The 230,007-nt window shown below is 38.1% G+C and overlaps 1 protein-coding gene and 2 pseudogenes across 1 annotated transcript; 1 reads left to right on the top strand and 2 right to left on the bottom strand.

Moving 5' to 3' along the window:
- Positions 1 to 8,297: 8,297 nt before the first annotated feature.
- Positions 8,298 to 216,010, bottom strand: FGD4 (FYVE, RhoGEF and PH domain containing 4). Its single transcript, XM_054591270.1, has 17 exons — positions 215,608 to 216,010; positions 72,284 to 72,436; positions 63,035 to 63,218; positions 58,174 to 58,681; positions 42,777 to 42,866; positions 38,927 to 39,072; positions 38,320 to 38,476; positions 35,836 to 35,974; positions 33,530 to 33,588; positions 33,054 to 33,200; positions 27,381 to 27,553; positions 21,008 to 21,038; positions 20,701 to 20,793; positions 20,208 to 20,333; positions 17,041 to 17,181; positions 14,482 to 14,622; positions 8,298 to 13,030 (listed from the first exon to the last, which is right to left on the bottom strand). The coding sequence occupies exons 1-17, from the start codon at positions 215,888 to 215,890 to the stop codon at positions 12,788 to 12,790; spliced, it is 2,814 nt and encodes a 937-aa protein (XP_054447245.1). The 5' UTR covers positions 215,891 to 216,010; the 3' UTR covers positions 8,298 to 12,787.
- LOC129084942 (dnaJ homolog subfamily C member 2-like) lies at positions 143,230 to 145,060 on the bottom strand (annotated as a pseudogene).
- LOC129085064 (60S ribosomal protein L4-like) lies at positions 183,042 to 185,273 on the top strand (annotated as a pseudogene).
- Positions 216,011 to 230,007: the final 13,997 nt, after the last annotated feature.

The raw sequence follows: 230,007 nt of genomic DNA on the forward strand, positions 1-230,007 counted from the left end.
TACATTTATCAGCACCTATTAGGCATAAGGATCTTAGCCAGCCACTATTTGCTAACGACAGGGGGGACTGTGGGCATGACAGTAACGGTGAGCTCATCGAGGGCAGAACGGGTGTCTTATTTAGCTGGTTATCTCCACGATTTAGTATGGTGCTTGTTACATAATCCCACTCTAATAAACTTGGGGTCAAGGCTCCTTTTATTTTACTCGGAAAGTCTGGAAAGCAAAGATTTAAGAATTGGTACAACTGCAGCTAGGATTTGCAGTCAGAGCCAGCCAAAACACATTAAGCTAGCCTGGCATAGGACTCCTCATCAGAATAGGTGCCGTGTTACTTTGCTAGGGAGTAGGCTGGCTGTGTTCTACATTAGAACCCCTAATAAGAGAAAGTTTATTTTAAATTGAATTAATAACTGGAAATGTTTTAGTAATTCTTGCAAAAAAGATCATTCAATTTTTTTATACATAAGTATCCAAATTCATTTTAGGCCAACATTTTGATCATCAGTCATAGTCAAGCTACCATTATCTATGTCTTGAAATTATAGCGGAATGTGCAGATCTAATGTTAATATAAAATAAACAGCTCTGATGGGGAAGCCTCTTCGTCCTGTTTTGGAAACTGCCAGTATTTTGCAAAGATAGTAAACAGCTGTAATTAATTTACATGGTCCCCTCGGCCCCAGGCTTCACACAGGCCCTGTCAGCAGGGGCAGGAGGTCGTCTGCAGAGGCAGTGGGTCAGGTGGGTCGGAAGCCAGCAATTGAATCCGGTGAGACACCGACAGCCCGTTAGAGGGCAGTGTGACAGCACCATGAAGAGCAGTAGAGTCCTCACAGACACAGAGCACTAACTGGTGGTTGCCTAAGGGGACGGAGTTCCCGGACCGGGTGAAAGAGGTGAAGGAATGAGCAGTACAAACTGGCAGTTACAAAATAGTCACGGGGATGTAAGTAAAGCACAGGGATATAGTCGGTAATATTGTGATAGCTGTGTACGGTGCCAGTTGGGTACTGGAAATATCTAAGGGAACACTTTGTAAAGTACACAGCTGTCCAACCACCAAACGGTACACCTGAAATCAATACAGAATAAAGTTGAAAGTATGTAAAAGAGTAGTAGAATCTTCACAACTCCCTTCACATCTCCGTAGACTACTTTTAGAAGTAGTGTAACTACTTCACCAGTGGAACTTAGCCTTTCTTTTAACCCTCCCACTGTCAAACCATACATCATACTTAACTGTTTGAGATAACAGAATGGTTTTATATCACATTAATGCCAAAAACTGAAAACTTCCATAAGGATGTGATCTACAGCCAAAATAAAGGTAAGTTTTTTAAAAGCATTAGCAGTACTAGTAACTTAATGAAAATGTGGAAAATGATGCACCCACAATCCAGAAAGCAGTCTTAAATGTGTGCTTCTATTCACACGAGTAGCAAAAACAAAAACAAAATGAAAATGAAAACAGAACAGACATTAAATACTATATTAAGCACTAAAGATACAAAGGAGAATGGAACACATTTAGTGGCATTTCTCCAAACTCCTCAAATCTCCTTTCTTCTCATTCCCTCCTCTCAAGAAGAAAATGAACAAGGAACCAGAATTAATAGAACGGAAGTCAGCTTATAAGAGGGGGATCTAGCCTGGGCTTCCTGGACTAGAGAATAAATAGGAATTGACCAGAGAAAGAGGAGAAAGAACCTGCCAACTAGGCAGAGAGCAGCAGCATGTGCAGTACTGAAGAGGAAGGAAAGGACATAATACATTCTGGATGCTTTAAATAGTTTAGTGTTGGCTACTTATCAGGCAGGATGGCCTGTGAAGGAATGGTGAGTGGCAAATCTAAAGGCTGGTCAGTCAGAGATGAAGTCATAAAAGCGAGAAGCTAGAAATGCAGAAAAGCGAGGAAGTAGAAATGGTAACGGAGAACATCAGATGAGCAAGCAAAGGGACGCATGAGCTTATGAATTTTATAAAGGTCACCTACCTGTCATCCCACTGGATTGGGATGAGGTAAGGGAGAATGGGAAACCAGATAGGGACTGTGGCAGTAATTTAAGTCAGAACCGACGGTAATGGATACTAGGTGCTAATAGCGGAGAGGGAGACACCTGGAAAACGATGCATGTTTCCAGAGAATAAAAAGAAAAAAAAAAAAGAGCCAAGGGAAGAATGGGCAATTGGAACATTTAAGAGGAGACAATTAGAAAGACGTTCAGGAAACTATAAAATAATGACCAAAAAGGTAAAAGGAAAAATAAAACAGAATGGCTTGTTCAAAAGGTATTTTGCGGGCTGTTTTTGTTTTTTCACTTCAGAAGCTAAAAACTGCATTTCTAATATCTTTGCAGCTGAGTGTTCCAGACACAGTTTTAATCCCATGAAACACGTATTCACGCAAGGCTTCGATTCTGAGCTAAACTGTGAGAGGATGGAAGTTACACAGGCGTCCACTGTGCTAGTGCGGGTCAGCGGGGAGCAGGCGTGGTTCTGGAGTTTGCGGCTCTGACGATGCTCTCCTGATTCTCAGAGGATGGTTGGAGTGAAGAGAACCTGAGAGTAAGCTCCTGACCCTGGTAAAAGGGACAGTGACTCTTGGTGTCCCAACTGTTCTGGGAGTAATTTCTGGACATTGAGCCTAGAGCCTGTTCTTCCAGTCATTCTAAAAGAGTCATAAGCATCAATTCAGTGTATTAACTTGCTCTCTGCATAAACTTGATAAGGGAGTATATTTGCTTCCTAGGGCTCCGGCAACAAAGTACCACAAACTAGTTGGTTTAACACAATCGAAATTTATTGTCTCGCAGTTCTAAACTAGAAGTCTCAAATCAAGACGTCAGCAGGACTGGCTCCTTTTGAGGGCTGTGAAGGAGAACCTATTATTCCATTAGTAGCCCTTCTCCTAGCTCTTGTTGACCCCAAGTGTTTCTTAGTCTGTGGCAGCATAACCCCACCCTCTGCCTGCTCCAGGCAGGCGGCCACACCATCACGCTTCTGTGCGTGCCTGTCTGAGTCCAGATGTCCTCCTTCTTTAAAGGTACCAGTCATAGCGGATGAGGGCTCACTCTAACGATTTCATTTTAAAAGGAGAAGGATTTTAATTCAAAAGAAATTTAACTTAATTAGTTCTGTAAAGACCTTATTTCCAAATGAGATCATATTCTGAGGTACTGGGGGTTAGGACTTGAACATTAGCTTTTGGAGAGAATACAATTCAATCCCTGATAAGGAGTATGACAGGAATATTTGGTAGTCACTAAATAATCACGTGATTATTTCCCAGCCTTCTTTGCAGTTTGATTGAAGCCACGTGACTAGTTCTACAATAACTGTGAGCAGGGGTGCCATCTATTTCTTATGAGCTGGGTCAGTGGAAAGCCTTGCTGAACCCTCCACCTCCCTTCCTCTGCTTTGGCAAACTCTGAAGTCACATGTTGAGTGAGGTAGCAAGATGGCCGACCCTTAGCTTGGGCTCCTGAGTTTCTATGTGGAAAGAGTCCTCTGCCAAACATGTTGGAATACAAAATGAGCAAAAACTAAATCTCTGTGGTGTAGACATTAACGTTTCGAGGACTGTTGCAGCAGTTGGTGCTACGTATCTTCATTAGGACAGCCGTCTAACCTGATGGACCCACTATTGGGAAAGCTCCTGTCCTGGGGGTTCAGCTTGTTCCCGAGGCGGCCTTTTGAAAGCAGCTGCTAAAAAGAAAAAGAAAAAAGGAGGGGGGTGTCTCTCCCAACAAAAGCCATCTGAGAATAAGAATATAAAAATCTCTACATATCTATAATAGTCTGCTTATGCTGTTATAACAAGATGCAACAGACAGGGTGGCTTAAGCAACAGACAGTATTTTTTCACAGCTCTAGAAGCTGGAAGTCCAAGATTAAGGTGGCCAGCAAGGTTGGTTTCTGTTAAGATCTTTCGTCCCAGCTTGCCTGTAGCTGCCTACTCTGTGTCCTCCCGTTGCCTTTGCTCTGTGCACATGTGGAGAGAGCGCCCTCTGCTGGCCTTTCCTCTTCCCACAAGGACACTAGTCTTAACCAGATTAGGGCCCCACCCTTAGGACCATTGAATGTGAATTACCTCTTTACAGGCCCTAACCCAAAAACAGTTACAGTGGGTATTGGGGCTTTAACATATAAATTTAGGGGGGACACAATTTGGTCCATAACAATTATCATTAAGTAAATAATAGAAAATATGAAAAGCTCCTCACGTCTGATCATACTCTCCAGATTGGAAGAACTGTTAGTAGCTTCCTTCTGTTCATACCTTTCACTGTTCTGACACAAACATATAATATAAAATAGATCAAACTACACATAAAGCTCTATTTTTTCATTTATAGTGAAAAATCTCCTTTTATTTTAGTTTTTTCACTCACTGCTATGTATCTTCTATATTAATACATTAAAATCCCAAATTATTATTCTAAACAGCTGCATAGTACTCTTTTATAAAGATTATACTTTAATAGTTTTTCTCTTAGTAGGTGATACCTTACTTTGCATTTATTACAGGCAATGTTGCAGAAATATCCTTATGCATATATGTATTTATACTTCTCTTAGTAATTCAGTAATTAGAAGTGAAATTGCTAAGTCAAAGAGTACGCATCTTTAAAATTTAAATAAATACAGGTGTGACAGTTTATGGTTCTAGTAAAAGTATATGGGAGGATCCATTTCCCCATATCCACCCTAGGATAGTATCAATATTTTTAGTTTTTCTATTTAATAGGTTAAAAAAATCATTAGTCAATTTTTGAATATATTGGTCCTTTATATTTCTTTTTCTCTGAATTACCTATTCATATTGCTGGCCTGTTTTTTCCACTGTATTGATATAGTAAAATTTTCATTCGCAAGAGCTTTATGCATTTTGTCTTTTAATTTTGTTAATTTTGTTAACCATGTAGAAGTGAAGGTATAGGGCCAGATCTGGCCTTTTCGCAGGTAGATGGTACCAATAAGCGTGTTGGGGGTTAGGAATCAGACTCCAAGCCTTGGAATTCAGCCAGGACAGAGACGGCCTCTACAAATGCCTTCTCAGTGCCTAAGTGCAGCGCCTAGAATGCCTTATCTGACAACCAGCCCAGCCACTGTGCCTGAATAAAAACTAGACTCTTAAAGAGGGGATGTTTTTATATGCTTATCTGCCATAGTGCTGAGCCCACTAGCTACCTTATTTGTACTGCCAGGATCCACTGTTGTCCACGTGCTTTGGCTGGGAGATCAAAACCTTCTAGATGAAGAGCAATGGAAAGAAGACTCTCCATACAGCACTGTATTTAAGGAAGCACTTGAAGAACATCCAGAAAAATAGAAGTGACCATGCATATGTATACATATAATTAAATGATACTTGCATATAATTCCAAATACAGGTTTTCAAAAAAAGCAAGAAGAATCAGGGGAGCAATGAATAACAAAAACATAAATAAGACTCTTACAATCCTGGAGCTTGAAGGGACATTAGCAGTTCCCATCATTTTAAATTTTACTCTAGCAATGTAACATTTTACAAGTAAGGAAACCAGGGCTCAGAAAGGTAAAGTGATGTACCCAGGTTCACAGCTCCAGTTACTAGAAGAAACAGGATTATAACTCAGTTCTCCTCACCCTCAATTTGACAAAAGCTCCCTGATTTTGGAGTTCTTTGTATCTCTGGATTAAAAAAACACACACACACACACACAACAAAACACAAAAAATCCCTCATACATTTTAACGTGACTTTTGGCAGAATTAAAATTTTGTAAGTCACTAATCAGGATTTTACAATTATTTTACATCCCTGTCCGAGCCCCAGCCACACTCTCGTAGAAGGTGAACTCAAGTCCTGAAGTCAAGCCAAAGCCCCAAGAAGTAGCACTGCAGGATTTCACCCGCAGACCTGGACTTCACCTAGACAATCAGCTCCCATAATCAGTGACTCAGAGCTTTGTTCAGTGGATAATAATGATATATTTAAATGATCACATAAACATGCTGTTTCTTGTGCAAATACCACATAATGGTCTATGAGGCGCCATCTTCACTGTGTAAAAACACGGCGTCTCCTTTTGGAGACAAAACCACCTGGCTTTGTTTTTACTTAAGTGCAGGACCAAAACAATACATGAATCACTTCCTCCATAGGAGAGTAAACTGCAAAATAAATGCTCATTATCCAGGCCCTGGGCCAGGTCCAAGCAGCCAGCCCACATCCTCAGGACATGTCTCTCCGCACCTCTGTCTCTGTCCGTAGCAGCGGCTCGTGCCTCTGATTTCCTCATGGACCAGGTGCTCCGGTGACAGTGGTGACAGCAGGTTGAGGTTGATTATTTAACAGCGAGAATCCATCATGCAAAGATTAAGATTTTGAAATCCTTGACTATGGTTTTAAACCCTTAATTAGGAATCTGGCTTTGTTATTAAATAATTTAGCTATATACGATGTTGCTTTCTTTTCCTCTCAGCCCTATTCCAAAAGTCTGTACTTTTATAATGACAATTTGGTACTTTGAAAGAGAGGTTCTGTTCATTTTTTTCCCTTCATATAACCTAGCTTTTATAGTAAGTATTTACTGAGTGCCTGCAATGTGCCAGGCACTGTGCTGAGAACTGGGGACATCAGTGGTCAAAACAGATAAAAATCCTTACCTTTATGGAGCTTATGTTCCAGTAGGTGTAGACAAACAATAAAAAAAACACGCACACTCATAGAAATAGCTAATTATTTAGTTTGTTACAAGATTTTAAGTGCTCTGAGAAAAAAATAAACCAGATTAAGGATGAGCGAGAGTGTTATGTTATTAGCGGAGGCTGTTGGAATCCGAGGTACCATGCATGGTCAAGTGAGATGGTGCTGCTGAGCAAAGACTTCAAGTGGCAAAGTTGTTAATCATGCAGACATCTGGGGAAGGAGCATTGCATGAAGCGGGAACAGACAATAGTGTGTGTGGCAAGGCTGGAGTGCAGCCAGCTGGCTTGGTTAAGAAAGAGCGAGAAGACCCATACAGTCAGGGTGGTGGTGGAGGAAATACACTGTGAAGCCACCTAAAGGACTTTGGCTTTTATTCTGTGTGAAGTGGGGAGCCCCGAGAGGGACTGGGGTGGAGAAGCCGCGTGAGCTGACTTCTGCTTTATCTGATTCGCTGGCGTCATATGCGACAGTTGGGGAAGGGGGATGCGCCCACCAAAATCTGGGAACTGAACATACATAATCCTGAGTGAAATAACATCTAAGTCTTTGGAGTTCACTTAGGGATGTATTTATTTACAAGATACAAATGTTTAATATTTAATAGGAATTAAAGTGCTTAATTTTACAACATTTTTGATTCTTTGATTTTATGACCAAATATACATATGTTACACAATATATACACTATCTGCAAGTATTTTACATTCATACAGCTAGAAAAGAAAAATTACTGTTGTGTCCACTTTTTCACATTTGAGTTAACTCTACAATTCTGATAACATACCTTTTCAAACTGATCAGTCAACAATTCAAAACCTGGATAACACTTATTCAAAAATATCAGTCAACTGTCACTCACAAAATGAAATGCTAGTTTTGTAAAACAAAAACAAAAAACAGTTTTATATACAGACATGATTGCTAATGAAGGGAGACCCCCCCCAAGTGATACATTCCAACATCCATATAATGTGTAATATATAATGCAATTCCATTATCATAATGGTCCCTACAGAATATTATGTTTCTCCCCAAACCTACATATATATCACTCTATGTATTTGGTATTCACTTATTAAAATATGCTACAATGAGATTTCTTGATTTAATTTATCACTAATTCTACCTAATCTCACTAATTCAATCTATAATAAATTTCAGAAAGGCATGACCATCATATAACTCAGGGACCCCAACAAGTTAACAACGATCTTGTAGAAGTCATGTGCTATTTCATCTCAAAACACGAAAAAGACACTACACTCTGCCAAATATTCAGTGTGGAAAATAAAAAACTATAATGAACTTTACAGGAATTTTTTTTTTTTTTTTGTACATCAGTAAACAGTGCTGAAAATGACCCAATAGAATGAAATTTTTTTTGTAAGCATAAATGAAAAAGGAAGTCATGACAAGATACTAATGATACAATTTAGAGGCCGAAGTGAAAGGCCTGAGTGCACAAGCCCCATCAGTACGCAATGATATAGATTTATATCTTACAGTTTAGATATCTCTTCTCGGTTTAAGTATTTTTCTCTTAACACACATTGCTCTGCTCTGGAGACCAGCAGCCTCTTTCTGTCCACCTCTCTGTTCGTTCCTGCTTGTTTTGGTTCTTAATTAAACTCCTCTCTACTCTACCAGTAAAGAAAGCAAAGTTATTGTCTCATGACATGATTACGGGCATAAATAAGAATGAATTATACCACAAATCCATGTGAATAATTTATGTTAAAATATTTAAACTAAAAAAAGTTTGTATAAAAATTTCATTTCTATGAAAAAACAGAATTGGAAATCAACAGTATTTTTACATACATACATATACTCAAATTCACAGAGAGGATTTTAAAAGTAGATCTAATGGTCTTTATATAGCATATGCATATTTTCCGAATCTGGAGAATCTATAGTAGATAGTTATATGAAAATAAAAAGCAGTTTGATACCATTAAAACTGGATGAGAATGAAGAAATGACATGGTCTACCTACATATGTCAAAACAGTCCTAAGAATAAGATCTGGTTAGCCACAGTTTTTATAGTGATACATTCTTGAAGAATACAAAATTTAAGAATGAAAACACTAAGACATTCTTGCCTTTTGAATTAATTTTAGCTTATAAATACCATGTGCTTAACCTTAGACCCGCTAACACGAACATCACATGATAGAGGAATTTTCATTATAATCTTCTATTCTGCATTATAGCAAGAATAACTGCAAAAAATAAGACCTTTGTTCCCTAGAACTTTGTTTGCTCCTATTGGTTGGTGCCTTTTCCTCAGAATGGATCCAGCCCAGAAAGATCATTATCAGAGTTATCACAGACAATATGCTCAGAGTAAGAACTTAAGGCTTTGAATAGAACGAGAAATGAGATCTAAAATTTAAAAGGAATAAAACACCCTGTTCCACAAAGTAGAAAAGAAAAAGTAAGTCTTTAGAATTGTGAACTCACAGAAGGATTTTTGATCTAAGATTTGTAGAAGGCATCACTGAATCCTTAACAACCCTGCAGTACTATGAAGTTTGTAGTTTGTTTTTTTTTTTTAATATACTTAGGACTACAGCAAGTATTCTTTAAAAAAAAAAAATCCAATGTATATCTATAAGTGGGGTTGAAACATCTAAAAGGCTAGTTCTTTAAAAAGTTTGGTAATTTTTAAAAATTGGAGTATTTAAAAAACGGGGGTAGTTACCCAGTGAAGATAAGTACACCAACCTGTATGTTATTAAACTTCATGTAAAATGAAATGTTACTGATCAAGTAGTGCAGATGTGCTTTAATGCTTTTCACCATCCATACCCTCTGCAAAAGTGAAATGACTGTGGTGTTTATTTGAATCCAAGGAATTATGCCCACTCCTCCTCACACACACTTTCTCTTCCCTCCACTGAGCAGTGAGTCACATTGTCACTTCTAGGAGTTAATTCTCTATGCCCTGTGGCTGGGGGCATTCACATTAAAATTTCAGTATAAAAACACACCCTGAAGAGTTTTATTGCTTGCATACGTGATAGCATTGTAGATGCCATTATTACAAAAGTGGCTGGTGGTGTTTTCATTATTAAAACCGGGACATCAGTCTGCACTACATTTCCTACTTCATATCCCAAATGGTAGACTTTCAATAAAGCAAAATTTACGTTTAAAAAAAATTGGAATGTTTTATCATGAACAAGTTTTTAGCAAAGTATTTTTTTTTTTTTAATTTGGAGGAAGGGCACTTTAAAGAAAAGATGACTTGAAAAGCAGCAAATTGGAGAAAATAAATAACAGGACCCATATGGAATGTTAGTTTTAATAGGAAAGCAACCAATTACTTTTTTAGGTTCAACCTGTCATGACTGCTCCAGTATCTCAGAAAGCAAGAGACAGAGATTATTCTTGTAATCAGTCATGCTTTGAGGTTTTTGGTCTAGTGGAGTACTTACTAAATGGCTGGCTGACTGAGAATATGCCTTTGACTTTCTTCAAGTAAAAGCATTAGCGATGCTTTAAAAAAAAAACAAACAAAAAACAGGTCAGGCTGCTTCATTGCTTCTCTTTGTGCTTGGCTAAAGAACGCGGGGCAGGATGTGAAGGTGGTAACTGGGGCATCGGAAACTCCCTTCTTATGACAATATTCCCATTTTTTGTTCAAATTTAAGATAATATTAAGGGCATAATAATAAATATTCTCTTCACTCTTCACGAGTATTCTTTCAATAATCTAAACTAAATAACACAGATATTACTGAGCCCGAACTGGTCCGTGTTACTTCCACTCCAGGAGAGGAACTGACGGACAGGAAAAGCACAGTCTTCTTGCTGTTCAAAGCAGTTTTCAAAAATAATCTGGCCCATAATCTTCTAATTGGCCCTTACATTTCCATTGTTCCAGCCACATTTACAAAAGTCATCTCCCCCTGAAAATCATTCTCCATTTTTAGTGCTTCTCTCTTCTTGAGAGGAAGAAAAACAAAGTATCATCTATAGCTACAGTTTAACCTTCTCAGTAACCACCCATGAACACAATGTTGTGTGTACACACACACACACACACACACACACACACACACACACACACACACACAGTTGGCAACTAGAAAAGAGAAGCAGTGTAAAATATTTCTAAGTCTTTCCCTGATTTAATAGGAAGAAGTTACCTTGATCTCTTTTTGGCTTCAAGTATTTGGTTTAATGGAAATGATCATGGCTGGTATTCCTTTTGTGGAGGAAGGAAACCTAACCACGTCAGCCATAACTAGTTCATCTGCTCCTTTGGGGTGGGGAAAAATAGGAGCTCTTTCAGATTTTCTTAAGAGGACCTAAATAAATGAGTGCAAATCTCAAATTCTGAGTGAAGCTATTCTACACTGAAGTGTCATCCCCAAAGGCAGAGGATAGTGAGGTCACTCTTGTGGATTTCTAGACTGATGCATTCAAAGTAATAGTGTTTGGGGCATAATAGGATAAATTAAAAAAAAAAAAAAAAAACCAACACCCAACCCAGATCTAATTGGAGAAAATGATTAAGTTAAATAGCCAACTTAATGTGAGATTTTAATCGTAACTACAATATAATGAAGAGCAGCCTTCGTCACAAGGAATTACATTTTGTCTATTAAGATTCCCCAGGAGGATAAATGAGAAAAGAATGCTCAGGTGCTCTTCAGTTACCTTGTACCTCCCTGAACTCTGCCACTGAAGCATGGCTTTCCAGTGTTGTGTTTCCCCTGCTCTTTAGTGGGGCTTAAAGAGTTGAGCACAAACTTCCTTTAATATCTATCCAGCTCCTGCACACATACATTATCACATGTGAATTTTGTTTCATATCTGACAAAGGAACAGGCCCACAGAGTTATCTTAAGTATTAGTTATCTACAGTCCTCATTTAACCATGCTTGACAGTCTTGTGGAAAAGGAAAACAGGATAGCAAATGTAGTTTCCGGATGTCCCAGTTCTGTGTAAGTTCAGGTATCTTGGACAATTTGGGTTTTTGAGAAAATTTTTGTACATGCTATTAACCATTGTAACAATTAGAGCATGTTAAAAGCATAATCACCTGTATGCCTTTGACCATCCCAGTGACCAAAATACACTTCATCTAGAATATGCAAGACTGAAGCATTAATTAAACCCTCACCTTATATTTAAATAGAAATTACTAGCACCTTCAAAGAGAGGCACTGTTTTAAATAGGCACAGAACAAAAAAAAAAAAAAAACTTTAAAAATATGGTTGGAATTCACTAATATATCCCATGCCACATAAATTACTGTTTTTTCTTATTATAAAAATACCAATAGCCTTAGATGTTAATCAGTTAAACATAAATCACCAAAAACATTTAAGTTTAGAACACTGTCCAATTCCAAGATAAAACATGCTTTATATTTTAAAAATAAATTAGAGACAAATATGCACCTAAATCTGAAGAGAAAAGCATGTATAGTATATATATTTATATTTAATACTATATATACATAATTACTATATACTTAAGATATTTTATTCTTAGGAGAATTTCTACAAAAACAAGTATTACCTTTTCTTAATAAGTCAAAAGTTTGAACATTAACAATCTGTCCTTTCTTTTATTTTTAAAAGGACATGTTACTTATGCAGCTTGCATTTTATAAACTAAATTAAATAAGTTAATACAATAGCCTAAACTGTCCTTGTAATTTTTAACTATGGATCTATTTTGGCAACATGGAGGTATATCTTTCAAACTGTCACAAGTCCTACATGTGAAAGAGAAGACATTAAAACATTTCTTAAATGAGAGTGGCCTATTCTAACTTGATAGTGATATTATCAATTGATACCATTTTCTCGAAGACAAAAGTACATTGCTCATTTAAAAAAGGCTCCATTTTTCACATTATTTCCAACTTCTATGGGTAGAATGGCTCTGCACATTAATTTCACCAAGAGTACACAAACATAGGAAAATAGTCCCCTAACAGATACTTTTATGAGCCTCTATTTTTCAACATAAAGTGCTAAGAGATGGATAAGGAGAGCTGGGAATGTCTTGAGCTGTGAATCTTGAGACCTGTACGCGGGCTGGTATTGGAGTCAGCATTCTGATTTTTATTTAGGTTCAGGGTGATCGTCCAAGGTAGCTGAATGCTCGTTAGGACCATCTGGTGTCTCACCTGTGACAGCTAGAAAGATGATTTTCAACCACTTCTGTTTCAGTTCCTCACTGTCCGCAGCAAAGCTGTGCACCGACTTGGACTGGGTCAGTTTGAAACTGTGCGGCAGGTCAGCGCTCCTCGGCATATCGTCCACAATGTAGCCCAGGAGTGGAATGGTGGCCTGGGCTCTGACATCCTACGGAGAAAACACAGAACACAAGAGTGGGATGTATTCGTGTGCTATACATGTCCCTTTGTGATCTGGCTCCTACTAAACCTCTTTTCCTATCATCGTTCCACACAGACTTGCACTGTGACTCTCCATGGACAAAGATGGTGATCTAGCGACAGCGCAGCGCCTGTGCATGAGGCCACACTGATGATGTGGACTGACTGACTGAATGAATGAATGAATGAGAGCTGACACCTAAATCAGCTAAGATTCACTGACCCAATATTTTTTCTCTGTGAGGGAGCCTACTCAGCTCTTCTTCATTCAGTGACAAAGGGAAGAAAAGAATAGTCATATTACTATATAAAGCCAGCAAATGTTAACGATTCTTTCATTACCAAACACAGTTTTAGTTGGTGTCTCATTCATTCATGCATCCATTTATTTATAGACAGGAAAAAGTTATAGGAAAAAACACAAAATAGAATAAAATATATACCTTGGCACCTTAAGTTGATTTCTTTTTTTTCTTAATTATTTTTATACTCACCTGAGGACATTATTTCATTGCTTTTAGAGAAAGTGGGAAGGAGAGAGGAAGGGAGAGCGAGAGAAACATCGATGCAAAAGAGAAGCATCGACTGGTTGCCTCCCATATTCGTTGGGTACAGGATGGAACCTGCAACCCAGGCATGTGCCCTGACCAGGAACTGAACCCGCAACCTGTCAGTTCTGGGACAATGCTCCAGTGAACTGAGCCACACTGGCCAGAGCTTAAGCCTATTTCTAAAAAATGTTTTACTAGCCCCTAAAGTAGATATAGGCTAAAGTACAACAGGTACATTTAAAATTTTATGTATTTCCAAGTGAGTGGATAATTGGTTTAATTGCTATTTGTTTTTTAAGCATTATACAATCCATAGTGCCTGGTGCTGTTCTGGTTAGAAGCTAAATCTGCATGTCTGTCTTTCCCACAGATTTACCTCAGATCCCTGCACACATGGTTCTCAAACAACTGTTACTAGATAATGTTAATATACAGTTTGTTTAAATTCCCCTTCCTCTCAATTTCTTTCCTTCATGTATCCCTGCATTCAAAGGGGGCAGAAAAGGCTTACTATTATTTCCTGTCATTAAAAAAGCTCCTTCTTCTTCCTGCTTCTCCCTCTGCTTCACCCCCTTCTCCCAATGCCACTTCCTAATTGAACTCACATTTTTCTGAAAACCACTGAATAGGAATGAGAGAAGGGGAGAACTGATCCACAGGGTGAAGGAATTATTGGCTGTAAAAGGAATCCACCAATTTAGGTAAACTTTAATTTTCGTTACTTACTATTGTCCCGATTATGATGAAACAGTGAAACTGAGCTCTCTTTTTCTATCAAGGAGTGACAGGAGAACTTTGAGTTCAGTATCTATCCCCCTTCCTGTGTCCCTGCGACCTCTGTCCCTTCAGACAGACACAGCTTACGTACCTGGGGGGCCCCGTACATGTACAGCACAAGTGGGTCTTGTTTGGGGATCACACACCAAGCTTTCTGCCAAGGTTTAGACTTCTCCATATACTGAAGAAAGCTGCACACCACGCTGTTTCCAGATACTTCTGCTGATTCAATCTAGGAAAGTATAATGGAAAGAGAGTGAGAGGGCGCCAATGAGAATGAGCACTAAAGAGACCACATAGAGAAGCAATTCAACCTACGGCAATAGTCATGAAATGCGGCGCGTTTATATAAAATGTCTCCTGGGATCATCCAAAAGGCTCACCTGCAATTACTATTGAAACACTCATCCAGAACTATTATCAGCATGGGGAAATATTTAAGTCAACCTTAACACTCCGTATTACCAGACCTTGAATTTAAATAAAGTTAAACATTTATTAAATGCTTACTCTGCAGGCACTTTTCTTAGCTCACTAAGAAATGTATTATTTCATTTAATCCTCAGACCAAGACCAAGAAGTCAGGACTTTCATTATCTGAGGTTCAGAGATAAAAAAGCTTTCCCAATATCATACATTTAGGAATTGGCACGCTGGTATTTGAGTCAAATCCAAAGCCTGAACTTTTAACTGCAATGCATACCAACTTGAACTATGTAAGAATGCGCTAACAAAAAGGCAAATACCGACTAGCAATCTTTGTTCTGGAACCTGAGATAACTCAGGTTTTAAAAACTGCATGAACTGTTTGCAGAAACATTTACAATTTTCTGCTTTGTCTCCATATACATAAATCACTGGCTAAAAAGCAAACAAAACCACTTGACCAGATGAAGGTTTTCTTGCACACATTAGGGAAAACATCAAATCCTCAGTGTCGTCCATTCAACAGTGCTGGTCTGCAAACTCTTGTTACTGGTTCACAATAAGCACAGAAAGTGAGAGTAAACACTGAGCAACTTTCATAGCAGTTTGACTTTGTGATGATACTCAAGCACATGATTGTGTATTTTCCAAAAATACTGAGCTGTGATGGTTTGGAAATAAAACCAGCCCTTCATCACTGGTAGTTTATGAAGCACTAGCTGGCAAACTATGGCCTACCAACCCACCACATTTTGTACTGCCTTTGAGCTAAGAAAAGTTTTTACAGATAAACATTGAAGTCAACTTCATAACAGGGAACACTAACTTTGGACTTCAATTAAGAGAAATGCCACTAAAGAATTCCATTCTCCTTATTACCATACTAAATAAATTATATTAAATTATTATATTTAAAATTTTGTCAATAAAAATTTCTGAAAATTAGTTTTCTCTCTTCTTAAAGAAGTAATTCTCAGTGTTACCTCTTGGCCTGCAGAAACTAAAATAGTTTTTCTCTTGCCCTTTTCAGAAAAAGTTTGTTAACCCTTGGTCTAGCGCATATAATACTAGTTGGCACAAAGCAAGTGTCAAATATTGCATGTGCGTGTACATCTGTGTCACCCTAATTAAGCAAACGATTCCTCCCACCCCAAGTACTGGTTTTTCTAGTAAACTACCTAGAGATTTTCAGTTCATAGATACAGCCCGAAACTCACCCCTTACAAGTTATCATATTAACTTAGTTGCATCAGTTGCCGGTGCTGAGTACTGAGCCTGTACCCTCGGGAGCCAGTGCAGCACTTCCTCCCACCCCACGTGAGAAAGCCCCATTTCGGTCTGCCATCCGAGCGAGCGACAGCTATACCTAGAATTCAGAGTTACACTTTCCGTTTGCAGACTTTAATCATAAATGAACCTTGAAGTTCATGATCTTTTTCCTGCAACCCGAAAAGACTTTTGTACACTTATTTATACAGTGTAAATGCTCAATAAATATTCATTGATTCTCAATAAACCACAGAAATGCTTAACAGATCAAGTATGTCTATGACTTTTAATCGTGAGCCTATTCTTTACAGACCTTCCAGGTTATCTTAAACTTTTTGCCACAAAGGTCTTATTATGTCTTTGGGTGTGAAACTCATTTCAGATACAAGTTGCATTATATAGCTACCAAGCTTGAGGGTCTGAATGTATTCTAAAACATGAGTCAAATTCACTTGTGAGACATTTCAATAATATTTCAATGCAGTTATAAGATTACTGTCACTCCTATTAAATGATACTTTTAATGCCATGAATTGAAAGAGTCTGCAGGTAATAAAGTAATGCTTTAATCTAAATTTTAATAATTTCATGCAGTGGTTTTTCAAAGCTGGTATGATGAAACTGAGAAAAACTTTCCTATTAAAAAATACATTATAATAATTTGGGCATTAGAAAAGATAACAATTAACAGTCTAATATTTAGCTATAGCCATTTTCACAAAAATCAATATATGCACTCTCAAATGCAGAACACTGCCCCTCTTCTTTCTTTAAAACTGAGCATGATCCCAAAATTCAGCAACATAGAACAAAAGTATGATTTGCTCATCATTCTCCAAATAGTTAAATACTAAGAGAAACAACAAAACGTGTTATTTTTATTCTTCAGGGTTAAAAGACATCTATGTTCCTCATATAAAAATTTAAAAGACAGCCAACATTTACTGTTTCATACCTCTAAAATTCCCTTTCTTTTCTTTTCTTCATTGTCTGTGAATCCACTTATTATTTGGTAACAGTCTTTACAAACTTTGCTCAATTTACCACCATCATACTCCAGTTGAGCTTTGTAATCAGAACACTTCCAACAAACCACCTCAAATGAGAAAAGGCAATGAAGAGTGAGTAATCATATTGAAAAAATAATGAGATTTAAGCCATAAACATTGGTAATGATAATAAGTGAGAAAGAGTTATATATAAAAGGCAAATTTTTGTTACACTAAGAATATTCCCGTGAACATCAGGACCGTTTGCCATAGTATTACATATAATGCTGTTTGTGATGGGCTATGCTTGTTCACCCTTTTCTTCCTGACCTCTAAAGGCAGATCTTCAAAGGCTTGATCCGAACCTTCCTCTTCCCTCCTCTAGAGGTTTCATCAATATCCTTCCAAAATGAACTCATGACCTTCCCTGCCCTCAACGCTCTCCTCCCCCCACCCCACCTTTTCCAACCTGTCTCCTCTCCTTGTGCTCCCCTGTAGCAGGGGGTGGCATCGCCATCTAACTAGTCATGGCAGGTCATAAACCTGGGACCTCTCCTGAGCCCTCTCCATAGCTCACCCCATAGAGTCATTATGTAACAAAGTCCAACGGGCTTTTACCTCCAAGACAGTTTCTCAATTTGTCCATTTTTCTACATCTTCGTAAGCACCCAAGTTCAAGTTATCAGTGTCCTAGTTGGGATGATTATAAACTTGTGACTTCTCCTTGTAACAATGTGACTGGCCTCCAGGCCTCTACTCTTACATCCCCCCAAGCTATTTTTCAAACAACACCAGATAATCACTTAAAAATCATAATCTGATATGTTTCTCTTCTATTTAAAACCCTTCCCTCTTCCCTTTGCTGTTGGATAATGAACACATTCTTAACCATGGCCTACAAGTCCTGCGTGATCTGCCCATCCTACTCTCTGTATCTTTGGTGGCACTGGCTTCAATAGACCCCAAAGTGCTATGCTCCCTTCCTCCTCGTCTCTGCTTTAGGAGTCAACTTTTGTTCATCCTTCAGATGTTGACTCAAAATTTCACTTCTTTCAGGAAGACTCCTCTGACTTCCAGAACAGAGCATGTCTCTTGTCACTGTGCTACTAAAGTTACTTGTGCTCTTATTCATGTGCTGATTATAAGTTATAATCATATACTTTTGGGATTATTTGATGTTTGTTGCCTTCACTGGGCTGTAAGCTCTATGAGATTGTCCTGGTGTATCTTTCTTACCAGCACACAGTAAGTATTTATAGAATGCCAAGGAATGAATGACTGTAGTGAAAATGCATACTCTTTCTTGGTAAATGATATCTTTTTCCTAATTACTATGGGGTAGTTGTCATAAAAAAAGAAACTTTCACTTGGAAAAATTATCCTCTTGCTTCTAGGACCATATTTTTTTCTCCAATTCATAGTGAATGAACTTTACTTAAGACATGGAAATATTAGTAGAACTCTTGATTTAGGTTCACAGCATGTAAAGTTCATGACAGAAAATTATTCACTGTTTTCTCATAATTACAATAAAATTACTAGGATTTAGAATGAGGCATGTCTGTATCTTTAAATTCCCATTAATTAATATCTTATTTTCAAATCGTATCATAGTATTTTGATGATCAACATTCAAACACATTTTTGTTTGTTTACTGAACCAAGTATGTCAGTACCTAAAATCATTTCAAATAAACTCAATGACAGATTTTAAAAAATTTTACCCCAAGGTGGGGGAAAAAGATGTTTGCTATCACCTTAATTTTGACCTAAAAACTGTCTTGCTGCATCAAAACTTAGAAAAAAGAGGAAGAATGAATCTGTAGTGTAAGAATAATCTAAAAGAACTATCAAATTGTCACACTGAAGCACACTCACAATATATGACGTTATTACACTGCAATGCTGCTACCCTTTGCTATGTTTATTTGTTGCTCCGGAGAAGGAAGTATGTAGTCTCACCTGGGTTTACAAGGTCCCCCCAGACGGCTGCTCTCTCCTGCGTCACCCCATGCTTTGTTCCTCATCACTCTTTCCATATGAAACAACGCAATTGCTGAAAACCTGTTATGTGCCTTGTCTGGCTTGAGTTGCTGAATTTTGTTAAAGAAATATCACTAAATATCACTGCCATTAAATGGATTAGTGTATCCTTTTACATTTATTTTACATTTACATTTATGGTTACATTAGTGTAATCATAAACCTCTAATGGGCCCCAGGCGTCTACACTTGCTTCCCTGGCAGGCTTGTTTTTCCCTGTCCAGAGACGACTATTTGATGCTTAGTGCTCTTTCTCAAATGTCCCCGGCCTGCCTTTCTTCCTTCCCCTTCACTTCCAGCTGATGACATTTTCTCATACCTCTGCAGAAACATACCTGTCACCAGCCCCACAGCCCTTCCTTTCCCACCACCAAATCACACACACGCCCGCAAGGGCAGCCACCCTCTCCTTCTTCCTTTCTGTTTACGATGGAGGAAAACTCCCCCCCCCCATCAAAAGCCTGAACTTCCGCATATGCTAACAAGTTCTCTTTTCCCAAAGCCATCAACCCCTTTGGTTATTGTTTCTCTAATTACTTCTGCTGCACCTCACCTTACCCATCACGCTCCGGCACAGGACCTTTCCGCGGTCTCAAGAAAAGACCAAGCTCTTGTCTCCCTCAGGGTCACACAGACTCATACTGCCTGAACACACTTCCCACCTCCCTTCTTGTGGTTAGCGCTTTCTCACCTTTTGGGCATCAGCTTAAATATTGCTCCTCAGATAGGTCTTCATTTTTCTAACTGAAAGTGGTTCCAAATCCTCCTTCATTACCATTATTCTCCATTTTAAACTGCTTGCTTGTCTCCTTGTTGCATTTATAGTAATTTGAAATGCCTACTTGTCCATGGACCGGACTTTGGTCTATCTTCTCCGTCCGCATGGAGGCTATGTGAGGCGGGGTGTCATTTTGCTTACCAGTTTTCTTCCCTCCAGGACCCAGCACAGTGCTTTGTACATGCTTGTCACTGAAATGAGTCTACCAACGAAGTGCTTCACTGAATGAGTTTTTGGGTCTTCTCTGACTTGATGATTTTACAATACCTATTGAGTCACTGGCAATCTAAATGACCAAGAAATCTCACTTACATGTCCACATGCTCGACAATGGTGCCTTCTCCTTGTCAGTGCATTGAACGACTCTTTGCATTTCATACACATGGTTACTTCATTATCACGGATCCATCTTGGGGCCCTTTTCCCTAGCTCAGCAGTCTGGGAAGGAAAGAGAGACTCCATTTGAATAGGAAAAAACTGTCACTTCCTTCCATCTTCTCTTTCTTCCTTCCTCCCTCCTTTTCTATCACCCCCTCCTTCCCTCCCTGTCTTCCTTCCTTCTTAAAAAGCACTTAACAACGTTGCTCATACCATGTCCTGGTAAAGTAAAAGGTTCAAAGAAGTTTAAGCAGTATAAAAAAGACACTCACTATTATATTCACCAAAGAAGGAATGAGATTCTGTCTAAATATAATTGCCAGTTTTGGCATTGCGAAGGAAAAAGGCTGCTGAACAAAATGAACAGATAGATCTTTTGTATCTGCAAACAGCAGAGAGCTTAAAGTTAAGAATCAATTCCACTTACAGAAACCTCGGACTGACTGTCATTATCCTTTGCAATTGCATTTCGGAAGGTCTCGTGCCTCTGATGGAAAGCATCGATAGTCTCTTGAAGGGCCTAAAACATAAGTAAAATTCAAAGCACACATTACAGTATCACATGCAAATTAATGAAGATACTTTATTAAACAAATATCTATGATGGGAATCCCCTTAAAAATTATATGGCCTTGATTTGATGACTACATGTGCACAATACAACAATATCTGCACATTTGTGCACATACACAGGTTACCAAAAAACAGAAAATAAAAACAAAAATAAGGTTTACCTTGATCCATTCTTCTTTGTCTTGTTCAGAACTAAAACAAAACAAAATTAAACTTAATGCAGAGACCATTAATGAGTTATACCTGGTGAACAAAACTATGTTTTAAAGTTGTTCCAACTTTCCGGAAAACTCAAGGGTTTCCAAGAAGTTACAATCAAAATTAAACAGAATCTCTGCCGATTGAACAAATAAATTCTTGAACAGAGTTTTAGACATCGATTTACAATAGTGCACATAATTTTTGATAGGGAGGTATAAGTTTAGGTTTTATAATACACTGCCCTGACATTAGGTTTAACAACCATCATGTAGTCATAGGTATCAGGCAACTCCGTAGATCTAGCATTACACAGAATGTACATGCGACTGGTCTTCCAATCCTCCTTCATAAAAACAGACCAGGCTTCTAAAGGCTATTAGTCACAGCCCATCTTAAGAAAGATTATAATTATCCCTGAGAACATAAAATACCTTTGTAAGGCTTTACAGACCTATTTTAACATTTCCTTTGATAAACAATTTAATTTTATTTTGCTAGAAGGCTTCAGGCAATACCATACCTAACCGATTATAGACAAAACAAGTTTTAAATGCCTGTAGGAAGGAAGTTTCACAGATTAATGGGCCCTAGCATTTAATAATTTTTTGTTAGGAAAAAATTCCCTTGACTATAGTCAAGTCCCCTGTTTTCGTGTGGAGGCAAATTTTCTTTATTTCATCGTCCTTACAGGTAGCTTATATAGCTGGTTGTTATCATATACTATCTTAGAAAAATCCCCTTTAGTAGACTCTGGCCTAAGATCTCAAAACTGAGGGATTTTGAAGACTGTAAAAGAACAGGGTCTGTGTGCATGTGTTTGGTAGACGCGGGCTAAGTCTTGAGTTCCAGGCTGCAGGGCACACGCCTTAGGCCCACAGGGATCACATCCCTACCAGTGTGGCCGGAGGTTTGCTCCGGTGACACTGTCCCTCTTCCTAGGAAAGTTATCACCGAACGGCACCATGTCCCAGGCGCGCTGCCGGACTCTGTGCCTGGCAGATGAAAGGGCCTGCTTATTGCTCATCGGGGGATCCTCGGGGCAGGCTGGGTGGGGATTCCATCTCTCCCCCGCAAAAAGGTTTCCCTCTATGGCTGTGCCCTGCCCCCACGAAATCGGCTCTACTGCCCTGAAAGTGAAGTTGAGGCTGGCTGATTTTAGCTTTCTAAAGTCAAGGAAACTTGGAGTCTTTAATGGTTTTGACTTACTCCTTTGTTGAGGTTACTTATCACTACATTTTTATACCCATATAGCAACCAAAAACCATTGAATAAAAACTACAGAAAACAGAAATACTTTATATTCTTTTGAATCTGGAGGAGTGCGCAGAGTATAAGAGGTCAGCCTTGAGGCTGACTCCTTTAGCAACAAAAGGATAACCCTCTTTTCTCAGGCGGCTTCGGAAGTGAATTATCTTGAAATATCTCCAAATATGCACCCAAGTTTGGTTGCCATGTCATCCCGCTAACATTCCGGCATTCTGAACGTCTCCATTCTTGAGAGTCATTGCACACTTGTCCGCAATTCCCGCTGGGCCCGGGCCTGGGGGGCCCTACGGACGCCCTGAGCGCGCGGGAACCGCACCACGCGGACGGATTGACCGGGGGCCGAGGACCAGCCCCGCCCCCCGCAGTCCCCTTCGCTAGCCTCCCGCTCACACCGAGGGCCCTGCCCTTGGGCCCCCTCCACCGCCCTTGCACCTGTGTTCCCTGTAGAGGCGTCAGGGTTGTGCCCTCAGCCTCTGTGGGCGACCTAGTGACATGGCTGCACTGGCCGGAGGGTCCAGCAACTAAACCGCAGGACACCCAGCCTCCAGCATTGATATCCCTCTGGCCCCGCTCCCTGGACCCCAGGCGGGCTGGGCTGAGGGAGTAATCACTTAATTTCAATCTTCAGATTACTATATAATAATAATATATTCTAGAATATAAATATATCTAGAGCAATGATATCAGGGGAATAAAAAATTTAAGTAAAATGACCATGTTTCTATACTAACTGGAATCTATCCAATACTGTATATTGGAACTCTACAAAGTGATGACTAGATCTGTGCTTTATAAAATTCTTCATGAATCAGCCCTATCCTAAAGAGAAAACAGCCCAACCTGATAAATGGGGCTGGAGTCCCCAACTCAGGCAACCCAAGAAACTTTGAAAATATTCTGTTCTTCAGACACACATCTTGCAATTGCAGATTTGAAAGCATGCTGACATTTCACAGCCAGCAGCAGCATCTTCATTCTTCTGCGATGAAGGCTTCTCTAATGACCACAGAAAAATCTCAAATAAACAAGCTAACCCTACATCTAAAAGGACTAGAGGAACAACAGCAACGCCCAGAGCAAGCAGACGGAAGGAACTAATCAAGACCAGAGCAGAATTAAATGACATAGAAACGAAACACACAATTCAAAGGATCAATGAATCCAGGAGCTGATTCTTTGAAGTTAAACAAAATTAATGGTTAACCAGACTTCATCGGGAAAAAAAGAAAGATGACCCAAATAAGTAAAATCAGAAATGAAAGAGCGGTAACAACTGATACCACAAATACAAAAGATTGTAAGAAATGCCATGGCTGGTGTGGCTCAGTGGACTAGCACCAGCCTGGAAAGGAAAAGTCGCTGGTTCATTTCCTGGTCACAGGCCTGGGTTGCGGGCCAGGTCCCCAGCAGTGGGTGTGTGAGAGGCAACTGACTGAGATGTTTCTCTGGAACATCAATGTCTCTCTCTCTCTTTCACCTTCCCTTTCCCTCTCTCTAAAAGTAAATAATAAAAAATCTTAAAATAAAAATAAATTATTACGAACAACTATATGCCAAGAAATTGGACAACTGGGTGAAATGGATACATTTCTAGAAACATACGATCTTCTAAAACTGAATCAAGAAGAAGCAGCAAACCTGAATGGACTGATAACAACTAGCAAAATTGAAGCAGTAATCAAAAAATTACCAGCACACAAAAGCCCTGGACTGGATGGCTTCACAGGTGAATTTGACCAAATATTCAAAGAAAAACTAACGCCTGTCTATCTCAAACTATTCCAAAAAAAATCAAGAAGAGGGAAGATTCCCAAATTCTTTTTTACAAGGTCAGTGTTATCCTAATCCCAAAACCAGGTAAAGACACAACAATGAAAGAAAATTATAGGCCAATATTTCTGATTAACATAGATGTTAAAATGCTCAACAAAATATTAGCAAACTTGATCCAACAATACACTAAAAAATCATACACCATGATCACACGAGATTTATTCCAGGGATGCAAGGATTATACAATATTTGCAAATCAATAAATGTGATAACATTACATAAACAAAATGAAAGACAAAATTCTTTCTCCTTTGTGATAGAAAAGGAGAAAGAATTTGTATGATAGAAAAAGGAGAAAATTCTTTCCTCCTTTTTCTATCATATCAATAGATCCTGAAAAAGCATTTGATAAAATCCAGCACCCATTTATGATAAAACATTCAGCAAAGTGGGAAGGGAGAGAGCATAGCTCAATATAATAAAGGCCATAAATGAAAAACCTCCTGCCAATATCATACTCAGTGGGCAAAAAATAAAAGCATTTCCCTTAAGAGCAGGAACAAAACAAGAGTGTCTGCTTTCACCACCCTTATTCAACAGAATACTAGATGTCCTAGCAACAGCAACCAGACAAGAAGAAATAAAAGGCATCCAAATTGTAAAAGAGGAAGTAAAACTGTTGTTATTTGCAGACAACATGATAGTGTAGATAGAAAACCCTATAGGCTCCAACAAAAACTACCTGACCTAATAAGTGAATTCAGCAAAGTAGCGGGATACAAGTCAATATTCAGAATCAATGGCATTTTTGTACACCAACAAGGAACTATCAGAAAAGTAAACTAAAAAAAAAAATCCCATTCCTATAGCAACAACAAAAACAAAAAATTTCAGATATCCCACGTAGCAATATTTTTGCTAGTATATCTCTTAGGGCAAGGGAAATAAAGGAAAAAATAAACAAATGGGACTACATCAAATTAAAAAGCTTCTGCATGGCTAAGGAAACCAACATCAAAATGAAAAGTAAACCACATGGGAGAAGATATTTGCCAATGATAAACTGGACAAGGGTTTATCTCCAAAATATATAAAGAACTCATAGAACTCAACACCAGGAAGACAAATAACCCAGTTAAAAAATGGGCAAAGGACCTAAATAGGCCTTTCTCCAAGGAGGACATACAGATGACCAATAGATAAATGAAAAAATGCTCAACATTACTAGCCATCAGAGAAATGCAAATTAAAACCACAATGATATAGCACCTCACACCTGTCAGAATGGCTATCATTAATAAATCAACAAACAACAAGTGCCTGTGAGGATGTGAAGAAAAGGGAACCCTTGTGTACTGTTGGTGGGAATGCAGACTGGCATAGCCACTGTGGAAAACAGCATCAAATTTCCTCCAAAAATTAAAAATGGAACTGCCTTTTGACCCAGTGATTCCATTGCTGGGAATATACCCTAAAAATCCTGAAACACCAATTGAAAAGAACTTATGCATCCCTATGTTCATAGCAGTACTATTTATAATAACCAAGTGCTGGATGCAACCTAAGTGCCCATCAGTAGATGAACGGATTAAAAAACTGTGGTAGATTTACACAATGGAATACTACACAGCAGAAAGAAAGGAGGAATTCCTATGTTTTGCAATAGCATGGGTAGAACTGGAGACTATTATGCTAAGTGAAATAAGCCAGTTGGTGAAAGACAAATGCCATATGATCTCACATATAAGAGGAACCTAATGAACAAAACAGAACCAGAGACATGGAAACATGGAACAGACTGACAGCTGCCAGAGGGGAAAGGGGAAAAGGGAGAGGGAATGGTGGAAAGAAGGGGAAGGGTTCAGTAGAAGAACATGTATGAATGACCCTTGGACATGGACAACCGTGCGGGGATTGACTGTGGAGCGGGGGGTGGGCTGGGTGGAGGAGAGCAAAGGGGGGAAAATTGGGACAACTGTAATAGGATAAATAAGAATTAAAAAAAGGTTAAAAAAAAAAAGATCTTTAATGATCAGAACTATAGTGTAGGCTTCCTTGTTGCCAAGTGCAATCACTCAGTGAGTCAACAAAATACATTCTTCTCTTGGGTTTGATGCCTGGGGTCCAAACCCTATTATGATAAGGTAGAAAAATCATTATATTCAGAGCCAAGCCCTCCATCATTTCAACTCATGTTTGAAATGCCACCTTCGAATCCTTAGATCAGTCCCCCTGCAGCCTGCTACATCTCTCACAATTGTAATTTCACCAGTTCCTGACCTCCAGGGCACAAATTCCTGCTAAAATGATTTATTCCCTTATCAAAGCCTGAAGTTTAAGCTCTGTAGTTTCTAAGTGCAAAAACCCAGGATGAATTCATGGGAGCAGCCAGAAACACACACTATTGGTGCAAATGAACAGAAGGGCTCTGACTCTCCACAGATTCTAGGGTATCAGAAACATGAGGGCTGGGGTTGGCACTTAACCCTCTGATCTGTGACTTTCTGGAGTATCCCTATTTTCACCATGCCAGGTAAGCTAAAGGGGTAACAGTCTTAGTAAAGCAGGTATTTCAAGACCTGACAGCAATCTGTCCTGCAGTGGTTCACACAAGAGGTAGCTGTGATCCACCGTAGTGGTTGCCCTGTTTTTTCTTTCCAACATGGTTATGCTAGGCCGATGGATGGGGGAACTCCAGCCCTTTCTCTCTCACTCAGTGAAGCATACAAGAAGCATATACAAAGTCCTAGTTGCTAGAGGCCCAAATGGCCTCCTTGGTGTATCCTCCAAAAATGACAAAAGAATCATTACCTTTTTTACCCTGCCTCCTCCGAACATTCTCTCCATCAAAGTATCATTAAGTCACATGATTGCAGAGACTCTGAAAGACTAAGTGTTAAACTTCAACATCTGGCATGGAATAATAATCATCAATAAACATTTGTGTACCAAAGGAAGGATGGAGGAAAAAGGATTAGGGGAGAATCTTTTCCTACAAAGACTCAAAACTTGGCTTAAATGCAACAACTTCATTCTCTGAGCACCTTGTATATCTAAAGAGTAAGTACAGTTTACTGAATGCTTACTTTCTGAAAACAACTATCCTAGGCACTGCAGAGGAATCATAATGGAAGACATCATTCCTGCTTTTCTAGAGCTTTCAACTCTCCACTTACGTCCAACCAGAATGGCAGAGATCTGTAGCATTCACTTGGGAAAGATCCTCAGAATTATTCTGTTCTACAACTAATTCTGCTGCTTTTGAAAGCTGTGTGATAGAAATGGTTCTCTTACCTGGCTTGCAATTCCAGTGTTCTCTCTTTCCCAGACACCTGGAAAGTGTGCGGGTATTCCTCATTGTGGGTCTCTACGATTTGCATTCCATCTATGCCAACCCTGGTTCGCACTGTGAATTTAGAGCCCACCAAGCTGAATCTTGGCACGCAGTAGAGCAACATGTTGTTGAACTGCAAGGAGGCAGAACACATATCAATAATAAATAGGAAAACAAAGAAGAAAGTGACCAATACTGAAAGTAATCTTAGGCAACATTACAAGGACTTCCCAAGGAGTATCATACTTTCTATATGAGCAAAATTATCTCAATACAATATTGAGATTTTATGCTTGTACCAAAATTATTGAATTTTAAAATTCATAGCATACACTTCCCTGTGTTGGTTCATAAATATTTTATTGATATTTAAATAAACCAATCCTCATTTTGTACTATTAATGAAATTAATTCAATTAAATTCAGCAATAATTTATTAAGAGCCTTCCATACACCGGCAGCTGAAATTCTCAGTCCATAAAACTAAAGTACTTAGATCACAAAATTTCTAATGTTTGTGTCTTAGGGAGCAACTGTGTATCAGCTGTCAGAGGGAAAGAGTAATATTTAGTAATTATTTTTATCAGTGTGTTTAATGTTAAATTAACATATAGCCAAAAATTATTATCTTAAATTTTATTCATACATGTGGGGTTAGCATATTAACACCATAAGAAACTACATCACTGTTTTATATTGACCCATATCATGCTTAAGAATTCATCCTGTATAAATGAACAGAAAAGTCAGCTATTTTAGCAAAGCATCTTTAAAGATAGTCTTTATAAGATCTACTTTAAAAAATGTATTTATTGATTTTAGAGAGAGAGAGAAAGGAAGAAACATGGAATCGTTGCCCCACTTACTGTATGTATTCCTTGGTTGATTCTTGTATGTGCCCTGACCAGGAGCATTGTCTTGTGCCACAACCTTGGCGCACAAGGACAATGCTCCAATGAGCTTAGCCACCCAGCCAGAGCTTTATGAGATTTACTTTTAAAATGAACAACTTTATTTTGAACCTGAATCAAATTTTGTGCAGTGCCTCATCCCTAGGCAACAATGAACAGCCCTTGCTTATCAGGCCCAAGCAATGATTTTGGGAGGGCATTTGATTCCCTTTGTATGTATTAAAACATGCAAAAGGATGACAGGGTCTAAATATTTGGGTTAATTCATAGGCAGATTCCTAAAAAAGGTCCATATCTATATTCGTCCTTCATAGTTGTTTCTAGGGTCGCATATATTTTTCAAAGATGAGAGCAACTGGGGACTTACACCCTTATTCACAACGTAACCTCGCATGTCTCAGGATCATTATCTGTAACAGTTACATGTTGTTGACAGGATGAAATAAGGAAAATGTTGTATTCTGCCAGGTCTTCTGTTTGGCTCCACACCACCATAAAGACTAGAAATGGTGATGGATATTTAAAGACATTTCAACATGTTTTTCGTGATAACGTGTATTGTACTCATTCTGAAAGCAAATTTCTCACCAGTTGTTCCTCATATATCATTTTGCAACTTCCTGTAACCAGCGTCAGAAATTTCATTTCCACAAGTGGATAATGCAGAAATAAAAGGACACAAGTGCATTTTATCGGATATATGACCACCACATTTCACGTTTACATTTTGAGAAGTGAACACTAATAACCTATGCCTTTATCATGTCTGCTGTACTCTCACTATGACAGTCAGAGCCTCAGAACTCTAGCAGCTATGATCTAGAGATTTGAAAATGCACTGAGAGGTTCTCAGCACCATCCCAGCTTGATTAAGGCAACAGCTTGCCTGCTACCTTCATGTTGACATCTCTTTCTCTCGTCTATCAAGGCCTTCTCAGGTAGGGACTTGGTCAAGGCTATGAATGGTGCAGGACCAGCTGCCCAGCCAGCACCAAAAGGGACAGGGCTCACACTCTAAAGACAGCAAAAACCACCAAATTTTTTCTGTAAGTTGAGTGATAAATGTGATGTTTTGGCATAAAATTTCTGAGTTATCTGATACTTGTTCTCAAGTTCACTTTACAAAGTTCAGCAAAGTCTTGTTACTTTATGGAAACACAAGTGAATATGGAAGTTCTTAGTATTTGCTTTTTTTATCCTCACCCAACGACAAAATTTCCATTGCTTTTAGTGAGTAGGGGAAGGTGGGGAGGGAGGGAGGGAGAGAGAGAAAGAAACACTGATGACTGATGTAACAGAGAAACATTGATTAGTTGCCTCTTGTATGTTCCCTGACTGGGGATTGAACACACAACCTAGGCACATGCCCTGACTGGAAATCAAACCAGCAAACTTTTGGTTATAGGGAAATGCTCCAACCAACTGAGCCACACTGGCTAGGGCAGCATTTACTTTTTGTAGTTATGCTCAAACAAGATGACAGACGATCTTATATTAAATGATACTTTTCTCTTTCCCTTTCATGTTTTCAGGATTACATTTCTCCTATTATCTTCTTCCTAAGTGGAACTTTACACTCCAAAATGTCAATAACTATTAACCTTTCAATATATAGGTCAAAATCTAATGCTAGTCAATAAATACCCCTTTTCTTCTTCCTAAAGGTGAAGGTGAGAGCTCTTGAAGGATATAAAATATCGCTTACAAAGAAGTAGATGGTATACATGTAAAGGAAGTGAGTCCTGATCCCCCTATGAACCTTGTTCTTGTGGCAAAAGCCACTGTCATCTCTCTGGGCTTCTACTGTACTAAAAGAAGAAGTTACAGCAACCATAACTCCTAGTAGATCAACTTTCCTTTTCAGTGTAGGAGGTTCCTTTTTACTCCAGGCCCATCGCTCTGAAGTAGATATTGGCAAAGCAACCTCTGACTGGTGAGACCAGTGTTAAAAGTGCTAGGCTGTGCCAAAACCTAGAAGCAAGTCTCAGTCTTATTCAAAGTGTAGGGAAGTGCCCCATTCTTGATCTCTAGCATTCCTCCATTATTTATTTGAAGTTTCTTAAAATATATTTATTTGAATGAAATAATTCAATTTGATGTCTCACTAGTGACTGTTTCATTGAAGTTTGATTTAGAAGGTAAAAGCATATTTTTGGAGGAGTTTCCAGAGCCTAGTCTGTATTAAAAGTTTAAATAAAGGGAAAAAAAATCTAAATCTGTCAAGTTACAAGGAAATAAGAAATAGAACTCCAAAAGGCCAAGAATAAAAGCTCTTGGGCCATTCTATAGGATAATTTGGTGCATTTTTAAAAAACTTTCACCTGTCAGGTGTGGTTATTAACAGAATACCCTACCACTGACATATTTTTAAAAAATGGTGTGGAGGCAGGCAAATTTGCAAACACATGAAGATTTGAAAGCCAAAATCAGATTCTAAATATAATTTGACTCTTCAGATGAATGTAGCTTCCCCAGAGTAGGAAACGGAAAACCAGCTCTCATGTTTTTTCTAGAGCAAAAGGAAAATAAAAATGGTACTTCTGAAGTTTCTACATATGAAAAAACCAAGATGCTCTACGGGAATAAAAGTGTGCAGGCCAGAGGAGGGCGTCTGAGACAAACACAGCATTAGAGGGGAGGGTTAACAGTGGAAACACTGCAGGAAAGGCTTCTAAGATGGTCTGCAAAAGATAAATGTGGCTTCCCTAAAGTTCCTGCCATGTGGCTTTATTCTCCCTGGAGGCAATGGCATCATGAGATGTTTGAGAGCTTGTAACAACTGGAACAAGATGGGTCTTTGCCTCAAAGTTACTGCTGCTCTTTTCCCTCAAGGCTCTTGCCACCTGTTCTAATAGCTGCTTAATTTGGGTCTGTATCAAGGCAGGCAACCTAAAACTATTTCCAGAACAATTCTCAAATGTGAAAATTCAACTAACGCAATTGGTTAGAAGTTCCACTGTAGACAGTATAACACTAATGTGGAAGAGGGAACAGAAAAATGACCTATGCACCTAAAGGCAGGGTAATGACAAAGGCAAGACATGGACTTCCAGGCATTTCCCCCCCAAATGGTGTATTGCGTATGTCTGTTTAATCTGTATGTTGGATGCTTTGACATTTGTTGGACCTTACTGACACCGGACAGACGGCTCCTCCCAGGGTCACCCGATTCCCAGACAGTAAATGACTCATTTGCAAGCACACCTTTCGGATGAAAACCTACCTGCCCAGAGCCCACATACCTCACCCAAGGATATGCTTATTGATTTCAGAGAGAGTGAGAGAGAGAGAGAGAGAGAGAGAGAGAGAGAGAGAAACATCAATTGGTTGCCTCCCAAACATTCCCCGATCGAGGACTGAACCTACAACCTAGGTATGTGCCTTTGACTGGGGATCCAACCTGTAACAATTTTGGTGTAAGGGACAACACTCCAACCAACTGAGCTACCTGGGCAGGAAGTGTAGTTTATTTCTTTTTACTGGCATATCATATTCTACTGCAGGGATAGTCTACACAATTTGTCTACCCATTCATAAGTTGATGAACATTTAGGTTGTTTGCACTTTTTGGCTGGTATGAATAATTTTGCTATGAACATTCAAATATAAGTTTTATGTAGATACATGTTTTCAATTTTCTTGAGTTACACAAACTTGGAGTAGAACTGCTGGGTCATATGGTGACCATATGTTCTTTTTAAGAAATGGGAACACTCCTCTGCATGACAATTAGTTTCCATAAGTTTTCCTTTCAAGGGAGACTGTACCCAGACAACAGAAATTTCTTAGCTCCCAATGACAACTCATATTATAGTGGTGAGGTGACTGCCTTGCAGCAGGAAAGCCAGATGTGAGTGACATCCTGAGACTGTAATCGGGTGCCAGTCATTGGGCAGCTTTTTTACCAAAGTTTCTCTGTTTCTTTGTCTATAAGTAATAATTGTAATAATAGCTAACATTTACTGAGCTATTACTCAATGTTGGCTTACTGTGACTCAATGTTAGCTATTAGTATGATTTTCATTATATCATTAGATAAGAAAACAAGCTGGAATTACCAGTGACTAAAAATAAATAGCGTGGATACCCCAGAAAGCGCTCTTGCATTTGAGATAAGCCTAATTGTCACTTCAAGGAAATGAAAGAAGGGACAGGGACTGACTGCAGTGGAAAGGAACCATGTAGCAAACTCATATGCTTTTCACTTGGTATTTTAGGTACTAGTTTTCCAACGTTGCTCATATACTTCATACTAAAAAGATTAGAAGTAGTGGTTAGAGAAGATTAGGAAGAGAACTGTTGTTAAGGAACAGTATGTTGACCAAACCAATAACCAGAAAATGGTACCTTTCAACCTATGAGAATGAAAGGAAAGAGAAAATCTGAAACAAGAAAAGGAGGATTCCAGAAAGCATGTCCTCACCCACATACACACTACTGATGGCTATAATCTTCAGGAGAAGGTTAAATTGTCTTTAGTATGTGTTACTGAAGTGAATTACATATGATAAATACACAGAAAAATGATAGAAAAATACTTCAAGAAAAAGATTGGTGTCCCTGAAAGAACAAGTGTCAGTTACTAAGGACATTCCTTTTGTGGAACCTTGACAATGGTGACTGCACCAGGTTAGAGATACAGAAAGCATCCTACTTATTCAAGATGTATATAAAACGTTTATAAATTATTCTTATGCAATTTGCTCACACTACAATACTCACTAAGAAAAGGTAGCGTTCTTGTGCTGATGTGTTCCGAGCAGCTAGTTTAAGGATCTGTCCTTCTTTTATTAGCTCATTTGAAGGATTTACAATGTCTTCTTCTTCTCCCAACATTTCATAAATTTCTAAGAGTTTCTTTAGGTTCTCCTAGGAAATTAAAACAAAAACACAGCAAGATCAAATATAAGGAGGTTTCACCATAGTGGCTTTAATAATACATCAACGTTGGCTCAAATATGAATAACTCAGAAGTGACTGGAACTTAGCATAAATTTTGGCATACATTATGTCGGTTATGAGAAAATGAAAACCTGGGAGAAGAGGAGATTATTACAGAAAACATTAAACAGTTTGCAAACAATCTTTTTCATTTATCTGTATCAATTCATTTTGATCCAAACCTATAGATAATATTAGGTTATATTGTTGACAATTATCCAACTACAAGATTACTGTCTCCTCTGAAAAACACTTACCATTTTTCTTATTGCACTATTAGAATGGCTTGCTGCTGTAGATATAATTTCAAGTGATTCTAAATGGGGAAAAAGAAAAGAAAATAAATATATGTTGTCCTTACTATGCTACTAGATAGCTGAATAACACACTTCTCATTACAATAAGAATAATTCTGGAAGAGAAAAAAAGTGGCAGAAATCTGAGACCAAAGACGCACAGTAAAGGCAAGGGCAATTTTCATTTACAAACTAGATGCTTTCAAAAGTTCATTTGTAAGTGGATCAATACTTGGAACTTGAAGGGTATTGCCTCATAAAAAATCATATACAATGATTAGGCTTACGGGTACATTTAATCCAAATGAAACTTTCAAAATCAACAAACCCCATGTACGCTAACTTGGGACATGGCACTCTGCCAGGTGCTTTCATAGATATTAGGTCAATTACTCCTTCTCCAACCCTGAAAGGAAAGCATATTGGCTCCATTTGTCAGATGAAAGGAATGGAGAGTGCTGTGCCCGGGATACAGTCACACAACTGTGATATTAAAGGACCGCACTTGAACCTAAGCCTTCTGACTCAAATTCTACATTTCAGTGGTATTATTTTATTCATTCTTATGAGTAATTTAACCACTGGGCAGAGCCACCTTTCTTTGGGAAAAAGACAACCATGGCTCTCGCCTGAGCCAGGCGAAAGAGAATCTTCTGATGCCAATGCGGACAGAGGGATTTGTTGCTGGGTGGGTGGTAGCATAGGAATGGGAACTCCTGGAATGAGCAAGGCAGGAGCTCCGTGGCAGCCGGCGAAGCTGGGAAAGCTGAGGCCTCCAGCCGGCGCGGCCACACTCTCAATCCTACACCATGCCCTGCTCTTGCACTTTATTTCTATCTTATGAATCCTGGTTGGGTTAATTCTGTTACAACCACCTTATCACCTCTGGATGAAATTTTCTCTCTTCTTTGCTGAACAAAATGTACGTCTGTTGCTTTCCTTACTTTTAGGTCTCCCTTTATGATTTCCTTAGAATTTTAGTGTAAGTAGCAATGGGAAATAAAAAAGTAATAAAATACACTACCATGTTGCCAACTTGGTCATATTTGACAGTAGTACCTTAGAGGAAGTCAAAATCTTTGAATATAGAAAAATCTAGTTCTCCAAGATATAAATAAAAATCCAGTTTCTTCTATATTCAAAGACTTTAACTTATGTTTTGGAGAACTATGCCGAGTTGGGCAATTCTGTGCATTCTCTACAGAGCCCACGGCGGAGGGGAAACAAAACAAGACAGGCTGGAGGCACTGCGCAGGGGGCCGGTTTGAGGAGCAGCCGCGGGGATTCCCGCCTCCAACCCAACCACTAGTTCTGCCACTAACACAAGCACAGGCCAGATGAGTGGCCAGTGGAGATCAAATAAAAAGTGGAAGAAATCAAGTCAGGAGAGCTCTAAACTGAAGAGGGAGAAAAGGGAGGAGAGAAGTTCCTGTGGTCACTGACTCACTTGGATGGTGGGAAAATCGAATCCGAGATAGCCTGCGTTCAAAACACTGCACAGGCTCCGAGACAAAGATTGGGTTTTGTGTTCCTCATCTGTGATCAAGGTTCACTTATAACAGAAGATAGGAAATTACCAGGGGAAGTGGCAATGCTTTAAGATTGCACACCAGTATTTTTAATACTTACTGATAGTAACCCATTTCTATTTCTTAACTTTCATTCTTACCTTCACAGCAAGCAGATTTTTTAAAAGTACATGAGAAAGTAAAATTGTTATTGAAACTTTTGAGATTTAAAAAGAAAAAGCCTTTCATTTATGATCTAAAAGATATAAATGACAAGTCTGTAAAATATGACAACCAGCAGAATCGGAATAAAGCTTTCCCAGGGAAAATGTTGACTGACACTAAATAACACCACTTTCTCTCCTAAGCCAACTTTGCTCAGGTGATTTTTATATAATAAATGCCACCTTAACTTTCTTGGTAGGCACCAACCTACCTAATTAGCCAGCAGCACTAGTAATTCTGAATGGTATATTCTTCCTGTGAGAGGGTCATTGTGTATTGCTATTCCAGATGTCTCTAAGACTATAGTTTTACATTTCAGAGTTAATGATTCATGTGAAACCAACATGAGAAGAGTGATTTGTGTTGTTCTAAAGTGCTTTCCTAACTGAGGTGCTGATAACAATTTCCAGTGAGGTTCTTTTCTGTCACCAATATTTTACTGAAGTGGCTATGAGACATATCCGGCTTTGTTATTACAACGCTGCTTGGCCATCACATTATCCCATAATGGAAAAGAGGAGGAAAAGTACTTACTTTTAGCATCATTCCAGTCAGGAGAATCAGGGGGCAGCTTGCGCAGATAATCCTTAAGGAGCATCTCATACCGGGGGATCCGCTGAACAGGTTCTAGCATGTGATGCTGCAAAGTCAAGTTCCCACAGATCTTCTGTTTCTGTAATTAGGTTATTAAAGAAAGATTTAAAAATTAGGGTAGCTAATCTCAAAATTCACTGTTGTACAGAGCTTTCATTGAGGGCAGAATCTCTCTTCAAAGTATGGCCTGTGTGCACATCTGCATTAGAAATATCTGGAGTGCTACTAATAATGGAAATTTTGAAGCCCATCTCCATCTGTGAAACTATAGTCTTTGAGGTTAAGGACTGGGCATGTGCATTTAAAAACACCCCAGATTCTTTCATTTCTGTTTCAGAACTAACAACCTAGTGTAAGAACAGAAAGGAAAATCAAGAATCGTAAGCAAGAGCTTTCCAGATTGCTGACAACCACTTCAATTAGCCACTACAAGAGTGTGTGAGGTCACGTCATTAAATCATACTCCAAGGATTTTCAAAAGAAGCATCTACAGGGCATGCCAAAAATGAGTTTACAGTTGTTTGCATGGAAAATAACACAGTAAATAAATAATAATACCAATACAAGAATAAACTGTGTTTCTTGTGTTCACAACTGTAAACCTACTTTTGCCCCACCTTTTATTTAATGAGCTTCACTAAGAACAACTTTATTAAATGACTTTGGACTCATCAGAAACTATTTCATAATAAGGCTACCACAAATGTCATTTCTTTTGAACTTAAAAAAGAATGACAAGATGTGATCATTTTATCATCTGTCAGTAAATTTTAATTTTTCATTAGGTCATGGCATTCTTTTCCATTAGAAACGAAAATCTCCCAGGAGAAAATCAGTCCAAATGGGAGAAAGCATTTGCTTTCAATAAGCCGTTAACATAAGAAAGGGAAAAGATTACTTGAAAATATGTTCTTATTCATATTAAACAAAGCATGAATCTTAACATATTTGTTAAACTCATATTACGATTAAGACACTGCAGAGTATAAAAATTGTTTTTAGACATGATGTTTGCATTTAAAGCAAACAAAAATCCAAAGGCTTCACAGATAAAGGAGCATTTAACATGAACGTGGATGAGGGCAGGCTTGGGGTAGGAAGTAAAGCGAGGAAGACCAGGAGGCAAGTGAAGATTGAGTGACCTTGGAGAACAGGCCCAAGACAGTGGGGCATGAAACATGTTCAGTAAAAAAGAACAATTGAGTTTTGTTGGAAAATAATACATTTGAAGGGAAACAGGATGAAGAAGAAACAGTAATCTGGGGTAATAATGTCAAACCACATTTAATATTGTTTCATTTAATGCAGGCTTTCATGCAGGGGAGTGATATCATTAGAGACCAATATTAAGATCAACCTACTGCAATATGGTTTTAGGACATGTGGGGAAACTAGTTTGGAAGTTATTATTGCAGACCAGAAAAAGCAAAAAGATCCTGAAATTAGCATGAAAGCTGAGGGTTAACGGCTTTGCTTAATAAATATTAATAAGTTTAGTTATCTCATTTAATTTTCTCTAACATACCTATACCCAGGAAAACATTACTGATCCCAAAATTTGTACATAAAGAAACTGTGGCTGAAAAGAGTTAGGAGACTCTTCAGATCATTGCAAGTGGCAGACTAGCATTCTAAACTAAGTTAGCTGATTGTCAATCCATTGCTCCTTTCACAACCCCATCACTTCCTCATAATCTGGAGGTGGCAGACATTGTGAAGATGGATTTAAGATTTGATAAAATAATGACCACTCTCAGCACCATGGTGTAGTGAGCACTTATTATGCAACAAGCTCCCTGTTAAGCTCCTTGACTATATCACCTCACAGGAGAATATAGAGAAGGAATAAACACAAAAGAGAGCAGCCAAGGAGCAAGAGAATCCCCAACCCCAGAATCTTATGTGATCTAAAGAATTCCTTTTAAATATTTAAACTTTAGCAAAGAATAGTTTTAACAATTTTGATTAATAATCTATGGCATTATTAAAATGCACTATCTAGGTGTATTAAAAGTTTTAAAAAATCAGGACATAGAAATAAAGTGACAATAAATCCAAAATAATCATGTTTCCAAGATGTCAGGATTTGTAGCAATCATTCTTTAGATTCATTCCAACACCTCAACCTCTGAAAGAAGGCAAGAGAGGCACAAAACTAAATGGAAATTTGCTTTGTCATGTACGTGGATCCCTGATAAAACCACTCTCCTGGTCTCAAAAGCAAATAGAGAGTTCACTATTCAACATATGGCATATGCTCAATAAATATTTTACCTTCTCAGAGACGACTTCTGTATAATTCAGAATGGCATGGAGTTTGGCTAGGTGTCTTGGACAGCTCTTGCAATCTACATTTTAGGCTTAGAAGACTACGATTTGTACAGAAAAATTGATGCATAGCCTTGAATAAAAGAGTCATATTACCTGAATTTCTTCAACTACTGATTTGAACTGGGGAATGCGCTCTGTCATGTTTTTAACCAATTCCATTGCGTTATCAAATCCCTTCACATATTCTCCATACATCTTAAGGAATGGCGCCAATTTCTGAAGGATATCACCAATTCTAGGGGTAGTTTCCCTGTATAAAATATAGAAGCAAGTCATTAAAATTTCTTATAGGATGAGAGAATTAACAGAACTTCAAATGAAGTAATCACTTTTCTACACACACACACTGTGCTTTATTGGATCCACTTTGCTGTGAGAGTGGTAGAGAATGAAGGAAGGTAGAGAATTAAAGGAAGTTAGGAATGATATAGTAAAGAGAGAGCTAAGAAAATCTTGAAGTTCCAGATTATCCCTAATATCTTATCTTCACTAGTCAACATAGTTTGAGGAGCAGAGATGGAAATCTTTTTCAGCTAAAGTTGAAAACATGCAACCTCTATTATTGGTTTATAATATAAAAATTTAGCACAAATGTCTGCCTGCAGCTCTGGGTGACATTAGTATTTCAATTTAAAAGCTGAATAACACAGCATCTAGTGTGACTGTCTTAGACACATCAGTTGCTATCTATTCCTCTTACCATTCTTGCATTCGTTTCTCCAGTTCTGGCAATAGGAATTTACTATGGAAGGCATTTATTGATGAAATATTAGAAAAGATTTTATTCACCATCTCTGCTGGAAATGAGCCTCGATTTGCCTCTTCCAAGAGTTTGCAATAAAATACCTGAATAAGAGAATAAAGCAGACATTACTTCAAATTTATTGGCTCACCACCTGGCATTATGTTAGGCACATATTGGACTCTTCAGTAAGATTTTGTTGAATAAATGAAAATGTTCATGGTTCAAGAAATCAGTCATTTTTGAACTGTAGGAGTGAGTATGTTATTTGATTAAGAAGTACCAGGAATTAGAATGAGGACACATGACTCTAACCTAGCCTACACCTCTTTCTGTGGCATGTTAACCTTTTCTGTGCCAGAGAATTTCCAACTGAGGTTAACAGGACATACCTTTCCTATCCACAGGTAGAGTTAAGAGATTAAAAAAGTTAACGTACACATAATAATTGTGGTACTTCCCCACTCCTATTTATGTTTTGAATGACATGTATGTCATTTACTACATATTGTCTTAACTGTCATTTGTTGGAATAATTTTTTTTTTAATTAAAACTGTACTCTCCTTGGGGAGGGAGCACATCATGATTTAGTTTCCACAGTAGAAAAGGTGCTTGATAAAGAGCTGGTCAGTGGATGAACACAAGGATATTTCAGTTCTCCAATGTTTAGTAAAAACATTGTTCTTTAGTAAAAAATGATGTTTGAGTTAAAACACTGGTATGAGTATAAAAAGATCTTCTCCTGTCCTGCACATAACAACTGGTATCTTAAAGACAAGAAAAAAGAATTTGCAGTCTTAGCTATTCTCCACTAGGGCTGCTATACCTCTTGCCATTCTGCTAAATGCAGGCAGGTTTGTTCCTTCATAATGTCTAGATGGTTGTTAATTTTCTAAATTCACCTCCATTGCATTTTCTTGGGAGGCAAAAAGAACACAAAATTACATCCTTAGAGACTCCCAAAGACAGGATATTGAAGCAATTAAGACTCTAAAGTTCTCTAAGGTCAGCAACAATAGCTGAACAAGCTAATGTGGCTGAAAAAGATGAGAGGCTGGGTGTGGAACACGGTTAGGTAAGAGGAAAAGACACATCTCCATTATGGGAATACCAAAATGTTTCAGGTCTGTGATCCCCAGGAGGAGAAGAATTGTTTCAAAGATACAAGCTCAACATAAATTGATTGACTTATGGAGAAATTCTTTGGGAAATGAATATTTGAGCCATGAACCCATCATTTCAAATAACACAGCTTTATTCAGTCCCTTGAGGCTCATTGTAACAGGGACCCAATTTAGTCTAGGAATCGATGACAGGGACTGTGTACAGGACAACCTGCTCCTATAGCATTCCAGTCTTCCAATGGCAGAAGTGGGACAATTCTTTTTTTACAACTAACTCTCAAACATGGGGACTTTGTGTTATAAAAGGAGCCTGTATTAGCAGACAATCTACCAGTTATCTTGTTATTTTACCACTGAAGCAGGATTAAGAGACCTTAGTTTTCAACACTCTTAAGATACATTTAGAAATTTTTTCACATAACTAGAACAAATGTTCCAAAAATTTATATGAAACCACCAAAGACTTGGAACAGCTACAGCAACCTTGAGAAAGATCAAAGTTGGAAGAATCACACTACCTGATACCAAACTATACCACAAGACCATACTAATCAAAACAGCATGGTGCTGGCATAAAAACAGATATATAGATCAGTGGAACAAAGTAGAGAGCCCAGAAATAAACCTACGTCTTCATGATCAATTAATATTTGACAAAGGAGGCAAGAACATACAGTAGGGTAAATAAAGATAGTCTATTTAATAAATAGTGTTGGGGAAATTGGACATACATGAGCAAAAAAAAATATGAAATTAGACCACTTTATTATACCATATTAAAGAATAAACTCAAAATGGACAAAAGGCTTAAATGTAAGACTCAAAACCTTAAAAATCCTAAAAGATAACATATGCAGTAAAATTTCAAACATTTCTTGTAGCAATATTTTTTTCTGCTATATCTCCTCAGGCAAGAGAAACAAAAGAAAAATAAACAAGTGGTACTATATTAAATTAAAAGGTTTTTTGCACAGCAAAGGAAACCATCAACAAAATGAAAAGTCAATCCACTGAATGGGAGAATATATTTGCTAATGATACATCTGATAAGGGGTTAGTATCCAATATTTATTAAAAACTTGTAACAATCAACACCAAAAAAACAAACCATCCAATTAAAAAATGAGCAAAGGACCTGAACAGACACTTCTCCAAAGAGGACAAACCAATGACCAATAGACATAGAAAAGATACTCAAGGTCACTAATCATCAGAGAGATGCAAATTAAAACCACAGTGAGACATCACTTCATACCTGTCAGAATGACTATCAAACAACAAGTGTTTGTGCACTGTTGGTAGGAATGCAGAATGGTGCAGCCACTGTGGAAAGCAGTAACCTCAAAAAGTTAAAAATGGAACTGCCTTATGACTCAGTGATTCCACTTGTGAAAATAATTCCAAAGAAACCCAAAACACTGATTCAAAAGAATATATGTACCCCTATGTTTACTGAAGCATTATTTACAATCACTGAGATTAGGAAGCAGCCCAAGTGTCCATCAGTAGATGAGTGGATAAAAAAATCTCTAGTACATTTACACAATGGAATACTATTCTGCCATAAAAAAGCGGGGGAATCTTACCTTTTGCGACAGCATGAGTGGACCTGGAGAGTATTACGTTAAATGAGATAACCAAGTCAGAGAAAGACAAGTACTATATGATTTCAGGTATATGTGGAATCTAATGAACAAACAAAATAGAAATAGACTCAGACTCATAGATAAAGAGAATAGACTGACAGGTGTCAAGGGGGAGGGGAGGTTGGGAAATGGGTGGAAAAGGTGAAGGGATGAAGTAAAAAAAAAAAAAGCCCCCAAATAAGCAAACAAACCAAAAAAAAACAAAACCACCTCATAGACACAGACTGCAGTATGGAGATTACTGGAGTTGACAGGGGGTTGGGGGGAGGGTAGAAGAGGGTAAAGGGGGATAAATGGAGATGGAAGGAGGCTTGACTTGGGGCGGTGAGCACACAGTACTGTGTACAGATGATGTACTATAGAATTATACACCTGAAACCTACATAATTTTATTAACCAATGTCATCCCAATACATTTCATTTGTAAAAATTTAAAACTTTTTTTAAAATACTGGGAAAAAGCCTTTCTTTGCTAATGTCCATTTGAAATGATATTCAAGGCCGTACCATAATAAAAGTACAAAATGTGATAAAGTTGACTCACATAATCAGCAAATATTGACTGTGCAACCTTACACCAGGCACTGTAAAAAACATTGCCTACAAGACTGAACAAGTGAACTCTCAAAATCCCGTCTGGCCCTGCCGCAACTCACATGGTGTACATAGGGCTGAATAGCAAATGAGCCAAAAAGAATCTATTTTGTATTTACGTTAGTATCACATCAGAATCACCAATCTCTTATTTGGATTATAATAGTAGCATAGCATACAGAACCACAATAAACGGTTTAGAGTTGAAAGACAACAGACAATTGCACTGTGACTTGTACAGAGAGTCCTTCGGTCTGTTCTGTATTAAGTATATACTCTTTATACCTAGTGAATTCACTGACAAAGTTGAAAATGTTACAAATTTCCTTTCACTGGCCCCAAATGGTCAGACCCTTCTTTATAGTTTCTAAAGACTTTAATTATGAAGTTAAAATAACGTATAGTGCTAAAAATTAAAATAATTCTGAAAAGGAAAATATTACCTGATCTAAGAGGTCAAGTCGGTTGACGTAAGCTCTTTCCGTAAGCAAAAGTTCATTGGCTATGTTGTGAAGTTTTTGCTCATTTGTCTCCTACAAATAAAATAGATATTCACATATTAGGAAATAAAGCTCGGACAATATTTCTCAAGTAATAAACATCTCATCAAATGGTTTCATTAAAACAGTTTTCTCAAGCTCCTCGGGTACCCAATTCCTTTTAGCCATCAAGGAACATCCAGCCAGAAAGAAACAAAATTAGCAATAGGCGATTTGCTGGACATAATCTGTAACAGCTTCTTTAAACGGTAACTTCTCTTTGACCTCTGTAGCAGTCAGTTTTCACTATCATCCATCCTTTCCTTGAAATATCTTTTATCTTTTCCAGTTCTCAGACACTATACTTTTCTCTTTTTCCCCTACCTCTCTTGGGCTACTCTTTGGACAGCGTTTCATCACTTTCTCAGACATCTTTTCTAATTATCAGCTCTATGCACAGAACGTTTTGCCTTTGCTGGAAAAAAAAATTGTTGTGGAAAATTTCTATCATATATAAAAGTAGGAAAAAAAGTAAAATGAACCTCCATGTGTCCACCGCTGAGATTCAACAATTATCAACTCATTGTTAATCTTGTTTCATCTATGCCCCATCCACTCCTTCTACCCATATTTTAAAATTAAATCCACACTTCATTACGTCTTCAGTATATATTTACTTAACCCTTAAATATATTTGTAGAACCTTCCTAGTTCCATTGAGGATAGGAACAGTTTCTCCCAGTTAACTGTTCTGCCTCCTGTGTCTACTACGCTTCAGTAAAACACTGAAGTGCAATAAAATATTTTAACAGTTTCACCTACCTATTGTTGGACATTTATTTCCACTTTGACATGGTGTCAATGTAAAACTAAACTCATTTTTTTTTCTGGAAAACATCTATCCTACCAGCACCCCAAACTTTACCATCCTGGCAATGGCTCTGTCCCTTTCCAGTTACCTGTCTTTGGCATCTTGAACTACTGTAAACTTAGTTTCCTAGCACAAAATCTACTGAGCTACCAACTCCTCTCATAATAGTATTATGTCTTCAGCATCCATCCTTTAGGTTCTCATCACTGCTACCCTGTTTTGCTCACACCGTATCGCAAGCCCAAGCCAATGAATAGTTGCCAAATGTTCTGATTTCACTATTTTTTGGCTCTAACTCACCGTGTATACTGCTGTGTGAGGAATCTTTCTAAAACTTTGCTTTGCCCAGATAAGCCTACTTTGCATAGAAAGAGAAGCCTTCAATAGTATTCCTCTCAAAGACAGGATAAAATATAGATTCTGCATACCATTCAGAGTTGTTCAAACCTTGTCACTTCCTCAAACTTCTTTCTTACTGTATCTTCTTGACAGGCACATTTTCTTCCAAACACACTGTTCTGTCCACCTTTATCCAAACATGTCTCCATCTCTCTGGGAATTTAGGACTTACTTTTCTTTCGATGGCATCCCTTGCCTGTGGAGCCTTCTTTAATGATCCAAAGCCCTTGGGTTTGGTCCTATTAAGATGCATTTTATATTTTATACCTAGGCATCTTTTTGTTTAGACATTTCTACCTAGTTACTTTGCTGAAATAACCTTTCTCACTCTAGGAGAGTATGAAGTATAACAAGGGTTTAGTAAAAACTCTAGTGCCAAAATATATTTTAAACCAGGGTCTAATTTGTGTAAATGCTACATTTTAAACTATAAAAAAATGCTATTAAGCTCTAGAATGCTTCACTGTACTTGACATATATGACATCCACCTTATGCTTTACATGAAGCATCTATTCTAATGTGGAAAATAACCAGGTTGCTTCTTCCAGCAGAGTTGAGGATTGTTATGTGAAATCTTTAGGTAAAGTAACATAATACTTTTTAAGTAATTTGTGGTCTCAGAAATACTGACATAACACCTATGTAGTCAGCAAATTCCCCAGTTAGTCAAGGTTTTAGTTTAACTTAATAAATCCAGGGTAAAGCAGTAGTACCGTTACCTGCCTGGCATCCTTCCCTCGCCCCCCACCCCCTATTTCTATATAAAACTTTTTTTTAAATCCTCACCTAAGGATAAGTTTACTGATTTTAGAGAAAAAGGAAGGGAGAGAGTGGAAGAAAGAGAGAAACATCAATATGCTGCCTCCCTTATGCGCCCTGATTAGGGATTGAAACTGCAAACTAGACATGTGTCCTGACCAGGGATCAAACCTGCGCTTTTGGTGTCCCGGAAGACACTGCAAGCAGCTGAGCCACCCAGCCACGGCTCCCCCCATTTCTTAATGGTATGCAGATTTGGTTAGTGTGTGCATCCCACTACTATGTAGCCTTCCTTTAGGGAAACTAACCTTACGTCCGGATCAAAAAGGGGACCATGAATGGTGTCACAGTCACAGGAACAGAGAGGTTGGTTCAGGAGCCAAGGTGACATGAGGAAATATGCACTGGTGGCTTTGGAAAAGGAGGCCCCCTATTTTTTAAGGAAGAACCACCGAAAAAGAGCTCTCTGCTGCTCCATGTAAATAAGGGTACCTATGTAGGCTTCAGTGCTATGAGCGGCTGTTCCATATCCACAGAGATGAAGCCAGTAAAAGTCCTATTGTTTAAGCCAGGTTGAGTGTTACTGATGTTATTTGTAGCATCCTGATTAATACAGAAAACAAATACTATAAAACAGACACAGGATATATATTCCATGAAATTAAAAAGAAAATTTCAAGTAATTTTTAAACAATTACTGCTTACAGAGTAAGTAAAATAGTTAATGAACTAAAAATGTGACTGAAACTGGCAATAAGTGAGCACAAATACATGGTAAATACATAAGAAACGTATCAACATTTCAGGGGAAGGGGAAGTAATATGTTATTCTACATACAGGAAATACTGACCTGTATCAATACTAGGAGGGGTTTTTTTTGTTTTTTAATGCCAGATTTATTGAGATAAAATGTATAAACAATAGTAAAATTAACCCTTTTGGCGTAAAGTTTGAGCTTTGTCCAACGCTCACAGTCACGTCCGCACCGCCAGAGTCGGGGCACAGTCCACTGCCATCGACTCGTCGTAGGGCTCCCTGGGGTCAGTGCCACCGCTCTCCGAGGACCGGCTCCTGGTGCCCGCCCTGCTGGCCGGCCCTGTGCCAGAACGCTGCGGAGATGGCATCACACGGTATGTGCCTTTTGAGTCTCACTTCTTGCATTTATCAAAATGCATTGTTAGGTGCACCCTTGCGGTCAGGAGCAGTCTGTTCTTTTCAAGCTCCCAGTGTTATTCTAATAGTGGTGGTGTATCTTTTTGAGTCACACACTTTTATATGTTTTGATCCCAGTTCTGACAAACATCTTTAAAGAAAGCGATCCTGCAGAATTTGTGCTGAAACGCAATAACGTTTCTTTTATGAGTCAGAATTCATTAACCAACAGGTCATACTGTCTATTATCGCCATGCCATGAAGTCACCCCTGCGGTCTTCCACATCCTATGGAGGGATCTTAGAACGCTTATAAGAAACAATCTTTTGCTGACTGCAAGTCCTATTTTAGCTGAACATGGCAAATTGTGGGTATCCTGGTCATATTCTGCAAAATCAAAGGGGATGCCAGCAGTTATTAGCAAAAGCTATATTCCTTCCACACAGATGGTCTCTAATGTTAGGTCCCTGACCTTTCCAAAACCAACACAAAGATAAGCAAAAGTAAGCTTGCTAAAATTGTTTACTCAGTCACATGTATGTTTCTGAAAAGTTACTAGGGATTTTATGGTTGTGGTAAGAAAATCACTGACTCACGGAGCCTTGTTCTAGATCAATCCCAACAACAATGATAATATCACTATAACAGGAACAATTAACACTCACTGATTGTTATGTACCAGACACTATTTATTATAAGTATTTTACATAAACTATCTAAACCTTACAACACCTTTATAAAATAGACACCATTATTATTCTTTTTTAAAAAAGATTTTACTTTTATTTATTTTTAGATACAAGGGAAGGCAGGGAGAAAGAGAGTGAGAAAAACATTGATGTTGAGAGAGAAACTTCGAGTGGTTGCCTCTCATACGTGCTCTAAACTGACAGGGACTTAACCCACAACCCAGGCATGTGCCCTGACCAGGAATCAAATCGGTAACTCCTCACTTTGCAGGACGATGTCCAACCAACCGAGCTACACTGGTTAGGGCACCATTACTATTCTTATTTTATAGGCAGCACGCATACACAACAAAACAAAATTCCCAGGCTCACAGAGGCCTGGAGAATTGTCCAAGGTCACACAGTTAGAAGCTAACTGAATCAGATTCTGAACTGTGATACATGACTTCAAGTATCTATTCACTAATAGTTGGCTCTCACTCTAACCCTTTTTTGCAATAAAAAACAAGACTGCATTAAGTGCAAACAAGTTAACAGACTAACAAAATACCAACTATCCATTTAAAAATGGAACGTGTTACCTACTCTACATTTTAGTTTATACAGTAATTATTTTTTCAACAAAAAATTCTACTTAAAGCAGACTGTTCAGCATTTTAGCAATAATTATCAGGTATAAAAATTCAGTACTATTTGATGTGACTGTATGATGGCTTCCAGCTTTGCAAAATTAATTTAGTTACTAAAACATTAGTTGAGTTACTAAAATTCATTTACGAGTACATTTAGGGAGAAATATATAATGCTCCTGCATGCAGAGGTCTCTTATAACTCTATCAGACTTAAGCTTAAATAATAGACAAAGTAATCTTAAAATATGTAGTTGACTTATTGCAGCTTTAGTCTGATTTTTTTAATAGAAAGTTAAATAAGTAAAGTTATATAATAGTGGTTCTTACTATTTGCCACTTCAGAAGTATATGATGCCTACTTTGTGCTTTGCACTTTACTAAGAAATCTTGTGATTTATTCTTGTGATTTTTTTTGAAGACAAGAATGATTACACAATATGGATTTAATAAGTAATCCTATTTGATTCTATCGGAAGCTAACACACAGGCTTGACTTTCCAAAGTAATGATAAATATTTTATTTTAGTTGAGACTGGGTGTGTTCAGGGTGGTATGGCTGTAGACTAAATATTTTATTTTAAAAGCACCTTACTTTTGATATCCCTCTGTATGATAGAAGGATTGGGCTTTTTCACCTGCAAATATATACTTATATACTGAAAGCTGATTATCAGAGTATTATTGCCACAAACAAAAATATATTAGAATATACCTGAAGTGCCAGAATTGAAAAAGTAAGATACACTCGTCTTGTGATAATAAATGACCCAATTTACTCTACTCTGCTTCCCTCTGACCTCTCTCTGCTTACCGACTCCCTAGGCTATTTACTGTGCACTTTCACTCCTCCAGTTCTGTTTCGTAGAGATCTGCTCCATTCTCACTGGGGCTGGGGCCAACCTCGTTATCAGTCACGGTACCTGCTGGCTCGTTAATGTGCTGCAGTGTCAGTTCTGCCTCCTTATTTGCAGACGTCACCAGCTCCTGCAGCTCTCTTCAGACCTTTGACATGACTCTTCCATATGGCAGGAGCCAGGACAAAGAGCTCCCTCCCACTGCAGCTTGCAGAGTTCATTAACTGTATGGGCAGAAAATGCTTCTGTGGAGGTACTGAGTCATTCTTCAAAATCGTAGTGCCATACGCCCTGCCACATGCCTCAAAATCACCAAGTGGGGGAGCAGATATTTTAAAAAGAATTTTGTAAATGTTAATGAACAATTACAATTTCCCAAAAGAGGCTTCAGAAACAAAACCTCCTATTATTTTAAAATGAATCGGATATTGGTATTACGCTTTATAACTCTTTCAATTATGCTATACCTCTTTAATACATGTTCTCATGTGATTTCATTTTAAGCAGAATTTTTTTTCTAAAAGCATTGAATCAAACCAACTAAAAGTTATTATAGCCTTTTGCATATATTTATGAGAACTTATATAAAAACCAATACATATATAAATTATCAGGTTTTTATAGGACGAGAATGAATATTCTTTGGCCCTGGAGAGTTTCTGCCTGTATCGGCTGTCAGTTAATTATATTCATCCATAGACAAGTCAGATGTGGCTTTGTATAGGTATACATATCTCTGTATTCCCTGAATGAATATTCCCTGCACTCTCTCATAGAGAAATGAGTCAATTAAGGGAATAAACACTTGATTTTGTACCACAATTCATGAAATGCATCAAAATTTTGATGTCATTTTTAATGTATTTCCAGGCATCAAAGTCTTCAATGTGGCTCAAAAGTCATACAGCTAGGTAAGTGATTGAGCCAGGATTCAAATCCAGGCCTGTGAAAACAAAGTTCTTGCTCTGTTCCAGTCTTTTAACTAAGAAAACTTCTGCTGGAATTGAGGAACAAGAAAATGAGAAGGTAAAGAAATAAAGCATAGATTTTTTTTTTGTTTTGTTCAATTATGATCATGTAATAATGCTCTAAATAAGGTCACATAGTCTCAGGGAAGATTTGTAATCAGCAAGAAATTTATCACCAGGTTCACATTATAAGAAAGAGACAACACCCACTATGACACACAGGCATTACTCCTTTCCCAGTGCTTCATAATATAGTGTCACAAGCACAAACAGGCTATTTCATCAAGATCTTTCAAGAAGCTTTTCGAGCAAAGTGTCAGCCTGCTTTTGACCCAGCACCCAAGCTTTCCCAGCCTCATGTCTTCTACACTATTTAGTCAGTTCAAAACAGGAGAATAGGTGTGTGAGAGAGCTTTTAATCTGAAGGTTTTAATTAATCCCTTTGAGATGAACTGGGGAGGAGGGAGAAACACAGCTTGTACTGACAAGGGCACTTTGGTTTCTTTCACAAGATCAGACAGGAAGTAAGTGATAGCAAAGAGAGAAGCCTTCCTTTTGTATACTCAACTTAGTATACATTAGACTAAACTGTCCTTTGGGTTTTACAGAAATTAAAGATCAGACACCAGGAAGAATTTAATAAATACTCATAATCAAGAACTGAATTAATGTATCCTAAGTCTAGGCAGAACATCAAAGAAATTAGGTCATTTTAAATATTTCTGCTGATAATTCCCGGTAGTTAAAACCTTGCACATATAAGTGAGTGCCTTATGTGGTAATAACCTATGGTTTCTAGGCAAGAAAAACAAAATATAGGAAACGTAAGTTAAAAAGGAAGAGGCACCCAAACTTGTCTTTGTGCACCCCACAAGGAGTACCTCAATTTAAAATGGAAATGACAGAAGGTGCTGGGATATTCACCAGGCAGGACATGTTGACTTCTGGATTTATTGAGGGACATCTCTGGTCATGGGTCTATTCATTTTGACTTACATATGAGGAAATTTTATTTTATGTTTATTTAACAAACACACAGCTCATATTATGTTTCAAGACACTGTTCTAAGTCCTTTTACAACTATTAAGTGATCTACACCTTATAACAGTGTTATGAGATAGGGATCATTATCTCCATTTTACAGATGAGAAAACTGGGTACAGAGAGGTTTAAATGACATGCTCAAGGTCACACAACTGGTAAGTGACTGAGCTGGGATTCAAACCTACAGAATCTGTCTCTTAAGACTATCTTCCTGACCACCAGGTTATTGTCTACTGTTTTCTCTTTGTTTCTGTAAGCTACATATTGCTCTGATTTTTTTTTTGTAAGCCACAGAGAACAATTGTTTTCAAGATTTGACCCTTCCATTACCCTCACAGCCACACTAAACCGGATCTATATGTGCATTGTGACCTCTGGCTTTCCCAAATCTTCTGGTTCATGGCACCATTTTGTAAACCCATCCCTGACACCGTTATGCCCTTGTTCACTTGGCACCACTGACTTGCCAATCCTGGCTCACTTCTACTCTAGTTTCACTTCTTCTCTTTCTTGAGCTCCAGGCCAAGCATTGCTTCCAAGCAATTCTTGAAAGACTGCTGACTGGTCCCACCATCTTTGACCTGGACCCTCAGAGACATTGTCACAAATTATCACAAGAGCGAACCTTCTCCACTGTCCTCAAGCTCCAAGTCCCATCCCTTGAGGACATCTCACTGGCCTCTATGGACACATCCAGTGCTGAGGCTCGGAGTCACCTCTACACTCTGGTCTCTTCGTACCTCACTCACTGAGTTCCAGACTCTGCTTCACTTCGCTCCTGCTCACAACAGGGAATTCATCCTCTCAGCCATGCTCCAGATCCTTAGCTTTATCTTTGAATTCTCCTTTCCCCCTCACTTCATGATATCTTAAATAATGGTCACTTATTTATCTTAATCCTCCTTCTCAACTGTCAGTCTCCTCATTGGATTCACTGCAGTGCCTTGCGCACAGTATACACACAATATAAATTTACTCAATTTAATGTGATTACCCAGGCTCACTGAGCTGGTTAGCCATACTGTCCCAGGAAAGACCCAGGTCTGCAGGTTAACTGGAGTTTCATGTTCTAAATGATGACCATCCTCATAAGCTCACCAATACTCTCATGTGCTCTAACCTCTCAAGACCACTGCTTCTCCCAACACCACTCTCTCTTCTTCTTTTTATTCTCAGATAATTGTTATGTTCCTCTTTTGATTATGCTTGAGCTTCTAGAGCTTAGTCCTTGGCCATTTTTCTGTTCCTATATATTTTATTTTGGCAATATTAATCACGCTCTCATGCACACCCTCTTACAATCTTATCCCATTTCCTGAGCTCCAGATCCGCATGTCCACTTGCCTAATCAATCTCTGAACGGATGTCTTGTGGGATGCAGTAGCAGACAACTAACCTAATTAGCAGCTCTACTCCCTCCCTGCATTCAAACATTATTACTTTCCTTCCTGTCTGCCATTTAATTATTTCATTAGCATGTTAGAAAACCAAGGCCTGGAGAGTGATGCTAAGGTGCCATGTTCAAGGTCACCCAGCTGGTAAGTGACAGGGCTGGGACTTGAACCCTTCTTTTTAATCAAAAGCCTTCATCCTTAACCAATAAACTATAATATCTCCCGAATATTCCACTTTCGTTTTAGACATCTTCAGCTGTCCCTCAGCTTCAGAATGTCTAAATCCAATGTATTTTTTGCTCTCCAAATATGTCGCTTTTTTTTATTTCCTTGTAGTTCAGAAATGGTGCACCATCTGCCACTCATCCAAGCTGGGAGTTGAACATGACTCATTCCCCACATCCAGCCACTGGATCCTCAGAAATCTCTCTTCCTCGCCCTGACCGTCTGCTGCAGCAAGGGCCTCATCCTCTCACACCTGGGCTACTGGACTTGCTTATTATATACCCTGCTCCAGCTGTTTTGCCTTTTGTCTGACTCACTTTTTCTAAAACCCACGGATGTAAATCATGTCACTTCCATGCTTTAATTAAGTGCCACTGAGGCCAGACAAAACCAGGCTTATGGAAAATTTGAAATAACACAGGGAAGAAACCTATGCTTAATCTGACAAAACAGGAAACAGACTGACCATATATTATGCTAGTGAATATATGTTTAAAAATCTGCTCAGAAAAACAGGCTGGAATGTTAACTATCAAAGCAGTGGAACTGTGGATGTTTTTTGCATTTTTTATGCTTTGCTTCATTTTCTTGATTTTCTATGAGAATTATTAATTTTTATTTAGGCTTCCAAAAATCTTTTAAAAAAGTCTCCATTGTGCTCTGGGGGAGAAAATATAACTTGGGCAATGCAAACCCACTGCAATTTGTCCTTAGTTTACGTGTTCTTTTGAAGCCTCTCCCCCTATCCCCTCACTCATTTCTCTAGGTATCTGGCCACTTATTATGGGGCCAGAAATACCCCAAACATGCCATCTACTCTCTTACTTCTACTCATTCTTCACACTTTCCTTCTGCCTAGACTCACTCGTCACCTCTTTCCCACCTATTCTGTACCACTCAGAAACCTTCCAACCCTTCCTTTCAAGCCCAATTCATCTGCTTCTCTGCAGCCTGTCCCATCCATCCCTCATCTAAGCACCCTTTTTCCTTCATCTGTGGGTGAAGCTCATGCTTCTCTCCGTTCCGTGGGCAGGGCCTGTCCGGTTCATTCGTGTTGGCGCCTAGAGAGCGAATCTGGCGCACCAAATTTCAGACTGCACTACAGGTGGTTTCTTCAGGTACGGGCTCTCTTAGTTCATGTCTTCTCATTTTGCTCTTACACCTTGCCAAAATACTAAACGAAGTCACCACAAAATACAGAAGTTCCTGAGTTCACCATTCAGTTTTAAGTGAATAAAAAAAAGCTATCCTCAGACTTCTATAAACTACCCACATGGTTAGTGGGCAACTTTTCTGCTGTCCTGCACATTGTTTTAAAACCACCCCAACTTTAGTTGGAGCTCCCATCATCATCACAGCAACAATAAAAGGCTGATCGGCCAAGCTGGGTAATTTTTTTGAGGCACTTTCACTGGCTTGGAATGAAAGCTGGTTTGCCAAGAGAAGGAATGGCTAAGGAGTGACTTACTCTGTCTTCAAATCTAACAAGACCCCAGCAGTTGTCTTCCTTATTTTTCAAGAAGTGAAAGAAATTTAAAGCTTTACCAAAACTAAAACAACACTTGTTGCTTATGGATAACCAATATAAGCATTGTTTTGACTCCCAGAAAACTTTGATACTTCACATTATATATCCTATAAATTAATCAACAATTTTAAGGATTACACTTAAACTCAGTGGAGAGACATTAATAGAAAAAGAGGAAAAATGAGTTAATTTGAATTATAGCATTGATATTCTATCCACAATTTGCTTCTGAATTTGATTCTCTGTCATTCTTTTCCTTAGGAGATAACTATCTTCCTAATTTTTATTTGAGTATGTTCAAGAGTTATAAACCCTCAAGGTTTATGTAATAACATAATAAATAAAAATGATAATTAAGAACCCAGAAATAACCAGGAAATAAGTGGATTAGCTTATTAAAATTTTATTTTTAGAGAATGACATAAACAACGTGGTTACAGATTGTACTTGACTTCACTCCCCCCTCAAGCACAGCTAACATTTATTCAAGAAGAAGAAGCCACTGAGGGAAACCTACAACATGGGGGAGAGGCCGAAGCGCCCCCCGCCCCACAGAGAACAACACAGACTGCATTAGAAGTATGGTGTGGCACGACTGACACTAGCTTGTCACATGCCTTTGGTTTCACTGAGACACATGCTGTCTGCCACCACACTCGGTAATGAGTCCCCCCCACCCCAAAAAAATGTAGAAGAAGGAGGAGGAGGAGGAGGAGAAGGAGGCCATGATCAATGCAATAACGCTGCCCAGCAGCTGTAGTCTAGGATCTGACCTGGTACTAGTTCCCCTCTAGTCATGAAGTCAAAGCCAGACAGTACCAACGAAATCCTCCCCCTTCCTGTAGGTGATGAACTGAGGACAATGCAGTTCACTCAGCATGATCACTGATGCGAGTTTAGAAAGAAGTCTTTGAGATTAAGGTAAAAGCCAACAATCCTAGGGCAATGTATACTTTAAAGGAGTTTTGGCCCAGGGATGCAGTTTTAAAAAGGGAGATGTTGCTTATACACAGTTAATTTAGTTGAAGAATTCCACACCTTCCTGGGGGTTGTGGAGAAAGAAAGAAAGACAAGAAATTAGAGACTCTGGGGGAAAATGTACTTATATTGAGGAAAATATCTAAATTCATTATGGTATTATATTTTATCAGGTGGGAAATCACCCTAGTAGATATTTTAACTCTACATGATAATACTACTCTTATTTCTTTTTTTAAAAAAACCTGTTTGTTACAGCCTTGATAAAACTGTCATTATTAGAGGTTTAATACAGTGCTACTTTGAGTTTATGTTGCCAGTAACAGAGATTCGTTATTTACTTAAACTTTATTCTTAAAAAGCGTATATCCACACAATTTATATTTGGCTCACTGTATGAAATATAGGGGAAGACAACAAACCTCAGAAAACTCTACCAATATAACACATTAAAGTATATACTGGATATTAAAAGGCTCATGAAAACTAAAGAGAAGTTTACATTTATGCAGCATAACTTATGAATGCAGCACTTCACTTCAGTGCATTTCTACAAAACCTTACACACCAAAGCCTACAAATCTGAGAAAACGGGACCATTTTTAATAAAATTCATTCTAAAATGTACCGACCCATTTGCGTGAGTCTCCTAATATAATTTAAGCTACTTATGATAACCCAAATTTGTCATGCCAAACAGAAATTCTAATACTATTACAACCCCCACCCCAGCCTCCTCAAGTGTGCATGCCTGTGGGTGGCACATGTACACACGTGATATTCCTTTGCCTCTACTTTCCCTGGAACTTATGGGTTTTAATGTTTCCTTATAATAATATCTCATATTAGGTAGACGTCAACCTTTTAATCAGCCACAATACCTGATTAACCTTAACTTAAGGATACTCTAACACCTTGTGGGTGACAGATAAAGGTACCACAAAGAGTTAACAATTTTCCTTTGGTTCTGAGGTTTAAAAAAAAAATCTGTTTATGGTAGAGTCAACAGTTTCACAAGGGTAGACAGTCTTTTATCTTTTACATGGTAAAAATAGCAGTATTATCTATTTACCACTGAAAGTGATTCTTGATCAAAATACATCAGATAATTAATGAAGCACTTACATAAGCTGAGACTATTTTAAAGTCAGTTCTCAATGATTAATCGTGATTGTTTAAGATGCATTTCATGGACTCTTTGTGATTCTATTCTACTCCGATTCCCAGCCCCCAACCCCCCATTCTCACACTCCCGGTGCGCACTTAGTAAGTGTCCATTAATTTTAATTCTGGTATAAGTGAAACTTCTTTAAGACTATTCTGATGTAAATCTCTTAATTGAATCACATAAAGAGTGAACAAATTTTTTTTCAGTTGTCTACATAGTGAGACTCAAATATTCCATTATGTCTTGAAGTTCAACACATTAGACAGTTTAAGAAGCAGCTGATAATCTGGAGGGCTATGCTAACAGAGGAACATATCTAGATAAAACAGCATAGAATTATGATAGTATCACTGATAAGGGCCTTACGATCATGCTCAGTTTGTGTCCTTTAATTAAAGGCACAAAGTATTGACTTGTTGACATTTGTACTGTTAATGGACAAGTCAGAAGCAACATTGAAATTTCGTGGTTCCAATCATTTTGTTCATTATATACTATTAAATTTTGTACTTTTTAAGATTTTTTTAAACTGTGGTAAAATGTACATAATATAAAAATTACCATTTTAACACTACTAACATTTCTGTTTGCACTTTAGAACAAGGAAAGGCAATGCAACAAGTATCAGAGCTGAGAAGGAGAATATATCACCACGTGTCTCCCATCTGAAAAGGAGCATTAGAAATTAAATCCTAATAATCTGTTTCAGATGGGAAACACATGTGATGTTTAGATCAACAGCTCTGCAGGAAAAAAAGAAAAACTTTTTTTCTTCCCACATATAGTATATACCATCCATTACTTAAATTCCCATTTAGGAGAAGAGCCAGCTGTACTATTCTAGATTTCACTAGTTTAATAAGGAAGCCCTATTAGCCTCCAAACCCAAGTAAGACATCTCTGAAAATGTATACATAATAATACATGGGCTAAAAAAGTAGTACCCAGTAACCACAGACATCATTACCAACGAAAGTATTTCCCTTAATAAGAACGGCTCTTACTGTCTTATAAATACTTGCTGGTGGCATCATTCCAACGGTATAAGGACAGAGGTCTGATTTTTGAGGCTCTTGGTTCTAACCTTCTCTTCTCTTCATCGTTCAAGCAGAGAGACACTAAACCTTACACTATCAAGATGTTAAGAGATTCACTTTGCAATGTCCGGTTTCTTTAATATTTCAGATGTTACCAAGCATGACTCACTTTCTCCCACCCACTTCCTTTTTTGAACTTTCACTGCTTGAAAGTCAGCATTTAAAATTAATTTTATAACCTCAAGAAAACAAACCATTGATTCTGTTTTGGAATTTTTTTTAGGAGCAGTGAAAATTGTACCAGAAGGTGGATTTTGCTTTAAAGTTCTAAATACATCCATCAATCACTTTTTACTTAATATTTTAGTATCTGTCCTTTTGAATTTCTGCCCATGTGAAGACACAGCACCATTAAAAAAAATAAAGTACATAGATTTAGGACTTGGATTTGTTTCTTACAAAATTCCTATAATTATCAAGTTTTCAATTCTCAGCTCTCCTACACAGATTATGTATGAGAGTGTAAAGGAGAGACTAAGAGAAACTATTAAGAGAAGACGAAGCCATGGAAACTTTTTTCTTGTCATCAGAGATGTCAACAATGTTCTATGCATCTTTGATCCAAGGAGTCCCAAGTACTTTGTAAAAACCATTATTTAATAATATTTCCAAAGCAGTATGCTGACCTGAATAAAGAACACAAATGCAATCGGCTCATCACCGGAATTGTCTGCAAGTTTCTGTTGCAGTGCAGGCAAATTATGACCATTTCACCAGATGAACTCTGTTTGCACATGGGCAGAAGTGCTATTCAGGTGGTTCACTGAACTACTGTCCTCTTTGGAGAGGATATGAGCTTCCAGTTTGCCACAGTCTCTCCTCCCTTTACTATATTGCTCACAGCTGCTGCATTCATGACATTTCCCACATGTTGGCATTTATATTTGTGACTTCTTGCATCAGGGACACAATACTGGCCTGGGAATCAGGGCACAAGGGGTCTGTCTAGGCTGTTGATATTGTAAACTTGGAAAATCACTTCAGCTTTCTGGGATTGTTTCTGCTTTTGTAAATGAATTGCTGAACTAAGATGATTTTTAAGGAGTCTTCTAATTATAATAACGTGTATTAATTAGAATTTTTTAAAAAATAGGACTCTGGAAAGGGTTATCGATATCTGCTGAGTAATTTGTGAGTACTTCCATATTCATGTCCTTACGAGAAACATTTACTAATACAAGTTAATCTTCCAAGTCTATTTATTTTACTAGATTAAAAATGTCTGAAAAGCAAAGATTATATACTTTTCTCTTGCTTAGCCCATAAATATGAGGGTTGCAGCACGAACACCTAGAGCAACAAAGAACATTTTCTTCCCATGTAAATGAAAGCAATGTTTGTGGTTTTCCTATATCAAAGTCTTCACATTGTTCTGACTCTTGAAGTCACAATAGATTACTAGAACCTACAAAGAAAAGGTGACCTATCTCCTCGAAGAGCAGGTGAAACACTCATTAGCAGCTAGAGCTCGAAAATTGTTTAACTGGTGGCAAGGGTGATCTGACTCACTCATTTCACAGGTGCTATGAAACAGTTCGAAAAAGGTAGGGGAATGATCAGGGCTCCCTCCTTCTCCTTGTGAGCTGGTTTCCCACTTTACCTTCATCTCGTGGTGCTGATCCAGCTGTTCCAGTTCCAGAGGGCTTTCTCCACCTTCCCTCTCCTGTGCCTTGGCTTCTGTGTCTGCCCCTCCTTCTTCCAGGGGCCGGACTGGAGCTGCACTCGGAGTCCTGCAGCCGCTGTCAGAGGCATCTGCATCACAGTCATTTGTTGTGGGTGAGGCAGGGTCCCTGGTACTCTCGTCTCCTTCTCCATTCACTAAGTTCACACCGAGCAAGGGTTCAGAAGTTTGAGTAGGAGTATCTGGGACAACAGCGGCCGCTTTATCCTCCTCGCATTCTATCCGGTTTTGTGCCTCCATCGCACCGTTAGCCACACAAGTTTGTACACCCTGAGTTGGATCTGGATCATTTCCCTGCTTCTGTGGTGGGTGCTGGGAGAAGAGTTTTTGCTGAGGTGTGGTTGTCAATCCATGCTTTCCTGGGGTTCGAGGAGCATTTAGGTTCATAGCAGAATTTTTCTTCAAATCGCCATAACTTGATAATGTGCTAAAAGATAAAATAAAAAGGAAGTGTGAAAACACTGGCATGGACAAGCTCTAGAATAAAGATAAGTTTATTCCAGCTGAAAAGGGATATTTAGTAAAGACATTCTTTCCCCCTCTGATGGTTTTAGAAACACAGACAAGAATGTTCCAATGTAGTTTTCAGTTTCTTGCAATGCTAACCACACCTAAACATTTAAGTAAAGATAATAGGTATGAGCTTTATCTACAAAGTGTGAAACGTTTCCTTGAGCTGCTTATCAATATTGCTAGTTAATGGAGACTTAAATATGAACTAGGGATATTTAATAAAACCATCTTTTCCTGAGATTTTTACTTTCTTAACAGTTTAAAAACAAATATAGTTAGCCCTCAATTTATGAACAGGTTAGAAACCAAAAGTCTTTTTTGTTTGGAAAGCAGAACACACATTCTCGAAAACTTGATTACACGTGCTGCCATAGGCCCCTGACTGACCTCTCTGCTTCCGCGCCGGGTCCACTCCAGTCCAGCCCCTCGGAGTCGGCCACAGAGATCAAACTCTGCGAGTGCTTCCCCCACACGCTTAAAAGTGAACCTGGCATCCTCACCGTGGCCTGTGAGGTTCTATACACTCTGCAAGCTCCGGCCTCTTTAAATTCCATTTCTCCGCCCTCGCAGTGCTCCCGCCGTGCCTGTCTCCGTGCTGTGCCCCCAACTCCCAACAAGCAAACACGCACACTGTACGATCTCTGAGCCATTGTTCTCTCTGCCCAGGACAATGCTCCCCAAGACACCGGTGTGGCTCACTCCTGCCATCATTCAGGTTGCTGCCCAGATGTCACCTCCTGGATGGTTCTATCTAATACACTCTACCACTAACTACACATTTTATTTTCCTTGTCTTTAAAGCCCTTCTTTTTACTTGACATTATATAGAACCACAATAGTATGAGAGAACCTAACTGCCAATATATTATAATATTCCTATGGGACTATTCATATAGCATTTTGGTCTCGGATTCCAAGGAGGAAAAATATGTAAATCTCTGGGCTGCAATCTTGGAGAGATTCCTATGACCTAATGAGGAATAAAGATAAATTTAGACTTATACTCTCTAAAGGGGCAGAATGTACCGTCTTCTCTTCTACTTTATCCCCACTTCTTAGCACAGCACTTGCCATATGGAAAGTGCTCAATCCATATTCGATGAGTAATAAGTAACTGTGATTGTGATGATGATCATGGCACCAGTTCAACATTAGCAGCTAACATTTGTTAAGTGCCAGAACCCCCCCAAGCCCTTCGCAATGATTACCCTGTTTCATCCTCATTATATTTCCAGAAAAAGAGACTCCAGGAATCCAGACTTAGAAACTTATACAACATGGCAATGTCATATGGCTAACAAATGATAAAGCTAGGGTTCAATCCATGAGGTCTGATGCTAAATCCTATGGTCTTAACCCCAGAGCATAATAAATACATGGGGACATGAAGGGGGGAGTGAGGGGCAGGTGAGTAAGCTGCATACAAATGTGGGAAGACAGCCCAGGGCTCGCGTCCATCCCAACGCAGGGAGAGGTCCGAGGGCGGAGGGAGGTGGCAGGAGGCACAGTGGCAAGGGCCCTGAACAATGCTGGGATGTGTGTCACTGTCTCCCCTTACGCCGCTCCTCCCAGACACTGCTGATCAGGACTGGGGCATGGAACAGGGAATGGCAACAGACAACAAGAGAGCAATAAGGGAGGAAAGAAGACATGGTCAAGTTCAGCTCCACAGGAAAGAAAAAATTGGTAAGGGAAAGTGTCATATTTGTAAAAGTTGCAGGTTCTCAAAATAAATAAATGTGACGCACTCCCCCAATGATAGTTGCCTTCTATGACAGTATACCTGTGGCCTAGATAATTTCCCAAACTGTCTCTGGAGAACTGAGCCTCCTTCTTCTCGCCATATCAGTGTCCAGCAGCCCAGTAGAAAGACCCTCAGAAAATTCTCTGTAACAAACTTCGGGCTTGTTTAGGATTTCTGGGAAGGACTGCTTTGGATGACAGGCAAAAATGTCCTAGAATAAGTGACAACCAGAGGATATGTGGAGGAAATAGGGTAGGGATGAGGTGGGCAGGGAAGGTTAGTAAAAGCAGTGGTTCAACCGGTACGGAGAAGATTCCTGCTGCTTTGGAGAAAAACAGTTGGCCTAGCAGTGTCCGTGGACAAAACCAGCATTCGGTTTTGTGGGAGAGTGTTATTTATTTATTTCTAAAATCCTGAAGTCTTTCAGAGGTTAGAAAGACTAGTTTCTCTTACTACCCCCCTACAAAAGATTAAAAAACCACAACAAAAAATAAAATTTCACTTGCTTCAAATCCATCCTCTAAGTCACCCATAACAATATAACAGATTTACATAGATTACTGCAAAGAGGATAACTATAATACATAGGTAAGGTCTTCATAAGAGTGAAGGGGTCTTCTATGATACCACTGTAACAACACTGGTTTTTCTTGCCATCCTGCTATGGTAACTCACAGCTGGCAAGATCGCCCTCCGTCCCACAAAGTGCTAGTTTAAGCTGTAACAACTGGGGTATAACCTGAGAGCTATCCTGTAGGCATATGGGCATCATCCAACAGGAAATACAAACTTCCCATTCAAACCCTATAGGCCCAAAGCCACACAAGACCCTTCAGACACTTTTACGGCCAGTTTCTGTTGATAACACCTCACTAAGAAAATACAATTATTTTTTGTATTGGCAGTGGACATGGCCACCAGTAACAGTTCTTCACCAGATTTGCCGAAATGCTCACATGACATCCTAGCTTCACTGAGAACAAGTTTTCTTAAAATATCATAAATCATAAGCACATCTCTCCTTAGATCCAATAGCTTTGCATCAAAATATAACTTTGAATCTGTGAAGTCTTAAAGAGTAAAAGAAAACTGCTATCAATAAGCTGGAAAACTGTGTACCTTTGTGTATGGAGAGGAATGCAAAGAGAAGGTTATTAAATTTGTGAGGTTTGGAGGACTCGACCTTTGGAGGGGCTTCAGTCTGGTGTGCACTACCAACGGCCAGGGCTCCCGTGCCCCGTCACATTATATAGTCCCTGGACACGGCCCTGGAAACTGGCAAGTATGCAGGGTCACTCTCCGTGTGATTAGATCCACTTGCCCTCAGAAACAAAAAAATTTTAAGTGGCACTAAATCATCCTAGTAAAGATTGCTATAATTTAAGACAGCAAAGCTATTAAAAATCCTGCTTCAGAGGGGTAGGTGTTGAAGTTGAAATATTCATGACTCAAGTTCCCACAATTGATTGGAAATGAAAATTGAAGACAGGCTTCTGAACTAATTTGCTCCAGAACTTGTTACTAAATATAGTCTTACTTTAAATGAGGGACACTGCAGTTCCGTACTTGGTCACAATTTCCAGAAGATTTTGAGAGCATTTCCAAGCTTTGATTCGTTACATACATAACAATAAATCTTGCAAATAATGAAATTATCTAATGGGAAACCATTCCCAAATATTACACTGAAATTAATGGAGACAGGTTGCTTCAAGGATGAAAGTAAATTTATATATAGTCTGTTAAATCATATGCAGACTTTTGGTGACATAAAAATAATAAAATGCTTCTGATAAAAATTTTCAAAAATTCTATTTGTCAGTGATGGGAATTCTAAGAAAAAACAATTGAGAGTCATATAAGTAGAAAAGCAAATTATGTGAGTTTGTTTTTATCTTTAAGTGAGAAATACATAGTATCTCACCTACCTATTTTGAAATATTAGGACTAAAGAAATAAAAAACTATATCAAATAAATACAAAACTAAAATTTAACATGAATTGTGCTATTGTTGTTACCTCTTCACAACACCTAATATATAATGCAAGGGTGTGGGGAGAGAGAAAACAGATACCAAATGGACGTAGAAGACCCACATTAAGTAAAGTGGGACAGAAAGAAGCCCGCGGAGATGCACCAGGCCCACTGGAGTCCCATTCACAAACATACACAATGACAAACAGAGATAGAGACAACCTCCTGCTTTTTCACCCTAGGCACCCAGCGGTCAACACCACAACCCCCAGTACAAACAGAGGAAATGAGAGAGCGTATCCATAGATCTCGCGGACACACTGTGAAGAAGCTGGTGGCATAAGCACTACACATGAAAAACAAACAGCAAATGACAATTTATAGTAGGGCATGATGAAATACTTTCAAAATTTACTCTTTCTAAAGGCCTACCAAACCTATTGGAAGGAGATATCTGTTTGATTTCGAAAACTAAGAACTCTATCATCTTTTTCAATACAGGGCTTTTGTCTCCCCTCGGCCTTCTCCCATCATAAATGAGCTCTTACCTGCCTCCTTCAAAGCGACTGATGAGATCTGATATCTTATTGGATTTTTCTTTTGAGACACAGGAAGCAGAGGCAGGCTTAACTTCCTCCATCCTGGGTGCTGCACTAGACAAAGCTTTCTGCCTGTGGGCCTGGTGTATATTGGACAGAGGTGGATTCTGCAGGTGTAATGGCTTTGGAGGCACTGTGGAAAAAGAATTAATAGTATTTCCTTAACAACAACAAAAATTCTGGTGTCCTGGTCATACAAAACTTTAGTGTTACCAAACTTTTGTAAAGAGGTCTGTCAAGTTTGTAAGGAAACTTAACCAAGGGGCCCTCATCTATATTGGACATTCGCTCTGTGTCCTGTGGAAATTTTATCTTCAAGATTCCAGTGGCTCTGGAATATTAAGTCACTTTAAACATGGTGTTATTAAACACCTAGGGATCTACAGAGGGCTATGGCATTCCAACCTCATTAGAGATAACATAGCAGTTGCTCATCTAATCAGAGAAAATAAAGTGTTAAATTTGAAAGTAATTTCTAGAGATACACTTATTGCTGCAAAACACATTTTTAACAACAGAATGAATAACAGATACACCAGAATCCAGACCTAGTAAGTTAAACATAAAAGCCAACAAAACAACAAACAGTAATGTTGCAGTTACTATAGCATCTTCCCATTTAACAGAAGTACCTTATCGCATTTGATCTTAGATAAACTTTTTTTTTTTTAACTTTACAGTCCTCTGAGGTACCTATATTCATCTCTTAATCCATGAAGGCTTAGAGAGATTAAGTGACAGGCCTGGGGTAACAAGGCTAATCTGATTTTATGACTCGTGTCCAGACTCCGGCTCCTTCCATTATCAGCATTGCCCCTCATCATAAGTCCAGCAAAGGGGGATAGAGAAGTTCTCTTATTATTGTCTGCTACATTAATAGATGGATTGCATCAACTTAGCACAAATCATTTGCGTACAGTTATCCCTTCATTCAATTAATAGAATAGGAACAGATCATTTCCTGATATACTAATATCTACAGATATTCCCCTAACAGATGAGGAACTCTGTAGATAATAAATGTACTATGCCATAAGAGCTAAATTTACATTCTGGATAAAAGGTTATAACATGTATGTGTTTTTCTATAGCTGGTTTTTAACAAATCAAATAGAATCTTATCCTCAAAAAACACACACAAAAAAACCCCAAACCTGTCTCTTAACTTCATGTCTCTCCCTAATTCCATGCCCCATTTCCCCCGAGCAGGTTAACGCTGGTTTTCACTCATCTCCTCTCTTTTATAAACTCAGTTTACGGCTGGTTGCCTGATGTTCACTGGCCTAGATCTCATCACTTCTGTGCCAGTTACCAATCCTTACAGAGGAAGAAAAAAATGTATATCACAGTGAGCTACAGGTATAACAATTAATTCATCTCATTGTCTTCAATGCAAATGAGAAGAAAATCCCAATGGAAAAATGACATGCTTCTATTTATAAAAGTGATATTATTTTCCAAGACATGCTTGGGGAGGATTAATATAGTACCTATTGAGAAGGAGGGGGTTTCCCAATAGGTACTGTAAGTGTGATATTTGTTAATCCTAAGGAAAAATTTCCGGTGTAAGAAAAATATGTACCAAGATAGTACACCAGGGCAAGATTCCACTCAAAAAAAGAAAAAATTTTAACATTAGGAGTAATTTCAACATTCATAACTAGAATATTCAAAGAAGGAAGCAAATACGTTCTTCATCATTCTGTTTGCAAAGGTTGTTATAAAATAACTCATCCTAATCTAGAGTATACTGGTAAATGTTTCTTATTTATTATGTGCCAGTCATTGGTAGATGCTTGAAAGTTTCAAATAAAGTAACTATCGGCCAATCAGGTTCTCAGAGATGACTCTACTGACCTTTCCCATCTCAGTTACGCCTGTCTTTTAAATGGTTTCCTAACAATCTGCACTTTCCCCCTAGTGCTGATCATTATTATATGCTTATTAATTAGTAGTAAGCAATATTAAAGGATAGACCAGCAGTAAAATATTAAATACATTACAGATGTGAAGCTCTCTCCTTCACAATGCTGGAGTTCTGTAAGGCGGGAGCACGTCCGCTTTGATCACAGCTGCATTCCCAGCAACTATCTGCATCGTGCTGTGGCACATTTGTGGAACACATGAAGGAACTAATTAACTGTGTCATCAAGGAGCTCATAGTCTCGAGAGGAGACTGATGTTGATAAACATGGGCATTGGGTACAGTTATTTTAGAAGTACAGAGGAGGCATCTACTTTAGCAAGGGAGATAATCCAAATGTACAGTATATCAGTAAATATATTCATTCATTCATTCATTCATTCGACAGAGAGAAAGAGAAAGGGAGGGAGAGAAACATCAATGTGAGAGAAAAACATAGATCTGTTGCCTCTTGTACGTGCCCCTACCAGGGACCGAAACTGCAACCCAGTCATGTGCCCTGACTGGGAATCAAACCGGTGACCTTTCACTTTGCAGGATGACACCCAACCAATTGAGCCACACCCATCAGGGCATAAATATAGACATTTTAAATAAAAGAGCACAAATGATACAAAAATTTCAGAATGGTATGTGAATATCTAAAGTGTCAGAAACTCTGTTTTAGAGGAAAATAATGCATACAAAAGAAATAAAAAGGGAAGATAACTGCTCTTTCCATCTCTCTCTCAGCATTTCTGATCTTTCTCTTATACTCCAAAGGGTGTAAACAGTTTGAAATGTTTTCTGAACATCTCCTAGGTGTCCTATCAACACCTCCAGTTCATTATGACTAAAACTTAACTTACTTCTTCCCCTGGTAGCCCAAAGGATGTAAAGAGGAAAAGCAGTGTTCCACCTCATTAATAATCAGGGAAATGCAAATTAAATCCACCATACGATACTCCTTCAACCCCATCAGATTAACCAAAAGTTTTAAATCTGACAATACCAAGTGTCAGTGAGGATATGATGCAATGTGAAGTCTCATACGTTTTGAGAGAAAGTATAAATTAATACAACCATTAAGAACTCAACATTTCCAAAATATATATCCTAGAGAAATCTTATACATCATTACTGTACAAGTTTTTATTAATGTTTACTTTTTAATTAATTCAACAAATATTTATTGAATACCAATTAAGCTCTGTGCACTTTATCATATCAATGAGCAAAAGGAAAAACATGAAACAAAAAAAAATGGTAAGTAAAGGATATATCAGAAGGTGGTAAGTATTAAGAAAAAAGGGGGGAGGGCTTAAAATAATAAGATAGAAGGGATTTGGAGAATAGGGAGTGGGAGGGGCATATTGTAGTATTAAGTACGGAGTGTAAAGTGGGCCTCTCTGAGAAATTATCTAAGACTTGATGAAGTTACAGGAGTTATTTGAGGAAGGGCATTCCATCGCATAAAGCAAAAGCTAGAGACCAATAGAGGCCAACGTGACCGGACCCAAAGCAGTAAGCCCACAAGAGCAGGTTATTGGGGTCAGAGGGAGGGCCTGAGACCGCACAACCTTGCACAGGTTTTGAAATGAGTGAAATGAGAAGTCACTGAAGAGTTCTGACCACTGGAGTGACATATGGCAAATTTCAACAGCCCCACTCTGGCTGCGGTGTTGAGAATGCAGGGGAGGCAGGTAGAAGAGTTAGGCGGCTACTGTAAAAATTCAGGCAGGAGACAATGGTGCTTAGGAGGAGAGAGTGAGAAAGAGTTGAATTTCAGTTAAAAGTCGATTTTCTGAAAGATTAAGTGTGACGTAAGAGAGAAAAAGCAAGGAGTCAGGGACCTAAATAACTGGAAGGATGGAATTGTCAACTAACACACAAGCAGAGGATGTTTTTATTGATTTTAAAGAGAAAGGAGGAGAGGGAGAGAGAGAGTAAGAGAGAGAGAGGAGAGAGAGAAACATCAATATGAGAGAGAAACATTGATCCTTTGCCTCCATACATGCCCTGACCAGGGACTGAACCCACAACCTAGGTATGTGCCCTGACCAAGGATCAAATCCAATCTTTTGGTGTACAGGATGAAGCTCCAACCAACTGAGCAACTGGGCCAGGGCAAGGTAGAGCAATTTTTGGAAGACGAATCAATAACAGTTTTGGAGAAGCTAAGTTTGAAATATCTAGGTGACTAGAAATAAAATGGAATCTATTACAGCCCTTTTTACAGACAGTAAAGAGAACAAAACAATTTAATTATTAAAATACTTCCAACTATGCAAAGTAATTATTAAGAATGAAAGACACTAATTGCAGTTTAAGTTTGGGGATGCCCACTACATTTCAATTTTTGTTTTACTATGGAAAACAATAACTGACTCTATATTAATAGACTATAAATTTATAACATTATACCTTAAAAATTAAATATTCCACATAGAATGCTTTACTTTAGAAGTAAAATAGGTTTGAGTACTTTACATATACTTAAATTATTCAAACAATGGGGCTTTCCAAGGCCATGAAATATTTTCAAACATTTAGGTTTAATGATGAAGAAGTGACAATATATGGGTTTTATCAAAATAATTAAATATGGAGAATATTGTGGATCAAAGCTCTTAAGAGAAAAAGAGCTATTAGCTTTAATTGCTAAGAAGGTTATTTTGAGCCATATCTAGCATAGCAGGAAATAGGCCAATATTAAAAGTGGTGAGCAAGAGGAAAGGCTTACATTTGAAGTTGTTCTGTAATTTATTTGCTTGACTGGTAGGATTGGTATGAATTGAATAAACCATTGTTTTCCAAGGCCTTAGGGTGTTTTCCAAGACTGAGGGAAAACAAGCCCAAACTATTGAAGGAATCCATTTTTAAATCTACAGGCTCCAGTTTAGATTCTAATGCAAGCTTATCTAATCTCAAATGTAAAATTCAGCTCTTTTATCCTTTTAAAAACTAATTCTTTTAAATATTTACTTGCTGGTAATTAATAAACATAAACTTAAACCTGATGTTGTTCCAGACACATCACTACATAAACACCACAATAAAGTTCTTCAATATTGTTTCTACTTTTAAAAATCACCAAAATAAATTATAGCTACAATCTTATTAGCATTCCACAGGAGAAACAAACAAGTTTTAATTAGCTGTTTCTAGGATCTAGGTCAGAGTTTCACAAACTATTGACATTTCAAGTTGGATAATTCTTTGGGGCGGAGATGGGAGGTCTGTCGTGTCTTGTAGGATGTTGAGAAGCATCCCTGGCCTCTGTTTAGTAGATGCCAGTTGCAACTCCCACAAGTTATACCAAACAAAAGAAGTCTCCAGACAATACCAATGGGGGGGGGGAGCGAACGGGGGGTGGGGATTGTCTCCAGTTGAGAACCACTGAGTCTTCAATTAAATTAAAATTACATAATGCATCTGTAAACTTCAGCAGCCTCACCATTCATAACTTGTAAGGGATTTGCAATATAGTAAAAACACAGGTATCAGTATGATACAAAGGGATCTGGCCAGATCGCTGGGGAGCAGGGAGGGATCCCCGAGGCAGCAGAGGCAAGCCTGTGTTCCTCTTGAGTGAGGAAGGGATCGCAAGAAACAAAACCACATAAGCTGCTTGTGATAGATTTCCATACCCCCAGGTAAATAATAATAAAACCACAACCAAAGCGTTGCCCCAACCACCCTGCACAGAGATGCTGCCCAGCCTGAGGAGCATGATGGAAGAAGGGAAAAGCCCTGCTCAGAGGTCAGGGGGAGGTGCAGACCTGCCAGCCCAGCCTGGATTGGCCGGGAAGCAGACGCTTTCCGGCGCTCCTGGAACTTTGGGGCCAAGATTAAAACAGAGGGCGGGTGGAGATACGGACCTTTTTCACCCGCTTCCGTTGCCCTTCACTTGCCTGGGTCGGGGGTCAGCTCACGCCAAGGGCAAGTCCCACGCGCTGGGCCGTGCGCTGGGGACACATGCCCCAAGGGCCGCCCCCACCTTCTTTCGCTCTGAGATCAGCGCATAGACGCGGCCCCAAGGGCGCAAGTAGCTTTGGGCCCCAGAAGGACAGATAAGAATGGAGCGGGGTATCTGGACAAGGACTCTGGTTCTGGGGGTGGCTGGATTCTTTCCGTGTGTTGCGGAAGAGATTGGCCTGGAGTCATGGAGCCCCCGCTGCTTCTCCAAATTGGGCAGCATTTTAATAAAGACCTTTTTCTTTCCCCACTAATCTCTGTTTTATGCCTGTGTTTGGCAGTAGGCAGCCGAATCACACTCTGTTCGGTAACAGGTGTGATAATCCCTTCATCTGCATAGGAAGTGCCCATTAGCACCCCTTCCCTTCTGAGCCTGGGGGACCCAGATGTTCTTAAGGGTTCGGAGAAATGAAAAGTGCTTTCCTTTCACTAGAGGGTGGGGAACACTGATTACTGATCAGTAAATCAATAAATAGTGCCCAATCTATTTGGCAGCTGATCTCACAATACTAAGATATATTCTCACTTCAGGGATGTTAGTCTCTAAGTGGCACACATTGTAAATTGTAAACAAAAAAACAGCAGAAGCAAAGAAAGTGGAGGAAACATGAAGCAGGGATTCATTCAACAAGTATTTTGAAGACCTGCTATGCTATGTGGTGGGCACGGGGAATGCAATACTGTAAAAGGCAGGAAACAAATTCAACATGGATGAGTAAACTACAGAGTAGGTCAGATTGTAATGAATGAGGGAAAAGAAAGTTGGGATGGAGAAATATGAAATGTCAGAGTTGAGGGTGGGGTTAAAATTTTAACTTGGGTGGTGGGGCTGGGAAGCACCAAAATGAGTGAGAATATTTTTTAAAAGAAGTATAAAGTACTTTATGCAATTTACTGAGTACAGTCACGAAGAGTATAACTACGTATTGCTCAATAAGGGACCAAATATACAACTGTGTTCCTTTTAAGATTATAATGGATGTCCTGGCTGGTGTGGCTCAGTGGGTTGGACATACTCTGCAAACTGAAAGGTTGCCAGTTTGATTCCTGGTTGGGGCACGTACCTGGGTTGCGGCCAGGTCCCCATTTGGGGGTGTGCAGGAGGCAACCAATTGATATTTCTCTTGCATGTTGATATTTTTCTCCCTTTCTCCCTCCCTTTCTCTAAGAAATAAATAAAATACTTATTTTAAAAAAGATTAAAATGGAGCTGAAAAATTCCTATTATCTAGTGACTGTAGCCATCATCGGTGATGCTGGTGTAAACAAACCTATTGCGCTGTCAGTTATATGAAGCACAGCACATGCAATTATGTACAGTACGTAATACTTGGTAATGATAATAAACAACTGTTACTGGTTTATGTATTTACTTACTATACTTTCTATCATTATGTTAGAGTATGCTCTTTATGCTTATAAAAAAGTTTCTGTAAAACAGTATGCCATAAAACAACAGGAAAAAAACAGTATGCCATGATATGCTACAGGCAGTAGCCTCACACTTCTGTTTGCCGTGTCTCTTCACTGTATCATTTTCCCTTGTGCTTGATTTAATCTCATGCTGCTTTGTGCAGTAACATGCTGTACAGACCTGTAGCCTACGAGCAATAGGCTGTACCATAGAGCCTAGGTGTGTAGTGGGCTAGATAGAGCATCTAGGTTTGTCTAAGCACAGTCTACAGTGTTTGCAAAACAATGAAATCACCTAATGCACTTCTCAGGATGTTTGCCCATCATCAGCAGCACATGACTGTATTTGGAGTTATATAACACTATATATTAATGCACATTCAAAATAGGAAGTAAATATGTATTTAAGTAGCAATACATTGACTTACATAAAACTACAAATAGCAAAAACAAGGTTAAATGTTGTCTTCCCTAAGGAATATGATTATTTCAGCACACAGTAGCTCAGGAAGGACACTGCTATAATTTATCTCAGTGAACTATGAAAGACAATGAAGTAATGCAGTGATGCTTCCAAAAAAGGCTTTATAAATAATGAAATTCTTGCTTTTGATCTGGGCAATTACATAAAATTAAATTATATTCATTTTTTATATTCTTACCCAATTTAATCTTTGTCAGTTCAGGTTTAGTAAGCAAGATGGAATTTTTCTCTTTGCAAATAAATGGCTGTATTAAATCATGATCAAAGATTTTTATGTTCATATTCACATCACTGTTATAGGGATGAGTATGGCCAAAAGAATAGGTTATAAACAGTCTATTCACTTGAATCACCCATTTTTTTTTAACTTGCTTTATAGCCATACTTCATACCACCACCAACTGTGAGAATAGTGAAAACAATAGAAAAATATTCCATAATTGGAAGACTCCATTTTAAATCCTCCTTAAGGGTCTCCTTCAGAAATCCTTAAAACATAAGAACTTTAAAGAATACCATCACTCTTTCACAATGCATTCTCTATAAAACATTTTTTTCTTTACAAGAACAGGAAAGAGACAAAAGTAAATACAAAATAAACCAAATAGAAATTGATGATTTTTCCAATGAATAGTAATTCTACAAATGCCCAGTTTGTTTTTTGGCTGAATGTCGATCATTCAGTGTAAATAAAAATCTGTTAGAAAGAAACTATACATTAGACCATAATGGAGCTTAGCTTAATATTACATCATCAAAATTATAATTGTGTGCTTCTCAAAGTTAATACCCAGTTCACTAGAAATGTATTTGTAAAAGGAAATGGTCACTAAACAAATTCGTCATTATAATTGTTTTACCACTGGTTGGCTACTCAATTCTTGAACCATTTATTTTTAATTTCTATGGATGACTTTACTAAGGAGGGTTTTCAAGCCCTGGCTCCTTAATATAGTAAAAATCACCTTCTTACTAAGTACATTAAGTACTGTTTTAGAAGGATCTGTTCTACAGATCCTAGGACATCTAGCAAATCATAACAACTGCTGATAGAATTCCTAAACACATTCCTTTGTTACACAGTTATGCAAACAGTAAGTTAGGCCCTGTGCTAAGTTGGGCATAATGCATGAACAGACCACAGTCCCCTTACGGGGACATGCATGCAATTTCTGAAACATGAAAAGAAACATGATAGACAAATGTACAAGCTGTTTAGGAGCAGAACAAATACCCAACTCTGTCTGAGAAGGTTCACAGAATGACTTTTCTCCTGAAAAAATAAATGCACCCAATTTCTCCAATGGGAATTGTATAAATGTATAGCTTAAAACTCTTCCTTAGTGGTCGTCATTCTTCTAGGTAGCCTTCACTAATGAACAAAGTGCCCAACCTGTTCAAAGAACCCTGATCAGCATACCTTGTGGCTTTGGATTTGCAGCTGAGTGTTTTGCTGGCGTTTTTCCATTTATTCCCTGAGCCTCTTCATCAGATACATGCTGATCAATCAGTGTGGTTGTGCTGCTTTTCACAGAGAGTGGAACTACGGTGATCTTTGGACAGGTACTGCTGCCTGAAAGAGTTCGAAAAGAAAGGGCAGGTAAATGCAGAGGCAGGGTACAACTATGTCTCATGATTTAAATTTCTTCTGATCCCATCAAACAAAAACAATCACAGTTACAAGACTAACAATAGAAATACTTTTCCCATGTGTGCTGGCCTTGACAAATTGGAGTTTTCCGGGGAAAGTGCTCATTCCCTGTGCTTGAGAAAGCTTATAATGCATACTGACAGAGATTGCTGTGCGTGCGTCCACGTGCACACATAGGGGCACACTCTTCTCTCCCCCTCTCCTTCCCTTGCAGGGCCATGAAAAGGGCATAATGCAGCTGCTATGATAGAGACGAAGCAGGCAAAGGAGAGGACTGAAGGGCCTCAGCACTAATCTGTTAAAAGCGTTCCTTTCCAGAACCCAGTCCAACTCAAAAGAACAAAGCAGGAAAGCACCAGCCTGACAGCTGATCTAAGTAAGTTGAGAATGGCCAGAATGGCTCGATTACAAATGAATAACTACACACGTACCCCCTCCCCACTCACTAGCTAACCCAGATTCCAAATTAGTGTATAGCATAAGCTAATACCCATGTTTGCTCCTCCAAGAAAGAATGGTGAGATAATGTATATAACACTGTCTTATATTTATAACTCAAAACCCCAAAATATACTTTAAAACACTGAAGTACATCATGATAGATAAAAAATAGAAAAATTTTTTAGAAGTTAAATGTTGAACTTAAGATAGTTGTAAAGAAATCATATGCCAATGTTTTTTCTTTATACTCATATTAAATTTCTCTTTCTTCTAGTTGACATGGTGATATTAACAACAAATTGGGTGTTGCATAGGAGAAAATAAATTTCTACCAATGAATTCATTATCACTAAATAAGAGTATGCCATTTAAGAAACTATGATTTGGTTAAGAAACAAAGAGTTTCATTTTAACAGAATCCAAGTATCTATAAAAAAAAGAACTATTAGTGATAAAAAGCATTATTAGTCAAAACAAGAAAAGCTAATAAAACCCAATCAACTTTCTATTGAGAAAAAAATCCCTTTTATTTCAATTGATTGTTAAATAATATTGATTAAAAACCACAGTACTGCTTTCTTGCCTTTGACTCCTTTAAAATTTATCTTGGTAAAACAGATTTTAGAAGATATTAAGAGTTCCAAGTATTGTCCGAGACGTTCTGAGAGAGCCAGAGCTGAAGGAAATGTACTGTGTTTTCATCAGACAGCATTCTGCTAAAGTGGGCTGCCTGCTGGATTAAGCATTACTTAGCCAAATGTGACAAAGGCTTTGAATGTAAAATTTGGGGAAAATTAGTTCACAGCCTATTACTAAAATTGTAAACAGAAGAAATAAAAGCTCATGTATTTAAATGTGTGCTCTTATCTACCTTCTCAGGAAAGCTGTGTGAAGTAGGCAAAATATATCCCTAAAATCTGCAGTGTATCATCCAACTAGTTAGTTATGCTTTTAGGGGCCTGAGGACGTCTGTTCCACAGTGATCCCAAGAATGTTTTGGTGATCCTACAGGACACCTGCTGGAATCTAGTGAAGGATGGCCTCGCGCAGACACAGAGAAAAACCACAGCCCACCTACAGAATCAGAGACAGAAGCTGTAATGTGCCCCCCCCACCAAAAAAAGGGAGAGAGACTCCATAAAAGCAAGAATGCAACTTTAGAGACAATTTATAGCAACAAAACTATAAAAAGTAGGCAGCTAATGGGTTAAATAAGGAAACAAATTAAACTGAATCTCAAAAAACAGATCATCACTTTTACTATTAAAAGATATTTAGCATATTTAGAAAAAAATGTGTTAATTTAAATTGAAACCTAGGTGCTTAATTTCTAGTAATAAACTTTGAGGTAAGTATGAGTTTCACAAGTGTCATATTTGTTGGAAACTATCTCACAGGAATGTACTGAAAAGCCAGCAGTAAGAGATGAACTACAAATTCCATTTTCTTATGAATCCATTAAAATTATGATTATAAATCTTTTGTTCATACAATAAATCCATAGCCAGAACCCTCATGAGATTACTGGATAAAATCAGTCTTCAAACTAATGCAAAGCATGAAAATACGGTAAAAGACAGAAAACACATTCTTTTTCTTTAATCTTTAGACTTTAGTTTTATTTTAAGAGATCATGTTCATTTTCTTCTGTAATAATATTAAAAGATATCCGTCCACCCATTTGGTCAGATTATTTTTTAGCAATTGAAGTATTAAACAATCACAGTTTTTATTCTCAATTTTTAATAACATTATATTCATTATGATTGAGGTTCAGCTTTCTCATGAAAAAAAAAAAAAAACCCAAACATAAATCTTTATACTATTTACCTACTAGATCTGCAGCACAATTTTAATTTAAAATAGTTTTACTGATAATTGGACAATTTATATGATGTGGGAAGAGAAATATTAAGAGTAATTATAAAGAGGCCAGTTTTGCAAGTCAAAAGCTCTAATCTTTGATCCACTGTTCAATCCATTTAAATATCTGATTGATATTATCCTCTAGATCTTCTGGTTTGTTGCTAGGCAACTGATGCACTATTTCTTCCTTGCAGGATGCCACTGCCTCTTCATAAAGAACTCGACAAGTTTCACATTGAAACTTTTAGTTTCTTCTCATTATAACCACTTGTTTCAAGTCCTTTGTACAATATGCTGTTATCTATTTTCAGCACAAAAATTATATGAAACAAGAGTTCATGGAAGAAATCACAACTGTGGTAATCAACAATAATTGCACCTTTATTCATTTGGTTTTTTAACTCATCAACTACTCTATCTTCATCTAAAATGGGACAATTATACCCTTCATCATAGCCATGATATAACTGACCTTCTTGGGCTAAATCATCCACACTAATGTATCTGAGTCCTGATCTTGACACAAGTTCTTTGCCTAGCATGTTTTTTTCTTTTTTCCAACTCCTACTGTACTGACCAGTAGAGCAGATTTGTTGGCAATGTAGTCCTCAATGTGATGGCTCTAGAAAACACATTCTTAAATGTTTTTGGGTTTTTCTTTTAAGCAATGACAAATACGCAGCAGAGACCAAACATGGCTGCAAAGCCAAAAATATTTCCTTTCTTGCCCTGTACAAGTTAGCTGACCACATAAGATAATGGGAGTTTACCTAAAATCAGCACCATTTCATTAAATACTTTATCTTCTTACATCTTGGATACTAGCAATAAAAAGTTAAACTTCTTTTTACTTGTTTATGACTGACTCAGCCTACTCACATTTGGAAACAGTCCTTATTTGGATTCCAGTTGCATAAGAGATAATTGAAACAGAAATTGTAACCAGATGGTCCACCCATTCAAGAAAATTTATATTAACTATAGAGGCTTTTTGGTTCCAACTTCCCAAGGAGAACCAGAAGGAATGATTAAACTGTTATCTTGGGCACAGATATAGCTAGTCACATTATATTAGCATAGAGGAGGGGTCTTATTTAAATACTTTTTCTTTTAGTGATTGGTAATCTTTTTTAGACACTAGCCCTAACCATTTTGAATTCCTTTGTCTTTGGGTTAGTCGCTTTTCTGGGTCTTATTTCCTATAAAGAATGTCTAGACATATGATAACTTCAGCGGCTTCTCAGATATTCTCAATTAATCCAGTATCATCTTTGACTATATAAGTCTTCCTATTCCAACTGAAGAGCTTGCTCCTATGGCCTTTCATTTGTGTCTTCTTTTGTAGGACACTTGAGAGTGGCAGGTAATACTTCTGACAGGTTTAAGATAACTTTGTCTCCTATTTGCAAAACTTTGTGTTGGACTCTTGTGTTTTGCCAAATCATCCTTGAATGGCTCTTTTACATTTTAAGGCTGGACTTACTTTTTGGCCATCCATCCTAAGGCAAGGTCCACTCAGTTCTCTGCTTCTTCAGGTCTAATCTCTTGCCATGGTATCCAAGACCCCAGATCACATCTTTATGGCCTTGCTATGGCCATGTCTATACTGCCCCATCCATCCATAATGTCTCTCCCAACTGCACCAAGTCTGTAGCTCAAAAGATCTTAATGGACTCCATCCTTCGGAGCAAGAGGATGTCTTGGATTTAAGAGGTCAGAAGTAGCTTTCTAGGGGAGACAATCTTTTTTTGGAGTACATTGTCCAGAAGTAAAGAGATACCTTAAAAAATAAAACAATTGTATTTTGAAATGATTTTAGATTTACAGAAGACTTACACCCAGGCTCCTAACCTTAGCATCTTACAAAGCCATGGTATATTTATCAATACCAAGAATTTGTTATTAGTACAATACTAAACCACGGATTTCATCAATTTTTCCACAAACATCTTTTTTTATTGTTTGTTTCAGGATCCAGTCTAAGATATCATGTTGCATTTAGTTTTCATTGTGTCACTTGGTGCACTACAATCTGTGAGTTACTCAGTCTTTGCTTGTCCTGCATGACTTTGACACTTCTGAAGATCAGGCATTTTGTAGAATCTCTCTCTCAAGAGGTGTTTACAATGGAATGTCATTCAGCCTTAGAAAGGAAGGAAATTCTGATGCATGCTACAACATGGTAGACCTCTAGGCTATTATGCTAAGTGAAAGAAGCCAATTAAAAAACACAAATACTGTATAATTCCACTTATATGAAGTACGTAGAGTAGTCAAAGTCAAGACAGAGTTATTGTTTAATGGGAAGTTTCACCTTCGTAAGACAAAAAGACTTTCAATTACAAGATGGGATGATGGTGGTCATTGTAGCACAACTATGTGAATGTGCTTAATGCCCAGGAACTGTACCTTAAAATGGTTAAGATGGTAAATTTTACTATGCATTTTAACATAATTTAAAAATTTTTGTAATTAACAAGCATGTCTCTTGCTTAATGAAAAAAATGTAAAGAAATATTACTATATTCAATGACCTACTTAGCATCTCTACTAGTATGTCTATGAGCTCACATTCCACAAACCCCTACCCCAAAGCGACTCTCTCATTTCCCAACTCTCAGAGAAAACTAACGGCCTTTACGGTCTCCTCCATCACAGATAATGGCAACTTCATCTATGCTTAAGCACCAAGGCTGGGAGCCTTCTTCAGTCCTCTCTTTTTCTCTCACACTCCACGCCCTATTCATCAAGATTTTCTGTGTAAGCCCTGGCTGGGTAGTTTAATTGGTTAGAGTGTTACCCCGAAGTAACAAGGTTGCAGGTTCGATCCCTGGTAAAGGTACATACAAGAATGAACCAATGACTATATAAATAAGTAGAACAACAAATAGACAGCTCTCTCTCTCTCTCTCTCAAATCAATTTAAAAAAAAGAAATTCTGTTGATTCTACAATCTATCATCACCATCTTCACTGCTACTATTTTTGCTTAAATTACCATAATCCCTAAGTAGGTTTCATCTAGATCCACGTCCTCTCCCTACACCTACCCTTGTCCCCAGCACTGTCTATATTTTCAATCAGGCTGAAGAAACTGTTTTTATAAAATTCTCCAATGGCTCCATATTTTACTAAGAGTAAAAACTCAGCTCTTTACAGTGACTGACGGGTTCTATAGCATCTGGTCCTGGCCCCCTTTCCACCAACCTCTGTGCTAGTATTACACCCCTTTGCTCACGCCCCTCGGTCATACTGGTTTCCTTGCTGTTCCTTGAACTGGCCAAACTCAGCGTAGGGCCTTTGATCTAGCTGCTGTCCAATTGAGCCTAGCCTGCCAACTACAGTATAAGTGTTACTCTTATTGTGTTTTACAGTTTATTTTTTCCAAAGCACTTATCACCTTCTAACGAACTACATTATTTTTGTTTGTTGTTTATTGTCTGTCTCCTCTTATTACAGTGTAAGCTCTGGGAAAACAATGACCTTTGTTTTCTGATGTGCCCTAGGGTCATCACTTACCACACAATAGATGCTCAATAAATATTGGATGAGCAAATGCATTCTAGAGGCCTTAGGCAAGTTCCTCTTCTTTTGCCTACTTTCTTAGTTTCTATCTCATGAAAGCTGTTATCTAAAATCCAACAATAAGGAAATATGTACCTGTTTTAGTATACAAAATTTCAAACATTTCCAATCTTATCTAAATTTCAAAACATTCAACATTATTTCTACACAAATTATAAATATCTAGAAGAAAGCCTGTATACAAATAATCTCCCTTATAACCCAGATTCCTAAACCTCGGGAGTTGTGAATCCATGTTTGTCTTGATAAAAATGGCAGCCGCCAAAAATTCCAGCAACTGACTAAAATGTTGTTGTTTATTATACTCTGTAATTGTATTTACATTTACTAACCTTACTAACTGAAATACACTAAAATCTGACAATGTTTCAGACTCATCATTTGAGGCTACCTAAAATTTTAGAACATTATACTGTCAGGAAAAGCTGGCTGCTGGAAGGCTTTAAAGTTCAAAAGCAATATAAACTCAAAATAAGCCTTGAAGGTAGATAACCATGGATATTCAATATTTTTAAAGGTCCACAATGGCATCAAAAAAATGTGTAAAAAAGGCAATTATTGCTATCATATCATTCTTAAGCAAATGCAACAATATATGTATAAAACGAGATAAAACAAATGTGCAGTCTCTAAAAACACAAAAATAAATTTTGTCTTAAAGCTAGAAATATTTAGCCCTGGCCAGGTAGCTCCGTTAGTTATAACATCGTCCCAATATGCCAAGGTTGAGAGTTTGATTTCAGTCAGAATACATACAAGAAGCAACCACTGGATGCAAAAATAAGTGGAACAACAAATCGATGTTTCTCTGTCTCTCTACCGTCTTCTCTCTCCCTTCCTCTTTCTCTCTAAAATCAATAAATTTAAAAAAATTTAAAAAAAAACCACACCCAGAGCCCTGGCTGGGTGGCTCAGTTGGCTGGAGTGTTGTCCTAGGCACCAAAAGGTTGCTGGTTCTATTCCCAGTCAGGGCACATACTCAAGTTGCAGTTCTGATCCTTAGGGGCACCAATGAGAGGCAGCCGATGGAAGTTTCTCAGTCTCTCTCCCTCCCTCTCTCCCTAAAATCAGTAAAACATACCCTTGGGTGAGGACTTAGAAAAGAAAAGAATGCTATTGTTTGTGGTATGGACAAAGTGGGGGCAGTAGGGTTGGACGTGGGAGAGGGAGGGTGGGGTGGGCAGGGGAGAGCAATGGGGGAAAAATGGGGACAACTGTAATTGAACAACTAAAAACATTTTTTTTTTTTAGTTAGAATTCTGTTAGATGAACTGAATTGAAACACCTTTCACTAAGCTTGCCAAAATTCTAGTTTTGAGTCGGCACTCACAGGCGAGGTCAATGGCCTTGGTGCCTGGTACGTAGGAGACTGCATATACCCCTGCAGTTTGAATATGGGCTTAGGTGTCCGGATCCATGCTCCTCACTTTCAGGGGGACTATTTGTTAGGGACCATGAATTCCTGCATAGGAAGTGTTGAAAGTGCACATTCCGTGATGACGCTGGATTGGTACTGGGACTGGCTTGGTCAGTATGTTCTGCTGTGTCTTGGTTTGGTGTTATTTTAGAGACCAAACTCCCTCCAGAGTTCTTGTGTTGGGAAAGGAGCTGGGGTAGCTCGCCCACCCTGCAACCCTGAGGGAGGTTCCCCTTTTGGCTACATTCAACTAAGAATGTTGGTCAAGATCACAGAAAGCTCTTGCTATTTAAAGCACAAAAATTACTCTGTATCTGCAGCCATGACTACAGCGGAAGGAGGGGGGCGGGTGCAGAGAAAAACCACAATCAATGACATGTGCTGCTTTTTACTTCCTTGCAAAGGGTGGTTCTAGTCCACAGCCTCTTGAGTTGCAGAAGGTTCATAGCCTGCTGTGCTTCATCTGATACATTGTTTCTAATTTATAACATCCATTTCTGGGTTTACTCAAACACCCTATGTTACTACCATGCTGGTGATGAGAAATGTCCTTGAGAAACTGCCCATTCATACAATCAAGTAACTGCTACATTTTGAAGCTATCACACTTTTTGCCAGAGCCTAAGATTCATTACAGTTTTAAGCTTTGCTATTAATGAATATACCACAAAGATCTCTAAGTATATTATTGTGCAGATGGACCTGATAACTAATATTAGATTTCCCTGATATGATTATTGGTATTAAAGAGCAGCTCAGGTGCTATGCACATGCACGCCTACGCAGCTTTCCTGGATCCCCAGAAGCATGCCATCTGGCTGTTTCCGTGCCAACTGCACAAGTTATTGCATGTTATTAAGCACCAAATATACCGTTACTGCAATTTAAACCTTCTTCCGGGCACCTCAGTCATGTAACTATCATATAAATCCTGGCTTCTCCATTTACTAGCTGGGTGATTCACTTACTTTATCTATTCTTCAATTTCCTTGCCCATAAATGAGAATTCATAGGATTCATAATAGTACCCTCCCTCATAAGGTTGAGGATTATGATTTAATTGATGCTAGACAAAGTACTAAAGTAGCAGCAGGCTCATGGTAAGTGCTGTATAACAATTTGCTGTTATTATTATTTGTATGACACTCAATACTATACAACAGCAGTGTAGTAGATCAGGGGACCAGATACTTAGTCTCTTCTCCCTCCAGACTCCTGAAGCCCTTAACTTTTTGCTTCCTGTCTGCTAATATTTGGTCTCACCACTGCCTAAATGCTCATCTACTACCACCCAGCACTTGCTCTTGCTGCCTCACTTTCTCAGTATCTGCCATTTGCTCTAGTGCCCAATACTGCACTCTCAATAGAGCATTCCCAATAGAGGGATTCTCAATAGAGCATTTTGGATAAATTTTGACCAAATAATGACTCTTTTGCAAATTAATATCATAATTAATAATTTACAAGTGTATGTCCTGTTACATCAATGATGAATCTCTTATTCACTAAAGATAATAATAGTATTAGTAACAATAAAATGATATCTGATATTTGGAGAATTTCCTGAAGATAATTTTAATCCCAAATGATTTAATCATATTGTTCACTCTTTCCTATGATTGTAACTGTGTGTCCTGAACCCACAAACATTTTTTTTTGCATTTTTCCTCCATTTGACATTTCTTCATTTGATATTAATCACAATTGCTCTTTTGACAACAAATCATTTTCTGAAAAGCATATCTAAATATGCTTATGACCACTTAAACAAACTTAGTGTTTAATTTTAATAGCTCTCATCTTTATGCCTCCAAAGGACAAACTGTTCTGTAGGCACAGAGAATATCTAAAAAATCAACTGCAAAGTGAGTAATAAAACCTACCAAGTGTCTATTTTATTCCATTCTTTGTTTCTCCTTTCTGCCCCTACTTAAATGTACTGCCTGATAACTCCCTAATTAAAAGTGCCAAGTACTCTGTTAATTACTGGGGACAGGAAGACAAGTAAGACATAATCCTCACCCTCATGTAATTTACAGTTTAAAGGAGGAAAGAGATGTACAGTTCCCTAGGCATCTGGAACACCTGCCACCCCCACCCCCTTGCTAACTGTGGTTAGGAAACAACTGCACCAGCCCAGGAGTAGGACATGACCTTGCACTATGGCAATGGTTGAGGGTGAGGAGGAGGGATGGCTGTGGGACGTACTGAGGAGACAGTCGTTAGGGGGCTGGCCAGAGAAGGGGAGCAGAGAGGAAGAAAGGATGATCCTTACTTAGGCTCCCGCCTAACGGGACATGGAAACAGTGCCTTTCATTTTAAGTGAGAAATGCAAGGGCAGTTTTGTGTTTTAAGTGTCAGGAGCCTGTGAGGCTGTCCAGAAGGAGCATTCTTCCATGACATTCATTAGGTTCAACCATCCCTAAACACTCGATTGCCTCATTTTTTCAGTCTCATTTTAAGGGAGGGGAGAAAAAGCCCATTTGTCAGAGGCAGGGCCAATTGTACACAGGCTGAGTCTGTTTTTGCTTGTTTGTTTGTTTTTGGTCTCAGTAATTACGGGTTAAATCACTTGTCCTTCTTCCTATGACTAATATCCTTAATTTTATTAACAGCAGTAACATATATCAGTTAAGTGGTTAGGCTGGAGGGAGAAAAAGAGCCTGGAGAACATTTATGGGGTGTTTGATGGTACCCTCAGGACCACACAGGATCCAGAGTAGTTGTTTGAAGAGCCCACGCCACATGGCCTAGGGCAACTTTTCCCAAAGGGTGTTCTGTGAAACACTACTGTAGCAACAGGGTCCTTCATCTGCCCATCACTTCCCCCGCCCCCACCTCAACCAACCATGATTCTATATGACATATTTGTGACCTGCCAGATTTACACCTTGATCTTGTATATTCCTGATGCCAATGGGCATATTCGAGGCTTTGAAAATCCTTATAGTAGAAAAACCTGTTTAACTTTGAACCCAGTGTGTGTCCAGGAAACCTTTCCATCATTTATTACGTACAAGTAAACATCCCATGGAGCTAGTGTGTCTTGAAACACATTTTGGGAAAGTTGCCCCGAGGGACTCCTTCCCGCTTCCTGTCAGCTCTGGCCTTGGCCAATTCCCACACTTTCCCATGTCCATTACTGGCACCTGCTCCTGACTTCCCAATAATCATCTTGACTTCCCTCATGACCCGAGCTCTGAAATTATGAACCAAAACTCCAACCTGCCCTTGGTTTTTGAATGTGAGCCAGCTGCCCCCAGCTTCAAGGCCACAAAATCCCACAACGAACTGACCACAAAAGCACACCTGGGGCAGGTGCTTCAGTTCTGCTCATGGAGTCCAAAGTTGGGGTAGCCCGTGGCTTAAAAAAATCAGGTGAAATTTCATTCTGCAATTCTGCCAGTCCACTTTCTCTCCAATATCTTCACCCTCTCCCTCCTCTCAGTTGCAACATCCACAGCTCAGAACACTTGGAGGCATACAACTTAGTGACACAGGAAAATCTACAAAGGGACTTTTGCTTAAAGTGGTTATAAAACAGGATATAAAGTAGTATAATAACTAAAAATGCAGAGAATAATCACATGTAGAATTAAGGCAGTTTTATGTCATTGAAACAAGTACCATAAGAATATATGTATTCAGAGTCCACATACCACATATAAGCATTATAGAGCTCTTAAATCCAAATGAATTGAAATATTGTTTTGAGAAACTAACCATACTCTGAATATGAAAGCACATCACTGGCCTTTCATTGCACAGTCAAAACAGACACAACTGTTCCTTTGCTCTGAGACCTCGCTGTGGGGTGTAACCCCAAGATCAGTGAAAACACTTCATTTGATAAGAAGCCTAACTTCTTTCTGAAGACTTATAATCCATATATTAACAGAGTATTGGAACAGATTATTCTCCCTGAGAAAAACAAGTAGTTCTCAAAATGGCCTTTTTCAACTGGCTTGCTTGCTAGACACCAAGAGGAGTTTGTATAAATGCAGTGCAATGCATAGCTTCAGACTGGGATGCACTGATGCTGAGAGACACGTCCTTCAGTAACATGCACACAAAAATATTTATCTTGAATTTCACAAAAATATTAACTATCATAACAGGAGTTCATAGTGCTTTAAAAACCTTAAATTGTTTACAACAAACTTGCTTGAGAATAAATAATACTATGGTTCTTACTATTATCAGTGATAATGGTAATAATAAAATCTAACAATACTGTTTATTCTGTGCCACATATGCCATATGTAAAGTACTTTGTATGCATATTTCATGTGCTCCTCTCAAGAAACTTCTGAGATAAAGTAAGGCTGGCATTTTTATGTCCATTTAAAGATGAATAAACTGAGGTAGTGTTAAGTGACAAGGCTGATGTCAGATGCTATATTTACATAGAGTTCGTAAGTACCTCTAGACAGTGACTCTAGCTCATATTCCTTTGCTGTTCATTCAGCAGGTAATCAACAATCACATTTCTGTTGTGTTACGGCTATTTGCCCTGACTCTGTGCCTCTATTTAAGTCAATGGCATGCAGCCAGGAGCTTCAAAACACCCAAGAAAAATTTTTTAAAAATCCAATTTAAGAAATACAAGAGATCCAAGATGGTAGCAGAGTAGGTGAAAGTTACACTCACCGCCTCCCAGGGCCACTAAAATATAAAACAATCAACTTGAATAACCAACAAAACACAAGCTGAACAGAAGTCTTATAACTAAGAATTTGCAGAAAAAGCCATATGGAAACTGGTAGGAAGGGCTAAGATGCAAAAAGGCCTGCACCCACCCCCATCTGAGGCAGCTGAGAATCAGGAGGGAAAACTCAGCTGCTAAGGTTCCCCTTGAGGAGTTGAGGTCTCTTCACGTTGGGCTCTCCAGCCCAGAGCACTGGAGCCAGGAAAAGGCACCCATGTAACATCTGGCTGTAAAAATCAGCAAAAGTTGTCTGCCAGGGAGAGAGGGGAGTTTGTTAGAAACCTAGACACCCTCTTAAAAAGACAACACACAGAATCTCAGTTGTAGTCACTCTCCTTGGCTCCAGAGAAGTAAAGGCAGCCCAGGCAGAATAGAGTCCCATGAAAACAGATAGGGATCTGTGGCTATAGGTGAGAGCTGAAGGGATAGCTGCCAGGGTCCCTGTGCTGAGCACCTCTCTGGAACTGCAGATGCAGGAGCCATCTTTCTTGGGTGAAGCAATTCCCCCATAGTACATCAGCCTGGAGAAATGCAATAGCCCCACCCTCTCAACTCCCTGTCACCCATCCTGCAAAGCTCACACCCTTGGAGGAGTCAGCTGCCTCTCCTGGGCTCTACAGGTCCTGGTGATCTAGTGGGTGTCAGGGACTAGGTTGTGTGGCCCTGGGGCGAGGGCCATTCCCTCCACCTTCTCAACAGACCAACCTGCACCACTCTCATGGAAGATACACTACCCACCCCTGGTAGCGTGGCCCTGCCAAGTCCAGGACCTCCAGGAGGTAGAGGCAGAACCCAAAACAAACTGACCTGTGTTGCTCAAGGACAGGGGCCATTTTTCCCTCAGACGGTTGAGCATTGCAGGACCATCCCTTCACACAGCCAAACCTTGGTGTGGTTGGGCCTGTGAAACCCTGCTGGCCTCACCCTGACAACTCCCTGAGAAGCCACCTGACAATAAAAGTCTGAGGGCACTGGCAAGTGGAAGCTAGCCTTGGGGAACCCTGGGATTTTACTGAGTAGCCTCAGACTCATCACTGATACCACATTTGAATCCCAATCAATTCAGTGAAAAGCACATGCACCTACCTAGCTGACTCACTGAGAGCCTGCCTCATGCAATTCAGATACTACCAGAAGCTCTTCCACTCACTGAGCCAAACAGGAAGCTGGCAGGCAGAGGGAAGTCAGGATGCTTTGGACCTTTTGCTGACCTGCCCCTGGGCTCAGGGTGCTAGTAGAAGGCAGACTTGGTGCACAGCATGGCCCTTCTGATGCACACTCTGGCCGAGCAGAAGCAGCCACAAACTGTGCATCACTTTGTAGCTCCAAACGATTGCCCAGGGTCAGCCACAAGCAGCGTCTGACATTGACTGCACCAGAGTTCCTCCTGAGAAACCCCAGAGTCAACACACCTGGTGGCCAGCTTCAGACAACATCAGAGAAGAATATAACTAGCTCCACAGGTGGTACATCCAAAGGGAGATCTCGGCAGGCACCAAACCCTGTTGAGGCAAATTCTACTTTGTGTGGTCAGTTCCTGCACAGCAGCTCATACGCTGGGGTCAGGGTTGATCCTCACAGTCAGCAAGCCTGAGGGTTGACCCCATGCTCCAACAGGCCAGTAGCAATCAAGACTCAATTACAACACAAAAGATATTCCTGGAGAACTCAGGTCAGGTGATCAAGGAGACCGCATGACTGGGTCCCACAAAACACCTAATCATAAAAACAAACACAGAGTGGCAGCGAAATTGGGGAGACAAAGAAACGTCCCAAATGAATGAACAGGAGGAATTTCCAGAAAAAAATAAGTGAAATGGAGGCAAGCCATCTACCAGATATAGAATTCAAAACAATGGTTATAAGGATATTCATGGAAATTAGTGAGAATTTCAACAGCATGAAAAAGGACATAGCATCCATAGGAAAAAAATAATCAGAAATGAACAATATGTTATCTGAAATGAAGGTAAGAGGAGAAGAAATAATAGGTTCAATAAAGCAGAGGATGAAATCAGTGATTTGGGAGACAAGGTAAGCAGAAGAAACCCAACCTGACTAGCAAAAAGAAGAAAGACTTTTAAAATATGGATAGTTTAAGGCACCATTGGGACACAATGAAGAGTAATAACATCCACATAACAGGGGGACCAGAAGGAGAAAAGCAAGAACCAGGGATTGAGGACCTATTTGAAGAAATAACGACCGAAAACTTCCCTAACCTGGTGAAAAAAAAAAAAAGACACACAAGTGCAGGGAGCATAGAGAGTCATTAACAACATGAACAAAAAAAGGCCTACACCAAAATATGTCATAACTAAAATGGCAAAGCTTAAACTCAAGAAGAGAATCTTAAAAGCAGCTAGAAAAAGACAGTTACCTACAAGAGAGTTTCCTTAAGACTGACAAGCTTATTTCTCAACAGAAACATTTCAGGCCAGAAGAGATTGGCATGAAAAATTCAAACTGGCGAAAAGAAAGGACCTACAAACAAGAATACATTGACCAGCAAGGCTATCATTTAAAACTAAAGCTGCAATAAAGAGCTTCCCAGACAAGGTAAAGCTAGAGTTTGTTTCCACCAAACAGGTATTGCAACGAATGTTAGAGGACTTGCCTTAAGAAGAGGAAGAAGAAATAAACCAGAGGAACCCTGACCAGTGTGGTATGGTTGGGCGTTATTCTGCAAAGCCAAAGGTGGCAGGTTCAATTCTCAGTCAGAGCACATGCCTGGGTGGTGCTTTGTTGGTGTGTGTACAAGAAGCAACCAATCAATGTTTCCCTCTGACAGCAATGTTGCCCAGCCTGTTTATCTCCCCTGCTTCAACTCTCTTAAATAAACAAACAAACAAACAAATAAATAAATAAACAAAACCTTTAGGAAACAACAGAGGAAAATAGTTGAAAATACAATATCAATAAATACGTATCTATCAAAAATCACTTTAAATGTAAATGGCATAAATGCTCCAATTAAAGGCATAGGGTAGGCGAAAGGATAAGAAAACAAGACCCATATATGCTGTTCAAGAGACCCACCTCAGAGCAAAAGATACACACAGACTAAAAGTAAAGGAATGGAAAAATATATTTCATGCAAATGGAAAAGGCAAAAAAGCTTGGGTGGCTATACTTACATCTTACAAAACTGACCTCAAACCCGAGGCTATAGTAAGAGACAAAGCAGGAGACCATACAACAATAAAGAGAACAATCCAACAAAAGGATATAATCCTAATAAACATGTATGCACGTGACATAGGAGCACCTATATATGTAAAGGAAATCTTGATGGACGTGAAGGAGGAAAATGACAGAATACAGTCATTGTAGGGGATTTTAACACCTCATTGTCTGCAATGGATAAATCTTCCAGACAGAAAATCAGCAAGGAGACAGCAGCCTTAACTGACACACTAGATCAAATGTATTTAAATAATATCATCAGAGCATTTCACTCCCAAGCAGCAGAATATGCATTCTTTTCAACTGCGCATGGAATATTTTCTAGAAGACCACATGTTAGGAGACAACACAAGTCTTGATAAATTTAAGACTGAAATCATATCAGGCATCTTCTCTAATCATAGTGTAATGAAATTAGAAATTAGTCACAAGAAGAAAACTGAAAAATACACAAAGAAATGGAAGCTAAATAACATGTTACTAAATAATGAATGGGTGAACAATGAGATCAAGGAAGAAATCAAAATAAACCTGGAAACAAATGAAAATGAGAACACAACAATCCAAAGTCTGTGGGACACAGGGAAAGCAGCACTAAGAGGGAAATTCATAGCATTACAGGTCTATCCTAAGAAACAAGAAAACTCAAATAAACAATCTAACTTTACACTTAAAGGAACTTGAAATAGAACAACAAACAAAGCCTAAAGGGAGTGGAAGGATCAGAGAAGAAGTAATCAAAATAGTCTTAAAAAATAATACAAAAGATCAACGGTCCATGAGATGGTTCTTTGAAGACAAACTCTTAACCAGACTAATCAAGATAAAAATAGAAAGGACCCAAATAAATAAAATCAGAAATGAAAGAGAAGTATCAAATGACACCAAATAAATACAAAGGATTTTAAGAAAATATTACAAACAACTACATGCCAACAAATTGGACAACCTAGATACCCTGGACGTAACAGATAAATTCCAATAAATATATTAATACAATTTTCCAAAACCAAATCAGGAATAATCAAAGAATCTGAATAGACAGATTACAGCTAGTGAAATTGAAGCAGTAATCAAAAAACAAAAGCCCAGGGCCAGATGATTTTACAGGTGAATTTTACCAAACATTCCAAGAAGAACTAACACCTCTCCTTCTCAAACTATTCCAAAAATTCAAGAGAAGGCAAAACTCCCAAGGTCATTTTAAGAGGCCAGCATTATCCTAATACCAAAGCCAGACAAAGATGCTACAAAGGAAGAAAGTTATGGCCAATATCCTTGATGAACACAGACGCTAAAGCTCTCAACAAAATATTAGCAAACTGAATACAGCAATATATCAAAAAGATCATCCACCATGATCAAGTAGGACTTATTCCAGGAATGCAAGGTTGGTACAACATTCACAAATCAATAAATGTGATTTACCACATAAACAAAATGAAGTATAAAAACCACAGGATCATATCAATAAATGCAGAAAAGGCTTTTGATAAAATCCAGCACCCATTTATGATCAAAACTCCTAGAAAAGTAGAAAAAGAGGGAAAATGCTTACACACAATAAAGGCCATATATGACAAACTCACTGCCAGCATCATACTCAATGGGCAAAAACTACAAGTCTTAAGATTGGGAATAAGGCAGGGATATCCACTTTTACATCACTTATTCTGCATAGTATTGAAACTCCTAGTCACAGCAATCAGACAAGGAGAAGAAATATAAGGCATCCAAATTGGAAAGGAAGAAGTAAAACTGCCTTCATTTGCAGGTGCCCTGATACTGTACACAGATAACCCTAAAGATTCCACCAAGAAACTACTAGAACTGATCAATGAATTCAGTAAAGTAGCAGAATACAAAATTAATATCCAAAAATCAGGTGCATTTTTATATGCCAATAATGAACTAGTAGAAAGGGAAATTAAGAAAACTATCCCATCCTAGTTCCTAGGTATTTTATTCTTTTTGATTTGATTGCTTCAAAAAGAATAAAATACCTAGGAATAAATCTAACCAAGGATATAAAAGACCGGTTCTCAGAAAATTATAATACACCGAAGAAAGATATTGAACAAGATACAAATAAGTGGAAGCACATACCATGTTCATGGATAGGAAGAATTAACATCACTAAAATCTCCATGGTACCCTAAGCAATCTATAGATTCAACGCAATTCCCTTCGAGAGTCCAATGACATATTTCACAGACCTAGAACAAATATTTAAAAAATTTATATAGAACCACAAAAGGCCCTGCATAGCAACAGTGATCCTGAAAAAGAAGAACAAAATTGGAGTAATCATGCAATCTAATATCAAACTATACTATAAAGCCAGAGTAATCCAAACAGCATGGTACTGGCATAAAAACAGACACACAGATCAGTGGAACAGAATAGAGAACCCAAAAGTAAACCCGTAGCTTTATAGTCTTTTAATATTCAACAGAGGAAGCAAGCACATACAATGTGCTAAAGATAGTTTACTCAATAAATGGTATTGGGAAAATTGAAGAGATATGTGCAGAAAAATGAAACTAGACCACCTTCATACACCACATACCAGAATAAATTGAAAATGGACCAAAGGCTTAAATGTTAGACAGGAAACCATAAAAATCCTAGAAGAAAACATAAGCAGTAAAATCTCAGATATTTCTTGTATCATTGTTTTATCTGACATATCTGCTCAGGCAAGAGAAACAAATGGGACTATATCAAACTATAAAATTTTTGCACAGCCAAGGAAAACATCAACAAAATAAAAAGACAACCCACAGAATGGGAGAATATATTCACTGATATATCTGATAAGGGGTTACTATCCAAAGTTTATAAAAAACTTACAAAAGTTCACCACCCAAAAAAACAATACATTAAAAAATGGGCACAGGACCTGAATAGACACTTCTCCAAAGAGGACACACAGATGACCAATAGGCATATGAAAAGATGCTCAATGTCACTAATCATCAGACAAATGAAAATTAAAACACAATGAGATATCACCTCACACTGGTCAGAATGGCTGTCATTAACAAATCAACAAACAGAAAGTGCTGGGGAGGATGTGGAGAAAGGGGAATGCAGATTGGTGCAGCCACTGTGGAAAGCAGTATGGAGAGTATGGAGTTACCTCAAAAAATTAAAAATGGATCTGCCTTTTGACCCAGCGATCCCACTTCTGGGAATATATCCAGAGAAACCCAAAACACTAATTTGAAAGAACATAACACCGCCTAGGTTCCCTGTAGCGTTATCTAACAATCACCAGATATGGAAGCAGCTCAAGTGTCCATCAGTAAATGTGTAGATAAAACAACTATGGTACATATACACAACAGAATACTACTCAGCCATAAAAAAAGAAGAAAATTATACCCTTTGCTATAGCATTGCTGGACCTGGAGAACATTGTGCTAAGTGAAATAAGCCAGTCAAAGAAAGGCAAATACCATATAATTTCACTCATATGTGAAATCTAATGAACAAACTGAACTAACAAGCAAAAGGAAGACAGACTCATAGATGGGGAGCAGGATGACAGCTAGAGAGGTGGGGGGTTTGAGGGTAGAGGGATTGGGAAAAAAGGAAAAAAGACTCAAGGACACAGACAACAGCATGGTGATTGCGGGGGAGGAAGTAGGGTAGAAGAGGGATAAATTGTAATGGAAAAAAAGAAAAGAATTTTAAAATGGTATCTGAATCAAGGATGGAAAATACCTGTTATATTCAATTTACTCTTCTATTCCATTTTGTGTGTGTGTGTGTGTGTGTTTGTGTGTAATATTTCCCACTGACAGGTGTGATCTTAGAAGGTTTCCCCAATCCAATACCCCAGTCAGCCACGACCACTGGATCTGAGTTGACATGAGAGAAACCTACTTGCTGTATCTCACATGTAAATCATTCTAAATAATGGAGGAGTTTTCATTTTTTTTTTTTAAAGAAAGAAAGAAAAACAGATGTAAGAAAAGAGTTTGAAGGGCAAAAGACAGTTTGGTTTTTTTTTTTCCTAAGAGCTTCAGCCCACATATTTACTCAAGATGTCTGGTTTATAAATTAACAGAATCTTGGCTTTTCTTCTTCCTTCTACCCACTGCCAAACTATTTGACTCACAAGAAAATTTATCTGCAGATTCAAAAAGAAGAAAGTCAAGCTGGCCAATGTTTCATAAGGCTGGAAAAAGGATGTTGCTGAAACCAAACAAAATTGTTTTTAATTATCTTAATCACAAACCAAGAATGGGCTACTGTTTCTCTCCACAAAAGGGAATAATATACATGCTTTTCCTAAGCAAATCCTTCCTGACCTTGCTGATTTTCATTAATTTTGTAACTACTTTTCTAGTTTATTTTTCTAAACTTTATTTCTCTAAACCCAATTCCCAACAGCTAAAACATCCCAGCCTAATGTTCTCTGTAAACTAATTTCTGGGAGCTTTGGAGTACTTCATATTGCCTACTTAAAATTACTGGCTGATGCACACTTCTCAGCTCACTGTCCTCCAACACTTTGTTTTGCAGTTACTGACACTATTCATTCTTTTCAAACCTAGATTTAGCTTCATGGCAATAATGGAGAAAATGAACAAGTAGAAAAAGCTCCTTAGGGCCAGCCTGTCCTTTACTACTTATTTTAAGTGCATCAATGCTATCACTGTAGTCCTTGGCCAGGGTCAGCCGTACCAGCTCTAAGAGGCAAAGCTATGTTTATTGCAAAGTGCATTATTTTTCCCCCTAGGAGAAAACAGGGTGGATTAGTAAAATTATAGTTGAAAGGTCAACATTTTGACATGATCATTTATTTATTCTGGAATGTGATAAAGTTATTTAACTTCCTTATAACTTAGAGAAATGTTTACTGCTCTAGTGTCCTTGCTTAAGTAAGGGTTACGGGTAGGTACCAGGGGTGTCCAATCTGTGGCCCATGGGCCACGTGTGGCCCAAGATGGCTATGAATGAGGCCCAACACAGAATCGTAAATTTACTAAAACCTTTTTTTTGCTCATCTGTTTTCATCAGTGTTTGTGTATTTAATGTGTGACCCAAGACAACCCTTCATCCTCCAGTGTGGTCCAAAGAGGCCAAAAGGTTGGACGCCCATGATCGTAGACCTTAAAATGCTTCTATTTGATGTGGCAATTTTTAAAAATTCTGATAAATAGGTGGCTTTCTAAAAAGGGTTGGTGCCGGCCTCTACTCAATGTATCCCAACACTCTTTTTTTATTCTGATTCTCCTTTAAGACAAAGATTAATATACATCACACATTTTACTAAAATTTTAATATTTAACATCTTACAAAGTTATATATTTGCTTTCCTTAGTCCCTGCCATGTAATCTGACCAGTGGGCCTCATAACCCCCCCGCCACCAAACAGCTAGATTCTAGACTAGGAGCACAATAGCATTGTGTGTTCAGCTTCTAACAGTGTAGAGGATTGTTTCAGTCATACAAAACTTAAAAACAAACACTGCATCTAGCTTATCTATTATTTCATATATTTTCCCCCCCTGGCTAATGGAGGAAGTAAGTTAGGAAGAAAAATAAGCCAGTTCATCAAAGATAACCATTTTTCAAATTCTGAATTTTAAAACTGCATTACATAAAGTCATATGTATTTGGTTAGGTCTAATAAGATTGCTCCTACAAAGAAAAAGTTTAACTCTTTTACTCATTCACTGATGAAGTCAATCTTATTATTCAGAGCTTCCTTAAAATCCTTTCAATGGGACTGCAAGATCCAAAGGAAAACAACTCTAAAGTTCATAAAGTATCCTTCATCATCAAGCATCAATCTACCTTCACATCTATCTAGTCATAGTCACGCACCCTTACAGATCTAGCCGCATTCCAGTCTTCTCTATTCCTGGAGCATGTTATTCTCTCTTTTTGTGTCTCTGTGTGTTTTTGCATTTGTTGTTTCCCCTAGCTTGACGGTCATTCTTTAAACGCATTCGAGTTCCAGTGGCACCTCTTTGAAGGACATTTTCTTGAATCATATAAAGGGTCAGTTGCTCCCCCTCTTTTACTCTCCAAACATGTACTTTGTACCTCTCCTAAGACATCTGTAATACAGAGCCACTGCTTTTAGATATCTATGGCAGAGACGGACTTAAACTTCCTTCATGGCAGGAATACTAAAAGTTTTAGGATTGACTATAGTGAATACAGTTATATTTTCTGTCTCTAAGCATGTCTTGTTACCATTGTCCTATGTCTAATAAATAAATCTATGTTGGACTAAAGAGGTTTACAAAAATATCTTCTTTGCTCAATATTCTTATTCATTATTTGCTAATTCACATTCTTAATTAACAACTCAGAAGTCAATCAAGGAAAAAAATTTTGTTGGGCAATGTTAAAAAAGAAAAACTGAGATATTCCACAGAAATTGGCAACTCCACCATTTCAATAGTCATTAGGGGGGTTATAATTATAAAATCACAAAGATAGTCATTTTCAAGCTTTGTATAGTCAAAAGCTGCCCTTTCCTTTTACTATATTCTCAAAATAGATTTTACATTTCTAAGAAGTCATGTGATCTAATAACATTATTATTCAGATGAAGGATATTACCGTATAGCAAATAGTAATTAACAATGTTGCATAGGTATAAATATATAAACAATGCTGTACTTTAATTCACTTGTTTTCTACCCCTTCAAATCAAGCTTTATGAGAACTATTAAAAGGAAACATATCTAAACTGTTACATTTTATTCTATCTTCTTTCTTTGCTTACCTCTCCAGGAGAGTTTCAAAGAGTTAAATGCCTTAAATGGACTAGGAAAAAAAATACACACCCTTAGTACATAGAAATGCATCTTCACTAGTTTCTCTTTATCTTGCCACAATTTTCTCCATGCAGACAAATGTTCCCCAAATTTCTTGTCTCAAACTCTAAAACGTCTTCCATCTGTTTTCATTTCTCTCTCAACAGAGCCCAGTAAATTCACAATCCAAACCATTTCTGAGCCCATCAGTACACTCCAGTCTTACTATCCACCCTCCTTAGGCTCAGCTCTTTATAATTGTGATCAACTTGGCTTCTCAGGGTAATCAGAAGAAACTCATTACTCACATTCTGTTCAACAAGAGAGACCAGAAACTGGTAAGGAGAATATTTACTCTTTAAAAAAGAATTCAGCCCTGACTGGTGTGGCTCAACTTGTAGGGCCTTGTCCTGCAGGGCAAAGAGTTGCTGGTTCCCAGTCAGGGCACATGCCTGAGTTGTGGGTTCAATCCCCAGTCAGGCACATACGAGAGGCAGTCATTCTGTTTCTCTCTCACATCGATGTTTCCCTCCCTTCCCTTCTCCCTCCCATCCGCTCTTTCTAAATATAAATAAAATCAGTGAAAAAAAACCACAGACACACACACACACACACACGCAAATAAAATAAAAGATAATCCAGGGGAAGAAATGGAGAACACTACAAATATTTATAATTAACTTCTCATATTCCTGCTCATCTTTAAATCTGCAAACAAAAAAGGTCTATGAATATTAGAAATGCATTCATTCAGCAAATATAAAGTACTCAGTATAAACCTGAAAGATATAGCGGTGAACCACACAACAGCAAAAAACATTTATATAACATGCTAGATGTTATAAAGCGCTGTGAGGAAAATAAAGCTGAGTAAAGTAGCTAGAGTGCTGTTGCATGAGTAGCTACTATTATTTGTAAGAAGTTCAAAGAAAGCTGTTCTGAACAGAGGACAGTTGAGCAGAGACATGGAGTGAAGCACACAACTATTTGGGGGAGCAGCATTTGGAGCAAAGGATAAAACTACGAAAGTCCCAACAGGAGCATAGGCGATGTGTTCAAAGGGAAATAAGGAAACAACATGGATAGATGAGAAAGCAGGGATGAGCACATCCGGCATTGAGGTCAGAGAGTTAGAAGGACAGGACAGGTAGGGCCTTGCATATCATTGAGAGGACAGAAACTTTTCCTTTGTCAGAGATGGGATCCACTGCCTGCAGAGGAGTGGCAATGATCTGTTTTCCATTTTTAAAGGAGCACTCAGCCTTCTAGGTAGAGAAGAGACTTCAGGAGGTCAAGGGTAGATAGGAAGCTACTGAAATAATCCAAGGAAAAGTTGTGTGTGACTTAAACCAAGATAACAGTATTGGAGGCACTGAGATAGGGCCAGTTTAATATCTCTTAAAGGAGGATTTGTTCACAGTTTGAATGTGTGTTAAGAAAAAAGATTCAAGCAAGACCAAGGTATGTGGCCTAAGCATAAAAAAAATGTTATATTGACATGAAGAAGACTAAGCCCAAAATGACTTAATGTTTTTATTTTTTGTTTAAATTTAAAAAAAAAATCTTGTATGTATGCATTCTCTACAAGGTGGAAACAGTCGTTTTCCCTGGGCCAGGATTTCATAGTCACCAGATAGAATGAACGGCCAGCTTCCGTGATGAACACTACTATTTCTCGTCAAAGGTGCTTTGCTTCTGTCTGCTTCAACCTATGACCAACGAACTACAGACCCTGGGTCAAGGAGAGGAAAACTACTTCAGAAGAATCTGATTGAAGCAGGGCTTAATAGGTACTATGGTAGGGGATCAGCCAGACAACATTTAAACCAGTGTGAAGACCTTTAAAAATACATTTCAGACCAATATAAATTAGGTCCCTTTTTTTATAAAGAAGAAAGAGCAAAGAGAGTAAAGATCATCGATCAGAGGGGGGTTGGGGGGTGGGTGGAGATGGATAAGTCTACAAGCACCTAAGAAAAGGTGATTTGCGGGGTGGGGAATGAATGTTGTTTTAATGTCTAAGCATAGTTGGCCAAATTTAAATCTTAATTTAGGATTGCAATTTAAGTTACATATAGTTTGGATAAATATCAAAGACAATATTATCATCCTGCAAAGAAGGAACAATACTTCCTATTGAGTCATTCATCACAAACTATTTTTTACTGTTCAACTTTCATGTGTTTGGCAACAAGTATAGGTTTTAGTAAGTTTCTTCATGTCATCAGAAAAAGATAACACAAATAACATATATACTAAATATGTATATTTAGCATTTCTGTAAGGCAATAAAATAACCCAGTAGTGTGGGCAGGAAGTGTCCTCTCCATCACTGTCCTTTCAGTTAAAAAACCTTAAAAGGAACTTGTAAAACCACATTTGTGCAGCAGTGGTCACTAGCTAACTACAGGGAGTTGTCCATTGTTGCAGAAAATGCTAGTAGCAGCTTTCCCTTCGATTCAGAGCTGCCTGCCAGGGGGGAGCACTAATTCTCTAATCATCCCTAATTGTTTGAAGATGGAATGAGGAGGGACAGAAGCTGTTTCAGGGAAAGAGAGGACTTCACCGATGGAGAAAGAAAATACTTCCCTTTTGCCACACTAAAGCTTTTCATATTTAGAGTGCAATGGTAGACTACGGAGAGGTCATATACACATTGAACTTTATGCAAGAATGGTGGGACCCTGTAAAGGAATTGAGGCTCCTGCCTGGATGAGGGAGGGAGCCAGGGAAGGCATGGATTGGGCTACTCAGTCTAAGCAGAGGCTAGAACCGGGGATCAGAGCCAGCCCAGGCCATGCAGCCGTGGGCGGCAGTTCTGTGGCCAACCCCACCCTTGGGCTTACACACAAATAAGCCCTGCAGAGGCCGAAAGGGGGAACGAGTGACAACACAAAGGGCAGAATCCTGGTAACTTAATGACTGCCTGCTCTAAGGGTCAGTCATCTTGTTCAGCAGTGTGGACGTTCTTCAGGAGGAAAGTTTCTACACATGCAGAAATGATGGGAAAATAGCTATACAAAATGAACCCATTTCAGTTTTTAAAAAATATTTTCAGCAGAAATTTCCTGTCACATGGTAACATTTCTACCACACGGTAGCATTTCATTCCTCTTTGAAAAAATTAATTTCTCATTAACATAATGTAGAATATTGGAGGGGAAAAAAAGTGACTTAATACCACTAAAAATTTAAAATAATAAATCCAAATCCATGCTTGTCTCTACAATGTTATCTTACATGGAAAAACAAGTCACACCCACTCCCTGAACTTTGCTAAACCAAGATTGGGACTTTTTGTTTGTTTGAACAGAACAGTGCTCCAAGCACTGGCACTAGAAAAAGATTAGTAGTAAACATTTCTTGGCTTTGTTCGACACCAGAAACAGAAGGAAAAATGAAAACTTGCTTTCTTTCTCTGCTTTCCTCCCTTCGGTGATTGGGTTTTCAAACTTTTCTAAATGTTACCAAAAATGAGTCAGAGGAACAGAACTATTAAACAAATTTGTATTACACAAGCCCAGAAGAAGCCTCCTGGAAAAACAAGACCACATGAACACAGTACATATTTTTAATATTAAAGCTGAAAAATAATGTGAACCTTATTCTTAACTTTAAAACAACACCAAACTGCCACTTCAATGTCCCTCAGCAGGCTATATCATAAACTGACCCACACATCTGGGAAAAAGAAAAAAAAGAAAACAGAGGAGGAGAAAGATACACTAGAAAATGAAACTACTTACCTTGATCAGTGGACATGATTTCACATATACTGACAATTAGTCTACTCTGGTTTGATAAGGAAATACTTGGCCTCACTCTTTTAAAATTCATGTGATAAAATCTCACTCCTGGCTGTAAAGCCTCTGGTAGATTGGCGATCACACACATCAGCCAGGAACTGGGATCCGAGCACTTTGTACTTCAAGGCATTCTTAGACCTCACTACTCAGAGACAACCTCATGCATAATATGCCACACCTCCCAGAGGAAGGGCTGTTGCAGTATTTTCAAGAGACCAAGATATATGGGGATGGAAAGACTGCTATTTATTACAGTAAAATAAACAACAACGGAGGCACATGGAAGCTTCAAGTGCACTAAAAGCATTTGGGAATAGGATGGTTTATAGGCTAATTCCTTAACCGTTAGTAATGGTCTAAAAAAGCCTACATGAAAACAGTTTGTTTCCACTTTAACTGGGTACAGAGGTTACAGAATCAGGATTCACAAGCTTAAGATGTTACAGTGTCACTTTGAGTGATCTTAAATGTTATTTTGCCACATAAGACTTTTTCCATTTTAGTCATAGTCATTGACCTTGGTGAATCAATAGTACAGAGTAAATAAATACTACTCATGAAAGTTCCTAAAGAAACCAAGTTCCATATGTTATTTCAGAACATTGTTTCACTCATAAAATATGTATTAATCCTTTCTGTATATCTTAGAAGCCCTGTATAATTTAACCAGTCATTTCTCATAGCTCTAAAAAAATGGGAAAATGTCAATTTAAATATTTATTAAATCACAATGAAGTAACTCAGGTCACTTGTATGGCATTTAACACACACTGTCTGGTTCCATCTCCCCCAGAATCTGTATTCCTCACAAGCTCCAAGGGGTCACTGACACTCTGGTTGGGGGCTGTACTTTAGGGACCGCACCAGGAGAACCACTGGGGCACAGGCTTGTTTGTTTAAAGTCTGTGCTCACTCACTGATAGCTTCCATCTCTGGGTCATTTGCACCTGCTTAGGAATTGCACCTGCTTGGGACAGGACAAGGCTCAGGATGATGTTATGAGGGAGGCTTATGTATAAATTCAAATGGGATGCAGAGTAACGTCTACCTGCTCATCAGAAAATGAGGTTATCAACTTGACAATACTTTTTTTTTATTTTATTTTTATTTAATTTTAATTTTATTTTATTACAATATTCAACATTATTTTATATTACTTTCAGGTGTACAGAATAGTGGTTAGACAATCATATACTTTACAAAGTGTTCCTCCCGATATTTCCAGCATCTGCCTGGCACCATACTCAATTATTACAGTATTATTGACTATAATCCCTATGCTGTACTTTGCATACCTGTGACTATTTTGTAACCACCAATTTGTACTTCTTAATCCTTCATCATTTTTTATCCAGCCCCCAACACCCCGGGCAACCATTAGTTCACTCTCTGTATCTATGAGTCTGTTTCCATTTTGTTTGTTTATTTTGTTCATTAGATTCCACATGTAAGTTAAAATTATAAGGTATTTGTCTTTCTCTGATTTATTTTACTTAGCATAATACCCTTTAGAACCATCCATGCTTTTGTAGAAGGTAAGATTTCCTTTTTTTAAATATGCAGCAGAGTAGTATTCCCTGTATAAATGTACCACATTTATTGTCCACTTGTCTATAGATGGGCACTTGCATTGTTTCCATGTCTTAGCTACTGTAAGTGAGGCTAAGGCTGGCCGCAATGGACATAGGAGTGTACATTGTTTTTGAATTAGTGTTTTGGGTTTCTTCTGATATATACACCGGAGTGAAATTGCTGTTTCATTATCAACTTCATAATTCCTAATAAATTTATTTGCATATTAGCCACGAATAGGTTTTAAAATTAATCTAAAAAAAATAGACGGTAGAGCAAAGGAGTAAAGGAAAGAGAAGAAACCTGAATTGCCTTTTATTTCCTTCCCAAACTCTACCCTTGTGTTTAAATTTTACTGTGGCAGGCCCTGGCCAGAAGGCTCAGCTGGTTGGAGTGTTGTCCCATGAACCAAAAGGCTGCGGGTTTGATTCTCAGTCAGGGCACAGACCTAAGTTGCAGGTTTAATCATGGCTGGGGCATGTAAGGGAGGTAACCGATCAATATCTCTTTCTCTCTCTTTTCCTCTCTCTCTAAAATCAATAATAAAAATAGATGTATATATATTTTTGGTGAGGATTAAAAAAAATTTCACTCTCGCAGGAAAACTGTTTATATTTGATTCCAAGGCCACTGAGCCTTGGCAAATTTCAGTAATGTAAAAAGCAGAACACTTTCCTGTCATAAAAATGCCCCAACTTCTGTACTTCCTGAGCTTTGATAGCAATGTTTAAATTATAATCTCAGGTTGGTTTTCAAACAAATACCATTTTTTTTTATAGCTAACATTTACTTTGTGCCAGGTGCTACGTTAAGCACTTTCCATACAGCATTTCATTAAATCCTCAATGTAAGGTAATAATAATTCATCACCATTTTACAGAAGAGAACCATTCTCTGTAAAAGGAATGATATAGGTAAGAAATAATAATTTATTAGCATTTTGTAGGAGAGTCTACTAATTTAAGAGGTTAAAAATCTTTGCCAATACCACTAGTAAAATAACTTCTAAGAAATTTAATTCACTTTTATACAATAACTTAAGGTAGAAAACACTTTTGAATCTTTATGGATAAAAACTAGAAAAGCAAAACATGATTTACAGCTAGAAAGTTTTCATTAAGATAAACTACAACTATTACCATTGACCCTCATTGTCTACAAATGGATAATCTGCAATTGTATTCAGCATCTACCACCAGCTAGTAACTATGTAAATTCTAAGCTCCCCACTTCTCACAGTGGCCATTTCTCATAAACTGAAACACACATTTCCTTATGACCCCGCAATCACACGCCTAGATACTTACCCAGGTGAAATGAATGCTGACATTCACACAAAAACCTGTACATGAATATTTACAGATGCTTTATTCACAATCATCAAAACCTGGGAATACCCATTTTCCTTCAATTAGCAAATGGATAAGCAAATATGTTAAAACTATACCAAGGTATAGCACTCAGCAATAACAAAGAATGAGCTAAGGACATGCACATATGCATTAGAAAGAAGCCAACTTAAAAAGGTACAGAGATATGATTCCATATGATATTCTGAAAAGGTAAGCCTGTAGAGAAACAAAGTAGATCTGAGGCTGCGGGGGTATGGGAAGGGACTGATTGATTACAAACAGGCATGATGGAATTTGCAAAGCTAATGGGACTGTATTATATCTTCATTGTGGTGGTAGTTACATGGCTGTATGCATTTCTCAAAAATCAGAACTGTATGCTAAAGAGGGTGAATTTTACTGCATATAAACTACCTATTAAATTTTTAAAAAATTGAGTAGCAAATAAAAGTAACTTATTCTTTAAAAATGTGATAGGTTATGAAATGAATGGTTTGTCTTGGCTAGTGTAAATTCAAAACTAAATGATTTTTGGTATATTGATTGTCTTTCTCATCATTAATAGTAGAGATAATCACTGGTTCATTGTATCTGATTCCTGTGATTTAAAAAAAATCATGATGAACTTCTGGTCAAAATGGTAGACTAGGTAAACATTGTGCTCCTCCCACAATGTCATCAAAATTACAACTAAACTGTAAAACAGTCACACTGGATAACCACATGAAAATGAGTGGAATTAAAGTCCTATAACCTAGGATATAAAGAAGCCACATCATGACTGAATGTTAAATTGCATACTGCATAGAAATCTCTAAGACATATGCCAGGGACCGCACGTTTTTGGGCAAAGTGCACGTTATTTAAATAATCATAACTACAGATCATAATGCACTTTAGGTGTTGTTTTTCAATAATTATAACATTTTTATTTACAAAAACAATTAAACAACTAATTAAACAATTAAAGTTCCTAGTACTTTTTTAACGTATGGTACTGCGTAAAACATTTTCCTCTATGAAGAGGGACCAAACAAAATTTACATAAGTATCTAGATTCGCTCCGTTTTCCATGGGCGGCACAAACTCTGCAGGCTCTCGTAGGAAATTTTTTCTTTCCACTCGCTGGAATACACGTAGGTTCATGCTGCCTCATATCACCTGACAACCTTTTGGGTGGATCTTTACGAGGTGCTCTCCTTGCACCTCCAGGGGAAGGGCTGGGCAGATTTGTCTCTGGTTCTGGAGAGCCTTCATTATTGTCATCCGTTATCCAGTCTCTCGCCACCGATAGCAGAAACTGTTTATACTTCATTTTTGCTTGTGGATTGAGGACGTTGTACACTCTGAATGAATTGAAAAGTCCACAGTTTATAAGGTACAGCACTACTTTTTTTGTCCATTTCATCGTTTTCCTTAGAATGGAACAACACGAAAGGAACTGATCCGCACGGTCAATGCCTTTCATGTGGGCACTGTATTCCTTGATGCAGGTAGGTTTTACAATATTCTCTCCTGTTTTTCTATTTGTTTTTCCTGTTGTCGAGACAGAAGTGTCATGGATCGTTGATATCATTCGGACAACCCGCTTGTCTTTCCATGCTAGGAGAAGAATATCGCCTTTTCTGGAAAATATTATGTCACCTTTCTTCATTCTTGATGTTTTCATTTTCAAATTTGGCGGTAAACCTTTACTCTCCCTAATAGTCCCACAGACTCTAGTTTTGTTCTGTAGCAGCAATTCAGCAGATGTAGCATTGTAATAATTATCCTGGTAAATATGGTGCCATATGCCAAGATAGGGTCCAAGGACTGAAAGAACAGTTTCTTCCAATTTCTTCCCTTCAGCAGTGTATATCTCCAAATTGCAGATATAGCCAGTGTCACTCTCGCACACCATCCGAACAAGTAAACCGTGTTTTGTTATTTTCGCTGGGTTGTACGTGCGAAATTTTACATGTCCTCTCCATGGAATCATTCCCTCGTCCAAAGACAACTGTTGCTTTGGTTTGTATATTGTTCGAAATTTATGCAGGAAATAATCCAGCACAGGTTGGATCTTGAAAGTCTCCCCGAGCGACTGTCCATTTTGGCGTTATCATTGAAATGCCAGAATGTCCATATTTGCTCAAATCTATGGCGACTCATTGTCTGTGGAAATATAGGGGTACATATCAAAGGATCTGTTGACCAATAGTCTTTCAAGCTATCTTTTCTTGTTTGACCCATCAGAATAATTAGGCCAAGGAATTTCTTGATGTCCTTCTGTGTAACCGGAGACCACGTTAGTGTTCTAGATGGTGTTTTGCGTTTCATTGCGGTTTGATAGTGATAGTTGGACAGCTCTTTGCACAACATCTCAAACAACTCATCACCAAAAAAGAGATTGGTCACAGAGGGTACAGAGTCATACTGAGATGGAAATGTAGTGACCCCAGCATGACCTTCAAACATTTGTAAGCGTGGTGGTGTGTCAATTTCAGACCAACAATTATCAGTAGCTTCGTCTGTGTCAGAATCACTTGAAAGCACTGCCACCTTGCGCTTCCTTACAGGTCTAATAATTTCCCTGTCAGTAGAATCAGTAGAATTGTCTCCGGAATCGTCAAAACGGTCATCCGCATCTTCGATCTCACTAGGAATATCGGATAAATTATCGTTAAATACTTCCGGAAGTGTATCAGTTTCGTTGGTTTCCTTCCTTTTTCTGAGAGGTGGCATTTCTAAAAGCGCCAGGAACTTGAAGATGAAGACTATTCGAATGACCAATGTATAATGTAACTGCAATGCTTTATGGGTTTGTGCAATTATATAGTTTTTCGTAGATTGACCTGCACGGTTTCCACCAATGAGATCGCTTCATTCGATGTGGACAAGACAGTGTGTTGACATCTAAAGTCCGTAACAGATGGCGTGTGAAAAACGAGAAAACTCGTGAGCGGTCCTTAACAGATGGCGCGCGAAACACGAGAAAACTCGTGAGCGGTACGCAATGTGTTAACTGTAACTGAAAAAAAGGAAAGAGATCCAAGATGATGGCAAAGTAGGTGGAAATTACTCTTACTTCATCCCAAGACCAAACTAGAATTACAACTAAATAGAAAACAATTTACCTGAATAAACAACAGAAGAGTAGCTGATTAGAAGTCATATCCAAGGATTTACAGAAGCCACAATGAGACCAGGAGGAAGGGCAGAGACGCAAGAAGGGCTGGCCTGCACCCATGAGCCACGGCTGAGAATCCAGAGGGAATTTCAGCTGCAAAGACTTCCTCTGAGGAGGGAGGCAACTCAACCCCACACGGGCTACTGAGACCAGAGCGTTAGAGCTGGGTATAAAAGCTCGCATAACATCTGGTTCTGAAAATCAGCAGGGATGCTGTTTGCCAGAGAGAGAGAGGAGTCTGCTAGAAACACAGGTGCCCTCTTAAAGGGCCAGCACACAAAATCTCATTCGCTGCCACTCACCCTCGGTTCCAGTGAAGGGAGGCTGGCTCAGAGAGAAAGGGATAGCCACCAGAGTCACTGTGCTCAGTTCATCTCCCACACCACAGACATCATCTTTCTTGCCTAGAACGCTCCCCTCCATAGGGCATCAGCCCTCCTGACTTCCTGTCACCCCACCCTGCAAAACTCACGTCATGCAGAGGAATCTGCTGCCTGGGCCCTGGTAGAAGTTCAGGAGGAGTTAAAGGTTCTTAGTGACCTAGGGCAAGAGTCATTTCTTCCACCTTCCCAAGAGCCTGACTGGTGCCACACCCTCACAGATCCATTAGCCCCACACTCTCAACTCCTAGCAGCCCTGCCACACTGATCTTGGACTCTCTAGGAGGTCTGGGCAGAATCTGGAAGAGGCTGAGTGGCGTGACTCAAGGACAGGATCATTCTTCCCACATGCCTGACCAGTACAGAAACCTCCTGCACACAGCCAAATCTTGGTCTATCTGGGCCTGAGAATCTTTGCTGGCCTCCCCAAGATGACTCCCGGTTTTGTGCACCACAGAGGTCTGTGGGCACACTGCAAGAGGAAGCTAGCCTTGGTGAACTCTGGAACTGTTGCCGAATGGCATCCGACCCAGCACTGGCACCAAGTTTGAATCTGTATAAGTCTGGTGAACACCATTGGCCCCTATCTGGTGACTCACCAAGAACCTACCTCATAGCACTCGCTTACTGCCAGAGGCTCTTTCACTGACTAAGCCTAACAGACAGCCAACAGGCAGGCAGATGGCGGTGGATCTCAGGATGCCTTGGGCCTTTTGCTGACCTGTTCCTGGGCTTGGTGCTGGTGGAAGCCAGCCTTGGTGGCAGCTTGGACCTTCCCATGCACACCCCAGCCCAGCAGAGGCAGCCACAAACTGTGGGTTGCTTTGTAGTTCCACACAGGTTGTCCAGGACCAGGCACAAACAGCATCTGACATTGACTGCACCAGAGTCCCTCCCAAGAGGCCCCAGAACCAACACACTCAGTGATGAGCTTCCAACAACATCGGAGCAGGGTACAATTAGGTTCGCAAGCAACACATCCAAAGGGAGATCTCAGCAGGCATCAGACTTCGCTGAGGCAAACTCTGTTTTGTGTGGTTAACACCAATGCAGCAGCTTATAAGCTGTGGTTGGGGTGATCCTCACAGTCGTCTAGGCTGACGGTTGACCCCACACATGGCCAGGACAACAGCAATCAAGACAACTATAACAGGAGGGTTCACATAACCCACACAAAGGAGGGGAGGAGGATTGGGCAACTGGGTGAAAGAGGTGAAAAGATTTAAGAGAACTGATTGGTAGTTACAAAATGGTTATGGGGATGTAAAGTACAACATAGGAAATATAGTCACTAATATTGTAATAGCTATGTATGGGGCCAGGTTGGTACTGGATATCAGAGGTAATACTTTGTAAAGTATATGATTGTCTAACCATTATACTACGCAGCAGGCACTAAGATAAAATAATATTGAATGTAAACTGTAATTGAAAAAAATTTAAAAATGAACAAAAAAATTAAAAATAAAATATAAAAGACAAAAAATCTTGAAAAGTTAAAAAAATGACCTAATTACCTCCCCCCAAAAAGTACATTTGTGAATATAGAAGTTTATGGTGGTATAATTAAAAGATCCTTTCAAATAAATGTTTAGATAATTTAGTTAATTTAGTAAAAGACTATTTGTCAAAGATATCAGCCCTGAAAAATAATCTGAAATCCATGCTAACCAACTCAGAGCTATTCACAAAACACCCTATGCACTGAAGACTTAATGGACTGTTCACCTTGCTCTTATGCTTCCCTTCCTAGAGAAGCAGGTTAATTCCTTACAAATTCTGTTGAATAAAGAATTTAGGAAGTTCTGCCAAACAGTCACATGGTATTTCATAACCACTTGTCTTTTCATTATATTGAAGTTAGTTTACTTTTTATTAAAGGCTACCTGTATCATTTTCAATAGTTTATACCAGTTCTAATAGAAATAATCTATGAGAAAAATTTGCAACCTGTGCTTCCAGCATTAAAATTTATTAATCTATACTGTGGTAGGTATGAGAGGAAGGGGGACTAAGTTCTCTGCTCCATCATTTTTATTTACTGCTACCTGGCACACTATCTGTCATGTAATTGAAAACTTCCATACACAAATAACAAAGCTGGCTTCAATAATCATTTACTAATACATCTTTTGGTAATAACAGGACAATTATATCTAGTGAATGTTAATATTTCACTTTGCTCAGATAGGTCGGAAAAATAATTGAAGTACTTCTAAGTCCTCAGACTGATTCTCCAATGTTGTTTAACTGAAAGGTATTCTTCGTTTTTCTAGAATGAAACTCATCGGACTCGTTAACTCATTTTGCACTCTTTAGTCTTCTAATAACAACCTAATAAAAGTAAATAGCAATTTGGTATTAAAACATTCCCTACTGGCTTAAAGAACACACAGTTTAATTTTTTAAAACTAACCAATTGATGCACAATTTTCATTTTGCATGTCTGCAAGCCTTACTGAAGTGAGGCCTGGAAATTCTTGAATACATGCCAGGTAAATCCTGTTGCTTGAATATTTTTGTACCAAACTATTTTTATACAGATCTTCAGAGCAAGAATCTGTATTCTTTTTTTTAATTTAAAGTAACTTTTTATGTTAATTCTTTAGTAAGATGTTCAGTTAAAGTGGCAACCACATAATACAGTTAAAGTAGATTAAGAACTTTCAAACCAGGGTTTCTAGATGGATGACAACATAATCTTAGATTAGACTGCTGCCCATTCTGTGTTCTAATTCAATTCCATTACTCCATTACTACTTTGGAAGCCCATAGAAAGCTACATATCTTTTTAATGAAATGTGACTAGGGATAGTTTGTATTTTGGGTATATGATGTAGGAGAAGAAACCTTGTATCTCAAATGTTATCTGATTTTAATGATTTCCTTTAATAAAGAGTATATAATCCTAGAAAATAAGATTGTTCCATCCTGACCTAAATTAAGGGATTGACCCCCATGCCCTGATTTATCGGGTGTCTGGCCTTATCTGTATGGATATCCTGGACCACACCGCCTGGTTCATATGTGTACACACACAGTTCAGTGATAAACACATTTTCAGTTAGAGATATTTCTTCCGTTTTGACATTTTCTCCCATCATGTTTCACTTTTCTCTAAGTTTGGCATGCCTCTTTTTTAATTTTGTTTTTATAATAATTCAGAGTAATGACGTTATATAAACTCAAAGTGGAAACAAAGTTGATGGATAAATATGGGATTTGTTTCTTCTTTAATTATGATCATTCTTAGTTTTTCAGAACTTCTTTGGATTCCACATGATGAATATCCAGTAACTACCCTACACTGGAGAGCTATGTGTTTCCTGAAAGTAAATCACATTCATTTCATTAAGTAGTTAACTCTGAGATTTCGAATACTACAATTCTCATCTTGCCATCACCTAGATTTCTATCTTTCCTCCTCAAAACTCTGAAGTCAACTCATTCTTAGCTTCATTAAAGAACATATACAAAGCACTTACCTAATGTTATGCTGGGCAAATGATGGATCTACATTTCTTTTCTCTGCTCAATCCCTTCCTATCAGTTATCCTGCCTCACCCACCTCACCACAGGGTTACTCTTTACAGATGCTTTCTCCAGCAATTTAGCGGCCTTTATCTTCATCTCTTTCACCTATGCCTATCATGACAATGTCCATGGGTTCTAGTGTGAAGTTGCCATGTATTGTATGCAAACTATGATAGTAACAATTTAACGGGCACAGGCTTTCAGTAAAGGAAGATGGAAGGGTTTCAGAGATGGGTGGTAGTGACGGTGGTAGAACAGTGTGAAGGTACTAATGTCACAGAACTGTATACTTACAAGCCGCTAAAATGATACATTTATGTCATGTGTATTTCTTTACCACAATAAAAATTATTGCAACTAGAACATTTTCTGCCATCGATTTATGCTGCCCAACCGAGCTGTTTCTGCTGTGCCCCAATCTATTTGTCCATGCCTATGAACCCCCCACCACAGACCCTCGACTGCCTGCACTGTTCCTTTGCCTTCTTCCCTTTCTTCAGTATCGATGGTGGACAACTGACCCACTCAAGGGCTGAACTCCTCCACTATGCAGGAGATTCTAAAACATCTATTTCCAGGGCTGATCCTCTCTTTTCAGCTTCACGTTCTCGCTTCCATATGTCTGCAAGCTATCTTCTTCAGTGAAGAAGAAGAATTTGAACTTTATCTTGAAGAATAAGTGAGATTTCATTAGGTAGCAAAAGGTGGGGGGCAGAATCTTATTTCAGATCTGCAAGCGAGGAAATCTGAGGCAAATTTGCAAACTTCATTATGGCCAGCAGAAATGTTCCTCCCTCATGACAGGTGTCCTCAATGGCTGCTTCCTGCACTTAGGATGAAGTCCAAACTCCACACAAGGCCTGAATGCTGTGTCCCCTACTTACCTTTCTAGCTTTGTCTCTTGCCACTTTGCTTTCAAAGTGTGTTCCCAACTATGTTCCCTCTATCATTGGTTTTGAGAAGGAAGAAAAATGTTCTTTTCATAAATTTCCACAGGAACCTAACTATTATTTTTTCCAACTTTGAAATAATCATGTAGCTTCCAGAAACGGCTCCTCTGAGACTTTAGGAAAACAAAACAGGCTTTGCCCATGCCAGGTCAGAGAAAGGGTAAAGCATATCCAGTCTCATTACTAACTTGGGACAAAAGAGGAAACGCTTCTCTCTCTCTCTCTCTCTCTCCCCCCCCGCCTCCCTCCCTCTCTCTCTCCCCCCCCCGCCTCCCGCCCCCCCCCCTCATCAACTGCCTCACCCAGATTTCTTTTAATGACTGTCTTCCTTTCCCCAGGACCCTAATGCACAGCTTGCTAGTGTAACAACACCTGCCTACGCCTTTTGTGTTGGCCCAAATATTCTTAAAGGACAAACTCAGAATGTGGCAAGAAAAAGATATCCTAAATATAACCAATACCATCCTATCTCTGCCAATCATCTACTGTACCTATTTCTTGCCTTTTGTCCCACAGATGATGACGCACTTAATGAAGTACTCTCCTTTCTGAATCAATCTCAAAAGTATATTCCTTGAATAAAGAAAATTCCAAAGAAAGAAATCTGGATCTAACAATGGAATAAGATTTCAGTAAACTTTTAGACAATTTTATCTAAGTTACTGCCTTTGTGGTAGGAAATAAGATCAAGGATAAAAAGGGAACTGATTTTTTTTTTTTAAATCCCATTTCCATCCTATGGATCTTAACTGCTAAATGGATACTTGATAAATTATAAGTTTATTTGCTTGAAATTTTCAAATTATTTTAGCAATCTCTATATTGTGAACTTTGCCAAAAATTATGGAATGAAACAGGTTTTCAATATTACACTAAGGATTATAAAATATCCTTATAGCCTTTTAAAACTTTAGGTTATACATTAATCACTAGCAGAACTCAAGATAAATAATCTTGTATTAATAAACAGCTCACTGTCTGTGGAGTGTGGCATATCTTTATCCTCTGCACAGGGTAGCGAAAGTTAATGTATTTAGTATCCCAGCTGATCACACAAATGGGTAAATTAAAAGTTACTTGTGGCTAGAATTCTACTAAGCCATAAAGAAGGAGGAGGTTTTACCCTTTCCAACAGTATGTAAGGACCTGGAGAACATTGTGCTCAGTGAAAAAAACCAGTCAGAGAAAGACAAATACCATATGATTTCACTCATATGTGGAATCTAAACAAACAAACTGAACTAACAAGCAAAACAGAGCCAGACCCATAGATGGAGAACAGATGACAGTGGAGCGGGGAGATTAGAAGGTTGAGGAATTAGCAAAAAAGAAAAAGGACTCAAGGATATAGACAGCAGGGTGGTGATTGCTGAGGGAGGGAGGGTATAAGGGGAATAAATGGTAATGGAAAAATATAATAAAGATTATATAGATTTAAAAAAGAATTACTCATGGAAAACTGGAGAATAATTTTTTTTAACTTAAATTTTAAAACTCAGAAACACTGGGTGGGTCAAAGAAAATTAGGAAGTCGAGATTCCTTCTAAGTCATTTTATCTGTTTATTTACAAAGAATTATTGAGCCCCTACTTGGGACTCAATATACTGTACATGGCACACTGCCAGGCACCTGAGAATTTTTTAGCAAGTGTTGACCATCACTTTCCTGTAGTTTCATTTTCCTTCAGGCAGATTATCCTTTTCAGTTCCTATGGCCTTAAGGTCTTCACACATGACTAATCTCACTATCCACTGTGGCCTTCTTTGAATACTTATTTACCACTGGAATTTAATGTTCAATGTTCTTGCTTAGCATTTATTTTCCCTCCTAATCCCAAAACCTCTGGAAAGCAAGGACCATGATTGTCCTATTCATTATTAATGGTCCCATATACATTGTTATCAGACACTTAACACAGTCTCATTAAATGGTCCCTTCCAAGGAGTCAAAGGGAGAATAGAAAAATAAAATGATGATTGAGAAGTTTGGCTGGGACCCTGTTGCGGTTGTAAGTGCATAGAGGAAGGTCAGGGGAGGTTTTCTAGTACAATACCTCCAAAGTTTTGATGACATATTGCTTCCTAGGTATGAAAGCTGGGTATTACACTCCCAAGTACGTGTAGTAAGTATGCATGTATGTACAAGGTCTGTCCAGAAAGTATCCAACCATGTAATATGTAAAATAGAGACATTTATTGAAGAAGATACAAGATACAAGAAACATTGTACACAGGAAAATGATGCTTCAGTCCCCTTCAAAATAGGCACCTTGAGACCTCACACAGTTCTCCCAACTGCCATCAGCTGTCCTGTTACATTTTCCTGACTCTCATCCATAATCTGAAATTTCTTCCCTTTCAAAGGTGATTTTAGTTTTGGGAAAAGCCAGAAGTTGCATGATGCCAAATCTGGGCTGTATGGGGGCTGAGTCACCTGGGTGATTTGATGTTTCTCAAAAAAAAAAAAAAAAAACCTCTGCACGAGAGGTGAGGCATGAGCAGGTGCATTATCATGATGAAGCTGCCAATCTCCAGTTGCCCATTAGCTGTTGCTTTCTGAATCATCTGATTAGTTTCCACAGAGGAATGTTCAAGTTTAATGCAAAATTTGATGCAGATACATTGCTCTGTTCACTGAGTCATTTTGAATTCGATGGCCACACAGTACACATGCTCACTCAATAGCATCTACTGCCCCCGCTGCCCAGTACAGTGACGTTGTCATTGTTCACGCATGTGCATTTCAGTCCACTCTCCTTGGCTGCTAGGTGATGACACGCAAACTGTTCTCGTTTATATTAACAATGGTTGGACGTTTTCTGGACAGATCTCATATGTATAAGGTAAATACAACTATTACTGCACTAAAGGGAATACTGTGAAACATAAATATAGAACTTAAAATAGGGCGAGGTAAAGATAAACTACGTTTTTGAGAAAATGCTGTGATTTGATCTGCTTTGTGTTTTTTTTAAACCTTGATTAAATATTTCATGTTGCAGCAATCTGAAAGAACAGATGAAGTCAGTTTACTTCCATGCTTGGTTTTAATGATTGCCTGAGCTGACAAAGAGTCATCGTTCCAGAGGAAATAAGTACATTGTGGGCTGCATTTACTATATAACAATGTACATTTTAAAATTCCCTCTACCATCATGCAAACGTTTTCCTTGAAAGTCTTCTAGTAAATTTCCATCTGCCTTGATGTCTTGAAAGTTGTTATTTTAAAAAAAATTTAGTCTAAAACCTACTAAAATTATTGCAGATTTTAAATTCAAGCTAAAAAAAAGATGTGTAAGTTTGAATGTGTGCACAGAAGTGAGGCTTTTAAAAATAAATGAAAACAAAAGATACACACAATGATTTTGGTGATAAAAATGACACAATAACAGAAACATTTCCAAACAATCATTTCAAAAATGCTCTGTCCAGTGTGCACTTTCCTTTGCTTCTTATTCATTCAAATCTCACCTTTTCAAAAGGACAGGCTGTGTTTATTTTCTCAAATACACCTGCTAGGTAAGTACCCGCTAAATAGGTACTGACAGACACTTGTCTTCATGTAAGAGGTTAGTGAATGGAGAACATTGTGTCCTTCCATAAAAGTAGATGGTAAAATTCTTTGGTCTTACAACTCATATAAGTACTGTGCCATTATATAACCTACAAATCTCCAGGTGGTACAAAAGAAAACACAGCATGTTTATTAAATGAATACCTGGACAAAGAGGTAAATCTATCTAATTTTACAAAAAGGATATTCCATTTGGTCTGTTCTTCAGCACAAATTTTATGTACAACCTGCCTTCCCCCTTTCTGCCAATGCCTACAATCAATAAAATAGCTTCTGTGGAAATAAGTTATATTTATGGTAATCAAAAAAAACCAAAACAATTCTGGATGTTGAGAATGCAGGAGAAGTACATAGCCATTATATGTGCTTCAAATCATATGTGCTTAACTCTATTCCGTTTTCACTTCAATCTGGCCAAAACAACTCAATTTTACTAGTGTTAAAATGTATATGCTCCTTGGGAGAGAAAGAGCTGGACCTTCAAACAGCCATTTTCAAAGCAAATTGTGCACTTTACGTCGTCAAACTATTGAATTAGCTAGCAGTCTACCTGGTCCAGAGCTGGCTCTTCTGATAGAACAAACTACTACTCTGACAATTTTCTATGACAGGAAGGCAGTGACAAACTGAGGCCAAGGCATCCCAAATGCTGCAGAACGAACAGATGCCTGACGGCTGAAGCTAAGTGAGCTTCAAGTCATGAACACTCCATTCAGAGCCCACAAAGTGCCCATGCCCTTGAGTTTAGGAGGCACTCATCAAAATTAGTCTAGAAGTTGTTTAACACAGAAGAGATTCCATGTACACAATGATCAGAAAGCAGAAAAATAAATCAAGGAAGAGCTATATTATAAACCACTTTTACAGCTGTATTTTTATGGCTATTCCAATTTTTTTTTAAAGAGGGGAAATTAGCTTTACAGAAAATGCTAAACTAAGTTTTAACCCTGAGATCAGCTTACTCTTTAAGGAGCTATGTATGCCTTTTTCTAATGAAAAGAAAGAATCACTTTTAGTATTACTTAGGCAAAAAGACAACACACACACCAGTAAAATTAAAGGCCCTTGGTTTCTGTGTAACTGAGATCTGGGGTGGCCGTGTTTTCTGCCACCCACACAGGGAAGCAGAAGCGGCCAGTCTGAGGGAAAGAGAGTGTGACGACCCTGGCTCAGGCTCTGCTGAGGCCAGGTGAACTTACTGGCCCCTTGGCTCTAGAAGATACCTTTTTATTGTTTCTATATATTTCTCTTTTCTCTAGGTATTAGTGGGATTTTTCTGTTCTTTGCAATAAAATGTTCCCTAAGATAATATTGGGTTGGCCAAAAAGTCTGTATGGTTTTTTCCATAAAATAAAAGACATATTTTTTATTTTCACTAATAACTTTATCAATCTGAATATTTTGAGTATGTTGGCTCTCTCCCCAATGGTATACTGTTGATTGTTCTCAGTCAATGTCTTGATTAGATCGCTATCGATTTCAACTGGCCTACTCTACCATGGAGCATTGCCCAGTGAAAAACCTGCAGCAGGAAACTTTGCACACCAGCTTTGATAAATTCTATCAGTCACAGCACCTTCACCATACACTGCACAAATCTTTTTTTCTTTCTTTCTTTCTTTTTTTTTTTTTTTTGCATTTTAGTTGCATTTTTATCTTTCTTGAAATAATGAAGCATAATACCCTGAAAATGTTACATATTTTCTTCCAACTTCAATATTAAAATGGCTACACAAAAATCCACCAATCTTGTTAAGTTCTTTTTTTAAATGCACACTGATAATGACAGCTGCCATAATATGATCTAGCAAAATTGTCTCAAATGAAGTTAAGGACAGCTAAGTGCTACTAGAGACATCTTAAGGAAAAAACCAAAGAAACTTTTAAGCCAACCTAACACATATTGTCAAATTGTTTTCCAAAAAAATTGTATCATTTTACATTGTCATCTGAAGCATATGAGGGTGCCAATCCAAAATATAAGCATTCAAGACATTTTTTGCCAACAATAAAAGGATAGTTCTTTTATATATTGATTGCCATTTATATAAAACTTTTTTCTCACGTATTAGTCATTTGCATTTCTTCCTTTTTGAAATATCATGTTCATGCTCTTTGACAGTTACTAACTACCTAAGAGCTTCTTATAGAGAGTAATTCAATTATCCCTCTTCATCTCTTTGGAATTTTATCATTTTTATACTTCTACTGCTACTGCAATATTTAAGTTTCATGTATATATTTTTTGCCTAGGTTCATGCAATGGCTTTCTAATTAAAGAAAATTGAGCATAAATGCTAAGAATGCAGGGTTGAAGCCAGATTGGATCAAGGTTTTTATTACAGTTTGACATTTAATTATTAGTGAACTTGAAAATATTATATATCTCATAGCAAGAGTTTTATGTGTTCAATAAGGATAAATTCCAGTAATTTTAAATGTTTGATAAAGATTAAATGAGATGATAAATGCACTTTGCATTGTCTGACACATAGAAAACACTAAAAATTTATATGGCAATTACAGTAGTTGTACTGTAAGTGCATTTAAACTTGCCCAAATTGAACTATATATGCTTTGGAGACATAGAAAACAGCTGTATAAGAAAGCTCACAAACACAGGTGCAACAGATTAAGTTGTTCGGACAACTTGAGCCCAATGCTTATGTGCCTGTAGTAGGAATGAAACAGAGATCACGAACCTGCTGCTCCTTTATTTTTCAGACAGCACGACACCTAAATGAAAACACTGTGATTATTTCAGCACATGCTCAAGCAAAGAAGCAGCAACTCCTTCCAACCCTGGAAGAAAACACACCTTGGGTTGGATTTAAGGAGAGAGTTGATTTCTAAAACTATGACTTTCTAAGGGATTTCTCAAGGACTTTTTTTTACTATGCAAGTTTTACTTGATGTGCTAACTTTAGAATCTTAATACCAGGAATAAGCCCTGCCTGGTGTGGCTCAGTAGACGGAGCACTGGCCTGTGAGCCAAAAGGTCACCAGTTAGACTCCCCATCAGTGCACAGGTCTGGGGTGCGAGCCAGGTCCATAATGTGGGGGGCGACGTTTCTCTCCCTCTCTTCCTCCCTCTGTCTCCATCCCTCTAAAAATAAATAAATAAAATCTTTTTTAAACAATTAAGAAAAAAAGAATAAAATGACTTAGCTGTTGTGGTGCTGATAACAGAAAAAAAAAATTCTTCCTGCTGTGGATGAAGCAGAAGATGAAGATGATAAAGAATTCAACCTGCCTTGGATATTGTTCCCTCCAACGTTTGCGTCACTTAAACTGCCAGTTATCTTTTTAGACCACACAATTGAAGATCTATTCCTTGAATGTTTGAAAACTATTCAAAGATCCTTCATTCTTTACAGGACACTGTAAAAACATCCATGCAAGGCAAAAACCTCCTCTCTCAAAGCCCTCCCCTATCTTACCACTAAGTCTGCACTCAGACGCTCGCACTTCCCAGGCCCCTCAGGCCTCCCTGCTTTTACTGCCTCGGACTAGAATTCTCAGCCCACCGCACCTGTACAGGCAATGAATGACCTGCTCCTCTGTCCTCTGCACCCTCCTCCACCTTGACACCCATCATAGGAATGCCACTGATAGGTAGATCAACAGATTGTTACCTGAGCATTGTGAGCATAGGCCACATCTAAACATGGGTCTTCACCTAGAATCTAGCAAAGGCAGTTGATCCTACGAGTTCTTCCAGAAGTGATGAATATGTTTATGGCATAGATTGAGGTGATGGCTTTGCAAGTGTATACTTATCTCCAAAACTCAGGTTGTATACATTAAATATGTACAGCTCTTTGCATGTCAGTCATACCTCAGTGAAGTGATTTTTTTAAAAGTTCATTGAATAAATTAATGTGGGGTAAATAAATGAATGTGAGTGATGAGACAGCAGATGAGAGAGATCAAAGAAAACTTTATCCTGTAGAGAGAAGGCAAATAATATTCTAGGCTTTCACTGCCAACACTAGCAAGAGTTTAACATTCATGGGATTATTACTGATGCCTCTTACAGAGAACATCACAACTCTCACTATCATCTTTAGCACGACATTGGTTTTGGAATATTAACCTCCTTTAATATCGGTAACAACCCCCTAAGTTCTAATAATCGGGGAAACAGGTTTAAAGAGGTTAAGTCTTGTAACTAGTGTAGGCACCTCCAGGTAGCCAGTGTGTGACATGGGACTAACTCTAGGTCTGCTTGTGCTCTTAACCACTGTACTGAAATGCCTTCCCCATGCTAGCCCATTAAACTCTGATTTTGCAAAAGAACATACATTCAGTATGAAGTCCTCAAAGAAAGGCAAAAAAAAAAAAGAAAGAAAGAAAAAAGAAAAGGCAACATGTGGTACGGTTCTGCAGCATTAACTGAACACGGAATGGTCCTGATGACAGGCTTTCCTCACCTTCCACTGGAAGAAAGTGGAGATAATGACATCCCCCTACTCCCGGATTCTTAGCATTTGTGTCTCAGCTTACATGAGACCTCCCAGGTAAGCATTTCCTGATGACTCAATCTATAGTGTGTTGCTCGAAAATCCCTCTTTAACACACGTCATGTTTTGTCTTCACCTACTTGTCACTATTTGAAATTACCTGGTTCCCTTATTTGTGTATTATGTCTCTCCCCTTTATTAAGTAAGTCTTACTAAAGACCTTGCCCATTGTGTTCCGTGCCTTATCCTCCAACACTGGTCACATGGCCCAGCCAAGAGTAAAATGTTCAATAAATATTTGATAAATGAATGCAAGGTTAACACTGATAGTAGTTAACAGCCAACAAAAGAATGTCTCCATAGCCGGTAGGGTGGTCCAAGATGTTCCCAAATTAGGTCAGCCTCGGGGTGAAGGGAGCAGAGGAAAGGGAGGCTGGGTAAGCAGGCACAGATTGTATGCTCATCCAACATTGTCCACAGAAGAGGGTGCATTAGCCCACAACAGGAATATACTATGCAGGTGACAAGTGTGCCCTGGAGTGGAACTATAATCGTCCTTCAGGATGTCCTTCCTTAGTGCTCTACCCACTACGTGATCTGGGCTCCACAACCACCAAGCAATATTCTCATCATCATTTTATTTCTCCTATAGATATGGCTATAAGGGAGAGAACATGAAAACTAAAAAACACAAATCTCTAGTGGGTTTGGCAGTTAAAGTTTTTAAAGGATAGGCATTTACAATGAAAAAAAAAAGATCGGTTTCTTACAACCTTGGTTATTGAGAGAACCATCTTTCAAAGCTGCTCTCCCTGTACACATACTGAAAATCACATCTGCGAGACTTTAGGGTGACACCCCAATGTTCTGCTCCTTCTAAGGGTGACAGAGTAGGAAGTCGGCTGACCTTACCCCATATCTGTACATTCAACATGCAACACTGAACATTAGCTCTTTCTGGATTTCGAGTTTTGTGACCCTGGACAAGTTGCTTAATCTTTATGGGCCTCAGGTTCTTCTCTGTAAAATAAGAGTTAAAAATGAGATGATCATGACAGATCTTGAAATTATGTGAAAATAAACATCCAGCAATGTACCATAGGGAATCTAAAAAATCCAATGGATTCCATCTGTTTGCCTTATGGAAATAGATCTTGTCACATGCCTTCATTAATATGAGTTCAGAACCAGGAAATTGGCTTAAAAATTTTTAAAGAACACAGGATTTAAGCAGATAAGAAGGAAGGAAGGAAGGAAGGAAACAACTTTATAGGGGAAGTCAGTAACTCGAAACATTTGTTACCAAAGAACAATTAGCCCCATGGAGTGGGGGTTATTCACAAAATATGGAACGCTTCTCCGAATAAGGCATTGCTAGACATACAAGTCCATTAAACCATTCCTGGGCTTAAAGTGGTGGCAACTGAGTGAGAAAGGAGTGAGTGTGTTATACCAAACTGTTCCAAGGATCTGCTGCTGCCTACATGGACCTATTCACTGCCAATTTATAGAAAGTCTGCCTTTTCAACTTACAGGAATGCATGAGAGCAGTTATAAAAATAGAAGAGGAAGCATCTCAGATGAAAAAGCTTCTGATAATCAAATATATGGTGCACTCCTATAGAGAGAAATCCTGTGGATCGCGTTTGGGTGAGTTTACATCATCCATATGCACACTTCATAGGCTTCACATCCTGTAGTTCTATGTTTAACACAGCAAAGCAAAATTTTACTAATGCACAAAAGTAACTCATTCTAAGCATTTCTTAAAACCATAGCAATACAGAATTGTGGGAGAGGGCAATTTTCAGTATATCTACTTTTAAAAGTCATGTAGAATGCAAACAGCTTCTACCCCACAGACATGTGGACATAGCTGCAGCGGCAATGACAGCATCCTCAGATTCTCCTTCATCATCAAATCCCTGAAAAGCCCATCTGTGAGTCTTAGGGTGATATCCATGGTTCTGCACCTCATAAGGGCAAAAATGCAGAAGTCCGCTGACCTTACCCCATATCTTTGCATTCAACATGCAATACTCAATGTTAGCTGTTTCTGCAATTCAAGGTTTGTGAACCTGGACAGCTTGCTTAATCATTATGGGCCTTGGATTCTTCTCTGTAAAATGAGGGAGTTAAAAATGAGATGATCCTAATAGTGCAGACAGCTCATGGGACAAATGGACCACATTGACCAAATACATTTAACTTCAAAAAAAAATGGATTATGAATCTGCATCCCAGAAGCAAATAGATAGAAAGGTGCAATTTCGAGGTTAGGAAGAATGTGGCAATAAGACACAGGAAGAAAAATGTAAGAGTGAACAGCTGGTCATTAGCTCTGTAGCCATTTGTTCAATTATAAGTCAGCTCAGGCAGTGTTCCAGCAAAATGTGTCAAAGGAAGAGGTAGAAACTGACTATCTGCACTGAACTGGTGGCCGATTGATTTGCTGTCTCCTCAGACTGTTATGAATTTGAATCACTCCAAACACTTAATTCAGAGTTTCTGATTTGTCATCTATATAACACTTTTATAAGAAATAACTCTGCATAAGAATAGCTTTACATATTTACAAACACAAACATAAACTTGTCATTTAGTAAAACCTTGAAGTTGTACTGAAGGATTGAAAAGCATCAGGCCATCGAAGAGTTTGCAAAGCTGGGAGAAGTCTTGGAACTCACGGAAACCTAGCACCTTTCCCCACAGTCACAGACAAGGTGAGTGAGGATCAGAAAGCAACATGTCCTCGGCAGACCCAAGAACTCATATTCTAAACGTGTTACCACGAGACTGTAGACGCACAGTGGTGGGTCTTAGCACTGACAGAGTTTGTGAATGGAAGTGAACATCTTACCATGGGCAACACTGGGTCCAAAAGCCACATCCCTTCAAGTGAACCACGTCACATGCCGGGCACGCCTCACCTTCAGGAACACTGGCTGGGATCGCAGGTGCCCCAGGGTGTCCCTGCCACCCACTCCTCTTCACTAATTTGAGGAAGTGTAACCCTGAGTTTGTTGTCAGTGGCTATGAAACAAAGCTTTTTTAACATGTCTTGAACCTCTTAATGGCTTTATTATTTAATTACTCAGAAAACTCAAAGAGTATATTAAGCAATATGCTTAAAAGTGAAAATAAATGACTGAGTTTCTGTCAATTTCCATAAAAGATGAGGATAAAGACAAACATCCACATAAAAATACACAATCAAACTTTAACTCAGTAACAATAAAACTAGGCAGGGGATTCACAAACACTAGAGAACCTGAGAAGTGTACAGATTTACCCAGCCCAATTCAGCTGCCTAAGTAACCGCAACCCAGGCACAAGAAAGCTCACGCACTTCATACCCATTCACTCACACGCTTTTTCAGGTTTGCTTTTTTCTTAAAAACATTATCTTATTTCTTTCCAAAACTCATATTGCTTATGAACGATTGATATTTATGGGTCACAATTTCATCCCAATAATACCAGGTTAGTTTAAAAAATTTTTTACAGATGCTGCTAAGGAAATTTTCAGCCAGACATAATGTCTGTTATTGAAAACTATGCTTTTTAGAGCTAGTATATACCCACTCTAATTTTGCATATTAAAAAAACTTGAAATAGTAATAATGATGATGATGATATTATATAATAGGCCAGTAAGCAAGAAAAATAAGAATTTTAAAGTCAACTATAATTAATACCAAGAACCCACAACTGACAGTCCTAAAAACCTATTCTTGAAGTAAGAACATGAGTCCTTGAGCAATACAAGGTTAACTAATTTAACACTATTATTTAAAAAAGAAAATCTAACAAGTAGAGTCTGTTAGCAATGCCCTTGTCTAGCTCTCTGAGCAGCCACTGACATGAATGTCCAAGATGACAGCTGAACAGCACAATTAGGACTAACGCTGCATGAGCAAAGCCTGTCCTTGCAACCCTTCCTAGAGCAAATAAAAATGGCAGACCCAGCTAGACTCATGGAGCCCTGGCACTGTGGTTTAAATGATAGGAACATTTACACAAAAGATGTACCCAGAGTATAGACAGCACTCTTTTTGTTTTTTACTTTTATATTTTAGGGCACTGTTTTTGAGGAAGGGGACACAATGCTGCCTTACAAAGGACATAGAAGTCCCTTGTTCAAGCTACCAACCTCTCAGCCACACAGAAAAATGTCAGTCATCCATTTGTTAGCACCAAAATCTCCTTTGACTGCTTACAATATGCATCACACATTTTAAGGGGCTGTTGAAACAGGAAAACAAAGGAAGCCCTTGAAAAGAGGCAGATCTTCTAGCTTTGCCCCTTCCTTTATTAGTGAGCCTGCATGCCTGCCCACCGGCCGTTAAAGCTCTGTCACATTGTTTCCACATGCTCTGGCCCTTGAAACTTGTGCAAAAGCATTGCAAAATAAAACTGCATAAACATCACATTTCAAAACATGAGCTAGTGATGATAGGTCAGTCACATGGGCTACAATAATCATTAATTAAACCATAACCTACAAATGTCCCTGACCTGACCTGAGACATTTTCTTTTTTGAAGAACAGACATTGAACACGTGGCCATGGGCGTATTTCAAAAAGAATTATCAGTATAATTCACTCTGAGGAACCATTAAAAATAACTGTCTTTTTGCCACTTTCAGAAGACATAAAACAATTTCACAGGCACAAAAAATTATAAAAAATTAACGAATAATTCTTTAATTTTTTCAAGATTAACATGTACTTGCACAGGCATATGAGCTGCTTAAAATCAATAAAACAGAAGTGTATAACACTAGAGAATTCTTCCAGAACAGCTGATAGCTCCATTTCCTTGGACCACATGGAGATAATGCCCCACACCAAATATAGTACAAACTGGATACACAGTACCACAGTTACTTACCTTATAAAAGCTGAATTTATTCCTCTTGGTTAGAAGTCACAAATGGAAGAAGCAAAACTCCCTTCATTTGTTCTTCCAGCGAGCCAAACCTAGCCTCCCATTAACCCAGTCCATTGCAGATAATTTCACACGGCACATGCTCCCCTGCTTCCCCTAGTTCGCAGCCCAGCACGGATAATCACATTCCGGCGGGGAGTGAACAGATGGTGGATTCCATGGTAACCAGCTCTCCTAAGGCGATTGGTAGGAGTGTGTGACTACTGCTTATTGGGTAACAATCGCTGTCTTTGTGCTCCAGCCTTGCAAATCCTAAAGAAAGGAACATATAGCCCTACTCACATGCGCAGGGCTTGCCTAGCAGGTGTTTGGCTATTTAAACAAGGCAATGTAGGCCAATTAAAAGCTTTCCAGTGAATCGCTCATTGGTGGTACAAAGTCGTAGCATTTCAGAGGGTGTCTATTGCTACTTCAAGGAGAAAGGTCACAAGAAGCTTAACCTGACAAACAGAAAACAGAACTTGAAAGTTAACTTGAAAATTTATGGTAAAGCGTTAGATTTATGGTGCAACAGCAAGTCATTTTCTGATTTGAAATCCACAGCATAAGTGAAACAGGTTTGTATTCAGAAAGACTTTTCAAACAAGAATAATTTTCAAATTTGCAAAACTATAGTATCCTACTTTGAAAATGAAAGTTTTCAAAAGCAATTGTTTTATAAATCATATAATAATTCTTTCTAAGTACTTGTAGTATAAATTCATTTTTACTGTGCTGATGGGTGGGGAATAGGCTATTCAATTTTAAATTTTCATTAGAGCCCTACCCAATCGTAGGACTGAAATCTTTTGGTTTTGTCACTCTCTACTGGGTTTATTTTTTTATTTTTTCTGTATCCATGAAAGTTAAATACAGTTGCAGCAGGAGAAGAGTCTTTGCCCCAACCATAATGACCCAGCAATCAGAATAAGTCCACGGAAGAACAAAATGGCTAGAAACCAAATATACCACACTGAAACCAACCATTAGGAATACTCACAAATCTAAAACAGATAAGCTTTAGGCACTCACAAAATCTATCCTGAGTTTTTAAGAGAAAGAGGAAAGGATTAATTAGGGTGAGCCTAAAGCAAAAACAAAACAAAAATGATAAGCTGTGATCAGATTTTTAGGTATTAATTGTCTCCTTACTTTCCCCCATCTTAAATTTAGGATTTCTTTTCTTGGCATGCATTGAAGACTCATGTATTGAAAGGAAAAAGACAAAATTATTATTTGCAGGTGATTTGAGCCTATTAGGAAAAAAATTAAAGAAATCAAGCAGGATATTATCTATAGTACCAGAAGTTTAGTAAGTAGCCAAGTATATCAATGTACAGTAATTTATTAAAGCAAAATGTATCAAAATTCCAATGAAAAAGGGGCTTACTAACAATGCCAACAAAAAGTATATAACACTTGGACATCATATTATCAAGAAATGTATGTGATACATGTGGGGAAAAAGAATGAACTCTTATTAGAAGAAATAAAGGTAAAACTAAATGGGGAGACACAATGTGATACTGGATAGGAAGATCCACTTTAAAGATACTGAGTCTTCCCAAAAGACTTCTAGTCACAAAATGATTCAAGTTTATTTGAATTCTTTTTAAAGATGAAGATCCCAAAGAAAATTCTATATGAGAGGAGTAATGGCTAAAATAACTAACCAAATTTTTAAAACATGTTATAAGTGCCACAAATATACTGATACATCCCAAATTTATAACTCCATGACAAACTAGACTCCTACATCTAACTATTGAACATCTCCACCTAGCTGTTTAACAAATATCTCAAACATAGCATATTCCAAAACTCAACTCCTGATTTTCTCCACAAACATCCCTTTTTCTTTTTGCAAATGGCAACTCCACCCTTCCAGTCACTCAGGATAAACACCAAGGAGCCCATCTGTGACTATTCTCTTCCTCAGACACCTCCAACCTGACAGCTCACGTTCTGGGTTACTTCTTCCAATCTGGCCATTTCTTACCACCTCCATCACTCCCACCTGATCTAGGCCACACCTCCTCTCACCTGGATTCTTTAATAACTTCTTAATTAAATTCTCTGCTTCCACCTTGCCCCCTACAGGCTGTAAACCTGAACAGATAATGCCATTTTTCTTTTCAAAACCAACTTTCCCACTGCACTGGGAATAAAAGCCCCACGCTGTATGATGGCTTGAAAGGCCCTTAATAACTTGTTCCCAACTCCATTAACTCACTTAACCTATTTCTTACACCCTCTCCTGCCTTCCCTAGGCTCTCCAGGCAGAGTCTGACATTTTGTCTCTCTTCTGCACTTTCTCAGTAGCTTGGACAGTGATGTCATTTACCACAAGACAAGAGAGATTGGCACACATTCTGTCCCCAGACTGAGAGCCCCTCAAGGCCAGGACTGTGCCACTCTGAAGTCTGTGCTCCCACTGCCAAGCAAAGGTCCAGGCATACTGTGAGCACTTATCAAGTCTGTCGACTGCATAACAGTTTCCTGCAGAATGCTTTGTTCTAGTGCAAATTTAGAGGCAACCTAAGAATGTAATAATAGATGAAGAGTTATACATATAAGAATGCACACAACTTGATGGAATATCATGCAGTTATTTAAAATATGGTCATACAGACTATATGGCAAAAGGGAAATGTTAATGGTATATTAATAACAATGTATTATTTACTGAGTCCCTAGTATGTGCTGGGCACTATCATGAGCACTTTACAAATATTGTATTAAAGTTTCACAGGGACTATGAAGTAGGTATTAGTATTCTCATTTTTTAGCTGTGGAAACTGAGACCCAGATATTAAACTCTGCTGTATAACTCATCACTGAGACTAGAACCTCATTTGAGACCAAAGCTTAGGTCTAAGTCATTATCCTACACTACCTCCTAGAAGTGGAGGAAAAAAAGGATACACAACTGAATAACTTACTGTGAGCAACTACATAAAAAAAGAAAAGATTCTTGTCCTTGCCGAGAGGCTCATTTGGTTGAAGCCTCGTCCAGCGCCCCAAAAGACTGCAGATTCGATTCCCAGTCAGGGTACCTACCTAGGGTGCAGGTTCAGTCCCCAGTCGTGATGTGTATGGCAGACAACCGATCAATGTTTCTCTCATATATTGCTGTTTCTCTGTCTCTGTCTCTGTGTCCGTCTCTGTCTGTCTGTCTGTCTCTCTCTCACTTTCCCTCTCCCTCTCTTTCTTCCTCTAAAAAAAAATAAAAAATAAAAATTTAAAAAAAATCAACAAACATATCCTCGGGTGAGTATTTAAAAAAAAAAAGAAAAAGAAACAGAGTCTTAGAAACAAAAGGCTAGGCTTACTTAGCTCAGAATTTTAAAAGCAGTTGTGAGAAAGAAATATTGGTGATATTTTCTTTCCTGTTTTCCAAAATTTTTAATGTCATAAATGATCTAAAAATATTATTTATTCCTCCTACACATTTTTTCAGTGTTCACTTCATTCTTGGGTGGATCTACTAACTAGCAAGATGCAATTAAAAAAAAAACACTAAAAAATTTGGCTCGCAGTTTGTAGAAAATTGATTCTACAGGAATTACTCAGAAGGAAAAACAACAGCAGAATTAAGAAAGGCAAGTAAGAGTTCTCTTCAGCTCCAAGTTCACCTCTGTGTGCTCTGACAATTGTCCCCACAATAGTGAGCCACACTGCCCAGAACCTCATAACTGGGCCCCCAAATGTGAGCTGCAGGGCACATGACGAAGAGCCAATAATCCTCACAAAGTTTCTCAAGATAAAAAGGTATTGAGAAAGCAGAAAGTCTGATAATTTATCTTCTTCAAATACTGGGCAGGCAGCAACTTTGTCTAGAATCTGCTGGAGCAGCCATTGTGCCAGCTAGCAGCGATCCAATAACCTTGGGAATATTGTTCTACCTCCCTTCACTATTGAATATGTCCAGTGTCATTCACCTTTACTCAGCCTTGCCTTTCCTTGGTAAAAAGCTTTACACAAGAAGATGCACTAAGTCAGCCCTTAGCATCTCAGTAACTTTTTCATGACACCCCAAGCCAAGAGAAATACCTAAGAGCTCCCTATATTAAGTAATTTGGTATAAACACTTTAACTATTTTGACCCAGCAAATTAGCACCATTTGAAAATATAATAAAACAAGGGCAAGAAAAATGGATGTTTTTATTTCATTCTTAAATCACTGCCACTGCTTACTAGTGAGATTTGGCTGCCTGTTGGGCCCTCGTGGCCGCTTACACCATGGGGTCATATTACACATCGCCATCCTCATTTTTTTTGTCACATTGATTTTAACCAGGTACTAGCTTGTTATCACAGTAACCTACCAACCCCCCAGCTCTGCAAAACTAAGGTGTCATCAAAAGAAATACAGGAAATCTAATACTAAAACTTGAACCACTCGGAGCCAATAGTTTCCATAGTATTCAACAGCTGTCTGTTTCCCTTGAGATTTTAAAATATTCTGCAGCTGGCATCCCTGTGAGTTGGCAGCAGTGTCCCAGAGCACCTAGGCACATATTTTAGGAATGATGTTTTTAAGCCCTTAACTTTTGTGAAGCCCAATGATAAAAAAGACTCCCTAATGAGAAAAGCAGAAACCTAGGCTAGTCTCTGCTTAGCTACCCATGTGACACACGCAGGCCATTTACCCTCTGCAGTCCTGTGCCTCAGTCACAGAGTGAGGCAGCTAGGTTAGATCCTCTCCAAAGACCTCTTACGTTCTAAAATAGTAAGAATGGATGTTAGAGGAAGGAGGGTTCTTGCTCATTCCTACTGGCTTCAGAGGAAAAGGAGAAAGGGTGAGAGCAGCAAGGGCAAGAACAAATATTTACTTTCCCTAAGGAAATGGCAAACTAAAAAGCTCTGGGTACAACCCTTTGGCGCAGTATGACAAAGATTCAAGCAGGAGGTGTTACCGAAGTACCAGGTGAGACGGCAATGGTACCTGCACAAAGATAACCCGTGTAGGGTACACTCTGCGTAACAGGGCCACACACCCGGCTCTTTCCACAGTCTGTTTCCCCTCTTGTTGAAACTCCTTCTTGACAATGGTTTATATTATGAAGTGACTGGACAGTGTTAGAGTCTGTGACGTAGACTCAAATTATCTATCCTAACTGGAGATCGAACTGATCATACAAGCCTAAACAGCACCAGAGTAAACAACAAAGCTAACTAGTCACAGCCACCGAAACACAAATGTTGTACATCTGTAAAGAGGTGACATTTCTCTAGATTTTTTAAGTATGTTACCATGAATTTTGTATTTTTATTTAAAGTTGTATTAAGTTTTTATTCTACTCTGATGGGGTTTTTTTCTTTTGAAACTAGTTTTTAAAAGATGATTTAGAACAAAAAATGTATTTGCAGGATACAGAGACCTTATAAGCAAAAGAAAACACATCGATCTCTGCTGTTACTTACTAGCACTCATCACTGCTCAACATTATATTAAATGGTTTTTTCCCCTCCCATTTCATTTTCTGGCTCTAGAAGATGAATTCCATGGAGATAGGGGCTTTGCTTTTTTGTTTACCAAGGAATGCCCAGTGTCTGGCACAAAGTAGGTGCTCACTGCATCTTTGCTGAAAGAAAAAATGAAAAGAATAAAAAGTGTCAGGGAATGAATGAAGACAAGGCTTAGTACCAAGGAAGTGGTCATGGAGCCAGGTCCCAGACATGAGGAAGTGGGAGTGGGTGACAAGTTCTGAAATAAGTTAAGTGGGAAGTGAGGTCTTTAGTCTCGAGGACCCAGCAGGCAGGAAGCTGTGTCCCAGGACCAATAAACATTGCTTGTCAAGACACCACAGTTTCTCCAGGACAAGAGTGGTGCTCAGAGGGAAGACGCTTGGCAGCCCAGGAAATAATGAGGCACCCTACAGAGGTCACGACATTCTGGAGGCTTCCTGGGGGGAAACCAAAAAAGAGAAGTACACCTTAGCAAGACTATAAGTTAAATGAAAAAAAAATTTTTTTGACCTTCTCTTTGCACTTCTCTCTTTCCTTGCTCTTCAGGTGGCTGGACAATGACGGCCTGGCCACACTGACAGTAGATCTCCTCTTCCCCTGTCTGGGACCCACTTTACCTTCATGACCTACACCTGGGACTTCAACACCACTCCAGTGAGCACCTAACTAGCCGGATGTCTCCGCCTTCACCGCCTGTCACTGGAGAGCAGGCCTGCCTGTGGTCCGGAAGCACCCGCTTTCCGCTGTCGCTACAGCTGGAAGACACGCTGACTCCCATGTTTGCTTTAAAAAATTATAAGCTAGTAAGGCATGTTTACTGCAAACAATATTTAAGATAATAAGCAAAAAGATAGTTAATTCAGTTTACTCCTATCACCCAGAGTTACCCCCTACTAACATGCTGGGGTACTTGTTCCAGATGTTTTGCACATTCACAGCCTATAAACATGGATGTATCGCATGTATTTTATTTTTTCAAAAGCAGTATATTATACATCCTGCTTTATCTTTTTTAGTAAAAACTATAGCAATTTCAGATATATATTCTGTTGAACATATTTGTAAGTATATTTAAAATATGATGTGCAAACTAATCTTAACTGATATGCTTACTCTGAGGAAATGTCTCAACTTTATTCTAGTTACTCTCCCAAATATTTCCATTACACTATAAAAATAACTAAATGACTAAAAAAGTAATGTCTTTACAAATTTAGAAATTACATAAATAAAAGAAAATTAAAATAACCTATAAAATCACCATATAAAAATGATCAGCATTTTTGATGCATTTTCTTAAAAAGCTGTTGCAAAATGCATATCAGGATTGTTTTTTTTCCCCTCAACATTGGACTCTGTAAGGAATTTTATGAAGTCATTTCAAAAGAAGAATTTGCTTCATTTTTTTTTCTCAATCATGTCAGGATATTTGGGGTTTATAAGAAGACTTTGATATATAATTAAGCTACTTACTTTATAGGGGTTGGCATTGACCAGGAACATAATCTCTGAAAGGGCCCAATAAATATCAGTACATTTATTTCAAGTTTCTTTAAGTAAACAAAATTTCTGCCCCTCAAAACTTGCCCTTTGATTCAAAAGAGACTTTTTTAATTTCCAGCTGAGGTAGTTTTCTCCTGCAGGTTGAGCTATTCATTGTTCAGAGTCACTGCCTAACTTTCTAATAAGGCTCCCAATAGCCTTCTAAATATTGTTCACTTTACAGACTTTTCAACTGTTAGCTGAATGCTGGATAAAAATCATGAATTTTAAGAAATAATTGGGATGCTGTAATTTGGTTCTTTCTTCTAAAATAGACAATGCAGTGTTCAACAGTACCGTAGTGCCAGGAAACACACATACATTGACCTCCTCTCAAAAAAACAAAAATCAATTTACCATTACTAGAAAGAGGACTGATGTTACTTTTGGTTTAATTCATGTAAGACACTAGCACTTATGATTTTAGGTTAAAGTAGCATGCCTGGGAACAATACAGACCACACTTATACCCAACATAACATCGATGTTCATCAAGGAAACTCTGAGGTCTTGCTAATCATATGTTATTTCACATACACAAGAAATCAAAGCATTCTCATTTCAATAAGATCTATAAGTTTTCTGAAATGGGTCAGAGAAAAGATCAAAGGTTCCTTACCAAAGAAAGAAGGTAAAAAATTATTCAGTTTCTCAAGGGAAGGGAAAGTCTCTACTTAATTCCATGTCACTCCATCAATTTAATTCTATTTAACATTTACCAAAAATGTTATGTCACATGCAGATCACAAAAAGAGCTGTGGAAGTTATTCCCTGCACTCACGGATCCCAGAGCCTAACACAGCGTGGTTCCCGGGCCAGCAGTGTCCTGTCATTCTTTGTTAGATTTTTAATTGTAAATTCAACTTTTTTAGGAGGTCTATTCAAATTTCTATTTTTTCAGTGTTTTTGTTTTGTTCAGTTTGTCTTTCAATCATATAAGGTTTATACCCCCACAAACAGTGGTTGTATATCTTTTTTTCTATTTTACAGTATTTTTTTAATGGCAGGAGGGTATTCCAGTACACATCATCCTATCATGGCCAGAGGCAAAAGTCTTTCATGGAATCCTTTCTTAGAGGTTACTTAAAAATCAAATTGGTCATTGAGAAGAACAAATAAAAAAAATGAGGGGGGAAAAAAGTCCCCACTGTGGTAAACTATGTGTAGATCTTTTTGCGCATATATAAAACACATCATATGGTACAGCTTGTTTTCAATGGATCATTTCCCTTATTTTTAGTCCAAGAGGAGGGACTACAATCCAAACCTCCAATATTTTTCAGTGGAAATAAATTTATGAGAAAAGTGAAGCTAGGAAGACCTCAAAACAACACACAAACTGCTCTCACGCAGCAATGGGAAACCATTTCTTCTACTTCCCCTGCATAGTGGACACGCCCACTGTGGCCTTCCCATTATAAAAAACTTTCCCATGACTGGTAGAATCTTTGCTCTTTCCTGTAATGTTCACAGAGCACTATACTAGGTGAGATGAGGTGAAACAGGAAACATGGTCCTTGTCTTTTCAGTAAATGGTGCTAAATCAACTTGATATCCATATGAGACAAAACATGAATATTGACTCCTACCTCACATCTTGCATGAAAACCAATTTCAGACGAGCCATAGACCTCAGTGTGAAAGGTGGAATAATAAAACTTCTATAGAAAAGCATTTTTATGACCTTCAGATAGGCAACAGTGTTTTAAAAAGAACACAGAGGCCTAACTTTAAAGGAAAAAAAACTGAAATTGGCCAAAGGAATTCAAAAGGCATCACTACATATAAAAAAAGGAAGACTTACAGGGGAAAAAAAACAGCTATAACTCAAAATTTGGACAAAGGACTACTAGCCAGAATATATAGAGAACTTAAACAAAAAGACAGTCCAGTTGTTTTTTTTTTTTAAATGGGCAAAAGTCTTAATTGGGCACTCACAAAAGAAGATCCTTAATAAGCATATAAAAATTATTAATCATCAAAGATATATATATCAAAGTCACAAACTGATACCACTAGACATCTGCCACATTGCTAAAAGTTTTAAAAACCAGCAGAAAGTATTAGGAAGAAAGTGGAACAACCAGAATATTCACACTCCAGAAACATTATGGAAAATATTTAGGTGACATCTGAACACATGTATACTCTGTGACCCAATAATTCCACCAAAAGACATACAAAATAATGTTTATGGCACCTTTCATCATAATAGTCAATGTTCATCCACAGTAAAATGGAAATAAAATATTATTCACAAAAAAATATATATTACTGCTATAGTGTGCCATGGATAGTCCACAAGCTTTGAGAACTTGAACTTGAACTTGAATTCCAGTCCTATTATTTACCATGTAGTACTGAATATGTAGATATGATTATTTGACTTTATTTAGTCTGCTTTCTGAATCTGAAAAATAGGGTCATTTCACCTGTTACATTATTATTCTAAGGATTAGATTTAATGTGCATATAACACAAAGTACTGTGACTAATAGGTACTCAATAAATAGTGAGACTAGAATTTAGGAAATATAACTTCCATTACTCAGGATCAATTATCAATCCCTTTTATACATAAAATCCCCTCCTGTAAAATAAAGACAATATTCCACCTGATGGGCCAAATAAATCTGTAGTATTTCTAAGTTGCCAACTCAGTCATCAGTGAAACTATACAAGAGCTAGGTCATGGCCTTTTATTCTTCAGCTACATTATGAACCCCATACGCAATTGCAGCTGTCAGCTCTCATGCCAGAAGATCAAATGAACTGGAAAGATTAGACAAATGGACAGGAGAAATGCCAAAATGTGTATAGCGGCTACAGGAGAGTCTAATTGGTTCAGTTACAAAGCCGATCCTCAGAACACTCTGTGCACTGTGTACACACTCTTAAGAGCAGTGTACGCAGCTCAGGATGCTTGAAATACAAAAGAAAGAAAATGGGGGCACAAAAACCCTAGAACGACTCGCAGCTTTCAGCCTACTTCTGTGTCTTCTTTAGTCTTATATGTATTCATATTCATATTAGAGAACAAAACATACAGGTCCTATAATAAATCCCACTTCAACTTCTTTTTACTGTAAATATATGTATTGAATAGCACCCAGATCCCACATTTTAAAGTTACAATAAAAATTAGAAGAAAAGAGGCTCACCCAGGGAAGGAAAGAGGTAAGTCCCTCCCTGAAGATGAGAAGGAAGGTCAAAATAAAACTAGAACCAAGGAAGCAGGACTTCTGGCCTAGATGGAGGTATAGGTAGGCTCGCCTCACCTCACACAACCTAAAGAAGGATAACAACTAATCTAAAAAAACAAAAAACAACCAGAATTGCCAGAAAATCAAACTGTATAGAAGTCCAACAACCAAGGCTTTAAAGAATAAACATTAGTCCAGATGGGTAGGGGAGCGGAGAAGCTGCAGGATGGCTTGGCAGGGCAGCAGCGCATGGCAGCGGTGGTGAGGCAGCGGCGGTGGCGGCCTGCAGAGTGTGTTGTCTCACATTAACATGCAGTGGATAAAAACTGGGAGGGACAACTGGGGAGCGAGAAATCCCCACCCCAGGGTAGGCTGCGTAGCCCAGGGTTCCAGCAAAGGGAGAATAAAGCTTCATAACCTCTGGCTGTAAAGCAATGGTGGTTGGCAGTCTCAGGAGAGACTTCCACAGGGTTCTAAAACGTAGCACATCACCCGCTCTGGGAATCAGCACCAGGGCAGTAGCTAGAAGGGCACCAGATGCTTATGGAAAGTGAGGGAAGTGACTGGGAACAGGGTGACAGCCGGGCAAGCATCATTGTTCCCATTCTGACCCCTCCTCCACATACAGTACCACAAAGTGAGGAACTGGGCTGCTCTGCCCTGGTGAATACCCAAAGCTACACCCTTACAACTAACAGGTGCGCCAAGCATGGGACTCAAAGCAGCTCTACATAATACCCAGAAACACAAATGAAAAAACAGGGAGATAAAGCTCAAAGGAAGGAACAGATCCAAACTCCAGAAAAAGAACTAAGTGACATGGAGATAGCCAACCTATCAATGCAGAGTTCAAGGCACTGGTGATCAGGATGCTCTAAAAAATGATTGAGTGCAGCCACAAAATAAAGGAAGAAGTGAAGGCTATACAAAGAGAAATAAAGAAAAATATACAGGGAACTAACAGTGAAGGTAAGGAAGCCAGGACTCAAATCAATGATTTGAAACAAAAGGAAGAAATAAACAGTCAACTGGAACAGAAAAAAGAAACAAGAATTCAAAGAAAATGAGGAGAGGCTTAGGAACCTCTGGGACAACTTTAAACATACCAACATCTGAATCACAGGGGTGCCAGAAGAGTGAAAGAAAACTTCCCCAGTTTGGTGAAGGAAATAGACATACAAGTCAAGGAAGCATAGAGAGTCCCAAACACATTGGACCCAAAGAGGACCATATCAAGGCACATCATAATTAAAGTGTTAAAGGTTAAAGATAAAGAGAGAATTTTAAAAGCAGCAAGAGAAAAGCAGAGAGTTACCCGAAAAGGAGTTCCCATAAGACTGTCAGCTGATTTCTCAAAAGAAACTTTGCAGGCAAGAAGGGACTGGCAAGAAGTATTCAAAGAGATGAAAAGCAGGGACCTACAATCTAGATTACACTGTCCAGCAAAGCTATCATTTAGAATGGGAGGACAGAAAAAGTGCTGCCCAGACAAGGTAAAGCTAAAGGAGTTCATCATCACCAAGCCCCTATTATATGAAATGCTGAAGGGACTTATCTAAGAAAAAGAAGATCAAAACTATGAACAGTAAAATGACAACAAACTCACAATTATCAACAACAGAATCTAACAAAGCAAAAACAAATTAGGCAAGCAACTAAAACAGGAGAAGAGTCAGGGATGAAGATCACATGGAAGGCTGTCAGCAGATAGGAGGAAGGGAAAGAATGGGGCAAGAGGTACAGGGAATGAGAAGCACAGTTAGTGGGCAGAGAATAGACAGGGGGATGTTGGGAATAGTATGGGAAGTGGGAAAGCCAAAGAACTCATAGGTATGACCCATGGACATGAACTAAATTGTTGGCAGGAATACTGTAGGGGGGAAAATGGGACAACTGTAATAGCATAATCAATAAAATATACTTAATAAAAAAATTAGGAAAAAAGATAATTTTTAAGTGTAACATGCTTTCAATAAAATGTTACTCACTTACAAAGAAAAGTCAGGATATAGACTTGTGTTACCATATAAACTAGCAAGGAGAAGACGGGAGCATGGCAACAAATAAAAAAATAAATCCCCTGACACCTTGAAATCAAATTTTATAACCCAAAATAATTACGGAAGTATAAGACTCCAAAGTTCCTTATTTTGATTACCCTAGCTACTTCTCCTTCATTAAAATTTATCTTCATGGCTTTAAATAGAAGATGTAACTCAAAGTACTCCTAAATTCAGTCCCATTCATTCCATCAGAAAGGCCAGTCCTCCAGCCCGGTGCAAGTCTGTACGAGAATGAGGAACAGCAAGGTTTATCTTTCTTTTGTGACTGAAGTATCGGGAGAATCTTAGGCCCTGTCTAACCTAGTGAACCAAAGGAAAACTTTGGCCAAAGCCTTGTGAATTTGTTTTGTAGGCTCCAATATTTTTATAACCTATGCTGGGTTTATCTTGTATGCATGGATCCAGTTTTCCATTCATATGAGGCTTTTGGCACAGAAGAATCTTCCTTAGTTAGGGAAGTCCTCTTGCAATTTTCCGCGGTAATCTTTCTATTTGCCAAAGTTCTATAGATCCCACTCCAGTTTGTCTTTATGAAGAAAGAAATGTAATCCACGTTTTAAAAATCTAGTACATAGGCTGTCTGCCACATAGGAATAAGTTTTTAAAAAGGGAGTCAGGGGTGAGATCCATAAGTTTAAACAAACATGGCACCCAAGAGGTTTGTTTAAAACTCTAATTCAATGTTTGTCCTTAAAATTCTAAGGTGAGGCTATTAATCTCTTAACTCAAGAATAAAGTACAAGAGGATTTCCCCCTCCAAAGCACCTTGCAAGATAGTTTTTTAAAAAAATAGAACAGTGCTCCAGCCACTGAGCAACCTGGCTAGGGCTCTTTCCAAAATTTTAGAGAAGAATCCATAAATTAATGGTTTGGATGTTAGATAACACCTCATAAGTGATGTTGGTGCATACTATGCTGTAAAACTGCTTCAGAAACAACACAACATCATTTACTTAAACCTTATGTTTAATAATACTGGGCACTATGTAAGAATACAGCTCTGAAATACCTAAGAATGACTGAAAGCAAGATTGAAAAAATAAAGGTAGAAAATTTTTTTGCTACAGTGCAACAAATTGATTCATCCTCAGAGATGTTAGATCTGGTGACTGTGATCTGGGAATGCAAAGTGTGATGGCATTTGCTACAGTCCTAACTCAAACCTAATCGACAGGAATAAACTTAACCCAGCCTACACGGTCTGCTGAACAGGAAGAGTCAGTTCACAGCTTATCTAGGCCACATGCTAAAAGGAAATCACTGCCTTGTTGAACTACACATGAGCAAGCATGATATAAGAAATTGTGGTCTAAAACAGTTATATGAGGCACTGTACCTGAACAAAAGCCTTGAGTACCTTGATGTCAGCTGAAATAAAATAACTTGTGATGAAGTGCTGTTTTGGATGATGTCCTGAAAAGCAATACTACCCTGGAAGTAAAAGATCTTTCTTTCAACAGAATAGACAATGCAGGAACAAAGAATCTCAGTGAAACTCTTGCTTCATGCAATAGGAGTCTTAAAGCATTGTCAGCAGTCAATAATAACAGAGAGGGAGAAAAACAAGTTGCACTTTCTCAGTCAATGAAAACAAATCCCACACCCTCTAATACCTGCATTTGGGGAAACAAGTTTGGTGAGGCTACATGTGCAGCATGTTCAGACTTCATTCAAATGGGCTGTCTGAAGCCACACAATACAAGTGTAGAGCCATTTGTGGTGGATGGACATATGTATCTTGCAGAAGTCTCCAACAGCTTTAAAAAGACCAGTAGGTCAACAGCTATGAAAAACAAGTGCTAAAATAATTTTCACACATTTGTCTTACTATGTTCATAGAGATTAATATTTTATTGCCCATTACATTTCTTTCATAAATTAGAACAAGTTACTTTTGTCAATGTGAAAAAGATATGACTATATTAAACTTTGTATAGCTATCCATTAAAAAATAAATAAGATAAAAATGGTGGTTTTCTCACAGGTATTTATAATTTAAAATCTTGACAAATTTTAAATATCTAAGAATAGAGGACATGTTAACTAAAATAAAGTACTATTTTGTAACAGAATATCATATATCTATTAAATTTTTCATAACATGAAATAATTTAATGTTATGTGAGAGAAGGAAATCATGATTTTTTTAAAAAATTCATGTACACTATAACCACAACTTTGCAAACCACCAGATACAAAGAGAAAAACACATCAAAACCTTGCCAGTAGTCATACCTGGATGTTTAGTTTCTCTCTCCTTATTCCTCAACGAAAATTTAGTTAAAAATATTTTTCTGAACAAAGACATTCACCGAAAATGGTTTTTCAGTTAAATATAAAAGACCACAAAACATTAAAGGCACAATGATAAAAGAATCTCGTCAAGTCACCTAGACTTCATATTCTAATAAATCATATGTAACTTCATGAAATTATTTTGCATTACCAATGCACCTTGCTGGGATTTTATTCCCAAATAACTGGTGATCGAGAGAATATTAAGTGCACAAATAAGTTTTAAGAAACAGGCTGAAGTATAGTTCATATATTAGAAACAGAAGAAAGAGAAACAGAAATTAGAAATAAGGGAAGAGAGGCTATAATAACAAGTCTCACATAAGAAAGGGCAAGAGTGTTTGTACGTAAAGCATAGTTCACTATCTCTACTGTCAGGGAACAATGCTAAGCAATGAATCCACAGGGAGAAATGCCACCACCTCAAGTGGTCATACGAGAACCATGAGACCAAGAAAAAGTACAGCTTTGTACTAAAATCACAAAATAAAAACATTCTAAACAAAAGCCATAATAATTTTATAATAATAATACAAATTACTTATCATTTAGTAATACACAAATAGGCAAACACCAGTTACTTCATCTACTCATCATACACTTTGTAGACTCAAAAGCTTCAAACATTTTTAACCCGAGAAATTTAAGAAATGGCAATTGCAAAAATAAGAGTACTCACAGCCCCCCATAAGGATTCCTTTCAAACAACATCCAGCAGTGCCTTTTGCTCTTCTGATTAATCATTATTTCCTGCTTGTGGAGGAATTATCTGGATATATGATTTGTGAGCAAAATCTAAAGGCATTCTGTATTTAGGTTTCAGACACACACACGACGTCTGTTAGACATGGTAAAGAACTAACTAATAGGAAGTGCACAGCTAGGTTTCATCACTTCATTTGCAGCAGTGATGGAGCCTCAGAGAACTACGCAAACAGTGCATTTCAAAATCCCATGAAGGTATTTCAAAATGTAGTGAGAAAGTGCTGGGAATACTATGGTGGAATGGGGAAGCATGAGGCCCACTCCATGTGACTTTATGGTAGTTGGGGCCTTCAGATGTATAACAAACTATCCTTCAAAATTCACTCTTAAAGGATCTTAGGTCTTTTTTTTCATGGTGAATACATAGGTGTAAGAAATACTGAATAATGGACTCCTAGTCAAGATGGAGGTTTAGGCAAACACATTTCCCCTCCTCAGTCAACCACAAAAAGAATTACAATTAAATCTCAAAACAAATAACACCCAGCACTGCCAGAAAATCTAATTGTATGGAATTTTGACACAAAGGATTTAAAGAGACCATATTCATTCACATGAGTAGGAGAAGCCGATATGTAGAGATAGGCTGAAAGGTGAGGAAACAGGGTGTGGTGTGGAGAGGTGCAGTCGGGGTGGAACAGGCAAGGGCAGTACCACATTCAGGTATGGTGGATAAAAATCAGGAGGGATACTTTGGGAGCAAGAGATCCCAGCCTCAGACCACACTATACAACCCAGGGTTCCAGCACCAGGAAGATAAAGCCCCAAACTTCTGACTGTAAAAACCAGTAGAGGTTGGGGCAGCAGAAGAAACTGCCAGATTTTCAGGAAATTCTGCTTAAAGGGCCTGCTTGGTCTTAGAACACATGCAAACCCACCTACTCTGGGACTCAGCACTAGGGCAACAGCTGGAAGGGCAGCAGTCACAAACAGGAAGTAGATGAAGTGATCAGAAATGGGCCCAGTGCCAGTCAAACCTCCAGATGCCAGGCAGCAGCACTGCCCCCCTCTGAGCCCTCACCCCACACAGAGACACGAAGCAGTGAAGGTTGCCCTGCCCTGGAGATTAGCTAAGCTACACCCCACACAATTTATAGATTCCTTTTCTACAATAGGCCACACTACTAACACAGGGAGTCAAAGCAGCTCTACCTAATACACAGAAACAAACATAGGGAGGCTGCCAAATAGAGAAGACAAACAAATATGGCTCAAATGAAAGAACAGGACAAAACCCCAGAAAAATAACTAAAGGGAGGAGAGGTAACCAACCTATCAGATGAAGAAATACACATTCAACCAGAAGAGAAAGAAGAAACAAGAATTCAAAAAAATGAGGACACTATAAGAAGACTGTAGGACATCACCAAATAAGCCAAAATCCTAATCATAAGGATGCCAGAAGGAGAAGAGGAAGAAAAAGAAATTGAAAACTTTCTTGAAAATATAACAAAAGAAAACTTCCCTAATTTGGTGAAGGAAATAGACATACGGGTCTAGGAAGCAGAGAGAATCCCAAACACATTGGACCCAAAGAGGACCACACCAAGGCACATCATAATTAAAATGCCAAAGGTTAAAGATAAAGAATCTTAAGAGCAGCAAGAGAAAAGCAGAGAGTTACCTGCAAATGAATTCCCATAAGACTGTCAGCTGACTTCTCAAAAGAAACTTTGCAGGCAAGAAGGGACTGGCAAGAAGTATTCAAAGAGATGAAAAGCAGGGACCTACAACCCAGATTACTCTATCCAGCAAAGCTATCATTTAGAATGGAAGGACAGATAAAGTGCTGCCCAGACAAGGTAAAGCTAAAGGAATTCATTGTCACCAAGCCATTATTACATGAAATGTTGAAGGGCTTATCTAAGAAAAAGAAGATCAAAACTGTGAACATTAAACAGGCAACCAAATCACAACTATCAGCAATTGAATCTAAAATAAAGAAACGAAACTAAGAAAACAACCAGAACAGGAACAGAATCATAGATATGGAGATCATTTGGAGGGTTATTAACTGGGAGGGAGAAGGAAGAGAATGGGGGGAAAGATGCAGGGATTAAGAAGTACAAATTGGTAGATACAAAATAGACAGGGAGATATTAAGAATAGTACAGAGAAGCCAAAAGAACTTATATGCACAACACATGGGCATGAACTAAGATGAGAGATTGCTAGAGGGAAGGGTTGTACCAGGCAGAGGGTGGCATGGGGAAAATTTGGGACACTCTAATAGCATAATCAATAAAATATACTTAAAAAAAACTTTTAAAAAAGAAATACTTAATAATGAAACTGTATTTAAGCTCTCCATCTCCCCCAAAGCAAACAGGCGTCCATTTCCTTCCCCGGTCCTCTAGCCATTTCAAATAGCTGCTTCATAGAAACATTTCAGGATTTTAAAGGAGGACAGGCAGTAATAAGCAAATTTCTCATTCTTGCTATGTTTACAAGAGAAAAATCACTGGTTAAAGACAATGTTTCAGTTAATATATCCTATAACATAGATTTCTCAAAACACCTAAACAGTTTATCTTTCTGTGAGCTGAATGAATGTTTACATAATAATTCAAATTCTCTTTTCCCTTTTATGTGATACATAGATATTGTCAAAAGTTAAACTGTAATACCTGGACTCAGTTCAACTTAACAATATCACTTTGTTCAATTACTGAGTTTCTGAAAGAATAACAAACTGAAAACATACTACCTTAAAGTATTTGAGGAACTTTAGATGGGTGAAATTTAAAACATATTTAATGTAGCTTATGAGCCAACAAGTTGAAGCATGGAAGAAACTACTTGGGGAAATTCACACTTAAATCACAAAGTCTTAAAAATTTAGAAATCCTCCCATTGTATGAGTTAAAAAACTGCAACCAGGAGTGTTAAGGTAAGGCAGATATAGCTGTTTTGATATTAATGAGGCTAACTATATACATCTCAGATCTTCTGATAGTTTTTTTTTCAGTGCAATTTCTGTAGCATTATATTTTTCTTTCTTTCTTTCTCTTTCTTTCTTTCTCTTTCTTTCTCCTCCTCCTCCTCCTCCTCCTCCCCTCCCCCTCCTCCTCCCTCTTTTTTTGCAGTTTTATAACTTTATATTCACCAGTCAGCAGTTAGTTTTTATCCACCTTAACTAGATTTTTTGAAAGTGGTAACAGGTACATAGGGACCAATATATAGAGCTTGTTCAGTGAATCTTCATCCTCATTACTTCTCTGGACAAGCTCATCAGGATACAGTACGGGACATTCCTTATTCCTTTGACCCAGACAGCTTTGTTGAGCCTGAGTACATCTGGAGTTCCCATCTCATTCATGGCAAACTTTTAAACTCTTTGAGTGCCCAAGAGGTACACTTCTTGAAACCCACTCCATGGATATGCTTGTGAATGTTGGTGAGGTATTCCTGGTCACTCCCTCATTGATGGCAGACTGGCTCTTCTCCTTGCCACCCTTCTTTGTGGGAGCCACTATGCCAGGCCCAAGTTGAAAAGAAAGGGTATTATATTTCTTAATTAGCTCTTTCTTAAATATGCTGTCATCCAGCATATGTTCATGGGGTGGTGATTTTGAGAGCATGTAACCTGCCTGCAACAATCACTTGATATCAATGATGTTATAAGCTTTGAAAGCTGATCTCTATGAAGTGAAAGGTACAGTAAGAAAACATAAAATGTTGTATAATGCGGTGGTACCCAACCAAGGGCTAATGCTTCCCAGATTTCACTAATCCAAGCCACCACCAGACCAGATCAGCTGAGAGCTGGGGCTGTCTTCTGCAGAGTCAGAGTAGGTTGTGCACAGGAAGTGTTGGTGTATGTACTCAGGCATGAGTGATGAAGTCAAATGAGGATGTCAGCACTTTTGGTTCCCTCCCTCTGTCTCAGACAAGTACAGCAGGAAACTTCAAACTGACCACATGCCAGTGAGCTATTCCCTAAAACTGTCCCACTCTGCTACAGTGTACCAGGGTTGGAAGGATCCTAATGGCTATGCTTGCCATAGTTCTTGACCTCTTTTGTCAGGGCTTTAGCAGTTGAGTAGGCACAGAAAAAGAAAACTCATATAGAATAATTTCTGGTCATTTGACACTGTACATTGTAGATTTTTATATATATTTACAAGTAACTAAACCTTTCCACTATTCATTCAGATATCATATGGATGTAGCTGTAGAAAGATCCTATAAGGATTGCACTAAAATTTCTCTCGTAAATTTTTTTTTTAGTTTGCTTCTTATATTGCAGCTTGTTAGATTTTATAAAAATGGCTTTATTAGTCTTGACTTTATATGAAGTAATTTTGATCACATATACATGTTTATAAATGTTTAGTTAAATTTGAGGATGGCTTTAAGAACTGTGATATCAACCAATTTGCTAAAATTAGTAATCCCCCCAAAAAAAGTATGTGGCTAAAAATAAATCTTCATAAAGAGAGTAAACAAAGCTATTATTCTATTTCCAACACTATCCCCATCTTATTTCATACCTCAATAAAATGAATATTATTACATGTAATTCCAGCTGTATACATATGATGTACCCTTCTCATAACAACCCTAACAAATGGTGTAATTAGCTCTATTTAAATAGACAGTGAAACTCAGAACTAAAGTTAAATAACTTTCCCACAGAGTAAATGGCAGAGTTGCAATTCAAACCCTAGACTGTTTAACTTCAAAACCAGATCTTTAAAATGGAAAATGTTTGCTTATTCTCCCAAAGTTTTCTCCAAATTATTAACCTGGGATGGAGTAAGAGAACATTTACCCTATATCTCAGTTTTCTTGCTCTTAATTCCCAAATTCAAAACCTTTTAAAATTGGTAAACTTCCTCTTTCTACATCATATGACTCTTTTCATAACTAAATTCCTCAAAACGTTGTATTTAATCTACTTGTAAGCAAATAGTTTTACATATAACCTAAAATAGTAGTATCATTTTAGAATAACTTAGAGTTCATCTGAGCAATAGTGGGTTTTATCTTAAGTTGCTTCTTGGTTAATAAGAACAAGAAGGGTAAGTTTGTCACTTCCTCAAGGTCACTTTGAGCCAGAAATAGAATTCTGGTTTAAAGTCTGGTTGCTAAACCACATTTCCTCTAAAATGGTAAGCTGCCATTGGTAAGCTGGTCACTAAGAAACAGAAAATAAGTAGAAAAAGTACAGGATATTTAAAATATTGTTCCTGCTGCTATCTCTTTCCCATATTGTCCATCAGTCTATTTTGCCCATTTCCTCTTCTGTAGGTTCTATATTGCAGTTACGGGAAGAAACTGAAATAGCCTTCGCAGAAAAGGGGGGAAAAAACTATTTCTATTTCAAACATGAAACAAATGTTTCATTTTCTTTTCTAATTATAATATGGAATATAGCCTCACCCTGACTGGTGTGGCTCAGTTGAAAAGGAAAGGTCCCACAAAGCAAAAGGTCGCTGGTTCAATTCCCATCAGGGCACATGCCTAGGTTGCAGGTTTAGTCCCAGGTCAGGGTGCAGTCAATGGTTCTCTCACATTGATGTTTCTCTCCCTCTCCTTCTCCTTCCCTTCCCCAGTAAATAAATAAATAAATGAATGAATGAATGAATGAATGAATAAATAAATATGGGATAGACCCTCACATAATCCTTTTTAAAATTGTCTTTGTTAAACCCATTTTTTCTATTTAAATTTTATTGGTACAAACTATCATTCGATTTGTAAGTTTAAGGCATTTCACTAAGAAATGTATAGGAAGCTGCACACATGGCATTAGACATGGTAGAGGGGTTTGTCTAAAGCAGCACTGCCAATTTTTTAAACGGTATTTTCAGTTCTATTACAAACATGCACACACAATGAAGATTGTCATAAGCCATTCTTTGGCTCTACTTGCATTCAGTACTTGCTCTTGAGCAGCTTTCTTTACTATTACCATCTCGACAAATTCATCATCATTTCCTGCAGTCCTTCTTTGTCCTGCTAGTGTAGATCACTTCCCTGAGTTTTTCCCCATTTTTCAGGTGTACTTGCTGGTACATTTCCAAAGCCTGTTCCAAAAGCTTCTGTTCTTCTGTCATCCGAGGGGTGAAATCTGGGCATAGACATTTGAATCATTCTGAAGGTATTGCATTGTCTGCTTGAGGCACAACTCTCTGTTCTTTTAAAATTTTCTCAGAAACCTTTTTGTTTATGTCATTTTTCTCAAAGAGGGACAAGTGTTTAAAGATGACTCTGTTTTGCTGGTAAAATCTTTGGCAGTTCTATTGACTCCAGAAGAAGAATGAATATTCATGCAATTAGCAGTAACTTTTCATCTTGACTTTGTTGCAGCAGGAAAGAGGTTCACAGCTTTAATTAGTAACTGAAGATCATATTGTGACCAATTTCCAACTTCACTAACTGATTTCTTAGATGCTTGTCACATACAAGCGTCAGCTTCCTCTTTCTCTTTTCAAACTGCACACGTCTTTCTGTATTTCCAGAGCAGCCCTTCCTACTTATTTTGTAGATGATGTGTTTCATTCAAACACTGTAAACTTGCTAGTTCAAGGTGATCACAGAGTTTCTCCACTTCTATCATTTTTTAACCCATTCTGCCTCATTGTCAGAAAAGTGATTCTAAATCTTGCACAAGTTCTGAAGTTTTTGGCTTTCTAATGGCTTTTTTCTGGATATCTTTTTTTTTCTTTGCCAATAATGCTTGGTGTCTAACTTCCTCTTCTTTCTCTTTCGCTAATGGAGCAGCTTCTAATTGAGCTTGCCTTTGTTTTCTTTAGTTTCTTACTCCTGTTTTGCCTCGTTGTTGGCCTTTTCTTCTTCCTTAATTTTTTAAAATTTTTGGATCATGGCTATATGTATTGTCAAATAATGTTCTCATTCTGTTCATTTCTTCTTTTCTTGAGTGTGTGCCCTTGAAGCTTTGTTCTGTTTTTCTTTTTTTAAAATGTAATCTTTATTGTATTTTTTCCATTACCTTTTAGTCCCATTATACCCCGCAAACCCCAGCAATCATAGTTTTCCATGTCCATGTGTTCTGCTTTTCAGTCTTTTTCCTCTCATCACGATATTCTGCTTTTTCTTTTCCTTCATCTAAATGAGAAAATTCTTTTCTTGAAAAAAATAATGAAAGAAAGCTTTCCTAATTTGGCGAAAGAAATAGACATGCAAGTCCAGGAAGCACACAGAGTCCCAAACAATATACATGCAAAGAAGTCCACCGCAAGGTATATCATAATTAAAACGACAAAGGTTAAAGATAAAGAGAGAATCTTAAAATCAGCAAGAGAAAAGCAGTTAGTTACCTACAGGGGCATTCCAATTAAGACTGTCAGCTGATTTCTCAAAAGAAACTTTGCAGGCTAGAAGGGCTTGGCAAGAAATATTCAAAGTCACAAAAGGCAGGGACTTACAGCCAAGACTGCTCTACCTAGCAAAGCTATCATTTATAATCAAAGGGCAGGTAATGAGCTTCCCAGACAAGGAAAAAGTAAAGGAGTTCATCATCACCAAACCATTATTATATGAAATGTTAAAGGGACTTATTTAAGAAAAAGAAGAAGATCAATACTAGGAACAATAAAATGGTGAAAAATACCTATCTATCACCAAATGAATAAAAAAAAAAACCAAACTAAACAAGAGACAGAATCTTGGATACGGAGAGAGTTTTGATGGTTGCCAGATGGAGAGGAGGGTGTTGGGGAATGAGTGAAGAAGGGAGGAAATTAAGAAGTACAAATAGGTAGGTAGAGAATAGCCATGGGGATGTAAAGTACAGCATAGGAAACAGAGTAGCCCAAGAACCTATACACATGATCCATGGACATGGACAATGGTGTGGAGATTGCTTAAGGGAGTGAGTGGTGTTGGGTGGAGGGGGGCAAAAGAGGAGAAATCAGGACAATTGTGATATCATAGTCAATTAAAAAATATATAAAAAAGAAAGAATATTCTTTCCAAGAATCAAAATTATATCAGAAAGAAAAAATGTATCTGCATCTTCAAATGAGCTATTCATGTCATCAAGTCCAGGACATTTTAAAAATTTGATCATCTGGAATTCATTTCTAACACTGGAGAAAAACACTTCAAAGAGACTGTCCTTTGCCTTACTTTTAGAAGGAACTGAATTATCAAAAGTACTTTGATCTGTCTCTGTGCAGCTTCATACCTTACATGGCCAAGTCTAAGTACTGTATAACAATCTTGGTTCTCCCAGTCCTGGGATCAAGTGTTTTCAGCAAGGGAAATTCTTCTAACTACATTTCTTCATCTTCTGATTCCTCTGATAACTTTTATCCTCCAGTTCCTGAAAAGAGGCAGCAAGCAGCATTTCTATTTCTCCTCATATCAAAAGACTCAGACTCTCTTGCCACAGGTTCCGCTTGACAGAGTGTTGAGGCTGTGGCTGAAAGAGTTGAAGGGCTTCACTGCACTACATGCAATAAATTGGAGGCCAGCATGTGGGAGATAGTGGTGCACTGGGCATCCGCCGCACTTGGCAGGAGCAGCATGATGGCGCAGGGCCAGCCCCACGGGCACAGTGCTTTGTGTCCAGGAAGGGCATTTAATGTCCCCTCCAGCTCTAGCAGTTCTGCCAACTGACGCATCTGCAGTGATGGAAATGCTCTATATTTATGCTATATAATAAGGTAGCCACATGAGCACTTGAAACATGGCTTGTGTGACCAAGGAACGGAAATTTTGTTTGGTTAAATTTAAAAACAACCTGTGGCTAGTGGACAGCACGGGACTAAAGCCTGGGTATATCTTTTATTTTAAAACCTTTTTATTTTAAAATAGACTCATAGGTCCTTGCTGGTGTTGCTCAGTTGTTTGGAGTATCATTTTGTATACCAAAAGGTTCTTCCTCACCGGGGCACATATGGGATGCAACCAATCAATGTTTCTCCCTCTCTCCTTTCCTCTCTCTCTCATATCAATAATCATATTTTTAAAATTAAAAAATAAAAATAAAAATAAACTCACAGGAAGTTGCAAAAATAGAGAGGTCCAATTTCCCCTGATTTTGTCATAGTATATAAGCATAGTACAATATCAAAACCAGGAAATTGACAAAGGCACAATGTCTGTTTAGGTTTACGCCATTTTTTCACTTGCACAGATCTGTGTAACCACTACCACAATCAAGATCCTCAACAATTCCATCACCACAAAAAACTCCCTTGTGCGATCCCTTTATAGCCATACCAAGTACTCTGCTCCCCACCATCCTAGCCTCTGGTAGCCACTAATCTATTCTCTATTATGTTGTCATCTACAGAATGACTTAGAAGTGAAATCACACTGTATGTGACTTTTTCACATTGGCTTTTTTCACTCAGCATAATGCCCTTGAGATCCATTCAAGTTCTTGCATGCATCAATAACATGGTTTCTTTTTATGGCTATGTGGGATTTCATAGTGTGGATGTACCACAGAAGTTTAGCCATTATTTTAAAGAACATTAGGTTGTTCCCAGTTTTTGGTTTTTACACATAAAATTCCCACAACCATTCTTGCACAGGTTTTAGTGTGGATTTCATTTCACTGGGATAAAGGTTCAGAAGTACAAATGCTAGATTGTGTGATGAGTGTCTATATGTGCTTATTTTCACTTGTCTTCAGTATATCCTTTTTGGTCAAGTGTGTCTTCATGTTATTTGCCCACTTTCTAATTAGACTATTTGCATTTTTAATGGCTGAATTTTGAGAGTTCTTTATATATTCTAGGTAGAATACTCTGTTAAATATAAGGTTTCCCCATACTTGTTCCAGTTTACAGCTTGTCTTTTCACACTCTCACAAAGCGAAAGTTTTAAATTTTGATAAATTTCTATTTAACATTTTTTTTCTTTTATGGTTCATGCTTTTGGTGTCATGGCTAAGAACTTTTGGCTAAACCTTAGGTCCTCAAGATTTTCTCCTGTTTTCTCTTGAAAGTTTTACAGTTTACATTTAAACTGGTAACTCATTTTGAGTTAATTTATGTATTGTATATAATCTAAGGTTTAGGTTGAAGTTCCTTTTCAATTTGTCTATAGATATTTGATCATTCTACCACCACTTATTGAAAAGAAAAGCTGTATTACTTTTGCACCTTTGTCAGAAAGCAGTTGGCTGTACTTGTTTGGAGCTACCTGTAGGTTCTGTGTTCTGTTGCATGTATCAGAGGGATATGTATGTATATCCCTCTGGCAATACCATAGTCTTGATTACTGCAGCTATATAATGTCTTAAAATTGGGTAGTATGATTCTCCCCATATGATTTTTCTTTCTCAAAACTGTTTTAGCTATTCTAGTTATTTTGTCCTTCCATGTAAATTTTAAAATAATCTTACCTATACTTAAAAAATTTGTGCTAGAATTTTGATAGTAATTGTGTTAAACCTATTTATCAGTTTGGGAGAACTGTCATTTTTATTATATTGACAGTCTTCTAATCCATGAATACGGTAAGTATACCTCTCCATTTATTTAGATTTTTTATTACTTTAACATTAATTTGTAGTTTTCATGGGTATGCCTCTTAAAAGCAATCCAAATAATAAACTAGAAATAGCTTATAAGTGCTACCAAAATAAAAAGTGCTAATCCAAACAAGTTTTGAAAGTCAAATTTATCATAATGAACTAAAGTTAAAAATCCAGAATAACTTAAGTCCAAATATGTCCTTTTGGGGCAAATAAGCAGATTTTTCTCAAAGGCCTTTACATAATTTACAAAGAAAAGTAAGGGCACCACAGGAATTTTTGCAATTAAAACAGTAAACAGAGTACATTGGAGGTATAAAGGAGAACAGAGTAAGTGTCTTCCAATTATATGCACCCTTCTTTGTATTATTATTTATTCTATGTATCAAATCTGTGCATTACATGTGCAATAACTGTGCAAGGTGAGAGCTCTAAATTATATAATTTCAAAAGTCCCTTTGAAGTCCTACATTATATTACACTATAAATGATATTTTTAAAGAGTAAGTGGTAGAAAATAATGCTGTTTGAATTCTGCTACTTAGATATCTACAAGAAGGAAGGTCAAGTGAAAAAATAATTCTGTTGAATAGTAAAAGTATTAACTACTTGGACAATTAACTAAATTGGACAATTTACTAAAACTGTGGGGGAAAGTGGGATACAAGAAAATCCAAGGAATTAAAATTATGAAGCCTAGAAATGAGAATTCTGTGAAAATACATAATACATAGAAGGTAATCAGGAGGTTATGTACATACCCAATGGAAATAAAGGAAAATTTTTAAACATATCCAGGAACACATTTTTAACAATTGGAACTCAAAATAATGAGAATGCAGTAGGTTTTACAAACCCTGAAGTAAGGAAGGTCCTATTAATAATGAGTGAATTACAGTTGTGAAAGCCTAAGAAAACCAAAATAACTCACAGATCCTCCCCACAATTCTACAAGTGTACAATCTAAGCCTTCAGAAAACCATGCCCATCTTTCAAATCTGATTGAGAAAGAATATGAAGCCTAAAGACTGAGGAGCATGTAACAGTGACCACTTTCTGTTCAACTCTGTGTCTCCCAGAATGTTTTATTGGTTCACACACAGTAATTCCTTGGTAGATTCATAAGAATGAACCTAGGATATCCCAAAACAAATGGAATTACAATCTGTGGAAAGAAAAAAGAAGACAATTTCTGAAAACCAAGAGTGTGGAAAACATTTTCCAAACTATCAGTAATGGTATCACTCTAGGGAAGTTTGACAGTGGATAGAGAGCATCAAGAAGAAGCTAGGACTTCTCATACAGAATGAAACACATGTATCATAATCATCTCATCCCAACTACCCATAATCTCACTCCTAAATATAACTTACCAAAAGACTTGGTAGGTTATGAGTAGAATAAAGAAGAAAAGCATGGGAGATCCAAGATGACAATGAAGTATGTCAAAGCTACACTACCCTCCCAGGATCAAGCTGGAATTACAACTAAATTATAGAAAAATCATCCAGAATAACCAACTAAGATTGGTTGGAGAGAAGCCTTATAACCAAGGATTTACAGAAGAAACCTCATCACCACATCAAGACTGGTAGGAAGTGTGAAGGCATAAGAAATCTGCCTGGATTCCACAGGCAGCAGCTGAGGCTGCAAAGGGATATTTCAGCAGCTAGCGGGTTCCTCCTGACAAATGTGGTGTCTAAACAGCCAGGCTCCCCAGCCTGGAGCACTAGAACTGGGAAAGGCATCCACATAACATCTGGCTGTGAAAAGCAGTAGGGTTTCTCTCCACCAGGGAGAGATGCTAGAGAAACAGACACTTAAAGGGCTAAGACACAAAATTTAATTTGCAGACACTTACCTTGAGCTTTGTTGGAGGGAGAACAGAGCAGATGAGAGTTGCGTGAGGAGAGTCTGCGGTTGGTGGTTTAGGGGAGAGAGCTGAAGGGTCGGCTGCCAGGATCCCTGTGATCAATCAATCCCCATACTGCAGATGCCATATTTCTCAGGCAGAGCAATCCCCTCCATGCAGCATCAGTCTGGGGGAAGCAATTGCCCCACCTGAAGGAATCCCTCTTGCCCCTTCCTACTGAGCTTAAGCTTTGCTGAGGATTATAATGGGGACTCTTTCAGTAATAAGCCTAAGTGACAACCTAAAAGACAGCCAGCAGGCAGAGGCAAATATCTGGGAGCTTTGAGATTTTAGCTGACACAGCCCTGGGCCTTGTACTGCTGAAATCCGGGCTTAGTGTGCAGTTTGGCTCTTTTTGCATGCACACTGGCCCAACACAGGGAGCAAAAAGCTGTGGATTGCAAATAGCTCCAAACAGGTTGCTTGGGGCCAGTCACAGGTAGTGTCTGACATAGGCAAGAATTAGAGTCTTTGCAGATCTACCTAATACATAGAAACAAATACAAGGGGGCAGCCAAACTGGGGAGACAATGAAACAGGCCACAAATGAAAGAAAAAGAGAATTTTCCAGAAGAAGTGAAATGGAGGCAGGAAATTTGGCAGATATAAAGTTCTGAGTAATGATTATAAAGATGCTCAACAGCATGAAAAGACACAGTAACCATAAAATAGGAGCAGTCAGAAATAAAGAATACAATATCTGATATAATAATACACTGGAAGGAATAGACAGGTTAGATGAAGCAGAGGATCAAATAAGCAATTAGGAAGACAGGCAGAAAAAACACCCAATCAGGGCAGCAAAAAAGAAAAAAGAATTTTTTAAAAATGTGGATAGTTTAAGGGACTTTCGGGACAACATGAAGCACAACAACACCCACAACATAGGGATATCAGGATGAGAAGAGAGAGAGCAAATGATGTAACCTATTTGAAGAAATAATGACCAAAACTTCCCTAACCTGGTGAAGGAAAAATACACAGGAGTTCAGGGAGTGTAGAGAGTCCCAAATAAGATGGACCCAAAGAAGCCCACACCAAATTACATCATAATTAAAATGGAAAGCTTAAAGACAGGGAGAGAATCATAAAAGCTGCAAGAGAAAAGCAGTTAGTTAACTACATGGAAGCTTCCATAAGACTGTCCTCTGATTTCTCAACAGAAACATTTCAGGCCAGAAGGGACTGGCATGGAAATACTCAAAGTGATAAAAAGCAAAGACCTACAAAAACAGTTGTAGAAAAGATGCTTTACACAGCAAGTCTATCATTTAAAATTGAAAGAAATAAAGAGCTTCTCAGATAAGAAAAAACTGAAGGAGTTTGTTACCACCAAAAGAGTATTGCAACAAATGTTAGAGGGCTGGCTTTAAGAAGAAGGCAAAAAAAACCAAAAACAAAAACAGAGAAGCTCTGACCAATGTGGATCAGTTGGTTGGGTGTTGTTGTGCAAATCAAAGGCTGCCGATTCAAAAAAGGGCACATATTTGGATTGCATGTGCAGTCCCCAGTTGTGGGGTGCAAGAGAGGCAACTAATCAATGTTTCCCGCTCACATCAATGTGTCTCTCCCTCTCTTTCTCCCTGCCTTCCTCTCTCTCTAAAAAATAAATAAATAAAATCTTTAGGAAAAAATAGTTGAAACAATAAAATGGAAAAAATATGTATGTATCAATAATCATTTTAAGTATAAATGGCATAAATGCTCCAATTCAAAGACATAGGGTAGCTGAAAGGATAAGGAAGAAAGACTATAAATATGCTGTCTCCAAGAAACTCACCTCAGAACAAAAAATACACACAGACTAAAAGCAAAGGGATGGAAAAAGATATTTAATGTAAATAGGAAGAAAAAAAAAACCTTAGGTAGCAATACTTATATCCAACAAAATGGATTTAAAATCCAAGGTTATAGTTGAAAGACAAAGGAGGATACTATACAGCATAAAGGGAACAATCCAACAAGAGAATATAACTCTAGTAAACATTTATGCACCCAACATAGGAGCACCTACATATGTAAAATCTCAGTGGACATAAAGGGAGAGAATTACAGAATACAGTCATAGTAGGGGATTTTTAAGACCCCATTGACTTCAATGGCTAGATCTCCCACACAGAAAATCAACAAGGAGATGGTGACCTTAAATGACACACTAAATCAAATGGGTTTAATTGATATCTTCAGAATGTTTCATCCCAAAGCAACAGAATATACATACTTTTCAAGTGCACATGGAATGTTTTCTAAGATAGACCACATGTTAGGACAGAAAACAAGTCCTGATAATTTTAAGAAGATTGAAATCATATCAAGCACTTCTCTGGACATTATGCTATGCAACTAAAAATCAATCACAAGAATAAAAATGAAAAATACACAAGAAAATGAAAACTAAATAACATGTTACTAAACAATAAATGGGTTAATAATGAGATCAAGGAAAAAAAATCAAAAGATACCTTGAAACAAGTGAAATTGAGAACACAACGACCCCAAATCTGTGGGACTTCATAGCATTACAGAACTATCAAAAGAAATGAGAAAAACTCAAATAAACAATCTAACTTTACACTTAAAGGAACTTGGAAAAGAACCACAAACAAAGCCCAAAGTGAGTAGAAGGAAGGAAATAATAAAGTTCAGGTTAGAATCAAAATAGTCTTTAAAGAACAAGACAAAAGATCAGTGAATCCAAAATCTGGTCCTTTGAGAAGATAAACAAGGTTGGCAAACCTTTAACCAGACTCATCAAGAAAAAAAGAGAAAGGACCCAAATAAATAAACTCAGAAATGAAAGAGGAGAGGTAACAACCAAATAAATAAAAAGGATTGTATGAAAATATTCCAAACAACTACATGCCGACAAATTGGACAACCTGGATATAATGGATAAATTCCTAGAAACACACAATCTTCCAAAACTAAATCAGGAGGAATCAGAGAATCTGAATAGACAAATTACAGCTAGTGAAACTGAAGCAGTAATCAAAAACTCTCAAAAAACAAAAGCCCTGAACCAGGTGGTTTCACAGGTGAATTTTACCAAACATTCTGAGAAGAACTAACTCCTCTCCTTCTCAAACTATTTCAAAAAGTTCAAGAGGAGGGAAGACTCCCGACCTCATTTTATGAGGCCAGAATTGTCCTAATTCCAAAATCAGATAAAGATGCCATAAAGAAAGAAAATTAAGGCCGATATCCTTGACGAACATAGATAAGAAAATCTTCAACAAAATATTAGCTAGCTGAGCCCTGGCTGGTGTGGCTCAGTGAATTGAGTGCAAGCCTGTGAACCATAGGGTCACTGGTTCAATTCCAGTCAGGGCACATGCCTGCGTTATAGGCCAAGTCCCCAGTTGAGGGGTGAGTGAGAGACAACCGCACATTGATGTTTTTGTCCCTCTCGTTCTCTCTCCCTTCCCCTCTGTCTAAAAATAAATAAATAAAATCTTTGGGGAAAAAATGAGCTAGAGAATACAGCAATTCATAAAAAGATCATACACCATGATCAAGTGGGATTTATTCCAGGGATGCAAGGTTGGTATAATATTTGCAAATCAATAAATGGTATAAAACACATTTTAAAAAAGGATAAAAACCACATGATCATATCAAGAAATGCAGAAAAATCATTTGATAAAATCCAGCACCCATTTATGATCAAAACTCTCAGCAATATGGAAATAGAGGTAAAACACCTAAATGTAATAAAAGCTATGTATGACGAACTCACAACCAGCATCATACTCAACAGGCAAAAACTACAAGCATTCCCCTCAAATTTGAGAATAAGGCAGGGATGTCTGCTTTCACTTCTCTTACTGAACATAGTACTGGAGGTCCTAGCCACAGCAGTCAGACAGGAAGAAGAAATACAAGGCATCCAAATTGGAAAGGGAGAAGTAGAATGGTCATTATTTGCAGATGACATGATATTGTACACAGAGAGCCCTAAAGATTCCACCAAGAAACTACTAGGACTGATAAATGAATTCAGTAAAGTAGCAGAATACAAAATTAATATCTAAAAATAAGTTACATTTTTATATGCTAATAATGAATTATCAGAAAGTGAAATAAGAAAACAATACTGTTCACAATTGCTTCAAAAGAATAAAATACCTACGAATGAATTTAACTAAAAATGTAAAAGATCTGTACTTGGAAAATTATAAGACACTGAAGAAAGAAATAAAGAAAATACAAATAAGTGGAAGCATATACCATGTTCATGGATAGGAAGAATTAACATCAATAAAATGTCACAGCTACCCAAAGCAATCTATAGATTCAACACAATTCTTATCAAGATAGCAAAGATGTATTTCACAGAACTAGAACAAAATTTATATGGAACCACAAAAGACCCTGCATAGCTACAGCAATCTTGAGAAAGAACAAAGTTGAAAGTTGGAGGAATCACGCTACCTAATATCAAACTATATTATAGGGCCATAGTAATCCAAACAGCATGGTACTGGCATAAAAACAGACACACAGATCAGTGGAACAGAATCGAGAGTTCAGAAATAAACCCATGCCTTTATGGTCAATTAATATTTGATAGAGGAGGCAAGCACATACAATGAGCTAAAGATAGTTTATTCAATAAACGGTGTTGGGAAAATTGGTGAGATCTCTTCAGGAAAATGAAACTAGACCACCTTCTTGTGCCACAGGCAAGAATAAATTCAAAATGGATTAAAGACTTAAACATTAGACTCAAAACCATAAAACTCCTAGAAGAAAACATAGGCAATAAAATATTAAGACCTTTTTCATAGCAATATTTTTTTTCTGACATATCTCCTCGGGCAAGAGAAACAAAAAAATAATAATAATAATAAAATAAACAAATAGGACAACATCAAACTAAAAAGTTTTTACATAGCAAAGGACACCATCAACATAATAAAAAGACAACCCACTGAATAAGAGAATATATTCACCAATATAGCTGATAAGTGGTTAATATCCAAAAGTATAAAGAATTTATAAAACTCAACACCAGCCCCTCTCCCCCAAATGATCCAACTAAAAAATGGGTAAAGGGCCTGAATAGACATTTCTCCAAAGATGACCTACAGGTGGCAAATAGACATATGAAAGATGCTCAATGTCACTAATCATCAGAGAAATGCAAATTAAAGTCACAATGAGGTATCACTTCGAATGGGTCAGAATGGCTATCATCAATAAATCAACAAACAATAACTGTTGACAAGGATGTGGAGAAAGAAGAAGCGTTTTGCACTGTTGGTGGGAATGCAGATTGGTGCAGCCACTGTAGAAAGTAGTTTGGAGATACCTCAAAAAATTAAAAATGCAACTATTTTATGACCCAGAAATTATACTTCTTGGAATTTATCTAAGAAATCTGATATGCTAATTTGAAAGAATACATGCCCTGCTATGTTCACTGCAGCATTATTTACAATAGCCAAGATTTGAAAGCATCCTAAGTGTCCTTCAGTAGATGAGTGGATTAAGCAACTATGGAATATTTACACAATGGAATACTAGTCATCCATAAAAAAAGAAGAAAATTTTACCTTTTGTGACAGCATGGATGGACCTGGAGAACATTATGCTAAGTGAAATAAACCACAAATACTATATGATTTCACTCATATGTAGAATCTAATAAAGAAACTGAACTAACAAGCACAGTAATGACAGACTCATAGAGAGCAGGCTGACAGCTCTGCAGGTGGGGGTGAGGGGTAGAGTGATCACGCAAAAAAGAAAAAGAACTTATGGACAACAATGTGGTGATTGCGTGGGGGGGGGGACAGTGGGTCAGGGTGGGAGAAGGTGTAAGGGAGATAAATGGTAATGGAAAAAAGTACAATAAAAATAAATTATTAAGGAAAAAAGGATGAAAACATAAATAGAAGATCCAAGGAGAGAGAGAAAATGAGTAAATACATTATTAGTCACACTTGACAACTTCAGATGTGAGAGAATAAAACTAAAGGCAAGCAAGAGAAACTAGGGTTACCCCCAAAATATTTTTACAATCAAAGAAAGAAAAATATTCAAATTACCTCAATACTGAACAACCTATCAGTGCCACATGATATCATGTAACCAAACCCAAAAGCATGAAACCAAAGCTAAAAACAGGAACTAAAGTTAAAGGTCACAGATATCCCTCAGATTCTGTGAATCTTAAAGCTATAAGATGTATTTAAATTCCATTGAATCACTACTGTAATAGAGCATTAATTTGATTTTTTAAAAGAGTATCAAATCAGATAGGGAAAAATTTACTAATGTAAGCGCTTGGCAAATTCAGGAAGCCATTTGCTAGCCTGTATGAGCTAACCTAGTAGACGACTGGTGTGAATAAGCAAAAGTAGAAGCAACTCCTGCTGTCATCTGTTTTATCCTCTCTTGCCAGTCCAGAAGCAGCTGCACCCAGAAGCTCCAAATGACAGAAAACCTTGGGATTCTTTCATCCCATTATCACCCTCCGCCTTTTACCACAATCATTTCTACAATGCATCTGAGTTTGCCTTCCATTGTTCACAACTCTTAAATAGCATTTAGTCTGTATTTTAAGAAGGGGAGTCTATGAAAGGAGGCTATTTCTCTGCATTTGGTAATATACAGTATAAGGCAACCTTTACTAAAAAAAAAAACAGTTCAGTGTTAAGACCAAATAAGATATGTAGGTGCATTCAGATGTCCCCATGACGTGCAAATCTTGACACGACCAGAAGTGCTGAAGAGTACTTCTGGTATTTTGTTGATAAGGAATTTTAAAATTCAATTCTACTGAAGAAAGAATAATGATTTCTGTCCAACAGTGAAATATAACATTTGAAATTTCCAAAGATATTGAGAGGCTCTCTATACGTAAATGTTTTCTTTTAAACCTCCTTCCAAAGTTTGAACCTTTCTTCAAATGATGAACAAATGACTTTTTACTGACTCATAACTTTAGCCAAGAGTGTCTTTTCACTATTAAAACAAAACAAAACAAAACAAAACAAAACAAAAAACACTTGAACTAGGGAGGGTTAACAATAGCCACAAGTTCTTTGTCACTACTCCCAAGAGGTGTCCATTTCTCCACCTCCTTGAACCTGGACTGGACCTATGACTGTTTGTCCAACAGCAAATGGCAGAAATGACATTGAACCAGTTCTGGACAAAATCTTTAGGGACTTCCAACTTCTGCTTCCTCCACTTTGGAATCCAGGTGCTAAACTGTGAGAAGGTTCAAGCAGCTACATGCAGGAAATAGGCCTACATGAAGGAGAACGAAGGCCCCAGCTGAAGGCTTCCGCTAAAATCCCAGCTGACAGTCAGGATCAACTTGCCAGCAGCCATCTAAGTGAGCTTTCTTGGAAAGAAATCCTACAGTCCTAATCAAGTTGTCCCAGCTGACAGCACACAGACCAAGATGAGCCATCCTTATCAAATCCTGGCCAAATTCCAGAATTGTGAGCAAGAAGATAAATGTTTTCCTAAGCCATAAAATTTGGAGGTAATTTGTTATGCAGTAACAGGTACCTGAAACAAAATTTGTTACCAGAAATAGGGCTCTACTGTCAGAAAGACCTATAATTGTACTGGTTTAGGTCCAGGTGGTGAGCAGAAAATGGAGGGAGAGTCTTTGAGGAGACTGTTAATTTGAAAAAGTGAAGAAGTGTTATTGGTGGTTGAAGAAAGGAAACCTACATTATGTACTGGAAGAATAATTAGCAAACCCACTACATGCAGTAATGTGGAGGGTAGAAGATTTACCCAATGAACTCATGGATCTGACTAAGGAGAATTCCAGGAAGAATGTTTAAAGTACCGACTGGCTTTTTTTAGCTGTCTATGATAAAATACAGGAGTAGTGAGATGACCTAAAAAAGCAACTGGTTTATTTCCAAGAAGAATTTAGAGGAAATAAATATAAAGTAGTCAGACTCAATGGGTTCAAAAGTAAAACTATTCCTCATTTCAGCATCTTAGCAAAAGACACTGGAAGTAAGAAATAGCTCAGGGCAAAGATCAAATCCTGTGCTGCCAGGAAAATGTAGCCTCAAGGATGTGGTTATACAACCCTTTGTTGAACCTCATGAAGATTCTAAGTGGTTCCTCACACACTCTTTCTATTTAGACCAGTGGTTCTAAAACTTTGTGTGGGGATGAGGCGGGGGGAGCTGGGAGTTGCTAAAACCTGGATTACTGGGTTGAGTCCTCACAGTTTGACTCAGCAGATCTAATATAAGTTCTGATCTCTGTATTCAATTCGCAGGTGATGTTAATGCTGCTGATATAGACACCACTCAGTGATGTCACAGAGGTAGACCAAAAGGTTTAAAGAATATTGATGGTGCATCTTAAGGACCATCTCTACCAGAAACTAGAGCTTCTAAGAATCTTAAAGGCAGTTCAAGGTAGAGAGAGCCCTGTCTCAAAGAGATTTGTGGAAATGGTTCTTATCTAAGGCTGTGAACACCAAAGAGATACAGGGGCAAAACCAAAAAGACTTTAAGATATGTATCAGTAGAAGCATTATCAATCTGGACTGAAAAGAGAGAAACAGTTCAAAATAAAAAAATATGAGAGTCTATTCAGATGGAAAGAATCTGAAAACATGAACCACTTCTTTAGGAAAGGTAGGCAGATTTAGGAAACTCAGCCAAGAACCTGGAGGATGTAGGCAAGAGCCATGCAGAACCAGCCACGTTATAAACTGGTCCCTAAACAAGGAACCACTGACATATACCTGGCTGCGTTTTAGAGCTGCTGTGGATCAGAGATTGCTATGTGCCTCCCAAGTCTCCCTTCTGCCTTTTTTTAAATTCACATACCATACAATTCACCCCAAGTTTGCAATTCAAAGACTTTTAGTATATTCACAGATAATGCTAAACTTTAGAACATTTTCATCACCTCAAAATGAAATACGTACACTTTATTTATCATCCACTCCCGCTCCCTCATTCACCACCCCTACCAGCCCTCAGAAATCACTCATCTACTTCCTGTATCTATAGATTTGCCTCTTCTGGGCATTTTCTATAAATGGAATAAAAAAAAAATGTGGCCTTTTGTGACTGGCTTCTTTCACTTAGCATATTTGGAAGGTTCATCCATGCTGTAAGTATATATTAGTACTTCATTCCACTGTATGGAAATCTTAAATTTTATTTATCCATTCTTCAGTTGATGGATTTTTGAGTTGTTTCCTCCTTTTGGTTATTACAATGTTGCTATGAACATTCATGTACAAATTTTGTATGGTTATATGTTTTCCATTCTCTTGGGTATATGCTTCGGTATGGAATTGCTGGGTCCTGTGGCAACTCTATGTTTTAACCTTTTGTGACACTACTAGACTGTTCCTAAAGTGACTGCATCTTTTTACATTCCCACCAGCGATGTGTCAGGATACTGATTGCTTCACAGCCTCTTTTTTTTTTTTATTTTTCCAAGATTTATTGAAATGTAGTTGGTATATAACATTGCGTTAAGTTTAAGGTGAACAATGTGTTGACTTGATACTTAACATATTGCAAAATGATTACCACCATAGTCTTGGCTAACACTTGTGTTATGTCTTATATATCATTTCCTTTCTGTGGTGAGAACATTTAAGATCTATTCTCTTAGCAACTTTTAAGTATAACAGAGTATTATTAACTATAATCACTATATTACTGTACATTAGATCTCCAGAAGTTATTCATGTTATAGTTTGAAGTCTGTAGTCTTTGATAAATTATCTCCCCTTTCCCCCCTACCCCAATCATACTGTAATTACTGCTTACATATTTAATGTTTTTTATATATTTGAATTATTTATACTTAGTGTGCCATCAGAATTCTGAATTTGAAAGTGTCCTAATATAAAGCTAAAATCATGTTAGATCATGCCCAAGTTAGATGTATATTTCCACTCTTCTCTCAAATTCAACTAACGTTTATTTGGCATCTAATATTGTGATGTGCTATTTGTTGTCAAAAGGAAGGCTGTACTCTTAGGGAGATTGCAATTTAGAAGAGGCAAAACATACAAAATAAACATAAAGCATTTTGTGCTGAGACAGAAGGACAAGGACAGTGCTGTGGGAGAACAAGGAGGGGGAATATTAACGATGACTAGAAGGTGAGGGGCTCTGGGACACCGCTCTGGAGGAAGAGGGATTTGAGCAGGGCCTTCAGGGACTTTGGGTAGGCAAAAAAATGGGCAAGATCGTGCTAAGCAGGGGTACATAGGTTGTCTGTCTTATATGATTCACAAATTGCATCTAGTTGATGCACTTAGAGATCCTCCCATTTTTAGTAAATAGCTTTCTTTAAAAATATTGGTTTTTTTTTAAACCAAAGATTGGTCTGTGCGTTTTGTTCTTGAGACTGCATCCCAGGAAAGAATCCTAATTCTATGAGAAGAGGTAGCAATAACTCTGCTTTTAACATAATGATCTTATGCAACTAAACATATGAAACAGAGTCAAAAGCCCCATTCTGTTGTCATTTTAACTGAATTAAGCAAGCTAATTTTTTCAATAAGGTAACCATTTTCAACGTCAATTATCTAGATCCATCTTTTTAAAGATGGGTGTCTGTTTCAGCCTTTGTTGCAATTTTCCTGTCCATGCCTGACCAGGATGGGTGGGGAGGAGCAAATCATTTGTCCCTTTAGCTCATAGCTATTCGTTTTAAGATTAGCTCTACTCAAAGAGCCTCATCTGCACCTTGTCTTGACTGAGGTGATGAGCTGCTGAAGTCAAGCTGATGTAGTAATGCAGGAAGACTGTGAGAGTCTTGCATGGGGGTCAGCGTACTTTGCATGTGTGAGGGCCAGAGACCATACCCTGGGAAACTGTTATTTTTGTGATCACCTCCAATGAACTACACTTCTGGGTATTCACGTCCTTGTATAATCCCTTCTCACACTGACTGGGATGGGCGTATTACTGATTAGACCATTAAACTATGGCAGAAATGATGCCTTGCAAATTCTGGGCTCAGCCCTTAATTGGCTGGGCAGCATCCACTTCTTCTCTTTTGGAACCTAGGCACCACAAGGCAACCCAAGCAGCCACTGGGTCCCAGGTGAGCTCCTGTCCAAGCCTCAGAGGACAACAGCCATTCCAGCATCCAGCCAATACCACGTGAAACAGAACTGCCTGGTCAACCCACTGGATCCTGAGGTTATAAAGTGCTATTTTAAGCTATTAAATTTTGGGATGGTTTATTAAACTGCAATAGATAACCAAAACACAGGCTCTTTTTGGTATATTTTGAACTTCAATTCTCTCTAGTCCTGATAAGCTAGTTACTTATGAAGAAATGTAACATGGAATAAACTTCTTTCCAGGCCAAAAATGTAATGCATTAAACCTAGGATTAATTTAATAAACATTTAGGCAAATGAAATATACTTTCTAAATCTCAGGTGGCTTTTCTTAGAGTCTATCTTAGAAATGTATCTTAGAGTCAGAAATGGCAAAACTTAAGTTTTTATTTTCAGTAGAAAGCAATGAGCAGCTACCCAAGCCGTCAGGGAGGACTGGCCAAGGATAGGAGATCACAGGATTGACTGACATCCCTTGGCATTCAGCCAGGCATCAGGGATACAGACGAATCCAAGGAAAGGCCCTGTATATCAGGTAAATTCACAACAGGACTTTGAAAGTCAGCAGGGGATATACAGAAACAATCTGTGGCAATAGCCAGGGAATCCTCAAGGCACAGTCACAAGGGTAAAGATGGCAGGTCTTCCGAAGCCTGTTGTTATGGCAACCAGCAAAGACTTTTTTAATATCAGTAACCAGTAAAAATTTGTACGCTCTGCTTTCTCTTATGCTGACACAGCTGCTGTCCTCCTGTTTAGCTGCTTTGGATTTAAAGGGCCCTGAGGTGTCTGATCCAGTCAGCGAGTCTTTCAGTCCATCTGGCAGATGGCACGTAGGGAGCCTGGGGCTTTCTGCGCCTCAGGAATAAGGGCAATCATAGCAAATCCTGAGTAATATGGCAAAATTATTCTAATTTTCACAGACTAGTGCTGTTAAAAGTCCCAGACACATAGTAAACTCTCTATATTACACTATCAACATACATAATTTGTTAAACTATTTGTATCTGCTCTAAAAATGTCTTTCAAGGAAAAAAGTGTAAATATAAGGATATCAAATCACAAGTCTATCAATAGGCAACAGGTTTAAATACATTATAGCACAGCTGTAGGGTGAAATATTATGCTGCCTTACAAGATAACAAAATAAAGGAAGAGCATTTTAAAAGGTTTAATATGGAAAATTCCTAATATACAAATGAAAAACTAAGTTGAAAAAACATATAATTCCATTTTTTAAATAATTATATACTGTTTGTATATGTGTAGAAAAAAAATCTGGTAGACACTACCAGACTAAACAGACATCACAATTTGGGTAGGAATTTCACTTTCTAAATAATATATTGTTATAATTTCTTAAAAAAATAGTACATACAGATGATTCTTATAATCAGAAAAACATTAATGTAAAGGCACATAAAAATTCTTAAAACATGGCATGCTTTTACCTGAATTGGTTCATGCAGTTTTCAATGTTCATCCTTTTTTAGCACACAAGCAGCTCAGGTCTGTTTTTAGAACAGTGTCAGAAGCTGCTATATGAGCTGCTTCCTGTATCGGGCAGCTATTTTTAATTAATGAACATTTTGTTGCAAGAGTTCAGTGGAAAATAAACATCACCATTTATCTAAGTTAAACTAAAGAAAGGCTTACTCTCTAAAACATAATGAGAGATTTAAGTTAAAAAAAGTTCTCTGTTTTATGTAGTATTTGGTATGCAGCATTTAGCGTTAAGCACTTTATTTCTACTGTGATACTGAGATAAATTAATTTCATTAAAAATTCCTGAAGGACCAGATCTAAATTCTATTTGCTTAATTTTGCCTAAAAAATAATACAACATTCTTCACATAATAGATACTCAAATGTGAGCTGCAAGAAAATCAGAGGTAAGAGAGATGAAAAAGAATACAGAAATAAAATAAGATTTCTTTTAAACCAAATATTTATTAAGCGATTATGTGCAAAAAAAAAAACTGTTCTACGCTTACTAGAAGAGTTAAAATTGTAGTTGCTCTCTGAGAGTATAAATAGCAACATTATCACCTCCTCACTTGATGAGATTGTCCCAAAGTCTATTTGAGATAATATGGCTCAAAAGATAGCTGCTACACAAAATAAATTATATTTTTTCTCTCATCTATCCAATTCTTCAACCCATGCATTGCACAGCATCACATGTCCTCTGAAGAGCCAGCAGCAGTGAGAGTAGGTGAGAATTCAATGGATATATAGCAAAACCTGAGTTCCAAAGGTCCCTCACCAAACCATCCTCCAACAGAATGGAGATAGGATTTTCCTGTAGATCTAAAAGGTTCTATGACGGTCCTCACTGCCCCACGCATGACAATGTGCATTCCAGTCACAAAAAAAGGGTTTATTGTTCTCTTGCCACACTATAATCCTCACCACAGTGGGCAATCCACCCAATTATACTAAACTCTACTTCAAACCCTCTTCACTCACCACGTCCCTAAATTCCTTGCATGTGTGAACTGCTTCACGATTTTTAGTGTTTTCTTATGCATTAATTTGATTCAAACAGGTTATAGAATTTCTACCTAATACATTTAACTAAAAATGCTGGCATTTGGGAGAAGTTCTGAGGTTGGGGTGGGTTCACCATATGGCCCCCATGGGGTGGTGAAGGCTGATGTCCTTTAAGGGGGTCTTACACCTGTAGCACCTCTCTTAGTGGCGCTGTGATGGCTAATTCTGTGCTTCAGCTGGAGGATGTTTTTGGATAAGATTAACATTTAAATTGGTGAACTTTGAGTAAGCATATTGCTCTCCATAATGTGGGTCAGCCACATCCAGTCAGTTGAGACTGAATAAAACAAAGACCAGCTTGACTGAGCAAGAGAAAATTCTCCAGCAGACTGCCTTTGAATTTCAATTTGCACCACTGTCTTTCCTGAGTATTGAACCTGCTGGCACACACTGCAGATTCTCCATAAACACGAACCAATTCCTTATAAAATACTTGTGTGCACACACATGCACACACACAGACACCCTATCAGTTCTGTTTCTCTGTAGAATCCTAATTAGTACAGGTCATCCCTTAAGTCATAATCTGGCTACCAGCAGTTTAATATCTACACAGGAAGAGTCATTCAATGAGGTTCAAATGGCCTCCTGCAACTGGAGTATGCCTAACTTTTTTTTAAAATTTAAGTATATTTTATTGATTATGCTATTACAGTTGTCCCAGTTTCTCCCTCTTTGCCCCTCTCCACCAATAGTCCCCACTCCCTCCAGCAATCCCAACCTTAATTTATGTCCCTGGGTAATGTATATAAGTTTTTTGGCTACTCCATTTCCTATACTGTACTTAACATCCCCTGTCTATTCTGTTAACTTGACCTTATCTGGCAAGCACTTTACCTGCCCTTCCATTCTAAATTATATTTGTGCTGGATAGAGTCATCTAGGTCATAGGTCCTTGCTTTTCATCACTTTGAATACTTCATGCTAGTCCCCTCTTGCCTGCAAAGTGTCTTTTGAGAAATCAACTGACAGTCTTATGGGAACTCCTTTGTAGGTAACAGTCTCCTTTTCTCTTGCTGTTTTTAAGATTCTCTATCTTTAATCTTTGGCATCTTAATTATGATGTGCCTTGGTGTGGGCCTCTCTGGGTACAAGTTGTTTGGGACTCTCTGTGCTCCCTGGACTTGTATGTCTATTTCCTTCACCAAATTAGGGAAGTTTTGTTTCATTGTTTTTTCAAATAAGTTTTCAATTTCTTGCTCTTTTTCTTCTCCTTCCGGTATCCCTATGATTCAAATGTCCGTACATTTAAAGATGTCCCAGAGGCTCCTTTAGTTTATCCTCATTTTTTAAAAGTCTTTTCTCTTCTTGCTGTTCTTATTAAATGTTTTTCTCTTCCTTATGTTCCAAATCATTGATTTAATTCTTGGTTTCACCCACTCCACTGTTGGTTCCCTTTAAATTTTTCTTTATTTCATTTAGTGTACCTTCATTTCTGTCTGTGTTTTTTTTTTTTTTTATGCTGTTGAAGTAACCAATGAGTAATAACAAATATTTTGAACTCTGAGTCTGATAGATTGCTCATCTCCATTTCATTTATTTATTTTTCTGGAGTTCTGTTCTTTCATTTGGGCCATATTCTTTGTCTCCTTATTTTGGCAATCTCCCTGTGTTTGTTTCTCTGTATTAGGTAGAGCTGCTTTGACTCCCTTAGTAGCATGGCCTATTGTAGAAAAGTGCACTGGTAAGTTGGATGGGGCGGAGCCTTAGGTAGTCACCAGGATGGGGCATCCCTTGTCCCTGTTCTGTGGCTCTGTGTGGGGGAGGGCTCAGTAGGGGACCATGCAGCTGCCTGGCCTCTGGAGTTTTGTCCCCGACATTCGCCCTGACCCCAGACACTTCAGTTTCTCCCCATATGCCACTGGTGCCCTTCCAGCTGTTGGCCTGGCGCTGAAACCCAGAGGGAGTGGGTCTGCATTAAGTCTTAAGTCTATTGCAGGCCCTTTAAGAGGAGGCTCCATAGAATCCTGTAGTTACTTCCACTGCCCCAGGCCCCACTGGTTTTTACAGCCAGAACTTATGGGGACTTACCTTCCTGGTGCTGGAACCCTGGGCTCGGTGGTTTGGATGGGGCTGGGATCCCTCACTCCCAGGGTACCCATCCAGATTTTTATCCACCACACATGGGTGAGCAACCTCCTGTCCCATGTCTACGCCTCTTCATGCCTCTCTGCATCTCAGTGCCTCTCTGCTATTTCCCATGTCTCCGTCCCTCCTACCCGTCAGGATGAATGTGGCTCCATTAATTCCTTGGTTGTCAGACTTCCATACAGCTCAATTTTCTGACAATTCTGGGTGATATTTGTTTTGTAGTCTAGTTGTAATTTTTTGCTGTGGTTGTGTGAGAAGGCCAGCTGTGTTTACCTACATCTCCATCTTGACCGGCAGTCCTATGCCTAACCTTTCTTCCTACCGTGGTCCTCTCCAGCAAACCATGTTGTGTTGGGTAGCATGAATATACCTGAAGTGGATATAGCTAGGCACACCTTATTATCCCTTACTTATTAGATTCCTATGAAGAGAAAAGGTTCCTGAAAGCAATTCATACTCTGCCCAAAGTTTAAACACACAAATATAACATTTGGATAATAGATAGATAAGCCTGAGCAATGTGAGGTCATTATGGACATGAGAGGAAAAGAGGAGAGGAAGCAACATGATAACAGTAGAAAGTACAATGACCCCAGACTCCATGCATCACACCCATTATTCTCCATCACAAATGTCTGATTTATTCATGCCTGCCCCAAAGAACTCAGTTCTAACAAACGTCAACCTAAATAGTGATGGACCTTCTCCATCCAGTTCTCACCCTCTTCACCAGCATTTGACCATCTGTAAATGCGCAACCTTGCGGTTATGTTTCATCCTAACTTCTCACATCATGTCAGCCTGTCTCATCTTGCTGCTGTCCAATCTGGCCAGCCCCGCATGCAGCAGCACCCACAAGGTATTCCTTTACCTCCACCTTCTCATCACTGACAGCCTCCTTCTCCAGGCTCCATTTCTGGCCCCTGACACTTACCTTCCCACGAAGGTGGTACCCATAGCCAACCTGGGAAGTTATATTACATTTTTTTCTTACCAAACCAATGTTGTGAAGTATTTCTTACATATAAACATTTTAAGAACATACTTTCTACCATTTTCAACTGTGGTAATTTCTCCTCTTTGCCTCCCATTTCCATAATGTTTCCTGCCTGGTAGCCACTATACCTCTCTAGTTTTAAGCCCTATCACAAACTGAAGTTGTAGGTAGAAGACCTATTCATATGCAATTTAGAGATGAGGAACCGACAAAAAGAGATGAAGTAAATTGTACAAGTTCAGACTGTAAATTAACAATAAAACTACAATTAGGACAAATTTTCTATTACATCTTAGTTTCATGTTGATTCCGCAGGGAGGCAATATAACAATTATTAAAAGCACAGGATTGCAAGTCAGACTATACTTGTTCCACTACTTATCTAAATGTGACCCTCAATATTAAACTAAACTATTAGTGGCTTGGTCTTTTCATATGAACAAATTGTAATAATAATAATAGTATCTATCTTCACCAAGATTTTGAGATTTTAGATATAATGTATAAACCACTTTGAATACCGCATGGAATACAGGAAGCTCTCAACAAACTTTATCCATTCTTTTTCTTCTTTCTCAATCAGCCTTTCAATGGTTATTTAATGCAAATGCACTACTCACCCTTTTCCTTTTTCTTTAATCTTTTGTAGAAGAGATTTCAAAAAATTTCAGCTGGATGAGGCCAAACACATTAAGAAACTGTGTCTAATTCAGTGTTTATGTACACGGCATGCTTCATTGGGTCACATGCAAATTAAGTGCTTAGCAAAAGTTTAACAGAAACTGGGAACAGAAAGGAAAATCACAACTTAAAAGATATTTCTACTCGATGAGTTAACCACTTATTGGCTTTGTGAAATAACCAGAAGGTGCAGAACTTTACTTAATTCTTCCCTTATGGAATCACTATATAGAAAACTGAAAAAACAGTCTCAGTGTAGCTACATTATAAACCCAAGAAGAAAATACAATGTGTGGCCCCCCTCCTTTGCCATTTTTTGACATTAGCCTTTACTCAAAATATTCAATTACTCTGCCACATGGAGTAATGATTCTGCAAATACATGGGCAGCAGCCAGAAGACCTGAGTTCCCATTCAAATTCTCAATACAACCTTTTCAGACCTCAGTGTTGCTGACAGTGATACCACCTGCCCTTCTTACTTCACAGGTTTTTCAGAACAGAAACACTGCCCCCTTACTTCACAGGTTGCAGGTTTGCTATATATATATATATATGTGTGTGTATACACACACACACACACATACACACACACACACACACACACATATATATATATATATATATATATATATTTGTGGAGACTGTATCAATGTTCCTTCAATGGAGACTTCTTGAATATCAGAAGTATAAAGTCAAGATGAATGAGTTATTTGCCTTTAAACAATGTTGTATTTCTTGTGCTATACTCTTTAAACAAATTTGTCTCCCAAAGAATTCCTATTTAATATTAATCCACAACAAAAGGGCTCTTCATATTGACATTTTTAATTACATACTACAAAGAATTTTGGAAATCAAGATTTTTAGTAATAAGGCAGAGCTGGGTTGAAGCTTTACTTTCATGTACTAGCTACGTAAGAGATGAGCAAGCTAGATAGAACCTCTTGAATCCTTGGTTTTGTTTGCTTGTTTGGTTTTTGGTGGTGGAGGGGTTTTGAATGAAGCACAGATAGGATCGCACACACCAAGTTATGAGCAAGAAGGCACCAGCAATACCGCTACCTTACTCCACCCACAGCTGGGGCAGCGGTGTGTTTCCTTCAACAGTCCACACCTGAATTGCTAACGTCGTCTCACATGGATTCACTAGGTGATGTGACTGAACACAAGCCCACTGACCCAAGAACGGCAAGAAATGAGGTTAACATTCACCCACAGAAGACATACAGGGTGAGTAAAAGTTTTAGTGAAAATGTCAGCTGTGATTCACAGTACTTGTGGTGCATTTTCATCCTGTTCTCACTGCCTTTAGTCATCACTATGACACAAGTAAGTGTGGTGTGAGCTTATGAAAATGTCAGTGCCTCCCTGGGATCCAACCCTACGTCTCTCAAGAGCTATAACCTTCTAGTTCTGAATTTGGCCCTGGATGTTGCCAACCTAGAAAGCCTTCGGTTAAGATAGAAAATCAAGTCAAAAGAAAGTTTTCTTATTATCTTTCTAAAGCAGATTTTTCAAACTGTGATTCCATCCTGTTTAGTGAGTCTGATAGAAAACAGCAGAGTGTATAAGCACATAGGATAAGACTTATTTCAGACACAAATACAAACATACATGCACACCACATACATATGCTCACACAGTATTGTACGGAGTTGTAGTTAAGAATTTTGAAAGCCATTATTTGAAAGCATAGTTACTGACTGCTCTACTGAAAATAAATGAAAAAGAATTTACATATTCAGTTTCCATGGTAACACTACCTTTTAAAAGTCCATCGGTATGAAAGAAAAAAAAAAGACAGTTTAAAATGAACTTCTGAGCACTCTGGTTCCAAGTAATCATTAGTATGCCCAGAACACTAATACATTTTCAAGACAACAGAAATATGAAAAGATTTACTAGGGAAGGGGCAGGTACAGAGGGAAAAACATTTTATTAACTCCAGGTATTGTACTAGATTATCTGCCAGGCACACATATAGGCTTTTTCCTCTAATACTCACAATCTAGCAAGTATCGCAGTGGGGTAGCCATTATTATGACTTAAGTTTTACATGTTAAGTGATGACCTAAAAAAGATCATTTTCTTGTAGTTACAGGACTGGCAAGTTTGGTCATTACTACCTGTTGACCAGCAGTGTCTGGTTGTGGCTCAACAGGTCCTATATTCAAGATTAGGAATAGCCAGAAGGTAGCATTTAGAACATCTTCCAGATTCTAATTTTTTCCATAAATAGACTGCACTCAGAACAACACCTTAATTGGCACAGAGCTGGAATTCAAGAGCAAGGCCAGCCAGTGACTTGCTGTGAGATCTTGCAAAAGCCAACATCTATGAACTTCCATTTGTGCATTCATGAAATCAAAATCACTGTGCCTTACCTCTTTGATGGCAGAGCTTAGCAAAGTTTTTGACAGCTAAGATTTTATGATTCATGTCTTTAAGATGACAAGTGCTAATAAATTCCACCACCAGAAACTTCATCACCAGAGGTAGAATTAAAATAAGTAACAGAGAAGTCCACTCAAAGGCACCAATTCTTTCCCTGTGGCACCCTTCCTGGTCTCTCCCTACCTCCCACTCCTGCTGGTCTTCCTAATTTTATGGGTCTGCCTAGAATTCTTGCCTCTGTCTTGCCACCTAGTGGCAACAGAGTTCACATGACTAGAGTAATGTTGACTCCTTGTGTTCAAGAGCCAGAAAGGTCCAGGGCCATTCCCTGAGCCAACCAAGTTCTTTCTTAGCCACAGGCAGAAGCCACAAGACTCCAATGTAAAATGGACATAATACAGTGTATAATGTTTACTTGACAGCTAAGCACTGTGCCTGGCATGTGGTACTTACATTGTCTCTCTTATTATCATCCTGGCTCTATAAGAGAGGGTGCCCCTCAGGCAACTAAGTATAGTCCCAAGCATTTTTGCACTTACAAACAGCTTCCAGTCTTTTTTCTATTTTTAGAATGTTTGGAAACCTATTTGGATAAAAATGAACTTTGGTTTTAAATAAAAGTAGCCCTGGCTGGTGTGACTCAGTGGATTGAGTGCTGGTTTGATTTCCAGTCAAGGCACATGCCTGCGTTGCCAGCCGGGTCCCCAGTAGTGGGCGCACAAGAGGCAACCACACAGTGATGTTTCTCTTCCTCTCTTTCTCCCTCCCTTCCCCTCTCCCTAAAAATAAATAAAATCCAATAAATAAATAAATAAATAAATAAATAAATGGCTTCTTCATAGATGAAAAAGAAATAGAAAGCAAATGCTAGTGCATGGTAGAGTTCAACAGCATTGATTTAAAAAGGTGAGCAAACCCTGGAGAGAATATATAAGTGAAAGTTAATGGCCTTGAACCAGAAAAGGGAAAGAGTAAAATACAGGAGAAAAATAATGTAATCATAGCAATTAATTATTGAATACTTAAATGTTATATACATGTCACTGCATTTGACATATATATAGAAAGGCAAACCATGGGACAAGCTGTGAAGGCATGTAAGGCTGCCCCATAAATAATGGAAAAGTCATTTTTCAGCCAACTTTCCTATGACATGGATGTAGGGTTTACTTGTCATTAACCACCTAATATTCTGCAGAAAAAAAACAAACCAAATTCCAAACCAAAAAGGTCACAGTGAAGACCTTTAAAAAGCCAAAACGAAGGATAATAGTTGCAGGGCAAAGAGCATAAACCAGGAATAAGAGACACAGTTACTTCTATTACAAAAATGCACGACATTCTTGAAATTTCCCCAGGAAGGCTTCTGTTTGTTTTATAGCATCTCCCGGTCAGTGCTCTGTGCAAATATGTGGATTCAAATTCCACTCTGTGAGTTGTATAAATTCACAGCAGACAAATAAACCACCTGGCAAAAAACCTTCAATAATCAGAGAAACAGATGAACAAAATGGAAGTATCACTACTAAACTCATCAGGCAAAAACCTCATAAGCAATATAGCATTTTTCTTTATCTTGTTAGGTTCTAAGACTGTAGAAATCATTTGAAAACTTTTGTTACAAGCTTAGAGATACATGAATCAGAAGGAGCCATGAAAACCTTTATCGGAAAAGGGCAACAATAAAAAAAAAATCAGTAAATTTTGTTTTTACACCAGTTTTCGCTGCTTAAATAGTTATGATTTTCCCACATTCTCCAAATTCAGAATATAATCATTTCCCAAGAGAAAAATAGTGTTTCCTAACTGAATATTATCAAACACAAACTTAGAAGAATCAATATTAACTTGGAGCATGCTGAATAAGTTATGGACCCTCAGGCACAGAAACAAATAAGACTCGTCATATATGGATTGAGGTTCACTAGTAAAATATTGGAAAAAGTGACATACTTGTATTCTTTATCTCAGATTTTCTAATGCCTAATATGAAACAATATGTAGAAAGACTGTGGGTTTTGAAGAGACCTCAGCTGAAAAACTGAATCGCAGCACAGTAACTACGATCGCTATCTATGAAATGGCAACATCTATTTCACAGGATTACTGTTAATGTTATGTCACACAGCATACACTAAAACGTACACCACAGCTATAGCGGCTAGTAGAAACCAAATAGATCCTCAAACGACAATTCCCTCTTTGCCTTAGTTTTTCAGGATCTTTCTCTAAACCAGTTATCTCCAATTTTTTTATTATACAACCCAAAAAACTTTTTGACTCTGCACCCCAGGATATGAACATTTATAAATTCTATACATGTGCCACTGTATTACTATATTACAAAATACACAAACTAGAACTTTTAATAAGATGAAATGTAATGATCTCAAGGTATAATAAAACTGAAGCCAAAGTTCATACTTAACAACAGTGGATGTCAATTCAGGTTTCAAAGAATCTTCATGATAATTCAGTTTTTATTTTTTTGGCCACCTTCTTATTCTATTGTTATCAAACTCAAAGGTTTCCCAGCTTGCTGTGCTGTATTCAAAAATGAGATGTGGCTGTCTCAAGGTAGTTTTACTTACTTGCAGCAAGTAAAGAAGCCAGGATTCATATTCAAAGCTCTGCCTCCCAGAAGGGAGGCTTAGGCATTGCTTGTAGACACTATTTGATTGTTGACCAGAGCTAGAGGATAGAAGTACTCGATATCCTCTAAGGTCCCTTTCAGCCCTGGGACGCTGGTTTGCACTGAAATTTGCATTTGATTAATATACATACTGTTCTTGGCACAAATAAAAATGTATTGTTTTTTAATAGTACCTAATAAGCTGACCATTCTTTAAAACTTTTATGTATCTTTTAATTACAGTTTATATTCAATATTATATTAGTTTCAGGTGCACAGCATAGTGATCATACATTTATATAACTTATGAAGTGATCACCCTGATATGTCTAGAACCCACCTGGCACCATATACTCATATAGTTATTACAACATTACTTATTATATTTCTTATGCTGTACTTTCCATCCCTGTGACTATTTTGTAACTGCCTATTTGTACTGCTTAATATCGTCATCTTTTTCACCCATGATCATTTTTAATGAAATAACCCGACCCACTATGCATGCACTCACACATAAACACACCAAAAAACACAACTTTTGAGGTCTGGGTCAATAAAAGACAGCCCTGAAGTCACAGAATGCTGTAACAATACGTACTAATTTGACACACTAAGCTGAGGCTTGTCTTTTCTTACAGAAGACCCCAGCAATTAGATATTAGAAATTCCCCTCCACATGCTACAGATGCTGCGGTGAATCTGTGATGGATTCTTCTGGCATGCAGTGGGTGGACTAGTTCCAAAATGAGGACAACTGTAATGACAAGAGAAGTAATCTAGTTCCTACAATTTCCCATCTTCAGAGGATCATACCATCGTTAGGCATTACTATTTTAGTTGTAGAAGTCTCAAATTAAATGAATAGGCAAAAATGACCCCAGACACACTGGCTAAAATATAAAATGTCTCACAGTGATTCTCCTTCAATACCACTGAATTCTAGTGTAAAATAAAAACAATAAGCAAGATTAAACAGAATACTTTTTACAATGACCCTGTTTCTTTTGGCTGAAGTGATATGTTTACCAATAAGTAACTTTCTAATGATATAATATAGAATACATGAAAAGTAGAGAAGTCCTATTTTGCTTCTTAAAATCTAAAGGTTTCCACATAATTTAATTCTTTCAAGTACACACCTGCCCATTATGGAGCTCAGAACAGGTTATACCAGTTCATGTTCCCTCATTTCCATTTTGTCCCAAATATCATCCTGTTGCTTCAAAAACAACAAACATTTAAACAAACATTTCTTTTTAAAAGAAGAAGAAAGAGGAAGAGGAGGATCAGGAGGGGGAGGAGGAAGATCAGGAGGAGGAGAGGGAGCAGGAAGAGGAGGAGTAGGGGGAGGAGATGAAGGAGGAGAAGGAGAAGGGCCCAGCTCATTAGCTGACTGAAGACCTTTGTGTCTCAATTACAAAAAGGAAGGCAGAAGTTTCAGGCAACTCATACCAAAAATGGCAGATTATTTGTTCACAGGGATTTCCATTTTAAAGGACTGCATCCCTTAATGCAAAAAGAACTACTTGACTTCTCTAGAATATATGGCAGCACTAATTTTTCTTAATGTTCGTCCATTCTTTCAGATTAACTTTTGATTATATACTTAATTTAAATCTCTCTACATTAAGTACATTCAAGGATAAAAGAGCATGACCTGAACTTTAAGAGGTTTTCATAGAAACAGATCCAAAATTAAACTAATGACAATAACATAAATCTTATAAATAAGGTTATGAATAAATCCTCCCTCCAGTTCTTTTGTCTTCTGAATTGACCTTTGAGTTTTGAGCAAAATAAATTGTCCTAAAAGTGGCAGTTCCAGAAGAATCAAGGGGTATTATTCTTTTACTATAATACCCTCTCCAAGTCACTAAATAGCAAGTACTCAGGTGCCAGAACAGGAAGAAAAATAGACTACAGGATGACTGCTTACCCACTGTCCCCTTAAAACTCATTCACAATCCCTATTCTCCTGAAGCCAGCAATAGTCACATCATGAGTACATTTTGACCACATCCAAAAGTATCCAATTGCAGTGAAAAAACTGGCATAATATATTTTCTGAATGTCAACCAATTTTAGGTAGTTTTCATAATAGCTGTAGGAGAACTATAACATTGCTAATGATTTTATTCAAAGTATATTTAAACAAACTTAACATACTATTTTAGCAAAAACACCAGCTAGAAATAAGAAACCCAAACTCACTGTTCAGGTCAGTATTGCTCAGGGAGCATTTGCACGAAAGAACTGAGGTCAGCAAGTGCACAAGTACCCACCCATTAAAATGGTTAATTCCTTTTACTTTTTCAATCATTAGACTACTGCTATCACAATAATTACAATCACAATAATTACTTTTTAAATACAAAGGAAATAACACAATCACAAAATCTTATTCTGTAGAATTCTGTGACTCTCAGCTGTTATTTTATTTAAAAATAACAGTGTAACATTATGATTCAGAGGACAAATATTTCCATGCAGGCCAAGTCTGTAAAATGAGAAAGGACTAAGTTTCCTTATTCAGAACCCAGGAATTTGAACTAGATTATGCTGCCTCCTGGAGGCCAAAGGCACATTAAAACACCTCTATATGCATCACAATGTCTACTTTGAATGAATATCACATATCCTCAAATTCATCTTGATAATAACCAAATAAAACATGCCCTGCTTATTTTCTTATCTTACGTGATCCTTTTGCTCATTTATAGGTAGATATACACTTGCATTGAAACAGCTAAAATAGTTAGGGAAAAAGTCTACTGCAAATGACCCAACCCTGAAGAGATAGAGCACATGACATAGATATTCTGCTGTCAATCACAAAACAGAATATTAATAAATGCAAACATTTACAATTGTATACTGTTAAGTTTAAATACAATTATCCTGATAGTTTAGAGCCATATGCCTAAAAATATCTCTATGTAACAAACTAAAAATTTACCTGTAAGTATAATGTCCTATTAAATAAAATGGAAAAAGGTATGTTTCTCAACCCAGCCAACATATTGAGAATGAACATACATATGGCAAGGAACTGTTGCTGGGAAATCCTTGTTCACAATATTATTGTTAAAGGGTCTGTAGAAAACACTGAAATGAATAAAACTTAATCCAAGGAAGTCAAATACAATGCAACCTTCCTCACTTTTTTTTTTTTTTTTTTTTTTTTTTGGCTGCATGCAGCTCCATTGTGTTAGTGTAATAAAAGATCTGACAAGAAGGAAGTTTCAATGAATTCACAGGGGGCAATTCTGTAGCAGTTACCCTGGGGATCCAAGCACAAAGGATCATTCTAAGTAGGTCAAAGCTCTCCAAACAGTATTTAGATCACCAAAACCTTCATAAAAGACTTTAATGCTCTGTCACTTCACCCAGAAAGGAAGAAAACTACAAAGAATCACAAGATACATTGTTAGAAACAAGGACATTGAGGACTTAAAAAGGGCAACTATTAAAAGAATTTTTTGAGGTTCTTAATTGGAGTCTAGTCAATTTATTTACCAGCAAAGTACTTAATCAAAAGCATACTTATGATCCTGTTGAATTAAAAGAAAGTAAAATAAAACTACTAGATTAGAGAGATAGGCAAATGGAAATCAAAACCTGTTTAAAAGAGTCATTTGGTATGGAGTTGGAAGCTGGAATCTATCACATTGATTCTGTTTTTAAAACACTAATGACTAAAAAAACAGATTTAAAAAAGACTTATAAAAGACTAGTGACTGATGAAAAGGTAAAATCAAATAGTCTACCTAACAAAAAAAAATTTTTTTGAGATATTCTAAATTAAATTATAGTGGGCTGGAGAGTGAGAAAAAGAGACAGGACAGTTAGCCTGTTAGTAGGAGGGGCCAGCTCCCAAGACTGGTCACATTCCTGAGTGTATGTTGAAACCTTAAATTAACTTCCAGGTGGCTACTGCTGCTATTTTCTAGAGGAAAGGAAGCCAGGCACCATCCAACCCCAGAAGCCTCTGCTGCTCGTTTATGCATAACTTTCCAAGCTGCCCACAACCAATCCAAAGGAGCAAACACTTCTCCCTTATGGACTCTGCCGAGCCTATCCCAGAACTAGCCTCCCTTCATCTCCTCCCACCTCCTTCAACTCTAAGCAATGTACATTCTCTCAAAACAACTTACACCTTTCTCCCCTGTACTTTATATGTAAAGATGGTCACCGACACCTGACCGCAGAGATTTTGCTAATGGTGGTTTAGACTTCAAGCTCCAGGATCTGGTCTTCCTTTTCTTGCCAGCAATGGCCCAATAAACCTTTCTTTTAAAAGACTTTCAACTGTGAAAATTAAAAATTTTGTTTAACATATCTACTAACAAACAGAACATATGAGCATCTTGTGGAGAATGCTTGAAAAGCAAATGCACATATGTAAAACCCTAATTTTCCCTGGACTCCAACTCCAACCATTGAGAGGCACCATTTTCCTCATTTCTTCAACAATTTCTGGCTGCCTGGGCACATTAGATGGTGAGAAATGTCAGTAACTTTAAAAGTTACAGTGTCTTCCCTCCATGACTCAACAGAAATCCAAGGCCTTCGTGTTCACCGAGAAAACATGATGGGCCGAGAAATGCTAAATTTTCATGATTCGCTGTTATTACTTCTGTTCTTATGTTTAGATGTAACCTCAGCATTATTATGTACATTAAAATAAACAAGAATGAAAATTTGGAACAGATCTTTTTTTGGGGGGGTGACAAGTATCCAAAAACATGTAGGGTTAGCTTAAAAAGAGGTAAGTTTATGCTAAAGATAGAATGGTACCCCACAGAATCTAAACTCAGGGCTGCAACTCTGAGTCTCAGGAAACTGGAAGACCACCACTCTGTCTCAGGATTTGGCAGACCACCAGAAATCAAGGGAGTGTTTGCTTCTGGCCTCTATGTCTCATTTCATGGACTAGTCATTCTCTCACAAGCTTCTCTGTTATTCTGTCTCCCTGGAAAAATTTCCGAGCTGAGGGACCAGAGGAAGAGGCTGACAACGCTAATACATTTAAGAGTATATTAAGGAAACTTAGACTTACACATAAGGCGCCCATCCTGGGTGACAGTGAGATACCATGGATATCCTCCCCACTGCGCAGCAGGTGCTAAGGCATTCTGCAGGATAGGCAAGATGGATAGGGGTATTGGGATGTGACCCTCTCCAGATAAGGGAAAAATGCTTGTCATGCTTGCTTAAGGCAGAACTACAACTGGTTCCAGGAACCAACACAAACCACCATGCTGGAGGACATAGGGGAGGGGGCGATCAGCCAGTCTCTAAGGGAACTGAGGGGAAGGAATCTCTGTTTTCCCTTGGATCTAGCTGGCAGGTCCAGCAATACTCAGGCAAGAGTCACATCATGGAATAGTCTTTCCTTTACATACACAGGCCCCAGTTTCACATATAAATATGATTTTTATGGTCTGATATTCTGATTGGCCCAGCTAAGGTCTGCTTATGAAATCATTTGTGCCCAATCAAACAGGGTACCTGAAAGCCTGTTTCGTGATGTATTCTGTTGGCTTGTGTATGTCTGACATCTCAAATGTCTTTATTTCACCTTTAAAATTATTTTTATTTTTAATTACAGTTGACATACAATATATTGGTTTCAGGTGTACGACATAGTAATTCAACACTTACATACCTTAAAAAGTGATCACCATATTTAGTAACTGTTTGTCACCATACATAATTATTATATTATTGACCCTGTTTCCTATGCTGTACATTATATTTCTGTGACTTATTTTATAACTGAAAGTCTGTGCTTCTTATTCCCATCTCCCAACACCCTCCCCATTTTACTTCTATTTTTGAAAGATATTTTCAGTGAGTATAATATTCTAGGTTTGTAGTTTCTTTCTTTGAGTACTCTAAAGATAGTCCTCCTTTGTTTTCTCATTTGTATTGTTTCACGGAAGAAATTGGCTGTCAAAGATCCTTATTTTTATTCCTCTATATGTAATGAATCTTGTTTTCACTGGCTGTTTTTAAGATTTTATCTTTATCACTGGATTTGAATAATCTGATTATCATGTGCCTCTGTAAATTTCTTAGTGTTTCTTGTGCTAGAGGATTACTGAGCTTCTTGGATATATGGATGTATTGTTCTCATCAATTTGGAAATAATTTAGCTATTTCTTCCATTTCTTTCCTAACCCCCACTCTTTTCTTCTGTCTTTCAGGGATGACAAGTGTACTATATCGAGCTGCTTAATGTTGTCCACAGCTCACTTTCCCTCTTCTCATTATTTTCCCTCATTCCCCCCTTCCCCAGGGATTTGTTTTAGATCATTTCTATTATGCCTGAAAGTTCAGTAATCTTTTCTTCCGCAATGTCTAATATGCCATTAATCCTACCTGGTGCATTTTTCATCTCAGACATTGTAGTTTCCATCTTTAGTTCTATTTGGGTCTTCTTCTTCTTTTTTTTTTTTATATTTCCCATATCCACACTTAATACTTTTTAAACATTTAATACAGCTATAACCTATTTAATGACCTCCTCTGATAATTCTGACATCTGTATTATTTCTGGGCTGGTTTCAAGTGGTAATTCCTCTCCTTAAGCATTGTGTTTCCCTGTGTCCTTGCATGCCTAGTAATCATTGACTGGATGCCAAACATTTTCAATTTCACTTAGCTGATGTTGGATATTTTTGTATCCCTATAAATATTCTTGAGTTTTGTTCCAAGATGTAGTTAGAAATTACTTGGAGCAATTTGTGCCTTTCATGTCTTGCTTTTATAATTTGTTAAACAAGTCCAAGGCATTTCTCGGTCTAGGATTAATTAACTCCCCACTATTACTGTAAAACTATCCCAAGTATTCTACCCAAGACAGCTTTTAGAAAATATTATTTGTGATATTAGAAATATAAGAGCTCAAATCAGGTTCTTTCCAAGCAAGTTTGGCAAGATTATTAGTAAGTCTAAACACCATTTTTCTTCTCTGGAGGATGAGCATATAATTTATTAACCAAACTAAGACACTTATCCAGGACCAATGCTAAACAAGATGAGATGCCAGTATAAAAACCAGGGAAGTCCCAGGGAGACTAGTGTTATACAGAAAACGGAGATTACAATATCTAACTCTCATAGTTATTGCTGAATTGTAAACAAACAGGGGAGTCCAACCCATGGCCCACATGCCGCCCAGGATGGATATGAATGCAGCCCAACAAAATCATACATTTACTTAAAATCTTTTTTTTTCTTACTCATCAATTTTTGTTAGTGTTTATATATTTAATGTGTGGCCCAAGACGACAATTCTTCTTCTAGTGTGGTCCAGAGACACCAGAAGTTTGGACATATTTAAAATATCTAACAAAGGGTCTGTCATAGAAGAAGATTTCTATTTTATTATAATTGGATATAGTTCTACAGGTTCCAGAGATCTGGAATATATCCTTCACAACTGCCATCCCACCTTTGATGTTCTAAATTTTACCAACCCTTCAAAATTAAGCTCAAACACCACTTAGGGGTATTCATTTCATGAAGTCATCTGTGTCCATCCAAACCTAACAGCCAATTGGCAAAAAAGCAATATGATCTGAAAAACCAGACTCTGGAATGATCTGACAACAGAGAGAAAAAGAAAAACAAATTTTAAACCAAGACAAATAGAATTCAGTACTTGTACTACAGTACCCACACTGTACTATAGTGGGAAGATGTTGTGCTCTTCAAAAGGTTGTTAATGGAGAGGATTCTGGAAAAATGGCAGAGTAGGAAGCACCAGGTGTCTGTCTCCCCACTTAATCAATGACTGCACTGACAGAATCTGTCTGATATAACTATTTTGAAACTCTAGAGTCTAGTTAATATAGGCCAATTTCAGCTCTTAGCACAGTAGCAATAACCCACTCCCCACCCCCAGGCACTTGGTAGGCAGCTGTGCATATGTTCCTGGAGCAGCTGCACACAGCTTGTGGGAACAAGGGCAGGCAAAAAAGGACCCTATCCTCTAAATAAAGAGGATGTGTGTTTTCATTGCTGATTACTGCTTTTGATCATAGAGGGGCAGGCAAAAAGTTGGGCAGCCTTTGTTGTTAAACCTTTCCATTATCCTCCACCACCAGTTGAAGTGATTTACAGGGGATTTAAAGAGTAAGAGACCTCTTTTCCTACTTTATTTTTCACTTTTTCCTCTTTCGGGAGGCAGACATTAAAGACTAGGACGTTCAGTAACTCCTGAACATACAGGAAAATTAGAAACTGACCATGCACATGCCCAAAGAAAGGCTCAGAAAAGACCTGAGAAGGCCTTAAGCTTACATACACCTCAGGCTGATCCTCAGCATGGAGGCAGAAGAAAAAACTCAAAAAAAAAAAAAAACCACACCAGAAATATTCAGAAAGTGGAAAATCTGATTTGATTTCCTGAGTTAACACATTACATTCAAATGTCCAATGTTCAATGACAACAAAATCACAGGTATACAAATAAACAGGCAAGAATAACCCATTGAAACAAACAAAAATAAACAGAAAATATCCTGAGAAAAGATCTAATGGCAGATATACTAGTCAAAGACTTTAAAACAAATCTCATAAAAATGTTCAAAAAGTAAATGAAATATGGAGATAGTCAATAAAATGTGTGACAAAATGGAAATATCAATAAAGAGATAAAAACCTAAAAGGATACCAAAAAGAAATTCTGAAGGTGAAGAATTTAATGACTAAAATGAAAATTTCACTAGGGGGATTCAAAAGCAGACAAAAGAAATAATCATCAAAGTTGAGGACAGAGCAATGGAAATTATCAAGTCTGGGGAGCAGACGGAAAAAAACTGAAGAAAACAGAATCTAAGGACCAGTTGTACACCTCATCACGTGGACCAAAATACACATCATGGGAGTCTGAAAGTGTGAATTGACCAGTTTTGTTCTTTTTCAAAATTGTTTTGGCTATTTGAGATTCCTCGAGATTTTATATGACTTTTAGGATGGATATTCCTATTTGTGCAAAAAATGTCATTGGACTTGTGATAGGGATTGCATTGAATCTGTAGATTGCTTTGGAAAATACAGACATATTAACATTTTAATTTTTCCAATCCAAGAAGATGGGGTGTGTTTCCATTTATTTATGTCTTTTTAAATGTCTTTCAGCAATGCTTTGTAGCTTTCATTGTGTAAGTCTTTACCCTTCTTGGTTAAGCTAATTCCTAAGTATTTTATTCTTTTTGACATTATTTTAAATAGACTTGTTTTTTTAATTTCCTTTTCAGTTTATTCACTGTTTGTGTATAGAAATACAACTGAGTTTTATGTGTGGGTTTTGTATCCTACCTTGTTGAATTCATTCATTAGTTCTAACAGCTTTGAGTGTGTATGTGTGTGCATGGAATCTTTAGGGTTTTCTTCAGAGAAATTCATATGATCTGCAAACAGAGATAATTTTACTTCTTCCTTTCCAATTATCTTTTCTTAAAAAAAAATAAAACTGGCCAATTCACACTTACTAATTTCAAAACTTACTGCAAAGCTACAGTAATCATAACAATGTGGTATTGGCATAAAGACAGCCATATAGACCAATGGAACAGAATATAGAGCACAGAAATTAACCTTTAGGTATATGACCAAATGACATTTGACAAGGGTGTCTAGAGGGCTCAGTGGGAAAAGGACAATCCTTTCAACAAATAGTGCTGGGAAAACTTGATACTCAGATGCAAAAGAATAAAGTTGGACCTTTACCTAATACCACATGCAGAAATTAATTCAAAATTGTTCTGGCAGGTGTGGCTAACTGCATTGAGACGCAGCCTGTGAACTGATAGGTCATCAGTTTGATTCCCATTAAGGGCATGTTCCTGGGTTGAGGGCCAGGTCCCCATTTTGGGGTGTGCGAGAGGCAACCGATTGATGTGTCTCTTGCACATCAATGTTTCTCTCCCTCTCCTTCTCCCTCCCTTCTGCTCTAAATATAAGTAAATAAAATCTTTAAAAAAAGAAATTAATTCAAAATAGATCAAGAATCTAAATGAAAGACCTAAAACAATAAAACTCTTAGAAGAAAACATATGACAAAAGATTCATGACATTGGATTTGGTAATGATTTCTTGGATTTGACACAAAAGACACAGATAACAAAAGAAGGACAGACAAATTGAATTTTGTGAAAATTTTAAAATTTTGTGCATCAAAAGAAACTATCAAAAGGATAAAAAGGCAACCTATGTAATGGGAGAAAATATTTACAAATCTGATAAGGAATTAATGTCCAGAATATATGGAGAAATCCTAAGACAACAACAAGAAAAAAAACAAGCAATCTAATTCAAAAACAGGCAAAGGACCTGAATAGAGATTTCTCCAAAGAAAAATATAAGAATGGCCAATGGGCACACGAAAAGGTGCTTGATATCACTAATGATTAAGAAAATGTAAATAAAAACTTCAATGAGATTCTACCTCACAACCATTAAAATGGCTACTATCAAAGACAGAAAACAAGTGCTGGTGAGGATCTGGAGAAATTGAAACCCTTGTATACTTTTAGTGGGAATGTGAAATGGTAGTCACTCTAGAAAACAGTATGGTGGGTTCTCAAAAAATTAAAAATTGAACTACCCGCCTTTCCTGTGGTAGACACCAGGTTGAGAGGAACGTGATCTTCACCTCTTCCCACCGTGGCATGTTGTCATTTACTGATATCAGTATACTCCAAAAAGGAGGATTCATTTGACAAAAATAATCACTTTTCCTGCTGTGTTCAAGGCTCCCATTTGACCTGACATTGTGAACTTTATTCACCCCAACTGGCATAAAAACGACAGACAATCCTATGTTGTTAGTGAATTAGCCACCATCAAACCAGTTGGTGAGTCGTGGGGCACTGCAGAGCAGTGGCTTGAATTCCCAGAGTTTGAGGTGGTGGGGCTCATGGTTCTAACCAGGGTGCTTCTGGCAATATGTGCCATGGGGGCCACGTGTATGCACCAGCCAAAACCCGGTGGTGCTGGCACTGCAGAAGAACGTAACACGGAAGCCATTTGCCATCTACTCTGCCCTGGTTGCTTTGGACTTATCAGTCCTGTTCGTGTATAAAGGTCATTGTATTGAAAAAGTTCCTGAACCTACTTTCGTGATTGAAGATAAAATTGAAGGCTACAAGGAGACCAAGGAGGCCATTTTGCTGCTTAAGAAACATAAGGCCTAAAATGATATAAAAAAGACCTACACCTCTCAGTGAGAGCTGGCAAGGGCAGAATGAGAAACCACCATCTATCCAACACAGGGGGGCCTTGCATCATCTATAATGAGGACAACGGTATCATCAAAGCCTTCAGAAACATCCCTGGAATTATTCTGTTTGATGTAAACAAACTGAACACTTTAAACTTCTCCTGGTAGGCACTTCTTTTTGCCTTTGGACTGAAAGTGCTTTCCTCAAGTTCTGGGTTGGCCAAAAAGTCTGTATGGTTTTTTCCATAAAATAAAAGACACATTTTTCATTTCACCAATAACTTTATTGACTGGGATATTTTGAGTGTGTTGGCTATCTCCTGCTCTTAGCTTTTAGTGGGTAGAGGCCAAAGGCGCTGCTTAACATATTCCAATGCATAAAACAGCCCACAACAAAGAGTTACTGGGCCAAAATGTCAGCAGTACCAAGAAACTTCACAAATCACTTTTGACATGTTGAATCAGTCACAGCACCTTCTCCATACACTGCACAAATTTTTTTGCATTTCAGTTGCATTTTTACCTTTCTTGAAATAAAGCATAATATGGCAAAAATGTTGCATATCTTCTTCCATCTTCAATATTAAAATAGCTGCAACATATTCACCAATTTTTGAGAAGTTTTTTTTAAATACACACTGATATGGCTACTGTCACAATACAACCTAACAAAATTGTTTGTTGTTTTTTTTTTCATTTGCTTACTTGCTTGTTGACTGGGAGAGCTGCATGAATAGAGTTGAACATCTGAATGCAGTAAGGATGTGGGTATAGATTGTAAGAGGAGAAACTAGAAACAGAGAGACCATGTGACTCTACCAGAGTTGTAAAGAACTCTGCCTTGGACAGGCAAAGGTGAGAAACAAAGGATTAGATAAAGCACTAGGGACAGCTCAGTCTATCATTACATTGTCTCTATTCTGTCCTTTTTCTTTTTTTACTATTATTTCTTTTTACTGTTCAGATACATTTGTCTCCTTCCCCCCACCCCCCCCCACCTCCACCACCATTTTCCCCTGCCCCACCCATACCACCTCCCACCCTCAATCCTTCCCCACTTTGGCTTTGTCCATGGTAACAAAATTGTTTTGAATGAAGTTAAAGACAACTAAGCACTACTAAAGCCATCATATGGAAAAATGTAACACACTTTTTGACCACCCCCACAGATGATCTGTATGGCACTTTGTCTAAGGCTACCTCCCTGAAGAGTAAATATTATACAAACTTCCCATGCAGAAGATGCTCAACACAGACCACAGCAGACTTGTAAAAACACAGAGATCCAAAGAGCACTTGAGCACCACACAAGAAGATTCACTGGAGAGTCCTGAAGAAGAATCCACTGAAAAACCTGAGAATCATGTTGAAGCTAAACCTGCACGCGCCAGAACACTGTTCTTCACCAGGCTGAGAACTATGAGCTCCACGTGGGTAAAGCAGCAGCAGCTCTAGGAGCCAAATCAGATGAGAAGGATGTTCCAGTCAAGAGGCCTGTGGTAGGGAAGGAAGGAAAAAAGGCTCTAGGCCTTACAAAGCACAAGCAGCTTTTGGTAGGGAAAAAAAAGGCTGCAGTGTCCAAGAACCCAGCAGCTGAGACTAATCTCACAGAAAAGAAATCCACTACAGAAGAAAAGAAGTCTGAGGAATACACTTAAATTTGTTTATTCCATAAAGGTCAAATCACTTTAGACAGTTAATTTTGTTTGTTATTTATTTATTTATTATTAGAAATATGGGAAGGGAGGGAGAAAGAAAGAAAGGGAGAGAAACATTATTATGCAAGAAAGAAACATCAATCAGTTGCCTCCTGCACACCCTGAACTGCGGACCTGGCCCACACGCTAGGCATGTGCCCTGGTTGGGAATTGAACCAGCAACCTTTTGGTTTGCAGGATAATGCTGAACCCACTAAGCCACAACACCCATAGCAAGACAGCTAATTCTGAATATGAACCTGATCAAAGGCAGTAAGACACATAGGGGAGGGGAGGGGAGGGGAGGAAAGAAATCAACAACCTTATGATTCAGCAATTCCATTTCTGCGTATATACCCAAAAGAACTGAAAGCAGGGTCTCAAAGAGATATTTGTACCCCCATGTTCATTGCAGCATTATTCACAATAGCTAAAACATGGAAGCAACTCAAGTGTCCCTTGACAAATAAATGAATAAACATAATGTGATTTATACATACATACAGTGGAATATTATTCAGCCTTAAAAAGGAAGGAAATTCTGCAATATACCATGACATGGATGAAACCTGAGGACATTATGCTAAGTGAAATACGCCAGTCACAAAAAGGCAAATACTGTATGATTCCACTTATATGAGGTGCTTAAGAGTAGTCAAAAACATAAGGACAGAAAGTATATTTGGTGGTCCCAGGGGTTGGGCAAGGAGAGAACAAGGAGTTAGTCTTTATTAGGTATAGAGTTTCTGTTGTGCAAGATGAAAAGAGTTTTGGAGATGGATGGCTCTGATGCTTGCACGACAATGTGATTGTATTTAATACCACTGAACTATACACTTAAAAATGGTTAAGGTGGTTAAATTTATGTTATGTGTATTTTACCACAATAAAAAAAAGTGGTGGGGCAGGGGACAGGGGACCTATTCATGGATGTACTGAACTGAAAGGGAAGTAATGGGGAAGAATATCACAAAATCAGGATGGAGAGAAATCTTGCTATGCGTACTATCTCCTTGAACTCTTTTAATTCACTCAGGTAACGAACAATCATCGGTGCTATCAGGATTTTGTTTGTTTTATTTACTCTTGGTTAGACCTATGAGAAAATTTTCTCCAGAAAGAAATCCTAATGATTTCACAAAACAAAGGGGAAAAGGTAATAAAGAATCCCTAAAGCAAAGATGAACTGGAATCCAAGTGAAATTTTTCATTTGCAATATTATAGATAGACAAGGTGTACATATGAATAATTTTTTAATATAAATTATTTTAGTCCTGAGAATATAACAGGCTAAAATTTATAAATAAGTCCCATTTCATTAAAAGTATGCAAAGGATTTTTAAAAATACTTTATAACTTAAAATTATTTGGCCATGTGTTGCTTATTGTCAAAGCTAAGTGATGGAGCTAGAAGTCATATTCTTCTCTACTTCGCATTAAGTTTGAAATTTTCCATAATAATAAGTTAAATAAAGTTGTTTATTTAGTGCATTCTTTACCATAAAGTGTTAAATCATCTTTGGCTATTAAGAGTAACATGGTTCCATAGGGCAACAATGGACTAGAATGCAAAGCAAGGAGAATGCTCAAATGAAATTATAACCCACATGTGGTCACTGAAGCTCTCTACTTTTTGCTTCAGGATCCCAACCACCAAAGAATAGTAAGTCTACCCAGTCCAGCCAGTTATACTATTTTGCAGTGTGGCTGTACCTCACAAATTGGTATACCTACTCTTATACTGATAACTTCTTCAGCAGCTTCCCACTTTAGATTTGCCAAATTCCATTCTTAGACAACTGAATGCATTTACTTGCTTTTGGATAAAATATTATCAGCCCACTCAACTTGTGCAACAATAATCTCTAGATTCATAACAAAAAGAGATGTGAATAGTGTCTGGCACATATTAAGACTCAGAATTCCACAAATAGTCTCATGTACCACAGGCACAGATATAAACCCTCTTTCTATGAAACTGCTACTCAAATCACTAAAAAAAAAAAAAAAAAAAAAAAAAAAAAAAGTAAATACAATGATTTCCCAGAAGTGTTATGTCAGGACAGACAAGAATAAAAAATGTGAAGAGGAAAAAATTTATATGAACTTTAAAGTGAGCATGATTTTTAATCAGTTAGAACTTTGGGGATCATTCAACAGCTGTTCAGAGTGTCCACATTTATACAGCTTCCTCCAAAATATGTAAATACGATTTTGCAACAAACTGGCTTGTTTGCGAAGAAGGATCTCCAAAGGAATGTCGTTCAGGGAAGGTAAGAAACCCTGTTATTGTTATCTCTACATCAGCATGGCCTTAAACAGTAACTTCCTTCTCATGCATATGTGAAATAAAAAAACAACAGACATATTTCTAAGAAATAATAAAAATACCAAAAAGAAACTGAAACACTAATGGTAATGTCTTTATATAATTTTAAAATCAGAGAATCACAAATATGTGCAATATTCTAATTTATACTGCAATCCATGGTAATGAGAATTATGGGTAGATATGTGGAATTTTTAAGCCAGTTCTAACATCTTTGCATTTTATGCTACTATACAAACATATGGCTTTACTACTTATGCCTAAAATATATCATCATATATAACATTGATGTAACATATCACAAGCTGTCCAATAATAATGAATATAAATATTGATATGAGAATCAAAGCATCCACACATAAATATATTCATTGCCTTTGTAGATGAGAACAAAACAGACAAAAAGATACCTAATTAGATGGGAAAAAAAGTAATTTAAGATTAAGGGAGTACAGGAAAGATACCAGTTACCCCTTGACAAAGCTTTACCCAAAGTACAAGGAATTAAACTAGTCCTCCCATATCTGCCACACTTAAAATGAGATGCAAGCTCAACCGGACTCAGGAGAGTGTCCACATGTGGGGTCAACCTGGCACAGTAGGTATCAGAGCCCAAGTGGTATGAGGACATCTGCACAGAGGGAATGGTGGGCAGCAGAAATGGGAGTTAGTTATGCACAGCAGGATTGACCAAATAATAAATATGTTAAGGATAACAGTTGCCAGTTTTTGCAACTTCAGGAAAGGACATTGTAAATATGGCAAGGACAAAAACTGGAATGAATGCTGTTGTGCCAGATTAGGACTGGATATATCTGTATAAATGACTCACAGTTTTTAGATAAATAGACAAGTGTCAATGTGTATATGTATATATGTGTGTACATATAGTCCCTAGCTGAGAAGACATGGGAACAGTAACACCCCAATGGTAATATCTAGCACCATGGTAAAATCTAGCACTCAGGTCTTAGTTTCTAAGAACCATTCTCTTTGGAGAAATGGCCGATTCCAAGACTGGGGCAGGAAAAAGCAAAGTGACCCTACAACATGTGCCAATCAGAAGTGCTCAAAGAATTATAGCGGGAGACAAAGTTAGAGGTGGCACTGGCTGATGGTAATGGGCCAAGAGGCTGTTTGCAAGAAGGAGCTGAAGATGAATTCCAGAGGACTTGCAACTCAGCTGAAGGACAGCATTCCAATTATTGAACTTCCAGCAAACGGACCTTTTGAAAGTCATGATCTTCCTCGACAAGTTTTTTCTTGTGTGAAAAATAAACGTTTGCTCAGCCATTCTCTTGAATTTTCAGAAAAAAATTTCCAGCTCACCTTGGCTAGTGTGGCTCAGTTGTTTGGACTATCATCCTGCAAACCAAAAGGTCACAGGTTCTATCCCCATTTAGGGCACATGTCTAAGTTGTAGGTTTGGCCCTGGTCTGGGGAGCGTGCAAGAGGCAATCAGTTGATGTTTCTCTCTCACGTCAACATTTCTCTCCCTCTATTTCTCCATCTTTTCCCCTCTTTCTAAAATCAATAAGCATGTCATCAGGTGAAATCTTTAAAAAAAACCACTTCAACCAAGATAAAATGAATTTTTCCATGTTGAGAAACTTTCAGGATCCGTTTGCTCCACTAATTGCGAGTGGAATTCAAGGCAATGCAACAGGTTCAGTGTCTTCGCTTTCTTCAAAGTTCAAATATTTCACTGGATATTTGAGGGGTAATGATGAGACTACTGGATTTGAAGATATTCTTAATGACCTTCTACAAAGTGAACTAATTAAAAAACCACATTTGATGGTGAAATATAAACTTGGTTTACTGTAATACAATGTGCTATTCATGGAAATGGAGGGCCTACATCTTGTTTACAGTCATCTTCTTACTATAGTTTTATGTACAAAACATTAAATGAACTGACACATGAGAATTGTTGCCTGAAAAGTATCTGATCATTTGAAATTATTTGAGTCTTTGGTTTATGACCATGTGAGAGCTGAAAACACTGAAGGTGATTTGAAAACTCCTGATTTATATTAAAACAATAGCCTGCTATGTCTTTAAAAAATGTTGTTAATGAATATTATAAAACTGACAACAGATTTTCAATTCAACCTAACTTCTAGGTATTCCATAAATTAAACTTTGAATAACCATTATCTGTATTTGAGTCTGCAGTCTTCATAGTAGCTTCTTTCAGTGTAAACATCTGTAACTGATTTCCGTGGTAACACTTCAAAGTACAAAATCAGATATTTCTATTTCACCTTGTTTCAGTATAGTCCATTAGTTCTCATAAGAATAATAGTTACTTATGATACACTGATATAGTATATACTTATGAATAGCTACACTTATGAAGCTGCTCTAAAAGTATAGCTCTTCTTAGATTCTTTCAGGTTGAGGAGTGTAAGTTGAGTTTTTTATTTTAGTCTTGTCTTTAAGGTGAAAAATTAAATAAAGCAAACAGCAGATGTCAATTAAAAAAAGAAAGAATTATGGGAACTTGTCAAAAGTTAACAGAAGCCAACTTGAAAGGAAAGTAACAGATATAGTTTATTAGTAAATAATGAGTACACACTGCTATAAATGAGTAAATTTACAGTTCAATGAGAAATGAGATTCTAAAGTCTCAAAAGTACTTCACAAAATACTTTTTAACTAAAAAGAAAGAAAAAATTATGTATTTATTTTTATAGAGAGAGGAAGGGAGTGAGAAAGAGGGAGAGAAACATGGATGTGTGAAACACTGTAACCACCCCTAACCAGGAGGTGCCACAAACAGACATGTACCCTGACTGGAAATCGAACCAGTGACCTTTCGCTTTGCAGGACAATGCCCAACCAACTGAGCCACAGCAGTCAGGGCCAAAGAAAGAAATTTTACAATAGAACAAGCATGGTAGAAACCACCTTAGCCAAGTGATTGACATGAACAGTATCAGTAACGGGACAAAGACAAATCATGAATCAACTCAGAATTGATAAGATCCAATCAGAAGAACACAGCATCTGTTTTGTAATGTTCCTGCCAAAGATGCTGAACCTAATTCAAATCATTGAGGAAACTTCAGACAAACAAATTGAAGGGCTTTCTAACAAGAGCTGACCTTTCATCTTTAGAAGTGTCAAGGTCAGGAATGTCAAAAAAAGACTAAGGATCTGTTCTAGACTGTGGAAGACTATATAAGTAGAACAACAAAAAGCAATGCTGGGTTTAGATGCTTTGTGCCCCAGGATTTTCCCATGTGTTAGGCAACCAGTGATTATCCAGGACTTTAAAGAGTAGAGTAGAGATCAGGTCCTATATGGGAGGTCCCACTGGAACTACAGGGCAGTTTGGGTTCATGATTGAGTCCATCCTGTACGCCCAGGGCAAGGTTCTCTTCTGGGACACCACCAATGAATTCAACCTCAGCACTCTCAAATCTTTAGCAATTAAGGAGTTTTCTTTGAAGACCAAGTATAACCACATTTTGAAACCAGAATACTGTCATTCTGAACCATGTACTATATTACAACTGGACATGAAAACAGTGCAGATTGCTGATCTGGAGACAATGAAAGGTAAACTGTACTTTGATATCAGAAAAGCTGGTACCCTGCATGGATTTATGCCTCGTTCAGTGTCTGCATTCAAAACCCAGAGGAGGAAGAACCACAGCAGCTGCTGAGCATGGGACTGTTCCACCCACCACCCACTGGAAGCATTATGATGGGGAGCATTGCCCATTATGATGGAAGATCCTGTCCCTGTCCACAGAGGGGATGTGGTCCGGGCTCCATTGCGCTGCAGAAAAACCCAGTGTGGAGGAGGCATGTGTCTGTCGCTCTGAGCTGGTATGTTACTTCCAGGCAAGACCCTATACTGTAGTGCTAGAAAAAAAAAGTCTTCCTGATCTGAAAGTGGCAGTTAAAGCTCTGGGAAGCAGTGTGAGCTTATTGATGGAGAACACAGAGGAGTGAAGGAAGTCACACCTGGATGTGAACACTCATTCTTGTGAACGCTCACTATGCCTGGCAGATGGTAGCACCTTTCTCTATAGGGTTCTATGGAGAACAGGACCAAAAAATGGCATTGGTCTGATCAAGATAGCATAAAATATATAAAACAAAGTGGAGTCACTCATTCAACCAAGATGGCTGTTAGTCAGCCATGACACTTTGGTTCAAGAGGGAAACTCCCTAAGTCAGAGCAGACACATCTGGCAAGGAGACACCTCCCCACATGGTCAGAACAGACATGTCTGGAAAGGAGACACTTAAGATATCTGCACATGTGGTCAGAGCAGCCATGCCAACAGAGCAGGGCCATCCACAGATAAGCTCCTTGGGAAATTCCATACTTGCCAGCCGGGGTGTCAAGCAGAACAGCCATGTACCACTCATAGGCTCCTGGGCAAATTCCACACTTGGCATCAGGGGTGCCCAGACATTTATAAAAAATACCCAGAAGGGTGGAGTACACCGCTTTCAAGGTATAACTGGGGCAGGTTCCGGACCACTGCTGAGACAGCCGAGCTCCTCACACCAGAGCGCTGCTCCATGTCACACTTGGCATTGGCTGCTGGAGGCTCTGCCCTGCTGGACTGAGGATTTCATCTGCTCTGCTGCCCACCTGGCTCCAGGGACCCTTCCTTGCAAGACACTGACAGCTCCCTTGCCCACGGTGCTGTCTCCCAGACCTAGAGACTGAGACTCTGGAACTCAGGTTCGTTATGCCCCATTGATTGCTGTGTGTCTGTGATATAATTCTCTTAGATTCTTAGAGTGTGAGTAGGATATTAATGTATGTTGATGTTCTATTTTGAGTGAACCTGCATTCAATAAAAGCTGAGTGAACAACACAGTTACCGTGTGTGACTCTTGTCTACTCCGTGGTGCCGGGCTGCTCAGCAGGCAGCTCGCTGAGCAGTTGCCCGGCTGACTTATAGGAAAGACTGTATCACGAACATATGCTCATGACAGCCTCACAGACAAATATGCCTGGGCTGCCCTCGCACTGTCACTGCCCTTGTCAGTCCTCTAGAAAGAGTCCGTGTCCCCAGGTGTCCACCCATGATGTCTGCAGTGCTGACCTGTGGGTAGGTTGGGGACACAGTGTTCTACACTCATAGAACACACCTGTCAGCATTGTACTCCTGTGAAAGTGACTGTTCATGGATCAGCTGTTAATGGTGGCCTTACTACCCTTGGCTTGTCCACTCAGCATGCAGAATGCGGGGATGCACAGAGCCATGCGGGACCTGGAGATGCATGGGTTGGGGCTCTGCATGGGACAGTACAGCTGTGGAGATGTCTCCCAAATAAATCATGCTTTGACACATAATATATCTCACTAAATATATATATATGTGTTTAAAAAGCACTAAATATTCAGAACCAGGTAGTCAACTTCCTATCAACTCAAGCAGGGAAAAAAATTCTATGTACTGTATTTGCAAATTTTTTGTACACTTGATATTTTTTTCATTAAAAAGATGGAGAACTTATAACCAGTGTAATTAACCTACACAATTACCTGACTTTGATTTCTCTACTTCAGTTTCTCAGCTTCCCTCCCAAGAATATTATTATAAAGATTAAATTGCATTCAAATATGTAACAAACTATAGAAATGATCCCTGAAAGAATACAAATATGATGCTTAGTATATTTATTGGAAGAAAGCTTTATTTAATACAGAAGGTATTCATTTCAAACCCTGCTTTAGAAGTACCCTGCCTCAGGAGATGCCCTATGGCTTTGGCTGTTCCCAGTTTTCTCTTGCATCTCTCCCACACATCTCCTATAATTCAGCCTATAGGACGTGACCAGGCTGCTCCCATATGCCCAGCACCCTACCCTTCCCTTCCCTTCCATTCTGCTCCGTTCATTTACTTCCTTTCCCTTCCCCTTATTCAATGCACATTCATATTTCAAGCACCCTTTGTTTACATCTTGAGCCCATACGGCTCTGCTCTGCTCAGAATGATGGGCTGCCTTACTTGTATTCCCACTATATCTTCCACACACCTCCATCATACTACCTCTTAACATCATATAGCAAGCACGATGGTCGGCTTCCATCCATCTCTTCTGATGATGACCTCCTTGATGGCATGAACCTGCAGTCATCTTAGCCACCATCGTACCTAAATCAGAGCTTGGCACCTAGCAGGCACTCAATAAATGAGTTCTGAATGAATTAATTAACCAAACAGAATAAGCAACTGAGGGCATGAAGGGGCCAAGGTTACCTGAAGATATGGGGACAGATCAGGCAGGCATTCACTTCCAAATTTGCTGAACAGGTCACTGTCTTGTAGCTGTGTTCTTTCCCTCTTAAAGAGTGTTCTGTTGTTGGTTGTTTTTGTGTCTTTTTTAACACACACTCTCATAAAAACAAACTCTAAAATATATATATATCTTCTGCTGTTCCTAACACCACAGGAAAAACATAAGTAAATTTCTCTTCTACAGTGATTTCTACCAACAAATATCTGAGTGTCTGCCAGGCACAAAGCACCACACTCTCCTTCCAGGGTGAACCAATTGGACAGAGTGGACGAGTGGAAGGGACAGCATCTTGGCTCGTGTGTTCCAAACTTTGCCCTATCAAGTATTTAACCAGGTTACATTTTCTATTTAACAGATGAAAAACAAAGCACATCATTCAAGGTAAGTGATTTGCCTTATATCTCTGAGCAAGTTAGTGGACAACTCAGGACTAAAATGTTAAGCTTTTTACCTACATATTTAATTCTTAGTTATGTCAGATGATCTTGCTTATCTCCAATAGATAATCTCACTGAATATATACCACAACAGTGCCAATACCATAAAGGTGTCATCTCAAATCACAAACCTAATGCTTAAGTAAGGAAAAAGCAATGAACTTTAACCCTGGGGAGGTGAAAGAATAACTTTAATATCTTTTATGGGAACCATTCAACCACACCCAGGAACTATTCATTGAGAGATATAAAAGGTGATTCTAAAATATGGAAGTCTAGTGAATGAAAACCAAAATTTAAGAGACCAAGTTCTTCCTGTATTGAGCCAATACCTTATTCACTTGAAAGATGTATGAGGATTTTATTCTCATCCCAGTGACTTTCCCAGATGAAAAAAATTGGGGGGACTATTTATAGGAAAGCAGCAATTTCAATGTATGCAAGAGTTGTTATGAACCAATAACCTGGGCAAAGGGACTTAAAGTTGATTTTTCTTATTTTCAAATTTTCATATCCTCTTTTAATCTACAGTGCACAATTCATGTGGGGAGGTTTGGAGGTATGAAGGGGCTCACATAGATTATGGGAAGGCCTTTGCTTTATACTTTTCTTGGAATCTCTCCACAGACCAAGGCTGGTAGAACACGGAATTGCTACTCACAATCATCGGCCTGTACTTCTTTCTCTGAGCAGGATAACCATCGGTCGCTGACCCACCTCTAAATCCCACCTTCAGGGCCCCAATCAGTGCCCCTTCTTCTGTGGACTCTTCCTCACTGCCCCCTGGAAAGTCTTTGGCACCCTGCACACTCGGGAATGATCGCTTTCGAGCTTGTATTGAGGCAGGATGGTAAAAAGCTAGGAAAATGGCAAGAAGAATGGGGAGACGGAGACTGACAGCTGAACAAACTGGCTGAGAAATTTACAGCCAGATCCAGAAGGTCGCCTCCCTGGAGATATTATCTAGTCCTCAGCTGTATTTCAGCTCCAGGCCTAGAAAGGCAGCAAAACCAGGTGGGCGATGACAGGGCCAGCTCCAGTGACTAATGACTCCCTGCCCTGGAGCAGACCAGTCAGCAGAGATCACAACCCTGAAAGAGCACACCTGGAAAATGGATGCATATTTCCCTAAATCCCTCCTCTGAGACCTTCCTTAAGACCCCTGCCTCTAAGAGAGAGATGAAAGCCTCAAGACAAAGAACCCACTGTGTGTGCTTTCCCTCCCCCCCATTTCTTCCCCCAAAGACAATGTACCTCCTAACCTCTAAGGGTCTCTCATGAGACTTGCAACCAGGGGGAACAATGGGCAGTGGCAGTTTGTCCTGGGCTAACTCCTGAGCCTGTCCCCAAGGCCCTCTTTTCTCTGACTTCCCAGTCAGCTAAGGCAGCCCCGCCTAGGCTCTCCTGTTGCTTCTTCGATACTAAGCCCTTCCTTGTTACACTGCCTCCAGCTGTAATAAATGTATCCTCAGAGTCACTGGACTTGTGTGGTGAAATCTTTCCTGCAGGAAGTCAAGAACCCACACACTACCAGATGGCCCTAGGCAGACCCACTCAGGGCCAGGTCCCCTGTGCAGTAGCACTGTAACAGATATTGATTTCTCTCCACTGAGGGTGGAAGCATGCCTCACACTGCCTAGGCCAGAGTGCACGTGAACAAACAGCCTGTAGGCACGGTTTGCTTGGTCCACAAAACAAAGCAACCATTAGTTGCAACTATGAGGCATTTTACATTAAATTACAGTCTTTAGGCTTCTCTAGAAAATCTGGAAGTTCCACAGGCAAGAGGTCCTTACAAGAGCTATTTGAATCTGTGTTGAACCAAGAAATTTTAGACTCTTGGAAATAATATGTATCTCATTCACAACTCATAGTATATAGCCTAATTCCCAGTGTCAACTTATGGCTCATTTTCAAAATCATTGCTTACATGAGGTATGTCAGTTCAGTCCCACATGACCAACACATTGACCTATTGATGAAATGTAACAAATATATTTTCTAATTGCCATTTTCAGCACCCAGAGAAACAACATATTTTTTCTCATTACAGTTGACATCCAATATTATATTAGTTGCAGAGTATAGCATAGTGATTAGACATTTATATAACTTACGAAGTGTGTCCCCCGCCCCAGAAGCCTGGCACCATACAGAGTAATAACAATATTATTGACTATGTCCCCCATGCTGTACTTGACATCCCTGGGACTATTTTGTAATTGCCAATTTGTATTTCTGAACCCCTTCACCTCTTTCACCCCGTCCCCCAATGCCTCTCCCCTCTGTCAACCATCAGTCTGTTCTCTGTGTCTATGAGTCCAGAAACAACAGATTTTATTCAATAATCCTATCATGAGTTGTTTCCTTCAGTCCTACCCATATAAAAAGCCATTGTACTCAGGCAAACCCAGTCTGCAACCTAATCATTTCTAAGCAGTGGTCAAAGGGTAAGAATTACAAAAGCCAAAGTCAAATTTCCTAAATTCCTATTTTACACCACAGAAATAGCAAAATAAAATGAAAAAAATCTTTATATAGGCTTTTACTAATATTAAGCATGTAAAAACTTACTTTTAAAGAGCTATACTATGAAATATTGTATATGCTTTTAAAGGGTTTTTTTTCCTTGTAAGGACTGAACAGATTTCACTAAAGACACCAATTTCTTTTCTGTAACAAATCTAAGTATGGAAAGTGCAGGCTTTCCTATCTTTTGAAGGACCTTTGAACCATTCTCATACTTCATTAGTCTCATACTTTTTCAAGGTCAATTTACAAACACAGACAAAAGTCTACAACTGGTAAATGCTAGATTTGCATAGGAGCCTACTTACCAATGATCCTTCTCTTCTATCTCAGTTTGCTAACAAGCTTTTGTGAAAGATACTCCAGTAGGTCGACCAGATTTATATTATCCAGCACTATTTCAAATGGGTGTTATACGATTTGGGAGAAAGCATTTAAATGGTTACAAATTTAGGACAGAGTATCTTAAAAGTTGCTACAAACTTGCTGCTGAATTTGGTAGAACTGCTACCAGTTGTTTGATCGTCACCTCAGGTCTTACTCTGCTAAAACAATGCACTTCTGAAGAGAGAAAATTCCTCTGTCAAAAGTCTCTGCCTAATTCGGAGCTCTACAGAACTGCACAGAAACAGTGCAGCCCTCGCCGGGCAGCTCAGCCGGTTACAATGTCACTCCAATAGTCCAAGGTTGTGGGTTGATCCCCGGTCAGGGCACACACAAGAATCAGCCAAGGAAGGAATAAATATGTTGAACAACAAATGGATGTCTCTCTCTTTCTCTCTCTAAAGTCAATAAATAAAAAAAACTTTTTTAAAGAAACAATCCGAAGTTTTTCCACCTCAGAAATCAGCCTGTCCACTTCATATGGTAACTCATGGTATCTGAACAACCATATTTTGCCATGTATAATGCTCACTTTTTGCACAAATTTTTGAGGGAAAAATAAGGATGTTCATTATACATGGGTAGTACTAATTCTGTATCTATGTAAATGTTTTTTTTAATTCTTTTATTTATGCTTATGCATTAAAAGTATAACTCTAGAAAGCAGTAACGATATCCATATGCAAAAATAACACCCTGGAATATGATCATCGGTTTTGTTTCTAAATATAAATAAATAAATAAATAAATAATTGAATTTAAAAATTAAAATGAAAGACTTTTTTCCCCTGAAAGTTTGAGCCAAAACCATGGGTGCACATTATATATGGCAAAATATGGCATATCTCAATAAAGCTGTTTTTTTAAATCAGCCTGTCAATATTTTTTAAACACAATTTATTACTTTAGTTTGGTGTTAAGCCCTTTCAAATACTGTTTCTTTTTCAAAACTGTTATCACAATCCAATACAAAAAAACTGAACCTGAAAGCAGTATCGCTAATTTTCACTTGGCTTTTTGATGACTACCAGTACTATGTTTTCCTAGTCTAAGATTTTATTGACCTGATAATCTATTTTTCACAAACCTTTCTGTCATAATAATAAGCAAACACTTTGAGGAATGTGACAATTTACAAACAAGGACCGAGCTCTGAAGATAAAGCTTTTGCTTGAAAAACAGGTGGAGACAGGAATGAAGTGAGCCCAGAACTAATTGTTCAATGAACTCTACTTAACTAGGGAGGGACAGGGGAATTTACTTATCATAAAACCTACCAGAAAACCAGATGGCTACTTGCCAACTGCTCATAAATCTGGATCACCTCATGTAATTTCTCCAAGAACTGATCCGGAAGTTTTATTTTTGCAAATAGCGGTAGACAGGAACAACAAAATTGAAGATATGACTGGGTGATTTATACATTTATCTTGCCAAAAAAGCAACAGTTTCAAGTGCATGTAATCGCCTATTATTAGAAATATTTACCTAAAAAAAATCGACTTAGACTAACAAGCTATTAACCAAAACCAGGAAGCCATGTGCACACACCCAAGGAATGAAGGAATGAGAATGGAGTTCTGCTAGAAACATGAGCTCTCACACAGGGCAGAGAGCACTCTATTTTGACTCTCAAGGAATATTTGACAATGTCTAGAGCTACTGATATCTAGGAAGGATCGGTTAGGGTGCTGCTAAGCATCCTAGAGCTAATACAGAGACCGCCTTTAGTTTTTTCATGGGTCCATCTTTTTTTTTTTTCTAAAAGAGGATTTCTTTAAATAAATTTCCTTGGTACTTTTGAGAGATGATTCAATTTGCTTTTAACTCTGTTTATGTAACAAAGTGTCCTTTCATTATAGCTAGGGAAGTTATTCACATCACTTAAAACAATTTTTTTTTGAGACAAAGTTACATCTCTGAAAATCTCTGTCAGGGTGGAGTGCAAGGGAAACATAAAAATCTTTGGTAAAGCAAAGCGGTTAGCTATGGGATAATACATTTAACCTGACCTACATAACAAGCTGAGCCTTTTCCCTTGGTTTTCTGTGGTTCCTCACACACTCCATCCCTTTCCAGCTCTTTTCGTTAATATTACATTCTAAAACTTTCTATCTATATTTTTTAAATGGAGAACCTTAAAACCTTGGAAATTTGTTCTGACTCTGTGAACTTGTGTTAGTTCTTCCTTGCCACAGAAAAGCTGGTTATCCTGTAACTTAAAATTGAGGCTCAGGTGAGCAGTAAGAATTTGAATACAAATAACTTCATAGCTGGAATCCTTAAAATAGTTTGCCCCCCTTCCTGGTAAATTTCATGCACATAAAAATAATTTTAATTCTTAGGCTAAATTCATTTCTTAGCTACTTCGTAATAGCCTGGCCTTTTCAAATCTTTAATCACATTGTCTTCTTCAGGAAGGTCATTCCGTTCAAGTAAATTAGTATTTTTGTGCACCTGGGCCCAAACTGGTTTCTTTATGGGTATAATTAACTTAATTGCCTTCTCAGTGCTTTATGCTAGGAAAATGGGAACTACTTGAAACATCTGAAGATCACTGACATTTAGAACATGATTAACTTGTGAACAAGGTTCAGATTTATTCTAAATCAAAAATCTACACAATGTGATGAAGCACCATATGGTGTTTTGAACAAATTTTTTCTGTGTACTGAATATAAGTAATAGAGTATTAAATAAGACTTTTAAAAATCAAATAGTGAATTAAAGAAAATTTTTGTTCTGCGAGGAGTAGGTTTATTTCTTGAAAGTGTGGTAAAACCAGTTAAGAGGTCTGACTCAGTAATCAGTCTGGCCTGGGTGCAAATCCTGCCTCTATTACTTTATAACTTTGGGAGAGTTGCATAACCTCCCTAAGGTGGTTTCTTTACAAAATCAGGATAATGAAAGTATTTATTTCATAAGATTGTGAAGGATTAAATTAAGTAATGCATTTAAAGCTTAGTACATTTACATATTCAGTACTCAGTAATACTATCCACAGATTTCATATATATAATGTTTGTGTGTATTTTAATTGGTAATTGGAATTGGCCTGGGGCCTTTTGAAGATATCTGATAAAACTAACAAAGCAAAACTTTTAGACAGATAACTGTGGTATTGATTTGAATAGAACCAGCAGATTTCACATTGCCAGATGTTTGCATTTGTTCCTGAAGTCTTGCAAAGTGAACTGTTTAAAAAATCCTTACTAGAGAATGTGTTTATTGATTTTTAGAAAGAGAGGGAGAGAGAGAGATAGTGGGGGAGGGGAGCTGGGGGGGAGAGAAACATCAATCGGTTGCCTCCCATAGGCATCCTGACCAGGGATTGAACCTGCAACATTTTGGTGTATGGGACAACACTCCAATCAACTGAATCACCCAGCCAGCGTGCAAAGTGAACTTTAAAAAAATTATTTTATTAATTTTAGGTGTGTAAAATAGTGTTTAAACAATCATATATTTTCCAAAGTAATCCCCCTGATATTTCCAGTACCCACCAGGCACCACACATAGTTCTTACAATATTATTGACTGTATTCCCTGTGCTGTACTTTCCATCTTCATGACTATTTTATAACTACCAATCTGTACTTCTCAATTCCTTCAACCTTTTCACCCACTTCTCCAACAGCCCTCCCCTTTGGCAACCATCAGTTCTGTTCTTTGTATCTAGGAGTCTGTTTCTCTTTTGCTTGTTTGTTTACATTGTTATTTAGATTCCATACACAAGTGAAATCATATGGTGTTTGTCTTTCTCTCTGACTTATTTCACTTAGCATAATACCCTCTAGGTCCATCCATGGCAAAGTGAACTTACATGAACATGTATGAATTTCCCATTAGCCTTTTGGATGTTTTACATGTGACCAGTGTCCTTTCATTTTTGGAGAAAATGAAATATCTTTTTACTCTTTTAGCTGTTTTTCATTTCACCAGGGTCTTTCCATTTTCAGCAAAAGTGAAATATCTTTTCTGGACACACAATCCTACTATTGCACATCATTTCACTGTATCATCCTGCATATCACATATATGCTCTTTTGTGGAATTTTTTTTTCAGAATATTATTGCTCTCCAATGATGCAGGTATGACTATGCAGTAATGATCCTTGAGACATTTCTTATCATCTTGGAAAACATTAAATCCTCATTTGCTTTATAGAAATGACTTGGAAATATTTAATATCTAATAACACTACACTTACATAGGTCAGGTTTGGGATGACAATAGTAACTGTTAGGACTTCAACCCAAGTTGAAAAAGAAAAAAGTATCTGCTCTTAAAATAACGTTGGAAACTGTACTTTACTCATGTTAGCCTTCACTCAATAAATTCTTTAATGTTGCTTTTAACTTTTCCATTGCTCAAAGCAGGTAAAAAGCCACAGATGAGGAGAGGAACAAGAGTGGCTCTGGAGAGAAGTATCTACAAGAGTATGTCGCTTTTAGATATTACAGGAATTGTCTAACATTTTGGCATGAGAAATAGAAAAAAATTATGATGCCACCCAACATTTCAGTAATGAATAATTACAATTTTATCCTTGTCAAAAAATATGTTTAAATGCCCTGGCCAGGTAGCTCAGTTTGATAGAGCATCATCCCTATACACCAAGGTTGCAGGCTCTATCCCTGGTCAGAGCACATACGAGAATTAACCAATGAATGCAGAAATAAGTGGAACAACAAATTCATGTTTCTCTTTCTCTCTTTCTCCCTTCCTTTCTCTCTCTCTCCCCTCTCTAAAATCAATAAAAGTAATTTTAAAAATGTTTAATACTCAGCACTGTAGACAAGATAGTGTATAATTTCTTAGATATTTCAATGGAAATATTTTGCAACTATAATTTCATGTGCCAGATGACGGATATAATGTAACATAATAGAAATGGCATCCTGGCCATTAAATTACAATCAGGCTTTTTTTTCTCCTTTGATTTCTATTGGCCCATCTCTGTTCTTGTGAAATGAAAAGAAACAGATAGCCCTGACTGGTGTGGCTCAGTGGATTGAATGCTGGCCTGTGAAATGAAAGGTCACAGGTTCAATTCCTGCCAGGGCACATGCCTAGGTTGTGGGCCAGGTCCTCAGCTGGGGGCATATGAGAGGCAACTAATTGATCAATTGATGTTTCTCTCACACCAATGTCCCTCTCCCTCTCTTTCTCCCTCCTTCCCCCACCAAAAAAATGAATAATAAAATTTTATAAAGGGTCTTAAAGTTCTATAGAAATGAAAACAGTTGGTAAACAAAGAATTTTCTTTAACACTAATTATGATGGTTAAGATAACCATCAACGAGATGTTTGGTTTGTGTAGAGTTTCTCAAGTTGGCACTACTGACACTTTGGGATGGATAATTTTTCGTTGCAGGGCTGTCTCTTGCATTGCAGGATGTTTAGCAGCACCCACATCTCTCCTCCCTACCGATCATTAGCTCCAGATAATTGCCAAATATTCCTTGAGAGTCAAAATTGCCCAGGCTGAGAACCACTGGTTAAGCTAAGTGTATTTAAATTAGGAATTGGACCTTCATAAAATATACACTTAGAAAATGTAGCAGTCAACATAGAATTTCATTTGCTCACTCAATCAGAATTTCACAAACACCTAATATGAGCCGGGAACTCTTCCAGGTATTGGAGAAATAGTGTGGAACAAGACGGGCATAGTCCCGGCTCTCCTGATGCTAGCTAACAGAAAGGTCCACCTTCATGTGGAACATATTAAAGTGACTCAACAAAGTACTACAAGAGATGATGATGAAAGATTCTCTGCATATACAACCCTCAACTTGGTGAACTGAAGGCCTCCTGCCAACTCCGTTGTTCTCTTTTCTTAAATAAGTTTGATCCCACGCTCTGCCTCCACCTGTTCTTGTCAAGGCAGCAGCCCACGTGTCCCAGTTGCTGTTGGCCCAGCCCTGCCACCCTACTTTTAAGGTCTGTGCAATGCTCACTTGTATCTGCCACCCTCACCTGCACCCCAGTCACCTTCTTCCCTGTCCCAGAGATCAGCTGCCTAAAGTCCTAAGTCCTAAGCTTGGCAGTCTGTACACTGGGAATGCTGACTGTGCCCTTCCGTTGAAAGAGAGAATGCAGCAGACAAAGCCCCCGCTCTCATGGGGTTTAGTGTGTGTACTGGGGTGGGGGACAGAAAATAAGAAAAAAAAATACAGAGTTAGAGAGTGGTAAGTGTTGTAGTAAGAAATAAAACAGGGTACGGAGTATAGGAGTGGAGCTTCCAGTGTGAAATAAGGTAGTCAGGAAAAGGCTTCAGTGAGAAGGTACACTTAAATAAAGACATAAACTGGATGAGCTCAATAGTTTTTAAACACTGAAAGTAAGGTTTCTCTTTTTTTAAAAAAAAGATTTTATTTATTTTTAGAGAGGGGGAAGGGAGAGAGATAAGAGAGGGAGAGAAACATCAATGTATGGTTGACTCTCACGTGTCCCCCGCTGGGGACCGGTCCACAACCCAGGCATGTGACCTGACTGGGAATCGAACTGGTGACCCTTTGGTTTGCAGGCCAGCACTCAATCCACTGAGCCACACCAGCCAGGGCTGAAAGTAAGGTTTCAAGTGACTGAAATTTCCTATTAGACAAGCCTTTCAGGTCTACAATAAAAAGTGGTATCACTTGACACGTGAACAAAGAGAAAATATTAGAAGAAAAAAATTAATAAAGGGAAATTATTTTCTTAATCTATTCTTAAGGGGATATTTTTGGACAAAAGAAAATAAGCAAATATAAACTACTAAACTTTTCCAAAAGTCCATAACAAAGCCTATTTTCTGAATGAGTCATTATAATATTTGTAGGAGCTCATTGTAAGGAACTGGCTTTGAGACCCAAAACAAGCAACAAAAATAAAAATCCTCTTGCAGATGAAAAGTATAAATTGTAGTGAGACCCAGGAGCCTTGGCCAGAAATGGACAACTAACAAAAGATCCGAGGGAATGAATATTTTGAAAGAAGGGCTTTTAGTGCTTCAGTGATACATGCCATTGCCAATAGAATTTTCCTTAAGTTTACAGAAATGAGTCACCGTCAAGGCCATAGGTAATAGAAACACCTCACCCAACCCTGCCAGCTCATCACTTTCATAACATTATGACAGCTGTCCACTCAAAGTGGGGGTTATGTGAATATCATTTAATTTTCCAGTCCTTTTATTTTATTTTTTTTACCTTCCTAAGGCCCAGCATGTGGTTAAAGCAAATCTCCCAGGTTAACAAAAACATCCAAGTTGGTCATTCAGTTCCTAGACTTGGAAATAGACATTAATTCTCAATGAAAATGAGCTTAAACTGGCACCACACTGGCTTCAGAACAAAGATTGCCATCATTGGCAGTTCCCTCCTTGCTTCCTCCTGAAACCTCTTCTTCCCTTCTTTTCACTGTTTTCATAACCAGTGGCCTGAGTTTACCACTTTCTATAAAAGGACTGTAGAGGGGCCCTAATTAGCACCCCAGTCAGTTCCCTCGTTCTTGCACAGTGGACAGCATCTTTGAATATAATTATTCAAACCCAATTTTTTATTACTCTAAGATGTTAAGAGTAAAAAAAAAGCTATGGCTAATTCTCTTAGTTAGAAATACTAACATGGTTTTTCAACATATACAAGATCCTATTAATATTTAGTATTATATATACATATATACATGTATGTGTGTATATGCAGACACATTCTACTATATGGTCATGCATTATCGTTCTTTTTTATAGGGTAAAAAAGGAGAAATATAGTTTTGCCTATTTTTATAGAACATCTAAAATTAACAGGATTTTTGAAAATTAATACTACTTACCTAACTTCAAAGTTTAGTAGGCAACTATCACCTAGCTAATGAGATATGATATAATGTAGTCAAACAAGTTCCTAGAAAGAAAGCAGCAGAGGGCTTGAAGTAGGTGTTCCCAAGAAATTTGGTTGCACAGTAAAGCTCAGGAAGCTATTCTTGTTTCCATTTCCAGAATCTTTTCTAAAAATATTTCTCTTCCTCCTTGAAAATGTTTATTTTTCCTTCCTACAGTAGATTATAAAGTTGCTCTTGTATTTACTACTCTGGGTAAAAATATAAAAGGAAAGTGTTTCTCCATTTACCTGTATGTTCAGAGATGAGTAGCTTTATGTTCAGAGATGATAAAACCTGGTAATAAGTAATAAAATTATGAGAGATAAAAGTACAGGGGTTAAGTGCATTGGTTTAAATCCTTGCACCCCCGGGCCATGAGAACTTGGACAAATTATTTAATTCTATCTGGGCATCTAGCTCCTATTCTGAATAATGTGAATAATGGGTTCTATTTGTGATCATTGAGTTTATGCACATAAAGCACTTATGTCTGTGTCTGACCAACAAAATAAAGGCTTAATAAATGATAGCTATTTATTATTATTATGACTCTCATGATTGTAATTATAATTAAGAGGGCTGAAGCAGTAACCTGAGATATGGAAGGGATAGCCACATATAGTATGTTTTGGATAGAGAAGTGGGTAAGTTGTTAGTCAATGTTTTCAGTTTTATAATCCAGGAACTTATTTCATAACCTTTACTACTATTCAGAGGCAGTAAATATTGTGCAATTATATTTTAAAATTTAGGCCAATCTACATTTCAATGTCTCACAATTTTTAAAACACCATCAATTGAAAGAAGCATCACAATGTAAGAGATGTTGAAGTGTGAAAAGGGGTACATTTTAGATTTAGATGAATTACATTAAAAGATAAGAAACAATACAGTGATATTTCTGGTATCAAATGTTCCACAGTCTCATCTTTTTCTCTCAGAGCCCAGAGCTAAAATCTTGCTTCTGATCATCTCTAATTGCTGCCTCTCAGATTGTTTTTGAAGACCTACCCATTAGAGATGGACAGAAGAAAGAAGGAAAGAGGACTTTTATGAGGAATTCTGTCCTCAAAAGCCAAGTCCTAATAGTGAAAAACAATAAGCAAAAAATAAAAATAAAAATAAAAGGGCTATGAAAGACAAAAGAAGAGAGCATAAATGGCAACTGATAGAGCTATAAGATAATGAAACTCTGACAATATAAGGAAGCATTTGGGGGCCTTTCGGTGCAGGAGCAGCCCAGATCCTACAAACCCCAACACCTATCAAGTCAAAACATCACAGCATCAAAAAGAATGCCAGGAATAATATAAACTGTCAAACTAAAAGGGACATCTACTTCATGAATTCTCAAAGAGAACAAAGTATTCTATTCCCATGCCTTTCTTAATATGTCCCTGCACAAAACTGCTGCATATTCCTGATAGGAGCATACGAATGGTACAGACACAGAAGGGAAGCTGAGAACCACTGATTTTAGAATATTTAGTTTGCAAGCTCGGATTACTGATCAGAAAGGGTTACTACAACTGATGTTCTCTCTCTCTTGTACAGCACAACCAACAAGTCATTTAGCCTCTCTTTGAGTATTCCCATTTATTAGAAACTCAGGACCACTAAAGGAATCCAATTTCATTTACTGACAATGTTGTCAGAAAATTCTTATGTTGAAGCAAGATGTGCGAAGCTAGTTTTGAGCTTCTTCTGTTTACTCAGTATTTATCAAGTCCTTGAATGGACCTTGAGGAACGATGGAAATGATGATGACTTGAGTTAGGGACTGGCGGGGCAGGCGAAGTAGAAAAACAGGAATGAACATTGGTGAAGAAGTTGAGGTGGAGGGACCTGGCTGGTGTGGCTCAGTTTGTTGGAGTGTCCTCCCATAACCAAAAGGATGTAGGTTCAATTCCAAGTCAGGGCACATACCTACGTTGGGGGTTTGATCCCTGGTCTGGGTGCATAGGGGAGGCCATCAATTGATGTTTCTCTCTCACATCAATGTTTCCCTCTCTCGCTTCCTCTCTGCCTGCCTTTCTCTCTAAAAAGCAAAGAAAAAAATGTCCTCAGGTGAGGATTAAAAAAAAAAAAAGATAAAAGAAGCCACTTTAAAAAGAAAAAGAAATTGAGGTGGCTGGCAAGAGTGAATGAAGAAGAATTTTTTTTCTATAGGGGTAGAAAACAAATAGTTAAGGAAAGCCAACAGAGGGCTGACCTCAGGAACTGACCAGGAGCTCTGTGGACCACTGAAAATAATCAGTTGTCACTAGAGTCAACAGGGAATCAGTATTGAAAGGGAAGGAAACAAAGGAAGAGGGTGGTTGTCAACTCAGGCTTTAGGGAAGGTTGATAACAAAGTAGGTGGGGCTCAGACAGCACGGGAAAGACTGAGGAGAGAGGCCAGTGGTGAAAAGCACTTTTGGCAGGGACTGAGGGGAGGAGAGGGCTAGGTAGGAAGCATTAATGAAAAGGGATGGGAATACAAGTGCCTAGGACAGCTTGCATGTTGAGCAGTGTACCTTGCACTCAGAAGGTAAAATCGTAAACAACCAATCACAATCCAATAAGACAGCACTCAATTAGAGGTACACACAGAATGCCCAAAGAAATCCAGACTGTGAAGATAGCGCCTGTGTCATCCTAACAAAAGTCCTGAAAACTTGTTATTTGAAAACTTCCCAAGCACTGTTCTAAGCCTTTAAGGAATATTACTTTTTTTGCCCAGGTCAGGTAGCTAAGTTGAGTAGAGTGTCATTGGGATACACCAAGGTTGAGGGTTCAATCCCTGGTCAGGGCACATACAAAAATCAACAAATGAATGCATAAACAAGTGGAACAGCAAACTGATGTTTCTCTCCCCACATACCCCGTCTCTCTCTCAAATCAATAAATTAAAAAAAAAAAATGAGGTTTAAAAAAAATATTAACTTCTTATTCTTCTAACAACCCCACAATGTGGGTAATATTTGCATCCCTGCTTTATAGATGAGGAAATTGAGTAAAAAGGAACCCAATATCAGATAATTAATGCAGAAGGATTCAAACCTGGCCAGTCTAACTCCACAGCCCACACTCTAAGTCATCATAGTATTTTCTTTTCACCTTGATTTCTAGGGACTAACACAATGTCTTGTTCATAGTAAGCATTCAAATACTTATTGAAGGGTTGAAGGATCCCTAGCTTTAGTAAAATCATAGGAGGCAAACTGTGACGGATATGGGGACTTGAAAAGAACACAGACACTAGTAGAATTAATTGGTTTAGGGATGTGAATGGAATTTGGGGGAGAACATTTTCTAACCCAGTACAGATTTTCAGATTGTGTAAGCAGGATGCTGCTCCAACCAGACACATAAGCCAGCAGACAGAGACTTACCAGTGACCTTGGAGGTCCAAGTCGGCTGCAACGGTCTTCCCCAAAATGGGATGTAGCACAGCAAAGCATGCCTTCCCTTGAACTACAACCACTCTGATCATTGCTCTTACACCAAACACTGCCTTATACATCACGTGGTTCATTATATATAATCACACTGATTTATTATATATCACAGCCCTCCTCATAGGCTGAAAATACTGAAAGTCAAGGCATTTGTATTATTCATCTTGGATTCCCAATACTAATTATCATATTAAGTCACCAGTATGATAGCATTAAGGTAGCACATTTTAGGGGGGAAAAAAGTTACATGTTAGTCACCTTTCTGCAGAGAAAATGAAGATCACTTTGTTTAAAAATTTTCTTTTTCTCTAGAGAGTTTTCAGTAATTATTTTTAACCAAATTTGGCTATAATTTGGTAACTTCCCATACCTTATACTACATTACACTTGAAACTATAATAATCCCTCAGTACTCTTCAGGTGTGACATCTTATAATTTATTTGATTCTACATACTGACTTTTCACCTCTTAAGTGTACTCATTAGCATAAATTTAAAAATACAAATGACCTTATCCTAAAGGCATTGCACTTTTTAAGGCTTCTAGTAACATGTGGCCTCGCCTACCAGAGGGCCCAGAGAACACCCTAGCCTTGCACAGCCAGCTGGATCTTTGGCTCAGTGCTGTCCCTAGAACAGTGGCTGCAGGTGGTGAAGTTGACAGTATAATTCTGGTGAGTGGGTGTGAGGGTGAAAGGGACCAACAGCTGGGTTTGTCTTCAGTCTATTCCTGCATGAGTGAGTCAATAACACAAAACTGACTGTGGGCCCCGAGAATACCTGCTGGTGCTAATGTCCACACTGTCAACCGCACTCCAAGGACAGATGACTAATTCTACACAATGCTCTGCAGGCGATGCCAAATATACTCCCCAAAACACACCCAACTCCTAAACTGTGATCCATGCACAACTAGCCCAGCTTTAGTCATTCAAATAAGATTAAATATTTGTATGAATTCAAAAGGTCCATCTCTATGCTGAGGGGGTTACTTGTAAAGGTTTGACCAACAATCACTGAGTGATCATTCTTAATATAGAGTCTGTCATGACAGACATCAATAACAGGCAGTTGGGGAGTCTTAGAAGGCTTCTGGCCATGGGAAACATGCGATCCATGCGCAGATTTAAGGAAACTAATTGCAGGACAGATGTGTATGTAGAGTGGCTAACAGCTCTGCTGGGGGGAGAGGTTCAACTGAAATACGACTAAGTCGCCTTCAGAAAATGAAGGTGAACCAGTAAGAACTGGTGACTGACTGGATGGCAAGTAGATAATAGAGAAGAGCAGATTTAAAATAACCTTTGAAGCCTAACAAAAGCAAGATTGGTAATACCTCCAAGAAATGTCAGGAGGAAGGGCTTGCTTGCATCAGAAAAAGAAGTTGCAATTTGGTGCCCTTCTGACATTTATATTTCTAAAACAGGCCCTTGAAAATTGCAGAACAGTACAGATGACCTACAGAAGCCCAGAGAGTCAATGAGACCACTAAAGAATATAGGTGGCAGGAAATAATAGAGGTTGGATAGAAGAGAGGAGAAAAATGGGCTAGACAGAGGAAGCAACTTGGAGATCCAGTGAAGTAGAAATATCAGACAATCTCAGGTAAGCCAGACCCACCCAAAAAAGAGCTTAAAGAAGAAGTAAATGCCATGGATAAATTAAGAATAAGGGCTGGAAACAGGCTATTAAGTAATAGGGTACTGATCCAGCGCTGGGAACAGAAGGCAGCCTAGAAATAAATGGGAAGGAGGATAAAGAAGCAGAAACAACAAGGAATGTATATCCAGTAGTTTTAGGAAGAAAGCTGCTGGACAGTAGCTCCAGAGAATATCAAAGTTTAAACTCATTTGAAGGGAAGAGAGTGGGTGGAGGAAGTAAAAGGAGGTCAACTGAACTCACATCAAATACTCCGGTTGGATATAAACAGTATCTCAGAACAAATTAAAGTCCACTTCAAGAGGGAGAGGGTGGGGTTGTGAAACAAGAGAAAAGTAGAAAAGACATAAAAAATGCAACTAAGAATCAACAAGAAATGGGTAAAATGTTTGCCAAAAAAAAAGTACAGAGGGCCCAGATGATGTATTAGCTGAGGCACGATCTATATCATTCTTGGCCTTGCACCTGCAAATCCTGGGTGCCCATTCTCAGGACCAAAGGTAGAGTTTACCCATGTTTGGGAATGCAGAGTGATTTAAAAACCAGGGTGCATTCAGAATCATCTGGGGCACCTGTTAAAAATACAGCTTCTCTAATGCTACTCCTGGAGATTCTGACTCATATCTAGGGTGTGGCTGGGAATTTTTAATTAGCACTCCAGTAATTCGGAAGCAGCTAGTAGGATGGCATTTGGAAACCAAGCAAATCATCAGAATTATCCAATATACTTTTTGAAAACACAGATTCTTGAGCTCCTGTCCAAACCTAGTGAACCTCACTATGTTCACATCACAAAATTAAATGCATATTTGAGTCCTTTTCCAATCAACTTTCCAGAGTGCATGTAAAAAAGAATTTCAGTACAACACCCATAGGATTGAATCCAAGTAACCTGGAAGTCCAGAGGCAGTGACCTTGGGCAGACCCCGAATCAATGGCTATTCATTGAAAGACAACTGACTACTCTTTAAACTGCTGTTGGAAGGAAATCCAAGTTTAAAAAAAATATTCTTCCTGGTTCTTGTTCCTCTAAAGGACTTTCCCATGTCAAAGTCCATTTTTAAGCAGCTTCTAACAAACAGTAACAATATGATATCATCATCATTTTACTATAAATTTTTAGATAAATTACCTGTTGAGATCACTGTTTGAAATAAAATATACATTCATTCATGTTATAAGTATTAGCCCTAACATTGTTATTGCATTGCACTTTGCCTTTCAAAGCTCTGAGACATGTTAAAAACCAGTGTTACAATCATGTGAGAACTGAAGCCAGAAAGACCTGGTTCAAATCCTGCCTCTGAAACCTAGGCTAATTGTTCAACATTACAGGTAAGAGTTTCTGAATTCTTGTCTAAATGGTGATAATACCACCTATCTTGCAGGGTTGTCATAAGAATAAGAATTGTAAGTAATACTCATATAGTCCTGATTCAGAGCCAGCATTCAACAAACACTAATTACTCTTATTATCCAAATTTCCATCCCAACCCCCTCCCAACAAAGGCGAAATTAATCCTCTAAAAGTGCTCAAGATATTGGAGTATGTGTTGAAAACCCGAGTAATCCAGCCATCATGAGATCTGTAAAAAAAAAAAAAAAAAAAAAAAAAAATTCTACTTATGGAAAGCTTGCATGTCATAATAATGTGAAGAGCCTTCCATCACGAAGTGCCCAGATACTCAATAAATAACAAAAAATATACTTTTAAGTGTACTGCCGAGATCATGAGAAGATAAAGAAGGTTCCCAAGGATAAGAGAAAGAAGACTATAAATCTAAACTCTACTGGGAACTAATTTGTAAGCCCACACAGCCCTGGGGGCAATGCCGGTCCCTACCAGGGACCAGAGGGTCTAGAAAGGGAAAGGGAGACTTGACCTGAAGCTTTTGAAATGGGAAAGGACTGAACCTGAGACAAGACCTCAATGTTCCACTCTGAAGGAGCTATACCTTTGATAAAAGAGTGACCCAGGAAAAAAATATGCCTTCCATAAAAGCAAACGGATGAGTAAATCTGCAGACCTATGCCGAGCCTAAATTAATTAATGAAGGTAATGACACTGGTCTTCTCTGAGCAAGCCTGAACTCAAACTTACAACATCTTCAAGTCAGGAAAATGCCTGGCTATTAAAAGAGTCTTTGGAGGTAGAAGCAAATAAGTAGTGTATACAAAAAGGCATCTTCAGTACACAATCCTTCAGCATTCCCATAAAATTAGGGAGTAATTAAGAAAACACACTACCTTGAATAACAGCAGGAAAAAAAGTATTCAATACATTTTCCTCTACCCCCAAGAGCTTCAAGACATTCATACTATAGAAAAGGAAAAGAAGAAGGCACAGAAAAAGTTAAACTAAAAAAAAGCACAAAATAAGAAAATTTCAATCCTATTTTATATATAATATCCTTTTGAATTCCTTTATGTGATGTGGGGCCGAAAGCACTGCCTCTGATGTCAGGTACACTTGAACTTGAATCCTGGATAATCAAATACCAGTATATGATTCCAAGCAAGTTAGTAAAACTTTCTGTGCCTCAATTTCATCAACTGCAAAACTAGCATAGTCCTATACTACCTACCTATTAAGATTGTTGTGACATAAATTCATACACCTATGCATTCATGTGTGTATCACATAACAGAGTTCTTAGTATACAAAATGCACTTAGTAAATAGTAGCTATTGTGGACATTTACAGAATGTCTTTTATGTGCCAGTGGTAGTGCCAGACCCCTTGGGACACAGAGATGGATAATGATTCCTTGTTAGTATACTCTCCGGCAAGCTTGTTTGGTACTAAACATTTATCTACATAATTGTACTTACTCCTCCCAACAGTCTTGTAAAATACTGTTATTTCCATTGTCCAAATGAGGAAACTAAGAAGTTAGTTAAGAGTCTTGGTCCAGTTCCCACAACTAGTAATGAAAATAGGACTAGAACTTTTATGTTATTTGACGCCAAAGCCTGTCTTAATTACCTCACCTCCCTCTTTCCCGTAGATGAGAAGATTCACATTCAACTACATATGGCAGATGCAGTTGGTAGACTTCTTTTGACCAAAAAACAGAGAACTCTAAAAATAGTAGGTTTCACAATCATAGAATATAACACAACACCATTAAACTGAATTCTCCGCTAAGTTCTTGACCTCCCGGTTTTTCTTCCTTCTTTAAGAGGGAACGTAACAATTCGATGAGTATGCAATGGGTCTATCAGTGATGTCCCACCTGCAGCCCGCATGCAGCCCAGGATGGCTGTGAATGCGGCCCAACACAAATTCTTTAATTTACTTAAAACCTTATGAGATTTTCTTGTGATTATGTGTCGCAATGTATTTAATGTGTGGCCCAAAACAACTCCTCTTCTTCCAGTGTGGCTCAGAGACACCAAAAAGGTTGGACACCCCTGGATGTTGTGATTTTCATATGTAAATACTTTTCTAGGTATTATAAATTGACACGTCTTAGGAATTTGAACCTCGTTTACTTTTTGACGTGGAGAGGATTCTCTTTATATAATGAGAGATAGTTGGGTGAGACTTACTAGATGGCAGATTTGATTCAAAGAAGGAAGCACTTTCTCAAGTGTTCTTACCCCCACCAAACTGAATAGAGGTGTGGTCATTCAATAGTGTAAGACTACCTGTCAAAACACCAGATCATGCTCCTACAGATACCACAGATTATACAATATTATGGTAAAAAGAAACAACTGCACCCCGGAAGTCGCAGTATTATTTTTCAACCCTGAAAATATAGCAACAAAAACTTAAGAGTTTTTGTAAACAATAGTGAGACAATGTAACAGACCAAGAAAAGTTATTGCTAGGTTCTCCATTTCACTTTCTTTTAAAAAGGTGTTTTGGATGTTTTCTGAATAAAAATAGAGTACACTCTCTTTTATAAGCACACCTGCCTTGTAGAAAGGATTTATAGACTGCCACAACTCTACTCACTTCATCTTCGAGGAGGGCACTTTTATCTTCTGCTAACAAAACTAAGCAGGTGATTTTAAGTAAAAGTATGTAAAAAACTTGGATTCCATTTCCCTTCAAGTTGATTAAGACATTGGGTAGCTCAACTGAAAAATTTATTCAGAAATAACTTCAACACAAAGCAATGCATTTTCCCTTTCAAAGAAAAAAAATCTTTTACTTTAGAATGAATCACCTAAATCTGGAAGAGATTTCACAGTGTCTTTCATTTTTCAGATAGGGAAATTGAGACCTGAATCACTGTAATTCCATTATTTGTTTACATTTTTTCTCATATCACTATTTCTGTGCTTATCTATTGTGGCTCTAAATTCATCATAATTGTAAGTCATCATCATATTTTTCTGCCCTATGACTATTACAGCTTCAGGACAAGGACTAGACAGAAAAATTCAAAACCTCCAACACTAATCACTTTCAAACCATCAAAACAGCTTTACTAAACAGAACAAAATGAGTGAAAGTGAATTAAAGTATTTTTTTTATTCCTGCTGCTTAAATAAGGGTTGACCTCATAACTGGTCTATATACAAGACATCTCTGGTTAAGGCATGATAGGAGCACAAAAAGGGGGCAAGGGGAGTGTAAAGAAAAGTTTTACAAATCGAGAAAGGTATCTCTAGTCTGTTCCACATAGTTTCAAATTCGCCTTTGGAGAAAGGAATGCCTTTGAAGAGCTAAGGAGATGTGGGCTTGAATAGGTCATCTTGAGGCTTCTTCCAATACTAAGATTTGATGAAAATTCAGAACTCAAAATACCGCATTACTAACATCCAAATTTGTCAATACCAAAACACCAATAAGAATTACATTTCTTGATATCAGGAAAGTTTTTCCTTATAAGTGACTTGCAGCTTCTCACAGTCAGGGTGGGAATCAAGGGATTTTTTTTATTTTTATTTTTATTTTTTTTTCCAAAAGGGAAAACCGGATCACTCAGGCTGGCTGGTCCTAGGTCACTCAGGAGCTGGGCTGGGACCAGGGTGAACACCAGCCTCCCCCGCTCACTAGTCCTTCACGAGGAGTTGCCGAAAGCAAGAATTTAGCGAAGAAACTTAAACTTCAGTATTTAGAAAACAGGCATTATAACCAAACTTTATTTTAAGAGTGATGCCTTTACTTCCGGAATTCTCTAATAACTAACCTGCAGGGCAAGCTCAGCCTTAGGCGTGTTCCTGCCCAAGCAAGGTCCTTTGGGGGAAGGGACAAAATTGGTAAGGGGGTAGGTGGCCAGGCGCAGTCCTCTGGGAAAACCTCCCCGGCTGGTTCCCTTTGCAGCCCGGAGACTGGACGCACCTGCAGAGCACTGCGCGCGCCCCTCACCTGAGCCAGTTCTCCGCTCACCCCTTCTCTAGCGAAGCACTTACCTGGGGCGTCCGCGGATGACTGGACCCTGAAGGTGCCCGTTCCGGCCCGTCCCAGGTGCAGGTGCGACGAGGGCCTACTCCAGGGCCTGGGGGTCCCAGTCAGCATGTAGGAGGGGTTGGACTTCCGCCGGATCGCCACCCGCCTGAAGTCGTAGCTGCCTTTGCTGCTCACGGTGCCGGGTTCGCTCGCGGCTCCGCGCTCTCTCCCGCCCTGGGCCGGACGCGAGTGAGCGCTCGGCGGGGTCCTTAGGGGCAACCCGACCCGCGGGGTTGTCGCCTGCATGCCCACGCTGGGCGCGACTCGAGACGGGTGACTCCGGCGGCTCCTTGGCAAGGGCTTCCTCGTCCCTTCCGTCCCCGGCCGTGCGCTTTGCCACCCGGTGTCCGCGGCTCCCAAACTCACCTGACGCAGCTTCTGCAGCAACCGGCCCGGGACTGCCTCCGCACTCTCCTTTCTCGAGCCGCACGGCCCCGGGGGCGGGCCTGGGAGAGAGCAGGACGCCGACTGTTAGCGCCGCCACAGTGGCCGCCGCCTACTCCCCGGGCGGGGAAGGTTGCCAAGGACTGGCTGTGCCTAGTGGAGCGCCGGGGCGCGGCCCCGGAGCCGGTTCGCCGCCCGCGGCTCCGCCCCGCCCCGCCCACCGCCCAGCCCTCGCCCATGGGCCGGGAGGACCGGCGCGGCGCTCACCTGCAGCCGCACACCTGGGGTGCTAGGAACGTCAGCCGCACTCAGCTGCGGGCCACAGAGTTTGAGGGTAGGTAGTGAGATAATTACAGCTTCGTTTACTCTGCCCGATGACTTGCTTATCCTCACAGACCCACAGGACAAAGGTCCTACGTGGATCTCAAGCTGCTGTACTGAGCCCTTGATAAGAATCTTACTTATGTCGTAGAGCTAAGCAATGAGTAATATTTCAGATAAGGAAACCAAAAAGCAGAAGCAACAATAGGTCACATAGCCCTGCTGAGCTAGAATACTTACCCAGTCTCTGCGCCAAGGTCAGTCCTTGTGTCACCGAATCAAATCACCTCGCCAAGAGCATCTGGTCAGGGAACGCTGAAGATGTGAGTGTGTGGAAGTGAAAGGGAAGCGGTGCAGTTAACAACTCGCAGGTTCCAGAAAAGTATCAAACCCTCCATCACCATGAACTTGCAGGACTATATTAGTAATGCCCTTTAGAGTCCTTTCCCCCCTCCCCTCCATTCCTCGCCTGAGGGCATACCCATTGATTTTAGAGAGAGAGGAAGAGAGAGGCATTGATAGGTCGCCTCCCGTATGCACCCTGACGGAAATCGAACCCACAACCTAGGTATGTGCCCTGACAGGAATCAAAGCTCCAGCGCTTTCAAGTACCAGTCGACGCTCCAACCGAGCCACCCGGCCAAGGCTTGAGTTCTAATGTGTCAAGTAATTTTCTTTAATATCAGCTAAATACCAGCTGGAAGAAAATACATTTTAAATTGTTTTTGCTTATCTTCATTTTAAAATTCACTACTCTCTCTGATAACGGGGAGGCTGTATTCGTTCCAGAACTACAGAGCTAAGAGGGGACAGGGCAGCAGTCTGAACGAGTCCCTGAGCTCAAGCAGGAAGAGTTCCCCAGCCATCACTTCCACCTTGGAAGCCACCCCACATTTCATCAAATGGTCATTTACCCAGTAACATCTCCTTCAGCTCCCTCAAGTGTACAGGCCAAACCCAACCCTTCTCGAGAAACTTCTTAGAGAGCAGTTCAACGGTCTCAGTCTCCTTGGCTGCTACTCCAATAAATAAACCCCTGAGGAGATGGAACTCCCATCCTAATATTTAAAGAAGGTTCACACTAAGTTTAAAGGAGCTTTTGCTCCCTTCAGATTTATTATTCCTGTATCACTGCACTGCATCTAATTACATAGTTTCTCTTTTGTGTAATTGTGGTGTTATCTACTGTGCTATATAAATGGAAATGATTTAAACAAGTAGTTTCAAATATGACTTAATGCTGAAAGAGGCTTAATCTCATACACATAAGTATTACGATTTAAATACAAATTTTTAATACAATTTACTTGCTTCAATAAAAGGGTGGTGTTGCAATCAATAACACTGAACTAGCAACCTAGCTTACAGTAGCCTATTTTTCAGGGAGAAGATGCTGACAATCTTCTCTTTTGGAGAACTGGTTACTAATGAGACTTAAAGTAACCCTCCTCCCTACTTCCCAAATACTCTTTCAGTAGATGTTCAATTTCTGTAAAGAACTGCTGTAAACACAATTGTATAGGGCAAAGTGTATTTTACCACAAGTATTTGGGGCAGCAGTTTTGTATTCCCTCATCTGGGTATCTTAAGTTGTTTACATTATACACGTTTCTCTTTCTTTCTTGGTTCAAATTGTTTGCATTTGCTTAGTAATATATTAGTCCACATCAGTAGATGTCTGTATTTTCAGGTGGAATTTTTTATAACATGTACATCACCTGACATTACCTCTACTGCTGCTTATTACTTTCTCATAGAAACAATTTCTAAGGGACTTTGCATTCCATGACCGTTTGCAACACTAAATAAGTGGGTCAACAGAACTTTATTTGATCTCAAGGTTACCCTAGAGTAAAACAAAGTATTGAATATAATCTTGTACAAATAATCTTAAAATACTATTTTATCTATATAGCTAATAGGAAGTTTGTCAACAACTTGTTAATACATGTTAAATGGGAACTGTGCTGCAATACAGAGATGCATACAACACACAGGTATTTCTACTCCCTCTCTCTGTAGCCAAGACAATGCTGAGTGAGTGCTGACCAAATCCTGTATCATTTTCCTTGGGCACACAAGGAGATTGATTTAAACCTCCCTTGCGGCTAGGTGAGCAGAGGTGATATGTGTCATCTCCAGACCTGGATTCTGCACCCTGGCCATTAAACTGCCTACTACTTTTCTGCCAGTGTCAGCTGCAGTGCCCAGGGGCCTGGGGAGGAACCTGGAGCCCTGGGCAATGGGAGAGCCGCTACACACAGAGGAGCGGGCAGCCCAGATTCACCCCTTTCCTAGGAATTAACATAACAGGAAGACTGTGAACTGATTCATGTTCCTTAAATTTTATTTCAATATTTTCCAGTGTAGCAAAAATTATATGTATATTTCTTTTCATTCTAACCAAAATGTTTTAAACATTCTATTTAATTTTGTCAACATAACCTGTCTCAGATTGATCTAGCCCCTAATTATCAAAATAAAATAAAATAAATACTCACAATAAAAATAACGGATTAAGCCTTGGCCGGATAGCTCAGCTGGTTAGAGCATCACCCCCATACGCCAAGGGTGCAGGGTCAATGCCTGGTCAGGGCACACACAAGAACCAACCAATGACTGCATAGATACATGGAACAACAAATCAATATTTCTCTTTTTCTCTCTCCTTTCTTCTCTCTCTAAAAAAAAATCAATTTAAAAAATTTGAAAAATAGTGAATTAATAAGCTGCTTTGACTACCGGTAGGATATCACTTCCTAAACTAGAATTTAATAGAAATTAACACTTTACAGCAGATTCACTCTTATTTTAATCTCACTAGAGATAGATGAAACACTTCTTTCACTTAAATAATAAATTGTGTTATTTCCTCAGTAAATGAATTATAAATGTATTAGTTATTTACTTTGATGCTATCACTAGGTAGGAATTCATATAAATGTCATCGGGAAAAAAAGGTCACTAAAAGGCATGAATGATGCTAACTTTATATAGTAGCACTAGGGGGCCGACACACAGAAGATAATTTCATGAAGACCTAATTGAAGATGTTACAGTTATTTTTTTTAAAGATTTTATTTTTATTTATTTTTTAGAGAGAGGTGAAAGGAGAAAAACATTGATTGGTTATCTCTTGCACGCCCTCAACGAGGGATGTTAGCCCACAACCCAGGAATGTGCATTAACCAGGAATCAGACAGTGACCTTTTGATTTGCAGGCCAACACGCAATCCACTGAGCTACAACAGCTAGTGCAATGCAGTTATTTTAACAGTAACTTAGTAAACAGTATAATATTTTGAGTCGGTACAAACTGAGGTTTCAATAAAGTTTAATATGCAAGTAAAATCATATGTAAATTGTATAATTTCTTTTTAAAAATACTTTATTTATTTATTTTTAGAGAGGGAAAGGGAGGGAGAGAGGGAGAGAAACATCAATGTGTAGTTGCCTCTCGTGCACCCCCTACTGGGGACCTGGTCTGCAACCCAGGCATGTGCCCTAGACTAGGAATTGAACAGGCTATACTTTGGTTTGCCGGATGGCATTAATCCCCTGAGTCACACCAGCCAGGGCTAAACTGTATAATTTCTAACATGTAAATTTAATTTATATGTCTACAATTTGACTAGGTATTGCATATATAATGAACTTTGTAAGTATGGATAAGTATATGTGTGTGTTTGTATAAACACATGTACACACATATGTGTCGCAATGTTTTAGTTAAAACACACCTCTCAGAAGATTTGCACAAAAAGATGGTGTCACCTGAAACTGTCATGCCACAGGTTTGGCCTTGTACTTAAATTGACCACTTTTACTCTTTGAAGGGAAGTGGTCAGTCACTATATTTTTAAAATCATTTGGAAACTGGAAAGAAATCAGTTACTTTCTAAAGCACACAGTCCCTGGCATTATGGAGCCCGTGGTTCCAGAGTAGGAGAGGGGCACCCAGCTTGAACCTGGCCTGTCAGGAAAAGATTCCTAGAAGAAGTCAAAACTAAGAGAGGCTCAAAAGATGAATCGATGGCCTGGTAGAAGGGATAGAGTCACCCTAGTGGAAGACCAGGACACACAAGGGGGGAGGGGAGGCGGAAAGGGAGAGAGAGAGACAGAGAGATAGAGTTGGCGCGTACAGGGTGTAGAAATTGAGAAATGAAGCTGGAGATAAGGTAAAGTCAGATCATTAAAGATTATGTACAATGGGGTAAAGAGTTAGGACTTCACTCTGATGACAAGGAAATGTTTTTAAGCAGCAAGTGATGTTGTCAGGTTTGCATTTTAGCAATCACATTAGCTGTCCCCATCCCTTGTTCTTAGGCTATTAGATGAAAAACAAAACTGATTAACTCTGAAATGTTTCATCTCAAAGGATATGCTATTTTGATGACTGGTTGAACAAATAAATGAATGAAATATTCAAGAAATTTACTTAAATCAGGCACAAAAAGTAAGTTTTAGAAAACTCTACTCCCATGAAATAAATCTTCTCATCTTTCTGCTACCTACATCATGGTTTTGTTTTTTGGTTTTTTTTTTAGTTTAGTTTTTGCTATAGTGGTTTTTTTACACATCTCATACACAAATGCTACTCAACTATCTCACTGGTTTACTAGGACAATCAGAGAAGAGAATGCCAAAATGTAATGCTATATTATTAAATACCTCTTTCCAGACCAGGAAACTCAAAGCAAAGATTATGAATATGTACTCAAGCTTTCCAGATGTTATTAACTATTTAGGTTATTTAATTAGCAATAGGTATTGATGTACTAAGACTACTACATGCTTTCCATGGGCCAGTTCAGCGCTATGAAACAGTAACCTGGGAGCTGAGAAGGTCCAGAATGGAAAGAGAAATTTGTTAGCTCCAGGGGCTGCATTCATGGGTTATCTGAATTCTCAGGCATATACTCTATTTCATACGATGTAAGATGCCATCACTTGTAAGAAGCACTAAGAAAGAATTAAACCATGACAAAATGTTTTAGCAATTATTCAGGAATCCTGTCATGTCAAATGTCTTTTATCTATTCTGAGGAATTTAGCAGTTTCTCTTGCCTCCATTGTATTGCTTGGTATGTAATGGAGAATTGTTTAGCTTATCTGAAGAAATAATACAACTTTATGTACTCACAGGTACCTTTTTTTCTGAAGTCCATTAAAATGCTTGTGTTTTTTTTTTGTTTGCAAGGAAATATGGAAATACAGTCATTCCTCCAACAAATATTTGCTAATGTCACATTTGCACCCACAACTAATGCTACTATCATATTTGCACTGATTGTTCTATTTTCATGCCTTTCTGTATATACAGAATATTAATCACCCCTTTTTAATTAGTTAAAAAAACTAATATTTTTGTTTTAATTCCACTTTATAGTGAACTCTCTTTGGAGACATTTTAAATACACTCAAACCCACCCCATGCAGATCTACAATGCAGCCCACAAACCCACAGCCAACATCATACTCAATGGGCAAAAACTAAAAACTTTTCTCTTAAAATCAGAACAGGACAGGAATGTCCGCTTTCACCACTCTTATTCAACATAGTACTGGAAGTCCTAGCCACAGTAGTCAGACAGAAAGAAGAAATAAAAGGCATCCTAATTAGAAAGGAAGAAGTAAAACTGTGATTATTTGCAGATGATATGATACTGCATTTAGAGAACCCTAAAGATGCAACTAAAAAACTACTAGAACTGATAAATGAATTCAGGAAAGTAGCAGGATACAAGATAAATATCCAAAAATTAGTTGCATTTTTACATACCAGTAGTGATCTGCCAGAATGGGAAACTAAGAAAACAATACCATTTACAACTGCATTAAAAAATACCTAGGAATAAATTTAATCCAAGTTGTAAAAGACCTATACTCAAAAAATTATGACACTGAAGAAAGAAATTGAAGAAGATACAAATAAGTGGAAGCATATTCCATATTCATGGATAGAAAGAATTAACATCATTAAAATGTCATACTACCCAAAGCAATCTATTGAGTCAACACAATTGCTATCAAGATACCTATAGTGTATTTCATAGAGTAGAACAAACATTCTAAAAATTTATATCAAACCACAGAGACCCCAAATAGTCACAGCAATCTTGAGAAATAAGAACAAATTTGGAGGAATCACACTACTTGATATCAAACTACACAACAGAGCCATAGTAATCAAAATAGTCTGGTACTGGCATAAAAACTTACATATAGATCAATGGAACAGAATAGAGCACCTAGAAATAAACCCACGCCTTTATAGTTAATTAATATTTGACAAAGAAGGCAAATACATACAATGGAGTAAAGATATGTCTATTGAATAAATGATGTTGGGAATATTGGGCAGACACATGCAAAAAAAGAAAATGAAATTAGACCACCTTCTTATACCATACACAAGAATGAACTCAAAGTGGAGTAAAGTCTTAAATGTTAAACTTGAAATCATAGAAATCCTAGAAAATAACATAGGCAGTAAAATCTTGAACATTTATTGTATCAATATTTTTTCTGATTTATCTGCTCAGGCAAGGGAAACAAAAGAAAAAAAAACAAATGGGATTATATCAAACTAAAATAATTTTGCAAAGCAAAGGAAACCATCAACAAAATAAAAAGACAACCCACTGAATGGGACAACATATTCACTGATACATATGATAAGGGGTTAATATACAACATTTATAAAGAACTTATAAAATTCAACACCCCCCCAATAATCCAATTAAAAAATAGGCAAAGGACCTGAATAGACACTTCTCCAAAGAGGACATACCATGACCAACAGACATATGAAAAGATGCTCAATATTACTAATTATCAGAAAAATGCAAATTAAAACCACAATGAGATATTACCTCACACCTTTCAGAATAGCTATCATCAATAAGTCAACAAACAACAAGTGTTGGCAAGAATGTGGAGAGAAGGGAACCCTCATGAACTGTTGGTAGGAACGCAGGTTGGTGCAGCCATGTGGAAAGCAGTATGGATTTACCTGAAAAAATTAAAAATGGAGTTGCCTTATATGACCCAGTGATTCCACTTCTGAGAATATATCCAAAGAAACCCAAAACACTGATTCAAAAGAATATATGCTCCCCTATGTTTATTGTAGAATTATTGACAATAGCTAAGATTTGGAAGCAGCCCAAGTGTCTATCAGTAGATGAGTGGGTTAAAAAAATCTGTGGTACATATACACAATGGACTACTACTCTGCCAAAAAAAAGAAGAAAATCTTAACTTTTGAGACAGCATGGGTGGACTTGGAGAGCATTATGCTAAGTGAAATAAGCCAGTCAGAGAAAGATCAGTACTATATGACTTCACTTATATTTGAAAACTAATAAACAAAGTAAACTAATTAACAAAATAGACTGAGACTCATATATCTAGAGAACAGACTGCTACCTGTCAGAGGGGTAGGGGGTTTGGGGGTCTGAGTGCAAAAGATGAAGGGGTTAAGCAAAAACACAAAATCATGGACACAAGCAATGGTATGGTGATTACCAGAGGGAAAGAGGGCAGGGAGGCGGTAGGATAGTTGAGACAGAGACCAGGTTGACAGCAAATCTGAAAAAATTTGCTAACTGGTCCTTTACAGAGAAAGTTTGTTAACTACTAATATAGGTAAAAATCTTGTATAAAAGTTTTGTTTGATTTTGAAAAATTATTAAACTATTGTCAAAAATTGTAATTTAAGCTCTGATATATTTTGCCTTTGTACATTCCATAACAATGTCAACAGAAGATGACACATTGAAGCTACAAGACTGTAGCCAATGTATGATTGTGAATTTACCTCCTTCTCCAATGACACTATTGCTTTACTACAAAGTTCACAAATCTACAGACATTTGCAGTAGCCCACATAGCTCTGCATATTCCTAGCAGCCCTGAAACTGTTCATGAAAAAGAGAAAAAGTATAAACTGAAGTCAGTGATATTATTTATGCAATACCTCAAACAGAGGTTTTTACCAAAGTAAATGCAGATAGATATACATGTATTTTCATGAGAATATTGGCAATAGAAATATTTTTTAAAGCAGGAAATAAACATTTTCATCCTAACATTTTCAACCTAACATTTTCAACTGGTCATGAGAAAATAGACTCCTTGCCCTGGCTAGTGTGGCTCAGTGGATTGAGTGCCAGCCTGTGAACCAAACAGTCGCCAGTTCAATTCCCAGTCAGGGCTTGGGTTGTGGGCCAGGCCCCCAGTGGGGGATATGCAAGAGGCAGCCACACACTCTGATGTTTCTCTCCCTCTCTTTCTCCCTCTCCTCTCCTCTCTCTAAAAATAAATAAATAAAACATTTAGAAAAAAAAGAAAATAGACTTCTAATTTTTGAGTCTCCAAAGCATGAACCAGAAACTTTGTGGAATATATCACTTCCTACCATATATTATCTGTAATTATGTATACCTTTGTTTGATTTTCTTTTCTAGACTGTAAGCTTCTGGTGGTAATCTAATTCATGTTTGTAGCCTATGTCATCTTTTACAGTAGCTTTCACATAGTAAAATATTCATTGAAATAGAAGAAAAATGCATCAAAAGAAAAATATTCATGACCATTAAGAGCATTCCTCCTGAAGAAATGGATCCTAAGTAAATAGTCAGAAATTTAGATGACAATTTCTGTATAAAGATTTTAATGACATCTTTATTTGTAACAGCAAAAGTATGGAAACAACTTATATCAATAATAAAAGTCTTTTCCTTTTAAAAGAAAGAATAATTTATCCATGCCAGAGAATACTATGCTAGCCTTAAAAATAATAAAGTTGAAAAAATTCAATAACCTAGAAAAATACTCACCATAAAAGGTTTAGAGAAAAAAGCAAGATTCAGAATATTGTATATTCAGCCCTGACTGGTGTGGCTCATTGGGTTGGGCATCATCCCGCAAACTGAAGATTTGCCAGTTTGATTCTCGGTCAGGTCACATGTCTGGGTTGCAGACCAGGTCCCGAGCTGAGGGTGTGCAAGAGGCGGCCGATCAGTGTTTCTCTCAAACATCGACGTTTCTTTCCCTCTCTTTCTCCCTTCCTTACCCTCTGTCTAAAAGTAAATGAATCTTGACAATAAAAAAGAATATTCAGTATGATTCAAGGAAAGTCACCAAAATGTTAGCAGTTTTCATTGAAAGATAAGAGTATAGATAAATAGAATTTTCTTTCTACTTTTACATATCTTCTAAATTTACTGCAATAAATGTGTATTATTTTATTACCACAAAAAGAAAAAAAAAACATTTGGGCAATAAATGAATGGGGTAGGCAGAACCTCATCTGTAACCAATCTGCAGGAAAACAATCTGATTTATTATAGGTAAAATGAATGTTTTTATTCTGAACCTAGCAGGTCTCTCCCAAACTTCTTGGCTATGAGGGAGAGATGTAACTCTCATCCAAGGACAAAGAGTAGCTCTGTCAGGAACAAGTATAATGAGCAATACTGGGCTGTGAATAGGATCTTGAACTTCAAAAGCTGACGCAGCATCTGCAGCCTCCCTGGTGTGATCTTTCCTGACCTGGGCAATTATTACTCTGTATTTTTGCTGATCTAGAAGATATTTAAGAACACAATCAGTTCTTGAATAATTTGTTCAATACCTCAGGCAGTTTAACAGACACAGTCATAGATTCTCTGTGCTTATTTTCAAACTTGTAGCAGATATATTAGGGTACATACTGTAACTATATTATTATGTATTATATTCTCATGTCTTAAATGATGGGACTGTTCTAGAGGCATTGATGTTATTCACTGCTGAGCTGTGAGCACCAGGAGAATGCCATTACTTCCACCTTCCACACATCTTCCAGTTTTTCATGTTTGCTAGTTGGTATAGCCAACATGCTTTCATGTTTGCTCAATTTGTTGATCTTAAAGTAATTTTTGAGATTCCACTGATGTATGTAGTACGTGGTCAATAAATGTTGATCTACAAACTGCCACACAAGTTTTTGTAGTAACTAAATTGTTTATAAGAAAACACCGCGGTTTTAATAGTCATATGTAAAGTTATTACCGAGAGAACAAGAACAGATTGATACCTACATATTGAAATCACTGGAACTCATTTAGTTATTCCATTTCCCTGATCTGATTTCACTTTCAAAGTTCTAACGAATAATATTAAGCAATAACATATCCTTTAAATGTTATACATATGTCCTTAAAAATGCATAGAAACTATACAGGACTGTGCATGATATATTCAAATGTGGACTTTGTTATATTCAACATCCAATAAGAATATGTTTCCAAGAAGTATTTCTGAAAACTCTTGTTTTCCTCACCAATCATTAGAGGTGGAAATCAAATGCTATTATCGGTAATGGTAGGCTGCCATCGTCCAGTCTAAAGAACAGCCGTTTTCCAGATAAAGCACACTCTTAAAGGACAACCTTTGACTGGTTTGGTGTGTGTAATTAAAATCACATTATCATAATTATACCCGAATTCAAGCCAGCTTTATTTCTGCATCTGCTGGAAAGAAGTGACATTAAGGAACTCCTCAAAAGAGATAATTAGATTTTCAGTAGGTAATATTTTCATCAGTTCAATTTTATTTTCATCTTTGATATTTAGTGTGCATACTTACCTAGACAGGTAATTGGATGAGGCCCTTTCCACATTACATATATTTAGTAACATGGTTTCTATTTTCTAATAGTTTCAGTTATGCAGGATTAAGACTATTCATGAGACTAAAGAAAAGGCAGAGTTTTAAATATGTATTACTTTCTGTTAATTCTACTGAAATAGCAAAGCTTGAAGTTTGAATCCATACATATCTTAAGAAAAATGGTTATTCTCAGCAGCAACCTAATGCAAAACTTAGCAATGTGATATGTTTCTTACCTTAGTATTAGGAAGAAAAGTTTGTGAGCATATATTTTAACAGAAGGAGAGCTGGAATTAAGGACTAAAAATATAGTTTAGTTTCTTATTATATACAGGGTGGAGCAAAAGTATTATTTGCCACATGAACAACTGTAAACCTACTTTTGCCTCATCCTGTATTGAAAAACAACAATATGAGTTACTTTAAAAATTTATACAATTCCAAGATCATTAGAATTGATAGTTATCAATTAAGACTGTTGAGTAAAATTATTTGACTAAAATTTTTATTAGAGAAATATAAATTGTCATGTCCTAAAGCTCCAAGGAAGCGTAATATCTATTTATAAAATAAAGACTGGGAGTTTTAAAGCAACATTGACATGAAATAAAATACATGCATGTAATTGTTACTCCAAATTATTGGGACATTTTTAAAGACTAGTTTTTGAAAATGCTGTTGCTTATGTGAATTGCTGTTTGATATTTTTAGATGAATAATAACTTCTAAAAATTTGAACAAGTACATACTTTCATAAATTTAAATATTGAAGCAGTCATGATGTGAGCAGGATAATTTTTATCTTTCTTCTAAGGCCCAACCTGATCACTCCATTTAATATTGTAATGTTTCACTTTCTCCCCACCCCACCCCAGCACAATCTCTTTTTCTTGTTCTATGTTTTGCTTTTTCCATAAAAGTTTCACTGTCTAATATACTTTGGTATTTATATATTTATTATGTTTAATTTTTTTTTTGGTACTTTCCCTCATCGCTACATATGATACAAACTTTAAAAAGGCATGAACATTTTTTGTTTTGTTCTCTGATGTGTCCTAATCCTGTAGAGCAGTATCTGGCACAAAATAGATTTTCAATAAATATTTGTGAATTAATACATGTATAAGTGATGAATGGATTTCATCCAAATAGTCTAGCTATTGTGTTATTAGAAATAATGTTGGCTACCAAAGGCTAAACAGTGTTTGAAAGAATTGCTTTGAACATGTGTTTGAAAGATCTGTATGTTACTTCACTTAATCTTTGCAATAACCTTGTCAAGTAGTCATTTCTATCCTCATTTTTAAAATGACACAGTTGAAGCTTGGAGAGGTTAAGTACCTTTCCAAAGTCTCAAAACTGATCAGTGTCAGGGCTGAAAGTTGCCCAAAATTCTATGCTTTTAAAAATATTTCTGCTGACATAGCCTGCTTTAAAACAATTGTTTCACTAGAATTCATGCTTTATTTCTGACTTCACTGCGAAATTTTTGAAAGCCCATATTTCTTTATATTTTTATTTTTGAAGATACTATAATTCCATGGTTGAAGCAGAAAATATAAAAAGATACTCACCTACTGAGGAATATGACTCCCCTCACCCTGGATCCCTCCCACCAATTTTTTGCTCTTTTTACAGATAACTATTTCTATAGGTTTCCGGTAACTTTACTGAAAACAAAGAAAAATATGTATGTTCTTATTTTCTCCTTTTCTTACATATAGGGTAGCTTATTTTCAGTGTCAATCAATTTCAATGTGGTGAATAATTTCTTTCCCCTTTGATTTATTTAGAACAAAGTTAATATGAATCACTTATTAATCTTGGGCTAGTAACTCTTTTAAATGAGGTAAATTGTCCTGTGACATTTGACTGACATTATTAATAATTTAAAATGTCAGAGGAAGTCAAGTTATGAAGGTATCAGTAGGGTTCTTACATTAGTTTTACTTTAATATACACTAATTAAAATGTTTATTGCAGATATTTTTTGAAGATTGTATTTATTTACTTTCAGAAAGAGGGGAGAGAGGGAAAGAAGAAACATTGTTTGACTTCCTGTCCCTCACTCCCCACTGGGGACTTAGCCTGAAACCCAGACATGTACTCTGACCAGGAATTAATCTAGCAACCTTTTGGTTCTCAGGCCAATCCTCAATCCACTGAGCCACACCAGCCAGGGCTACTACTGGTATTTTGAGGATTCCTTTTAATGATTTTTGTAATCTCTGTACAATTTGGCACCTATGTGAGAGTTTAGAAATTTTGAATTGAAATGTATGGCTGCACTGGAATATGAGAGTATTTGCAAGATTCAACTTTATTAACTCTTTGAATAGCATTAATTTTTTTTCCAGACCATAAATACATTACTTTTTCTTCTAAGCACAGAAACTGGGAAATCTGTTGTGCTAAAAATAAAACCCAGATTCTGGATAGCTACATTCAGTGCAGAGTTCCTAGATCATCATTTCAGCATAGGCTGGGGCGAGGCGGGCTTCACAGGCATGCACATCTCTGCAGTCACACAGGGCTTCTGCTCAGAACTCCCTCTGAGTTTAACACTCTACTGCCGCTGTCCTGAAATTCTTTTTTAAAAATAAATTTATTTATGTATTTGACAGAGAGAAAGAGAGAGAGGGGAGGGGGGAGAGAGAGAGAGAGTAAGGGGGAAGAGAAGGAGAGACATCAGTTTGTTGTTACCCTTATTTATACATTCCTTGGTTGATTTTTGTATGTGCCCTGACTTGGGTTTGAACCCACAACCTTGGCAAATTAGGACAACACTCTAACTAACTGAACTACCTGGCCAGGGCTGAAATTATTAATAATTTTTGAACAGGGAGATCCACATTTTTATTTTCACTGGGTCTCACAAATTATCTAGAAAGTGCAACATTTTTTACTATTTAACAAGCTGTCACTGGAGTTATGATTTATCTTTGCATTGCTTTCTACATTTAAATTATATTATAAATTGTATTTACTTTTGACACTGG

The sequence above is a fragment of the Pteronotus mesoamericanus genome, unplaced genomic scaffold, assembly GCF_021234165.1.
Source record: "Pteronotus mesoamericanus isolate MK-2021 breed Mesoamerican mustached bat unplaced genomic scaffold, CSHL_Meso_final scaffold_21, whole genome shotgun sequence".
NCBI lineage: Eukaryota > Metazoa > Chordata > Mammalia > Chiroptera > Mormoopidae > Pteronotus > Pteronotus mesoamericanus.

Excerpts from the sequence above, each read along its gene's own strand:
- FGD4 (XM_054591270.1), bottom strand. The coding sequence starts at position 215,890 with ATGCAGGCGACAACCCCGCGGGTCGGGTTGCCCCTAAGGACCCCGCCG. Across the intron at positions 27,554-33,053 it reads AAGAACGCTACCTTTTCTTA|TTCAACAACATGTTGCTCTA; the intron begins GTGAGTATTGTA and ends GCCTCCTTGCAG. Across the intron at positions 14,623-17,040 it reads AAAGAAAGGGAATTTTAGAG|ATTGAATCAGCAGAAGTATC; the intron begins GTATGAAACAGT and ends ATACTTTCCTAG.